The sequence below is a fragment of the Euprymna scolopes genome, chromosome 6 (assembly GCF_053919585.1).
Source record: "Euprymna scolopes isolate OS-2025 chromosome 6, ASM5391958v1, whole genome shotgun sequence".
Lineage (NCBI taxonomy): Eukaryota > Metazoa > Mollusca > Cephalopoda > Sepiida > Sepiolidae > Euprymna > Euprymna scolopes.
The window spans coordinates 109448072-109736429 of NC_136487.1; the positions used below are offsets into that span (position 1 = coordinate 109448072).

General features: G+C 33.7%; 4 protein-coding genes across 4 annotated transcripts in view; 2 read left to right on the plus strand and 2 right to left on the minus strand.

Annotated features, from left to right (window-relative positions):
- LOC145277856 (protein amalgam-like) overlaps nt 1–9145 on the plus strand; it is a 56298-nt gene extending 47153 nt beyond the window's left edge. The window contains exon 8 of the mRNA XM_080129807.1: nt 8583–9145. Within this exon, the coding sequence (XP_079985933.1) occupies nt 8583–8698 (116 nt within the window). The 3' untranslated portion in view covers nt 8699–9145. The remainder of the gene's footprint in view (nt 1–8582) is intronic.
- Nucleotides 9146–33926: 24781 nt separating this feature from the next.
- On the minus strand, nt 33927–163758 carry LOC145277857 (transmembrane protein 145-like). Its single transcript, XM_080129808.1, is given in 14 exon segments — nt 33927–34155; nt 39096–39293; nt 48606–48665; nt 52418–52538; nt 56638–56810; nt 59180–59352; nt 66102–66251; nt 72469–72540; nt 73201–73285; nt 73749–73874; nt 73876–73953; nt 85231–85299; nt 92952–93041; nt 163519–163758. Coding segments are annotated over 14 exon segments (1575 nt in total). The 5' UTR covers nt 163621–163758; the 3' UTR covers nt 33927–34077.
- Nucleotides 163759–205726: 41968 nt separating this feature from the next.
- On the plus strand, nt 205727–227637 carry LOC145277858 (heterogeneous nuclear ribonucleoprotein A1-like 3). The gene is made up of 2 exons (XM_080129809.1): nt 205727–205989; nt 226392–227637. The coding sequence occupies exons 1-2, from the start codon at nt 205783–205785 to the stop codon at nt 227235–227237; spliced, it is 1053 nt and encodes a 350-aa protein (XP_079985935.1). The 5' UTR covers nt 205727–205782; the 3' UTR covers nt 227238–227637.
- A 38890-nt stretch (nt 227638–266527) lies between these two features.
- Nucleotides 266528–273401, minus strand: LOC145277859 (uncharacterized). Its single transcript, XM_080129810.1, has 2 exons — nt 273251–273401; nt 266528–270159 (listed from the first exon to the last, which is right to left on the minus strand). The coding sequence occupies exon 2, from the start codon at nt 268525–268527 to the stop codon at nt 266692–266694; it is 1836 nt and encodes a 611-aa protein (XP_079985936.1). The 5' UTR covers nt 268528–270159; nt 273251–273401; the 3' UTR covers nt 266528–266691.
- Between the last annotated feature and the right edge of the window lie 14957 nt (nt 273402–288358).

A 288358-nucleotide genomic window follows, 5' to 3' on the forward strand; every position in this document is an offset into this window, starting at 1 on the left:
TTTAAACATGTGCTATTTATTAAGATTAAGTACTAATGATATATAATCTATCCCGGGTTACGTCGACATGTTGGAAATTGTGATTTTGTTATGCAGGTTTGTTAGTGCAAAAAGAGTTGACGTTTATCAAACGCTGTAGATGGTGTCACCGGCAGAGTCATTCAGTTTGTGTGAAAGAAAACGTGAAGAGAAATATATCTTTTGGCTCGCATGCAAGTGCAGCCCAGCTTCCGATTTTGGGTGAAACAGACGCATGAGTCTGCCTTCGGATTTTGGGAAAAGCAGATGTGTCAGGGTTAGATGCAGAAAATGCGTCAAAGAAAAAGAAAACGCAAAAAAAGAAGTGAGTTGACAATGTGATGGCTTCTTTCATTCATAGATGAATAAAGAATCCACGCCAGAAAATCGGTGTTCTGTTTTGTCATGTTCCTTTTTATAGCATTGACCTGTGATGGGAAGAATCAATCAGAGAAGACCAAGAAACAGAAAAAAGGTGACTTTATCACAATATATATACACACACTAGAAGTGACATGACCACATACATAGACATGCTTCGATACACACGTAATAAGACTCACACCGTAATAATAATGATTATAACAAAAGACAAAATATCCTCCTCTCCCCCAGAATGTAACACTAAGATGGTGAAGTCACATTGGTCTTCTGAGGGGTAGATGTGAAGAACCATCTCCACTGCGAAGACGGTTCAGGACATTTACTAACCTCTGCCTTAGAAGTATCTTCAGAATTCACTAAACAATAAAAGAGGAATTCTCCAGAGTGACACCACGAAAGGTGGGACATCTCTATTGTCTAAGAGTTCACAATCGCATACTGGTGTCATGACTTGGAGGCAGATGTGAAGTGAACTGATTACCTCATGTAAACATGAGGACAGTTGGAGAAGCTTTGCCTTGTTTGTGTTAGGTAATAGCCAGACAACGCCGGGTAGAAAGCATTTATTGTCTATTTATCTGTCTAGGAATGATAACAGATTTGAATCATGAGAAAGCAATGAGTTTAAGCAAACATACAGGTGCAGAGGCCAAAGAGTTGACAATCAAACTGAGTGACCAGTTGCACTTGGAAGTAGGCCAAGTTGGAGCCGGATCTGACGTGTCAAGTGTTCTATTTTTGAGTAAGTTAATGAGTTGGATGCTAGAAGCCAAGGAAGCAAGATGGGTTAAACAGGTCTCCCCATATAGGAACAACGATCTCCAAATGGATGCGGAGAAGCACCACAAGTCAGAGATCATCTATTTCACTCCATGCTGCAGAAAACAAGATGCCTGGGAGAGAAATACGCCAATATATAAAAACGTCTTGTCTGTCTTGCATGCATGCTTGTTATAGCAGAACCCAGCCCCTGCAAGATGTTGGTGAGTACCCCAGGCAGCAGCCAAAAGACAGAAGGCCACGCAGCCACAGGTATGTTGTTCTCAAATGTACTGTAAATTATATGTAATACACATATGCACCCACAAACATTAAATGAGTGATGGGCTGTTAGATAAAACACACACACAACATACATATATAATATATATATATACATATATAGGTAGATATATATATATATATATATATATATATATATATAGATATGAGACTGTACACAAGATCTATAATAAATGTTGGATGACACAGCTGAGATTTTGTAGATACTTTAGTCAAGTCAGAGTCAACTTAAGGTTCCTAGTATGAAATTATGAACGCCATTACACAAAAATAACAAAAAAATAGAGAAATTGTGTTGGTATCTTCCAAACTAAAACACGTGAATGATTATAGTGACCATCATTTTTGCATACTGCTAGTTTAACATGTTTTATAATAATATTCCAAATTTTAGTTAGAACTAGCAGAGCTACCTGGTATTGCCTTCTCCTGATGGGGTGGTGATTTATTTGAATCAATAACTACTTTCCTATTTTTATCACATTCAAGGTAAATCTTATCATACAAATCAAGATAAAACTTACCAAAACTTTAAAAATAGCAAACAACAAATACACAAGTTAAATCGGTTCTTGTCCAGAATTCAACCTAATTAAAAAAAATTTTTTAAAAATACAGAAAAATCTTTGTACGTACCCGTCACAGAAGAAAATGACATATTCCAAAAATCATGTAAATTGATCAAGTAGTTTTTTATTTATAGAAAATTATTTTTTTTATATTTAGCAATTAATAGTAATTCATAGGAATTAATTTGGCCACACATTGACCAATCAGATGATAGCATGCACTGATTCATCTGTTTCCTAAGGAACTGTTTTAGCCCTTTTGGAAACCTCGGTCCGCAACCAGAGAGAACCTGGCCAGTAGCAAAGCTAGACACTTCTCTTTTTCTCATGTCCCTTTAATTCAACATTTCAGCATCAACGATTTTCACGAAGGATAACTGCTGGCCACTATCTTTATGAATAATGGAGATGAGAGAAGCTCATGGTGTCTGTCTAATGGATGAAAAATGGCTTAAAAATGTTTTCATTTAAAAATATTCATTTCCTTTTTTAATTATATAATTCTGTAAAACAGAGTTTAAAAGTCTTTCTGTCACAAAATTGTTTTTAAATGTGTTGAAGCCAAAACGTAAAATTGGGCCAATTTCTATGCCACCGCTATCTTGTTTGTTTTTTTGTGCGTGTTCATGCACGTATTTTCGGCAAGAGAAAAACTTCTTTCAAATGTATCCATGTTGAAAAAAAATCTTTTTTGTTAGTAAAAAAAATTGATATTTAGTGTTGAAAACTGTTTCTTTTTTTTTCTTTTCCTTTTTTTTTTTCCTTTTTTCTTTTTATTTTTCCTCGTGTAAAATAGAATTTTTGTGTTTTCAGTCACTTTTCTTTGAGTTAGAAAGCCTTTTCTTTTTTCTTCAGTCAGTTGAATGTCCTTTTTTTTATAAGCGTCTGCTGGCTGAATTTTGGTCTTTTCTTTGTTATTGTTTTCAAATACTTAAACGGTTTACTTCATATTTGTTTTTAAATGTTCTGTTTTCAAAAGCCTCGTCTTAAGAGTTGGAGTCATTTTAGGGATTTTGCAAGAATTAAATTTAAAAAAGAATTTAAAATTAGATATTTGTTGAACATGAAATAAATTGTTGAACATGGAATAAATAACTAAAACCTCTTTAAAAAACAAAATAATGAAAGAATTTATTTAGACAGCAGAAAGTTGAAGGTTTGACTATGTCCAGTTTGAAAAAATTAGACAGTTCTTTGAGTATGTCTGTCAGCAAGCTGTTCTTTGTGTGTAGTCCCGGGTTGGCCAGCAGTCGATGCTGAAATGTCGAGTGAACAGAGATGAGAGAGAAAAAAAGATGTTTAGCTTTGCTACTGGTTGGGTTCTCTCTGCCCATTGACCAAGGTTTCCAAAGGGACTAAAAAAAGTTCCTTAGATTGATTGATCATTATGTGGCTGAATCCTCCAGGAGTGTGTGTGTTGGGGGGGGGGGTAATTGATTCACAAGAGAAAATAGATCATTATTTGTGACTGCTACATCAGGTAGCAGTAGCGTCAGTGACATTTTGTGGTTTGAGATTTTGAAAGTGTTTGGTTTATAAAATTATTGCTTATTGGTTGTAGCGGTCAGCTTTTTTGACTAATTTAACTAATCAGAGACCATTTCTTAGTCTAGTTGACCATATGACTGAGTTTATAAAAGGTTAAGCTAATAGCAATTCCCTTTCCTCTTGGCTCTCTGACTGAGAACATCTCCACATAGCTTGAACCTATCCCCAACTTCTCTCTTGGGACTCAACAGAACTCACCTGGGCCCAAAGGCCCGGGGGTCAACTAAGATCTGAATACAAATAATCCAGCATGTCTACCTCCGCACACAGACTTTGATATCGTACATACAAGAACTCTTTTATCTTCTTAAGGACTGTCTTTGATTTTCTGTTTACATTCATATGCATATAACTATTTTCTGTCTACATTCATATACATATAACTATTTTCTGTCTACATTCATATGCATATAACTATTTTCTGTCTACATTCATATACATATAACTATTTTCTGTCTACATTCATATGCATATAACTATTTTCTGTCTACATTCATATACATATAACTATTTTCTGTCTACATTCATATACATATAACTATTTTCTGTCTACATTCATATGCATATAACTATTTTCTGTCTACATTAATATACATAAAACTATTTTCTGTCTACATTCATATACATATAACTATTTTCTGTCTACATTCATATCCATATAACTATTTTCTGTCTACATTCATATCCATAAAACTATTTTCTGTCTACATTCATATCCATAAAACTATTTTCTGTCTACATTCATATCCATAAAACTATTTTCTGTCTACATTCATATCCATAAAACTATTTTCTGTCTACATTCATATCCATAAAACTATTTTCTGTCTACATTCATATACATATAACTATTTTCTGTCTACATTCATATCCATAAAACTATTTTCTGTCTACATTCATATGCATATAACTATTTTCTGTCTACATTCATATGCATATAACTATTTTCTGTCTACATTCATATCCATAAAACTATTTTCTGTCTACATTCATATCCATAAAACTATTTTCTGTCTACATTCATATCCATAAAACTATTTTCTGTCTACATTCATATCCATAAAACTATTTTCTGTCTACATTCATATCCATAAAACTATTTTCTGTCTACATTCATATCCATAAAACTATTTTCTGTCTACATTCATATCCATAAAACTATTTTCTGTCTACATTCATATCCATAAAACTATTTTCTGTCTACATTCATATCCATAAAACTATTTTCTGTCTACATTCATATCCATAAAACTATTTTCTGTCTACATTCATATCCATAAAACTATTTTCTGTCTACATTCATATCCATAAAACTATTTTCTGTCTACATTCATATCCATAAAACTATTTTCTGTCTACATTCATATACATATAACTATTTTCTGTCTACATTCATATCCATAAAACTATTTTCTGTCTACATTCATATCCATAAAACTATTTTCTGTCTACATTCATATCCATAAAACTATTTTCTGTCTACATTCATATCCATAAAACTATTTTCTGTCTACATTCATATCCATAAAACTATTTTCTGTCTACATTCATATCCATAAAACTATTTTCTGTCTACATTCATATCCATAAAACTATTTTCTGTCTACATTCATATCCATAAAACTATTTTCTGTCTACATTCATATCCATAAAACTATTTTCTGTCTACATTCATATCCATAAAACTATTTTCTGTCTACATTCATATCCATAAAACTATTTTCTGTCTACATTCATATCCATAAAACTATTTTCTGTCTACATTCATATCCATAAAACTATTTTCTGTCTACATTCATATACATATAACTATTTTCTGTCTACATTCATATCCATAAAACTATTTTCTGTCTACATTCATATACATATAACTATTTTCTGTCTACATTCATATGCATATAACTATTTTCTGTCTACATTAATATACATAAAACTATTTTCTGTCTACATTCATATGCATATAACTATTTTCTGTCTACATTCATATCCATAAAACTATTTTCTGTCTACATTCATATCCATAAAACTATTTTCTGTCTACATTCATATCCATAAAACTATTTTCTGTCTACATTCATATCCATAAAACTATTTTCTGTCTACATTCATATCCATAAAACTATTTTCTGTCTACATTCATATCCATAAAACTATTTTCTGTCTACATTCATATCCATAAAACTATTTTCTGTCTACATTCATATCCATAACTATTTTCTGTCTACATTCATATCCATAACTATTTTCTGTCTACATTCATATCCATAACTATTTTCTGTCTACATTCATATCCATAACTATTTTCTGTCTACATTCATATCCATAACTATTTTCTGTCTACATTCATATCCATAAAACTATTTTCTGTCTACATTCATATCCATAAAACTATTTTCTGTCTACATTCATATCCATAAAACTATTTTCTGTCTACATTCATATCCATAAAACTATTTTCTGTCTACATTCATATCCATAAAACTATTTTCTGTCTACATTCATATCCATAAAACTATTTTCTGTCTACATTCATATCCATAAAACTATTTTCTGTCTACATTCATATCCATAAAACTATTTTCTGTCTACATTCATATCCATAAAACTATTTTCTGTCTACATTCATATCCATAAAACTATTTTCTGTCTACATTCATATCCATAAAACTATTTTCTGTCTACATTCATATCCATAACTATTTTCTGTCTACATTCATATCCATAACTATTTTCTGTCTACATTCATATCCATAACTATTTTCTGTCTACATTCATATCCATAACTATTTTCTGTCTACATTCATATCCATAACTATTTTCTGTCTACATTCATATCCATAAAACTATTTTCTGTCTACATTCATATCCATAAAACTATTTTCTGTCTACATTCATATCCATAAAACTATTTTCTGTCTACATTCATATCCATAACTATTTTCTGTCTACATTCATATCCATAACTATTTTCTGTCTACATTCATATCCATAACTATTTTCTGTCTACATTCATATCCATAACTATTTTCTGTCTACATTCATATCCATAACTATTTTCTGTCTACATTCATATCCATAACTATTTTCTGTCTACATTCATATCCATAACTATTTTCTGTCTACATTCATATCCATAACTATTTTCTGTCTACATTCATATCCATAAAACTATTTTCTGTCTACATTCATATCCATAAAACTATTTTCTGTCTACATTCATATCCATAAAACTATTTTCTGTCTACATTCATATCCATAAAACTATTTTCTGTCTACATTCATATCCATAAAACTATTTTCTGTCTACATTCATATCCATAAAACTATTTTCTGTCTACATTCATATCCATAAAACTATTTTCTGTCTACATTCATATCCATAAAACTATTTTCTGTCTACATTCATATCCATAAAACTATTTTCTGTCTACATTCATAGACATAAAACTAATTTCACAACTAATCCTCTCTCTACACTTACTATCGAAGATATTCAATAAAGTTATTCACTTAGAATGAACTTTGTCATCCCTTTTTCTAAAAGTAATTCATAGTCATTACAAGGCTCATTTTGATCACTATTTCTCTATTGGTAGTTTAAATTGAGTTGTCTCCTTTTATTTATTAAATATGGCAAACCGAGACGCAACATCCTTGCTTTTGAGCCTTCCAGGTTTTGTCAAATTTTTCAATGTTTTCCCTTCTCTACTCGTGTATTCACCTTTTTGCCCGTTTGCATTTGCCCTTTCCTTTGACATGTACGCACACGGCAGTCTACATTAGAAATCATGATTAAGTTTCTTTCTTTTAACAACTACAAAAACCTGCTTAACCATGACAAATAGCACTCTATTTGAGAGCACATCTTTCAAACTCCTCAGCCTAACATTCACAGGCAACATGAATTGGAACAAATACATTGTGGTATTGCCAAGACTGCTGCAAAGAAGGTGGGTTTCTGCTACCATGCAAGAAAATTATTCATACCAAAGAGCATTCAACATCTTTACAAAGCCACACATATCATGAAGAATTGTTGACATCTGTCACTAGTCTTTCACTCTTCGACAAAAAGCAATCTCAAATCTAATAAGTCCCGTACTATTGGCCAAGCTCCTGTTTCATCGGCACAATGTTGTATTCCTGTGCCTGTTTTGCACTTTAATACAATGTTCTGATGAACTTACAGCATTTGTGTCCCCTTGATCTACATACTCCGACTAACCCGACAAGCTGTAAAATGCCATTCCATTAATGTTGAGGTCTTTAGATACAAAAAAGCCTTGTACTCTAATAGGACTGCTTCCCAGACTATACAAACCTGCAGAAGTTTAAATGTAATGTGAACAGACATTTTCCAGCTCAACTTCTTTTAATCCTCTGTTAGACATGATCCCAAATGGTAGTCCCTTTGCATCCAAGTAGCAATATGGCTTCTTTGGAGTGAAAATTAGTAAAAGATACAAAAAGGAAATGTCAAATTTTATAGTTTTATTTACAGAATAAATATTCTGTAAATAAAATTTTAAATTAGAAAAAAGTAACCAACAATTAACGATGAGTTTGTTGGTGAAAGGGGCCCTTAGGGTTTGTTCGTATATTATTTTCAAAGCACTGTATAGTTTTTGTACTGTCAAAGTTATTCAAAAAGAGTATAATAAATTAAGAATATTGAATAAAATATGAGACCAGGTATCTTTCGTTTGCTTTTCATTACTTTGTGTGTGTTAGTAGCTATCACAAACCTGCAGAGTGCAAAAATGGATAAATGCAGTGAATTTTCAACGTGTGATGACTCATTTATTTTGATAAAATTTAATCTTAGAAATGTACAATTCTTTCTCTTGTGTCCTTAATATATTTTCTGTTCAGGCTACTTCAAGTTACTATTTTCTTGAGTGACAGTTTGCTTCAACATGAAAAAAAGATATTTGTGTTTTTTCTAATTTAAGATGTATGATATTAAACATTGATTAACACCGCCTTTCCATTTGTTTTCAGAGGTTTCTCAACCAACCCCAGATCGAACAGGAAGAATCAACAGTTGTCCGATCAACCAGATGAACATAATTTTGACACTGTTTGCTATTACTTTGTTGAATATCATATCCTTGTAAATTTAATTGTATGCAAGAATCTTATTGTTTTCATTAAGACAAAATATAAGTGGTTTTAACAATGAATTATTTTTTTTTTGTAAATTCTTCCATTGAATGATTTTTTTTAATAACTTTTAAATATTTCTTTTCTTGAGATTACTATCAATTACCACCAAATTTTCATATTAAAGTATATTTTTTTAATGACTTGTAGATGATTTGTATTTTTACAATGAAATGATACCCCCACTCTAGTTGATATTTTCCCAAGGACTACATCACTCTCTCCTTATTTAAAAAAATTTTTTTTCATATATATAAAAAAACCCAGCTTTTTGCATGTGAAAATTTAGTACTTGAATTTATTACCAAAAAAGCTGAATAACAAAAAAAATGTGTGTGGTGGTGGTGGGGGGGGGGCTGCTTGTATATTTTCTGTCTGTCATTTGACTTTAGTGAATCCCAGTCGCATGTAATTATATATTCATATCAGCTTAACACTGTTCACATTTTCATTGTTTTACATATCAAAATTGAATCACATATGACTAAAGATAAATGTGTATAATTAAAATTTTATGAGATGTGATAGAATCAGAAAATTATTTTGGTTTCACTTTTGATTGGTACATTTATCATGTTTTTTTTTTGGCTATATTGGATGAATTTTATTTAGTTGCTCAGTTTGACATAAGAAGTTAGGTTCACAAAATGTTTATCCATTTTTAATATTTTATATCATCTATTATATAAATCTCAAATATTGGTTTGTGTGTGTTTATATATCCACTAAAATCTTTTGTCAGCTGCATTGGACTAGATTGAAATTGGTGCCATCTGAAAGAGCAACTCCCCAGGCACATAAATATGTGAAAATTAGAAAAAAGATTAATTCTGTGGTGGTCAACTTAATCATTTCTTACAAAGGGGGTCACTCTTCATGACACCTTTTTTGCAAATCACGTACGCATGGACAAAAACGTTTGCCACTTACCTCATTCCCTCTTTCAAGTTTGAGCCTGCCTAATGCAGCCATTTTTTTTTTTTTTTTTTTTTTTTTTTGTGGGGGTCCCAGTTGTCACTTACTTCTTCGGGTTTTTTTTCTGAGGGTTGCTCAATATTTTTAGTATAGCAGCTCTGTCCAAACCAAATTTCATGTCCACCTGAGCAACGCCGGGTATCCATGTTATAAAAGGCAAAATGTGTATGCGTGTGTATGTCTTGCAAAAACTTTGACAGATGTGTCAAAACGTGACAAAATTGGTATTGTTTTAAAGCTCTGTTTCTCGGATAACAAATATCGAAAAAATTGGCCATAAATTTTTATGGCCAATTTTTTCGATATTCTTTCACCATCAACTGAGCCGTTTTTTACAAGAAGGGGACACTTTTTTTTTCATTAACATTTTTGCAAGCCTTATGTCAACGACGTTGCATAAAACAGGTTATTTTACTTGTTCCTGACGTCACAATCGCGGTGTGTGCGTATCGATAAGATCATTTGCTTTTTTTCACCTCCTTTTTCTCTTGCGTGTTATGGGTTCACACTTGCCTACTACTCCTAATTTTTTTTTTTTTTTGCTCAACCAACTCCCTTACACACACCTCCACACATCGGGGCAACACTGGGCAGCCAGGCTAGTGTTATATAAAAAGCAAAATGTTTGTTTGTTTGTCTTGCAATAACTTGTCTCAGCCACATCAGACCTCATCGAAACCGGTACCATCTGAAAAAGTGATGTCTTGGTTAAATAATAGGTGAGAATTAAAAAAAAGGTCAGTTATTTGCATAAAAATAAACATTTAAACCAAAGGAGGGTCAGAAAAATCGTGCCTTTCTAAATGACTTCGAAATAGGAGGTTGCCTAGTGCCTTAGTTTTCATGTTTGAGTACATGTAACGCCAGTCTTTTTTCTTTCTTTCTTTTAACGGGGTTAGTTTGTAATTTTAAATAACAATTTTCATTATTTTGATTTTTTTTTTTAGAGTTTTTGAAAGAAAGTTTAAATTTTTAAACAGGGTTAAATTTTAACTAATCATTTTATAACAGTTATTTCACTTAAAACAAATTCTACTTTTTTAAAACTGAATTATTTTCACTTTGTTTTCATTGCAACACACCATAATGAGAAATCTGTCTAAACTGGGTTTGATTAAACTGGTTTTCACAGACTTCCTGTCCAATTACATTTTCCTGTTTTTATCCATTCTTTCCGTACCGATGCTAGTGTTATATGAAGGGCAGTTGTCTGTGTTTGTATGTCGAGCTAAAACCTCAAAAGTATTCTCCCCACCAAGTTGTTGTTTTAATCAATGTGACCTTGGAAAATTTTGAGCCAACAGATTGCTATTGCTTTAGAAGTTTACAGAATCATTAAGAGTAGTTAATAATTAGTTAAATTTGAATTTAAAAAAAAAAGTAATTTTATGAGCATCGCATTAAAATGCATGACAGAGGAAGGAGATCATAGAAAAGAATGCTAACTGTATTACTGATTTGATATTGTTTCCCCCCCCTTTTAATTTTCTTCTTTTTTTTTATATATATATCTAGTAATATGATTATCATTATCTGCTTTCTCTCCAAGATTTAACATCATTGTAGAATAGGCATCAAATTGAGGCAAAAACTGTGTTTATATATTTCTAACAATATGATAAAAACATTATCGCAATTGTTATTCAATTTCATTTTCACAAAGTTTACATGATTTTCATTAGATGATATCTGACAACATTTTTCAAATTTGTCTGGATCCCACCTGCAAAATGAAATACTATAATATGTGAGAAATAAGGATAAAAATTGTAATCTAGTGTTATAGGTGAGTTGGAGGAAGTGATAAGAAGAGGAGGAGGGGGTACATGGATTCTCATTCTATGCCAAGCTATGTTCTTTTAAGTCTCTATGACATGTATAGACATTGGTTAAACTATAGGAGAGAATAATCCTTGCAATGTTGAATTTGTAATTCCAATTTGTTGGTACAGATCTGATTCGCAATTCAGAAATTGATATGTTTGATACCTGAACATTTGTTTAGTGGTTCATTTTGTAACTTTGCTGATGGACAAACAAATAAAAGCAAGATAAAAACAACTTATTTGGCCGAGACAGAAGGTGGGGGCGGAGGGGGCCACTGAAATTTAAACATTCAGCCAAACGGGGGGGGGGGCATAAGGTAAAGTGGCTTGAATTCAATTGGTCACAAAATACTGAAACGTAGAAAAATGGTGCTTTAGATTAGTCTAGATTGGGAAAAGATTTTAGCAAAATATTTAAAATCTGAAATGTTTCAACTTTTAAATCATAAAATCTGGTGCTTAATTGATAATCAGGAAAAAAATTCAATGATGTAAAAGATTTGACCATAATTGATTGTTATAACAATATTCACGTTTTAAACCTTGTTTCAGTTCATATGAATACTAAAAATGGAATTTTAATGAATGAAACAATAATCTGATGTAAAATAGAAATTAAAAAAATGAACTAAAATGGATTTTCTCATGTCTTGATATTCATTTTAACATGAGAAAATCATAGTTTGTTACAATCTCTGCATTTGAAATGATGTAAATCACTGCTGACATCAATGCAGTCAATAGTGATTTACAAAATGGAAGATCACTCATGTTCATAAAGTATGAAACATTGTCTTTTATTATTTTACTTTTGCAATCCTTTTTCACTTTTTGTATTTGTTTTTTAGTTTTATGCTTGTAAAACTTATAGATTGTATAATTATAAAATTCATATACCTATATACGGCATTTCAAAGGAAAATATGTATTGTTTCTCTATCTATGACTTGTGTTCAGATTCGTATAGTTTACTAGCTGTTTTTACTTGGCTCAGGTGGAAGAATTAGAGAAATATAAGTAAAAATAATCATGTTTACAATTTTTTTTTTCTTTTAATAGAATTTCTTTTTATTTGATTAAAAAAAAAAAAAAAAAATAGCCTGCCATGATTTTACTGGAAAAAAATCTTGAATTTTTTAAAACCAGTATCTTAAGTTTTTATACGAGTGTTGTATGTCAAAATAAAAATATTAATCTTTTTATATATCTTTATATCACTACGTTTTGAAAAAAAAACAAAAAAAAATACAACTGTTTGATCAATTTGTTTTTATAAACATTAAAAATAATGGAATAGTAATCTATTTCTCTCTCTCTCTCTCTTTTTTTTTTGTTTAATTTATTTTTTTATTTATTTTATTGAACAAATTATTCTCCAGTCACATTTTACAAAGAAAACCTGTTTTGCTAAAAAATAATTTTGTAAATATTTTTCTCACATCATGTATCAAATTTTTTATCCAAAATAAAAGATTTTTTTTGTATTTCATTGTTATTCGATTTATTTCATTAATCTTTACTTATTATTTATTCTTAGAACTAATAGATTTCAAGAATGATGTCATCAATTGTTTTTTGGAGAATACAATATGTATGTTTAGAAGTGTAACTTCACTTTTTGTATCCTTTCCATTTCTTTGTTACTGTTTCAATCACAGGTAAAGGCAAACAAGAAGAAAATCACTTAACAATTTATCGACTTATTGTGAAGTCGATATGTGACAGATGTGCCAATGACATCAAATACTGTGTGAATAACAGTAATCCAGTTAAAATCAATGTTTTTGTCATTGATAGATAATTGTTGCAGTTCAATAAACTTCTTGGAATAAACTTCATGAAGAAATGCAGTTCACATCACAGTTAGGTGAAGTAACATTTTTCCATCCAGTAGTGTAGCAATAAAAATCAATGAACTTTTCAAACAGAATCCTAACAATTACACTAAAAATTTGAACAGCACCATCGAAGTGGTTGAATGGACACCCATCTGCGTGCTTAATACCCCCTACGAAAACGAGTCAAGATGAGTGCCACCATAAACTGCAGTTATGGCTTGAAAATGGATGGTTAATATCCTCCCCAAACCAAACTTGCTCATCTAAGAGGCTTAATCTCATTAATGCTGTAATTTAAATGACTTAAATATCAAAACTCAATGTACATGTTGATGCATACACAACTCATGTTGACGCTTGTACAAAAAAAAAAAAAAATTGGAGAAGGTGGTTGAGCAAGACGTTTAAGGTCTGTATACTTTATTTTCAGGAGACCTACAACACTCTTCCTTTCCATGTGACTGAACTGACTGTGTTTTCAATTCCCTTCATTGTTTGCTTATCTCTCACCTGATTGTAAGTGAATAGCTGTGCATTTCTAATTGCAATGAAACCTTCATTGTTTCAGCAACCAACAAAAAGTTACAGGAAGGAATCATAAAACCAAGCAATTCTATTTGGAGAACTCAAGTTCTTATCACTTTGGAACTAATCATCATCTATTGCAATAGGTGATGTAGTACACAAAGTGCCACTACAAAACTCTGACACATGCCAATTAAGGACATAGAGGAGAAATATAACACTTTCAAAGCTGACTGACATGTATATCAGTTCTGATGGATATGCTTTGAATTTACCAAGAGATGACCTATTTCCAGAAGAAAATAACTATAACTCTTCGGAAGAACTTTGTTACTTTCCCTTGTGTGGATAACATATCAACCTATATGAGGAAGAACACTATTGATTTGAATAAATTCTTGGAGATTGTTCAACTAAATCTGAAGAGAGAAGCACTTTTTCTGCTGACATAGTTGTCACCTTGCTCTGCCATTTGATCAGCCAAGCTTCAGTTAAGCCTGACCTGTTATGACTACACCATCTTGAAAATCTTCTGATTCCTTTGAGATAATTACAGCGAGTAACTAATTAGTCTCTTTTCTTATTCTTCACTTCAATTTTTAAGTAGGATTAAATTCTTAATAACTACAACTATTTTCTATCTCAGTTCTAAGTCTGAAGAATGTGTCAAGAATTAAAAAGGTTTATAAACATTCTATTGATGAAAATCTTCCCTTCATCATTGAATCTGATGCCTTAAATACTGCTGTAGTGAACCAAACAGGCCAATTAGTCATTTTCGTTTTCTCTCACACCAAATGTAACACTCTGCTGTTGCAAAAGAAACGTGAAAAATTATAAAAAGTATTGTGTTGATAATTTCTCAACCAGGAAATCTCAATTTTGTCCCTTACTTTTGGACGTTCCTATTTTGAAAATAATTGTTATAATTCTTTCTATCCTTTACAAATGATTCAAATTTTAGTATGTTATTATGGATAATAACGACTACCAGTTGTCAAAATTTCAGCTTTTCACAGTTATTTCTAACAAATACTAGGTTTTAAAATTTTGTCCCTTAGTTTTGAACGCTACTGTATTTATTACTGATCAGCAAACTATAAACTACATGTTTAATTCAAAAAGTTAATATAAAGAATAAAATCCAATGAAACTGATGTGGTACGATTATGATAAAAAAAAAACAACATTCTCGTTGACATCTCTTGTACTCAATGCAAAGTCATTATCGTTGATAAGAAAATTCTTGGTCCTCATTGTTCATCTTTGCTATTCTGGTGCTACAAAGTTCATTTTGTCAAAATCAGAAACATGCCATATTTGATTAAAGAAACACAAAAAAAAAATGCTGAGTGTCCTTGCTTGAAACCAATATTCTACTCTCGCGATTTTACCACCCTTGTTAAGCTACTCAACCTATCTATGTAAACTTACCGTTATCTTCTGACTATTGTCAACAAGTATTTCTCATTTTGTTTTCTCCTGTCCAAATGACTTTTACTTCAGTTATAAAATGTCTGATCGCATATTTTATAGTGTTTGGGACTCTCCATTCAGACCTTATTCTTATTTTAATCCCCCAAAATGAAAGAGTACCTGGCAAACTTGAGCATTTTGCTCAGAATAAGAAACCTAAAAACCATAAAAAAAAAAGTCTTTGCATTCATAGTCAGTTTAGTAGTCGCTCAAGTTGAATTAATTTTGCGAGTTGAATTAATTTTTTAAAAAAATGGATTGGAGAATTAACTATCTAAATCTCTCCTGCGGCAAAAGTCTAAAGTACACACAAACGCCTCAAGCAGGATCTTCATTCAGTGGAGGCTGAAGAAGCTAATCACAGACTAACAATTATGTCATTGTACCATTGGTTAGATTCCATCAGCTGATGGGCTAGAAAGGCTACCACAGAGCTTGACAAAAAAACAAAAAAGGTAGAACTCATGGAATTTGTACAGCACCAGTAAGTGTTTGTTTTTTTATGCAGTTTGTACAACTAATGAGAAAATTTATCTTCTGAATAAAAAGTTGATTTTTTTTTTCTTTTATTAGGTAAGAAGTCTTATCTGTGAAAGTTTCATTTGTTATACATGAAAAGTTAGAAAAACTGCATATTTGTGATGTTGCTTGCTAGACCGTTTATGACTGCTTTGCCTTTGGACTTTGTAAAAACTGCTTTGAGATTGTATTAAACTTAATATTGTATTAAACTTAATATTGTATGAAACGTAATATTGTATGAAACTTAACATTGTATGAAACGTAATATTGTATTAAACTTAATATTGTATGAAACGTAATATTGTATTAACCTTTTTGAACAGATTTGTTTACTGTTGGCACATTATTATCATTAATAATTTTTTTTTTTTTTTTACTGTTTTCACACGTTATTATACACAAAAAAGAAACAGTGTCTCTACTACAGAAAGCTCACTGCATTGCTTTAATTGATCCGACCAAACCATTCGATGTTACAAATGCCAGAGGGAAAGCCATATTGCGTCAAAATGTCTGGAAAATAGACAGGAGCAAGATGTGAGCACCAAAACTGAACACCAACCTGCTAGTGATGCATGACTTGGGTGCACACGGTCTCTTGTGAGGAGTTGGGTTTGTGGTCCATTGAATAGATGCAAGACAGAAGTGCTGACCTTTGAAAGAAAAAGCATGACTTGCAGGATACTCGTGGTGATAGAAATGATAGCTATAGACAGAGATCTACTGAGGTTTGATCTCCTGCTCATACTTGATTTCATCCACTTGTCAGACGGTGCTCATATAAATATAAGCACAGTGAGGCCAATTTCCTAAACAAAGTTTCTGGTGTCGACACTGCTGTTGCAATGAAAATAGAATGACTCGACTTTGATGTTGTATTTGACCTGACTAAGAAAAATTAGACTGCAACCTGGAAGTGGTTGGGTGAGTGGCTGCCAAAACAGCTGATCAATCACACACCTGAATACACCATTCAGAATGACTATAATGAATTGCAAACTTAGATTTGTAATGGATGGCTGATACCGAAAGAGCTTTGTTCTTCAAAGTGATTAATGGCAATTGTTCAGCATAAAAGAAAAGCGCGACCCATTATGAAGTACCACAAACTGAATGACTATATAGAAGCATACACTGCACAAACTGATGCATGCTCACAAAAATTGAGATTGGTATATGAAGGGGTTTGATGTTTCTGTGTTGGATTTGAGAAAAGCCTACCCTTTAAGTGCATGTGCATCATTTTTTATGGCTGTTCCAAACTGTGGTGGTGAAGGGGCAGTGATACTGCCTGATTAGGATGGGATTTGGACTTAACATAGCCCCAGCTATTATGCAGGTGATAGTGAAGACTGTTCTATTCAAGATTGTAACTGTTTGACAGGCGACATCGGCATACATAGATGATATATCCATCAACAACAGTGTGGCGCCTGCTGATCAAGTGAAGCAACATTTTCTTCAGTTTGAGTTCGAAAGTAAGAAGTCAGAGCGGCTAAGACAGCTATGAGTGTTTGAACTTGAAGTCTGGGGGAGCATGGCATTTTGCAATGGCAGTATGAATCCAAATTTTCCAGAGATTGTAACACATCATGCCATTTTGTCCTGAGAAACTAATTGAATATTTGCCAGTGTGTGGATGGCTTTGAGCAGCAACAGGAATTATAAAGCAAAGGGCCAACACCTTGACCTGAGTATGAAATGCTACCACAGAGGATGTTCCAAATAGTCCAGGAAACAATAGAGGGAATGGACACAACATCAATGTAAAGATGTTCCCTATCAACTGGCGTGCTCCGGGAACATGATGATGTGTTCAAAAATGCGTGTTGGCTGCGATCCATGAACAACACCCAGCACATTAACTTGCCCAAATTGGATGTAATGTTAAAGGGCATCAATCTGGTGTTACAATCGAAGTGTAAAGTCATACACTTAAAAACAGATTCGATAAGCTACGATTGGAAACAATAAAATCACTGGTAGAGGAACATGGACTGTTCATGAATATTGTTTTGATCGCGTCAAACGAGAACTTGGCAAAGCCCATGATCTGGGTACCACAAAGCTTGAGAGGATGAAATCTGTGACTGAGCCTGTACTTCTGACCTGTGTCTCAAGGAGTGATGACAAGTAATCAGATCATGGAAGCACATAAGAGTAGTGGACATTCATGCATCAACACATATTTTGCCCAAAGATTACCAAAGCTGATTTGAGGTTGACTATTAGAGCATATAAAGAATGGCCGATGATTAATCCAGCCCCAGTTCCTTGGGCAAAAGGGGAATTAGTGACAAAAGCTAATTGGCAAATGCTGGGGATGGATATAACCCACTATAATGGCAAACATCATTCAGCATCTCAAATTAATATTCTTTGAGCATGGCCCACCACAGGAACTGCTTATTGACAACAACACTGTATTCACTAATGGTGAATTTGGAGAATTTTCCACCAGCTGGGGAGTGTGTCTGCGGTTTTGGTATGCCAGCAGGCAACGCCATCATAGAACACTGCCATTGTAGTATTAAGCAGATTGCAATAGGTGCTCTGTCCAGAAAGCAATGTATTGGTACAACATTACACCCAAGGACGATATATCATTGTTGGCTGCACCTGCTAACAGGATCTACAGATATGAGGAATATCGACTCAGAGCCCATGTCACCAGTTTTCACAGGAAACCAGTACCCTCTGGGTGACTCTGTATGAGTTGCTGCCTTGTTATCAATGTACGTCCAAGTTCTAAGAAAGAAATGATCAGCCTGCAAGCCATTATTGTTGATGACATCTGACTCCATGTGAAAGAGATTATCATGAGAGGACATTTTCCTCTTTAAAAAATGAAGAAATTATCATTTCTTACATAAATAATAATATAAAATATAATATAAATATATAAATAATAATATAAATTAATATTATAATATATAATAATACAAGATATATTATATGATATAAAATATAATATAAAACTTTTACTATTAAAATACATTACATTACAAATTGAAAATTTCATTTTTAGCGTTTTTGGAGAGTTCTAAAAATAGAACAGAAAACAGGGGCTCTAGAAAGTTCCAAGTCATGGTGTTCCATTTTAGAAATTCTAGAATGTTACATTCACAATAATTATAAACAGACATTAATAGCGTTATAACTTCAGTTCTTAAATCAGTTCTGAGAAGGAATGCTATTTTGAGGCGACCTTTCAACTATTTATGACTCTGGCCAATTTCCTGGGATAAAATCCAGTTGTAAAGAATTCCTGAAACAAGCCAATTGCAAACACTCTTACAAAGAACTGAACTCTTGGTAAATATTGATTTCTGATCTCATCTTATATTCTGACCAAAGTAATATATAATTATTTCTCAAACTCATTACATTGCATGAAAGCTAGATTAACCTAAACCAGATTATCTCCCTTTACATCCTTTTTTTCTCATAAATATTTGTTTTCACTGTTCAATAAATTATTTTCTTTTTCTTTTTAACTCCTTTTATTTTTTATTTATTTTTTTTTTTTCAATATATGTTTTATGTTTATCCCTAGACATTTTCTTGCATATAACAGACATGCAACTCAGGACAAATGCCATCCTGTCTGGCAGAGCAGATGATGAGACGTCAGATAACACTGGGTATATCACACTACTTGATTGACAGAAGAAATCAAGAAACCTCAGTACACACTAGATTCGTACTAGATTCCTAGTACGACTTTGTACCTGCTGTGATCAGGGATTAGGGAGGAGTGTAAACACTATATGATGAGGCAAACATGGTGGCTGATGCAGAAATAGCACTGCATGTACGTAACTGGCCCAAAAGCGAAACTCATATTCATTTGCCTTGTAGACATAAAAGATGGTGAATTTTGTGTGAGCAATTTTTGTTTCAGAGTCAAACAGATCCCTGCATGTCGTCCATTTTAGAAGAAGAAAAGGAAAAAACAAACAAAACAAAACTCAAACACCTGATGATAATATCAATATACACATGGAAAAATTTTGTATGAAATCTGTTTTAATTTTAAAATATTTTCATATGAGTACCAGAAAAGAAATGTTTAAAAATTTATCATTTTATTTTTATATGTTGAATTTAGATCATTCGTTTCTTTTTTTCTTTTATTTTTGATTGTAAAATTCATGAAAGCATAAATACATTAATAAAATAACATTTGTGGATGTTAAACGGAAGTTTTTGGCAGTTAAAGCATAATAAAGAATTTCTTTAGCATGATATAGAAAGAAATTTAACCGAATCAATCAAAACCTTAACAAAAAAATCTTCTCAATCAACGATAGCTGTGATAGATACCACCCTACTTGAGAGCCAATCTTTCAACTCCACAATTTGCTCATCTATAGAGTATTGTCGCCATATCTGGGCTGGCACAACTACCACTAGTCTCTCACTCTTAGACAGGGTTCAAAAATGAGTAACAAATCTAATCAAGAAAAGTGCTTGTTTTATAAGTACGTTAATGGAATGTGCTTTGATGAGCTCACAGCACTTGTATCCCCTTGACTTACAAACTCACGACTAACGTGACAAGCAGCAAAATCCCACATCTTCATTTTGTGATCCCTAGATTTAAGAAAGCCTTCTACTCTAATATTTTTTTCTTAGGACTGCTGAACTTTGAAATTCCCCCAATGTTTCCTGCTTCCTTATGTACTAACGTGCAAAAGTTTAAATATAATGTGAAACAGAAGAAAAAAAAGTCACATGTAAGAAAAACAATTTCAAACCTACGAAAACCACCTAAGATCGGATCATGTTTTTTTTGTTTTTTTTTTACATGGGAGTCACCACTTATCAAGGCCCGAAGGCCACTCAAGGATAAAGGTTATTGCATGTGCAGTAATCAATGAGATAGTATTGTAGTAATTATTAGTATTGAGGGTTTTGATAGAATGTCTTACTTAAGGGGGCGGTTTGTCAGGAGTTTATTTATGTTGGACTTGAAGACGTCCAAGTTGTAGTCAGGTAGGAAACAAGCAAGCGGCAGAGAGTTCCACTGGCATGCAGTTCTAAGAAAGAAGCTTTGCTCATGGAATCTATGTTTGGATTTAGGCACATATAAAGAGTAGGGAAAATTATTGACAGTAGTTTCAGCCAGACGGGTGTTTCTCGTGAAAGATTGGCGAGGGGGGACGAGGAATTGGAGCTCAGACGAGCACCTGCCATGGAAATAACGATAAAACAAAGACAGGCTCGCAACGTCTCTTCTGTGGGAGAGAGGGCTGCAGGGAAGAGCAAAAGGCATCCCCCACTAAACCACGAAGTCTATTTTATACTTTGACAAGGCAGGATAGGCTGTTTTTAGCAGCTCCTGCCCAGATGTGGCAGCAGTACTCCATCCTTGGACGTACTTGGCTTTTATACAGATAGAGAATTACATTAGTAGTGAGATATCTTCTGGAGCGGTAGAAGGATCCCACCATTTTCCCGGCGTACCTGGCAACAGATTTGATGTACGTGTTCCATTTCAGATCAGGAGTAAAGGTCAAACCCAGAAGCTTGTCAAAACATGGAACCTCCCCAAGACGAGAGCCATCCATTTCAATTGATGCCAGATGGGGATCAGAGCGTTGATGATGTAAAGATGTACGTTCACACTTCCTTCCACGAAATCTCCAATTTCGACTTGAAATGTACTTTCTTTCTTTTATTAACTATTGAGCTACTTGAGGATAAGGGTTAATGAGATGAAATGATTATCAGTCAAAATAGGAGGAACACTATGGAAGTACTAATATTTTCGTGGTATGAATTCTATTTGAGTAATTATGTAACAGTATAGTGTTGCATTGGGAAGGAATGTAAATCGTATATAATATATATATATATATATATATTATATATATATATATATATATATATATATATATGAATAAATATAAAATATATAAAATATTGTGCTCAATCTTTACAGAACTGTAATACTGTATAACAAAAATGTTTGGACGTATACACCATCTCGTTTGGGTCACTGGGGGGGGGTACTTAATAGCATACCTTTTTTTATCATCGTGTCATTTCTTCCTAACAATACCGGGCAAAACTGGTGATTTCATAATTCCTTCATTCCTTTAATTATTGTCAGTGTTGCAATTTCACCGTTGACAAAATCTTTATGCCCCACCCTCACCCCCTCATACCGAGTGGCTTACCACATTCCATATTTGGCCAGGCTAAAGGCCGATACTCGACTGTTCCACCCAACTAACTAAATTCCACATCTATTTCTAAAACTAATTATGTTAATGTAGGCATTGGTTACCTCCCTTGCTTCAGTTACATGGTTACCTCCCTTGCTTGTGGTGATATAAATAGGAGTCGGCCATCTTGGTTTAGTCAGTTCGTTCGTACAGTTTAGACAGACTACAAGTGTCTTAACAAATGGTAGCAGAGATATCCCTCTGTGTGCGACAAAACGAAAAAAAAAAAAAAAAAAAAAAAAAAATTTTTTTTTTTGTACAGCTTGTCTGTAGCACTAGACAGATCGGATATCGGATATGGCAACTTCGAACAAACAACCTCCATTGTTGGAGGGGGAGGATGTTTACGAGAACTGGAAACAAGACGTTGAAATGTGGTCGTTGTTCACGGATCTTTCTGAGGAAAAAAAAGGGCCAGCAGTGTTTTTGACGCTACCACCGAATATTAGAGAATGTGTCCGTGAATTGCCAACAAGTGACATCGGCGGACGAGATGGCTTGAAGATCTTAATAAAGAAACTGGATGACATATATTTAAAGGATGAACACACGCGCGCTTACATGACTTTTAAGGAATTTTACACTTATAAAAGATCGTCAGGTACCAGTATAAATGACTTTCTTGTTCGTTATGAGTTTTTGTACCAAAGATTAAAAAAATTCCACATTATTCTACCGGAAGGAGTGCAAGCTTTTCTTGTTTTGAACGCGGTTAACATATCGGAAGAGAACGAAAAATTAGCGCGGACAACGTGTTCTGTTTTGACGTATCAAAACATGAAGGAATCGATAAAGAAAGTATTTGGTGACATTTATCGTGATGAAAATGTACCGGCAGTGAAATCAGAGCCCGAAATCGTCAACTATAATTATTCTAAACCGGGTAACAACAAAAGGCGTTTTCGTCGAGGACAATCTAATCCATGTGACCGAAGTGGAAACGTGTTGTTGTGTTACAAATGTCAGTCTCCGAACCATCTAATTAGAGAGTGTCCTAGAAATACGCCCAGGTTTACGGAAGCGACAGAACAAATACACATTACGTTGTTCATTCAAGAAAATATTTATTTGAACAGTACAAATGAAAAAATTTCAAATCTTGTAAAGGAAACATTTGGAATGGCAGTCTTGGATTCTGCTTGTACTCGCACACTGGCTGGCGAAGTGTGGCTTGATGTTTATTTGGATACTTTAAATGAAAGTGACCTGCAACTAGTGAAGTATACGAACTCAGACCGGAGTTTTTGTTTTGGTGATGGAGTGGCTGTCACAGCAATTAAAGTTGCTAAATTTCCGGTTACACTCGGAGGTATAAGAGTTTATATCGAAGCAGATATTGTGAAAAACGACTTGCCTCTTCTATTAAGTCACAAATCAATGAAGACAGCAGGAATAGTGCTAGATTTCCGGAAAGATATGTGCTGGATTTTTGATAAATGTATTGAACTAAAGACCACAACTTCAGGGCACTATTGTCTCCCCTTAACAAATAAGTTGTTGGATCATAGTGGTACTAAGAACATTGTATTACATGTTCAGAATTTTGGTCAGTGTTCTTTCACAGAAAAAAAAAAAAAAGCAGAAAAACTTCATCGACAGTTTGCTCATGCCTCGAAGGAAAAACTTGTTTCCTTGGTTAAAAAAAGTGGCAAATTCAATGACAAGGAATTTATAAAGGCGATTGAGGAGGTTTGTGAAAACTGTCAAATTTGCCTTAGATTTAAAAAAGCTCCACTGCGACCGGTTGTGGGATTGCCTCTTGGCAATAGATTTAATCACACAGTTTGCATGGATTTGAAAGAGTTCATCCACAATGAGGTGTGGATACTACATCTCATTGATGCCGCTACCAGGTATTCAGCGGCAACATTGATCAAAACAAAGAAGAAGGAGGAGATCATCAAAAACATCTTTATGATGTGGATTACCTATTTCGGATCTCCTGTTCGTTTTCTGAGTGATAATGGGGGTGAATTCAACAACGAACACTATAGACAGATGAATGAAAAACTCAACATAGAGACCTGTACTACTGCCGCAGAAAGTCCATTCAGCAACGGTACTGTAGAACGTCATAATTTGATAGTTGCTGAGGCAATGAAAAAAACAATTGACGATGAGAAGTGTGAACCTGAAATTGCCTTGGCATGGGCTATTTGTGCAAAAAATGCCCTCCTCAATTACTCTGGACACAGTCCAAATGAACTTGTATTCGGTTTCAATGTAAATACACCCTCAATTCTGACAGACCAGTTACCTGCTATGGAGTCCTCTACTACAAGTGACATGGTGAGAAAAAATTTAAATGCTCTCCATAGTGCAAGGAGAAACTTTTTGGAGGCTGAGTCCAGTGAGAGAATTAGGAGAGCTCTCAGGTCTAATGTCAGAACTTATGCTGATGAAGATTATGCTACCGGAGACCAAATCTATTATCGGAGGCAGGGTTTTAAAGGATGGCGTGGTCCAGCAAAAGTGTTAGGCAGAGAAGGCCAGTTTGTCTTAATCAGACATGGCGGAGCATTTTATAGGATGCATCCGTGCCAATTGATGAAAGTGAATAAAAACAACGAAAAAAGAACAAAAAAAGCTGAAATGCTGGGAAACACTACAGAAGGGAAGAATGAATACCTTTCAGTTGAGGAGGAGGAGTTGCAGAATCAAGTGGTAGAAAGTGAAGATATAGACAGAGAAGAAGTTGTTGATAGTTCTACCAGTTTAAGAGATAAGACTGAAAAACCTGGCCGAAATAAGACCATAACTTATAAAATAAATGGAAGTGGGGAGTGGAAGAAAGGAAAGGTTATGTCAGTACAGCCTAAATCAACTGGCAAATATAGTCATTGGATCAATATAGAACCTGAGGATGAAAACGAGGATCAAGTTTGTATCAACTGGAATCATATTGATCATTGGAGAGAAGTGCCCCAATATACTGAACAGGAAAATGTAGTCCTGCTCACCGCTGAACAAGAGCAGTCGAAAGCTGTAATGGATGCCAAGCATAAAGAAATAAAAAACATGAACACCTATGAAGTACTTGAATGTGTGCCATACACAGGTCAAAAAACAATATCCACAAGATGGGTGATTACTGAAAAATTCAAGGATAATCAGAAAACAATGAAAGCTCGCCTTGTAGCACGAGGCTATGAAGAAAATAGTAATCTGAAAACGGACTCCCCAACATGTAGCCGTGAAGCTATGCGAATGGTCATGCTAACCGCATCAATAAAGAATTGGATGCTGCAGACCATAGATTTTACCTCAGCCTTTTTGCAAGGTGGTATTTTAGAGAGAGATGTGTACCTGAGGCCACCATCTGATGTTTGTCCTAAATCTCAAGTGTGGAAATTAAAAAGATGCATCTATGGATTGAATGATGCTCCACGGGCATGGTACAAGAGAGTTACTCAGGCTTTGATTGAATTAAAAGGAGTAGCAAGTGCTTATGATAATGCATTGTTTTTGTGGCATGATATTAAAGGAAATTTGACTGGAATTCTTGCTATGCACGTGGATGATTTTGTTTTCTGTGGAAACACAGAGTTTGAAAGGGATGTGATTGCAACATTGAAAGAAAAATTTAAGGTGGGATCTCATGAAAGTGGAACATTCAAATATGTTGGACTGAATGTTAATCAACAGGAAAATGGGATCACTGTAGAACAAGATCTATATGTATCTTCCATATCTCCAATAGAAATAAGCAAAGGGAGGATACTGAGGAAAAATGATGAACTGAATGAAGAAGAAAAGCATGAGTTGAAGAGACTTGCAGGTCAGATGATATGGGTTTCAACTCAAACACGCCCTGATATAGCTTTTGATGTGTGTAAAATGAGCAACACTGGAAAGCATCCCAAAGTAAAAGCCTTATTTGAGGCGAATAAAGCCTTATCAAAATTGAAATCCAAGAAGGGTTCTATAACATTTCCAAAATTGGGAAAGCCCTCAGATTTACACATTTTGTGTTATACTGATGCCTCTTATGCCAGTCTGGAAGATGGATCTTCACAGGGTGGTTTTGTTGTCTTTATTGGAGGAAGTACTGACAAAATGGCCCCCATGTGTTGGGCGTCAAAGAAATTGGACAGAGTGACAAAAAGCCCATTGGCCTCAGAGACTCTTGCTCTGAATGAGGGAGCTGATGCTGGTGTTTTGACTGCGGTTATGATACAAGAGGTATTTCAGTTATCTAAATTGCCAGACGTTCTCTGCAAGACAGATAATGCATCACTTGTGGAGACATTGAATTCCAACAATCTGGTAAGCGATCGACGATTGAGAATAGATGTAGCAAGGCTGAAGGAAATGAAGAGTAGAGGAGAGATACAGATAGAATGGATCAAGGGTTGTGATCAGGTCTCTGATTGTTTGACCAAGGCAGGAGCTTCGTCTGAGCTTCTAAGGGACTTGTTAAATCAGAAATAAATTATTCACTTGAGGACAGCAGCAATGTTAATGTAGACATTGGTTACCTCCCTTGCTTCAGTTACATGGTTACCTCCCTTGCTTGTGGTGATATAAATAGGAGTCGGCCATCTTGGTTTAGTCAGTTCGTTCGTACAGTTTAGACAGACTACAAGTGTCTTAACAGCTTACCACATTCCATATTTGGCCAGGCTAAAGGCCGATACTCGACTGTTCCACCCAACTAACTAAATTCCACATCTATTTCTAAAACTATCTTTCTAATTTATTACGTCATCACCTGATGGTTTTCACATAATCCATTTATTATTATTCCCACATTTCAAATTGACCTCTTCATTCCAATTTCATCTTCCAAATGAAAATAATTGTCAGAATAAAATTCCATTCTATCAAGTTAACATTCCTCACTTGCATTACCAATACATATTTTCTAAACATGTTATTTTCCTAACATTAATAACGATCATATTAATAATCGTTCAGGTTACTGGGCATCCCCTGGCAGTGTTCTATATGACAATAGAACAAGAATCTGTAAACAATAGATTCGAAAATGACCAAGTTGTAATTTATCCATGGAAATTTCACCTGATACTTCACCAAAAGCTGCATAAATGAAATGCACACACTCTTCAATACAAATACACATAATAACACTTTGATATGCATGTATGTACATAAGACTTACTTGCACTAAGTAGTAGGTGCTTTTTTTTTTTTTGATCAGTGAGGGTAAAATCCTTCCTGACTGAACCAATTTTTTTTTTATCTGATCTAGAGCACTCCTTTCGGAATTAGGAAGCTGGATATCATCCACATAAAAAATCAATCTCATCTAATTTTGCATTTGGCAAGATATTCAGTATTATAGGGAAGATAATATCACATAATTTTCTAGTCTAACGATGTACAAATGAGACAGCTTCATCTCTGAACCTCCAATGAAATTCTATTAGAATTCTATTGAGTTACCATTGAACAATTATAATCCAAATTTTTGTGCCTTAATTTCAGATTATAATCTTTTGTGCATTCATTCTTTTATGGATTGTTATCCTCATCTTCATAGTTGTTGTTGTTTCACCATGTTTCGGCCAATTCATCCTCGGACCATCTTCAGTTAATTAATCATGACGGGATAGAAATGCTGACTCTTGTAACTGTATTTCTAGCAATTACTGCCTTCGATAATTGTTGTCTCACTACGTTTTGGATAACTAATCTTCTGGCCTGTTTGAGTATGATTAAAACTGCTATCTTCAAACAATGCTCACCTGGAGCCATAGAGACTCAACGCTTCTATCCACTGTGCCATGAATTTTTGTGCCTTATTTCAGATTATATCTTTTTCTAGTAACTAATCTACTTGATGTTATGCTAATAAAATACTGCCTCATTTTTTATGCAAATGAAATAGAAAACTACTTCATTTTACTCCTTCATTATATTGCAGAATGATGCAATGATCTGCTTGAAATGTTTGAATGTTTAACAATTGTCATATACATTGTCACTTCTACATTCGTTATGTTGGCCAACTCACTGCTGCAAGTAGCAGAAGGGTTTAGGAGATGGAGGATGTTTTTAATAAAATTCAAAAACATAATAGATATTTTATAAAAAAAAAAAGTAAAATAAAAGAATGTTAACCAAATTATCAGTTTGTTTACTAAACTGAAAAGATTTTAAAAATGGATTCTGATTATGAAATTATTCGACTTTTGTCATGATGTTTGTTGGTCATTACTGAGTTGATACAATGCAATCATTTAGACCCCCCCCCCAAAAAAAAAAATCATTTAATCATTAATACTTTAGTCAGCTCAAAAGCATACTTTGTCTTCTGGCTGGTTAAGGTGTGTGTGTTGTTATCCTGCTGACCGAGGACAATTTCGAAAGCTATAATAAAAAGCCGTCCGACAAACATAAATTATTCAATTAATTCAACAATAGGATTTTAGAAGATTAATTTATTCAACATGATCGTCCAGTAGGCTGCAAAATCAAAGAAAGGAGAGAAAGAGAAAGAGAGAAAAAGACTTCACTTATTTTTAAAGTGCATGACTTTATCATTATCACGTTACCAGACGATTTTCATTAGGTTTTGTTTGAACTGAGACTTCCACAGATTCCTAAAAATTCAGTCATGTCCACCCATTTCATAAAATTCTGGCTACAGTATATCCAGTGTCAATCATTTAGCCTTTTTATGACTCCTTGTCTGAACCATTTTCTGTTTACAAAATAACACCAGATTTATCTGAGAAAATAGAGTTTAGCTAATATTTATAATATAATATTTATATTAGCAAAGGAGCATGTCAATATTTAGGAATTTATTTAAATAGCACAATATCATAAGCAATGCTGTATTAATGAATGGTGGGGCTTCTTTTGATCTCACTATACCCGACTCCCACCCACACGAATTTCACATTCTCCTTTTGTGAAAATTATAATAGTTTACACCTGTTTAATATCTCACATTAAAAAGGATTCCTATAAATGAATAAATTTGCACTTTCCAGATTGTATGGGTCCCTGCTTTTAGGTTCGATCCTCCTCTTCAGGTTAATCATGCTTATTGCTAATCTATGAGTATTAGATGTCATATCCATCAACACTTTTGTGATCTCGTTGAAAGCAAATACTATTTTTAAAGATGCAAGCCTAAATTGAAAAACTTGCATTTTTTTATCAACTGAAACTCGTTTTATTTTTTTCAACTAGTAGGGAGACTCGACATTGCCCGGGATTGAATGATTAGCAATAAATGTTTCACTCTCCCATATTTTTATTGTCATTGAAATCGTTGAAATTGCCCATTTTTCAATCAATTGATCGATTTCCTGCTCTAGAACTCATCACTGTATACTGGGAAGAAGGTTCACATGCCTCTACGCAGTAACTTAGCTCACAATACATTGTATTCTATATTGCACAGTAGAGAACCTACTGTTGATTTTATAAAATTATTTTTATTTTTGATGGCTTGAATTAAAGTTGTAAATAATGGTTTCACTTAAAGATTAAAATGCAGAAATCAAGTATCATGGTTCAATTGTGCTCTAAACAGAAACATTAATTGCAAACGTGGCTCTGTCATACCAAAGAACCTACAGTCGATTTTATATGACTGGCCTTACTGCTTTTTTAATGATAATGCTTTGAATTTAAGTTTGAAATGAAAAAGTCAAGTACGATGGTTCAGTTGTGTTTTGAACAGAAATATTCATTCTGAACGCATCCTTGTTATATCAAAGTATCCACTGTTGATTATATGTGCTGAACCTTTCTGCTTGTGTGGTAATAAAACTTCTCAAATGCACTTATGAGATTAGGCTGTATTGGTCTAAATTGCCTGTTCCTTCTTTCATTGGATTTTTTTCGATTATCGATACTTATAGAAGATATTCTGATACGAAAACCTATCTAATAACACTACCAGATACATAAAGTACATTTGTGTGAAATTTCATCAAAATTGGCTCAGCTGATTCAGAGTCCATAGGGAATAAACTCCCTCATACACAAAGTTCCTTTTATACAGATTTTATTTATTACTTTTATATAATAGTACAGATTTTATTTATTACTTTTATATAATAGTACAGATTTTATTTATTACTTTTATATAATCGTACAGATTTTATTTATTACTTTTATATAATAGTACAGATTTTATTTATTACTTTTATATAATAGTACAGATTTTATTTATTACTTTTATATAATCGTACAGATTTTATTTATTACTTTTATATAATAGTACAGATTTTATTTATTACTTTTATATAATAGTACAGATTTTATTTATTACTTTTATATAATAGTACGGATTTTATTTATTACTTTTATATAATAGTACAGATTTTATTTATTACTTTTATATAATAGTACAGATTTTATTTATTACTTTTATATAATAGTACAGATTTTATTTATTCCTTTTATATAATAGTACAGATTTTATTTATTACTTTTATATAATAGTACAGATTTTATTTATTACTTTTATATAATAGTACAGATTTTATTTATTACTTTTATATAATCGTACAGATTTTATTTATTCCTTTTATATAATCGTACAGATTTTATTTATTACTTTTATATAATAGTACAGATTTTATTTATTACTTTTATATAATAGTACAGATTTTATTTATTACTTTTATATAATAGTACAGATTTTATTTATTACTTTTATATAATAGTACAGATTTTATTTATTACTTTTATATAATCGTACAGATTTTATTTATTACTTTTATATAATAGTACAGATTTTATTTATTACTTTTATATAATCGTACAGATTTTATTTATTACTTTTATATAATAGTACAGATTTTATTTATTACTTTTATATAATAGTACAGATTTTATTTATTACTTTTATATAATAGTACAGATTTTATTTATTACTTTTATATAATAGTACAGATTTTATTTATTACTTTTATATAATAGTACAGATTTTATTTATTACTTTTATATAATAGTACAGATTTTATTTATTACTTTTATATAATAGTACAGATTTTATTTATTACTTTTATATAATAGTACAGATTTTATTTATTACTTTTATATAATCGTACAGATTTTATTTATTACTTTTATATAATAGTACAGATTTTATTTATTACTTTTATATAATAGTACAGATTTTATTTATTACTTTTATATAATCGTACAGATTTTATTTATTACTTTTATATAATAGTACAGATTTTATTTATTACTTTTATATAATAGTACAGATTTTATTTATTACTTTTATATAATCGTACGGATTTTATTTATTACTTTTATATAATCGTACAGATTTTATTTATTACTTTTATATAATCGTACGGATTTTATTTATTACTTTTATATAATAGTACAGATTTTATTTATTACTTTTATATAATCGTACGGATTTTATTTATTACTTTTATATAATCGTACAGATTTTATTTATTACTTTTATATAATAGTACAGATTTTATTTATTACTTTTATATAATCGTACAGATTTTATTTATTACTTTTATATAATCGTACAGATTTTATTTATTACTTTTATATAATCGTACAGATTTTATTTATTACTTTTATATAATAGTACAGATTTTATTTATTACTTTTATATAATAGTACAGATTTTATTTATTACTTTTATATAATAGTACAGATTTTATTTATTACTTTTATATAATCGTACGGATTTTATTTATTACTTTTATATAATAGTACAGATTTTATTTATTACTTTTATATAATAGTACAGATTTTATTTATTACTTTTATCTTCTATATAATAGTACAGATTTTATTTATTACTTTTATATAATAGTACAGATTTTATTTATTACTTTTATATAATCGTACAGATTTTATTTATTACTTTTATATAATAGTACAGATTTTATTTATTACTTTTATATAATAGTACAGATTTTATTTATTACTTTTATCTTTTAGCACATTAACATATTAAAATACCAGTAGATACACTTGGCATTTCCCAAGAATTAATAAAAACTCCTGGATCTCATATTATCATTTTTATTCTTATTTTTACCTTCCCTTATATAAATTCTATAAATAAAATAATGCATTCTTTTTTGCTGTTTATGAATGTCAGGTGTGCAAACATATCCCTTCATTGCAAAAAAAAAAAACCTCATACAAAATTGACATCATTATTCTTTTTTTTTTTAAATCTTTTCGTTCCAAAGAAGGCATATTGACACTTCAAATATAATGGCTACTATTTGAGATTGTATCTAACAGGGGACCATGGAGAGTTGAACTGCAAAATATCTGTTAACATTACATTTAAATTTCTGCAGGTTAGCAGGAAACAGTGAGGAAATTCTAAAGTCTAATGGTATGAGGGGAAAAACCTATTAGAGTAGAAGGCTTTCTTAAATCGATTGGCCTCAACAGTGAAAGGGTGGGATTTTGCTGCTTGGCAAGTTAGTCGGGAATATGTATGCCGAGGAAGCACAAGTGCTAAGAGTTCATCAGAGCACATGCCATTAAAGTATTTGCAAAACAGGGACAGGGATGCAACATTGCAGTGATTGGACAGATGTTGGAGCTTGGCCGATAGTGTGAAACCTATCAGATTTGAGATTTTTTTTTTACCCTGTCTAGAACAGTAAATAAGGCCAGGCATATAAAATCGACTGTAGATTTTTTGGTATGACAGAGGCACGTCTGAAATGAAAGATGTGGCAACAATATTCCATACATGGGCGAATTGTGGCTTTGTAAAGATATAAGATACTCTCTGGAGTGATAATTTTCTAGCATGGCAGAGGAAGCCCACCTTCTTTGTAGCATCCTTGGTATTTGTTGCAATTCATCTTGCATGTAAATGTCAAACCAAAGTGTTTGAACGATTTTCTTTCAAGTATGGTGTTATTAGTCATGGCAATTGGTGGGGTTTTGAAGGGTTTTTGAAGTTGTTAAAGGAAAGAAGTAGCATTAAATGTTACAATCTATCATCAGTTTAAAAGTTTTGTTTAATCTTGGTATAATGCTTTGTTTCAATTTCATCTCTGAACAAACAGACAGATGACACAACAAATTCAGTATAGATATATTTTTATGGTTTATTTGTATCGTAATAATAGGCTTGCAGGATGACAATAAACTTAATACAAATGTGATCATTGCTTTACTACACGTTTTCACATTAGTTAAGGATAGTATTATTGCCACATCTGGATTGGTGTGCCAACCACTAGTTTCTCCCTCTTGGAAAGGGTACATATCTTAAAAAATATATTTTTAAAGATATTTTTATTTTCTAGATATTTGTGTTTTTCTTTATCCATCCAAACTGTAGAATATTTTTACATCTTCAAACTTTTAATCGTTTTTTGGAGGTTTTTTTTGGGATCAGAAAGGATAAAGTGTGATCTTGTAAGGTAAATATCTTTCGCTTTCACCTGGAAAAGTTGGAGTGCTTTAGCATGAAGGAGGGGCATATCGAATACATCACCCGATGCTATGGGAATCAGCATCAGATCTGAGGGATTAGGTAGTTCAGATTCAATACTGAATTGGTGAAAAACTCAGATTCTGAATAGTCACCAAACATTTTAGGATCTTTCATTTATTTTTAAAGATGCTGAATTTTAAATGAAAATTGATTTGCTTTCAACAATTTTTTTCAGGTTTGAATTCATCTTTATTCATCTTTCTGTTTAGAATGCTTGTACATGAAAAATTTCCTGATAAATTATGATAATAAAGACCAAATAAAATGAGTAAATTTCCGAGTAGAATACGTCTTGTCTCTCATGAAACCATAACACAAGTAATCAAACATGTAAATAAGTTGATAAACTGTTTCCGGTTTTTATGTCCTTTTTTTATCAGCAAAAAATTTCGCAAAGACAAAGAATACAAAATTTGCATAAACAAATGATTTTTACAAAATCACAAGAGAAGCAATTTAAAAAATGAATCTGGATATTAAGATTGAGTACAAATCATATGTTCAGTTGTCAGCTGAATTATGAGTCCGTGCCTGAAACAAGGTGTTGTAGGAAGGAGGAGGGCTGGGAACAGAAGGCAGCTAAAAAGGAAAAAGAAACACATAATGGTTAGTCTTCGATGGTTAAAGCAAGAAAAATATGAAACAATGAATTAGAAAGTTGGTAGGAATGAGAATTTTCTTTAAAATGTTTCAGTATTTGTCTTATGATACAGGTGTCAACAAAGCAAAGATGACTCTCATATCAAATGGCAAAGTATTATATATAAGCAGATTTGGTTTGGTTGTTTTAACTTTTGTGGCATATCAACCCTTTTTGGATTATTTAATGCTGAATTCAGTAGTTTTGAAAAAAGATTTTATGCTTCAAGTTCTTTATACCTTCAAATATTTCTTCAAGGAATTTTCTTTGGTTGTTTTGTTTTACAGCATATCAACCCTTTTTGGGTTATTTAATGCCAATTCCAGTTATTTTCACATAAATTTTTACAAGTATGTCTTTATGTCTTCAAATATTTATTTATGGTTTTTGTTTTGGTGGTTTTGTAGAGGAAAATTGTTTTTGTCTTTGATTTTGCAGAGCATCATTGAGTTTTGCAAAGACAAAGGAAAAAATAATAACATCAGTTTGGTGCATTTTAGGTTAGGAAGCTGATATCCTCGCACAGCCTGATCTGGTAACACCAGGTATATATAAGCAATAAATGTTTATTAACATACTTTGTCAAATAAAAAAAATGTTAAGACAACAACAATAATGTGAGATGTGGTTGAAATCAATCTGCAACTCAGCCAGAGACTTCTCCACTTATAGTCTCCTTCCTAAATTAGTGGCTTAGCTTCAGACTAGCGAACTGCCCTGGTAAAATATTTTTGCTAGAAAAAATAAAAAAGTGAAAAAATGTTGGATATGTAAAAAAAAAATATATATATATATATAAACAAACCGCACATATTATACGCAAGTTGTTTTTATATATATATATATATATTTACATATCCAACATTTTTTCACTTTTTTATTTGGCAATTTATAACTACAATAAATTGTGGTTTCACTTAATGCCTTGACTAGCAAATTCTAGCATTGCTACAAATATAAATTGCTGATTTCTTTATGTCCTCATATGAGAAGAATAACAAAAATAGCATTCTTTGAAACTCCGCAGAATAAGGACCTTGTAAATTATTTCTTGGAGTATTCAGTCGAACAATAAATTTGGATTGTAAAGTTCAACTTACAGTTTTATCTTTCTTTCTCTTATATAGACCCTCCCATCGATTTCGACATATGAGGTTCCGCCACAAAAACTAAGTTGCTTGGAAATCCACACAGATGATTTGTTTATAGTGGTGAAGGCTTTGTGTAGAACCAACCACACTTTTTGATATTACTGCTAATCTTTGTCAATGCAATGGCTGCCACAAGACAGAGGATACAGTAGATCACAAGTTTTTACATCAGTTTTTCCTTCTCCTTCTTACATATATATATATATATATATATATATATATATATATATATATATATATAATACAAGATTAATATTTTCAGAGGTAAAGTAACTAATGAAACTGAATGAGATTAATACAAGAGTACTCAATACCAAAGTAGGGCAAGACGTACTTCTATTTGTTTTTACATAAGCAGTAATATGTTGCTACACAGTTATGAGTTTGTTTCGATCAGTTAGTCCTAGAAAAATGTTTTAAAATCACCACCAATATAATTGATTATGGTTTTTCCTTTTTTTCTTTTTTTCCTTTCCTTTTCTTCTCTATGTTTTAATCTCTTTACAAATGTATGTAGGCGTGGTACTAGGATGTGTAAGAAGGCAACGTAAGTTATTCGTTTTCTGATCACGACATATTCAAGTTAATTCAAAAGCATTTTTATAACTGAATAATTTAAATTAACTATATATCTTTTCACATAGCTATTCCAAAAAGTTGTCAACTTTACATAACTCTTCTAATATATATATATATATATATATATATATATATATATATATATATATATAGAGAGAGAGAGAGAGAGAGAGAGAGAGAGAGTTGAGTCTGCCCAGTACCAAGTGAGTGACGATTTGGAAACACTAAGTGCTCTATGTGGAAGAGGAGTAAAAAAAAAAAAAAAAAATAGTGCCCTAAAGATTCTTTTAGCAAATATTTTAGTATAACCTAGTAATTTGGACACATTTGTTGTACTGTTATCAATAATGTAGCAAAAATATCTGGAAAAAGTATGCAATTCGTTTTTTACATTTTTTCATTCATGGCTAACCAAAGGCAAAAATCAGATTTACATTTCTAAGCTTGTTCAGTTTTCCCTTTGCATTTAAATATTGTATTTCATGTTCTATGTTTATGTTATGCTTTTTAATATAGCATTAAATAAGTAGTTTATGAATATGAAAAAGTGAAAGAAAAATGGAAGACATATGACATGGGATCTCCGAATTTAAGATGAGGGCGAGAGGCCATCAATAACAAAACTTGGTAACTCGGGTCTCTCTATCGCTCTAAAAACTTTCTCACACCTGAGATTATCTTCTACAAATCTACAATCAGACCATGTATGGAGTACTGTTGTCACATTTGGGCTGGTGAATCTCTGTTCTATTTGAAGGTTCTTGATAAAGTTTAGAAACATATCTGTAATTTGATTGGCCCCCATTCCTTCTTCTTCACTACAACCTCTCTCTCACAAATGTGATGTTGCTAGTCTCAATATTTTTTTTATAAATACTATTATTGCATGTGTTCTTCAGAATTGTCTGATCCATTTCCTGCTTCTTTTGTTCTAACCTGTTTAATTTGTTGGTCAATTTTCTTCATCAATTTGCTGCTTTGATGCCTCGTTGTAATACAGTTTCCTATTCCAGTAGCTTCTTTCCAAAAACTGCAAGGTTGTGAAATCTCTTCCTGCTTGCGGTTTTCCTCTGACCTACAGCCATAGTGCTTTTCAAGATTAAGATCAATAGGTATGTCCTGTCTTTGCAATGATTATCTTTTGTTCTTGTTAGCGCCTTACATCAAGTGGCTTCACTTCATCTTGAGTGATTTCCATAAAAACAATAAATTAAAAGAAGCCGATGCATTTGTTCCATCAACAGCTAACAATAACATGTTATGTTCTTTAGAGGAAGAATCTGTTTTAAGATGACACCCCTCATCCTCCAAAATGCCACCCAAATAAAATTCATAATCTTTTCTGCAATCCAACCATATTTAATAAAGATAAAACTTCACTTTATGCTTGACTTGCCTTTCAAGTTTCACTCATGAATATCTAACAGTCTTTGTGTTATCACTGTTTATGATATAGATGTGCATCTCTGTGTTGCATGCACATCTGGATACAACATTCAAAATCGGCAATAACTCTAATCCTAATTCTTCTTTTTCCCCATAGCCTGTTGAAACTACTGTCCATCCCTAACAACACCTCTTTGTCTGATCAAGCCTGCTTAAAACTTTTTACGACTAGTAGATAGCGCTCATTATTATGATTAACTGTTCATTCTCAACTTCAAACCAGTAATAATGATGAATAACTTCATGTTTTGATATTGCAACTCATAAAGTACACTTGATAGGATGACATTCAAAGACAATTTTCTAGTAGAATTGCAACTCCTCACACTTTAAATGAATTTGTGGAATGACTGGGTGGTTATTTCATGGGCAGGTGTGATCCTGAACAGGATTCAAATCCATCAGATTTTAATTTGTGGGGTTATCTCAAAGATGATGCTTATGAAAACAATCATCAGACTATATCTGAACTGAAGAGTACGAGGAAAATGTCGTAGTTACTGACAATTTTGCAACACTGACGTGGTCCACATTTAGAGAATGGAACAGTGATAACTCTTGGATATTTATGATTGAAAGTTGGTGGACAAGTCAGGCATAGAGTAAAGTTTATACCAAATATGGTTGGATTACAGAAGGGATTATGAATTTTATTAAGGATTACATGGATGGCATTTTTTGGTGCATGTGTTAGGTCATCCTGTATTATAGAAACATATAACATAAATTGAATGTGATAACAAACAAAAAATATATTCCTTCCATTGATTATACTAGTGTTCTAATCTTAAGTGTTATTTGTGCAATGTTTTGGTTGTAGGCCTGTTGGTTGTAGTTTGGAAAAGAAAAAAGAAAAGTTACTGGCTCTGTAGAAAATTTGTGAAAAAAAAAAGAAAATGAGAAATTACTAAGCAGACTAAGCCTAGAGTTTAGTAGCATTTGGGAGCCTCTAATTGTAAAAAAATAAAAACATTGTATACCCTTAAAATTTTGGCGATGGAAGAGAGATAATCCCCTGTTGATCTTTATTAGAATTGCTTCCCCTTTGTCAACCAATTTTTTTTTTCAGAAATTCGAAACAATAACCATAAAATAGAGATTACTCACAGAAATATGAAAATATCTACGGAGCCAGTAACTTTCCTCTTTTCTTTTCCAAACAACAACCAACATTCCTGAGGATGGTCGAAAGCTAATCCGACAGAAACGTTGCACAAATAACACTCAAGATGAGAACAATAGTCTGATCAATACAAGTAATATAAACAATCAGTCCTCATCTAAAAAAATTCAGAACTTTTAAAAAAATATGTAACAAAGGAAAAAGATTTTAAATTTGAATTGATTACATCCAAATTATTTAAAAAAAAAAAAAAGAAGTTTTTATTTTTGTGTAATATTCAATCTTCATAGAGATCAAAAGCATTACAAAAAATGTAGATGTGTCATTGTGTCTTACAAAATCATGTTTTTTCTTCAGCGTCCCAGATGCACATTACCGGTTCATGACTTGAGCTGTTCGAAACCACTATTGTAAAATGCTAACATTATATTAACTTTTATGTCTCTCAGCAGTGAAACCAAACTTTCAAATGTTAGAAATTCATGTCACAAAATATGATGTCCATTTTTTCTTTTTTTTGTTAACAAGACGAAATATTGTTAATCTGAATGTTTTCACTTTGTGTAGGATGCATACTCACCGGCATAACAGGACGTGTAAGATTATTGTCTGGCAAGTCTTCGTTAGGGACTTTTGCGGTAACTGTGTTGCTTGTTATAAACAAGTTGGCCATATTAGGTCCTTGACCCAACAGGTAAGATGAAGACACGGTTGAGAGCTGGATAGATTGTATCTCTGTGTCCACACCCAATGAGCTGTCAGTGTCACAAGGCACAATCTGAAGAAAAAAGAAAGTGGAAAGAAATTGATGGCATTCATATTATTACTGAAATAAAATGAAATGTGTGATATTACTACTATTACTACTACCAATAATAATAAGAAGAAGAATATTAAAAAAAAAAAGCTGAAATTTTAAGAAAAAACCTAAAATACAGAAACTAATCCACATGAGCTACAAACGCTAACCGACGATATAGAAATTACAACAGAAGTAAAACAAGATAGAGGAACATCACATAACACCAAGAAAATAGAAAGCAAAAAATTGTAAATTAACTATCCTCCACAAAAAAAGATGTAATGCTGACATTCACTGGCACCACACCAAATAGTTGAAAAGGGTCATAGAGGATGGAAAGATTGATTGATTAATTGATTGATTTTACGGCATATCAACCTATGTGGTCATTTAATGCCGGAGTCTTTTTTTTTTTTATATACATCAATAGTTATAAGTTTTATGTATGTATCTGGTGTTCAGTGTCTATGTTTATATAGTTAGATAAGGTATTTTTTTTTTGTTTTTTTAAAAATTTTGTTGAGTAACTATTTGAGAAGTTGAGTGAATATGTCCTTTACAGTTTTTTCATTATATTTAGTCGGTTTGTTTTTAAGTCTTCGCATCTTGTTAATATGTGATTCACTGTATATGGTTCCTGGCAGGGTATGCAGAGTGGAGCTTCTTCTTTTTTGAGTAGGTAGGAGTGTGTTATAGAGGTACGACCTATTCGGAGTCTTGTTATTATAACTTCCTTCTTTCTGATCATTCTTTTGTTTGATTTCTGTTTTCCTATGATTTGGTATAACTTGTTTTTAGTGCAGGAGTTCCACGACTCTTGCCATGTGTTTCTAATATATTTCTTAATGATTTGTTTTAGATCTGCATGAGGGATCTTATCATTGGTTATGGTCAAATTTAGTGCTGCTTTTGCTGCTTTGTCAGTTCTATCATTACCCTTTATATTTGTATCCTTAGGAATATCATCAATTTTATTTAGGGTTTTGGTGATTATTGGGTTCATTGGTTTCCTGTTTTCCAGTGTTTCTAGTACTGATTTGGCATCTTAACAGATAATGAATTCTTTATCTTTAGAAGATTCTATAAGATCGAGTGCCATACCAATGGCTGATACTTTGGCACTGTAGATCGATGCTTTGTCTGGTAATCTTTTGATTACGATTGTTTTATTGTGTATGACTGCACATCCAACGTTGTCTCCATCTTTTGAACCGTGTGTATAAATTGTTGAGTGTTTGGAATACTTATCTTTAATTATTTGGAATTTTTCTTGATATATGATTGGATTGGTTTTTGTTTTAGGATACTTAATTAGGTCTGATATTTTATTTGGTTGTTTTGTCAGCCAGGAAGGATATTAAAGTTTTACAGATTCGTGTATTGTTGTAATGTCTATCTGGGCTTTATTTATGGATTCTTCCATAAGTAGGCTAAATGGTTTTATAGCATTTTCATTTCTATCAATGAGGTTTTTGTATTGGGGGTGGAAGACACATTTATAGGCCGGATTAGGTGGACATGAAACCATTTTTGTATAATATTGTAGTCCTAGTTTTTCACTTCTAAATGACAATGAGGATTCATCTGTTTCTACATATAAACTTTCCACTGGGGAGGTGGAGAAGGCTCCCTAGAGCCAATCTTAGCCCTTGGTGATGTATTGTGTCTAATTCCTTTACGTAAGACTTTCTTGCGGATCCATAGATATAGCATCCATAATCCAATTTGGATCTGACAAGGGATCTGTATAATTTAATTATTGAGTCTTTGTATGCACCCCAGTCTGTGTGAGCTACTACTTTTAAGAGTTGGATGGCTTTGTTGCATTTTTGTTCGAGGTATTTAATATGAGGAATGAATGTTAGCTTTTTATCAAAGATGATGCCCAAATAGTTATACTGATCAACTATAAGTATAATTTCATTGTCCAGTTTCAATATTGGGTCATGGTGCATTTTCCGGATTTAGCAGAAATGGATGGCTTTTGTTTTTTCTTTTGAAAATTTAAACCCATTTTTTTGTTGTCCATTCATTTATTTTGTTTAGATACATTTGTAAATGGCGTTCTATTCTTGGAATATATTTTGATCTATAACAGATCAGGAAATCATCCACATAGCGGGCACATACTGTTCTTACATTTATATTTTTAACAATGTTTTATTTTAATGCTAAAAAGTGTGACAAACAGGATGCTTCCTTGTGGTACCCCTGTTTCTTGTTTTTTATTGAAGGATAGGGTATCACCTAATCGTAAATTAAATTGTCTATCATTTATAAAATTTGTGATAAAAATGGGCATTCTGCCTTTTAATCCTAGTTCTTGTAGATCTTTTCTAATGCCATGCCTCCATGCTGAGTCGTATGCTTTTTCAATATCGAAAAAGACTGCTGTAAGATGTTCTTTCTCTGATTAAGGTTTCTAACCGAATCAAGTGGTCCATGGGGCTTCTTTCATTCTTAAATCCTGACTGATAATCTGTAATCAGATTGTCTCAAGGTACCATACTAATCTGCTGTTAATCATTCTTTCCATTATTTTGGAAATACAGCTAGTGAGTGGGATTTGTGGAGTCCTTTGATGATTTAGGAATAGGGATTACTATGGCCTACCTCCATATTTCAAGGACGTTGCCACTTTCCCAAATATCATTAAATATTTGTAGTAGGTAATCTGTAGACGTATCAGGAAGTTGTTTTATAAATTGATAGTGGATTTGATCAGGACCAACAGCTGAGTCATGAGCTTTGCTTAGGGATACTTTCAATTCATTTTTAGAGAATGGCTGGTTGTATTTTTCTGTATTATTTGTCTGAAACTGGAGTTTTTCCTTTTCTGCTTTTTCCTTAATAATTTGGAATTTTTGGTTAGATTTTTTGGAGGAGGAGTTTTTTTTTTGCAACGATTTCAGCAAGACAATCTACCATTTCTTTCTTGCCAGTAATTTTTTGGTTATTATAGATCAGGTGCTTAGTAGAGTTTCTTGTTGTTACTTTTCCCTGAGATTTTTCGGATCATGTCCTAGACCTTTCTACATTTTGTATTTGTATTTATTTTTGATGCATAGTTTTCCCATGATGTTCGCTTCAATTCCTTAATGGTTTTGTGAGCTTTAGCTCTACTGTTTTTATATTTATCGAGATTTTCTTTAGTTGGTTCTTTTTGGAATTTCCTTAGCATAGCTTGACGAGTTCTGATGGTTACTTTGCATTTTTCATCAAACCAGGGTTTATTATGTTTTGGGGAGGTAGAACTTTTTGGAATGCATTCCTCAGCAATATTATACGGTGTATTGGTAAAATATGTGATTTTATTTTGGTTTGAATTATTATCCGATGTTAGTTTAGTCCGGCATAAATTTTGGAATTTTTCCCAATCTGCCTTCTGTAAGTTCCATTGGAGTATTTTGTTTTCTGGCATTGGATCATTGTTTTCAAGTGTAATGGGAAAGTGGTCACTTCCATATGAATCTTCTAGTACATTCCATTTGTAATCCAAGGCAAGTGTTGGATCACACAATGTTAAATCAATTGATGTGAATGTACCAGTTTCTGAGTGTAAATAAGTGTGTGTTTTATCATGAAAGGAATATAGGTTTTCGTTATTTATTATATTTTCTATAGCTTTTTCCCTTTTGCTTGTTTTTTCACTTCCTCACATCTCATTATAGCTGTTTCAATCTCCCATAAGGATGTATGGCTTTGGAAGTTATTGTATTAGTTTGCTCAAATCTGTTTCTGTGATGCTTTCATATGGGGGTATGTATAGTGAGCAAATGTTGGTTTTGTGGAGTGTTGCTTTTATTGCAGTAGCCTGCAGTTTACTATTAAGTTGTATTTCACTTTGGGCTGTGTCATTTCCAATAAGGATTGATGTACCTCCAGAGATTCTGAGTCCAGTATTGTGTATATGGTTATACTGATTGTAGTTTTTAATTTTTATATTGTCACCCTATTTCATAGAGGTCTCTTGGAGACAGACTACTACTGGGAGTAATTTATCGAGAAGAATAGTGAGCTTATTTAGGTTTGCCTTTAAACCATGACAATTCCACTGGATTATATTATTCGTTTCATTTCTATCCGGTGTGTCATGTTTTGTATTTTAGTTTGTTATTTGGGTGTTTTAGGTTTAGTTATCTTTTTTTAAGTTCACATCTATCTCCATCTCTTTGGATGTAGGGAGTGTGTCTCTCGTTAGTGTCTGTGTCTCAGCTGAGAGATCTTGCTGAGTTTTTTTTTTTTTTGTTTTGGTTTGGGGCTTTTTGATTTGCTCTGTCTTATGTGTCAATACTGTTTCTGTTTTTTGTTTATTTTGTTTTTTTGGAAGGGGTTTTTGTGTTTCTCTGTTCTGCTTCCATCTTTCTTGATATTGTGTGTTTAATGTCTGCTTTTGTCGTGTTTGTGACTTGGATCTTTCACGTTAGTTTATTTGTAGTTTTTGTTGATCAAATTCTATTTTGCTCTTTGGAGTTTGTTTTTGGTTTTGGTCACTTAATTGAGTTTTCAAAGATACTGGCACTTGTTAGTTTCATTTTGGTTTGTTTTTAAAGTTTCAATTAGATTTTTGAGTTCAGAAACTAATTTATTGAGTAACTCTTGGTAGTTTATTTGGTTAGTTTGGCTTGAATTTTTTGTAATGTTTGCATAGGTGTTTACTTTTTGGTAGGAGTCTACCATTTTCCTTGCTTCAGGGAAGGAGATATTCTCTTTATATTTTACTTCCACAATTTCTTTTTCCTTTTTGAAGATTTTGCATATTTTGGAGTATGATGGATTGTTTTCCAGGCAATTTAGGCATTTAGTTTCATTGGGGCATTCGTTTTCCGTGTAGTTGGGTTCTTTTAGACCATGTTTTGTGCCCTCTGCAAATTTCTCTATGGTTCCCATATTTTTGGTACTTAAAACATCTCAAGGGGGCTGGTATATATAGTTCCACTTTTTCAATTGTATATCCAATTTTGACTTCTTTGGGAATTTTAGGAGCATTAAATGTTAGCATATACGTCGTTGTAGGTATGGATTGACCGTTCCTTTTTATATTGATTCAGACATGATCAATTACTCCCTGTTTTATTAGAGCATTTTTTATTTCTTCTGTTGTAGTTAAGGTTAGTTCATGGTTTCTTATGACGCCCTTTGAAGTACTGAGCCTTTCATGAGCAAAAGTATTGCATTTATAAATGTGGAATTTTTCCATTCCTAGGAGGTTTTTTGCATCTTTGTAATTGTCTATCATAACAAGTAGGTTGCCATTTTTCATTTTTTTAACTGTTTTAGGATTGATATTTTGAATTAATACTTTTTCAATTAGGAATGGAGACAGATCGCTGGCCTTTTTTCCTTCCAAGATTTCAATAACTATGAATCTTGGGAAGTTTTCTTTATCAATATGTTCAAGATTGCATTCTTGCTCACTGTCTGAGCTGGTGACATCTGAAATGTCAGAGTGAGTTCTTTTGGTTTTTCTGGGTTTGTTAATTATAAGATCCATGTATAGTTGATTAGTCTTTCATCTTTCTTGCTCCCGACCCTCATTGGAGCCCAAATGTGGGAGATGTTAGGGGGGAAAGCCATTCGCCCTTTCATCCCAAGGATACAAAAAAGATATACTCAATTGGTTGAGTTTGTGCCATCGCTTCCTGATTCCTCCTTTAGTTTCATTTTCCCAGTTTAAGAGAAACATTGGGTAGGGAACAGTTGTGTGGTTTTATCTCAGCAATTGATTGACCCTTGCCACCACTTTCTAACACTTATTTGGTTTGCCTGTGTTTGTAGGAAGAGTAAGATATTGTATTATCTTTAGACTTCATTGTTTTTTTGGATGTTGTAATTAACATTTGCCAGTATAAGTGTTAGGGATTGGCATGACTAACCGATTAATCGGATCGGGCCTCTCCGACCTCCCATCTAGTCGAGGTAAAGGCCGAAGTGGTGTGTTGCAGGGCCAAAACTTTTTTTTTTTATTATTATTATTCAACATTCGCCAGTGTAAGTGTTAGGGCTTAGCATGACTAGCCGATTAATCGGATTGGGCCTCTCCGACCTCAAAACCAAAAAACCAAAAAGAGGAAAAGAAAGAAAGATTTGGACAAAAATGTTGCTCTTTCAACAGTCATCCCAGGAAGTGAACTTGTGAGTCACACCTTTTATTATAGTAGCTAACTCATCTTTTATATTAGTAGCTAACTCAGCCAATGGTTGACTACCCTATGATCACGTGAGATGGGACTCGATGCATTAGAAAACAGCAACTCCAGCACTGTCAGCACTTCTTATATTATTCTTAATCTTCCAGCCATCTTTATTGCCTCAAGTGAATTTTGGCCTTGATAAGTAATGACTCATTTATTTAAAAAAAATTCAGAAATTTAATTAAAGATTTTTTTAGATATTTTCAGTTTAAAAGATAACTTAAAGATCGAGTCATTTCTTTACAATAGGTTACATGAAAAAATTAGTGCTTTCCTTTGGTTTAGAAGCAAGAAAAATCTATAATATAATTATATTTAAGTTTTAATTCAAATGTAAGTTACTTGCTATTTGGAAGTTTTTGGTATTCTGGCATATTCCTCGAGACATTTCATTGTTGCAAAACTTCCCGTTTTCTAGGCGGTGGTAGCTGATTTGGCTTCCTCGGCGAAACATTTTTCAACAGATATTTTAACTGAAGAAATTTATCACATTTTTAGACAAATTATTTTATAAATTTTTTATTATTATTATTATTATTATTATTATTAGTAGTAGTAGTAGTAGTAGTAGTAGTAGTAGTAATAGTAGTAGTAGTAGTAGTCCTATTTTTATTATTATAAGTAGTTTGGCGTAAGGATGATACTTTTCTGTGAAAGTGTATGTTTATTTCTTTTACAAATGTTTCACATAAAAAAGAAACTTAATCACAAAAAATAAATATTACACATTTATTAAATAGAAGTAAGAATTGTTCACATTGTTCCACTTATTTTCATATAAAATATTAATGAAAAATAATGATAAATAATATTATAATATCATATATTATAATACATGATATCTGTTGGAAGATGTTTTGGCAGGGATGCCATCATCACAGGGGAGGTAATGCAACAATGAAATGGAATACCCAGATTTCGACGTCTTCAAAATTACTTTTGAATAATAATCACTCTAGTAAACATGTCAAATATTTTTAAATCTCTATAATCATACATTTGTACTTTTGTATGAATGTGTATCATCATTTTCCAGGCCCATTTTAAAAATGAGATTGTTCAATCACCAAAAGTGAAATACAAAAAAATAATTAATAACTATCTTGTGTCGCTGACTGCAAGATTTAGCTTTTATTCATTTCAAAATGAATTGTGCCAAAATCGAATATGATGCCAAAAATAGAATTCTGTTGTCGTCATCAACTGAAAAGTGACATCCATCTTATTTATTTAAAATATTTTTTTTACCTGACATTTTTTTTTTTTACTGTGACAAAGGTAATATTTATTTAAAACAAATACATCAACTAAAACATTACATTTGTTTTATTTATCATCAAGTATTTAGATGAAAATTATTTTTACGGTATGAAGACAAAAACAACGGTAGGTAAACAACTATTGATTTTACATGGGGTCATGCTAGTCTATTATTAATAGATATAGAAATTGCTATGTTTACTAGCATGGTATTCGAAATTAACCTTGAAGACTTTAAAATTCCCAATTAAAAAGTAATTTCTAACTTAAATAAAAATTTGAAAGCAAACCTCAAGTATTATGCTTCATTCGTGCTACTAAATAAAGAAAATTAGAAATTTTATCGTGTACCTCCCCCTTCCACCAATGTTAAAAAAACAAGAAGAGGAAAATTTTGCTTACATAAATCTTGTTTTATCAGCTATTTTAACGATTTGTCTCCATCAATAAAGTTGTTTTCACATATAAAAGTTGTGTAGGTTGGTCAATCACACTTACGTTTGAAATAGCAATTTTAAATGCACCTACACATCTATATAAGACTTTCTGTACTACTGGTGCTATATTTATCCAGAGGCAAATGCAAGAGAAGTACCTGAGTAAAAAGAAGAAAAAGCTGTATTCTGTTTTCATGAATATAGAGAAAGCTCTTGATAGAGTGCCACAAGATGTTGTCCGGTCAGCTTTGCATAAACTAGAGGCAAATGAGTATTTGGTGAAGATCAAATAATATATAAAAATATACATTTTATAACAGATTTAATGTTAAACTACATTAGGATTGTGTACTGAATTCGTTGCTTTTCATTAGTGTCTTTGAAATATATTGTCCAGGAAGTTTCGTACAAGTTGTCCAGAAAAGATGCTGATGATTACGTACATGTCTATGAAACAATGGAAGACTTAGTTGTTAAGCTGAAGATTTGAAAAAAAATACTATTGAAAATAAAGGTTTGATGGTGAATATTGCCAAGACCAAAGTGATGATCAGTCGTTGCAATATTGAAAAGAGGAAAGTTCCTATGCTCAGTTTGTGGGAAGGGGGTTGGATGCAATTCAATTTTTGTGGTTCTTGTAAGCACTGAATACACAAGAATGCGTTGGAATCGCAGGTTGAGAGATGATAACCAGTGTGTGCAACATGTGTAAAATAATACAAGTTGATGAGAAAATATATTTGGAAGGCGAAGCTATTGAGGCTGTTGAGAAATTTTGTTACTTTGGTGATATCATTGGAGAACACGGAGGAGCAGGTGGTAGTGTGATTGTAAGAGTCAGGCGTCAATGGAGTAAATTCAGGAACTTCTGCCATTACTAATAAGGAAATGCGTGGGTCAGTAAGTTGGTCTGTCATATTTAATTTTGAAATAATAATTTTAGATGGACCAACGCATGTCTATATGACTTTTTGTCTATCATGCTTAAGATTGAAATAGCAGTTTTAGATTCGCCACGTGCCATCATTATCGTTTTCGGTTTGACGTTTGGGTTACATGCTTGCATGTCTTAGATGGAATACATCTTCTTTTGAGAAACTCAACTGTCTTGCCAGACCTTTCAACATTTAAACTGCACAGCACATATGTAACTAATTTTCGTTGGAAGCCACTTCATTAATTGGGGCAAGATCTTTATAGGCCAGATGTCCTAATTGGACCATTTTTTTTTTTTTTGAGACATCATCACTAAATTATTGTGCAGCAAGGCAAAAGAGCTTTTCACTAATCCTTTTAGGTTTTTAAAAACATGGTTACTTTTGATTTCATTGTTAAACATGCAAACTGAATGGACACATTTTTTCTGTTTTAATAAAAAAAAATGTTTGAAATCTTACCTGTGTCGTTCGTATGTGAAATGGGAATATTTTATTAAACAATAATGGACTGGTAAGAATCTGTAGAGAAAATTAATAAAAATCGATTAGAATTGTCAAAATTTCTTTATACCTAATTAAAATGTACAAATTTCATCAAATCAAATCAGGACCTTTTGGAAGCCTTAGGTTAATTAGATTATGGGGCCTTCCTTAAATGGAGCCACGTTTCTGACACACCCACATCTGTCTTTAGTATTTCTACTTGTGACACTTAATTTCAGAAAACTTCTACTATTATTAACCAGCAGTTAATTATTATTAACTGTTCATCAAGGGAAGAATCTATCATACTTAACGTGATCGTGTATGGAAGTGAAACTTGCCCAGTTGAGGACATGTGTTGTAGAAAAATGATGTAAGAATAAAACAATGGGTTTGTAATGTAAGTCTTAAAGACTCAGATCTGATGATCTCAGATGAAAATTAAATCTGGACAGTATAGAGAGTTGTATGTAGAACATACTCATCTTAGAATGTATGTGGTACTTATACAGGCAGAGGATTACATCAACAGTCAGGTACTTTCTGGAATGGCAGAATAATCCAACCCTTTTCTCCAGCAACCTTAGCAAGAGATTGAATACACATGTCATCCATTTTAGTCAATACTTTAAGCTTATCAAAAGTTCCATCAAAGTGAGTTCCATCAAAGTGAGCTCCATTTCAACTAGGGCAAAATGAGAATCCAAGCGTTGGTGGTGAAAGGAGAGATATGTTAAAAGTAACAAATTGCTTTTTCTTAATTGCACCATGTGCTCTAGATCGAAAGAGATAAACAACAAAATCTTGATCGCTTTTTGAAATACTGCCATAGACAGTTGTGTCAATGACATAAATCTGAAAGATTATTAATAAAGATCAGATAAGAAGGTTGAGACTAGAAAAGATCCTTGAGGCACGTCAGCATTGATACCATAAGCTTCAGAATTCTGCCTAATTACAATTACTTTAATAGATTTTTTTTTTTTTTTACATGGAAGTCACCATTTATCAAGGCCAGGAGGCCATTCAGGGATAAGGGTTATTGCGTGTACAGTAATCAATGAGATAGTATTGTAGTAATCATTAGTATTGGAGATTTGATAGAGTGTCTTACTTAAGGGTGCGGTTTGTCAGGAATTTGTTTATGTTGGACTTGAAGACATCCAAGTTGTAGTCAGGTGGGAAATAGGCAAACGGAAGAGAGTTCCACAGTCGTGCACTTCTCAGAAAGAAGCTTTGCTCATGGAATCTACGTTTGGATTTAGGCACAGATAAAAAGTGGGGAAAATTATTGACAGTAGTTTCAGCCAGATGGGTGTTTCTCATGAAAGATTGGCAAGTGGGGACGAGAGATTGGAGCTCAGACGAGCACTTGCTATGGAAAAACAAAGATAATTGCTATGATAAAACAAAGACAGGCTCGCAATGTCTCTCCTGGAAGAGAGGCTGCAGAGAAGAGAAAAGGGCATCCCCTACTAAGCTACGAAGTCTATTTTGAACTCTGTCAAGGCAGGATAGGCTGTTTTTAGTAGCTCCTGCCCAGATGTGGCAGCAGTACTCCATCCTTGGACATACTTGGCTTTTATACAGATAGAGAATTGCATCAGTAGTGAGATATCTTCTGGAGCGGTAGAAGGATCCCACCATTTTCCCAGTGTTCTTGGCAACAGACCTGATGTACGTGTTCCATTTCAGATCAGGTGTAAAGGTCAAACCCAGAAGCTTGTCAAAACATGGAGCCTCCCCAAGACGAGAGCCATCTATTTCAATTGATGCCAGATGGGGGATCAGCATTGATGATGTAAAGATAGAAGCTTGGTTTTGGATGCATTAAAAGTGACAAGCTACCTCTTCCCCACTGTACCACGCGCTCAAGATCAGAGGAGAGAGAATTAGAGAGAACTTTGTCATTTACGGCCTTTGATGTGTTGCCATAGATGGTCGTGTCATCAGCATAGATGCCAATGAATGATTTAGGTATGTGTTTTGGGAGATCATTGATGTAGATCAGGAAAAGAGTTGGGCCCAGGATGAACCCCTGAGGGACTCCAGCATTAATACTGTGGGCCTCTGATTTCTGCCCATCAACTAATACTTTTATGAACCTATCAGAGAGAAATGATTTAATGATTGAGAAAACATTTCCAGTTATTCCGTAGCTGGAAATCTTGTGAAGTAGGCCCTGATGCCATACCTTATTGAAGGCCTTTGATATGTCAAGAGCAATTGCCCTGGAAAGGAAGCTTTTGTCAAGAGATTCGCTAATCCTATGAAATATAACCATTAGCACATCTGCTGTAGATCTTGCGAAGCGGAAACCATATTGCATGTCACTAAGAAGGTTATTTCTGCTGAGGTGGTTGACTACTTCTTTATTTAATATGGATTCCAACAACTTACTCATGACACACAGGAGACTTATTGGTCTGTACTGAGAGGGGGATGACTTTTCACCTGAATTCAGGGCATACTGATGAGGTTTTCCAGGGTGTTGGAAAGCACTTCTCCTTAAGGCAATGCTTAAACAGTTTCGTAAGTATGGGGGTAAGTTCTGTTTGGAGCTTTTGCAGCACTATAACTTGAATGCCGTCAGGGCCAGTTGCTTTACTGGAATCAAGGTTCTTGATTAGCTTGGCAACCTCACACACATATATTTGTATATATAGCGTGTTGTCTGTTATAGGAGGAAATACGAGGAGTTGATGGCCTTCGTCGCATAGGGTAGAATTAGCTGCAAAGTTCTTGGCAAATAGCCTGGCCTTGTCTGATGCTGATGAGATGACCTCAGGTCCATTGATGATGGTTGGGATAGAACGCATGCTTCTGTTCAGGATCCTATTTGCTATTTGCCAAAACTGGTGGGAACCAAGCTGCTGCTCACTTACTTTGGATTTAACGGACTAAGCATATAGCTCTCTTGCATTTTTTATTACTCTTTTACAGTGGTTGCTGGCAGTCCTGAAAGCAGCTTTAGTCTCAGTAAATCTATTACGTTGGTAGCTATGGAAAAAGTGATTTCTGTGCGCGATGGCAGCAGCAGATTCTGGGGAGAACCATGGCTGACTGTTAGATTTTTGTTGGAATTTTTTGGATGGTATGAATCGGTCTATGCCTACAATTAACCATTCGGTCAGGTCTGATACTATAGAGGACATATCCTTTTTAAACATGGAATGCAGAGATAGATCAGATATGAATGTATGGAAGCTATCCCAGTCAGCCATAGAGTATCGATATACAGTACGGTGGAGAGGTACGTCTGAAGATACTATTAGAGAGAAAAAACTTGATGACAATATTTGCCTGATATTCCATAGTTAGCAATTTTGTGAAATAACCCTTTGTGCCAGACCTTATCAAAGGACTTTGTTATTTCACCTTAGAAACAAACCCTCAACTAGATGTGAAGTGAAGTCACTGATCCCATGTAATATTACAGTTAGCATGCCAGCTGTTGATCTTGCAAGATGAAATCCATATTGCTTGTCATTAAGTAGATTATTATTCAGTTATTAATATTGCAAACCGAAATCCATATTGCTTACTAGATTACTTTTTCTGTGGTGTTTCAGATTCAAACAACTTACTCACGACACACGGGAGATTAATTGGTTGGTACTGAGATGCAGAATACTGATCTTCAGTATTTTTGCATATTGGGCAGACTAACAAAATTTTCCAAAGAGATGGGAAGCAACAACTGAATAAATTATTTTATTCTAGAATATTTGAAATAATTTGTTGGATGAGAAAAATAAAAAAAGTTGACAAAAAAGAATAAAAATTACCAGAAAAATTAAGTGTGCAATAAAATCAATTGCAATTTCAACACCATTTACAATCTTTTCTCGTAAATGCCATGGAACTGCATTTATTGCAACCACAAAGGTAATACCACTTGCCCAAAACCTGTAAAACAAAAATGTTTACAGTAAGAATGTTGAATTTAAAAAATATAGCAAATATATTAGTTTTGAAAACTTCTATAGAGACAAAATGTGTTTTTCAGTATGTTTGCTTTTACATTATAAGATACAGATGATTTGATATAAATGGTCTTCTACCTCTTCTTCAGGTTGGACTAATGAGGGAGGAGGGTCATACACATTTATTTTTCTAACGTTTTTTTTTCATTTTTATTTTAATGAGATTTAAACTATATACAAAATTACATAAATTATCAAAATTGGAGGAAATTGTAATCATTTTCAGAGGCTTACCTTGACGAGACCCATAACTTCAGTTATGCAAGCTATATTTTCATCATGATAATAAATGTCTTTTTAATTACATAGAAGTATTTTGAAACCTATTTCTTGCAATTTTCATCTCTAATTTAAATAATATTTAAGCTATGAGTATAAGATAAAAAATCATATGGACTTTAAAGATTGTAGAGAATTTTGATTATTGTAATTAAATTAATATCGATCCTAACATTTATCAGAGCAAGGTTTTCTAAAAGCCCATTACTAGTAATAAGGACTGATTATCATTCTAAATCTAAAAAAGAATAAATCTGTTGCTAACATTAATGGGAAAAATGGATGGATCATTGTACTGCTTCAGAAAGTGGAATCATTTGTTGCTAAAGCTTACCAGAAAAAAATGGTAAGATCATTCTAGTGCTTCGGAAAATAAAAGAAATCTGTTGATAAAGTTTACTGAGAAAATGGTTTGATTATTGTATTACTTCAGAAAATGGAAGAAATCTGTTACTAAGGTTTACTGGAAACATGCTTGGATCATTGTATTGCTTCAAAAAATAAAAGAAATCTGTTGTTAAGCTTTAAAAGGGAAAATGGTTGGATCATTGTATTGCTTAAGAAAATAGAAGAAATCTATTGGCAAGGTTTACTAGGAAAAATTATTAGATCATTGTATTGCTCCAGAAAATGGAAGATATCTGTTGCTAAGGTTTACTAGGAAAAAAGGTTGGATTATTGTTTCGTTTTATTAAATGGAATCAATCTGTTGTCAAGGTTTACTGGGAAAAATGGTTGGATCATACTGAGCTGCATCAATTGCTTTATTGCAGATTAGTAAAATATCAATATTTCACTAAATATATGTCACAAAAAAATAAAAATTGTATATTCAAATGACTGCTTTAACGTTAGTTATTTCCCAAAATTTTATTCAAATTCATGCGATATTCACAAAGTTATGATATTTTATTTATTATCAAGGAATTTCCACTGTCCATCGCTTTATTGCAGATCTCTTAAAATGCTGTATTAGGGCAAAAATACAATGTCTAATCATGAAAACTTTACTTTTTATTATACTTTTCTGTTAAAGAATAATAAATAAAAGCACATCCTAGGTGCTAAGCCTCAAATAAATGAATTATTTATCGCCATATCCAACATTTTTTAAAATAACTTTAAACAACCTTTTGTCCACCGAAGAAGTCAATTGTTTGATCTGAAAAAGAGTTATGGTTATGTCGACATCAACTACTTTCCTCCACAGGGCATCCTTTGAAGTAAATTGCTCTCCTACCTCATAAACACCTCTTTTTAATATTGACCAGAGATGTTTAATGGGGTTAAGACCCGGAGAACACGGTGGCCAGCTCAAGGAAGGCTGCAGTCACCCTAGCAGAATTGGATGGTGCATTGTCACGCATAAAAACATCTGAAAGCGATGTGACAATGGTAGGTCATCTAGTCATGGTGACAAATATTTATCCAAAAATGCTGTGTACGTATTGCTGGTAAGTTTTACACCCTTTGAAACTTGGATTGGTCCAACCAACTATTCCCCAATGATTCCCGCCCAAAACATGATGCCTCCACCTCTTTGTTGGTGATAAACTCTGTAAGGGGTTGGAGTTCTGTTTGAGTTCCAAACTTTAGTCCATCCATCCGGACCGTCAAGAGTAGCACGGGTCTCATCTGTAAATAGGACACGTTGGAAATCAATTTTTATGTTATTTTGTGCCCAAGCCATTTGTTTTTCCCTATGTTGTTTGCTCAATGGAGGCCTTGGAATAGTTTTGATGTTTCTTGCCATCTCATTCAACACATTACATCGAGCCTGCCTGGATCTTGGAGCAATCCCAGCTCTTGCAAAAATGGAAGCATTGGTGCTGATTGGGTTTTGGTTGACTTCCCTATGAATTTTCTGAATATCACGATGTGAAAGGTTTCTCCTGGTGCCCTTATCCTTTCTGGATTTGGTGTTGGGGTTGTTCACAAATGAAGCCAAAGTTCTTGGATCCCTTTCCAGCTCCATAGCTAAATCTTTGATAAACAATCCTTCTGTGAGTCCAGCAACAATCTTTTCCTTTTCGATAACCGTTAATCACCTTTTTTTGACATTTTAAAAGACCTGCAATAAAGCGATGGACAGTATAAATTACTTGATAATAAATAAAATATCATAACTTTGTGAATATCGCATGAATTTGAATAAAATTTTGGGAAATAATTAACCTTGAAACAGTCATTTGATGATACAATTTTCATTTTTTTGTGACATATGTTTAGTGAAATATTGATATTTTACTAATCTGCAATAAAGCAATTGATGCAGTTTATTGCATCAGAAAATGGAAGAAATCTGTTGCTAAGGTTTACTGGGGAAAATGGTTGGCTTACTGTATTGCTTCCAAAAATGGAAGAAATATGTTTCTTAGGTAACTGGGGAAAATGGTTGAATAATTATATCGCTTCAGAAAGTAGAAGAAATTTGTTGCCAAGGTTCACTGGCGAAAATGTTTGGATCATTGATTGCTTAAGAAAATGGAAAAAATCTATTGCTAAAGTTTACTGGGAAAAATGGTTTGATCATTGTATTTCTATAGAATATACTTGATTTCTAAGAATCAGATGCTACTCAAAGTACATTTTTTTCCTTTACAAGATACAAAATTAGCTTTTAAATTTAGTTGGGGATGAAGTTTTCTGTTTTTTACAGAAGATACATCACTAACCTTTTTCTAGTTTTTTCTATATAAGGTGCTTCTCTGGTTCTTCTTTTTAAGACATTTACAACAAGAACTCGTTTTTCGGTCACAAACAAAATGAACTTTCTTTTCTTTTTCCATGGTCTAACATAAAACAAAGTTTCCATGAACATTGTTTTTTTCCAAGAACTTTCTTTCTCTAGAACACACTATCATGGCACTGTCTTCCTGCAGACTACAGTTTAGTGATCTCCAAATCCATGGTCAAGAATTATTTGTCATAAACCTCATAAGAGTTCAAATTTTGTTTATTATACTTATAATTTTCAATCTTCTAGTAATATTCTTCATTATTCAATTGACAATCCATCCATCTTATTAATCCTTATGCTAGAATGGCTTTTGGCATTAGACAACTAAATTTATAGACTGATAAGTTTTATTGTTAATTAATTTATGTTAATAAATTAATTAACAATAAAACTTATCAGTCTATAAATTTAGTTGTCTAATCTTTATTTTCACACACCTTTTACTATACCAAAATTATTTTTAGTCAAGAGGAGTGATTTCTTACACCAGTGCATCTCATTATTATCTTGAGGATGCATCTTCCTGCTAAGTGATTAAATGCAATAGTTGGACTCAATACTTGCATTAACAGTGAGGTCAAAACACCTTAATTCAAGTAACATTTTGTCTATTTTATATACTACATATAAATGTTTGATCTCAAAAGCAAAGTTAACTAATTTGCATAATTTTATTTTGTTATTGTTTTTATTTGATTCTATGATTGTTTTGATTTTAATATAACAAATATTTTCTGTTTCTGAATATTGTTTTATTTCATGGACAAATATTTAGTAAGTCAATAGATTTTATATATAGCAAAATGTTAATGTTTTCTATATTCATACGAATAAATGTGAAAGTCTTTTGTGTTTACAAGAATGAAGTGTTTATTATTCAAAAGTTTTGCTTCAAGTATTTTAAGTAGAGAAGTTTGTGTAATGATAGCGATTTATTGAAGGCATCTAGTTAATGCCGAAACATAATCTGTTATATATGATAGCAAAAATAAACAAAACTCACCAAAGCGTAAATGTAAAGAAGAAGAAAATGTAGAATTGGAGCTTTTCAATATGGTGCTTCACTGTTGTAAAGATTGCAAAGCAGAACCACAACCAGCCGATGATACGCATTACAATCAGACCATAACCAGGTGGGCTTTCGTAACGGTACAAAACCAGCCCAGGATCGAAAAACTGAAGAAAATAGAATTAAAGCAAAATAATAAAACTAATTGTTTTTCCGTTGAAGTTCAAATAACATGCTGACGTGTTAAGCAAATTCCCTTTTGTATCTGAGATAGTTTAGTGCTACAGACTTCCTTAATTAACCTCGTTTATTATAACTTCTTAATGTACTCCAAAGTAAATCTACTCAGAGCCATATTGTAAATGTACTATAGAAATAGTTCAAAGGAAGATTAGGCTTATATATATATATATATATATATATATATATATATATATATATATATATATATATATATATATATATGTTTGGTATATGTCTTTATTTATGTGTATATATATCTATTTTATACTGGAGTAATCTCATAAACTAGTCAACAGATCATTATGAATTTTGGAATATATATCCTAAAAAATACAGTGTATAACATCGGTACATTGTTTTTTGTAAATGTTAACTAAGTGAGGTGCATATGTAACAAAGATTTTTTATTATAAACTTTGGAATGTATAATCTCAGCAATCTGGAAAGTAACATGGGTACATATTTTTTTTTTTTTGTAAACTTTACTATTTAGGATGTGCACCCATCCAAGCTCGTAATTACTTTCAAAAGCCTTTGAAAATAACTTAGATACAAAAAGTTTAATCGAGAAAAGAATTGCTCAACATCATATTTTGAGTTATATTATGTAAAAGAATTTAAAAGAAGCGTCAATAATATGTATGCATATTCCCTAACCTCTTTGGGTCTGTTTATTTGACATTTTGCCTGCATGCATAGTTTTGCTCATGCATATATATGTATGTGTATGTGTATATGTATGTGTATATGTATATGTATATGTATGTATTTGTTTGTGTCTCAATACTTTATGCAATGTCTATGCTAGTTAGTTTTGACACCTTCACTTGGCGTTCTCTTTTCTTATTCCTTTTTCTGACAGATTTACTGCTTTCTTTCTTTTGCATATCTTTCTTATTTCTTTGCCTTTCTTTTTCCACTGTTTCCTTTCGTTTTCACTCTTTCTCCCTCTTTATTGTGCTTTTCCCCTTTCTTCACTTTTTTCTTTCTTCCTCTCCATTTTCCCTTTTCCTTCTTTTTTTCTATTTCTTTTTCATTATATATTACAGCAATTAATTTTTGCCTGCATATTATATTTTTTTCTTATGCCCTTGATATCTTGATAATGGATTTTTCGGGGGTTTTATATTTTAATATAAACTTCATTTTCCAATACATTATGAGTTAAGTATAAAATCAAACGATCCAGTTTCCTTAAAAGATTTTTCTGTTGAATCTAATATTTTCAATCTTTTACACTGCATCCTTATACACACCAATCTTTTGGACATATTTATATATCTTAATATAACATATTTATATATCTTAATATAACATATTTATATATCTTAATATAACATATTTATATATCTTAATATAACAGATGTATTACCAACACAAGGAATTCTCGACGATCTTCTAACACAAGACTCTTACCTTCGGATTTTTACCATCAGCTCACATTATTTTGGACAATTGTTGTTTCCTTCAGAATGCTATTTCAAGGACCTTACATGGACAACTTATAAAGTTTGGACTTTTTATTGTTTGTTTCTCCACAATTTTTTTTCTCCTCATTATATGGATTTTGTCTTATTTTTTTCTATTGACATATACTTATATATTTCTTTATATATTTTTTTTCTAATTTTTTAGTATTTCTATAGCTTTTAAGTATGATTTTCTTTTTCGTTTCTAATCTAAATGTTCTTAAGCCGGATTTTGTTTTTATATCTTTATACTTGGTTTTTATATTTTTATATTTGGCTTTCTTCCTCTTCTGATGAGAAGCATTTAACTTCGAATTGTCATGCCATAAAGAGATTGCTCTTTCTTTTCCTTCTCTTCCTTCATTTGTTTCATTTAATGCCTTAACCAGTAAATTTTAATTTACAATTTTAATTTCTTTTTTTTCCCGTGTGTGTGTGTGTGTGGGGGGGCGTTGATGCCAGTTGGTCAGTGAAAATGACATGTGTAGAAGAGCCTTACTCCAATAGCTACAACTTTGTAAAAAGTTAATTTTTAAAATTAAATTTTTTTTTAAAATGTTTTTTGCTGGTCAATTTCATTCTTTCTGATTACTTTTGGAAACAATTTAAAATTCAAAATTCAGTTGATTCTAAATTTTTGTTCATTGAAAGTTCAAATGGGATTATTGAATAAAATATGAGATGTCAAAAGAGCGACAAAAAATTAAAAATAGACATTTTGTAGTTTGTTTCTATGCGTTATGTTGAAAAAATTTGTAGTACGCTTCATAAATGCAAAGTTTAACTATAAAATAAAATATGTTTTGTCTTAGAAATTTTCTTACCTCTGTTTCCCAAAGAAAGATACCCGCATAGACAAAAACATAAACAGTCATGAAGATGGCAATTTTAATAGAACCTGCATGGCTGATTTGTCCACGTGTGATTGTGTAACCTTTTCCAAGCAGAATCAACAGAAGTTGGAAGGTAAGAACACTGAACGCTTGACATACATAAGCTATAAAGAGAAAAAAACATACAAAATCTTTTCATTTTCTGTTGAAAAGAATCACAATGCATTCCTTATTTGTATGGCAAGTGAAAATTCTATGGCGTATGTTTATTTTTTTTTTTTAGTTTGATGGCAATGCAACTATTTTGAGGATTATTTAGTGCTCAAACAAAATGCCTATTGTTAACGATTCTTTGTATACGATTAATTGAATACAAGATGCAATTTTTATCTCATAGTTGGAAATGTTGCAAGTTTATAAGTTTTGTCAATAGTATTAATAAGTGATCACAATACTATTGGAATTGGACATATGTTACTGTATAGTCTCTGACTGTATCCAATAGTCCCCTAAAAATGTGAATTCATCAAACTCATGCAATAATGACAAATGGTTATTTGTTTACACACACACACACACAAATATATACACACAACTTTACATATACTAGAGTATACAGATCTAGATGATTTGTCTAGTATAACTCGCTATTATATTTCCCTTAGTCTATCTGTTTATTTGTCTATTCATTCACTACTGAGCCAATCTAGCTAAAATTTGATATGAACCTTTCTTATGATAAGGACGTCACCCCCACTCTTTCACCAGTCAGTTGAGGACGATCGTCGACCTCGGAACCCTTCCACTGCCGGTGATAATTCTTGCCCGTCTAAAGTTACTGGTATGGGGAAGTGACCGAATTATCGGTTGATCGTCTAGTTATATATCCTGGACCAATTCGTTGTGTACCCTCTTAACGACGAATGTTGTCGAAAGAGAGCCATGGATTTAGTAAAAGAAAACAAACAGAATAAATAATTCTGCACCAAATATATATTAACAAAAAAAAACAGTACAGTTCTTATAATTCTTTCAGAGTCCTGAAGGAAGCGATGTGTTATTATGCTAAGAATATGGCTTGTAACCTTGTGGAGTGTCGGTCTCTGGGTATCTCTAGAAATGTGTTTTAAGTCAAAAGCCCACTCTGCTCTGACTTTCTGTGTTCTCTCTATCTTTCCATCTGAGAGACTGTCGTCTGCGCATTTCCCAGTCAAGAGCCCACTCTGCTCTGCACATTCTCTCTTTTTGTCCATCTGACTTGTTGATATATATATAAACCATTATATCGCCCTCTGAACATCACGTGGATATTATTTCTTTTTTGTTTAGAAAATCAATTCTAAGTCCATAATCTAAAATTATCATTTATAAAAATAACACAATGGCTCGCTTCAAAGATCTGATCGAACTCAAATAAACAGTTAGTAAATACAGTTTTTGTTAACCTTTAACACACAAAGTTCTCAGGTTTCTTAAATAAACAACTTGATACCAAGTGGTTTTGCCTTTCTTCCTAACGGGGGGGGGGGGCATCAACCTACCCACACCCTTACTTTGTTACAGGTGTGTAATATCGATTTGATGCACAGTATTATTAAAAACAGTTATTGAAATTTCAAACCCAGTGAGAATATATCCACCTTTTTTTTAATTCTTATTTGCACAAAATAACGAAAGTCGTCTGCTCATAAAAAAAATGTAAACAAAAAAAAGAGGGAAAGAGAGAGGAGACCAGTGAACGAGAGGGAGGGAGGAAAAAGAGAGAGAGAGAGAGAGAGTCTATGAATGAAGCAAGTGGAGGAGAGAGACAGACTTATAGGGAGAGGGGGGAACTAATAAGCAACCTGAAGTGAGTCAGTTGACAGCTAAGAGCCCAGGCCTCCAAGAGATACGATTATGATAGCGATTGAAGGGAGCGACGATGGTGAGCAGACGTATATTTTTTGATATGAATATTGACTTTGTTGCATGTTGTATAATTTCCTCTCAGTAAAACTTGAATGACATGAGATTATTTCACTTACTTATACTTTTTCTTTTGCGTTTCCCTAATTGAATTTTATTTTTTATATAAACTAGCGGGGGTACCCAGCGTGGCCCGGGTGTTTGTAGGTGTGTGTTGTGTATGCATGTGTGTGTGGGGGGGGGGTGATCAAAACAACCCTATTTTAAAAAAAAAACGTTGGTCGGATGTTTGGAGGTGTAAAAGAAAAAATAAGTTTTAGTAGGAAAGTAGGCTTGAACCCCGAACCTTTGACGTGGAGATGGAAACGAAATGGAAAAAAATTCTGGGACCTAGCCATCTCGGCCACGAGAGAAGAGGAATGAAAAACCTCTTAATTTAACGTTTATAAAATGAAATTAACAGGTACGAGAACCTTAAGTCACATGATGTTTGACTTTGAAACATGACGCGGCTGCAAGCCAGTTTTCGCTTGTTTTATACCGAAAAGCGAAAGATACATGGGACGCTCTAAAAATCTGGAAAAAATAGCACGTGAAAGTCGGGCAAATTAAATAGACAGGCGACCCCCATTCATAATTCATAGATATTATCATTTATATGTGATATAAAAAGTTTTAAGAAGGAATGAGCCGACCGAAATGTCCAGCGAAAAAAGCCTTTTACAGACATACACAAAAAGCGAATATGCATAAATACATGATGATGATGATGATTGCAACGTCTTGTCAGACGAGTACCACACCCTTAGACACTTAAAGTCCATGAGCCCAAAAATGACTTTTTTTTTAGTCCTACCGGTGAATTCACACGCTCTAGCAGGCATGACACTGAAGATGGTCATTGAGATCAATTATTATATGCTTCGAGTATTTCAAGCCTCCATGCATCACAACCTTTCCATTGCTACAGGACCACTTTTATAGACAAATGCCTGAGGGAGTATCTATACACAGATGATGTTACAGAGTCTTAGCTTTGTACGGCAGCTAAGTCTCTCTCTCGGTTCAAAATGTTGAGATCCAGCAACAAGCAAGAGCAAGATAGCCAGCAACAAGTTAAACTGCAGATCAGCTTAATGCGGGTACTGGTCTCCCGCTTTATGGTGTTTTAAATCAGAGATTTGCTTCTCCTAGAAAGGTTGCCTTCACCACAGCTTACAGGAATCCTCTCCACCCCAACACACACGGTGCTAGTTGACCGTTGACCCCGCATACATACATACATACATACATTTTCGCTTTTATATATATATATATAGATAAAAGTAAGTTTATTAATTTTCCATCGGTCTTTGTTCTCGTTATTTCTGTGTGCTTTGCTGTCTTAATTTTATTGTCATGAAAATTGGGTATCCCCATTTTTCCCTATATTAGCACTTTACTATGAACCTGGGGAAACATTTCATTTTTTTAATATCTTGTTAGGTCATCGTCTCCGCCATTCCCAGCGGATCTAGAGGCAGCATAACAACAGTTAGGAATTAATAAGGATTAGTCTTTAATGTAAAAATAAGCAAAAATTTAACCATATTTAATCATTAATTTGGCATAAAGAAACTCATTCTAAGTCAACAGGCTATAACTTGTGCCCATTTTCAATAGGCTAAAAAGCCTCGTATATATATATATATATATATATATATATATATATATATATATATATATATATATTAAAAAGTTTGAATCATGTCCAGGTAACCTACATCTAAAATTTCAAGTGTTTAGATCCAAAATTGGCAGAGGACTTTGGTAGAGTCTGCAAAGGTCAAGTCTTTCAATTTGACCTCTTGGTAGTCCGATTTTCACCCAAAAACTGGTTAAAAAGCTTGCTGAATGTCTGAATACCCTTTATGTAAAATTTCAAATGTTTAGACCCAAAATTGGCTGAATAGTTTCCTAGAGACCGCAAAGGTCAAATCTTTTGAACTTTGACCTCTTGGCAGCCAAATTTTCGGCCAAAAACCGATTAAAAAAGCTTGATCTATGTCTGAATACACGTTATGTAAAATTTCAAATGTTTCGACCAAAAATTGGCTGAGTAATTTGGTAGAGACCGCAGAGGTTAATTTTTTTTTAACTTTAACCTCAATTTTGACTCCCTAATGTTTATTGTTTTGGGTTTAAATCAAATTAAAATGTTTGATCCATGTCCAAATAACCTACATCTAATATTTTAAGTGTTTATATCGAAAATTGGTAGAGGTGTTTGGTAGAGTTCTCAAAGGTCAAATCGTTAAACTTTGACCCCTTGACTGAAAACCGATTAAAAAGATTTTTCCCAAAACTCAATACCCCTTATGTCAAATCGCGAGTCTGTAGACTGAAAATTGAGAGTAGTAGGTACCTCCAACCTGTTGTGTAGAATGTCATTATTATACACAATAAGTAGTGACGTCATCATTTCGTGTGTTTGGGTCAATTTCTATGGAAGACCATTTATGTAGAAATTTATGAATGAATAAAATGTACAATAAAAAACTGGATAAAAACAATATAAGACTTACTTTTTATAAAACAAATAGATTTTTAATAACGAACTACACAGACGATTAAATTAATTTTAACCTGTTCTGTTGATACATTTATCTAAAGATATTGCTGATTACAGGCATCCATACTTTTTTGGAAAAAAGGTGTAAAATTTGAATATCATCCTCTGTCATTTTAAATAATCAAATCCAAACGATTTTTTGGGGGGGTGGGGAGGGGTAGAACACCTAAAAAAAATATTTCCTCTAATATATTTAACAAAACCTACTTTTATTATGTAAGTTTATTTAATCTATCTATATATCTATAAAAGTAAACGTGTCTGTCTGTCTGTGTGTCCAAAACAATAAATTTTAAGGGGTCATAATAGGGGTCAAAGTTAAAAAAATTGACCACCTTTTTTTTTTTTTTTTGCTCAACATACACCTCCAAATACCCGGAAAACGCCGGGCACCCATGCTAGAATATCTATAAAAGTGAAAGTGTCTGTGTACATTTGCCCGGGTGTTTGGAGGTGTATGCTGGGAAAAAAAAACAAAAAAAAACGGTCAATTATTTTAACTTTGACCCCTATTATGACCCCTTAAAATTTATTGTTTTGGGCTCAAATTGAGTTATTAAGTTAGATCCATTTCCAAGGAACCTATTTCTAAAATTTCAAGTGTTTAGACCCAAAATTGTCGGAGGAGTTTGGTAGAGTTCTCAAAGGTCAAATCGTTGAACTTTGATCCCTTAACAGCCAAATTTCTGACCGACAACCTATCACATAGATTTTCCCAAATCTCAGTACCCTGTATATCAAATTCCGGGTTTGTAGACTGAAAATTGACAGAGTTATTGCGAAGGAAAATGTACACAGACATACAGACAGACACATTCACTTTTATAGATATAATAGTATGGGTACCCGGCGTTGCCCGGGTATTTGGAGGTGTATGCTGAGAAAAAAAAAACTTTGATATACAGGGTACTGAGATTTGGGAAAATCTATGTGATAGGTTGTCGGTCAGAAATTTGGTTGTTAAGGGGTCAAAGTTCAACGATTTGACCTTTGAGAACTCTACCAAATTCCTCCGACAATTTTGGGTCTATACTCTTGAAATTTTAGATATAGGTTCCTTGGACATGGATTTAACTTAATAACTCAATTTGAGCCCAAAATAATAAATTTTAAGGGGTCATAATAGGGGTCAAAGTTAAAAAAATTGACCGCTTTTCTTTTTTTTTTTTTGCTCAACATACACCTCCAAACACCTGGGCAACGCTGGGCACCCATGCTAGTATATCTATAAAAGTGAACGTTTCTGTGTGTGTGTCTATGTGTGTACATTTCCCTACGCAATAACTCTGTCAATTTTCAGTCTACAGACTCGAAATTTGATATACAGGGTGCTGAGATTTGGGAAAATCTTAGTGATCAGTTTTCGGCCAGAAATGTGGCAGTTAAGGGGTCAAAGTTCAACAATTTGAACTTTGAGAACTCTACCAAACTCCTCTGACAATTTTCGTTCTAAACACTTGAAAGTTTAGATATAGGTTCCTTTGACATGGATCTAATATAATAACTTGATTTGAGCCCAAAAGAATAAATGTTAAGAGGTCATAATAGGGGTCAAAGTTAAAAAAATTGACCACTTTTTTTTTTTTTGCTCAACATACACCATCAAGCACCCGGGCAACGCCGAGCTGAAATGCTAGTAATGAATAAATATCTAAAATTTCAGGAAAATATGACTATTATTCGATTTTTGCTAGATTTTCAAAAGATGGGTCCGTCAATGGCTTAAAAAACGTCACTTTATAAGAATGTTGTTTTAAAGCGTCGATAATATAAACACGATTTTTGTCTCGCATTCTCATTATTTTTGTATGTTGTAAAAAATTTTTTTTAAAATATTGGCAGTTTACTTGAAGCTTTTTCTTTTAAATGGTAGAAAAGTTAGGATGATAATATTAACTGAAATTACAGTTACATTGTGTTACATACAGGGGGGAGGGTAAAACTGTGGTGCATGTTGGAGGTACCTAGAGAGTAGTTTGGTAGGGAAATGAACACACACACAAACAATTTCACTTTTATAGATATAAAGATATATATCCAGAAAGATATCCTTGAAAATATAATTACATTTTTTATGATATCATGGAATAGTTAAACAAATTACGAAATCCAGATTTTTGTCATGCCACATATTAGTTATCTTTTCCCCAAAATACTATAAATGAAAAATTAGAAAATCTGATTTTTGTTTTTATTTAAAATTCTACATTTTTCAAATCATTAAAATATTAATTATCATTGTAATTGGTGGTTGAAAGTTAACATTTCATTCCACAGGACAACTTCTATCAAAACATCAATGAAATAAAAATACAAATTAAATTTGAACAAAAGAAAAAAAATCTAAAATCTTAAAAGTATGAAGACATAAAAAAAAAATTTGAAATGAGTTCTTACCAACGACTTTGCATTCTCTTTCTTCCATTCCAGTCTGCACATACCTCCCATAATGAATGCAGATAAAGAAGAAGTAACCATTGTATGCAACGAGGGACACAATAAACATCTTGTATGTGGAATGATAGAGCTGGCGGCTGCGTAACATTGCTATAAAAGACAGTGATTTATTGTTGTTACTTAAGACTTTAACAAATACAAAAAAAAACTAAACAATAAAAACAAGATACAGATATCATGGTAAGATGTATGTGAAATTAAAGATTACACAACTGAAGTTATGGGTTTGAAAAAGTTAAGCTCTAATTACGTTATCTTTAATAATTGATTCAGTTTTTTTAATGCCATGTGGCTGATGTGGTGAACCTGGATTGATTGGTGGAAGTGGTCTTCAATATGCCTCATTCCCGCTATAAAAGAGTTACTTTACTTGGTGTGCAATTCGAAAATTAAAGAAATGTTTAAATCGTAGGTTGCGAGTGAAGGTTCAAGCACTGTCATAGTTTTTGTAATTTTACTTTATGAGGCAATGACATTGCCTCATTAATGACGAATATTGGCATTAGCAGAGACTACTTATAGAGTCTTTATTTTCATATCCAGGACAGTGAGTTCAGAGATGTAGTTTTAGAAATCAAGTTGATTTGCATATGTCGGATATAAGTCAATAAAAGAGGAAACATAATCTGTTTTGAGGATTCTGTTTCTGAATTTGATTTTGTGAAAAGCAGAACAAAGAGAAAAAAAAAGGAGAATGGAGAGAAAACGCCGAGCCATGAGCTACATTATTTTTGACTGTGTTCAAATTATCTTCAACGTTCTTATTGAAGTCAGGGTGAAAATGCTTACCTTATAGACTTTCAACAACCCTTTTTAACATCAATCTAACGAATATATGTGTAACTCATGGTTTAAAAATTAGTCTAAGATATAAAAAGGATCCCATAATAAGATGCTTGGTGTGTAACGGCCACAGAAATAAAACAGGGTCTATTTGATGATACAAAAAACGAAAAGGCATTACCATATCCAAACCAAAAGCTCCTACTTTTATTTATTTCTTTTTTTCTCTTTCTCTCTCCGTCACTTTTTCAAGCAAGATGCGAATAGATGCATGTGTATGACGCTGTTTCACAAAAAACATATTTCTTTTGTAGACAAACGTTTACAATAAAATAAGCAATTAATTCGTTAATAAAATATTAAATACTTAATTCGTCCTATTTCCTTGAAGTAGTAGTCAAAAATGTAACAATAGTGACTCCAACCAACATCAAACAAAATCTTCTGATTTTCTTTTCTCATTGAAGACAAACAAGGAAACAAATTTTAGTGCCACGATACTGAAGACATAATAAACTGAAATATCCAGACAAAATTATACACATGAGTGATAAATTTCAATGTGGTGTACCTGTTTTTACATAAATGCTGTGGTAAAATATTTTTTTCCTACTACAAAATATATTTCTACAAATAATAACTTCCCAAACACAAAAAGATAATAAAAAACAGAATATAAAAAAAAAATTTTTTAAAAAGAACATAAAAATTAGCTAGCTAAAAACAACCTTCTATGAACAAAACATTCTGTTTATGAAATTATATATTTCTAAAACAAAAAATGTAAACCCTTCAAATACAAATCGTTTCAAGAAATAAAACACAAAAAATCCTTTACACAGACCTAATTAATGCTTTCATAAAAAATCCTTTAAACAACAAAATTCTTATGTTTTCTTGTCAGCAAAATAAAAAAAAATGGAAGTAGCTTGCCTCCAACAAATAAACATTAAAACACCATAATTCATGGAGGTGGCAGTGAATGGCTGGTTTTTCATTCTGGAAGCGCAATTCCATCTGCGCAATATAAAAATCTCAACTACAAAATTCTGCAGAGGTGGTTGTAAAAATACCGATATCGGTGCTCTAGTCAGAAAACTATGAAGAGGTAAAACATGCGCTAATCGAGGTACATGAATAGACAAAACCAGAATTGCTCGATAAGTGAATGTCGACAACAACAATAACAGGTCAGCCATGGTCATATTTACAAGAGATGCTGTTGTTAGCAAAACAAATAGGTATCGGAGAAGAAATTGTGCTACCCAAATTTCTTCAAGCCCTGTCAGCAACAATCTTTCCAGTTATTGTCTCACAAAAAGAGCTAAATCCTACAATGCTAGGAAAACTAGCAGATGAACTTATTCCCTTGCCGAATAACATAAATGAAACAGCATTTATCACTTAGCAAGCTGCAAAAAGATAGATAAGAATAAGGACATCATGTCTGCTGGGAATAAAACCATATTTTCCGGAATAGAACACTAAGATGTGTAGAGCACATATCGACCACTAACCAGGCAAGGACATGCAAATCGTGGTGAAAATGGCCTAAGAAAAAGAATATAAAAATGCTAGCCACCTCATGGCTACATACTCCTACACCAAGCGACTCGGAAGACTAACAGCGTGAACCATGTCTATCCCTATGAGTTCACCATTACTACAAATCACAGCACGATTAGGGACAACCATATTAAAGTTTATAGTGGATACTAGTTCAAGTATTTCAATAATACCAGCATCAATGATAAACAGTATCACACTACACTCAACACCAGTGATCCTTTCTACTGCCAATGGAGAGAAGGTAAAATGCTATAGACAAGCAAGCCTAAAATTGGAATACCAAGTTTGAGAAAATCCTTCTCTTGGAATTTCATGATCGCTGATATTACTAACCCACTCCTTGGATTCGATTTCTTAAACGAATTTGGTTTAACAATTGACTGCAAGAATAAAACCATTTATCATCCCTTAACTGCTACCAGAAGGAATTTAAAATTGCCTACAGTATCTCCAGTTAAAGTGGAACTACCTCCATTTATTGAAACCAGCCTGAATAAATACCTGGAAATTATTTCCTGACACATGAACACCAGTAAAAAGTACAGCTGTGTTTATTGCAGAATAGACACAGGTAGCCATTCACCAGTTTTTTCAAATTCCAGACAGCAATCTGCTGAAAAACTAAAAGCGACTGTAGCAAAATTCAAAAAGCTCCTAAATGAAGGCATAATACCCCATTAGATAGCGAATGGTCGAGCCCACTATATCTTGTTCTTAACCAAAGTGGAGGATACTGCTGCTGTGGCGATTACTGTACATTAAAAATAGCATAACCAAATGCAATAGACTGCATACCATATGCATACCAAAGATAAATTTGTTTACCATGAAACTCGCAAATAAGCAACCGTTTTCTAAAATAGATTTGATTTCAACATACCACCAAATCAAAATACATCCAAATGATATTCCGAAAACAACCATTATTTCTCCAGTGGCGCTTTTTCATTACAAATTTATGCCTTTTGGATTAGAAAATTCAGCACCGACATTTCAAAAATACGTGGACAAAATTTTTACAGAATAAGACTATGTTTTTATATACATCGATATTTTAATTTTCAGTGACAAGAAAGATATAGACACAGCTTTTAGAATCTTACAAGAAAACAACTTAAAAATATCAACATCCAAATCTATTTTTGATGTAACGTCACTATATTTCTTTGGCGTTAGGATTAATTCAAAGGAAATCACACCTACTAATAAAGTAAAAGAAATAGAATCCTTTCCGTGTCCTAAAGATGCCAAAAGTCTATGCAGATTTCTTGGTATGGTAGGATTCTACAGAAATTAATACCAGGATTTGTAGAATTAGTTTTACCCTTATCCGAAAGAATGAGATTAACAGGTAAAGGATTGATTACTTTGAATAATGTGGAAACACAATCTTTCTCATATTATAAAAGTACTTAATGAATTAACGGACTTATCTCATCTCCAACCAGATTGTATATAATATCAACTGGTCACAGACAATAGCAAATATGCATAAGGTGCTGCCTTGCATCAGGTCGTAAATGGAAATCCAATACCAATACGATTCTTTTCAAAGAAACTAACTGCAACACAGACTAGATATTCTACTTTTGATCGTGAGCTGTTGGCAGCATATTTAGCTGTATTAAACTTTCACTACCTTATAGAAGGTCATCAAGTATTACTTATGACGAACCACAAACCAATATGCGGCGCATTCCACAGTCTAAAACCTGCCAAAGACAACAAAGACAACTAGCAATTATTATGGAATTAATTTCAGACATAGCCCAGGTGAAAGGTATCCAAAATGTGATTGCAGATTGTCTGTCTCGCCCAATCTTGCTGTACAGATAGATATGCATGATCTACCAACACTGGCAGATGCACAGAAATACAGTCGTTTCCAAAATTAAAGAAATTTACATTATCCAGAAAAGATCAATATGTGCCAGATCAACTTCAAACTTATTCAAAAGTTTGGATTAGAATTGAGTGTGTTCGAAAACCACTAGAAGCACCCTACCCAGATCCTTCATGGTGCTCGAATGAACACCCAAATATTTCTTATTAGAAACCAATCAAAACTCGCATACACAAGTTTCAATAGATCGTTTGAAACCTTACATTGAAAATAAACAAAAGCATACACAAAATATAACTACCAATCCAAATAACAAGCCTGATTGTTTATCTCCTGAAAACGAGAACTTCAGGTAGAGCAGTGACATGGAAAAAAGATCACGAATTTGTTTATAATTAAACAACAGAATGAACAAACACTTACGAGACAAAAGCATGATAATAAAATTAATAAAATCGTTCCAGAAACTCTGTTATCTTGCGGGCGAGTATTGTTAAATTGCCAGGGTTTCAATGATTTCAGAAGTCCAGGAAACTTCTATCGTTACTAACCAGACTAGCATTACAACTGTCGACCAACGGAAGAGTCTATCAGGCATGTGTGTTCAATGTGATGATTATGGAAGTGACTGAGGACATTCGTTACATGAATAGAAATTATATGAAAATGATGTGTAATATGAGTCTTAAAGACAAGCTCAAGTCTGATGACTTTAGAGGAAGATTAAGTCATTTTTTTTTTTTACACAGGAATCACCACTTATCAAGGCCTGGAGGCCACTCGAGGATAAGGGTTAATGGGTATACAATAGTCAATGTGATTATAGCGTTTTTAACATAGGTAGTGGGATTTTTGTAAGTTGGATTACATAGGGGGACGGTTCATCAAGAACTTGTTTACATTGGACTTGAAGACAATCAGATTGTGGTCAGCTGAGAAGCAGACTAATGGAAGAGAGTTCCACAGATGTGCAGTTCTAAGATAGAAGCTCTGCTCATGGAGTCTGGACAATAGAAAGAGATATGTGCAGAACAGGAGACTTTGACAGTATGGCCATATTGAAAGAAGGGATGAGAGTTCCTGGATTAGTAGCTGTAACACAGTAGATAGCAGGTTCAATTCATGGGCTAAGGCCAAGAAAATACAAGGGATGTGATTAGAATAGACTTTAATATAAGAGTGATAGATAAAGACTTGGTTAGAGATAGATTTGTTTGAAAATCAATTTCTAAAAGCCATCCAACACATGAAAGCATGTAAAATATGCATAAACTGTTAGACCAATCAGCATTCCCCAAATAGGGATGACTCAAGCAGTTTGCAATTTACTAACTTCTCCCTAAAACAGGAAGGCAAGGCCTGGGAAGGTGGACCTCCTAAGATACATACCACAGTCCAATAATAAAAAGGCCAGTAAAATGGCCCAATCTCTGATTGTTTAGAAAATATTCTTGACTGGTATTTGGGAGGAAGAATCATTAGTTAACTTTCACCACCAAAATTATGTGCTTTGAAGGTTGCCATCATTAAGGCCAAATTGGACAGGAATTGATGAAATGTAGATCTAAATGGAAGAGAATGTGATTCATGATGTTGACAACTACTGCTTGAGAAATTCTTGTGCAGAGACATTGCAAAATATGTTTCTAATGGCTTTTTGGACAGAGAGCCAATGACTATTCATCAGTGTAAAATGTACATGTGGTCTACAGGCATTTTACCAATATAGATTTTGGTAGAATTAGTTGGATTTGACCAAATTGGCAAATTTGTTGTTCTGTACAAAATTGTATATACAAAATTTAGATTAAAATTTTAAAATTGCTTGCAAGTTTAAAAATGTCGCATTTGTTAGCAATAATAAGAAACAATCAGTCTACATTTTCCTAATTCCATTTCAACTAGTCTTGGAGGATGCCATAAAGAGTTTGAGCAGAGAATGGCACCCACCACATTCTTTTCAAATATAATAAAAAACCCGAAGAAAACAGAATTCCCAGATATTAAATACAACAATCATTTTAAAAAATTAGCTGTATTAACAGTTTATAATATATTCATTTTTTTTTCTTTTCTTACTCTATAATATTCATAAAAGTAGATTATATTTACCTGAAAAAACGACAGCAACACAAGTTATGATGCCAAAGAATATGAGGAATGCTATGTCCACTTCCAATATGGCTAAAATTTATAAAATGAAATAATTGCAAATGAATTTATAAAATGGTAAATTTATTAGCGCTAATAGTTCAAAAATAAAAGGCCAAAGAAAAATGGTGTTTAAATACTGTTGCAAGCTATTTCAGTTTGCAAAATGAATAACAGATAGCTTTATTAAATAATAATAAATATTTATTTATAGTTAATAAAAACGGCTTCATTTGATTAAATTGTCTCCAAAGATTTTCTTCCAACTAACTAGAGCAGTAATATTAGGATATGATAGTAAAATTGTATATTCTATGGAATCTTTACATTCTTTAAAAATGATTCAGAGAACAAAATTTGTTAAAGATATGAAGGTTGTAATGTAAATGCAAAAAAATATTTAATTGAAAGATTTTCTCAAAATACTTGACTTCATCTAAAAAATCAGTCACTCATATCACCCTAGTCTGTCACAAAGTCATTTGATATCTTAAATGTGCTAAAATATGATGCATGATCCATTGAGACATGTATCTTATATAGTTAAATTCACACTGATAAACGATAAATTGATTATCTCTTTTCAAACCAAATGTGAGGATAGGAATATTTCCTCAACTCAAATTTATTGTAAAATTTGATCAAATATAGTTGCTTCCATATTCATAGTTATTGTTGCCAACTTATACTCACTGAATTGATCTGCAGATAATTCCCGAAAGAAGTATTGCCCTTCAGCTCCATTAGTCAAGTGAAGTTCATATGATAAATTGATGCCCTGAAAAATAGATAAAACGACCAACTAGTATACATGAATTTTAAAAACAATTACTGCAAAAATAGCAATTATTTATCATTTAAAATAGATACGTTTTCTCAACCCTTATTGAAATATTATAAAAACATTCACAGATTATGTGTCTTCTATGATCAAGGATTCCTAACAGAAACAATAGGACCTTTCTTTCAATAGTGGGATTTATTCATAATCTCCCTTTCACCAACTCTGGCAAATCACAATGTGGAGAAACTTATTCACTGTTGGAACTATACAAGATCCAAGAAAATATTCACAACAGTAAACCAGAATTTTGAAATTGTCTTTGATTTTCTAACCCATCTTTATTGGCCAACCATGAGTTCAAATCAATCACGAATCGGGCCATATGGCCCTGGTTGAGTAAATCTAAACATAATATGATAAAAGCTTTTTACAAATTAACAAATGAGAAAAAACTTACGTTACTGTTCTTTGGTTGACAATGTCCAATTGTGATGAACCACCAGCGTGGCCGGAATGAGCGAAAGTTGCGTGTACCTTGGCAGTGGAAATAAACATATCCGCTTTTGTTGTGACGTTTGCAGCCTTGACCACGGGTATTTCTCAGATAACTGAACTATCTGAAAATAATCTGGCCGCAAAACACTGACTTTCTCTTTGCACGTCTGTAAAGAAATTTAACTTATGAAAAGAATCGTTTATGATTTACAAAAGAAAGTTATCAATATTACTATATCAAAGTTACTGAAAAGGTGCAAGACTGTGTGAGTTATAGACAAAAGAGAGATAAGAAAATTGTCTTATCATCTAGCCTGATATCTTGATAGCATTTTAAGTTAATTTTATTCTGCAGCAACCGCATTTATTTTCATGTGTTTTTGTTATATCTCAGCTTTTAAAGTCGTTAAGTTATGAGTACTGAAGGGTGTATGATGAACACTGAAAGAAAATTACACTATTGAAACAACCTTCCTATTCACCTGATTTTGCACCATGTGATTATTTTATTTTGCCAAAATTACAGATGATCATTTGAAGGTGTGCGACTATCACAATAAATATAGCAATAGAACAAAAAGAAATCCCAGAAGAATCCTTCCGGCAGAGCATGAAAGCATTGTAGAAAATGATCAGAAATTGCATTAGACTCGAGAAGGACGGATATGTTGAAGGGGAAACAATCACGTGAAAACAATGAAAAGGGTAACCACCCCTTCGTTTCCTCTTAAGAGAGAAAAATGGTTTATAGTCAATTGCTTGAGGCACATTCATTAGAAAATTCCAACAGGTTCTATCATGGCTATTTTGTCACTTTCCAGAGTACCCCTTTTTGAGGGGAAGCAAGAATTTCCTTGTTAATTTGACCTCATGTTGCATCAAACTTTGGTGGGATGCGAGATAACTGTGAGTGTGATAAAGCTTATTATATTGTCAAGAACAATAATTGAAATAGTGACCTACACACAATATACGAACTATCCTAACGGTATAAATATACCGAGATGTACCATTTTAGAAAATCACTCGAAGTATGCCATATTTACATTAAGTACTAAAACTCTCGTTCTCTATGTATTCTGTCTTGTTGTAAATGCAAATAACTTTTCTCAACGATATTGTGTCTGAGTTTTTCTTGGGACTTTTCTGAGTCACAACAAATCTAACAACGAAGAACGCTTCTTCATAAAAAAAAATAAAAGGGACACTTACATTACTAGCAACAGCAAACCCGTTTTAGAACAAAAAGGGAAACAAAAAACCTACATCAGTATTTACACACTGAAATTATCTAATAATGGAGTGGCACACTCAACTATCAAGATAGTCTTTCAACTGGTAATACAAAAAAAAAAACTATGGAGATCTTTACATACATTCCAATAAAAAGAAAGCATTGGACATTTGTTTAGAAGGTATGAAGACCTTTTCAACATCGATTGCGAAGAATGGTCTGATGCAAAAAAAAAGTTTGACTACTTTTAGTAGGAACTACTTTTAGTTAGGAACTATTGAACACAACCGATTCGTGGACTACATCCTACCTAAAAATACTTCACTGTTCCTCCAAAGGTGGAAGTGTTTTAATTTGGCTAAGCGAGATGACAAAGATTATTTAATGTCCGCGTCAGTCATAAAAAAACACTATAACGACTCTCAACAACTGGAATTGTCAGAAAATGATTTTAAATGCCTCATTTTCACTCAGGTAGTAGTGTCTGAAAAGATTGTCGGAATTAAACAAAGAGCACTAGCAAAACTCGAAAGTGAACTCAATCTCACTATAACGAAACTTAGAAAGGATTGCCAAAGAGTTGTAAGCGTAAGAAGCGATTCTAAAAACATACAGGTATCGGGCATAGGATATGTCAGAAAAGTAAAGTATAAATTCAAAAATTACTCCCCAGAGAAAAGAATATGTCCAATCACATTTTCAACATAAATCAAAAGATTATTCCTCTGAAAATGAGAGAAAGAATTTTTAAAATAAGCGAACCATACAAAAATGAAATATTATCTCTGAACCATGTTACCAATATGGAGAATTATATTGGGGAAAATTTTGTCCTTTTTTGGAATAAAACTTGTCAAAATTGCAGCAAGTTTGGTCAGAAATGTTCACATTGTAGAAGCCAAGCAAAAAAATAGAATTAGACATATATCCAATAAAAAATCAAACATAAATTTATACAAGTATGTAATAGTCAAAATATTAAATAAAACAGTTAAATTACAGTTGGACATTAGGTTTGATCTTTCTATAATAAATTTACATACAAGGAAGAGACTTAACAAATCGATATTGCAGAAAACATAAAAGTCAGCTCACACTGTGACTGACAATCAAATTAATTTTATTGGCTAATTATTTCTACCAGTAAACTTGAATGGTGCAGTTAAAAAATTAAAAGTTTTATTACTAAATGATCCTGAGATATTATTTGGGATAGACTGGAGCAGCAATTTTAAACTTTGAGATCGTTCAATAAATACTTTCTGCCAGAAAATCGTGAAAGTGACATCAGATATGGAAGATTTAAAAGCTGAATTAAAACAAAACTTGAATTTATTTCAATTGGATTAAGTATATGCACTAAAATGAAGGCCAAATTTGACATAAAAGCAAAACATGACCCATTTTCATAAAAAAAAGAGAAACGTTCCATTTATGACATTAAAAGTAAGAGCACTAAAAAGGAACAATGTACACCAGCAGATGAAGCCTTACAACAATTCTTGACAGTGTATAGAATAACGCCGAATCTGAACAACACTCTCATGGCGGATTCACTTGCTGAAACCATGTTTACATGGAAGGTGAGATCGATTTTTGATAAACTCCTTCTGAAATAATCAAAATTGTGTAAGACATACCCATAAACATCACCAAAACCAGTTAAAACCTCACTAAGATGGCACTAGCAGCACATTACTTGTAGAAAAAAAGTTGATCAATGCCATTCTTGAGACATTCGATCTCGATGCATACCAATCACCATCAGAACAGTGACAATCAGGCAGAAAGAGAAAATTCACTAATTATGAACCCAAAGTGAAAAAAATATTAACAGTTTTTTACAGTGCAAAAAAGCTTGGGAGGTGGGGGTGTCATGGGGACTTACTCATACACAATATATGAACTCTCCTAATGGTATAAATATACTGAGAGTTACCACTCATGAGAGTCACTCGTGGAAGTCCAGTCAGTTCCGACCTCAACAATCAGTCCGACAGAAACCAAGCCATTTCAGTGGCCTTTCAGCAAATGTTCTGGATAGGCTTTCGGGATGAGCAAGTTTCTTACTGGGAAATGTTGACAGGGTTACTCAGACTTATTTTTGCAGGGCCGGAGTGATCATCCTTTAAAGGTACTGGCTCATTCATCCCACCTTTCGACCTTGTGTCACATCCCTCCACGATGGGAGGGAGGTAAATACTGTCAGTTATAGTACACCATATTGGCATTAAGTACTACAACTCTCATTCCTTATGTATTCTGTCTTGTTTTTTCTAAACTATGTACTTTATTATAATTTCATATTTCATTATATATTTTTTTTATTATATACTTTTAATTCATTCAACTTTCTAATAGACCTATGAACTTCTTTCTATTAACCACCTCTTTACGAGGGCTGGATGTGATACAAGTTTAGTTTATCAGTTCACCAAAAAGGGGCACTTAGAATAGGAAATAAAAATGAAAATTAATGCAGTCGAAATAGCAGAGAGTTATTTATTTGCTGAAAGAATATGATGATACAGTTTTAACAAATTGTCACCAAATCTTCAAAAGTATGAAGAATGTGTGTCGGGGTATCATCCTCTGTCTCTATTAGTCTCAAATAAATGCATTTGACCTAAACACTTTTGCTTTCTCTTTTTCACTATATTTCCATCACTTTCACTTCAGTGGTCACCACCACAATACCATATTTATTTTGGGGACTATTTAATTTAAATATTTTCAATAGTTTAAAATAGCTTCCCCAAATAGAGAAGGATATTTAGGAAGGCTATAAAAATAGCTTGGATCGGACATCTTAGAATTCTTCAGGTAATTGGCGATAAACAACGCCTGACCTGAAATAAGAAAAGAGGATGGCTTCCTGAGATCGAACATGTTATAGAGTCATTGCTAAGATATTGTTCCTATTTATTAAGTTTTATCCTAACCTGACATAAGACAAAAATTTTGAAGTTACTAAAATAACAGTAGCAGCAGCAACAAAATTGGCTGCAGGAGCAGCAACAAAAGTTAGTAGGAGCAGAAAGAACGATTTCTGCAAAAATAATTAATTCAGATTGGTTAAAAACCTAGAGTTTGATTGGCTGTTGTGACCTAACTTTAACCAATCAGAACACAGTCACTGTGGGAGCCAGGCATTTGCCAAATTTCTAAATATAAGGCAGAGATCAAGCTCACCCAGAGAGAGACTCAGAGGAGCAATAACTGAACTCTTGTCATTTAAAATCACAACTCTCATAAAGGAATTACTAATTTTACCCAGGCCACTCACATAAATAATCTCCAAACAGCAGCACCATCATCACCATCGTCAAAACAAAGTAGCAAAGCATGGCCACTATTGACGCTACTATTTCAGCAACAAGAATTACTACTATTGTTACTTTTGCCACATCAGGATTCTCTGCCATTGAACTGACAAATCTTTCATCTTCTCCCAACTTATTCCTGAAATAAATTGTATGTCAATCAGTTAAATTCCATCCTGTGTTTGTCTATTTCTTTCCCGCCACCATACACTTTATCCATTATACAACAAACAGAAGCATGTCATTCTAACCTGAAGGATATATTTAGCTGGAAGCTTGATATTTTTAGGCAATATGAAATGGAATATGTACATAGAAGATGTTGCCAAATCTGCCACAAAGAAGGTATGCTACCTCTACTGGGTTAGAAACTTCTTACACTTGCCAGACTCCTATCTCTATGAAACTATTATTGCAATATTGGGGCTGGTGCAACAACAACTAACCTTCCCTTCTTGGACAGACTGCAAAAAAGAATTTAAGGTTCTGCACTGTTTCCCAAATTCCAGCCTCTGCCACATCATCACAGTGTTGCTTAACTTGACTAGCAACAAAATCCCACCTCTTCACTTTAAAGGTCATAGATGTTAAAATATTTCCTACTTTGGTGGTTTCTTTCCTTTCAGATTACTTGTCTTTAGAATACCAACCCTATTACCTATTTCACTGACCGTACTAACATGCAGAAATTTATGTGAATATAAACATAAATCTTGCTATCAAACTCCCCACCTAGAGTTCTGCTTCATAAATATGACTCATATCAAAGTAGCCTCTTATGCTACTTAGTGGCAATAATCCTTGTTTGGGATGAACAAAAGTTTTCGTTTTATAAAAAAGGTAGTATCAAAAAGATGTTTTTTGTTTTTTCTAAATAGGTTAAGGTTAAAAAAAATCAAGAAAATGAATAAAGGAAATAGAAAATAAATTATAAGAGCAATTAAATAAATAAATGCGTTCATCAATTCATAATATCATCAAGAAAATCTGTATCTATGGCAACAAATAAGCCTCATCTCAAGAACTTAGCCGTTATAATTGAAATGTACTTAATACGGATTAGTAATTGGATTTTTTTTTCTTTTCTTTTTTTTTTTTTTGGTCAAATCAAAACAAAAATCTGGAATTGTTCACATAGAAATATCTAAGAGAGGAGCCAATCAATCAGATGGCAGATTTTTCCCAGATTCTTCTTTAACAATTTCTATTAAACATCACTGTCGATACGTCCTCCACAAAGCACCCGGAGCATTCTACTGTTTGAACTGTCAATTATTTAAAAAATTGTATTACTTTCATGAAATTGTGTTTAAGATTAAACATTATTTTTGTTTGTAATTTAATTTAAAAATAAAATTTTGTATTGTAAAATTTAAAAAAAAAAACAATTTTGTTAGTTTAAGTAATTTAGGATAACTAAAATACTTTGTTGGGAAAATTATTTAAAAAAATAGGTTTGTGTCTCTGCAGTTTAATACTACAATTTATTAAAACACTTTAGTTGAGTCGCACTGAATTTTATGGGATCAACATTACAGGGAGTCCATTTAATTTTAATCAACATGAATGTCGCATTTATTACATTAGCTAGCTGTGGTCACCACTGAAATGGATGTTGTCAAAATAATGGCTGTAACCAAAGAATATCATAGCCCCAAATCATGACATGTTATACATCATTTTAAGATTTTCTGTGAGTATTTCCTGCAAACTCATATATTTGCATTTATTTATTTACAAAAAGGTTTTGATATTGTCACTGATGTTCATAAAATATATTTATGTTCTATACGATCTAATATATAAACTCAGTTCTTCCCTCCCACACACACTTATATACCATAGTTTGATGACAAAAGAGTAAATTTTAAATTTATTCCAACAATCATATGGAAAACATTCGTCTGTATTGTTAGAAAATTTAAAATATATTTCAGATAGATTTTTTTTTAATATTTAATCCGGGCCATTCTTTCATTTTTCTTGTCATATATAAAGAAAGGTTGTAGAGTATTTCACCTCTCACTTTTGTTTACTCTTCCTGACACCTCTCACACTGAGAAGAAATTTTACAAGATGTTTACTATATAAACCGTTTTATTATTTCTTCTCTCTCCTCCTTCTGTTTATTATGGACATAATCTTATTTTTTTCATCCACTAACGAATCTATGTAATGTTCAGTATTTTAAGTTATATTAACTTAATTTGAAATGTAGATATAACCATGATGAAAGGCAGCTTCAATTTCCACATTTATTTATTAAGGGAAAATAAAGTTTAAATAATCTAAATAGATTATTTAAACTTTATTTTCCCTTATTATTCAGCAGAACCAGAAGAAGGGGCAAATAAAAATGTTGATAGTTTTAGAATACATTTAAAAAGAGAAAATAACAACAGCAAAAAAATGCAATTCTTGCCTGTATTAACGTTTAAAAACAATTTTTTAATGTTACAAAATATAAAGAAAGCGATTTTTACAAAATATAAATAAGGATTTTTGCTTCCAATCATTTTAACACTTATTTGATACTGACATTTCATTTAATGCTAAACATAATTTTTGATTTCGTTCCCAAAGATAAGTTTATATACAGTGGGGCTAAAAAAGAAGGCCGCACCTGTCATCTTTTCAAAAACCAAAATTTAAGCTAAATCGAATGTAACTGCTTAAATAACCTATACCTCATTTGATTCCTCTATAATTTTACCTGTTCATATTTAACTTTTAATTGAAGTATCCTAGTGTTCACGTCAATTTAAAAAATTAACTTCAAATCAGGAAGGCATAAAGAAACTATGCACAATGGAAAATTGTTATTTAAATGTAACTTTAGAACATTAATGCAACACAAATTCAACAGGAACACAATGAACTAGTTAATATTTAGTATTATAGCCTTTCTGCAATTTGACAGCCTGCAATCTTTTGGGCATTCCTTGAATTAGTCTGTGGCAATACTCCGGTGAAAAGATATCCCACTTCTCTTTAATTTTTGTCCAAAGTTCTTCCAGATTTGAAATTTTATCATTGCGTAGCTGTTGCTTGATATAATGCCATACGTTTTTGATAGGATTGAGGTCTGGAGACTGTGCAAGCCAATCCAAAAATGGAATATCATGCTCTTCAAGGTGCCTCTTTACATTGTCAGTTGTGTGAATGGGAGCATTATCCTGCATGATGAGATCATCATCCAAATTCTGGTGAAAGTAGGGCAGAAGATGCTCAGTTACCATATTAATGTACTTGGTCAAATTAATTCGACTTTGCAAGCGAACTATAGGCCCTGGACTATTTGCACTAATAATGCCCCACATCAAAACTGAACATCCATTACCTTGCAGCATTGAAACTGTGCGCCTAGGATTAAATTCTTTGTCCTCCCTTTGACGGACGTACTGCCTACCATCACTGCCTAGCCTATTGAACTTGCTTTTGTTGCTAAAAATCACTTTCAAACAGTATGAAGAGTCGTGATCTTCATTGCGGCACTTTATGCTCTTTACAAAAACTATTACAACACAGCCGTGCAAATTAAATTCCTTCATTCTGTACTTAACTGTAGAAAGAGAGCACTTTTTAACAGGATTACACTGTTGTTGGATTTGGAGAGCTGTTTAAAATCTGTTTCTGAGGCTGCGGATCTTGATAGTGTTATAGAATGACGAGAGAGAGAGAGAGAGAGAGAGAGAGAGAGAGAGAGAGAGGGGAGATGTGTAAATTATATTGAGACACGTTGACCGGAAGTAAGGGTCAGCTGATCAGATTGCGTGTGAGTCACATGATCAGGTTAGCTGAATTGGAGAGATTTGGTTTAGACTTAGAAGAGGACGGACGGCTTCATCGTTGTCTCCTCCCCTTCACTGGGGGGGGGGACGCTGACGTGTGTAGAACAGAACCACACAAGCCAGAGTTTTGCTTTCCATCTGGAAAGTAAAATAAAAACTATAAAACCAATTCATCATTTGGAGTGAAATAAATCTTCGTCCAAAACAGGTGCCAGGTTTCTCCTCTAAGACGAGATGTTTCCAGATGGACCAACATCGACGACGCAGAAGGTATGTCCAAAAATACATGACATGTCACACACACACACACCCAAAAGCATATGAACATATCATGTAATAATAGCATTGTCTTCCCTATAAGAAGTAACTCTAGGACAACCAGATTTGGGGACATCACAAACACTGCCAGTGTTTTGGTGCTTTTACACAGTCATTAATAACATTTTTTTATCACATTTCAATCTGCGGCTGATTTCTTGATTGGATAAACCAGAAAGGTGGAAATTAATGAGCTCCTGATGATTACTAAGAGAAAGTCAAGGTATATGGACTAAATGTTACATTGTATAACCTAGAACAACAACAATTACAATTAGATATGCTTTGTTGCCTAAAAGTTGGATATTTTAAGCTGGTTTTAAGCTCATATGTTGCTGCAGAGTTTCCTTTTGTCTTCTTGATTTGAAGCTAAGTTTTTAAATTGATGTGAACACTAGGATACTTCAATTAAAAGTCAAATATGAACAGATAAAATTATAGAGGAATAAAAGGTGAATCAAATGAGGTAAAGGTTGTTTAAACAGTTACATCAAATTTAATGTTATTTAATGCGGACTATTATCCTCATCTTTATTTTTAGTTGTTTTTTCACATTTCGGCCAACTATTCCTCTAGCTTTTGTTAGGTGGTAACCGCGACGGTATAGGCACCCCAAATCTTCTAACTGCATCATCAGCAATTACTGCCTTCCATAGTTGTTGTCGTCTCATCACGTTTTGGCCGGCTATGGGTAGGATTGAAACCACTATCTTCAAACAATTCTGGAACCGTAGAGATTCAACATCTCTATCCACTGTGCCACTGCACCTTTGGGGCCCATCGTGCAGTGGATAGAGACATTGAATCTCTATGGTTTTAGGTGAGAATTGTCTGAAGATAGCAGTTTCAATCCTACCCACAGCAAGCCAGAGGCTTACTTGCCCAAAACGTGATGAGACGATAACAACTATAGAAGAGAGTAATTGCTGAAGATGCAGTTAGGAGATTCGGGGTGCCTATTCCGTCATGGCTACCACCTGACGAAAGCCAGAGGAATAGTTGGCCTAAACGTTGTGAAACAACAACTAAAAATAAAGATGTCCGCAATAAATAACATTAATAAATAATACTTATCTCAATAATGAATTCCAATTAAATAATATAGATGCATCAAATTTAGCTTAAATTTGTAACTTTTGAAAGAATGACAAGTGTGGACTTTCTTTTTGGTACCACTGTATGTTCAGTATGGTGCATAGATGCATGCTACTAATGACAGGCCTGCAATAGGAAAATTATTTAGATAATAAAGGAAACCGCACTAGAAATTCTTTACCTCTTTGAAAAAAATAATACCTTCTTAAAAACAAAAGTTTATGTGGAGAAAACAGACCACTTGAGATTCTACATGTTATGACCACTTCAATCAGATTTTATGATTAAACCTCAAATGGTCCAAACAGGACTACCATTTCATGTTATATATATATATATATATATATATATATATATATATATATATATATATATATATATATGTCCTCTATCGTCATACGGGACGTCATACATGATCTGCTGTGGTCATGTATGACGTTATACATATATATTTTGCTATGATGTCATTGTGAACAAACAAACAGGAACATTGATTTATTATAATAATGTTAAAAAATAGGAGGGGGATTTAATATTTGGGTTAGCTAATGAGCAGGCTGACCAGATCTTGCTCTTTGAGAGATGTTTTAATTCAGTCAGTTTCAGAGTTCTGATTGCAAGAGAAAACAAGTACTATTTTAAATCTTTCAAAATAAAACATAGTTACTTTTTTAAACTGGAGTTGTGATTTTGTTTGAAAGGAAAATCCTTTTGTTACAGCAGCGACCAAGGTTACATGATTGACACAATAAGATTAGTGTTAAAATTAAACATTGAATTTGTACGAATGGACGATTATAACGTGAATACACACAAACGCAAGTTCAGAATTATCTGTTGCTTATGTTCAATATAAAAGCTAGTATAATCAATATGAATACATTTGCATTCATAATCATAAGAATATGATTGGCTGGTGTAAGCGAGAAGTATGTACAGGCATAGCAATCTGGAGGAGGCCCGGAAAGATACGCTGAAAGCCTAAGCTTAAGCATATTATCAGTTATGACAATGAAACCCCGTTCATTAAGACAATCAATTAATCAACCCCTATTGCCAACACTACTTAAAAGTTACTTAAAACAAATATATTCCTTTCCGTGATATATTTGGTTTAAGTACATATCGAAAAGATTAAAAGAAAACAAAACACATTAACGTTTCAAACTTTAACAATTTATTTTGCTAAATGCATAGAATGCGTTTTGTTTCCATTTGTTTTCAAATATTCACCAATAACTCAATAAAAAAACTCAGGAAGCTGGATCAAAGAACCAGGAAACTAATGACTATACACAATGCACAGCACCCAAAAATGATACTGACTGATCTTTGTAAAAATGGCAGAAAAGAGAAGAGGAATCGTAAGTACGGAGAGCGGTGAAGTGATAAAACAAAAAGAAAAACAGGAAGAGAAGCAACTGCACGACCTATTTAAGCAAAATTCAATTGCTTTCTTTGCAACTGCATGAACTATTTAAGCAAAATTCAATTGCTTTTTTGCAACTGCATGAACTATTTAAGCAAAATTCAATTGCTTTTTTGCAACTGCATGAACTATTTAAGCAAAATTCAATTGCGTTTTTGCAACTCGATTTGTCTTTGTTGTTAGTCATTGGGAACAATTTTTTAAGAATATTTTATGAAATCTTCTACAAATAAAGATTGCAAATCAAGACAAACCTTGTCAGTTTTGTAAACATCGTTCCATTGGTCATCAAAATAAAAATACAACTCCATGCCTTCAAAGCTCTGAAATAAAGGAAAAAAAATTAAAGAATACTTTTTAAATAAAAAAAACCCATGAAATAATAATGGCATCTATAACATTTCTAAAATTTCTTGTTCCATTTTTGAAATTTTTTCCGAATTATGTTCCAGATTTCTTTTATAAAAATATTTTTTAATCGATTTGTTCAATTTTCAGGTGAATGTTCAATTTGCCATGTAATTTGGCTGTAAAACTAGAAAAAAATGTGACACGTTAAGTCATCCATTTAACTCAGGTTAAATTGTTTAAATCTGCAAAATGTAAGTTTGCAAAGCCAGTTAAAGATATAAAAATAAAAAGACAAAGTTCGAAATTAGTTTCTTTTTGCTCATTATATATTGCACCTTCTCTCTTTCTTTCTAGAGATATGGGGGAAAAATATTACTATTCTAGTGATAATCGCTTTTGTTTATAATGACCTATTCCAATCTTTTATTCTCCCTTCTCTTTACTATATTTGGCTGTTGATAAACAGAAAGCACATAAGATATATATATATATATATATATATATATATATATATATATATATATATATATATATATATATATATAGCATGGATATCCAGCGTTGCCAGGGTTGACATGAAGTTCGGTTTGGCTACACCTGCTATACTAAGAATATTGAGCAGTTCTTCATTATTATATGTCAAATCCATCGTTATCCCTACAAAAATTTCAAAGATAAAAGAACGAATGAAAACACGAAAATGTAACCCCCACCCCCACTCCCGAAAAAAGAAGTATGTGACAAACTCTCTACCAGATATTTTGGCAGAAGGGATACGAAGAGAAACTATTCTCCAGATATTGAGCACCTTTTTATGACAATATTCCAGTTTAAGAAAATTCCTTTTATGCTACCTTAGTCTAGAAAGATTTGTCTTTACGGTCTGTTGCAACGAAAACAAACTGTAAATAATTCAGTTTAAAAAATACCAAAATAGAATTTCTGTTAACTGAAATACATGTTTTTATGTTATAAAAGTGATGAGTTATGACTTATTGTGTTATTAAAAGAAAAAAAAAATTAGCAGTTACGATGTCAAAAAAAATGTAAAGAAAAACAACTGGTAAAAAACATAAATGAAAGCTTTTTTTTGTTTTTGTTTTAAATAAAGAATCGTAGTTGAATTGGATTGTTTATTTATTTTAAAATAAAAATCCACTGGACCACAATGGCGAAATCCACTGGAACTAATTGCGAAATTACAGAAATTATTTAATTTAAACTAATTCTAAAAATAATGCTTGAAAGCTTTTAGTTTTAATATCCGCCGAAAAAGAAAACAAAAACAAAAAGAACAAAGTTCGCTCCAAGGAGAAATAACTCAAACCGATTAATAAAAAAAATCGATGTCGGTAAAAATAAATTAAATTAAATATGTTATCAATATAAATCAAAATTAAATTATAAACTTAAATAGAACACTTAAAACAATTCTCTCACTATAAACAATAACTAACACCGCTATTTAATAAAATCGATTTTCCTTAATGTAATATATGCAATCTTAATCGCATATTTTGCACGAATCATACTATATATAAGAATGAATGGAATAAAAAAGTAATGGACCTTTTGGATATATTAATCAAATTGTGAACAAACAAACAAACAGACAGGAATATGAATTTATATATATATATATATATATATATATATATATATATATATATAGAGAGAGAGAGAGAGAGAGAGAGAGAGACTGTAGAAAACAATAGCAACATGCAGTAATAGATAGAAAGTTAGTAAGAGATAAGTTACTTTGTGAAATAATTGCAAACACAACTAATTATGGAAGCTTTTTTTTTTCAAATCTATCTCAGTCCCAAAACTGAGGAATATTTTAGTATGTATTTTGTGTGCAAGAAAAACATAAGGAAAATAGACGTTGATTAACTAGTGTAAGAAATTCTGCAGAAACAAGCAGGCTCTTCATTGGACGGTTTGTCTGCCCACGGATTTGTTTGAACCAATTAAATTGCATGTTAAAACTAACTGCCGAGAATGTTCTTGGCATCCAAAATTATCCTTTCAGATCACAAGAATTCAAAAAGATGCAGGGTTGAATGGACTCGAATTCTCACTTGAAGCTCGAAGCAGCTAAATTACTTTCTTACTTTGAGACTTTTTAATGCCCAAATGCGGGGTGAAATATTATTTGCAAACACCAATGCCGTTATACTGGACGAATTATTATATTCTTGTACGCTTTGTGCTCTGTGAATCTGTTGACTTTCTTCTTTACAAATTAATGTCTGTGAAAGACAAAATTAATGACAAATGACAAATTAAAGACAAAATTAAGGTCTACTGTTTGACCTGCCTTGTCCGCCATTGGATTGAATCAAAGAGGACACCACGAGGCTACCCGACTTGCAGTATCCATCTTGCAAGATACCTCAACACTTTAACCTGCGCAGTTCTTCATCAGTGGAATTTTCTACCCAGCCTTTATCGAAGACAAACTATTATCCCTTCAGGGACGTTACCAGCCCATAGTGGCAGAAAACTGAAGATGACGCATCTTTTGCAATATGGATCTTTTTGCTTTAATAAAATTTACGTTGAAGTTTAAACGGTGTAATTCTCTTTGGTTTTCTTCCATTCTGCCAAGGATTTTCTCACACTAGCCTTTATTATAATAATAGATAAACTTTCTGGGGTTCTTTGAGGACAACTTTACAAATCTGTGAAAATGTTATTTTTTTTATTTTGTAAAAGCTTCCAATTACTATACTGATTGAACACCAAATTATTAAAACCTTTTGTTGATTTGAGGTTTAAATTTTAGAAGAGGTTTTAATTTGTTATTTAAATTTTCAGTCGAAATTTCAAAAAGGTGGGATTATTTTGTTTTCCTTGGAACTGCCAACTGATCTTGTTTTCTCAACCTATTTTAAACTGGAGTTATGATTTTGTTTGAAAGGAAAATCAACTAACTCAAGCACGCTGAAGCATTCTTTTAATGTGACCAGACCAACAAAGTCTCCTGTTTTGTACACATCTCCGTATACTGTTGATATTTAATCTTCCTCTGTGTTCTTCAGATCTAAACATGTCATTACACATCTATGGTATAATTCTCATATTATTTTTCTCCATGTAACGTGTGTCTGCAATTCTAATAAAAGTCTAAAAATTAAATAGGGAATCATTTTACTTTTAGCTACTTAAATTCCCACAGCTAAAAATTAAACAATTTTTTAATAAAAATGTGATAATCTGAAAGTTTATTGTTTAAAAAATAGTATTGCAAAGTATTCTGTGGAGACTTTAATGTTCACAATGTGGAATGGTTAGCCATCTCAAACAAGACAGATAATGAAGGGAGGTTTTGTCACGATTTTTCCATTGCTTATGACCTAACTCAGATTGTTCACAAACCCACCCGTGTACCTGACACTGATGGTCAATATGCAAGTCTCCTAGACCTTTTTCTCACAACTTGCCCTGAGCTATGTCCGTTTTCTGTTCTGTCCCTACTGGGATTTTCATTAAGATAAAAACACAATGTAATAAGTCCTCTGATATACCTCTCCATCGTACAGTATATCGATACTCTATGGTTGACTGGGATAGCTTTCATACATTTATATCAGATCTACCACTTCGATCCATGTTTAAAAAGAATATGTCCTCCATAATATCAGACCTGACGGAATGAGGTATAGATCGATTTATACCCCAAAAAAAATTTCAGCAAAAACCTAACAGCCAGCTGTGGTTCTCTCCAGAATGTGCAGCTGCCACTGCACACAGAAATCACTATTTCCATTGTTTCCAATGAAATAGATGTACTGAGATTTAAGCCACTTTCAGGACTGCCAGCAACCACTGTAAAAGAGTAATAAAGAACGTAAGAGAGTTGTATGTTCAGCCCGTTAAGTCCAAAGTAGCTGAGCAGCGGCTTGGTTCCCATCAGTTTTGGCAAATAACAAACAGGGTTCTGAATAGAAGTGTGTGCTCTATCCCAACCATCATCAATGAACCTGAAGTAATCTCGTCAGCATCGGACAAAGCCAAACTCTTTGCCAAAAACTTTGCAGCTAATTTTACCCAAGGTGATCAGGCCCACCAATCCCCCATATTTCCTCCTGTGTCTGAAAACACGCCAGGCGACATACAAATATCTGTGCATGAGGTCGCCAAGCTAATCAAGAACCTTGATTCCAGTAAAGCAACTGGCCCTGACGGCATCCCAATTATAGTGTTAAAAAAGCTTCAACCAGAACTTGCTCCCATACTTACGAAACTGTTTAAGCGCTGCCTTAAGGAGAAGTGCTTTCCGACTCCCTGGAAAACCTCATCAGCTTGCCCTGTATTTAAGAATTCAGGTGATAAGTCATCTCCCTCTCAGTACAGACCAATAAGTCTCCTGTGTGTTATGAGTAAGTTGCTGGAATCCATATTAAATAGAGAAATAGTCAACCACCTCAGCAGAAACAACCTTCTTAGTGACACACATATGGTTTCCGTTCTGCAAGATCTACAGCAGATGTGCTAAAGGTTATATCTCACAGGATAGTGAATCTCTTGACAAAGGCTTCCTTTCTAGGGCAATTGCTCTTGACTTATCAAAGGCCTTCGACAAGGTATGGCATAAGGGTCTACTTCACAAGATTTCCAGCTACGGTATAACTGGAAATGTTTTCTCAATCATAAAATCATTTCTCTCCGATAGCTCAGAAGAGTAGTGTTCGATGGACAAAAATCAGAGGGCTGCAGTATTAATGCTGGAGTCCCTCAAAGGGTTCAATCCTGGGCCCAACTCTCTTCCTGATCTGCATCAATGACCTCCCTAAACACATACTTAAATTATTCGTTGGCATCTATGCTGATGACACGTCCATCTACGGCAACACATCAAAGGCTGTAAATGACAAAGTTCTCTCTGATTCTCTCTCCACTGATCTCGAGCACGTGGTTCAGTGGGGGAAGACGTGGCTGGTTACCTTTAATGCATCTAAAACCAAACTCCTATCCTTACATCATCAACGCTCTGATCCTCATCTGGCATCAATTGGGATGGATGGCTCTCATCTGGGAGAGGCCCCGTGTTTTGACAAGCTTCTGGGTTTGACCTTTACTCCTGATCTGAAATGGAACACGTACATCAAGTTTATTGCCAAGGTCGCTGGAAAGATGGTGGGATCCTTCTACCGCTCCAGAAAATATCTCACTACTGATGCAATTCTCTATCTATATAAAAGCCAAGTACGTCCAAGGATGGAATACTGCTGCCATATCTGGGCAGGAGCTGCTAAAAACAGCCTATCTTGCCTTGACAGAGTATAAAATAGACTTCGTGGCTTAGTGGGGGATGCCCTTTTCTCTACCCTGCAACCTCTCTCCCACAGAAGAGACGTTGCGAGCATATCCTTGTTTTATCGTTATTTCCATGGCAGGTGCTCGTCTGAACTCCAATCTCTGGTCCCCCCTCGCCAATCTTTCATGAAAAACACCCGTCTAGCTGAATCCACTGTGAAAAATTTCCCCCACTCTTTATCTGTGCCTAAATCAAAACGTGGATTCCATGAACAAAGCTTCTTTCTTAGAACTGCACGCCTGTGGAACTCTGTTCCGTCTGCCTGCTTCCCACCGGACTACAACTTGGATGTCTTCAAGTCCAACGTTAACAAATTCCTAATGAACCGCCCCCCTTAAGTAAACACTTCATCAAATCTCCACACTAACGTACTGTACTTGCAATAAGTCTTATCCCTGAGTGGCTTTTGGGCCTTGATAAGTGGTGACCACCGTGTAAAAAAAAAAAGTCTCTCCGAAAATTTAGGGATTCATTGGATGACTTTGCTGCCTTGAAGAAGGTATCAGCTTCAGTAGAGGTGGAAACAATTATCTTCAGCAGCCTGGGTTAGAGAAGGAGATTGGGTGATGCGTTTGCCTTTTCTACTTGCATACCCTTGCAAATTTCGAGAACATAGTCCGTGCCTGACAGGATGGATTGAGTGATATAAAGGGTGGATTTTATGTCAAGGAGCAGCGCGTCAACTGGCGATTTTCTGGTGGGCTCCGGCACTCCAAAAATTATAACACTGCATCGGCAAGTGGGAGAATCTTCATCGTCAGGTACGTTCATGTGATGGCCAACTTTTAGGGGGCTCTACGGGTCTTTTTGCACAGAGGCAATCACGGCAAAATCTTCACATATAGGGGAGAAGGCAACATTGGTATAAGAAAGTGGTGGAGAAGGGGTGGTAGGCTTGGCTTTGTAGGGGTGCAGAAGTTTAAGTGAAATTAAATTTCCTCGCCCCAAACAAAATAACAAAAAAAGGAATAAAACAAAACACCTCCTTTTGATTTAGATTAAAGTCCTTAGTGGAATTAATTAGTGGAAAACTAATTTGTGAGGAAAGTGATTTGTTGTTATTAATTTAGAAAATGTGCGGAATTAATGCGTGTGTGCATAAGTGATTTTTGAGTGTCCGCGTGGCATGTGTATAATGGTGTTGGTGGTGTTGGCAGCGACGATGTTGTGAAAACGAGACGCATGTTCTTGTTGTGTTGTCGAAGCGAGAAGAAAGGCAAAAAACTGAACTCTCTCTCCGTAGAAGACTATTTGATGTGTTTTATACATTTTTGGCTCCAGAACACGATTGCTCCTGCTGATATTTTGGCTTTTGGAAAAGCGTTAAAAAGACAATTTTCTTTTTTTTTCATTGATTACTTGTGTCACATGATGCTGTCTTCAACTACGTCTGCCAAAAATATGTTAATTTTACTTTCGTTGTTTTGAGAAAAGTGTGTGGGCATATTTGAAATTGTGGAGTTGCTGACAAAACCTATTTTTTGTCCAAAATGCGCAGGGAAAATTGAAATGAATAAAGGTTTGTTTATTTGCGTGCGAGTGTGTGTGTGTGTGTGTGTGTGTGTGTGTGTGTGTGTGTGTGTGTGTGTGTGTGTGTGTGTGTGTGACAGCACAGCTTTGATCAGTTCTGCACTTGGTGCATTTTCTATATCAAACTTTGGAGACTTTGAACAAGGTATATCACTTTGGATCTTTACAATGGATGACCTACTGGCCTTCTATTCCTTAATTAGAGGGAGGTTTTATAGCTGGTTCTTGGATTTGGCTAGTTGACTTATTGGCTTTTGTGGCCGATAAGTTGAAAGCAGGTATGACTAAGAGTTTGAGGCCATTTTGAGGATTAAGCTTTGCAAGCTGTTTCCCAGTATTGATATTCCTTCTTGCAATTTTGTGAATTCCTTCATCAATTCTGTGCAACCACTACACGATTTTTGAAGCAAACGAGTCTTGACTGGCATGACGAGGATGATGGAGTCGAAAGAAAAGGTATGTACTCTTTTGCGTCAAAAAAAAGAATATTTACAAGTGCAGATGAGAAGTGGATTTGGAGGTGGGCACGTCAGGATATAAATTAGTGGGAGCAGCAAAACGGATAGCTTCAGCTGATTAGAAAAGATAATCCAGAATGTAAAACTGCATTAGAACGTGAAGGATAAAGATTGTGAGATGAAAGATTATGAAACTAAAGAACTCTATAAAAATAATATTAAACTAAAGTAGCACTAAAAAATAGTATTAAAACTAAAGAACCCAATGAATATCATGAAATGTTACTAAGCAATAAATCAAAAACAGACTTACGGCTGGAAATGTAAAATTGTAATCAACTGATCCAAGTAGATTTTTGTCTTCTCCAGATAAAAAGCAGAATCTCGCCAGAAAATGCCATTCCTAAAAAAAAAAAATATGGTATAATGTTATCTTTCATCAACAACAGTTCAACTATATAGGACATGTCATTATCAACAGAAGACGTTGCAAAAATTCCAATAGAAAAAGCAAAAAGGAAGAAAAACTATTTATTTAAAGAAATTTTCTCGGGTGTAGATATATTGCTGGGAGAAGTGTTAAGAGAAAAATCATTCAAAATATATTAAATAAACGATTCCGTTCAAAATTTCATGTAGATTCACGAGAAAGCGAGTTTGACAATTGTTACAACAGTTATGGAAACAAGCGTTCAAGTGTGCGACACTCAAATTCAAAATCCAACCGATAGGAAACAAAAAGTGTTGCATGTACTCTTCTGGTGCTAGGACGCATGACTGTAGCTTGTAGAACGAATACAAATGTGCTTTATAAAATGTCAGGGAGTATCAACGGCAGTGGTGTGCTCAACTTCCAACTTGACAGATTTCTAAACCCGCCGTATAGAGATTTTTATTGTTTGGTCTTTTGACCAAGATCAAATCACTTTTGTGTAGTATCTGTTCTGGCAGACACTGCAATCAAAGACCATATGTGGGAGCAACCCCACATATAAGACCATTGCTCTTGTAGCAATCAGCTATTGGTCAATGTAGGGGAAACCCTTCATACCAATTGTCACTATCCAGCTCCCCTACTCCCCGGGGAACTGGTTCCCATTTCCCCAATCTCTCCACATTAAAAAATGGCCTTGTGCCTAATTTGCTCAGTGGGGTAGCAAATAAATACAAAAACCCGTCGTATAGAGATTTTTTGCTCACTCGGAATCATTTTGTACGTATGGTTAATTCGCGTGTCAGTGAGAAAAAAAAACACAGATTTTTTTTTAATACGGTCCATTTGTGTGTAAGTGGAAAAAAGAATGACGGATTCTTTTTAATATAAGTGCATAAAATGGTATTCGGCAGTTTAACACTTTAAGTTCAACACTTCAACAAGATAAACTCAAAGAAGGTCGGAGGTTACATCAGTTGAAATGAAAATAACACTCAAGATGAGAAGAGTAATCCAAATAAGGCAAATAAGTTTGACAGTTTACAAACCTGATTGCTTGTTAGCACTCCTAATAAAATAATTGTCGAACACAAATTACGGAATAAATTACAAAACCTCTTTTAAAATAAAACAACAAAAGGATTTTATTTGGGAAGCAAAACGTTGAAGCTGTGTCTGGGTTGAAAAAAAAGGAGTAGCCAGTTCTTTGGATGTGTCGGTCAAGCAGTCGTTCTTTGTGTAGTCTCAGGTTAGCCAGCAGTTATCTTCAGTGAAAATTGCCAATGCTGGAATGTTGAGTGGACAGAGAAAGAGCTGTCCACTCAACATTCCAGCATTTGCTGTTGGTTGGTCACTAACCGTGGTTCACAAAGGAAGTAAAGAAGTTCCTCAGGGGACAGATGAATAAACGCTCCTTGCCAGCTGATTGGTCAGTATGTGGCTGAGTCACTCGGTGGGGAAGAAGGGCATTGATTCACCAAAGAAAATAGATCTTTATTTGTGACTGCTACAGAACTTTTAATATTTCTTATTATCTCTTCAGTATAACCTAAAAAAAAAAAGATTGGTACATCATAAAGCAATTCAATTAATCATAACTATATCAAAATTAATTTTATAATTATTTAATTAATAATTCAATGACCAAATGATAAGTCCTACCACCTCTGCATATAGGAAGCTATAAGTATAATCACTTTCTCCAAAGTATCAACTTAACCAATTTCAAAAGCGAACTTATTTCCCAATGTAAACATTAGAAAAAATTAAAATATAACCAATTCGAAATTACTTAGCTCACCTCATAAACCTGCAGCTATAAATTTACTTAATATAAGAGATTTCTTCTATTCCTTTTTTTTTGTGATACTAAAAGAGCTGCTGTATACTATCCCTGGGGTTATATTCACGTATATGTATGCTTGTTTTTATAAGTAATGTGTGACTTGTGTGTGTGTGTGTGTGTGTGTATATGTATATATATATGTATGTGCATCTATGTATGAGTCTATGTCTTTCTATATTTACATGTGTATGTGTCCCTATTGCTTGTGAGTTTTTTTCTTTAATCTCACTTTTTCCTATATTTTTTCTTTATTATTTTATTCTGTATTTTTTATGTTTGTGTGTATATGCATTTATACGTTTATAGATGTATATATGTGCATGCGTACATATATAATTATAATCATGCATTAATTTATTAAACTATCAGTAATCTCCCCTCCCACTTCTTTCCAAATTTAAAATTAATAATTCTGAATTATATTCCTCTCTGGGTTAAATTGGCCTTAACTGGCCTATATTTATCTGTCTAAAAATAGATGATTCTCTCTCAGCGCCATTTCCTCCCTTTCTATCATGCCTCTTTCTTTAACTATGTCTACCTCCCTTTCTTCCTTATCCTTTCGATTTTTTTAATATCCTTCCTTCCTCTGTTCTGTTCTTATCTCTCTTTTTCATTTTTCTCTTTCTCTTACCAACCCAATTCCTAATTTCATTTAGAATGTCCATTTTCTCACTCTCCATTTCCATTTCTGTTATTTAAAAAAAAAAAAGTCTCATATGAAAAAATGAATCTTCATTTCCACATGATCTGATGCTTTTCTGGATTTTACCCTGGACATTTATATTTATATCCATATTTCCTTATAGATAACCAATAGATTTTCAACATACCCATTTCTGATTTTTCCTGTCCTGAATTTTACCATCTTTCTCATTGGATTCTTATCATATCCTTTTTCTCCATTTTTCCCATTTCCTGCTTTCTTAATCTTGATGAATCCCTAAAAACTGTCTCTAACTGTTAAATGACGTTTTTGATGCAAATATGATAAATTTTCATATTGCTGGTTTCCTTTAATGCATTAACCTGCAAAAAACTTATTGTGTATTTTGCAAATTTCTTTTTCTTACAGGTTTATAAGGTTTTTGCTAGAAAATTTGCATAAATCTTCAATAACAAGATTTTTATTTTATATATATATATATATATATATATATATATATATATATATATATATATATATATGTATTACAGACAACTTGTGTCTGCATATATTTCTTTTGATCATTTCTAAGTTCTGAAGGATCAAAACAAATATACAAGTTGTCCATAATATTTAATGAAATTCTGCCTATATACATTAATACCTTTTGCTTTACAGAAACACTTAAAACTCGGTCCTCAAGGTTAAATAGACCAAATGTAGCCGTGCTTCACTCGATGTTATGATGGTATAACATCTTATGAACTTTCTGCCTTGTAATGAAGAGATAGAGATTAGAACTAAAGTTTGGGAAAATTGTACACGTGCACACACACACGCGCACACACAGCATTGATGGTTAAGGATTTAAAGTGGATCTGTTCAGACATGAATCGAATCATTAAATGGTTAGATTATGTTTTATCTAAAGAGTTAACATAGGAGCTTGAATGACATTAGCCGCAGGAAAGGCATTGAGAGATTCTGGCCCAGTTGCACAACACTGTGTGATCACTTTAGGGTAAGAATGGATTGTTGCAAAGAAAAAGAGAATGATTGTCGTGAAGAAAAAGAGAATCGATGGAAGGCAGTTATTTTGTTTGCTTAATTGTTTATTTATACAAAAGAAAAAGTATTTAATAAAGTAAAAGGTTTCATAGTTTGATAAAAAGGGAGATGTACTATACCTGCTCTGGTTTGGTTTGATTTTAGGTGGCATATGACAAACTAAGGTAGCAGCTATCTCGTATATTGGAGATTATCTCCCTTGATCAAGAACTTTCCAGTTAATAAAAAAAAAAAACATGATTACATCCTCATGTTTTTTGGCAACTAGCATTCTTATCTATGTTAGCTAATACTACAAAAAAGTGATATTTCCGAATTTTTATTTCAGTTTATTACTCTATGATTGATGACTTGGCAGCCTAAATTAACTTATTATTTTATTCATAGAAATGAATTTGTAGTGGAAAAGGCTATGTTAAAATAAAATGGCTGAATCATAGTGACAATAACATTGGCCTGGATTTTAAGATAGACTTCTGCATAGAGCTCATAAAGATCATGTCTCAGGATCGTCTGGTTTACATAAAATCCTCATTGTTGGTAGCAGTTATTTATTAATCTACAAGTTTGTAGATTTCACTGCTGAGACTGAGAGTTCAACGAGTCCATGTAAAATCAAGGAAGGTTTGGTTCAGAACACACAAAGGAATAGCATAAAAACAACTTTGTTATTTTCATTTCATTCATTTGCAGTTCCGCACCTGATAGATCTTTGCTCACAACATGCAGATCCCTGTTAGCCTAATAACTCTTACGCTATCATGTTGCCACCGTCTCTACCATGGAAAGGAAGGGTTTGACTGCTACCTCTGTTCAAGAGGATTAGAGAAAATAATTTTTACACTTATTGAATTTGGTGTTCTGAAATATTGATATCCTCAGTAAATTGACAAGAACCAATGCTTCAACATCTTATTACAACATAACTATTAATGCCACAAAACAATTGAGTTTAAACATACTACACAAAACAATCTATATATCTATAAAAGTGAAAGTGTCTGTGTCTGTCTGTCTGTGTACATTTCCCTACACAATAACTCTGTCAATTTTCAGTCTACAAGCTCGAAATTTCATATACAGGGTACTGAGATTTGGGAAAATATTTGTAATCCGTTTTTGGCCAGAAATTTGGCTGTTAAGGGGTCAAAGTTCAACGATTTGACCTTTAAGAACTCTACCAGACTCCTCTACAAATTTTTGGTATGAACAATTGAAATTTTAGATATAGGTTCCTTGGACATGGATCTAACTTAACTTGATTTGAGCCCAAAACAATAAATGTTAAGGGGTCATAATAGGGGTCAAAATTTAAAAAAATTTTATCTCTGCGGTCTCTATCAAATTACTCAGATAATTTCTGGTCTAAACATTTGAAATTTTACATAAAGGGTATTCAAAGATAGGGCAAGCTTTTTAATTGGTTTGGGTCGAAAATTTAAGCTACTAATATATAAATGTATGTATATATGTTTGCATGTCTGCCTAAAACTTTCGATAGAGGCGACAGATTTTCACAAGATCAGTGTTGTTTTGAAGCTCGACCCTTCAGACGACAAATACCGAAAAATTGGCTAAAAACATTAATTTCTTCACCCTCAACTTGGCACATTTCTACAGGGAGGGGTCGCTTTTTTCAACAATATTTTCGAAAGTCATCCCCTCTTTTCGATTGTCTAGCCTTAATTTAAACCTACATCACTTTCAGTTTGACGATGGTCGTAACAGCAAAGACATCACTTTTTTCCCCATTCTTTTCCTCCTTCACGGTATGGGTTCGAGCCTGCCTTCCTACTACCATTTTTTTTTTTTTGCTCAACACACACCTCCAAACACTCGCTCAACACCAGGCACCCATGCTAGTAGATAAAACAAAAGTAGAAAGCCTTGAAAAAGGACATTAAATGTTAGTTGAAAGAAACATAGTTATAAAATTAGCTTGTGTGATTTTAAAAGTTGCATTTAAGCTGATATTTGGAATTTTACCTGCCAACTGTCATTCATTATTGTTTTACCAGCAACATATTATTATTATATTACATAATTATAACATTATATTATAATAATAACATTATATTATATTGTATTAGCACTATAATAATGTACTTCACTACAGTTTATGTTTTTTAAAATATATGTAGTCCAATCTGGACAACAGGTAATATATATTTTTCAATTATAACTGAAAATTTGAAGTCAACAAGGGAAATAACTCCTATTTTCAGTGATAAATATAAAAAGTGTTGTCTCTCTTACAATTAAAATTTTATTTCTTTTTCTGTATAAGTTTTAAAAAATGTGAAAACAAATAAAATAAAAAAGCTAAAATGAGTTCACTGCATCCCGGGCAATACATGTACTATTTTAATAAAAGATATAAGCAATTACATATTTTTATATAAGTCTATAGATAACTATAAATCATTATGTATGTTTGCATAAAATTGTTCTGATTCGAAGATATGGTGCTCTCATATTTCTATTACAATAGCATATCTACCTTTTGATTTATCTAATGAAACTTAATACTTACTGCAATTGATTCACTGTAAACAACTTGCTGAATACAAACTGATCAGTTTTTATAGGACAAAACATGCACTTCTAAATATGAAATTACACACACACATGCATATATATATATATACTAGCATGGGTACCCAGCGTTGCCTGGGTTGACATGAAGTTCTGTTTGAAACACACCTGTATACTAATCATTTTCATCATGGGCAACGTCGATACCCCCACAACAAAAATAAAAGAACGGATGAAAGCATGTAAATGTAATTGCCCCCAAAAAGAAGTACGTGATATCCTCTCCACCAGATATTTCAGCAGAAGGGCTAGAAAGAGAAGAAACTATTCTCCGGATATTGAGCACTGGAACCCCCCCCCCCTGCAAAGAAAAGATAATTAAAAATAAATCATTACAACTTTTGTTTCAATAAAAATAGCCTTTATATTTCTTTGGTCATTGGGAGTTGTACACACAGACACACACACACACGAACGCTACTACTTTATATAGATATATATATATAAAATTATGTAAAAATAAATAAAAAGTATATATTTATATATATATGCGTGTGTGTGTGTATTTTTATATTTTATTTACAGAAAGTTTTAGATACGATAAGTCATTGGTACCGTCAGTTTCAAATGCATTAAAATTTTCCGCAGTAAGTATTTTTCTAGGTATTAAGCAATGTAATTCTTTATGTCATAAGTGGTGGCCATTGTTGTACATACATATTTTTGCTTAATACCCGAAAAAATACTTATTTGCGGAAAATTTAAATGAGATATTCGTTTTCAGCACACCTGAAAACCTACAAAAAACAAGTTTTTTAAGGTAGATTTTGTGTTGGTCTACCAGGCCACAATAAACACTACCTTTAAAAAAAAATACCCCTCCCCCACCAAAAAAAAGTAGCGATAAAGTGGGTGCTCATCTTACGTTAAATTAATATAGAAAAGTGATCCCCCACTTCTTGAAACAATAATGGGCGACTTTATGGGCAAATGTTACATAGCCCATTAGCATTCCAATGAACCTTCATTTGTTAAATTCTGATCAATAGTCGCCAAGATTTCAAGCTTATAAAATTGCCAAAAAAGTGGTATATCTATATATAGATATAACTACACTCGTAGTCAAATTGAAATATTGAAATGCTCATATCTTTGCTTCTATGAGACGAAACTACATGAAAATTTGCAGGTGTTTTGAAGATTATAATACTATTCTATGGTTAAAATTTTATCACAATTAGTAAAAAAAAACTTATATTTTCTAATCAATAAAATATGCCAAAATTTGCGTACATTTGTATATATAGTGTCCTGCCAAACCAGCTTTAGTTTTGTTGCTTTGGATGAATTTTGCTTGTTTTTTGTTTTTTTTGCTTGGTTGTCTCTTTTTGCTTGGTTGTCTCCCCTGTGGCCTTACCAGGCCACTAATATATATAAATATTCGTGGGCGGGTTCAAATCTCCTGACCGGTAGTAATCGTGTCACCCTACACTAAGGATTCCCAAAAGGATGAAACATAGATATTAAAAAAATTATTGTAATAATTATGTCAGCCTCTTTAAAAAACTCGGTTCTTATTGTTGAGCACTTTAAAGTTGAAATGAAGGTTGGTCACCTAAGCTCACATACATGGATCATAATGTTATAATCATTAGATTATTATGACTGGATGTTACGACATTTTAAAAATAAATGTTAAAATTTCAACGATATTTCTTACGGTTGAGAGTGATCATGAAGTTTGTTTCTTGCTAATGGAGTCAGAGATGGCTTCACGGCCAGGTTCGAATCTCCCGAATGGTAGTAATCGTGTCACCCTACACTGATGATTCTCGAAATTATGAAACTATGTTATTTTATTTGTTTTTGTGACACATTTTGAATGAATTCAATTATTTATACGAAAATGCATTTTTACCTAAATGCGAGTTGGGAATAATTTTCCCTTTGACCAATGTGTCGTAGTAGAAGACGAAACATGTGTCAGTGGATAATTATATTTTAAAAACAATATATAATTTATATATTGTGATAGTGAAACACAGAGGAATAAGGAAAAATACTTTAAGAGAGAGGGGGGTAAAGTAAAAGAAAAACACTATTTCATTTGAATTAAATGTGCTAAGAAAGGTCACATTTATTGACCGGCATTAAGATCTAATCACTAAAAGGCTTCAGAGGAGAAAGAGAGAGAAAAGAAAAAAATAAATATCAGTAGCAACACATCTAAATGAAAGAAGAAGAAGAAGAAGAAGAAGAAGAAGAAGAAGAAGAAGAAGAAGAAGGTTTGAGAAACAGGAGAAAGGGAGAGAACTGGGTCCATTAATCAAAAGAAGTGGCAGCAACAGAAGTAAATGTCAAATGAGAAACACAACAATAATTCAGCTAGGACTTGATCATTATTACAGTTAGATTGCTTGCAGAGAAGATAGTATTTTATTTACCCCAAAAGAATAATGGTCGAAGAAATTTTGAAGTTTGAGCTGAAATAGCACTGACACACTATTGGGAAACCTGTCCACCTGATACTAGACTTTTAATTTGACCAAGAGAAGTCTTTTTATAAACTGTATGGAGAAGCACAGGTGTATATATATATATATATATATATATATATATATATATATATATATATATATATATATACACACACACACACGTATGTCTATGTGTGTCTGTATCTGTGTGTGGGTGGGTGCAAGCAAGTGTACCATCCAAATTATCTGACGATTGCATTACTGGACAATTTTGTATCATGCAAATAATAAACTCAAAACAAAGTTTTATAAGAAAGTATATTATTATGCAACCATCCAATCTGTATTTTTAACACTGACCAACAAGCTTATTATTTACTCAATTACTTAATTACTCCCAATAAATAAATTTTAAATAATATTTTTCTAGATTATGACCTTGCAGCCTCCACCATTTCCTCCTTTTCCTCATTTAGATTATTTTCTACCGAACATTATGTGTAGTGATCTGCTGAAAAGTGATAGTAAACTATTTGGATGTTTGCAAAATGCTTGAAGAGCACTTTTAGCTAAAATTATTACAAAGAATGCTCATAATTTGCTTCATAGTGGTAGCAATTATGATCCAACAGGTCATGGATACATCTAGTTTATTATAATTATTGATATGTTACATACTACTTGGGAGTAATCTATATATCTATAAAAGTGAGAATGTGTGTGTGAGGACACTTCTCAATCTATATACTCAACGGATATTTGATCTACGAACTTGAAATTTGATATATAGGATATTCAGACATGTGAAAAACTTTATAATCTGTTTTCATCCGGGGAAACGGCTCCTAAGGGGTCAAAATTTAACATTTTGTACGTGGAGGTCATTGGATTTTTATCTGTTTGCTAACCGTCCATGAATGCGCATACATGAATGGTTCACATGACAGATTCATTATATCAAAAATAAGTAGGTTTATAAAGATCGTGTCACGCCGGCCTAATGATTTAATGTGGATGATGTTTTTTTTGCAGAGCTTAAAAACTTGCAATCCTACGGACATATGTGCATGCGTTTGTGGCCGGCCTTCCAACCCGTGTAAAGCAATTGCTGAGAGCCTCCACCAGCATTTCAGCAATGCCCATGGAACACTTGCTGGAACGCACTCGAGCTATCATCAGAGATGAAAAGAGGAACCAGTTGTGATGGTAGCGCAGGCAGTCCAGAATAATCTGAACCCCACGACCAATGGAAGATGTTTCTGTGGCGGCTGGTGGGGTCATTTCGTGAAATGTTGCACTAACAGGGGGCAGTATTAGACACCTAGCCAAAAACTGTGCAGGAAACGTGTTAGCTCTCCTTGACTCAGGCTGCTCACATACCATAGTCAGTGCTAGACTGTGTCGAACCTGGAATAAGAAGAACATCAAAGTCACCACAATAGGTGGCGAGACTCAAGCATGCTGTGGAGCTGAAACCGTGAAGATCCATATGGACTCCGTTGTGACCGCGGAAATCAATGTGTTGGTGATGCAAAGGGGATTTGCTAGGGTTCGATTTATTGTTAGGATATGATGCCATGAAGGCACTGGGAGGAATTGTCATTGAACGAGACGAGTGTGCGCTTTTTGGAAACCCCAGTGTGTGCCACGGTCCACATCGATCAGCCTGATTTCAAGGAGGACTACAACCATCGCCAGAAGGCCTGAACTGCATCATGGAAGACAACTGAGGAAAGGGTGCCAACCAAACTTAAGAATGGCATCGCAGAGTACTCAATACCTAACGAGGCTCGTAATTACAAGCGAGAGCTTGAAGCGTGGATTCAAGATGGATGGTTGATTCCATACCCTGACAACAAGCTTGGACCTCCCAAAGGTCTGATACTCTTAATGGTGATGGTCCAGCATAATGTCGAAAGTAAGACCGATGCTGGACTAGCGTGAATTCAATAAGCACATTGAGGCTTACACTGCTGATGCTGATATATGCGCCAGCAAATTGAGGGAATGGTGCCAGAAAGTCTCTAATATGTCAATTAAGATTTGTGGAAGGCCTATTTGCAAGTGCAAGTGGCCATTCCAGACAGTGTGGTTTCAGGGTCAGAGGTACTGCTTGACATGACTTGGCTTTGGTCTGAATGTGACACCGCAGATCATGAAGACTTTGTGAATGTGGTGCTGTCCCAGGAAAAGACCATTGAGGACGCAACATCAGTCTACATTGATGATGTGAATGTCATGGGGATGTACAGTCTGCATCATATGTTAGAGAAAAATTAACTCAGTTCAGCCTGGAGTGCAAGGATTCTGATCGTCTGAAAGATGGAGCATGCGTATTAGAGTTGCACATATGTGAGAAAAAAGGACCCTATGATGGAGGGATGGCAGTAAGATTCCAGGAATCCTTGATATTATTACACGGTAGACCGTTTTTTCCATGTGGGGGAAACTTGTTGGTCACCTACCAGCTTGTGGCTGGCTTTGTGCAGCTGTGGGTGTTATTAAATGTAGAGTGAATTTGGTGATCGCAGATTGGGATGATGTACCTGATGATGCCCTCCTAACTCTAATGATAACAGAAACTCTGGAGAAACTGAATAAGAAAGACCCTGCCCATGAGGAGTGGTGCATGATGGTGACAACGTAAATGTGTGGGTTGACGCCAGTTCATTGGTGTTGGGAGTCTCATTAGAGCAAAGAGGAAACATGTTTGAGGATGCATGTTGGTTGCGACCTGTAAGTGATGCTCAGCATATCAACCTAGCGAAAATGGACGCTGTTGTAAAAGATATAAATCTGGCGCTACAATGAAATTGAAAAAATTGTACTTATACACACATTCTCTCAGTGTTTATCACTGGGTGTCTGACACACTTCTGAGATGAACAAGAATCTGTACTAAGGCGGCCAGTGAAATGTTGATTTGGCAAAGATTAGACACGCTGAAAAGTCTGGTCTCTGAGTACAGGCTATCGTTGAGTGTAACACTGGTAGCATCACACTGTAATCATGCTGACAAATTAACCTGTGTGCCTCACAAATCAAGTCACCCACAACAGCAACTGCCAATGTTATACACAGAGTCAGAGTAAAGGGGATTGACACTACACAGCCAGTCGACGAGGGGACACACAGCAGATATGGAATAGGGGATCCAGTATGGGTGAGACCCCCAGGAAACTGGTGCACCATCAAGTTCAAACGAGGACGAATGTCCGGGGTGATTAACATTCCATTCAGTCCTAGTTAATGGATCCCCACGCCATGTGTGCAATTTTCACCTAGCTAGCGAGATACATCACACAACTACAGAGGAGAACAATGTATTATCAAGTAATGAGCTGCTGAAATATGCAATCAGCAAACCTCCTTTGCCAGAGAGTATTGACTATAGTTCATCTGATGAAGCAGACCCAGAACCAGACATGATGAACGTGCTCCTTCGCAGAAGCAAACGGAATAAAAGACCAACCCCGCAAGGCACTCTATGTGATCATGAGATCCGGGGGGGGGGGGGGGAGGTGATAGTCATCAAAGAAGCAAGTTTGTGCCTTGTGTGGCTGTACGTAAAAACGACAACAATTGCAAACTTACCTTCAGGTGGGATCTGAAAGAGAGGCGCCATGAAGATTGACTGAGCTTTTATGCCAAACCTGAGTAACATGTTTACTAGTCATGGGATATGGGGGGGGGGGGTAAATGGATAAAAACGGTGTGAGAAGTGGGAGAAGGAAGTAAATGAAGTCAACAGGCATTTTGCTTAAAAGGAAGCAACTGTTGTAAGAACAAATTTATTTTTTTGGAAAGGAAAAATCGGCAGCTAAAGTTATTTCAACATCATAATTAAATTTTTACTTTTAAACACTTGTCTAATAGTCAGTACATCCATTTCATTTTAAATCTTTATCACACATTCACTAAAGAACACCCGTTCAACATTAATCTACAATTTAATTAAATATCAATTTATTTCCAAAATTATAATTTGAATGCAATAAGTTTCTTATTTATTTATGTATTCCTTTATTTTAACATTTACTTTTTTACATTAAAATCTTATCACGTTTACTTCCTTTTAATTCCTCTAATGTAAATAGATTAAACAATATTTGTATTATTTATTTCACCGTTCATTAACTGTTCAAACTTTTTACTTTTTACTTAAGTTATTGTGATAAACAAATGAGAACATAATAAATTTCATATTTATTTAACCATGAAAGGCACCATTATATTTATAATTCGAAAATTGAAAGTTAGAGAAAGCTAGAATGGGTTCAGAGGTAAAGGCAGGAATTTCTTGAGTTCTTCAATTTAAGGAATATTTCAAGTTTTAGTGAAAACAAACCAGCAGTAAAATAAACTTGGGTAAAAAGTTTTGGAACCATCTTTAAGAAATTTTAAATAAACAGACGAAATATCTTTCAAACAATATTTAAGATGCAAATATTTTTTAATAAAAATTGTTAGATTTTTTTTTGTGGCATTCTTTTCTCATTCATTTTGGATAGTAAAATATCCTTGCTTGAACAATGTTTTATGAAAAATGTGATCTCACTGCCCTGTCGCCACAAGAAGGTAGTTTCATCATTACATGGGGCATCATCTACATCCACATCTGCCACAGTTTGATCATCGATCGGACAAGTAACACCTCAACATTTTCGAGAACATAATCTGTGTCAACTACCAACCTTCTAGTAAGACCACTACACTCCTTGTGGACCAATAATTTGCACTGGGGACATTTAACGGAGTTTACACCCATGCTTTTTTAAGAGAAACAAGGAAACATGCCAGTGTCTTGCAAGAGATGGAGACTAACATTTTATCTTCTTCCAGTCGACTCTCGGTCTTTTACTCTTCATGCCAATCTTTTATGTCTGCAACCTGGAATAGCAATTTGCATACAGAAGATCCCATCGGGCACACATACAGAACTCGCTCAACGATGCCTCTAAAGGCATGATGAAAAGAAGTGAGCTGAGTACTGAGCCTTGATAAACCTCCACACTCACTGAAAAAATTCTCATTGTAGAGACCACTGAAATGAACATGACTACAAGCACTTTCATATATGTCCTGGTAACATGGATAGCACATATCTCAACACCAAAACTTCTCATTGCCTTCCAAAGTATGCAGTCAAATACCATCTCAAGATCAACAGAGTAGAGAGACCTCCTTTTTTTTTTTTTTTTTTTTTTTTACATGGAGTTCACCACTTATCAAGGCCCAATGGCCACTCAGGGATAAGGGTTATTGCGTGTACAGTAATCACAGGGATAGTGTAGCAATAGTATTGGAGAATTGGTACGGTGTCATTACTTAGGGGGGGGGCGGTTCATCAGGAATTTGTTTGTGTTGGACTTGAAGACATCCAGGTTGAAGTCAGGAGGGAAACAGGCAAGCGGAACAGAGTTTCACAGGCGTGCAGTTCTAAGAAAGAAGCTTTGTTCATGAAATCTATGTTTTGATTTAGGCATAGATAAAGAGTTGTGAAAGTTTTTGACAGTGGATTCAGCTAGACGGGTGTTTTTTGAAAAAGATTGGCGAGGGGAACCAGAGAATGGAGCTCAGACGAGCACCTGCCATGGAAATAACGATAGAACAATGACAGGCTCGCTACGTCTCTTCTGTGGGAAAGAGGTTGCAGGGTAGAGAAAAGGACATCCCCTACCAAGCCACAGAGTCTATTTTTACTCTGTCAAGGCAGGATAGGCTGTTTTTAGCAGCCCCCGCCCAGATGTGGCAGCAGTACTCCATCTTTGGACGTACTTGGCTCTTATATAGATAGAGAATTGCATCATTAGTGAGATATCTTCTGGAGCGGTAGAAGGATCCAACCATTTTCCCAGCGACCTTGGCCACAGACTTGATGTATGTGTTCCATTTAAGATCGGGTGTAAAGGTCAAACCCAGGAGCTTATCAAAGCCTGGGGCCTCCTTTAGACGAGAGCCATCCATTTCAATTGATGTCAGATGGGGATCAGAGCGTTTATGATGTAGAGATAGGAGCTTGGTCTTAGATGCATTAAAGGTAACCAGCCACCTCTTTCCCCACTGTACCACGCGCTCAAGATCATGGAGAGTGAATCAGATAGAACATCATCATTTACAGTCTTTGATTTGTTGCCATAGATGGTCGTGTCATCAGCATAGATGTCAACGAAAGATTTTAGTATATGTTTTGGGAGATCATTGATGTAGATCAGGAAGAGAGTTGGGCCCAGTATGGACCCTTGATGGACTCCAGCATTAATACTGTGGGCCTCTGATTTCTGCCCATCAACCACTACTCTTATGAGCCTATCTGAGAGAAATGACTTAAGGATAGAGAAAACATTTCCAGTTATACCGTAGCTGGAAATCTTGTGTAGTAGGCCTTTATGCCAAGCCTTATCGAAGGCCTTTGATATGTCAAGCGCAATTGCCCTAGAAATGAAGCCTTTGTCGAGAGATTCACTAATCCTATGAGATATAACCGTTAGCACATCTGCTGTAGATCTAGCAAAGCGGAAACCATATTGCGTGTCGCTAAGAAGGTTATTTCTGCTGAGGTGGTTGACTACTTCTCTATTTATTGTGGATTCCAGCAACTTACTCATGACACACAGGAGACTTATTGGTCTGTACTGAGAGGGGGATGACTTATAACCATCTTCCCCCACTGAACCACGCGCTTGAGATCAGAGGAGAGAGAATCAGAGAGAACTTTGTCATTTACAGCCTTTGATGTGTTGTCGTAGATGGACGTGTCATCAGCATAGATGTCAACGAATGATTTAAGTATGTGTTTAGGGAGGTCATTGATGTAGATCAGGAAGAGAGTTGGGCCCAGGATTGACCCCTGAGGGACTCCAGCATTTATATTGCAGGCCTCCGATTTTTGTCCATCGACCACTACTCTTATGAGCCTATCGGAGAGAAATGATTTAATGATTGAGAAAACATTTCCAGTTATACCGTAGCTGGAAATCTTGTGAAGTAGACCCTTATGCAATACCTTGTCGAAGGCCTTTGATATGTCAAGAGCAATTGCCCTAGAAAGGAAGCCTTTGTCAAGAGATTCACTAATCCTGTGGGATATAACCGTCAGCACATCTGCGGTAGATCTTGCAGAGCGGAAACCATATTGTGTGTCACTAAGAAGGTTATTCCTGCTGAGGTGGTTGACTATTTCTCTATTTAATATGGATTCCAGCAACTTACTCATAACATACAGGAGACTTATAGGTCTGTATTGAGAGGGAGATGACTTATCACCTGAATTCTTAAATACAGGGCAAACTGATGAGGTCTTCCAGGGAGTCGGAAAGCACTTCTCCTTAAGGCAGCGCTTAAATAGTTTCGTAAGTATGGGAGCAAGTTCTGGTTGAAGTTTTTTTAACACTATAATTGGGATGCCATCAGGGCCAGTTGCTTTACTGGAATCTAGGTTCTTTATTAGCTTGGCGACCTCATGCACGGATATTTGTAGGTTACCTAGCTTGTTCTGTGTTATAGGAGGAAATATGGGGAGTTGATGGCCTTCGTCACATAGGGTAGAATTAGCTGCAAAGTTCTTTGCAAATAGTTTGGCCTTGTCTGACGCTGACGAGATGATCTCTGGTCCATTGATAATGGTTGGGATAGAACGCACACTTCTGTTCAGGATCCTATTTGTTATTTGCCAAAACTGGTGAGATCCAAGCCGCTGATCAGCTACCTTGGATTTAACAGACTGGGCATATAGCTCTCTTGCATTTTTTATTACTCTTTTACAGTGGTTGCTGGCAGACCTGAAAGCAGCTTTAGTCTCAGTGCATCTATTACGTTGGTAGCTATGGAAAAAGTGGTTTCTGTGCGCGATAGCAGCAGCACATTCTGGGGAGAACCATGGCTGGCTGTTAGGTTTTTGTTGGAATTTTTTAGATGGTATGAATTGGTCTATGCCTATAATTAACCATTCGGTCAGATCTGATACTATAGAGGACACTTCCTTTTTAAACATGGAGTGCAGAGGTAAATCAGATATGAATGTACGGAAGCTATCCCAGTCAGCCATAGAGTATCGGTATACAGTACGGTGGAGGGGTACGTCTGGGGGCTTCTTACATTTCGTTTTTATCTTAACTGATACAACGGAGTGGTTGGAGGATCCTAGAAGAGAATGAACGGAACATGAACATAGCTCAGGGGAAGTTGAGAGAAAAAGGTCTAAGAGGCTTGCATATTGACCGGGTGTATCAGGCACACGAGTGGGTTCGCAAACAATCTGAGTGAGGTCATAAGCAATGGCAAAATCATGACAAAACCTCCTCTCATCATCTGTCTTATTTGAATGGGTCAGCCATTCCACGTTATGGACGTTGAAGTCACCACAGATGTGGATGTTAGCCGAGGGATGTGAAGACAGTATGTGGTCTATTTTCTCAGATATGCTCTTAAAGATAGTAACTCCGCTGTTGTGGGGCTTATAGAGGGCAAATATAAATGCAGTGGTGTTAGCAAGTGCAACCCTGAAGCACATATAGGGTAAATTAGGATCTTCTCTAGAGATATCCCTACCACACGGGAAGCCATCCTTAATGTAGGCACATATTCCATGCCCATGGCGATCTTGGGTGTCAGATTTAGCTGTTAAATTAGAGTATCCGTTAATTATGAACTCATCTAGGGAAGTGGTCGGCCCTATTCCAGTTTCACTTAGAAATAATATGTCCGGTTTCGTCTCCTGTAATTGGGTTTCAACCTCTGGAAGGTTGGAACGTAGACCCCTGATGTTGGAGAAGGAGACCTGGTAGTAGGGGTCTATGTTGGAAGATGGGGTTCTAGGTTTAATCGAGTTTTTATCCTGGAGATATTTCATGTTGAGGTTTTGGGATTTGTGGAATAGGTCGGCATACTTGGTTAGAGCAGTACAGAGAGGGAAAGTAAGAGAGAAAAAGACAGGAAAATGTTTTTTGTAGCACACGAAAAGGTAAAGCCGTAACAATTACCCACTAGTATGGGATCGAGAGGCCCCACCAGAGACTACTGCATGGTCCAGATCCACTCGCCAAATGGCAATACAGCAGTCCCAGTACTTTGCGCCTGCTGATAGGACAGCCTCCTTAGTGGTTAATCCAAGGTTCGGGTCCCTGACTATCAGGCGGATAACGTCAGCCCAGACAAAACGTTTACCTCCAGCACCCTTACTAGTGACATGGCCACAAGGACTGACAGAGACAGAAAAATTTCCGACATCTCAGACTACTGGTCACCAAGTACTACCGACCTTTAAGCAGCTTTTTCTTCACCCTTTGTCAGAAAAATCACTCATTGAATGAGGACTGAATGACAAAATAGGAGAAGCAAGAGTTACTGGAGCTGCCGATAACACATCCACTGTATTATCTACTCTTTTAACACTATAATTGGTATACCGTTGGGACCAGTTGCTTTACTGGAGTCAAGGTTCTTGATTATCTTGGCGACCTCACGCACAGATATTTGTATGTTGCATAGCGTGTTGTCTGTTATAGGAGGGAATATGGGGAGTTGATGGCCTTCGTTACACAGGGTAGAATTTGCCGCAAAATTTTTGCCAAATAGTTTGGCCTTGTCGGATACTGTCGAGATGACCTCTGGTCCATTGATAATGGTTGGGATAGAACGCACGTTTCTGTTCAGGATCCTATTTGCTATTTGCCAGAACTGGTGGGAACCAAGCCGCTGCTCAGCTACTTTGGACTTAACGGATTGCGCATATAGTTCTCTTGCATTTTTTATTACTTTTTTACAGTGATTGCTGGCGGTTCTGAAAGCAGCTTTAGTTTCAGTGCATCTATTACGTTGGTAGCTATGGAAAAAGTGATTTCTGTGTGCGATGTTGTGGGGGTGATAGAAGGCAAATATAAATGCGGTGGTGTAAGCAAGTGCAACCCGGAAGCACATATAAGATAGATTAGGGTCTTCTCTGGAGATATCCCTGCCACATGGGAAGTTATCTTTAATGTAGGCACATATTCCATGCCCGTGGCGATCTTGGGTGTCAGATTTAGATGTTAGGTTAGAGTATCCTTTAATTATGAACTCGTCTAGGGAGGTGGTCAGCACTATTCCAGTTTCGCTTAGGAAGAATATGTCAGCTTTCGTCTCCTGTAATTGGGTTTCAACCTCTGGAAGGTCAGAACGTAGACCCCTGATGTTGGAGAAGGAGACGTGGTAATAGGGGTCTACGTAGGAGGATGGGGTTCTAGGTTTATTCGTGTTTTCTTTTTTGAGATATTCTATGTTGAGGATTTTGGGGTTTGTGGAACAGGTCAGCATACTTGGTTAGAGCAGAGCAGAGAGGGAAAGTAAGAAAGGAAAGATAGGAAAATTTTTTTTTTTTTTTTGTAGCACATGATAAGGTAAAGCCGTAATTACCCACTAGTATGGCATCGAGAGGCCCCACCAGAGACTACTGCATGGTCCAGAATCCATTCACCAAATGGCAATACAGCAGCCCCAGTACTTTGCACCTGCTGATAGGACAGCCGCCTTAGTGGTTATTCCAAGGTTCGGGTCCCTGACTATCAGGCGGTTAACGTTAGAGTAGAATTTGAAGATAGTCTCCCCTCCCATATTAATCCGTGGAAGTGTTTTTTTTTTGTTTTTTTTTTTTTTTGCTTTAGATTCCTCGCGATAGAACCTTCGAGATTAAGCTTATAATTACGTTTCAATAATGCAATTATGTTTTTAGATTGGGGGCATCTTATTTAAAGGCTAGTTTAGGGTAACGCCAGACGTATTTAACAAAAAAAAAGGTTAAAGCACGAGTAATAAGACATGATAGGTAATGTTAAGGAGTTTCAATTTTTAGTAAGACTGCAATAAGAGAACAAAGATAAATAAAATATATATAATACACAAAAATTGGCAAAATTAAGACAGGATACATTTCAACAATTATGGATAAAGATTTTAACTTAGCTCTGAAGGCACCGACTCTTTCTTCCGAGGTTATCTCGAAAACTGACTAGTAGCTCGCACGCTTGGGTTGTTCTGGTACTTAAGGGACGTGGTGGGTGTGGGGGTTAAATGCTTTTAACTTTTTTTTTTTATTATATTAGTGATGCAACAAGCAACAAACATAAAATATTAGGTCAGATTTACATAGATTTAATTACTTTAAAAGAAAATTCCAACAGGAATACTCTTCTCCAACAAAACCGAATAGGTCACATATTTATTAGATTAAATTACTTTTGTCAACACGAAAACGTCATTTTACCATAGCAAATAATTCACATATTTTAAGATTTTTTTCCTTTCTTGCTGCAGTTACTTTTTTTTATACTTATTTTAGTTCAGGTACGCATTGACTAAATAAAAACGTATTACTATTTCTTATCTTTCTTAATAAAATAACATTGTTACTCCCTTCCCCCAATGTGTACCTACTAATTCTGTCATTTTTCCTGGTGTGCCTATTTTACCATGTTGTTATTTTATTAAGAACGGTTTACTATTTCGTTATATTTCTTGCTAAAAGAAAAAAAAAACAATTCTTTTCCATGCATAATTGTACAAATTACACTGAAATTTAAACAAAATAATATAATAAATAACAACACAAAACTTTCCATTTACATCGATGTGAAATATTTATATGTAGGATAGAGAGTGCTGCACCTGGAAGCAGGGTGGCATGCAATGAAAATGGCATTTGAAATGCTTCTTCCGGTTTCTGCTTTCCATCCCACAGATGTGAGTGTCTAAGATATGCTTGTGCTGTTTCATTACATGGTCAGTAAGGTTAAGGTCACAATAGTTGCTGTGCTCAAAGGCCTTTCCCTTTGACCTTGTACAGGCTTGGGATGTAACTCAACTCCCAATTCTTTGGGATCTCAGTTTGTAAATATCATTTTGAATGCTTACATGAGACTACAACAAATTTAAGTAATAATTGTCAAAAGAAAATAACTCGGTCAGATGAAATCTTGATTTATTCTTCAAAATAATTATCTGATTTCTAGAATTCAAAAGTTTTCAAAATTTGAAAATCTTAAACAAAGCAGGATAGTTGTTTATTTTTCCCAAAATCTAAAATACTAATTTTCAGCGCCTTCATTATATAAAATTAGAGCTTTATTTACTGAGTATTATTATTTCAAGAAACATCCAAAAATATATTTCAAAATAAGCTGTGAACATGAAGTTATTGCAACAAGATATGCAGACAAAAATATCTACTCCAGATATACAAGCTGGTAAGTGATCCGGATCAGTTTTCTCCAAAGTTTTCAGTAGAATGTGTTTTCTGATTGCATTCCAAAATGAATTCTAATCTATTCCTATTCTAGACATTTTACTTTGGCTGCTTGATTTGAAAGACATAATCTGTATATATTATATAGTATATGTTATATTCCTCATATTTATTTGTGTAGCAATTACATAATCATGATCTGTTTTCTTTGGCACTTGCTTGCCTCTTATCATTGACTTGTGCAAGAAGCAATATAAAAGATTTGAACTGAATCTTACTTCATGCATATCTACTGATTCAACATCATTTTATATTCCTGTTTTTATAACTCGTTCTGGACCATGTTTGTTGTGTTAATGAAATTGAATAAAATTGATTTGAATTGTAGGGGAAGAAGTTTATCCTTTTAATCTGTGTTCTTCCTATATACTACAAAATGGCAATCCTGACATTTTTCGTATCTCTCTGTCTGTCTTTCTCTATCTATTTATCCCTATCTTGCTCTATCTAGCTCCCATTCTCTCTTTCTACATATTTAACTACTATTTCTTTTAAGTCCCTTTCTCTTGTATTCATGGATATATGTGCACGTATGTGAGTTGGTTCATTTATATTTTTTTCTTATTTTACTCAATAATCTCATTTCAACTTTTAATAAAACACAAATTCTCAGAATATATAATGGCAATATACAAATCAAATTCTCTTTAACTATTTCATCTGATAGATCCTCAAAAATGTTCTTGTAAATATATTCTTTTATTATTACATATTATTAATTCATTCAGTTTATATATTCACGAGTATTATTTTAGTTTGCCTAGGTAATTTATTCCAAAATATATTATAATACTAGATGTACTTGTGATCCATAGTTACTGCTGCTATTATACTTTGATTTCCATAAACTGTGACATATCTGTTATGATCTGTTTCTTACATAACTAAGTATAATAAATCTGTTTACTGCTATATTATTATTATTATTATTATTATTATCATTGTTGTTCTTGTTCTTGTTCTTCTTATTATTGTCGTTGTACAGAAGTATTATTATTATTATTATATAGAAATATTATTATTCTTTATTATACTTACTAGTAAAAAAGGAAGAATGTTATCTTAACTACTAAACAGAATCTATCCACCTCCTCAATCGATTTCCTTAAGAAAGGAAAAACCATCCATAGTGAATATTAAATAGCATTATCATTATTGTGATGATCCTTATGGTAAGTAACCGATACTTGCTAGATATCGGTTATTACCATAGTGAGGTTGTAGGATGGACGGAGATTGACGAGAGAGAGAAAACGAACAAGGAATATCGTGCTCGGTGGATATCAGACTGACTACTACCCCGGATGTCGCCAGGGGCCGTAACTCCTGTGGCACCTGCGGTGGTCTCCCTTTATTTGGTAAAGACATTACAATGCTCTTTTTTTTTTTTTTTTTAAAGTTTATTTTATTATTATTATTTTTTTTATATTCATCAAGGAGTTTGTTCATGCGTGGTGTGACTGGAGTGTTTGCGTTGCTGGGTTGGAGGGAAGCATCTGTCAACCTAAGGGAAAGAAAATGATAATTATGCATTATTATGTACAGGGGTATTTGTAGCATTTAGCAATCAAATCTTTTGGGTGACCGTCTTGTGCGGCCTGAGCGTCTGAGGTTTGAAGAGTGTTGTCCCTGGTTTTCTTTAGATTTTGGTGATGCTGTCACATGCATGTGTCCCTCATCTTCAGATGACGAGTATTCAGGTGGGTCATGTGTGAGGTTTCTTAGTGGCTTAGGGATTTTTTTGAAGAAGCTGGCATTTCTTGTAATTTGGTTGTCCTTGTGTGTGGCAGTAATCATGGATCCCTTTTTTTTTTGTTATGGTTAATGGGTTAGGTTGATAGGGGGTGTGTGCCTTTGAAGTGTGGTCGCTTTTTACAACGACGGTGTCACCCACACTCAGATTATTGGGCTTTACGTATACTTTTCTGTCAGCATATTTCTTTATTGTTTTCTTGGCTTGAGTGTCACGTACCCTAATGCTATGGTCTCCAGCTATAGGTGCAACTAGGTGTGGCAGGCGGTTTTTTATGGTCCGGCCAAATAGAATTGAGGCTGGGGAAACACTGGTGGTGCAGTGCGGTGTCGTTCGGTAATCTAACAGGAATTTGAATAGCTCCTGCTTCCAGCTTTGGCCTTTGATTAAGGCGGCTTTGATGGATTTTTTTACAGTGCGCATGAAGCGTTCTGTTTCAGCATTGGCCTGGGGCCATAGAGGTGTTATCTTCCTGTGTCTGAAACCGGTGACGGAGGCGTAGGTTTTGAAATCATGGCTGTTGAATGGTGGGCCATTGTCTGTTTTGAGGGATACTGGTACTCCGAATTCGACAAATATCTTGTCTAAACGGGGTATGACCGAGTTTGTTGAGATAGAGTCCAGGATATCGACAACAACGTAGCGTGAGTACTCGTCTGTGACAACAAGAAGATATTTCCCATTCTGGAGATGTCCAAAGTCAGCACTAACCTCTGTCCATGGGGCTGCTGGTAGTGGGGACATTTTCTGCGGCTCCCTTGCCGTTTTGTGAGTGCTGATCTGACAGGTGTGACAGTTCCTGATGTTTTCTTCTACTAAAGGCTGCATGTTTTTAAACCAGACTTTTTCCCGGAGGAGGGCCGTGGATTTCACGACGCCTTGATGGCCGGCATGGGCTATTTTGGCAGCTCTGTTTTGTAGGGTCTCAGGTAGCACTATCCGGCGTCCTTTCAGAATGATACTGTCCTCATGTGCTAGTGATAGTTCATCACGGTTGGCATGTAGGGTGAGAAACGTGGCTTTGTTTATGCCGTCATTGGCACATTGCCATTTGTTGATGAGGATGGCTTGAATGACTGCAGTGAGCGTCTTGTCTTTCGCAGTTTCCATTGCAACTTCATCAATTGTCATTGCTTTGGGGGTCGACGTTGAGAGAATATAGTTTATATACTCCTCCGCTATTTTCTGCTCCCTGTTGCTTGGTGATAGATGTACTGGATGGCGGCTGAGATAGTCGGCTGGGTTGTCATGACCTGGTCGGTATGTGACAGTCATATTGTATGGCTGTGTTCTCAAAACCCAACGTTCAATGCGCGCAGATAGTTGGGAGCGGGTGTTATTAAAGATCGATGTTAAGGGCTTATGATCTGTGTGAACCGTGAATGGGGCCCCAAAGATATATATGTGAAAGTGTTCACATGCCCACGTGATGGCGAGGGCCTCCCGCTCTGTTTGAGAGTATCTTTGTTCAACTGTGGATAGTGCTCGGCTTGCAAATTGTACTACCCGCCCGTCTTGTGATAGTACAGCAGATATGCCTACAACACTGGCATCGGTATATATCTCAGTATGTTTGTTAGGGTCGAAGTAGGCAAGTGAGCATGCTTTACTCAAAGCTTCCTTGAGGTTTTTTAAACATTCAGTGTGGTGCTCAGTCCAGGACCACTGAGTGTTTTTTTTTGTTAGCTGACGCAGTTCATGAGTCAGGGTTGCGTAGTCTGGAATGAATTGTGCACCGCAAAAGTTGGTCATCCCCAACAAACTTCTGACTTCTGATGCGTTTTGGGGGTCTGGTAATTCGAGGATTGCTTTTATTTTACGGTTACTTGGGCTGATACCTTCATTACCGAATGTGTGTCCGAGGAATTCCAATGACCTCTTGTTGTATTCACATTTGCTGCTATTCAGTGTTAGGCCTTTTTCGCGTAGTCGTTGAAATACTTTCTGGAGATTTCCATCGTGGTCTTGCTGGTCCAATCCAAAGCAAAGAATGTCATCACTGATGTTGATGGCTCCCTCAATCCCTGCGAGTGCCTGGCTAATCTCTTCCTGAAATATTTCGCTGGCGGAGTTGACACCGAAAAATAGTCTTTTGTATCTATATAGGCCCAGGTGTGTTGCGAACGTGGTAATGTATCGGGATTCTTCAGCTAGTTCCAACTGATTGTAGCCCTGATTGAGGTCTAACTTGCTAAAGACACTGGCTCCCGATAGAATGGCCTTCAGCTCATCAAGTGTGGGGGTAGGGTGACGTTCCTTTTGATAGCTTTGTTTGCCGCTCTCATATCAATGCAAACTCTGATTTTACTTTGGTCTTTCTTAGGTACCACCACAATAGGGGATACCCACGGGTTTGGCCTTCCGCTTTTTCAATCACCCCCAGTTTCTCGTCTTTCTGTATTAGCTCTTCTATGTCCTTCCTTACATGAAAGGGGACTCTGCGGTATCTCTGAGCGATGGGTGGTATATTTTCATCTATGTGCAGATGGACTTTTTTCTCTTTAAGTTTACCTAAGCCATTGAATAGGTCTGCATAGTCCTCCAAAAGCTTAAGAGTTGTCTGCGGGATTTGTGTGTCAGAGTTGCTGATGTGGTTAACTGGGAGCTTTATTGCTGATAAAAGTTTAAGCTTTTCACATGTTTCCCAGCCAATGATAGGTTTTTCTGGGCTTTTTATTACATGTATGTTAGCTTGGCAGGAGATGCCCCCAAACTCTAGGAGGGTCCTAAATTGGCCTAGAACTGGAGTAGTTTGCTTGACCCCAAATCCAGATATCACAGTTTTTGTCGGTCGGAGACATGGTGTCGGTTTTAAACACTTGAAATCTGCTTCAGACAAAATGTTGATAGTGGCTCCTGAGTCGGCTAACACATTGAACGTTTGGTGGCTATTGCCAAAAGATATATCAAAACAGGGAAGGTTTTTCATCTTACCTGTATGAAACACATATTCTGTGTCACTGCCGCTGGTTGAGTCCTGCTGGTTGTCCTCGATGCAGTTCACCGGTCGGCGGCTGGTTTGGACTTGTGGACGTGGAGGACGATTTGTTCTACGTTGTCTGTCCTCGTCGTTCATTTTTCTAAAGCAGACAGAGGCGAAGTGCCCCCATCTCCGGCAATAAGTGTATTGGCTCTGGAATGCTGGGCAAGACGTTGGTCCTCGTTCATGTGGATATTTTCCGTTGCAATTCCTGCACTGAATTTGCCGGGGACAGTCACGTGTCTGTCGCTGTCCGTACGTGACTTTGTTTACTACTGCAGTAGTAGTTTGTATTGTCGTGTCCTCTAAGCGCATTTGTTGTAGGTGCGCTGTTATTGTTTCCGTCGTCCTGGCATAATTTATCAAGTCGTGTAGTGACATGTTAGAATTTATTAAACCCTTTTGCCGGACTTTTTCTGATGAACAGCCTGTTATCAGTTGAGACTTTATCTCAGCGTTTGCGTCTGCAAAGTGACATGTAGCTGCTGCTTCTTTCAATTTCCGGTAGAAGTCCTCTACATTCGGTGTGGTTTGTTTGATGTTACGGAATACAAATCGGTTGTATTCCGTGTTATTTTGGGGGTTGAAATGAGCCTGTACAGCCGAGACGAGTTTGTCGAAGTGGGTTTCGTTTTCTCCTGGTGTGGTCTGTTCGGCTGATAATTCGTCAATGAGGTCGTTCATCGCCTTACCAACAAACGTTAGCAAAATTGCTTTTTGTCTTTTATCGCTCTCTATGTCGTGGGCGATAAAATAGTTCCTCAATCTGCTAATGTATTTCGTCCATCTTGCTGCTTTGGCTTCTGACTCGCAGTCGAATTCCGGGCAGTGAGGTAGGGCAGCCATGTTTGTTTTGCAACACGTGTGACTGTTTGTTGTTGTTTTTTTTTTTTCGTGTTTTCTTATGTCTATTTTTGTAAATTACTCTATCCTCGTCGCCAATGTGATGATCCTTATGGTAAGTAACCGATACTTGCTAGATATCGGTTATTACCATAGTGAGGTTGTAGGATGGACGGAGATTGACGAGAGAGAGAAAACGAACAAGGAATATCGTGCTCGGTGGATATCAGACTGACTACTACCCCGGATGTCGCCAGGGGCCGTAACTCCTGTGACACCTGCGGTGGTCTCCCTTTATTTGGTAAAGACATTACAATTATGATTTAATTTTAGGCTACTACAAAAACTGCTGGATTAAGATACTTTAGCTGAGAAGTGGCACAATATCTATAACATGCCAGCAATTACTAAGCACCAGAAAACATGACCATAAGCAATAGATCTCAACAGGGATTTTAAAAAAAGATAGCGAAGAGAAAGAGGAAGAAGATGAGAGAAAAATATTCACTGCATACAAGCCAAAAAATCCCAAACACAAAAATTGTGTTCAGATGTAAGCATTATTAAAGAGTTCTCAGGAAATCAAAACTCAGGAAATCAAAACTCATCAGAAAAAAAGATGGGTGGAACAGATAGATTCTTTTGAATAGATCAACTCAAACATCCAGCCAGCTAGCTTATTGATTGTGGTGCACGGATTAAAAGAAATACCTGCGGTTATAAAACAACAGAGAAATGGAAGACTACAGGGCCAGGCAACATTCACAAGTATAGAAATAAAATTTGGGAGGAGTACAATGTATCATTAGGATAGAAAGGGGATGAACTAATTAAGATATCAAAAAAGTGTCCTCATTTCCTGTTGAAAATATATATTGTTGTCTAAGATGCTTTTCACAAAAATAGACCTTGTAGTGACCAAAGCATTTTGATGAGGATCATTCTGGAACAATCATTGGAATTTAAATCATTTTTATTGACTACGAAAAGCATTAAATGGAATTGGTAAGTGGACCATTTGCAAATTTGAGACATTAAGGGGTACCAGAAAAAATTAACATCATTAGAAACGTCTATGGAAGGATAGTACACGCCGAGAAATTGAATAATGACTTACTGGGGCAGACGGGAATGAGACAAGTGTGCTTACTTTCTGTTAGTCATAGATTGGGTCATGAGAACATCTATGGGATTTTGATCACCAGTTTTAGGGAGGTCATTGGTTTTTTAGGGATATGTTCATGACGGGTTTGTAATGGGCAATGTATTTTGTTTGAGCCGAATTCAGAGAAATGTTTTCAGTGAAAAAAATTTGCAGGCTTTATAATCAAATGTGAGAAAGCAAGAGACTTTGTTATGTGGTAAACAAAACAAATTAATGAATTAAAAAGGCATATATTCACAAAAGAGATAATTTATATATGTCTAAAATTGGAATGTTACAGCAATAGGAAAACAGAGAATGTTTGTGAATATTTTTTAGAGTTCTTGTAAAAACAAGGGGTTTATTAGCTGAGACATTAGAGGAAGTCTAATTAAGAGTCGTATGTCTCAGAGGTCATGAAAATTGTATTAAAAAATTCTCTGCTCAATTAAATAAATTTTAATTCAATGAACGTTGCTTATAAGAGTCAATGTTCTTTGTTTATCATATTAGAAAATAGTTTAGTGATAATAGTTTGGAGATATTTCAATTCAAAAAGTTGTTTTAAACGAGCAGACAACATTTAGGGATTACAGGCTTTCAAGCAGACATTACGCATGTGTATCGCGCTTTGTAAGTGTGGGTGACACTGTATGATTACGTGAGTTGACGATTGTGGTGATTATGGAAACAGCACTGTCTGAATTTTTGGTTTCCCAATTGAAAGAAAATCTGGCTCTTTTAAAGGGCTTAGACAGTTTCCACAAGGACCAATTCAAATAAATTCAGAAAGTTCTCTCATTGGTCAAAATATAATTATTTGTTTGCATTAATTCAAGCCTGTGCAAATTCGGTGTCCAAAAAACGAGTTTACACATTTTGATTTTGGACATCAAAGGGTAAACCAGTGCTACACATCTACAGCCGAAGAGAAAAGCAATATCCGATGGACGCTTGTGATGACATTGATTAGCCTTCTTTTCTGTGACCAACATCAAATACAGAATATCTTATACTAGTTTTGATTTCTTCTTGAATGATGGGAAGATGAGATCATCAACTTTGCTTGTCAGACACTGGTAGAGTTTTGTCATGGCAGTGTCTTTCTTTTTTATACTACTGAGTCACTGTTTACCAAGGCCTGATGTACTCAAGGTATATGTGTTTTTTATATCAAAATACACACTTTAGACAGAAAGACAAAGAGAGGGAAAAAGGAGAGGAAGAGGAGCTTAGTTACTGGTCTTTTTAAACTTACATAAATTTAGTTGCTTAACGACCCTCTTGTTTAATCGATCTGTTAAATTTCCATTTGAAAACTTAGTTCTATGATCTCATTTCTTTCCCTTCCCACCTCTAAGTATTATCCTATGGTTGATAAAACATTTGCAAAAAAAATTGTCATTTCATTTAAATCTCCTTTCTCACCATCAACATACACAGTCTATTTAATAAAACTACTGAAGCACAACACTGACCACATCTCTTCTTTGTTATGCTGTTGCTATAAACAAATTCAAAACAAGCAGGGTCATCTTCTCTTGCGGTCACTAAATGCTCATTAATCACAACTTTGGTTTGATTTGAGGAAAAAAACTAATGAGTGTACTTTTAGATATTTATAAAAATAATGCATTTCCTTTTCTAATTTGGAGAATATTTTTAAGCCCTCTTCAGATGAAAAGTAAACTTTTCATGAGGTCATCAGTACTTTTAAGTAATCATTCATTCTATGGTTGAATGGATTTTAAGTAAAGGCCAATGATGAAAATTCCAGATATACCATTGAATATTTTTTAGTTTATAAAAAAATGTTCATTCATATAATCTTAACAGATATAACAAAAACTCGCTACAAAGATGCTGCATTGACATGGATGTTTCCTTCATCTTGGAGTTTTAGCTGGACATACATACAAACAAATGAATGTCCTTTATATAAATATATTAGAGTAGCTGGTCTATCAAAATAGCAGAGATAAACGTTATGTTTCTTAAACAAACAAATCAAGCATTGAAAACGCAAGATTTTTCTTTTCTTTTAAATGATGAACTATTTACGTGCATCAAAATGGTAGTCTATTGCTACATTACATCAAACGACCACAAACAATTCTCACTTTTTGTATAAAATGAGCTACTCCTTATGTTATATGCAGAATTACCGCTCTTAGTGTTACACGCTATATATATATATATATATATATATATATATATATATATGTTGTGGTGGCAACCACTTATTTGCATATGCGAATAACATAACACTATAAATGGCAAGCCTAGGTTGGCCTTGGTGTGTCTTACTCAAATGCCACCGGAAGTGACGCCGAAGAGCGTACATGTCCTCCCACCAAGACTCTCTGACTCGACACCGTCATTTGTACATATTGTAAATATACCTTTTCTTTAATACACTTATTATTGCGTTATCTTGTTGTTTGCATCTTCATTGTATTTCCTTACTAATTATTGTTCAACCTTGCAACCACAACAGTTGGCGACGAGATATGAAGCGTCAAATATAACAGTTTGACGAAAAACTATTTAAAAAAAAAAAAAAAAAGTACAACGCAAAGGTTGACCATTTTTTTTAAGGAATGCAAAGGGTTGACGAGCAAACGGATTTTACGCTAAAGAGAAGTTTCAACTCAAGTGAAAAAAAAAAAAACTCTAACGTGGCAAAAGCGACAATTTACGCCGTTTTCTGGGAATCCGACTTGCAAACGAATGTAAAAGTGAATTTTTGTTTTGTCGCTACACGACAAATCTTACTAAAGGACCAACTTGCAAACGAAAAGCGAACTTTGTTCTGTCGCAAAAACGACAGGTCAGATTCGTATTACGAAAAGCAAGGAAGTAACCTACGAAAAAAGTTCACCAGTGGATTCTAATTACTGTTCTCCATAAACAAAACAACAACTAAAGGACTTTTTAATCAATGTTTTGGTTGACGTCGGTACTAAAAGGAAATACCATAGCTAAAACTAAAATTCAAGGAAAGGATTTTTTTTTCTTGAAGTTGTCACTGAATAACGGATAATACAGTAAAACGTCACGGAAAAAAAAGGTAATCTCAATTTAAGAGGTATTTTAATTACTAAAATACTAAAAAAAAAAAAACAAAAAAACTCAAAGAACTAAATGTACTGCATACATTTATTCAATTGTGACTCGATTAAAAAAAAACAAAAAAAAAACCCAAACTTTTATTTTGTGGAAAGAGTTACTTATTAGTAAATGCCTAAAAACGGAAAGTCAATTCCATTGCGTGATTCCAGATAAACCTGTTTTATTTTTTTTTTGCAGCGTGACTCGCAAAAAGAATATATTATTGCAAGCAGCGATATTATTATTGAAAACAGGAGCTTACAGCAATTTGCTTTTTTGTTGTAACCCAAACCGGTGTATATTGTACATGGTACAATATTTTTTTTTAACTACACACTAAAAAAAAAAAAAAAAAAAAATGGAAGACTTATCAAAAATGTTCATGCAATTTTTACAAGCACAGGCTGAGCGGGATGAACGCAGACAAGCTACACAAAACGAGCTTTTGCAAACACAAATACAGGCACAGGCTGACCGCAAGGAAAAGAGAGAGGACAGATTATTGAAATGGCAGCAGGAACAAGAAGAAAAGCAGAAAATGGCACAATTAAAGCAGAAAAAACTGCAATTGGAACAGGAAGAAAGGCATAAGAAACTACAATTGGAATATGAAGAAAGACAAGATGAACGTTTTGCTAAAACACTGGAACTACTAAAGAGTAATCGAGAAAATGTCGATAGTGTTAATTTCTCCCATACAACTATTTTTAATAGCATGGACACATTTCATTATGTGCCTGAGGAAGAGAAGAATTTTGAAGCATACTACACAAGATACGAGGATGTTTTTCAACTGGACTGTAAAAATTGGCCAAATAGTCAGAAAGTGAGCCTCTTACTCAGAAAATTGGGTACATCAGAACACAGCAAATTCGTAGATTACATATTACCTAAAAAAACTGCGGAATTAGAGTTCATGGAAGCTGTAAAATTACTAAAAGAATTATTTAATCCAAATATATCTCTTTTTCATAAAAGATGGCTGTGCATGAATCTAAGAAAGATGGACAACCAAGATTATTTTACATACGCATCAGTTGTCAATAAAAACTGCGATAATTTTAAGCTTGCAGAACTAGAAGATTTTAAATGTCTAATCTTCGCTCAAGGGTTAGTTTCCACGAAAAATGCAGAAATACGCAGACGAGTGTTGTCTAAGCTGGAATCTGAGCAAGATTTAACCCTCCAGAAACTAGCAGAGCACTGTGAAAGGGCCATTACACTAAAAAAGGATTTAAAAAATATAGAAGAATCCGGAGTGGCATATGTAAGAAAAGTAAGAAAACCATACGCACCAACCAAGAACTTTACAAAGAAAAGCAGTGGAACGGGATATTCCAAAGATAATAACCATAAATATAGTACAGAATATAACAAGCCTCTTCCTAGATATAACTGTAAGAGATGTGCAGAAAAGCATTGGGAATCAGACCGTCCTTATAAGAAGAAAAAATGCTACATTTGTAAGAAGGTGGGACACAAAAGCGATTGCTGCAGATATAAAGATTACACCAGAAAGAGAGTACAGCAAACAAAATCAAATACAAAATTAGACAAAGATCGGCGAAAATATGTAAAAGTGGAAATATTTAAAACGTCAATAAAGTTACAACTCGACTCCGGCTCCGATGTTTCTATAATAAACCTGAATACGTGGAAAAAGTTGGGAAAACCGACCATGATGAAAACTAGTAAAGCAGCCCGGACGGTAACTGGTGGTGGTATAAAATTTGAAGGAGAAGTTGTCCTCCCGATAAAATTGAAAGGGATTTCGAAGAAATTAAAAATATCCGTACTAAAAAATAGTGAAAATCTGTTTGGAATAGATTTAATTGAGAAATTCGGACTATGGGATAAGCCAATCAATACATTCTGTAAAAAATTAGAATGTTCTTCTCCAACAACAGTAAATATAAAAGACGATTTAAAAGAATTATTTCCTGAGGCATTCACGACTAACTTAGGTCGCTGCAATAAATTCAAGGCCTCGTTTGAAGAAAACGCCAGCCCAATTTTTAGAAAAAAGCGAAATGTTCCGTTCGCTGGGTTGGAAAAGATTGATAAAGAATTAAATAGATTGGAACAGACGGGAATTCTATCAAAAATAGAACACAGCGAGTGGGCAGCCCCCACCGTATACGTAAAGAAAAAGAATGACGAAGTTAGAGTGTGCGCAGACTTTTCGACCGGGGTCAACTCCCTATTAAAAGATCACCATTACTCCCTACCAAGCCCAGAGGAAATATTCACGAAGTTGAATGGGGGTAATATCTTCTCCAAGATAGACTTGAGCGACGTGTATTTGCAAATACCGGTCGAGGAGAATTGCTCAAAAATACTATGCATCAATACGCATAAGGGATTATACAAATACAACCGATTGCCTTTTGGCATCAAAGTAGCGCCTGCCATCTTTCAGCAAGCGATGGACACCATGCTAAGTGGTATTGAGTGCACATGTGCATACCTGGACGACATTGTTGTCAGGAGCAAATCCCTAGAAGAACATAAGGAACATTTGAAACAAGTATTTACTCAAATACAAGAATTCGGCTTTAAAGTAAAAGAAAAGTGAATGAACCATTAATGGTAAACCCAAAAGGAAAAAGATATTGAAATCTGTGTGACTTCAAATCTTGGGAGGGGGTGTTGTGGTGGTAACCACTTATTTGCATATGCGAATAACATAACACTATAAATGGCAAGCCTAGGTTGGCCTTGGTGTGTCTTACTCAAATGCCACCGGAAGTGATGCCGAAGAGCGTACATGTCCTCCCACCAAGACTCTCTGACTCGACACCGTCATTTGTACATATTGTAAATATACCTTTTCTTTAATACACTTATTATTGCGTTATCTTGTTGTTTGCGTCTTCATTGTATTTCCTTACTAATTATTGTTCAACCTTGCAACCACAACAATATATATCCCTTATAATATGCTTAATGGCATAATGTAAGCATATTATGAAGTATTTACAGTTTCTCTTCCAATTTTCAGATTTTTATTCATGTAAAAACGCATTTTATCTCCTTTTGATGGATTGTTTGTTGCTATTTCTTCTGATGAGTTAAGGGTAAAATAGATTCACTGATCGATAAAATAATTAAGTGATTGATTTTGTGTTACAAAACAGATACTGTCAAAAATTGTAAATGTCAACTGAATTAAAGGGATAAATTGTAAGATGGTCAACATCATGAACTATATATATATATATATATATATATATATATATATATATATATATATATATATATAATCTGGAGCAGGAAACTAGATCCAATATCTGAAACAAAATTATTTTTGTTCTTGTGATTAAGGGAGGTGGTGTTTGATCAACACTGCTGAGAAACCATGATTTAATATACTGTTTTGTTTTTAAATCCTCGAAACAGTGTTTCATGGTAAACAACTGATGATCCCTGAAATAACATTAAGACTATTGTGAATTTGAGAAAGCAAGTTTATGCAGCGAAAAAAGATGCAGGTGATTAAATGACTTACTGACTGAATAGTTTTCCAACGAATGATAAAAATATATATATATATATATATATATATATGAATTAAATAAGTTTTTTTATATAGTTTTAAAGATTAAAAAACTTCAAAGATTATATATATACAGAGAGAGAGAGAGAGAGGGAGGGAGGGAGGGGGAGGGAGAAACTAAGTAGAAATGAACAAATAAATTGTTTTACAACATTAGTTATTTATTGGTAGTCTTCCTAGAATTTAGTCAACAGAGACTACTTGCAATAATCATCATGTTTTTATTTTTATATATGTGCACTTCAAATCACCTTCTCATCAACGCCTTTAATCAAGGTCACAAAGATAGGTTCAGTGGGAGCATCAACATCTTACACTTATATATATATATATATATATATATATATATATATATATATATATATATATAATATAAAGCTGAACGTCTGTGTGTGTATCTGGTCACGAATAGGCTCCTATATGGTTGACGATTATAGAAAACTGATCACATATAATGATAGAAGATGCATCGAGACACAGGAATGGGCATGTTTGATCTGGCATAATAATGATTCATTAAAATAGGGGGTCTGCGTACGCGCCTGGTCCACAAAGTATGGAAATAAAAAATTAAAAAAAAAACGTTTACAAGTGTTTTTGATATAGATATGCATAATAATACTTTGATGTTTTAACTTAAATAGGGATGGTATAATAAAATTGTGGGGTATGCGTTCGCATACCCCACATACTGGCCTCCATAGAATGGAAATAGGTACAAACTTTAATAAAGACTTTTCATATCTATCTGCATAAGTATACTTTGATAATTATGTTGCAGTTTGAAGAAATATGGTATAATAAAATTATGGGGTGTTTGTTCGTGCCTGACCTCCATAGCATGGAAATATGTCACAAAGTTTAACAAGGTTTTTTAATATAGATCCACAGAATATTGTGATAAGTGTTTCAGTGTGATACCCCCGAATTCGAAGCTATCTCTTTACAACCCTTCCTTTTCATAACCTATCATACTTTCATAAATCAGAGTCCATTTTCTGTAGGCTGTTTTTGAACCCAGTCAATGACGGGTACTTTTGCTAGTGTATATATATTTATGTAGAAATATATTTTCTTATAATATATACCAATCCTTATTTAAGAAGTTCAATGTAATTACAGAGCAATATAATGAATAAAAGACAAAAAATTATATTCCAAAATTCATGTTGTTGACCATCTTATAATTTATTCCTTTAATTCAGTTGACATTTACATTTATATATATATATATGAAATAAAAATTACAATTAAATTTACCAAAATGATCCAAGATGGTAAAATAAAAGTATATTATAAATATTAAAGAATTAATATTTATAAAGTTATCTCAGCCAGATGTAAAAGCTCGATAAAACCAAATAGGAGATAGAGCTTATAATACGAGCAAACAGTTAATAAAACATGTTAAAAAACACTTTAAAAAAGAGTTAAAAACATATTTAATCTGAAAAGGAAACACTAGATAAGTGGATAGTCCTTAATCCGTGGAGTTTGGAAGAAATACTTTCCTTCTCATCAGAGGGTAGGAATTAGCAAAATGCGGGATCGGATTGTGCATGCAAAAGTATTTGATGAAACAACAAGTAAGTGTTTTTTGTTTCTTGGTTACTGACTATTTAACAATGAATTCAGGTAAACATGACAAAGGTAAAATTGTCAGGTAAAAATGGAAAAGGTAAAATTGTCAGATAAAAATGACAAAGGTAAAATTGTCACAGGTAAAAATGATAAAGGTAAAATTGTCACAGGTAAAAATGACAAAGGTAAACTTATCACAGTTAAAAATGACAAAGTTAAATTTATCACAGTTAAAAATGACAAAAGTAAAACTTATCACAGTTAAAAATGACAAAGGTAAAATTGTTAAAGGGAAAAAAGACAAAGGTAAAATTGTCACAGATAAAAATGACAAAGGTAAAACTTATCACAGTTAAAAATGACAAAGGTAAAATCATCACAGTTAAAAATGACAAAAGTAAAACTTATCACAGTTAAAAATGACAAAGGTAAAATTGTCAAAGGGAAAAAAGACAAAGGTAAAATTGTCACAGGTAAAAATGACAAAGGTAAAATCATTACAGATAAAAATGGCAAAGGTAAAATTATCACAGGTACAAAAGACAAAGGTAAAATTGTCACAGGTAAAAATGACAAAGGTAAAATTGTAACAGTTAAAAATAACAAAGGTAAAATTGTCACAGGTAAAAATAACAAAGGTAAAAATGTAACAAGTATAAATGACAATGGTAAAATTATCATAGGTAAAAATGACCAAGGTAAACTTATCACAGGAAAAGTTGACGAAGGTAAAATTATCACAGGTTACAATAACTAAGGTAAAATTGTCACAAGTATAAATGACAAAGGTAAAATTGTCACAGGTATAAATAACAAAGGTAAAATTGTCACAGGTAAAAATGAAAATAGTAAAAGTGTAACAGGTAAAAATGAAAAACGTAAAATTGTCACAGGTAAAAATGATAAAGGTAAAATTGTAAGAGATAAAAAACGCAAAGGTACAATTGTCACAATATTAAAATTGTCACAGGTAAAAATAATAATGGTAAAACTGTCACAGATAAAAATGACAATGGCAAAATTGTCACAGATAAAAATGACAACAAAAAAATTGTCACAGGTAAAAATGACAATGGCAAAATTGTCACAGTTAAAAATTACATAGGTAAAATTGTCACAGATAAAAATGACAACAAAAACATTGTTACAGGTAAAAATAACAAAGGTAAAATTGTCACAGGTAAAAATGACAACTGTAAAATTATCACAAGTAAAAATGACGGAGGTAACATTGTCACAGGTAAAAATGACAAAGGTAATATTGTCACATATAAAAAACACAAAGGTAAAATTGTCATAAATAAAAATGACAATATTAAAATTGTCACAGATAAAAATAACAATGGTAAAATTGTACCAGGTAAAAATGACAATGGTAAAATGGTCACACGTAAAAATGACAAAGGTCAAATTGTCACGGGTAAAAATCACAAAGGTAAAATTTTCACAGATGAAAAAACACAAAGGTAAAATTGTCACAAATGAAAATGATAATATTAAAATTTTCACAGGTGAAAATGACAATGGTAAATTTGTTACAGGTAAAAATGACAAAGTTAAAAGTTTCACAGATAAAAATTACAATGGTAAAATTGACACAGAAAAAATGACAAGGTAAAATTGACACAGAAAAAATGATAAAGTAAAATTGTCACAGTAAAAATGACAGAAGTAAAATTTTCACAGGTTAAAATAACAAAGGTAAAATTGTCACAGGTAAAAATAACAAAGGTAAAACTGTCACAGGTAAAAATAACAAAGGTAAAATTGTCACAGGTTAAAATAACAAAGGTAAAACTGTCACAGGTAAGAATGACATAGGTAAAATTGTCACAAGTAAAAATAAGGAAGGTAAAATTATCACAGATAAAAATAACAATGGTAAAATTGTCACAGGTAACAATGACAAAGGTAAATTTATTACAGGAAAGGTTGACAAAGGTAAAATTGTCACAGGAATAAATGACAAAGGTAAAATTGTCACAAGTAAAAATTACAACTGTAAAATTATCACACGTAAAAATGACAAAGGTAAAATTGTCACAGGTAAAAATGACAGTGGTAAAATTGTCACAGATAAAAATGACAGTGGTAAAATTGTCACAGGTAAAAATGGCAAACGTAAAATTGTCACACGTAAAAATGATATACGTAAAATTGTCACAGATAAAAATGATAAAGGTAAAATTGTCACAGATAAAACACGCAAAGGTACAATTGTCACAAATAAAAATGACAATATTAAAATTGTCACAGGTAAAAATGACAATGGTAAAATTGTCACAGATAAAAATGACAAAGGTAAAATTGGCACAGGTAAAAATGACAAAGGTCAAATTGTCACGGGTAAAAATGACCAGGTAAAATTGTCACAGATGAAAAACATAAAGGTTAAATTGTCACAAATAAAAATGACAATATTAAAATTTTCACAGGTGAAAATGACAATGGTAAATTTGTTACAGGAAAAAATGACAAAGATAAAATTGTCACAGGTAAAAATGACAAACTTAAAACTGTCACAGGTAAAAATGACAAAGGTCAAATTGTCACAGGAAAGAATGACAGAGGTGAAATTGTAGCAGGTAAGTATGACATAGGTAAAATTGTCACATGTAAAAATTACAATATAAAGATTGTCACAGGTATGAATAACAAAGGTAAAATGGTCACATGTTAAAATGACAACTGTAAAATTGTCACAGGTAAAAAAAACCCAAAGGAAATATTGTCACAGGTAAAAATGACAACTGTAAAATTATCACAAGTAAAAATGACGGAGGTAACATTGTCACAGGTAAAAATGACAAAGGTAATATTGTCACATATAAAAAACACAAAGGTAAAATTGTCATAAATAAAAATGACAATATTAAAATTGTCACAGATAAAAATAACAATGGTAAAATTGTACCAGGTAAAAATGACAATGGTAAAATGGTCACACGTAAAAATGACAAAGGTCAAATTGTCACGGGTAAAAATCACAAAGGTAAAATTTTCACAGATGAAAAAACACAAAGGTAAAATTGTCACAAATGAAAATGATAATATTAAAATTTTCACAGGTGAAAATGACAATGGTAAATTTGTTACAGGTAAAAATGACAAAGTTAAAAGTTTCACAGATAAAAATTACAATGGTAAAATTGACACAGAAAAAATGACAAGGTAAAATTGACACAGAAAAAAATGATAAAGTAAAATTCTCACAGGTAAAAATGACAGAAGTAAAATTGTCACAGGTTAAAATAACAAAGGTAAAATTGTCACAGGTAAAAATAACAAAGGTAAAAAAAACCCAAAGGAAATATTGTCACAGGTAAAAATTACAACTGTAAAATTATCAAAGGTAAAAATGACATAGGTAAAATTGTAAAAGGTAAAAAAAACAATGGTACAATTGTCACAGGTAAGAATGACAAAGGTTAAATTGTCACAGATAAAAACACAAAGGTAAAATTGTTACAGGTAAAAATTACAATATTAAAATTGTCACAGGTAAAAATAACAATGGTAAAATTGTCACAGGTAAAAATGAAAAAGGTAAAATTGTCACAGGTAAAAATAACAAATGTAAAATTGTCACAGGTAAAAATAACAAAGGTAAAATTGTCAGAGGTAAAACAGACACAGGTAAAATTGTCACAGATGAAAAAACACAAAGAGAAAATTGTAAAAAATAAAAATGCCAATATTAAAATTTTCACAGGTAAAAATGACTAAGGTAAAATTGTCACAGGTAAAAATGACATTGGTAAATTTGTTACAGGACAAAATGACAATGGTAACTTTGTTAAAGGTAAAAATGACAAAGTTAAAATTGTTACAGATAGAAATGACATTGGTAAAATTGGCACAGGCAAAAATGACAAATGTAAAATTGTCACAGATAAAAAACACAAATGTAAAATTGTCACAAATAAAAATGACAATATTGAAATTGTCACAGGTAAAAATAACAAAGGTAAAATTGTCACAGGAAAAATTTATGTAGGAAAAATTGTCACAGGTAAAAATGACAAAGGTAAAATTGTCACAGGTAAAATTGACGTAGGTAAAATTGTCAAAGGTAAAAGTGACAAAGGTAAAATTGTCACAGATGAAAAAACACAAAGAGAAAATTGTAAAAAATAAAAATGCCAATATTAAAATTTTCACAGGTAAAAATGACTAAGATAAAATTGTCACAGGTAAAAATGACAATGGTAAATTTGTTACAGGACAAAATGACAATGGTAACTTTGTTAAAGGTAAAAATGACAAAGTTAAAATTGTTACAGATAGAAATGACATTGGTAAAATTGGCACAGGCAAAAATGACAAATGTAAAATTGTCACAGATAAAAAACACAAATGTAAAATTGTCACAAATAAAAATGACAATATTGAAATTGTCACAGGTAAAAATAACAAAGGTAAAATTGTCACAGGTAAAATTTATGTAGGAAAAATTGTCACAGGTAAAAATGACAAAGGTAAAATTGTCACAGGTAAAATTGACGTAGGTAAAATTGTCAAAGGTAAAAGTGACAAAGGTAAAATTGTCACATGTAAAATTAACAAAGGTAAACTTATCACAGTTAAAAATAACAAAGGTAAAATTGTCAAAAATACAAATGACAAAGGTAAAATTGTCACAGGTAAAAATGACAATGGTAAAATTGTCACAGGTAAAAATAACAATGGTAAAATTGTCGCAGGTAAAAATGACAATGGTAAAATTGTCGCAGGTAAAAATGACAATGGTAAAATTGTCACAGGTAAAAATGACAAAGGTAAAATTGTCCCAGATAAAAAATACACAGGTAAAATTGTCACAAATAAAAATGACAATATTGAAATTGTCACAGATAAAAATGACAAAGATAAAGTTGTCCCAGGTAAAAATGACAAAGGTAAAATTGCCACAGGTAAAAATCTAGGTGAAAAGAATTTTATAGTTTTAACTTCACTTCTTGTTAGTTGAAAATCTCTCAACTGATCACATCTCTGTTAATGGCCTTTATTTATGTACAAGTCCATTCTTGTTTTGTAAACAGTAGAATCAGTTTACAATATATATATAAAGTGACCTTATTAGTGTATGTACAAGTGTCTACCAAACGCCTCTCTGGATATTATATCTATATATAAGTGACATGAATATTATACGATATATATATATATATATATATATATATATATATATATATATATATATATATATATATATCACGTTTTTGGGTTTTTTACTATTCATTCTCTGATCTGATGAAAAAATTACTACGCATAAAAAACTTAAAAGGTAAACAATCCCACTTTTTCTCCTAAGTATCATACTTCATAAATTTCGAATGAATGTCACTTAAACAGTATAAAAAACATACTTAATGATACCGTTTCATTGTAGCAACACTATTCTTTTATTGAAAAATTGATTAAGCTGCGTATATATATATATATATATATATATATATATATATATATATATAAGTATATGTATGTACGGATATATATATATATGTATACATATACTTATATATATATGTAAATATATCTGCATGTATATATATATGTACAGATATATATGTATATATATATATATATATATATATGTACATATATGTGTATATAAATGTACATATATATGTATATATATGTACATATGTATATATATGTATATATGTACATATATGTACATATATATATGTATATATGTACATATATATATGTATATATATGGATATATATATGGATATATATATGTGTATATATATATGTATATATATGTATGCATATGTATATACATATCTATATATATGTGTGTGTATATGTATATATATGTATATACATATCTATATATATGTGTGTGTGTATATATATATATATATGCATATACATATCTATATATATGTGTGTGTGTATATATATATATGTATATATATATATATGTATATACATATCTATATATATATATGTTTGTGTGTATATATATGTATATATATATGTATGTGTGTATATATATATGTGTATATATATGTGTATATATATATGTGTGTGTGTATATATATGTATATACATATATATATACACATATATATACACACGTATATATGTATATATATGCATATATATGTATATATATATGTATATGTATATATATATATATATATGTATATGTATATATATATATATATATATGTATATATACATAAGAACAAAAAGTTTATAAAACATGTTAAAAAACACTTTAAAAAAGAATTAAAAACATATTTAATCTGAAAAGGAAACACTTGCTAAGTGGATAGTCCTTAATACGCGTAGTTTCAAAGAAATACTTTCCTTCTCATCAGAGGGTAGGAATTAGCAAAATGCGGGATCGGATTTTACATACAAAAGTATTTGATGAGACAACAAGTAAATCAAAGATTTTACTTGATAACAGAAAGTGAAGCAGAGGGAATATGGTTAAGAAAAAGGTGATTACATGTGAATGGATAGTCTGGTGAAAGGTAAATAATCCAATGACGGTAAAATCCAAAAATGTAACTACAAGAAAGTTAATTGAGTTTCCATGCACGAGTAAAATCCAAGGAAATCACGTAATTGGAAGATGGTCCAAAATAATCCACAAGGCCAAAATCTATGGAATAATTCACAAATATTTACAAAGAAAAGAAAAGGGGAAAATTCCAATAATATTAATAAAAGAAAAATAATATATGCTTTTCACACAACTGCCGAGGCATTATATACATGTATATATATATGTACATATATATATATATATATATATATATATATATATATATATATATAGATATAGATATATATATAGAGATATGTGTATACATACATACATATATATATATATATATATATATGTATATATATATGTATATATACAGTCCTGGTTAAAATCATAAGACCACTTAAGAAAGTAAGCGTTTACGCATATTATCGAATTTTTAATCAAACAAATAGTTGAAACCATTGCCAAAAGGGAAAATATGATGAAAAAAAATGAAATCTGCTTCATTCGAAACCTTAACCCTGATCTTATAATTATTTTTTAAAAAACAAACATTTTCCCCTGGTCAAAATGATAAGACAACTTTAATAAAATCGGCTACTTTTGAAAAAATGAATACGAAAAGCTTTTTATGTTACTAAAAGCAATTTGTTAGTGGATAAAAAATAATTATAAATGGCAAAAGGGAAACCATTATCAAAGTTTGAGAGAGGAAGGCTCTTTGAGCTTAATAGGGGTGGACTCTTCTATAGATCCATTGCAAAAGAAGTGAATCATAGCAAAACGGCCATCACAAATTTTTTAAGAAATCCAGATCAATATGGGCACAAAAAGAGTCCAGGTCGACCAAAAAAAAACAACCCCATCACTGGATCACCGCATCAGAAGAAGTTTTAAAAAACTCCAGCATGAGCTCAAGTCGATTGAAAAGCCAAACAGCAGCAGAATGTAGTCCTAAAACCATCAGAAGGCATCTGAAAATGAAGGGTTTCAATCATTTAAAGCGACTGCAGAAACCATGTCTTCTTGAACAGCACAAAACTAACCGACTTAAATATGCCACCAAATACCAGACTTGGGATGAAGAGAAGTGGGAAAATTTAATTTTTTCCGATGAGAAAAAGTTTAATCTAGATGGTCCAGATGGATTTCACTACTGTTGGCATGATAAAAATTTGCACAAAGAGACTTTTTCAACTCGGCATAGTGGAGGAGGGTCTTTAATGATCTGGGGTGCTTTCTCATCAGCTGGGACCCTAAAGTTGCAAGTAGTGAAAGGCTGACAAACATTATTGAAGTACATTTCAATGCTTGAAAATACTTCTATCAGGACTGAAAGTCCACGTCTGTCTGGAAGAAATTGGATTTCCAGCAAGACAATGCTGCGATACACACTTCTCAACAAGCACGAGAATACTTTTCTTCAAATAATATAGAATTGTTAGATCATCCAGCATGTTCTCCGGACCTCAATCCCATTGAAAATCTTTGGGGATGGATGGCAAAAGAAGTGTTCAAGGATGGAATCCAGTATGATTCGATAAAGGAACTTTCTGATTCAGTTTTCAGTACATGAGATAAAATTCCTTCGCAACTGATTAAAAACTTAGTCGCAAGCATGCCGAAGAGAATTTTTGAAGTAATTCGTAATAATGGAGGCTATACTAAATACTGAGACCCTTTTTTAGTAATTTATAATAGCCTTTTGTTAGATAATATTATTATTATCATTTTAACTAGGTGAAAATGTTGTTTTTTTTTTTAATAATTATTAGATCAGGGTTAAGGCTTCAAATGAAGCAGATTTCATTTTTTTTCATCATATTTTTCCCTTTTGGCAATGGTTTCAACCATTTGTTTGATTAAAAATTCAATAATATGCGTAAATGCTTACTTTCTTAAGTGGTCTTATGATTTTGACCAGGACTGTATATAGAAAATATAATAAAAAGTAATACATAGATATCTATGGTGAGAGAGTCCTACTACTTTCAAAAAATTTACCAATACTGCCATCACTGCCATTAATATTATTACATGTTTTATTAACTATTTACTCTTATATGTATATATATGCATATATATATATATATATATATATATATATATATATATATATGTATATATATATGCATACATATACATATAATAGGGACGAAACGTTAATTATTTTATAAATTTATTCGTTTTTCTTTTCTTTTTTCAAAACAACATATATATATGTATATATATATATATATGTTTATGAGCAAACAGTTAATAAAACATGTTAAAAAACACTTTGAAAAAGAGTTAAAACATATTTAATTTGAAAAGGAAACACTAAATAAATGGATAGTCCTTAATCCGCGGAGTTTCGAAGAAATACTTTCCTTCTCATCAGAGGGTAGGAATTAGCAAAATGCAGGATCGGATTTTGCATGCAGAAGTATTTGATGAAACAACAAGTAAGTCAAAGATCTTACTTAAAAACAAAATAAGTTAAGCAGAGGGAATATGGTAAAGAAAAAGGTATTACACATGAATGGATAGTCTGGTGGAAGATAAAAAATCCAGTGACGGTAAAATCCAAATGTAAAATTTCAAGAAAGTTAAAAGAATTTCCATTTGTACAAGTAAAATCCAAAGACATCTCGTAATTGGAAGAAGATGGTCCATAATAATCCAAAGGCAGAAATCCATGGAATAATTCACAAACATGTGTACAAGGAAAAAAAAATAATATTAATAAAAGAAAAATAAGATGTGCTTTTCACTCTACTTCCGAGACATAACTATAAATAAAAAAGATCTAGGAAGAAAAAAGAGAGAGAGAAAAAAAAATGATAAAGTTAAATATAAAATAAAGGGAAACAAAAGTCAAAACGACCCAGACAGGAAATGTTAAAGGCGCGAAAATATATATAGAGCAAAATAATATAGGTCAACTATAATATAGGTACAGGTTATCACTTAAAAAAAATGTCAGCAAGAGTTATTAAACGATACTAATAGGAAAATAAAATAAATATAAAAAAATAAATAAATAAAAAATAAAAAAGGAAAATAAAAATAAATAAATAAATATATAATAAATAAATAGAAAATAAAGAATAAATAAATAAATAAAAAATAAAATATTATAAAAAATAAAATATAAAATATAATATATAATATAAAATAAAATAAAATAAGAAAAGAATAAAGATAAAAAATAAAAATTATTTAAGGGGAGAAGATGGCCGGTATCTGCAATTTCAGGAAAAAAAAAAAGTAAATTCATATAGTAAAATTTAAGTAAATATACATACAAGATATGAAAGTGTGGGTAGATTGATATATTAGATAGATAGGAAAGTTTAAAGAATAAAACAGAAAATGCAGATAAAAAACCGGCCATACAAAGAAGAGATAAAGAATTAAAATAAAGGATTATTAAATTATAAAGTATTAAGAACTATGTCGAAAAACGAAAAAGTTAAAGAAAAAATAAAATTTTTTTTATATCTATATAAAAGGTAAAAGTAATAACTATGTAATTTCAAAATTGCCATAATTAAATTTGGACTTATGTTTACAGAAAGAGATCAGTTCATTTTTAGAATTTATTATATTGTTACTTTGAGGGGAAGTAATTATAGTTATAGCTTCAGTTGTACAGAGGCGACATGACTTAGAGCCTGGAGTATAAGACTTAACTTTTTTTTATAATAGTCCATTTGATTGAGAAGGGAGTATTGTTTTTTAATTAAAGTGGTTAGAGAAGTTCCTTGGTTATTATTAGAATTATGGTTGTTAAAAGAATAAATGTGGTTTGATATTCTTTTCTTAATTAATGTTGAAGTAGCGCCGATATATGTATGTACTTTATTAAAAGCTCGAGGTCTGGTATTAATATTAATTTACTGATTTGTATTAGTTAAATAGTTTGAATTTTGTTCATAGTGTTCAACAAATGGTGGGACAATGTCTGTATGAGGACTATTTTGGAGGGGATAATGAGTGTTGTTAGTGTTAGGATGGCTGTTAGGAGAAATATTGTTATTCTCATTAATATTATGATTATTATTATTATTATTATTATTATTATTATTATCATCATCATTATTACTAGTTGTATGATTGTAAATGGAAGGGCTGCTCGAATGGTGTATTGGATTAGTAACTATATCAGATGGAGGATGGGAAGAAGAATAACTTGAAGACGAAATATTAGTTTTTGTTATGGGAGGATTGCGTGGGAGCTCAGTAATAATGCAAGAATATATAACATCTTTATGGATACAATCATTATTGAGTGGGCAAAGATGTTTGTTATTACAATTGCAGTTAGTTTTGGGTTTAATTTGGAAAGGGATTTTTGGGGCTGATTTAATTTTTTTGTTATTAGATGTTAAGATTCTTTATATATGTACATATATATGTATATATATATGTACATATATATGTACATATATATGTATATATATATGTACATATATATGTACATATATATGTATATATATATGTACATATATATGTACATACATATGTATATATATATGTATATTTATATATATATATATATGTATATATATGTATATGTATATTTATATATATATATGTATATGTATATTTATATATATATATATGTATATGTATATTTATATATACATATATGTATATTTTATTTTTTTTTTCTTTACACAGTGATCACCACTTATCAAGGCCCGGAAGCCACTCAGGGATAAGGGTTATTGCAAGTACATTACGTTAGTGTGGAGATTTGATGAAGTGTTTACTTAAGGGGGCGGTTCATTAGGAATTTGTTAACATTGGACTTGAAGACATCCAAGTTGTAGTCCAGAGGGAAGCAGGCAGACGGAACAGAGTTCCACAGGCGTGCAATTCTAAGAAAGAAGCTTTGTTCATGGAATCCGCATTTTGATTTAGGCACAGATATAGAGTAGGGGAAATTTTTCACAGTGGATTCGGCTAGACGGGTGTTTTTCGTGAAAGATTGGCGAGGGGGGACCAGAGATTGGAGTTCAGACGAGCATCTGCCATGGAAATAACGATAAAACAAGGACAGGCTCGCAACGTCTCTTCTGTGGGAGAGAGGTTGCAGGGTAGAGCATCCCCCACTAAGCCACAAAGTCTATTTTGTACTCTGTCAAGGCAGGATAGGCTGTTTTTAGCAGCTCCTGCCCAGATATGGCAACAGTATTCCATCCTTGGACGTACTTGGCTTTTATATAGATAGAGAATTTCATCAGTAGTGAGATATCTTCTGGAGCGGTAGAAGGATCCCACCATCTTTCCCGCGACCTTGGCAACAGATTTGATGTACGTGTTCCATTTCAGATCAGGAGTAAAGGTCAAACCCAGAAGCTTGTCAAAACACGGGGCCTCACCCAGACGAGAGCCATCCATCACAATTGATGCCAGCTGGGGATCAGAGCGTTTATGATGTAAGGATAGGAGTTTGGTTTTGGATGCATTAAAGGTAACCAGCCACATCTTCCCCCACTGAACCACGCGCTCGAGATCAGAGGAGAGAGAATCAGAGAGAACTTTGTCATTTACAGCCTTTGATGTGTTGCCGTAGATGGTCGTGTCATCAGCATAGATTTCAACGAATGATTTAAGAATGTGTTTAGGGAGGTCATTGATGTAGATCAGGAAGAGAGTTGGGCCCAGGATTGACCCCTGAGGGAGTCAAGCATTTATATTGCAGGCCTCCAATTTTTGTCCATATATATATATATATATATATACGAGCAAACAGTTAATAAAACATGTTAAAAAACACTTTAAAAAAGAGTTAAAAACATATTTAATCTGAAAAGGAAACACTAGATAAGTAGATAGTCCTTAATCCGCAGAGTTTCGAAGAAATACTTTCCTTCTCATCAGATCAGGAGTAAAAGTCAAAACCAGAATGCGGGATCGGATTTTGCATGCAAAAGTATTTGATGAAACAACAAGTAAGTCAAAGATCTTACTTGAAAACAAAAAAAGTGAAGCAGAGGGAATATGGTGAAGAAAAAGGCGATTACACATGAATGGATAGTCTGGTTGAAGATAAATAATCCAGTGACGGTAAAATCCAAATGTATGACTTCAAGAAAGTTAATTGAATTTCCATTTGCACAAGTAAAATCCAAGGAAATCCCGTAATTGGAAGAAGATGGTCCATAATAATCCAAAGGCAGAAATCCATGGAATAATTCGCAAAAATGTGTACAAGGAAAAAAAGGAAAAGATTCCAATAATAATAAAAGAAAAATAAGATATGCTTTTCACTCTACTTCCGAGACATAAATATAAATAAGAAAGATCAGGAAAGAAAAAGAGGAGAGAGAAAAAAAAATGATGATAGGGTTAAATATAAAATATAAAATAAAGGGAAACAAATGTCAAAATGACCCAGACAGGAAATATTAAAGGCGCAAAAAAAATATATAGGGCAAAATAATATAGGTCAACTGAAATGTATAGGTCATCACTTAAAAAAAGAAAAATGTCAGCAAGAGTTGTTAGACGACATTAAATGGAAAATAAATAAATAGAAAATAAAGAATAAATAAAGAATAAATAAATAAATAAAAAATAAACAATAAAATATAAAATAAACAAATAAAATAAAAATTATTTAACGGGAGAGGATGGCCGGTATCTGCATTCAAGAAAAAGCAAGAAAAGAAGTAAGTAAATGCATATAGTAAAATTTAAGTAAATATACATACAAGATATGAAAGTGTGGGTAGATTGATATATTAGATAGATAGGAAAGTTTAAAGAATAAAGCAGAAAATGCAGATAAATAACCGACCATGCAAAGAAGAGATAAAGAATTAAAATAAAGGATTATTAAATTATAAAGTATTAAGAAGTATGTAGAAAAACGATAAAGTTAAAGAAAAAAATTTTTTATATCTATATAAAAGGTAAAAGTAATAACTATGTAATTTCAAAATTGCCATAATTAAATTTCTAATCTTTTTTAGCGGAGGTCTGGATGGTTCTATCCTCTTTTTGTGTTGTATTCCAAAATAAGTCCAGCGAGACGATGCATATAATCCGATTGGAAAGTTTACAAAACAGCTGAAAGAATATTTAGGAGAGTTTTTTTGTTTCTCAGGGTCCAAGGAAAACCACCAACTATTATGAATAAGAAATCATTAGTAACAACTGGCGCGAGGACACCATAAGTTTCAATAATGTCATTTACTTAATTCCTACAAGGACATAATGTGATGCAAAATCAAGCCTAATATGTGGTGTTGTCACTTCTGAATGCCACAAGGGTATTTATGGCCGGTAGTAATTATCTATAAAAATTGCCTAATCAAACCCATCGATATTAATCAGCTTCAAGCCAATTTATATCTCCTTTGAAAAGAGATAATACTTGGGAGGATAATAGATTTTGATCCAGTTTGAAGGCCAGATGAAAATATAAATAGAGTAATGGAACAGAGAGTATTAGAATATTCAAATGTATTTATTGTCACTTAGTTTCCAGAGAAAGTCACCGATTATTATTGAAATGAGAGAAATTACTGAGAGTGAGTAATAATGGTATCAATTAACATATATGTAAAAAGATAAATGAAACGTTAGGAAAGACTAGTTGCCACTCACGTTCTAGTAAATACTATAACGTTAATATCTATTGCTGTGAAAGTAATAAAAACAAATTCCAAGAACATAAAAAACCGATCAATTTTATTTTCAATAGCAAACCATGTAAAGACGGAAGATATTGCATCTATATATTGCATCTATATATTGTATGAATGTTTGTCCAAGGTGACATCATCACGACCTTCTCTGGCATGCTCTACGAGGAGCAAAAAGATGGACAAAGAATCTTACCTTTCTTCCATTGAGACAAAAGTAACGATGCTGCATCTATAGGTGGCTATAGAGACTGTGACTAGGTAATGGGGTGCAAAACGCCTCTAAAGATATATTTACATTCCCGTTGATGATTTTGTATACCAGAAGTAGGTATCTTCCTATCGTTTTCTGCTCAAGTGAGAATTGATTTAGTCTTTGAAGCCATTCTTTGTAAGCACAGAAAATCTCATTATCTTTCTGGTTTGAACGCATTCCAGATTTATCATATCTGTTTGAAGATAGGGATAGCATACAAAAAGAATGTGTACTTTAGTTTTAACGCTAGTAGAAAGCTTCCAGATAAAAATCATCAGGAAGCTTTCTACTAGCATAAAAACATTATACCAGAGCGCTAGTGCCAACAAGACTCCCTAATATCTTAGCACACCCTACTTCAGACACTTGCATATGAATTGAAGTGAGTTTAAGTGAATGAACAAGGAATATGAAAAGCAGGTTTAAAAGAAATAAAGTAGAACCACAAGTGTTTTGAGATACAATAAAAGAGAACCATAGGCCAGCAAGTCTCCATTAACACTTGACATCTTCCAGGGGAATAATGAAACAGTTTGAATGGATTATTAAAGAATAATACAGTATTGAAACAAGTAGATGACATTAAGTTGTACATTGAGATAAAAAAACAGTGTACATTCTATAAAACATTTCCGACTATTATTAACCTTTTTGCATATAACAACCCTGCTGAGACATTGCATCTTTTAAAACCATTATTCTTCCTGAAAATTGTTAAAACTACACATAATATCCCACATACATATATGCACACATACATTACTGCTTATTTCCTTGACAATTGTACATTTTCCTCTGTACTATAGATGCATTTTTTATGGGTTGTAGTGTACTTGAGCATATTAATTTTTTAATCCACTTTGGTTGAATCTATTAAGGACGTCCAATGAGGGAAAGTAAAGTTTTCATCTTGCCTCATCTTGCTTTGGTAAATATATTAATTCTATTCTAATCAACATAAAAATTATGTTTGATACATTTCATGTTAGTTCTTGCAAATACTAAATCTTCCGAACATACATACACGAGCCCCTGGTTTTTTTTCTATGCAAATTGGAATGAAACATTCTTTTTGATGTATATCAATGGACCAAACAAAGTGAATCAACAAGGAATATGAAAAGCAGGTTTAAAAGAAATAAAGTAGAACCACAAATGTTTTGCGATACAATAAGAGAGAACCATAGGCCAGCAAGTCTCCATTTTGATGTATACCAATCGACGAAACAATGGAGAACACCACCAAAAGAACATTCAAACCCTGGATGATATAAAAGTATACAGTTTCCAGAGGATGTTAAGCACATTTACATCATCAAATATTATGATTTACAGAATTTAAACATATCTTTTTTGATCCTAGAAATCATAATATTTGGCTGTTAAATCATTTTTCAATATATTTCTAGCGAAATTCATTTGCAACACTAGATTCATATTTATATAGTACATATGCAATGTCAGCAGAAGACACTAGATTTGAAATACTAATTGAATATTTAATGAAAACTAAATGAGTTTTTTGAATAATGTCAAATACGGAGTCAAACTAAACTAGTTCCTTTCAACTGCTAGCATGATTAATTGAGTGATGAAAATACATTTGATCTACAATATTAATTGAATATTTATATGGAAGCCAAATTGATTCATTGTAATGGATAAAGTTATTAGCCATATGCTTGATTAAATAGGGAAAAGACTACCAATAACAACAATTATTGATTTGAATAATAACAATGAAAACAATTAGCTGCGGCGCACAACTTGTACAAGGATTTGATACGTGAATACCTGCCTTTCATATAAAGAGATTTTATGATTAAATTTTTGCATGGATTTCATATCAATAAACACAATGGATATTCTTAACATAATTCTTTTTGCTAATGATTGTTATCAAGGCCAAACTCGGAGATAAGAGTTAATGAGATGATTGTCAATTGAGTGATGAAGAATATTATGAAAATGATGAATGGAATAAACAAAATCTGATTACTTATGAGGACAATTTATGAAAAATATTTGTTGACATTAGATTTGAAGATGACTATTTTGTACTCTGAAGACTCTAGACAATTTCTGGTCTAAACATTTGAAATTTTATATAAAGAGTATTCAAAAATAGGACAAACTTTTTCATTGGTTTGGGTCGAAATTTGAGCTACAAATATATAAATCTGCGTATGTATGTTTGCATGTCTGCCTAAAACTTTCGACAGAAGTGACAGATTTTCACAAGATCAGTATCATTTTGAAGCTCGATGCTTTAGATGACAAATACCGAAAAATTGGCTAAAAACATTTCTTCACCTTTAACTGGGCACTTTTCAACAGGGAGGGGTCGCTTTTTTTGCCAATATTTTCGAAAGTAATCCTCTTTTCGATTGTCTAGCCTTAATTTAAACCTACATACCACCGTATGTTGTAACAGCGAAGACGTCACGTTTTCTTCATGTTCATTTCCTCCCTCACGGTATGGGTTCAAGCCTGCCTTCCTACTATCACTATTTCTTTTTTTTTTTTTTTTGCTCAACACACACTTCCAACCACCTGGGCAACACCGCGGCACCCATACATATTACTGTTGAGATGATTAATTGGGAGTGCAAATCAGAAAAATTTGAACTTTTTAGGGTATCGGAATCAGTATTGGAAAAAGAAAAGTTTTAGCCTAATTTCCAATTCCGAAAACGATTCTTAAAAAAAAAGTTAAACTTTTCCACTAATCATAAATGATAATCATTCATTGTTTTTAAATTACCAGTAAAATTAAGACTTTTTTCTAGTCCTTCTGCATTGGCAAATATGACAAGGTTAGGGTTAGGATTAGAATGTGTGAAAATATAAAACAAAAAAACTTAGAAAATTTTCAGTTATTCAAAAGTTTTCACGTCTCTATGTGAGACGCACTTTAGCATCAGTTCTTCCTTGATTTTGAGTTTCTTGTCTGCTTCTTGATTGCAAAAAGATGTCTAAATACAGGTTGGCCAAAAATAACAGGGTGTTTTGAAATTGCTAAGTATATTATATTATTAGAAATACATCGAATAGGTACTGTTTATTTTTTATTTTTTGTTTTTTTGTAAAGTCATTTTATCATTTATTAATGAATTATTTTGTTTGTTCCAGATAAACATTCAAAATGTGGATAATTAAACATAAGGTTTTTGCATACAATAGCTACGTGAAAAGTAACGAACCAGTCATAGCTCTTCACGGAGAATTTCGTCAACATTTTAATCTAACTCAGGCAGACACAATTCTAAACTGTGTTCATTTTCTTCACACAGAAGGCTCACTGCAAAAAAAAAAAAAATGCCTTCTAGGGCACCAAGAACAGTAAAAAAAAACACATAATGTGAAAAACACAAACGTTCATAGGAGTCCAAAGTGATCTGCTAACAGTATAGTGTACTATAGGGAAAACTGAACTGATTGGACTTTACATTTTTTAATAGGGGTAGGCTATAGAAACAAAATTTTTCAAATAAATGCCAAAAGTGGCTTATTACCTTCATTTATATGTAAATAGATGGGAACAAGTGATTTTTTTCAAAACGGGTCAAAATTGAAGGGTCGCTGGCCCCAAACGTGATTTGACCGCGTCAACGCATGAAAATGGCCCAAATTTCGCCCCCGAACACACTTAATCACTTATTGAAAGCCACAGGGTGCATTTTTTTACTATAAATGCATTTGTATCATTAAATCTAACATTCCCATTGGCTATCCCACAAGTATAGGGCTTTTTAGGGTATCTCAGAGTCCAAAATGGGTCAAAATTACCCCAAAATTAGCCAAAAATGGTCGGAAATCACGGATTTTCCAAAATGCACCTCCCAAGCCACACAGGGTGCAATTTTTGACCATAAATGGCTCTATATCATTAAATCTAACATTCTCACTGGCTATTCCACCTATATAGGGCTTTTCAAGGTATCTTAAGGGTCCAAAATGAGTCAAATTTACCCAAAAATTAGCCAAAAATGAACAAAAATCACGGATAATCCCCAAAATGCAGGTATTATATCTCATCGGGCTCCTATAAACACTCCTGTATGGCTTTTTACAGTTGGAAGACTGAAATAACCACCCTGTTATCTTATCCATTTGTATTTAGGGTATTTAGAGATCTTTGGGGGATGTAAAAAGGGTCAAAACAATCCAAAAATGACAAAATTACGCTTTACGGTACATAACATATGAATCATTAATTCATTCATCAATGATACTTTTTAGAAACATCGTAACTTTACTACATCAACTTCTCAGAAAGTAATTAATTGTAAATTGAACATTGAATGTCAATAAAATGCTGTCCAAGAAGAGTCTGAATTCATATTGTTCTCATAGTTACCCCAAAATTGATGAAAATGGCCCTCGATACGCTATTTCTTGATTTGTAACCAATATATTGAATAACTTGATAAAAGGTATGAGTAATTAGCAAAGGAATTATTTTGTTATTTCAAGACACAGCTTCACTTCACATTACTTTTAAATCATTCAACAGTAAAATATCAATATAATGCATTAAAGAGCTCGTCAATCACATCATTATTCTCTAGCACAAATACTGGTTTTCGTCTTGTCAAGTTCCATGCACCAATGACATTGCACAACAAAAATTGAATTTTCAATGTCTTCTGCTCTTCAATTCGGGAAGGATACTCCCATGTTTTCTTTCTATTGTCGTTGGGAAGTGGAATTTGCTAGAGCTATTTTGATTGACTCCTGGAAATTCCATGCACCAGTTCGCAAATTGTAAGTGACATGTGTTTGGGTGGCGATCTCGGTACATGGGACAGTGCTACGGATTGTACCCGATCTGTTTAATGAGTAGTTCAAATTGTTTGAGGTATCATGCTCTGGCAATTGGTCACTTATATCCTCCACTTCAAATTGATCATCATCCAAATCCAAACGATTGTGCAGTTCTTGCTCTGCCAGAAACCGTTCATGTTCCATATCAACGTGGAAAGTGTCAATGAGCCATTTGCGAGAGAGAGACTTTTGATCGACAAAGAATCTTCGTTCATGTACATCAAATTCATCAGGATTCACATCTTTTGAAAGTATATTGAGAAGGACATTGTGCTCTTGTTTCCATTTAATCATATTCACACGTCTGGAACCCTTTGCTTTGTAGACATCTTTGTCGTAAATTTTTAGCGATCAATCAAGTTTATGTTTTATCCCAGGTATTGTAACATAACGAACATCACTTCCAAAGGCTTTCTGCCACAATTGTAGTAATCGCAAGGAAAACTGGTGAATATGATTTTTCTGTGTCGTGGTACCATATTTGGCAGCATGATGTTGCACAGCTTGAACACATTCAGCCTCAGTTGGAAGAGAATCAAGCAGAAGATGTCCAATCGTCGTAATTATAATCTTTGTCAATCTGCCCTGCTATACCAGCCATGTTCATTGCATTTTACTAACTGAAAAAGAAAGCAAAGTTCAATCAAATTCACAATTAATGCAATGCAATGTTATCGTGTCTATTTAAAGATGCCATTGCATTGTTACAGAAAGAAAACATTTCCTTATTTGGTAATTTTCCATCTATAACTCAAATTAAGCCCCTTTTTGACAACCTATGTTGATTCTTAGGGACTTTTTGACTCTCTTTGGCTAAATTGGCCATATTTAGCCCCTTTAAAAGGTCCTTATACCCCTCATTAACAGTGCAAAAGTTAGGAGAGTGCCTGCTTCAAGCATTTCCCAACAGTTTTTGCCATGTAGAGGTGTCTTTGGGCCCATGGGAAGTGCATTTTGGAAAATCCGTGATTTCCGACCATTTTTGGCTAATTTTGGGGTAATTTTGACCCATTTTGGACTCTGAGATACCCTAAAAAGCCCTATACTTGTGGGATAGCCAATGGGAATGTTAGATTTAATGATACAAATGCATTTATAGTAAAAAAATGCACCCTGTGGCTTTCAATAAGTGATTAAGTGTGTTCGGGGGCGAAATTTGGGCCATTTTCACGCGTTGACGCGGTCAAATCACGTTTGGGGCCAGCGACCCTCCAATTTTGACCCGTTTTGAACAAAATCACTTGTTCCCATCTATTTACATATAAATGAAGGTAATAAGCCACTTTTGGCATTTATTTGAAAAATTTTGTTTCTATAGCCTACCCCTATTTTTAATATAATGCTGGAAATTTTGGTATGGTTCATTCCAAATGACCAAGAATTTCTTTCTGCCTGAGTTAAGATGAAATGGAATTCCAATGTGATTTCAACAGGATAGAGCGATAGCACATACCGCCAGGAATTCAATGAATGTTCTCCGACAAATATTTTGACAAACGGCTTCTTTCCAGATTTGCTGAAAATCCATGGTCTCCCCGATCCCCTGTCTTGTCCAAATGTAATTTTTTCATGTGAGAATATGTTAAGAAACGTATTTATCAGAAAAAGCCATGTAACATTGAAGAATTAAAGGAAGAGATTTGTCTTGCAATTGCAGAAATAGACATAGACCTGCTGCAGAGAGTGGATATAAACTTTCATAAATGCATTCATACCTGCATCACTGAAAATGGATATCACATGAAAGATATACTATTCCACACTTGATTTTATAAAATGACAAAACTTTTTGAATAAATTGTTCGATATATATTATATTCCATGATTTTTATATATATATATAATATATATATATATATATATTATATATATATATAAAGAACTTTGTGTGTGTCTATGTGTTCCTGTGTGAGCTTGTTCCCTATGGACTCAAAAACGGCTAGGCTGATTTTTATGAAATTTCACACAAAGGTATTATATGTGCCTGACAGTGTTCTTAGATATGTTTTCTATTAGAATGTCTTCGATAAGTATTGATAATCAATAATCAAAATAATTCGAAAAAAGAAAGAAGGAGCGATTTTGACCAAACTTAACATATTACACATCATCATCATCATGCGACCTCAGCCGAGATAGAACTCACTACACCCATCCAGTATTCCCTGTCATAGCACCCAAAAGACTTTCCTTGGAGATGAATGTATCTCATTGTATCCTATCTGGATAAGTTAACTTACGTGATCGATTGTAAGATGATGGGTGCCTTCACGATACAAATGATGAAGCAAGTTCATTTGTGACATATGCACAATTCCCAGCAAACTGAGGTTAAAACTCTCTGTAAGTTTCCATATATCATTTCTAGAGTTGGGTGGTTTCGCTATGAGAGACTGAGTACTCTTCTCAAAAGTAACCTATATCTATTCCATTTTCATTTGATTTGTAATTATGGGAGGGGAATTTATCTTCAAATATCTTAAATTTCAAATTAAAGCGACGGACTTATACTAAGTAAATATTAATAAGTCCTTACACCCCGCCCCCTTTTTTTAATGGAGAGTAGACAACGCATTGTGGATGCGTTATCGGCAGTTCTCATTACTCTCGCTTCCTCTTATTTGTCCCTCAGTCCTCATTTCCAATGAGTGATGTTTCTGACAAAGGGTGAAGAAAAAGCTGCTCTTCAGGACGACAGTACTTCGTGAACAGTAGCCTGAGATGTCAGAAATTTTCTGTTCCTATGTCTATCCTTGTGGCTATGTCACTAGTAAGGGTGCTGAAGGTAAACTTTTCATCTGGGCTGATGTTATCCGCCTGATAGTCAGGGACCCGAACCTTGGATTAACCATTAAGGAGGCCGTCCTATCAGCAGGTGCAAAATACTGGGGCTGCTGTATTGCCATTTGGTGAATGGACTCTGGACCACGCAGTAGTTTCGAGTGGGGCCTCTCGATGCCATACTAGTGGTTAATTGTTACGGCTTTACCTTATCATAGCTACAAAAAAAAAAGATCTTCCTCTCTTTTTCTCTCTTAACTTCCCTCTCTGTCCTGCTCTAACCAAGTCTGTCGACCTGTTCCACAAATCCCAATCCTCAACATGAAATACCTCCAGAAAAATAACACATGTAAACCTAGAACCCCATCCTCCAACGTAGACCCCTACTACCATGTCTCCTTCTCCAACATCAGGGGTCTCCGTTCCAACCTTCCAGAGGTTGAAAGCCAATTACAGGAGACGAAACCAGACATATTCTTCCTAAGCGAAACTGGCATTGACGAATTCATAATTAAAGGATACTCTAACTTAACATCTAAATCTGACCCCCAAGATCGCCATGGACATGGAATATGTGCCTACATTAAAGATGACTTTCCGTGTGGTAGGGATATCTCCAGAGAAGACCCTAATTTACCTTATATGTGCTTCCGGGTTGCACTTGCTTACACCACTGCATTTATATTTGCTCTCTATCGCCCCCACAACAGCGGAGTTACTATCCTTAAGAGCATATCTGAAAAAATTGACCACATCCTGTCTGCTCACCCTTCAGCTAACATCCACATTTGTGGTGACTTCAATGTCCACAATGCGGAATGGTTGACCCACTCTAACAAGACATGATGAGGGGAGGTTCTGTCATGATTTTACTATTGCCTCACCCAGATTGTCCATAAACCCGCCCGAGTGCCTGATACTTCCGGTCAGTATGCTAGCCTTCTAGACCTTTTTCTCACAACTTCCCCTGAGCTATGTTCAAGTTCCGTTGTGTCTCCTCTGGGATCTTTTGACCACACAGTTGTATCAGTTAGGATAAAAACGAAATGCAATAAGTCTGGAAATGTACCTCTCCACCATACTGTATATCGATCGATAATCTATCGCTGACTGGGATAGCTTCCGTACACTTATATCCGATCTACCACTGCATTCCATGTTTAAAAAGGATGTGTCCTCCATAGTATCAGACCTGACCGAATGGCTAATTGTAGGCATAGACCGATTCATACCATCCAAAAAATTCCAACAAAAACCTAACAGCCAGCCATGGTTCTCCCCAGAATGTGCTGTTGCCATCGCACACAGAAATCACTTTTTCCATAGCTACCAACGTAATAGATGCACTGAGACTAAAACTGTCTTCAGGACTGCCAGCAACCACTGCAAAAGAGTAATAAACAATGCAAGAGAGCTATATACTCAGTCCGTTAAATCCAAAGTAGCTGAGCAGCGGCTTGGTTTCCGCCAGTTTTGGCAAATAGCAAACAGGATCCTGAACAGAGGCGTGCGTTCTATCTCAACCATCATAAATTAACCTGAGATCATCTCGTCAGCATCAGACAAGGCCAAACTATTTCCAAGAACTTTGCAGCTAATTCTACCCTATGCGACGAAGGCCATCAACTCCCCGTATTTCCTCCTATAATGAACAACACGCTCTGCAACATACAAATATCTGTGCGTGATGTTGCCAAGCTAATCAAGAACCTTGATTCCAGTAAAGCAACTGGCCCTGACGGCATTCCAATCATTGTGCTGAAAAAGCTTCAACTAGAACTTACCCCATACTTACAAAACTCTTTAAGTGTTGCCTTAAAGAGAAGTGCTTCCCAACATCCTGGAAAACCTCATCAGTATGCCCTGTACTTAAGAATTCAGGTGATAAGTCATCTCCCTTTCAGTACAGACCAATAAGTCTAATGTGTCATGAGTAAGTTGCTGGAATCCATATTAAATAGAGAAGTAGTCAACCACCTCAGCAGAAATAACCTTAGTGACATGCAATATGGTTTCCGTTCTGCCAGATCTACAGCAGATGTGCTAACTGTTATATCTCATACGATTAGCGAATCTCTTGACAAAGGCTTCCTCTCTAGGGCAATTGCCCTTGACATAGCCAAGGCCTTCGATAAGGTATGGCATAAGGGCCTACTTCACAAGATTTCCAGCTACGGTATAACTGGAAATATTTTCTCGATCATAAAACCATTTCTCTCTGATGGGCTCATAAGAGTAGTGGTTGATGAGCAGAAGTCAGAGGCCCTCAATATTAATGATGGAGTCCCTCACGGGTCCATCCTAGGCTCAACTCTCTTCCTGATATACATCAATGATCTCCCAAAACACATACTTAAATCATTCGTTGACATCTATGCTGATGACACAACCATCTATGGCAACACATCAAAGGCCGTAAATGACAAAGTTCTCTCAGATTCTCTCTCCTCTGATCTTGAGCGCATGGTACAGTGGGGGAGGAGGTGGCTGGTTACTTTTAATGCATCTAAAACCAAACTCCTATCTTTACATCATCAACGCTCTGATCCCCATCTGGCATCAATTGAAATGGATGGCTCTTGTCTAGGGGAAGCTCCATGTTTTGATAAGCTTCTAGGCTTGACCTTTACCCATGACCTGAAATGAAATACATACATCAAGTCAGTTGCCAAGGTCGCTGGAAAAATGGTAGTATCCTTCTACCGTTCCAGAAGATATCTCACCCCTGATGCAATTCTCTATCTGCATAAAAGCCAAGTACGTCCAAGGATGGAGTACTGTTGCCACATCTGGCCAGGAGCTGCTAAAAACAGCCTATCCTGCCTTGATAGAGTACAAAATAGGCTTTGAGGCCTAGTGGGGGATGCCCTTTTCTCTTCCTTGCAACCTCTCTCCCACAGGAGAGACGTTGTGAGCCTGTATTTGTTTTATCGTCACTACCATGGCAGGTGCTCGTCTGAACTCCAATCTCTGGTCCCCCTCACCAATCTTTCATGATAAACACCTGTCTAGCTGAAACCACTGTCAATAATTTTCCCCACTCTTTATCTGTGCCAAAATCAAAACGTAGATTCCATGAACAAAGCTTCTTTCTTAGAAGTGCACGCCTGTAGAACTCTGTTCCGGTTGCCTGTTTTCCACCTGACTTCAACCTGGATGTCTTCAAGTCCAATGTAAACAAATTCCTGATGAACCGCCTCCTTAAGTAAGACACTTTATACAATTTCCAACACTAACGTACTGTACACACAATAACCCTTATCCCCGAGTGGTTATCGGGCCTTGATAAGTGGTGACTACCTCGTAAAAAATTTTTAAAAAAGATGTGTGTAACATCCATCCAAGCGACATCTTACACAGCCTAACATCACAAGTGCATTTGAGAAGTTTTATTAGCACACAAGCCGAAAGGCTCAACATATAAAATCAACAGTAGGTTCTTTGATATGACAGGAATGCATTCGAAATGAATGTTTCTGTTTAAAGCACAATTGCACCATGATACTTACCTTTTTCATTTTAAATTTAAATTCAAGCCATTATCACAAGCAGTAAAGCCATCAAGAGTAGGTTCTTTTATATGACGGGCGCATTTAAAATGAATGTTTCTGTTGAAAGCACAATTGAACCATGATACTTGATTTTTGCATTTTAAACTTTAATTCAAGCTTTTATATATAAAAGCCGTTTTTTGCATCCATATGGAATGCACACACTCACACATATGCACACACACACACACACACATACACACACACACACAGTACCTTTTATATAATAGTAGATAGACAACTCACATGAACTCACTATAATAAAATAATCTTTAATCTCATGACCAGATTAGTCAGCTTGGACACTATTTCAATCATTAAAACGCAGGTTTCAAATTGCTGTTAGATGATCTTTATTCTTCTGCTAAAATGAAGGCTATAAATATATTTAAACATTTCGCTATAAATCATCTGGGCCATTTTTATTTCCATGTTAGAAATATAAAAGAAATTTGCTGATTTCCATGACTTTAAAAAACACTTTTTCTTTATAATGAAATCAATCTATTGTTTTGTTTTTGTTTTTTCTTCAGTTTTATGTCATATCAACCCTTTCAACTATTAAATGGGAAACCACAACATATCTAGTAAATAATATATTGTTGATAATCTATTCTATATAATTATTAGATATGGAGAAAGTATATTTGGATGATGAGGCTATTGAGATTCTTTAGAGTTTTGTTACCTTGGTGATAAGATTGAACAAGAGTCAGTAGTGGATGAGATAAGATCAAGGAACTGCCATTACTAACTAGCAGGGCATTACCACTGTTAACCAAGAGAAGAGTTTAGAAGTATGATGATACATGGAAATGGAACCTGGTTGAGGATAGGCGTTGCATGGAGAGAACTGATTTGAGAATAATCTCATGAAGAATAAATTTGGACAGAATAGGAAGATGTATAGTAGTATGGTCACGTGGGAAGAATAGGTGAGAATTCTTGGGTGAGTAGATGTAGATCAATTAAGGTAATGGGCTCAGGTGGCAGGAAATAAAAGGGAATGGTGGATTTCAGAGAAATAAATAAATAAAGATGGGTTAGTTTCTAAACGTCATGTAGAGCATGTCAACCTGTAAAACTGAAGTAAAACCATATATGAATTGTTATTTTCAACAGTAAATTTGAGATCTGCATTGTACACAACAAATTCTAAATTAGTATTGTAAATGATTAATTGTAGACAACAATCATACACAAAAAACTATTACTATTTCAACGGTTAATTTACTCCTATTGTAAACAACTGATTTAATGTACAGTGGTGCTAAAAAGAAAGTCCGCACTTGTCATTTTTCAAAAACCACAAATTTAAGCTAAATTGAATGTAACTGTTTAAACAACCTATGCCTCATGTGATACGCATTTTATTCCTCTATAATTTTACTTGTTTATATTTGACTTTTAATTGAAGTTTCCTAGTGTTCACATCCATTAAAAAATTAACTTCAAATTGAGAAGGCAAAAAGAAACTCTGCAGTAACAAATGAGTTTAAAACCAGCTTAAAATATCCACTTTTTAGGCAACAAAGCATCTCTAATTGTAATTGTTGTTGTTCCAGGTTATACAATGTAACATTTAGTCCAAATGCCTTGACTTTCTCTTAGTGATCGTCAGGAGTTCATTAATTTTCACTTTTCTAGTTTATTCGATTGAGAAATCAGCTGCAGATTGAAATGTGATGAGAAAACGGTACAAATGTCTGTGCAAAAGCATCAAAACATCGGCAGTGTTTGTGATACCCCTAAATCTGGTCGTCCTAGAGTTACTTATTACAGGGAAGACAATGCTTCAAGATCCGCAGCCTCAGAAACAGATTTGAAACAGCTCCCCAAATCTAACACCAGCGTAATCTTGTTAAAAATGCTCTTTTTCTACAGTTAAGAACAGATTAAAGGAATTTAATTTGTGAGGCTGTGTTGCAAGATGTACGCCAATGATTTCTGTAAAGAACAGAAAGTCTGGACTTTGTCAGATGCAATAAAGATCAGGACTCTTCATATTAGTTGAAAGTGATTTTTAGAGATGAAAGCAAGTTTAATAGGCTAGGCAATGACAAAGATGTGCACTTTTAATGCTGCAAGGTGATGGAGGTTCAGTTTTGGTGTGGGGCGTTATTAGCGCTAATAGTCCAGGGCTTATAGTTCGCTTGCAAGGGCGAATTAAATCGACCAAGTACATCATTATGTTGACTGAGCATTTTCTACCCTACTTTGGCCGGAATTTGGATGATAATCCCATCTTTATGCAAGATAATGCTCCCATTCACACAGCGGATAATGTAAAAAGGTTCCTTGAAGAGCATGATATTCCGTATTTGAATTGACCTGTACAATCTCCAGACCTCAATCCTATCAAAAATGTATGGCATTACATCAAGCAACAGCTACACAATAATAAAATTTCAAATCTGGAAGAACTTTGGACAAAAATTAAAGAGAAATGGGATGCCTTTTAACTGGAGTATTACCACAGACAAATTCAAGAAATGTGCAAAAGATTACAGGCAGTCAAATTGCAGAAGGGCTATGCTACTAAATATTAACTAGTTCATTGTGTTCCTGTTGTATTTGTGTTGCATTAATGTTCTAAAGTTACATTTAAATAACAATTTTCCATAGTGTGGAGTTTCCTATTGCATTCTCGACTTGAAGTTAATTTTTTTTAATTGACGTGAACACTAGGATACTTCAATTAAAGTCAAATATGAACAAGTAAAATTATAGAGGAATAAAAGGCTAATCAGATGATATATAGGTTGTTTAAACAGTTACATTCAATTTAGCTTAAATTTGTGGTTTTTGAAAAAATGACAAGTGCAAACTTTCTTTTTGGCGCCATTGTAGATTAGTCATTCTAAATTTAGATTAAAGTAATTACTTTCATTTCATTTGAAGGCAGCTAATATATGATATTCATTCTGAATTAGTATTGTAATTATTCATGTAAGATTATTGTAAACACTTTACACAGCTAATATATATTATCAGTTTGCATTAATATTGTAATAATTCACTTGTAATTATTCATTACAATATAGTATTGCAATGTTTCATTTACGACTAATATATACAATCTATTATAGACAACTATTGTAAATTACACATTCTAAATTAGTATTGTGAATAATTCATTTCAGGCAGTAAGTGTACATTATATATTCTAAATTAAAATTGTAATTATCATTATTAGTATTTCAATTATCACATTAAACAGATGTTCTACCCCCTCATCATATTAGTAATGCCATTTATTCATTTAAATGTGGTTGTGGTGCTGACTACGTAGGTCGAACGTCTTTAAAATTGGTAAGTCGCATACAACAACATGTACCAAGCAACATCAGGAATGGAACATTCCTACCCACCTGCTGTAAACAACACATATGGATCCGCTATAACGGAACACTTTATTAAATACCGGAATTGTGAAACAAATTCAGCATAGACTCTTTCTCTGTATTGAGTCGAGTTCACTCTGTATATCATCTAAAAGTCTTGGAGACTGTTCACGTTCGCCTTAGGAAGCCTTCTCTTTGTAAGCAAAAGGACTGCTTGCTGGGTTTGAACGTGATCAGCCTCTAAAATTCATCCCCATATGATTGCTCTTGCTCCATCTCTTTTTTTTAGATTTTATCATTAAGGAAAACAAATTACTAAAAAATAAATCCCTTGATTCTAATTTTGATGAGTGAGGGCGAAACATGTCAATTGACTCGTTTTGATTTTTTTTTTTTCCCCTACTTTTATTTTTTTAATTGCTATCCATTTTTCCTTTTCTCCTCGTTTTTTTTTTTTTTTTATACAAAATGAATTCCGAAGGAATACGTATTCCCTTCATGATTGCCTTAGTAAAATTTTGTACTTCCAAGAAAATCATGAAATATATATATATATATATATATATATATATATATATATATCCACTTTTATATAAAAGTGACTTTGCATGTGTGTGTGTGTGTGTGGTGACTTCATTCCTCATAGATTCCAAAACAGCTGAGTCTATCTTTTGCAAATTTCATACAATGCTAATTTATATGTCTGCCAGATATGTTTTATACAGAAATTCATCTGATAAGTATCAAAAATCGAAAAGATCCAATCTGAAAAATAGTCTTTTCGCTCATATAGATAAAAAAGAAGAATTTTTATAAGGGAATATTTTACGTTTACATTACATTGGCCAATGGAAATAATAAAATCTCACAAATCAGTTCTTCTTCAAAAAAACAGATATATTGTCCTCTCAGTGGTAGAGTATCCAATTACAGATCAAATGATTCCCTGTTCAAGCCCGGGCATATCTCACCATTTTATTTTAATTTTTTATTATTAATGAGTTCAATTTACGATAAAAGAAGAGGTACCATTTAAAATCGCTGCAAATCAGTTCTTTGTTTGCATATTTTAAAACTAAACATTAATCAAAAGTGACTTTTTCAAAGCATTCATCGTCAAGCCTAAATATAAAATATTGTAAATAAACATAGACGGAATTTGATGAATGACATTATCATTATTATTTTTTTTATTCTTTTGTAAATTAGTCCACCGGGCAAATTATTCCTCATAATATATAATAACCAATACAGGGTTGATTCTATAATAATACATATGCAATCTGCATAAATTAAAATAGCATGTTTAAGTGTATTGTATGACCGGGTAACACCAGGCATCCAGCTAGTATATATATATATATATATATATATATATATATAAAGTGACCTTATTAGTGTATGTACAAAAAGTGTCTACCAAACGCATCTGAATATTTGGTCTATAGAATTGAAATTTGATATAAAGGGTTTTGGAGCCTGTAGCACACTTTTGATTTAGATTTTAGCTGGCAAAAATTGCTGCTAAGGGGTCAAAATTGAAAACAAAACAGTTGTACTTTGGCAGGATAGGTCGAATAAAACATTACTCTTGTTGTCACTTTTGTACATGCGCAAAATTAAACATTTGAAGCTCAAGGTCGCTTAATTTTTAACTTTACGTGTCTATCTGTTGGTAGCTCAGACACTAACCATGCTGGAAAGCTAAACATTCTGTTTTCAAGTCTAGCAGATGGTAGCCAAGTCATAGTTTGTTTATAACTTCTGAAATCATTACTATATATTGGATAATAATCAATAGAGAATTTGTTCTATAATAAGAAATAAGAAATCTGCATTAATTAAAATATAATATTTATATATATTTTATGACCAGGCAATGCCAGGCAGCCTACTAGTACATATATAAATGTGACCATGTCTCTGTGTGTGTGGAACATCTCTACCAAACTCCTTTTTGAAATTTTAGTCTACAGACTTGAAACGATATATAGGGAATTTGGAATCATAGATCATGTTCGATTTGGTTTTTAGCCAGTAAAAAAATATAGTTGACCTTGGCAGGAATATAAGTCAATAAAACCTATTTCTGCACATGCCCGCATATACACTTATAGAATAAAGTCACTTAATTTTTAACCATACTTATATATCTGTAGATAGCTCAAATGGTATAGACCAAAGCTGGAATACGAAATGTTTTAGTTTCAATTTTAGTTGATGGCACCCAAGTCATTTTTTTTTTTAAACTTTTGAAATCATTATATATTATAAAGTATATTGGGTAGAATATAATATTCAATACAGGATTGGCATAATAGCCTTTTAAAATTATTGTTTACAATATTTTAATCTGATCATTACAATACTACTTTAAAATGAATAGTGTACAGTATCTATCTAACTTTTATTATTTACAATAGCAAAAAATTCATCATTGCAATACTAATTTAGAATGAGCTAGGCTGCCTGGCATTGCCCAGTCGTAAAATACGGTTAAATATGATATTTTAATTCATGTAGATTTCGTAATGAAAATCAAAGCAGCCAAGAGACAAAGAATCCAAAAACTTAAGTTTTGATATTTTTGATGGAAGTTGCTCCAGGCAAGGCATGAAGCCACTTGATTTAAGGAACTAATCATAATAATAAAAAAGGAACGGAAGATAGAATCACTTCAGAATAACCAGGCCAGAAAGAGACTATCACCAACGTTCCATCTGCTGAATTCAAAACAGGGTAGCCAAAAAGTATTTCAGTAGGGAAGGAAGGAGTTACAAAGCTAGCAGATAAAGTCTAGTCTTATGTTTTAAATGATATGATGTTTTAAACACAATAAACCAGTTATTGCCAAAGTTTCATTCAATTTTTCCAGAAATGAGGCCTATCAAAATTTGGGATCCGTGTGTGAGGGAGTCATCCTGCAAATGCAATTTATTTCTACCTCTGGCACTCAGGAGCAAACATATGTACCATTTGAATAAACGTGTTCATTTTTAGTTTAGGTTTTCTCAGCCTGAAAGTCATGGAAACATTATATGGAGTTTTCTAGCTGTTAAATAATTAAGAGTAATCAATCATCCATATACAAGTGGACATCTATCATGTTAATCGTTATTTTTACCATGGTTGTTGATCATGGTTATACACATTCGGGTCTGATAACACACATATCATTATATATGATATTGAAAATCACATTTTGGTACCTATGCACTTAAGTTACCGGGCTAGTGGGTGTAGCGTAACTATTCTGTACTTTCACCTAACAATTTAATAAACAAAAAGGGTTATCCTGACGCCCCGCACTTCTTTATTTACATTGGAAGTGACGTCACACAAATCTTATAATACGGATAGCTACAATTGTAAAAAATAATTTGTTTTATTTTTCTTTCATTTTGAGCTCCTTTTTTCTCCCGTTTGTTTTTGCTTTCTACAATTAATAAACCAGTTTACAAGTAAAAAAATAATTTGTTTTAGCGAATTTAATTTTTTTCCCTCTCCCATTTGTTATATTGGTATTTGAGCGGAGAATCTAACATTTCTTTTCATTTTGAGAATTTGTTTTAGTTTTTAATTACTAACACAGCGGAGAATTTAACTTTTTTTTTTTTTTTCTCCCATTTCTTATTTTGAGCGGAGAATTTATCTTAATTTCATTTTGAGCTCTTTTTCCGATCCGGCGTTACCTTTTATAGGTACTCCTAACCCGAGCTATTTTTTAACGCTATTATTTAGAAACCTATTATTTAACATGGGGAAGGGAGGGTGTATTGTAACTATTCTGTACTTTCACCTAACAATTCAATTAAAAGAAAAGGTAAATATGAAGAATTACTCCACCCTCAAATTCCTTTAAAATTACCACTCATAAAGGTTTTCGGGGTCGCTGAAAATGAAAATAACGTTTAAAATTACGGCAAACGAGTAGTTTCCAAGATTGAATTTACTTGTAAACTGGTTTATTAATTGTAGAAAACAAAAACAAACGAGAGAAAAAAGGAGCTCAAAATGAAAGAAAAATAAAACAAAATATTTTTACAATTGTAGCCATCCGTATTATAAGATTAGTGTGACGTCACTTCCAATGTAAATAAAGAAGTGCGGAGCGTCAGGATAACCACAAAAAGATATCGTAAAACTTGAAGGACCGTTTGAATACATTGATTTAAATTTAAAGTGTTGCGTAATTATTATTAAAAAAAAAAAGGTTTCAGGTACGTTTGCGCTTTATTTCTTCAATTTGGAATAATTTCACAATTATGAATGAAGTCGCGTGTACTTTTAAAAAAAAAGTAATATTTTAATCAGATTATTATTTGGTTTGTCTTATTATTTGAATTGAATTGATATATTGCAAAGAAGCCAGCAAACGAACAAAAGTGTAAAAATAAATAAATAAAATAAATAAATGTTACCATGACTAATAAAAGTTATTTTTCTACCTACATTGCTCATCATTTTTTAGTACTTATTTTTTTTAGAAATAATTACACATTTTAAATTTAAATTAATGTATTCAAACGATACTTTGGAAAAGAAATATGTAAAATAAAGTGGTGCAATACTGCAATGGTGCATTATTGGTGCATACTGCATGTTACCGTGCTATTTTTTTTTTTAACCCGTATTTTCAAATTAAATTTAAGTTTTACGATATCTTTTTGTTTATCAAATTGTTAGGTGAAAGTACAGAATAGTTATAATACATCCGCCAGCCAAGTAACGTAAGTGCAAGTACCGAATTCTGAATTACTAATTCTTTGCTTACCAATCCTTTCCATTGCTTTTCCTTCAGCTTTTCCCGCTTCAGCTTAAATACTACATTTTTTTTTTTTTAACTACACGCGAATTCATTCATAATTGTGGAATTATTCAAAATTGAAGAAATAAAGCACAAGCGCAACTGATTTTTTTTTTTAATAATCACACAACATTTTAAATTTAAATCAATGTATTCAAACGATCCTTAAAATTTTAGCAGACGAAACATTGGGAGTCAAAAGAGTAAGGAGTTCCCATTTCTGGAGCTGACTCGGAATTCTCAATCAATATTCCAAATTGACTCTATAAGAACTGAAATCTTCTGGATGCCCATTCCTTTCAAGTGCCATTTCAATTTTTTAATAGGATTTTTGGCGGTTTAGTTATATCCATTTACACCCTTGATAATCGCTCAAAAATCGAAAATTAAACAAAATGCTGATAGAAACGTGTCACCAATCCCGTGAAATTGTTGTTTCATTTTCATATTTTGAGTGATTATCGAGAGTCCAAATGGCTATAACAAAACCGCCATTTTCCCTTTCTAACTCAAATTCAACAGACTCGACACTATTTTTGTTTCAAACGCTTTAAAATAAGATAAAACAAAATTCCAAGTAAATAAATAGTAAGTTATCTCGCCTTTGGTAATATTTATCTGTTATATATTAGTCCTTATTTGTTTTGGTGGTTATTGTTATTGAAAAAAAAATACCCAGATGTTCTTAACTGTTTTGGATTTTTCTTATTTTTTAATTCCATTAAAAATAAATAAAGAAAATAATCCAACGTGCAATGAAAGTTACGTAGGTGAAAGAAACACACCGAAAACTTGTCTCATAGTTTGTAATACACAAATATAAAACGTAAATTAATATAACTTGAGAATTCATTTAGTAAATATTCGCTTTAATCCGAAATTGAATTCATGAAAACAAGTTACTCACCTCTTTTGTTATCAAATTTCCGATAATATATTTGGATTGCGAAGACGCTAAGAAGACACAAAAAATGACAAGCAACGTTCTTAAAGCTGTCCGCCAGTTCATTATTTTTAGCAGACGTTTTTTTTCTTTCTTTCTTTTTAAGTGAGGAAAATTGTTATGTAGTTTGAGTTTTTTGGTGTTATGAGAGTGGTCGAAGGAGAATAAAAAGAAGCATGCTAAGTTTATTCAGATTGTAAAAGTAAACAACCTGTTAACGGGTTAGCGGGTGTGTGGACGGACAGTTGAGTTGACGACCACGATGACCAATAACAGACAAAAACAATTGATCTCGTGTAACTAACAACGATGTTCGTGAAGCTTACAAGAGTTCGTGAAGCTGTAAGAAGAAATAGTCGACAAAATGTTAAACATGTCCAAGCATGAAAAAGGATAAAATTGATTTATTTGTTGCTTTTTTTTGTTTCTTTATCTTCCCCTCAACCCACCTGAAAACTCTACTATTTCCATTATAAAGGAAGAAAGATATTCGTTTCTTTTGAAAAAAGTCACCAAAGTGGCGGGGGGGGGGATGATAAACAACTTCGGTGATGACTTTTTGTGTTGAAACAGTTTCTTTTCTTCATGGAGACTTTTTTTTTTTCCTTTTTTTTTCTTTCTTTTTTTGCCCTGCAGCACTGCAGCAGTCATAAATGGGGATTATTTTCTGATGCGGAGAACAATCCCTATGAGGTGGTTTGATCACACACTTACCAATCAGGTTGCAGGGCGCATCTGTGGGAGATTAGACATCGAGATGCGATTTGAACGAATGCTAAAACCCAAATGGATCTAACTGCTTACCCTTTTTCTTTCCACTTTTTATCACTTCCTAAAGTTACCACGTTTTAACATGAAGATTAAAACTCACAGAATTTTCAACCGCTGGAAATATTTCCAAACTCCAGAAAGTAATGTGAGAAATTCTACAATTATAAACAAGCCCTTCATTGGCTGATTTGGCCACCTACTGTGTTGGGAGCAATCAAATTAATCCATGTTTTAATCGTCAGCGATGAGCTTGGCGGGCTTTTGAATGCCTTTTCTCTTTACAGGCAGTTCCAGTAAAACAACCGAACCAGAAGGATGGAACTCAACTCTCTGAATATGAGGCATTTGGACGCCTCTAACTTTTTGCCTCCTTGAGACTTTATGCCTAAATGTTTAAGCTAAGTCATAATTACATATGTCTCCTAGAGACTTTTTTTTAGGTTAGAATTATCGACCTGTCATTAATGAACTTTTATTATGAACTTATGTACTGTTGACTCTAGTTGAAAATTGAATCTTTTCATCAGAAGGCATCATACCAACCCCTCCAACAGCTATAATCAATTATCAATTTGATCTTCAAACAGTGCTGTACCCAAATACCAGTTCTTGATGAAGATAAAAGAACTATTACCTTTCGAGGTTGTTACCAACTTTATTCAGAGGCAATTTAGACATTTCCTTTTTTTGCAACGAAGAATGAATAAAATTTGTGTCGAATTTTAGAGGTATGCTTTGTTGTAATTAAGTTTTTGCCACTGTCTTGGGACAAAAACAGGTGAGGTAAAATATCTCACATTTTTTTTTTTCTTTGTGTAGTATGACATAATGACAGTGACACACCAGTTCCCATCAGATCACCGAAGTTAAGCAATGTTGAGTTTGATTAGTACCAGATGGGTGACCATTTGGGAATTCTAGGCGCTGTATGTGCTTTCCACTTATCTCGGCATTGTTTCCAGTCGTCCGGAACCTCCACTTACCACTGGTATTTAACAATGTCGACTCAGGAGAGGTGTGGTTGGAGATTGCACGACTCTTGCCACAAAAGTTTCACGTGCAGGCACCCTTACCATGGGGTATCCATAGTCTGACAAGACTGAAGAAAGCCTTTTTTTATGTATGTATGTATGTTTGCCTAAAACTTTCGACAGAGGCGATAAACATTGACAAATTTGATATCATTATAAAAATCAGACTCTCAGAAAAATGATATTGAAAAATTGGCCAAAACGGTTAATTCTAAATGGGTGAGCTGGCCAGTTTTCTGCATGAGGGGGGGGGGCTAAAATTTCACAACATTTTACCATTAATTCTATGTGATTCTATAGATTTCTAATGTTATTTTATACATATTTGAAAAAATGTTGACTAATGTGACCGAAAATGACGTCAGCTCTCTATTATGGCGACTTTTAATATTTACATTAAGCGCCTGGTTAAGGGTGTCGTGATATTATAACCCAGATTGAAATACTAATTTCCGAGTCAAAAAATTAGTACCAACGTGATTTTCACATTTCAAAATATAAAATATCGAGGTATCACGAAAATCGATGAAGAAAAAATAAAATTATGATTGAGTGAAAATATTTATTGACGAATGAAACATTATGTAAAAGAATACCAAAACATGAGATTCATTTATGAGAAGCGGAATACGGTCTCCATTTTTCATTGAATTCCAGTTCCATGTCAAATGGAAGTGAAGGTATATCCGAGACTTCTTTACTGAAGGGTTCTTTAAGGGGAGGTAATGGTTCATATTATCACATCCCTCTTCTTTCAGTAATTGAAATGGAAAGAGAAAAAAAGGAATTTATTTACAATGATGAGATAAAAAGAAAATAAAAAGTCAGTTAGTAACTGTCTCATCTCTGAATCTTTTGGGGGGTCTGACGACACGTCCAGATCTGGTGGTTTGAACTGTCGTATGGTTGCTATAGGTGCCCGTGTCTGGCACTCCATGGGGTGTACGTTTGAAAGGTGCCTGTTGACATTGTGTACTGTCCGTTTCTATACTCGATGAACCGTCCCTGGTAGGTTCCTGAGGAATTTCTGTGGAGTGCATCTCTGGATGTGCTATGCTTCTGGAGGGGATTACTCTAAGATGCTGTCGATTTCGAAAAAGAGTTTTTCCGGAGGGGGTCTGTACTATGTACGATCTTGGTTCTCTGTCCAATTGTGTGACAACTGCAGGAGACCACTCACCTGCTTCTTTATTTAACACACGTACATGTTGTCCGATGGGCAGTCTGGGCAGCTCTTTTGTATGTTGATCATGGTACATCTTCTGTTTTTCTTGCTTCTGATACAGTCGTTCCATTATTTTCTCCTTGTTAGTGTTTTGGTTGGTGTATTTGACTGGGATGTTCCCTGCTAACTTCCTTTGGTATATAAGCTCACCTGGTGAGGGAAGGGTATGCTCTAAAGGAGTCGAACACAAGCATAATAGTACCATATCCAAGTCACGACCGCTTGAGGCAGCTTTTTTGAATGCAGATTTCACTCCCTGGATACAGCGTTCAGCAAAGCCATTTGACTGCGGAAACTTAGGTGAGGATGTGTGGTGTTCAAAACCCCATTCTTTTGCGAATTGCTTGAAATGTATCGAGCTGAAGTGTGGGCCATTGTCACTTATCACTCTCTCTGGAATTCCTTGTTCTCCAAATATTTGCTTTATCAGTTTAATAACTTCCTGACTGGAGAATTCCTTCAACACTCGCACAAATGGGAACTTGGAATAATAGTCCGCAATGAGCATAAAGTCGAGACCTTCAATGTGAAATAAGTCGGTAGCCACTATCTGCCATGGCCTCACCGGAATCTCATGGGGCATCAGGGGTTCAGCACTCTGCATTTTTTGGTGCTGCTAGCAAATGTTGTACTATGTTGTCGATGTCTTTGTTAATGTTGTGCCAAAAAACGCAACTTTTGGCTCAGAGTTTACATTTCTCCATCCCTTGGTGCCCATAATGTATTTTCTGTAATACCTCTTGTTGCATCGATTTAGGTATTATTATTCTGTTTGCTTTTAATAATATGCCATTTTCAATGGACAGGGCCAATAAGGTTTCATATTCTTGCCCATTTCTCTGAGAGTGTCGGGCCAACCTCTCAGAATAATGTCCCTCAATTCACATAGTGTGGCATCTTCACTTGTTGCTTGGTTTAGCTGAGCTAGCTTTTGGGTTAAAAATTGAACAAAATCCACCCTCAGATCCAAGTCAATAGCTTCTTTAGCTTTTTTATTTGGTAACCTTGAGAATCCATCTACTAGCGCCATATCTTTTCCAGGGCGATATACAATTGTCATATCATACCCCTGCAAACGTAGTAGCATGCGTTGGAGGCGAGGTGGAGCTGCAACCAAATTTTTTAAGTTGATCATTTCCAAGGGTTTATGATCATTTTCCACCTGGAACGCACTTCCATAGATATAAGTCCGAAATCGTTCGCAGCCGAAAACAACTGCAAGGAGCTCCCGCTCTATGTTGGCATAGCGTTGTTCAGTTTCTGTTAAGGACTTGGATGCAAAAGCTATGGGTTTACCTCCTTGCAGGAGTGCGGCACCGAGTCCTTTACTTGATGCATCGACTTGGATAACAGTTTGCTTGGAAGGATCGAAGTATGATAGCAACATGTCTTTGCAAATTAGATCCTTGATTTGCTGGAGGGATCTCTGGTGACTTTCTGTCCATTGGTATTCCACTTCTTTCTTTAGGAGATCTCTCAAAGGTGCTGTGAGATCGGACAGATGTGGAATGAAAGGTGCCATATATGTGATGATTCCCAACACCCTCTGCAGGTCGGTAGTGTTTGCTGGACTAGGTAACATTTTTATTTCTGTTACCTTGCTGGGATCAGGGTGCATACCATTCTGATCATAGATTGCGCCAAAAAAACAAATTTGTTTCTTATTGATGGCACACTTTTCATGGTTGAAGCACAGTCCTTCCTTTTGAGCAATTCTCATTAGATTGTGGGGGTTCCTATTATGCTCCTCTTCGGTTTTTCCAAAGACAATGACATCATCAACTAGCCCTAAGGTGCCAGAGCACTTCTCCAGAATCATGTCCATCCTCTGGGCAAACACATCCTGAGACATCACCAGACCAAAAGGCATCTGCTGGAAACAGAATCTTCCAAAAGGGGAGTTGAAGGCTGCGTCTAGTTTGATGAACCAATATCCATTCTTGGCATCCAACTTGGAGAAATATTTGGCACCAGAGAGTTTATGTGCAAGTTCTTCCATTGTTGGGGTCTTGTAATGGCATCTCATGATGGCCTTGTTTAAATCTTTTAGATCTAAACACAGACGGAGCTTTCCATTGCCTTTCCGCACATAAACCAAACTGCTGACCCATGGTGTAGGCTCGGTTACTTTCCGTATGATGCCTTGTTTTGTCATATTTTCCAATTCGGTCTGGATTTCCTCCCTCATATGTATAGGACATTTTCTTTGTGCATGTATGACAGGAGTGTTGTCTGGTTTCAGGACAATGTGATATTCACCCTCAAAATTGCCGATATTGTCAAAACGGTTTGGGTACATATTTACCAGATCCTGTGTTGAACATACTGAGACTGGTGTTTCCTGGATTGCACAGTGTAACGTTACTAGTCTCAGGTCTCTGATTGAAGGTAGTCCTATGATGGTAGGCCCTTCTGTTGTCACCTCAAAGAATTTGATGGTCTTCCATATTCCTTTGTGTGAACAAGCTATTTTAACGGATCCATGTTGGGTAATATGAGAACCATTATAGGCTGTTAGAACAATTGGTTCATCCTTTGTTGCACCGGGGAGTAGCTGTCCTGCTGCACATTAGGTGTGGGAAGATCTTCCAGAAGGTACGTAATGGAAGTATGTTGCTTTCGGCTCCTGTGTCAACCTTAGCTTTCAGAAAATGGGTGCCTGGGAGGTTGTCAACCTTAGCTTTCAGAAAATGGGTGCCTGGGAGGTTGGGAAGCTTGATTACAAGGTCTGTGAAAACCTCTGTCCGACTGTCGCCTTGTTCTTGAATAGAGTCGAAAGACATTTGTTCAAACTTATTATAAATCCCTTCATTGTCCCTCTGAGAGGTATTTATTGAGTGCGTACGGTTGCCGTGTTTCCAGTGTTTGTACTGGTCCCTTTGTGCTTCTCCATGTCCTGGTTTATTACCTCCATCTTTCCATGTTGTGCGTGTCAAAAAACGTCCTGCTGCGTTTTTATTTTTGCTTGCGCAGACCTTAGCCCAATGATTTTGTTGTCCACACGCGGAACATGTGGTACCCTATGTTGGACATTTTTGCCTTGGATGGGAGCCTCCGCATCTGTTACACTGTTTGTACTTGATTGCATCTATTTCATGCTTATTCTGCTCTAGTTCAGCCAACTGTCTCATGTGGGTTATGGAAACTTCATGTGTCCTACCACAGTTTATAGCTTCCGGCAGTGTCAATTGTTCGCCTTTCGCTAGAAGCTGCTTTTGGAGTTCTGGGTGCTTTGTTCCTGATATAACCTGCTCGATGAGGCGTTACTCCATTTCCTGGATATGCCGGAACTTGCATTTCAATGCCTGCGATTTACACCGGGCCAGAAAGTCATCAAAATTCTCTGATTCCTTTTGATTATAATAAATGAGCGATTCGGAAGTTTAATTGCGGCTGCAGTCTTTCCTCAAATTTTTCTCAAATTATTTCTGGATTATTCCTGTTGGCCTCTTTTTCGAATGACCAAGTGTTGTATCTTTTAAGGCCTTCTTCTCCAGACAGTAGCAGGATGTGGTCGACCTGCTTTTCCAACGAAATATTTTTAACTGAGAAGTAAAGATTACAACGTTGCTTAAATAATCGAAATGCTTCGGTTAGGTCTGTGGACGACCAATTCATCGACGGTTCGTTTGTAGCCATTGTATTTATTTATTTCGTTTAGTTCCAGACGATATAAATTCAGTCTTCTGTTTATTTATTTATTTTTTTTTTATTTTTTTTTTTTTAATAAACTGACAGAACAAATGTACATGTATATCTGTTTTCCGTGGAAAACTTAAACGTCTGAGAACTTATACATATACTTCCTAATATATGTATATTTTTTTTTTAATGACAGTAATGTATATATATATATATATATATATATATATATATATATATATATATATATTTATTTTCGTTGCATTTGAAACACAAAACACAAAAAACAATGCTTACTCACAGTTTGAAGCTTGGCGCCAAGTATTAATTTTTCCCATGCGATCTGAACGTGGCCAATTTTATTTATTTATTTATTTTTTTTATATTTCTTTTACTGTTGTGCGTATATAATAGGGACGACCTGTTTGTAAGGTTTCCCAAATGGGAAACACCACCGCTTGCCACCATGAAACATTATGTAAAAGAATACCAAAACATGAGATTCATTTATGAGAAACGGAATACGGTCTCCATTTTTTATTGAACTTCAGTTCCGTGTCAAACGGAAGTGAAGGTATATCCGAGACTTCTTTACTGAAGGGTTCTTTAAGGGGAGTTAATGGTTCATACTATCACAACGAAGATCGAAATATCAGTTGCTATATTTTTTATAACTCAATAACTTGAGTTTTATTTCTTCCGCCCGTCACACCAATAATTTCCTGGGTAAGGTTAACACTTTTGTCCAAACTTCCAACTTCTGTACACGTAACACACCTTCTCTCAACTCCCAACGTACTTCTGCTAATTCAACTTATTGCTTTGAAATCCAACTTCAAAATGAACGACCCTCTCACAAATCAACCCTCTTTTATCTACAACCAGGAGCATCTCATTTGCATATCGGGTGGTCACATTGCAGACATATAAAGAGATAAGGCAGCCATTTTTGTTTCTTTCTTCTTCATTCATTTCATTCCACGACCGACCCATTGAATTATGCACACGTGCTAATTAGGTAAGTCGCACATTTCCCTACACTCCCCCCCTGATCTCATGATCACACACAGGGCAGGGGGGCAGTCGTCTTTGTCGGGAACTTCTTCGAAGAATCGGGGGAAGCACTTCCTCATTGCCATCTTCCTCATTACCACCGTTATTGCCACCAGTCTGTTCCATTATCCCCTCTTGTGGTTCCCTATGCGGTGTTTCACAATCAGGGCAAGAGGGCAGTATCCGTCTTTGTCGGGTACTCCTTCGAATAATCGGAGGCATCACTTCCTCGGTTCCATCTTCCTCAGTATGTTTCATCATTCCCTCTCATGGTGCTATAGGCAGTGTTTCACAATCACGGCGGGTGGGCAGTATTCGTCTTTCTCGGGTACTTTGATGAGGAACTGGTGGTATTACTTCCTCATGTCCATCGTTTTCATCACTATTGCTACTAATATGTTCCATCATTCCCTCATCTGGTTCTGTAGGTAGTGTTTCTATGCTCACCTGTAGGGGCAGTAGGCGATCAGGATCATCCCTGAACTGTATGTGATCTTCCTCATTATCCTCAGAATCAGAAGAAGTATAACAGGGGTGGATATCTTTTACATGACGTGGTACACCATTAATCAACATGGTCTGAGGACTTATGATTTTGTCTATTTTTCCTCTGCAAAATTTTACAGTGCACCCAGCATTTGGGGGTTTTACCCAAACACGGTCTCCTACTTGATATGGTGTATTGACAACGCTAACTACTGATGGTGTGACATCAATTCCTTTTATACGCTGTTCATAGCGGTAAATCCCATTAGCTGGTGCAGTTTCTGGTGTTGCATCATCCTTTGGTGTCACATTATACCAGTACATAGCTTCTGGAATAGAACACTGTGTCCTGGCCACAATTCTTTTAATGGTGCAGTCGCACGTTTCCCTACATTTTTAAATTAAAACAATTCATTTCAATATAAAACTCTAAAGTGTTGAGTCATAATCCTAAACATTGTTTATATTGTTTATTCGAGTACGTTTGTTTCTCTAAAGACTTAAAGATTTTAATATTATTCTAAATGTGAGTTAATGGATTGGTGAGTGTTCAATGAGATAATCCTCCTAGGCATAATCTCCCACTTCTTTTCAAGTAGGGGGGATGATAGTCTGACGTGTTTACTTCCGGTGATGACGTCATTCCTTTTAAAATCACAACCATGACAATTTATTTATGTCTTAATTTTGTTACAATATGTTATCCTAACTCTGTTTATGGGGGTTGGGGGAAATGAGATCGCTTAATTGGAAAGACATTGAAATCATTGTTGAAGCAAGGGTTGCATAATCACAACCTTGACAATTTATTTGCGTATTAATTTTGTTACAATATGATATCCTAACTCTTTATGGGGGTGGAGGAAGTAAGATTGGAAAGATATTCCAGAGGAAAAATAAGCTGGGGTGGGGTTACTTCAGGGGATGACGTCATTCCTCTTCAAATTATGGTTTTAAGTTGGGGACTACTTGATATTATAATTACATAGATTCGTGAATGTTTACATGAGTATTTACTCCCAGACATTATCTCCTGTTTATTCGAGTAAGGGAGGGGTGATAATGTTAGTTATACATAAATAATAAGCAATACCAAATGCTTAATGTAGATCACCAAAGTTAAGCAACCATTGCTCAAAACAACAAGGTACTACAACAGGGCTGACTGGGAAGCCATTAGAGAACACATCCGAAATGCCCCTCTCTTCCTGCTAAACAGTTTGCCAATGAGAAAACTGAATGGTGCAAAATGGGCATTGAAGCACATGTTCCCACACGGAAGTTTTATAGCAAGTCCCACTCCCCCCCCCCCCGATTCACTGCAGTTTGTGCAGATGCCATTGCACCAAGACAGCATGTATTCTGCCGGTTTGTACGTCATAAGTCAAATACAAATAGGCACAAATTCGTAGATGCTAGAAATAAGACTGAAATAGCAACAGCCAAAAGAAAACATGCTGAAATAGTCAGGGAATGCATTGAATCGCAAAAGATAGGAACTCCTGAGTTCTGGAAAATCTATAATAGTGTTGTGAATAAAGGGCAATCAGTAATTCCCCCACTGAGCAACAACCAGAAGGTTGCATGCACGGCAATGGAGAAGGTGGAACTGCTTGCCCGGCAATTCGCCTCCAACTCCACCTTAGAGCCAACAAACAACTTCCTCCCAAATTCCCTATGTGGACTGAAGCCACATTAGATGATGTAAAAATCACCCTTTCTCATGTCCGCAATATCATAAAAAACTTAGACACCTCAAAGGTGTGTGGGCCTGATCTCATCCCTGCATTACTAATTAAAAAAATATTCAGCCGAGCTAGCCTCCATATTTTCCAAACTCTACAATAAATGCCTTGCTGAATCTTGCTTCCCTAATAGCTGGAAGATGGCCTCTGTGGTACTAGTGTACAAGAATTCTGGTGAAAGAACAGACCCTCTCTATTATCACTCCATTAGTCTCCTCCTACTCTTCGCTAAAATCTTTGAGACCTTAATTAATCAAGCACTAGTTCACCACGTGGCAAAAGTAAATCTTCTCTCTGACAAACAGTACGGATTCAGGCAATGTCGTTCTGCTGCAGATATTTTAACAGTCATCTCTGAACGTATTTACCATGTACTGGATAAGGCGGACAAAGCCAGGGCTGTAGCCCTTGATATATCCAAGGCCTTTGATAAAGTCTGGCACAAAGGGCTGCTAATAAAAATTGAATCATACAGTATAACTGGACATATACTAAATATAATTAGATCCATCTTTGACAAAACATACAGGTTGTCATTGACGGACATACATCCAAGCAGCATAACATTAATGTGGGAGTGCTTCAGGGGTCGATCCTTGGACCATTATTATTCCTGATATTTATAAACGACCTCCATCATGACATTGTGTCCGAGATGGGTATATTTGCTGATGATACAACGCTCTATAATATGCATGAGGGAAGAACAGATGTACATAAATCTAAGACAATGGCAGAATCGTTAGAAAATGACCTCCAGACTATAGTGGAATAAATGGTAATATTTAATGCTAGTAAAACTAAGCTGCTCTCCTTTAACAATCACAAGACGCCTCTCCAACCTCCTATATCCATGACAAATAGCACCCTACCTGAGAATTCTACCTTCAAACTCCTCGACCTAACATTTGCGGGCAATATGAACTGGAACAAATACATAAAGGATATTGAAAAAGCTTCTGCAAAGAAGGTGGGTTCTCTCTATCACGCTAGAAAACTACTCAAGCCTGAGAGGATCCTGTACCTTTAAAGGCCACCATTCACCCATGCATGGAATATTGTTGCCACATCTGGGCTGGTGCATCTACCACTAGTCTCTCCCTCTTAGATAAAGTCCAAAAAAGAGTTGTCAATCTAATGTCCGACTTTATGAACTAAGCTCCAGCTAGTTGCATCATTGTGCCTGTTTTACAAATATTTCAATGGAATATGTTCCTATGAACTTGTTTCACTTGTACCTCCTCAACGTACATATCCCCAACAAATCGTCTTAGCAATAAGATCTCACCCCTTCACTATTGTTGTCCCTAAATCCCAGAAAGCTTTTATTCTAATAGTTTCTTCCCTTGAACAGCTAGACTTTGGAATTCCCTTCCTGCTGCCTGCTTCCCTGGCTGTACTGATGTGCAGAAGTTTAAATGTAACATAAACAAATATCTTGTTAATCTTTCCTAGACATGGCCCCAAATAGTAGCCTCTTACATCCAAGTGGCGATATGCTTTGTAAGGGGTGAACATGAGTAAAAAAAACAAAAACAAAAAAAACAAGTTCTTGGTTATTATCAGATGGGTGACTGCTTGGGAATACCAAATGCTTTATGTAGATCACCAAAGTTAAGCAACATTGAGCTTGGTCATTATCTAGCTAGGAAGGTAGGCTTGAACCCGTACCACGAAGAAGGAAAAGAACATGAAAAAAAGCGTGACGTCTTTGCCATTGCATTCATTGCCAAACTGTAACTGGCGAAGGTTTAAATTAAGGCTAGTCAATCAAAAAGAGAGGATGACTTTCGAAAATATCGGTGAAAAAAAGCGACCTCTCCTTGTAGAAAAGTGCCCAGTTGAGGGTGAAGGAATGAATGTTTTTAGCCAATTTTTCTATATTTGTCATCCGAAGGGTCGGGGTTCAAAACAATACAGATTTCGTGAAAATCTGTCGCCTCTGTCGAAAGTTTTAAGCAGACATACATACATACATACATACATACATACATTTAAGCAGACAGGTGAGATTTATATAATAAACTAGCCTGGGTGACTGGCGTTGCCCATGTGTTTGAGTGTATTGAGTAAAAAAAAAGTGTTAGTAGGCAGGCAAGCTCGAACCCATACTGCCAAGGAAGAAAAACGTAAAAAAAACAAAAAAAGAAAGTGATGTCTTTGCCGTTGTGTCCATCACCAAACCAGAAAGTGACAAAGGTTTAAATTTAGGCTAGTCAATCGAAAAGAGGGATAACTTTAAAAAATATCGGCAAAAAAAGCGACCCCTCTTTCTAGAAAAGTGCCGAGTTGATGGTGAAGTAATTAATGGGTGGCTACTTGGGAATATCAAATGCTTTATTTAGATCACCAAAGTTAAGCAACATTGAGCCTGGTCAGTATTAGGTGGGTGAACATTTGTGAATAGAAAGCGCTTTATGTATATCTGCAAAGTTAAACAATGCTGTGCTTAGTCAGTATAAGATGCACGACCATTTGTGAGTAAAAAGTGTTTCATGTAGATCACCAAAGTTAAGCAACAGTTTGCCTGATCAGTATGAGATGGCTGACCATTAGTGAATACCAAGTGTTTCATATACATCACCAAAGTTAAGCAATCAAGGTTTTGATCATTATCAGATGGGTGACTACATCGGAATACAAAATGCTTTATGTAGATCACCAAAGTTAAGCAACAATGAGCTTCGTCATTATCAGATGGGTGACATATATTAGCAGTATATCTGGCGTCGTCCAGGATTGGATGAGATAGATGGAAATATATACTAGTGTAACCAAGTTATGGGGTTGATATGCCGTTATAGAGAAAGAGCCAAAAGAACGAAAAAATAGGACGATCAAATGACTCTTTGGTTAGAACAGACAAAGGAAAAAGTATGTCAAGAGATACTTATTGTTGTAACGGTCAGAGTTTGGAGTGAGCTGGCTGTTTATTTTGAAACACAGAATTCGAGATGAAATGACAGGCGGTTGTTTATTTTAGAAAACAAGGTTTGAAAGCTGATGACAGGCAAGTTTTCTTGTTGTAAACAAATACAAACTCGTGATGTTTAAAGAGCATTGATGGATATGTATATATTCCTCGAACACAGAGAAAAGAACAGAAGGAGAAGAGAGGAGGGGGAGAAGAGAAGGAGAAGAGAGAATTCGATTTTGGCGAATTCAGATGGTGTTAAAGTCGGGCAGAGAGGGCTTTTGACTTAAAACACGTATCTCCAATGGCCGAAAAACTTATCTGAACTCGAGTCACAAGCTACTGTTTTAAAATAGCTACAGCCAACTTCCTTCAAACTCTGAAATATTATTAGACCATTATTATTGTGAATAAACCCAGATTAATTGTTTATTCGTGTGTGGAATCGTTTTTATTTCCTTTTTCACCACACTAAAATCCACGGCTCTCTTATCGGCGATGTTCGCCGGTAAGCGGGTGCACAACGTCAGGTCCGGAGTATAAATTTAGACGACCAACTGATAATTCTGTCACTACCAATACCAGCAACATTAAAACGGCTAAGAATTATCACCAGCAGTGGTCACTGGAAGGACGAAAATAGTGAGCTGCAAACCGCCAGAGTCGGGTCGTTTTCAGGCTGCCATAATTGGAGTGGAAGAGTTCTGAGATCGACGATCGTCTCAACCGACCGGCTGAAGCGGGTGACACTAGCAGAATACCCGGCATCGTCCGAGATTGGATGAGATAGGTGGAAATATATACTAGCAGAATAACCAGTATTGCCTGGGATTGGATGAGTGTATGAATCACCTGGGATTGTAAGTGTATGAATCACCTCTCCCCGGCAAAAAAATAGAATAATGTCAAATTATTATTGAATTAGTACAGTTCTGATTTGATTAAATGGCAGTAATAAATTATGTAATAACAAATTGTAATGTATTGGTGAAAGTGAAAAACGAATAATAAAAGTTTCGGTTCTTTCATGTAACAGTTAAATAAACAGTATTGTAAAGTTGTTATAGATAAAAATAAGGGATGAAGTAGGGAATAAGTATCCCGACCAGTGAGCCAATGTGTGTGTGAAGGTCAAGGTCAAACTGGTGTCAACCGAAATGTGTCCCTTTTTTCTTTCTTTGCAGTGAAGCCAGTCAGGGTCCTTATTCCCTACTTCATCTGAAATAAGTCCTGTAATCAAAACGAGATGGGAAAAAACTTTGAAACGATTAAAAAGTGAATGTAGTTAAAGTTATTGCTAGTGAGTATAAAATTATTTGCGTTTCTGAAATTATTTGGAAAACTGAGAAACGTCACAGCTTTGAAAATGTACATATTATGCACCCCCTTAATAATAAATAGAACATTTTAAAATTCTGATAGAAATAGTTAATATACTATTAAACTAGCCTGGGTGTCTGGTGTTGCCCGGGTGTTTGGAGGTGTGTGTTGAGCCAAAATAAAGAAAAAAAATGGTAATAGGCAGGCAGGCTCGAACCCAAAAAGGAAGAAAAAGAACATGAAAAAAATGTGACGCCTTTGCCATTGCATCCATCACCAAATTGGAAGTGGGAAGGTTTAAATTAAGGCTAGTCAATCAAAAAGAGAGGATGACTTTCGAAAATATCGGCGAAAAAAGCGACCACTTTTTGTAGAAAAGTGCCCAGTTGAGGGTGAAAGAATTAATGTTTTTAGCCAATTTTTCTATATTTGTCATCCGAAGGGTCGAGCTTCAAAACGATACAGATCTTGTGAAAATCCGTCGCTTTTGTCGAAAGTTTTAGGCAGACATACATACATACATACATACATACATACATAAAAACAAAGGCTTCCTTCAGTCTTGATAGACTATGAATACCCACATGGATGCCTACATGTAAAATTTTTGTGGCAAGAGTTACACAATCTCCAACCACACTTCTTTTGAGTCAACATTGTTGAATACCAGTGGCAAGTGAAGGTTCAGGACTACTGGAAACAATGCTGAGATAAGCAGAAATCACATACAGCACCTAGAATTCCCAAATGGTCACCCATCTGGCACTAGCGAGAGTCAACGTTGCTTAACTTCGATGATCTGACGGGATGTTTCTGTTTCCCCCACCCCATCATTCGCTTTTTTTATACTGAAAAGCATAACGAAGACGCGATGATCGAAAATAGTGTGTAAAAGTCGGGTAAATTAAAGATAGCCACAACCCCCATTCTTACGTCGTAGATATTATGATTTAGACAACTTATAAACAGTTTTAAGAATGAGTTAGCTGACCGAGAAGCCCGGCGAAAAAGCCTTTGGCGAACATACACAAAAATGCACACACACACACACACACACACACACACACACGCACACGCACACACACACTAACACACATTTTGGCTTTTATATATATAGATTCGCGGGTGTAAAAGAAAAAGAAAAAGAAATTTGGTAAGGAGGTAGGCTCGAACTCGAAGTCCTGAGGCGAATAGCCCGACAACTTACCACGATGCTATGCAGGCAGAGAAGTGAGGAAGCGTGAAATTAAACGTTTAAAAAGCAGATGCTTAAACGAACGTCAATGTATGGCTTTCTAGGTCAAACATCACGCCATAGTATTAGTAGTAGTAGAGAAAATGAAATCACAGCACAAATTTTGTAGCATGATAAAAGATTTAGACGACCTCATTCTGTCAATCAGTATATAAAAGTTGTAATATTTAGTGACCCCTCCGGGCGCTCACCACCCCCCACCCCCGAAAAAAAACTTTGGCGGACATACAAAACAAAGGCACACACACACAAACACACACACATTTTCGCTTTTTTATTATAGATTTACGACTAATCACATGTTAACAACTCAGTTCAGCCTCAAGAACAACAACACAGTTTCATCACATAGTCAGAATTGTTTTACTCACCCCTTTAGAAACCACTTGCAGTGGTGTAGCTAGACTAAATGTCACACAGGTGGTCTGCAAAAGCAAGAAATAAAATCAAATGTGGGACCAAAAGGGAACTATTAGAAAGCTCCCTGACAGAGTTCATGTGTAGACAGAAATTCAACGATCCTTTTGCCTGCATAATGAACCAGGTAGCTCAATATTACTCTCAGCTTCCTTCCACTTTCTCCATACACTCTTCTCTACTTTCACGGTTATCGTCTGCTCTTGCAGCAAAAGAAAATTTGCCAACCATCCAATACTCTACATTAAAAAAATCATTAAAACTAAAAATAAAAAACATAAACATGACTATTAACTATCGGTAAAAAAAAAAACTGACGAGAAAAAATTCATAACAATGCCCCCCCCCCACCGCCCAGAAAAGAAACAACAATGGCGGCAAAACAACAATAAATAAATAAATAAAAAATTTAATTATAAGGTTTCATAAAAAGACATATGCAAAAAGTTTTTCTTCATATCTAGTTTAAATTCTTTTATCTCGTTTTGGCTTTCTTGTTAAAATAAAAGTTTAATATTATTAGTGATGTTTTAATTATTTTCTCCTTAAGATATATTAGCAACTATTTTGCGTTATTTGGGTTTTGGTCTTCATCGAGTTTCTGCATTGCCATATCTCTATTCTTCTCGATATCTGCACGGAAATGCCTGTAAAAGTGCAGAAAAATCATGGTAACAAAATTGCATAAGTACCGCAAAATCTTTTATACTATTTTTACAGTTTTGTTTCATCATATATAATTTTAAATAGACATGTGTAAAAGAAAAAGAAATTTTCGTTTCTTCCATTTTTCATTATGGTTTGTAATTGTATTTATATAAAACAAAAACAAAAACAAAAAATAAATAAAATAGAGTGTTACAAAGCGAGAACAAATCCCAACAAATATTTTTATTAAATATTAAATAAAATAACATTAAATAAAACGCTACACCCCATCGTACTTTGATCTTTAAAAGCAAATGTTCACTTTCAGAACATTTAAATGCCAAACACGGCAATTCACAAACGAATGTACCTTCGATATTATAATCCTAAAATGAATGTTTTCTTGCTTTCCTTGTGACAAACTGGTTAATGGCATTGTCAATATCTATTTGTCTTGTAAGTTCGTTTTCAATGGACAGAACAGCCAGATTCGACAGTTTCAACTGGTTTATGGAAGTAATTTTTTTATGTTTCATTTTGGAGAAACTTCTTTCACATGATACCACGGAAACACATATTGTTAGAAAGAATTTTAGAGCCAGTGTAAGATATGACAATGACTCAACAAAGTCCCACTTGATGATAAACTGTAGCAATTGCAGTACAATCCAGTGCTTAACTTCCTCCAAGTTTATTTCCGCTGCTTGAAGGTGTCACCTTATCCGTGGAATTTCTAGACAAAAGTCTTCTTCAGATAGCTCATCATACACAGCTTGGTAACAGACAACTGTATTTCTTCTTCGCCAGCACAAATATGATCTGGCTGAATGGCAAAATAGTCAACAAAATGTCATTCACTGTCTATACTCTGGTATCCAACTCGATAAACTGGAAACGGTTAAGTCACTGACATTGCAAGACATTGCCTTTCTTAGTCTCCTGCTGCAATGATAATCTAGCATTTCTTGCCTCCTCTCCTGGCATTCTGTTCTTCTGATTCTCCTCTCTGTAGTTCTTCACAATTTGCAAGTGCTTGCTGGGTGGCATTATTAACAATATTTGTACTATGCTCTTCCAAAAAGACCTTGAGGGCTTTTAGTTTGATAGTAATCATGTTCAGAGTAATACCTGTTGTTTGCATGTACTTCTGTGTAGAAATTTTATTTTACACCTTCTATCTTTCCTTCTCTCTCCCACCCCTTCTTTATCCCTCCCCTTCTTGGTGTATCTTGTGCTGCTACTGCTTGTTGTATCACGTGTTAAATGCGTGCCTTTCGATTAATCAAAGGAGATGTGTGCGCCATTTTGTTCCAAGTTTGAACACGAGAAAGAAGTCGGCTTGCTATCCTGCATCAGGAGAAAAGACATTAAAAATCGAAAGTTTGAACAAGAGAAACCAGTGGTTTGGTTTCTTTTTCTACAATTGAGATTCGTCAAGGAAGACGACACAGAATTAGTTAAAGAAGACTGTTTAAAAAAAATCAGAGTTGTAAACGAAATTTCAATGACCTCTTCACCGAGGAAGAAAGAACTATTTTAAGGCCTAGAATTGGTCTTGTAAAAAAGAACACTAACTCCAGTGAGCGTTAGAATTCACAACTCAAAAGGAACCAAGGAATCTTTTATAGAAATGCATTATACCACAGAAGATTTGGATTATTTTCTTGGATTACAGAACCAAGAGGCTTGAAATTTTCTTGAATGAGAACATTTAAGTTAATGGTGTAAGGGAGGTAATTTACATACACTCTCTTTTAAAAAGATTAAGTCTTGACGTATTTTATTTAAGTTCTTTGACATGCAGTAAGTCCTGACTACACCTATATTCTTACCCCTGCTATCCCTTACAATATTGTTAATAGAGTTCTTTAAGAACTGCCAGAGGGACTAATTTGGCAGACACTGTTATTGGTGAACATAAAACTGACTATACCTTTCTTTCTCTATTTACTTTCCCATGCATTAAAAAAAAAAAATTCTTGTTTATCGTAGTATTCTTTCGTTTTTTCTTTTTTCCTTCTTGTTGTGCAATGTGATAACCTTCATTCGATGTCATGATAAAATTCCCGTTATCTGAGCTATGTTTACTTTTTGTAAAAAGTCACTCCAGAATAACAAAAAGCGATAAAAGATAAGTCGCATATAGCTGCAACAGATTGTGTGCAGCACCTCTTGTCTCGTTGCTTTCTTCGATATCACACAGAGCTTCAATAACTTTTACAAACTGGTTAAACCTCTGTTTCATCGGCTTCACTGCATCAGCATGTGCACTCCAGCGAGTTGTGCCAATTTCTTCACTGTAAGATCTGTGTACTTTACTAACACACCCCAGCGATGGGTTGACAGAGCCAAAAAAGTGTACAGCTCCTCAAACTTCCAAAAAATGTTACACAAGAGGGATTGTTAGAAAACAAATGTTTCCCACAAAGGTTCAAAAAAATGATTAGAACAAGGTACAAAAACGGCCCTTGGATTAATGTCCTGGATCTTTTTTTGCACACCACTGTAGATTTGTACGAGCCTTTTTCAAGTCTCACACAAAACACATTCATATTTCAAGCTGTCATATACATATGCGCACACAAACATACGCCCCACGTCCACACATGTACACTTATTCACGTTCGCATACATACACTCACATTCACATATATATACACACACACTTACGTACACACATGTACTCACACACGCGAACACGATCACGCACATGGACGACGTCACTTCCGCTTTCTAAGGAAATACACATGCGCAAAATACACTCTGGAAACGAGTATAAAAACAAGGCGATAAGCTGTTTCTAATCCTCTTTAGAACCAACTCTCAACGTATGGGGCACGAGCTAAAGACTGTATGTATACATTTTCACTCTTTCTCTTTCCACCTACTACTGGCCACTAAGAACACCTTCGCGTCGCTGACTACTAACTGATGACAACTCTGATATCCTCTCCTTTGTCTACATGCTGGACTACCATTCCCAATTTTCCTACAACATTTATTTCTCTTCCCACGCGCAGACATGTTATAACTAAAATGTTCATTTCTTTCAGCAGCAAATAAACGACATTTATCCTATCCATTAATTGAGTCTTTGTTTCCTTCAATTCCCATTCGTTTCATTATTATTTTGTAACGGGATTGGGGTATTTATATATCCTAGTCCCCTCCAAATTTGGTTACCCCGTTATTTAAATGAAATGGATGAGGTTGAATGAAGCACTCATACACACACAGACTCTTTCTCTACAAAGATAAACTTTCCCTCTTCACCACTTAACGAGAGACGCACGCCAAGCTATAAACTTTCTTTCTCACCAGCTATCAGCGAAAGACTCACGCAAAACTAACCACGTGTGGTACCCTTTTCTTTCGCTTGTTTCTTTCACCAAAGAAATTCCTGTTCGTTTAATTCAATTTAACACGTCGTTCGTTTCTTCCTCGAGACAATTCATTTTCCCTCGGAACGCGAGAGGAGCACGCATTTCCTCCTATGTCACAAGTCCACAACAAACTGGTGCCCGACTTACTGGGAACGAACAAGCATGGCGACCCTACCGTTTTGAGATTAATTGTTTTGAGCGAGACGCGCGTTTTATTTGATAAAGAAAAAAACGAACTTCTCAACAACGAAAACCAAGCGAACCAAACCATTACCCACAGGAATAACTACTACCAACTACAATGACGAACCCTTGTCAGACTCTGCAAAAAAAAAAAAAAAAAAAAAAAAAACGAACACGGAGCTGTCGACTTTCATATCGAATTTAAAAACAAATTCGAGCTTGACAAACATTTTCACGGTTTCCTGACATTACCCTGCAACAAACGCGAGGAGCAAAATCACATAGGCCTATGCAATTCCCTCCCGCACAGCAGACGCAGCAACAAAGAAACAAGACATCCCTATCAACACATAGGAAGAAGTTGAATCAACAATATGAGTTGAGATGCACGACGCACGTGGATAAACTCAAAACTTGGAAGTTTCGTTGACAGCCGGCAACCACGAACGACTACACAACAAACGCCCGTACAGACAATGTACACACATTACCGCAGACGCACTTGCGAAGACAACAGTAACCAGACCCCGTTCAACAAGAACAAACGCGCGACTAGCACCCGTCCAAACGATGCACACATTACCGCAGAACCATGCGAAGCTACCGTCAATTGGACACACACACACGACACCGTCAACACGAAACAAAAAATTTTCCTTCCAAACGGAACAATTCACTTCTCTGTCCAAGCAAGGCTTTGCACATGTCAACACACAACAGAAACCAAACCAACAAATGTCAGCCAAAAAAAAAGAGTAAACGCATTTTCCACGCCTAAGTAAATACTTTTTTTTACTTTTTTTGACATTCCGTTCCTTTGTGACGTTTTTTTCAAACAACCACACCCACAAAAAAAAAAAAAAAAAAAAGCAGGGCAAAAAAATCAACTGCCGAAAACATTACTCACAAAAAAATATATATATATTTATACATAAATATATATACATTGCATGTATATATTTTTTTTCCTAGGAAGGGGAGTATTTGTACGAGCCTTTTTCAAGTCTCACACAAAACACATTCATATTTCAAGCTGTCATATACATACGCGCACACAAACATACGCCCCACGTCCACACATGTACACTTATTCACGTTCGCGTACATACACTCACATTCACATATATATACACACACACTTACGTACACACATGTACTCACACACGCGAACACGATCACGCACATGGACGACGTCACTTCCGCTTTCTAAGGAAATACACATGCGCAAAATACACTCTGGAAACGAGTATAAAAACAAGGCGATAAGCTGTTTCTAATCCTCTTTAGAACCAACTCTCAACGAGAGAGGTTGGGCTAACAGCCACCGCCGCTTTGGCGCGCGCGCACGCGCACCTCACGCCCACTTCCTACTATGTATGGGGCATGAGCTAAATACTGTATGTATACATTCTCACTCTTTCTCTTTCCACCTACTACTGGCCACTAAGAACATCTTCGCGTCGCTGACTACTAACTGATGACAACTCTGATATCCTCTCCTTTGTCTACACGCTGGACTACCATTCTCAATTTTCCTACAACATTTATTTCTCTTCCCATGCGCGGACATGTTATAACTAAAATGTTCATTTCTTTCAACAGCAAATAAACGACATTTATCCTATCCATTTATTGAGTCTTTGTTTCCTTCAATTCCCATTCGTTTCATTATTATTTTTTAACGGGATTGGGGTATTTATATATCCTAGTCCCCTACAGATTCTGGCCATGTTTGCAGTATTATCATACCCTTGACTGCAATAGAACTCAATATCTAGTCCTTCGTTTTCTAATTTCTCAAGGATATCTTAAGTCAATGCAGTAATTGCTTTACCTTTCAAATGTAAATATCCCAGGAATGACTCAACATCACAATTGCTGATATGTACATATCTGATCACTGTTGACATTTGATCTGCATGTGAAATGTATAGTGTGCTATCAAAAAGTATGCCAAAGTACTTTGCATTTTTGATGCCAGCAACGAGTTTTCCAATAACATATTTTGCCAAAAGAGAAATAAAGTCGTTCTGTGACATATTACCTGACTATCCACACTTTGCTGGAGGCTGAAAATATGTTCCTTTAACACTACATTGTAATGAGGTAACAATTCAACAAGCTCCAAGAAGTCACGTTTGTTTAATGAGGACATATTCTCGCGATGTCCTCTAAATGCCAGGTTCTGTCATGCAAGAAAAAGTATCACATCTAAAACTCTGTGCAGAATGTCTCTGAACTTCCTTTTCTCTTTCTCCATCAAGAAAATGTGCGCTGCATTGACAGTTTTTTTTTTTTGCAGCTGGAGTCCTGAAGCCAGCGTTTTCCACTTCTCCCAGCACGATAAATGATCCTTCGATTGTTCATGCTCAATAATTTCTGGATTTAGCTTCCACCAGGCTTCAAAACCAGTGACGAAAGTAAACATTCCAAGAGCCTTGTCATCTTTGGCAAAATCCGACAGCAAAAGCAGTACAACTTCTCATCACACAGCGAGTAAGCCATTCATGATCATAGCAGACTGTCGCAATTTGATAATGAGGAATAAAACCAGGTTGTAAAAAGTTGCCACAATTCACCTTTAATCTTTGTGCCTGGCCTTTTAATTGCCTTAAAAGACCCCTGCTTATTCTGGAATGGCTCACTTCCCCTTATGATATCAATTCTGACACTATCAGGCACAGGAATTTGCTACGATGACACATCATTAAATGTTGACAAATTAATGGCAGTGCTGGTGGTCGAGACTTCAAACTCTTCTTGCTGTACCATAATGTTCTTCTATATCAGTTTGTTCTGTGTCACTGTTATCGGTTTCTCACTATCAATTGAAAAATAGCCTTCTAGCTGTTTTTCATGTGACGTTCTTTCAGCTTCAATAAAATCAGAACTTTTTACAGTTTCTGGTTTTTGTATTCACTTCAGCAAAGACCATTTAAAAAGTTTGAATTCACTAATTCCATTAATGCCCACTTTATTTTTTCACACTTTTTTACCACCCCCTTTTATTGCTTGCCAATGCTGCCTAGGAGATCCCAGACATATATATATATATATATATATATATATATATATATATATATATATATATATATATATATATATATATCACTTGTTTTCTGCTCCACCTCTTTTCTTTTATTAGAAACTAGCCTGAGTGCCCAGCGTTGCCCAGGTGTTTGGAGGTTTGTGTTGAGAAAAAAAAAGTGGTAGTAGGCAGGCAGGCAGGCAGGCAGGAGGCAGGCTCGAACCCTTACTGCCAAAGAGGAAAAGAATGTGCAAAAAAAATGTGACAGCTTTGCCGTTGCATCATTCGCCATATGCTGCTATTATATATTTCAACCTATCTCATCCAATCCCAGGTGACGCCGGGTATCCTGCTAGTATATATTTTAAATCAATCTCATTCAATTCTGGGCAACGACGGGTATTCTGCTAGTATATATTTTCACCTAACTCATTCAATCTCGGGCAACGTTAGGTATTCTGCTGGTATATGTTTCCAACAATTTTATTCAATCCCGAACGACACGGGGTAATCTGCATATATTTATTTGCACCTATCTCATCCAATCCTGGGCAATGGGTATTCTGCTAGTGTATATGTTTCCACCTCTCTCATTCTATCCCGGGTAGCGAGGTAGTCTGCTCGTATATATTTCCACCTATCTCATCCAATCCTGGGCTACACCATGTATTATGCTAGTATATATTTCCACTAATCTCATCCAATCTTGGGCAATGCCAGGTATTCTGCTAGTATATATTTCCACCTATATCATTAAGTCCTGGGCAACGCCGGGTATTCTACTAGTATATATTTCCACCTATCTAATTCAATCCCAGACGACACCAGGTATTCTGTTTGTATATATTTCATCTGATCTCATTCAATTCCGTGCCACACTCAGTATTCTGCTTGTATATATTTCCACCTATCTCATTCAATCTCAGGTGATACCAAGTATTTTACTAGTATATTTTTCAACCTATTTCATTCAATCCAGAGCGTTGCCGTGTATTCTGCTAGTATATATTTCCACCTATCTCATTCTATCCCACTGAACGCCATGTATTCTGCTAGTATATATTTCCACCTACCTCATTCTATCCCACTCGACGCCATGTATTCTGCTTGTATAAATCTCTAACTATCTCATTTTATCCAGGGTCATGCTGGATATTCTGCTAGTATATATTCCCACCTATGTCATTTAATCCTGAAAACGCCGGGTATTCTGCTAGTGTATATTTCCACTTATCTCATTATATCTCGGGTGACCTAATTAGTCTGATAGAATATATTCCCACATCTCATTCAATTCCATGCCACACCAAGTATTCTGAAAGTATGTATTTCCACCTATCTTATCCAATCCTGGGTGATGCTGGGTATTCTGCTAGTATATATTTCCACCTATTTCATCCAATCCTGGGCGACGTTGGGTATTCTGCTAATATATTTTTCATCCTATCTCATTCAATTATGGGCGACGCCAGATATTCTGCTAGTATATATTTCCACCGATCTCATTCACTCGCATGCAACACCCGGTATCCTGCTAGTATATATTTCCACCTATCTCATTCAATCCTAGGCAACACCGGATATTCTGCTAGATATATTTTTCCACCTATCTCTTTCAATCCTGAGCAATGGCAGGTATATATTTTGTTTTATCTCATTCAATCCTGAGCGGCGCTGTATATTTTGCTATTATATATTTCAACTTATCTTATTCAATCCAGGCAACGTTGTGTATTCTGAAGTATATATTTCCACCTATCTCATTAAATTCCAGGGACGCCGGGTATTCCGCTAGTATATAATTCCACCTTTCTTATTCAATCTTGGGCGATGCCAAGAATTCTGCTAGTATATGTTTCCATTTATTTCATCCAATTCTAGATCACACCAGGTGTGCTGCAAGATTATATTTCAACCTATCTAATCCAATTCAGGGTGACAGAATATTATGCTAGTATTTATTTCATTCTCTCCCGTGCGACACCAGGTATTCTGTATTTCCATTAATCTCATTCAATCCCACACAATGCAAGGTATTCTGCTAGTATATATTTGAACCTAACTCATTCAATCTCAACAAAGCCGGGTATTCTGCTGGCATATATTTCCCACAGTTTCATTCAATCCCAGGCGATGCAGAGTATTCTGCTAATATATATTTGCACCTATCTCATCCAATCCTAGGACGCCGGGTAGTCTGCTAGTATATATTTCCACCTATCTCATCCAATCCTGCGCAATGCCAAGTATTCTGCTAGTATGTATTTCCACCTATTTCATCCAATCCTGGGGGACGCCGTGTATTATGGTAGTATATATTTCCACTAATCTCATCCAATCCTAGGTGATGTTGGGTATTCTGCTAGTATATATTTCCACCTACATAATCAAATCCTGAGCGACATCTGGTATCCTTATAGTATATATTTCCACCTGTCTCATTCAATCCCATGCAACACCCATTATTCTGCTAGTATATATTTCCATCTATCTCATTCAATCCAAGGCAACACCAAGTATACTGCTAGTATATTTTTCAACTTATCTCATTCAATCTCTGGCAATGCCAGGTATTCTGATAGTATATATTTCCATCCAAATCATTTAATCCCAGACGATGCCATGTATTCTGCTAATATATATTTCCACCCGTCTTTTTCAATCACAGACAACGTTGTGTGTTCTGTTAGTATATATCTCATTCAATCACGAGTGAACCAGATATTCTGCTAGTATATATTTCCACCTATCTCATTCAATCCTGGGATTCTGCTATCATATGCATATCATATAATTCCACTTTTCTTATTTAATTCTAGATGACGCCAGGTATTCTGCTAGTATATATTTCCACTTATTTCATTCTATTCCAGGTGATGCCATATATTCTGCTAGTAAATATTTCTACCTATCTCATTCTATCCCGGGCTATGCTGGGTATTTTGCTAGTGTATATTTGCACCTATCTCATCCAACCCTGGGTAACGCCGGGTATTCTGCTAGTATATATTTCAACCTATCTCATTCTATCCTGGACGCCGCCGGGTATTCTACTAGTATATATTTCCACCTATCTCATCTAATCCTGGGCGACGCCAAGTATTCTACTAGTGTATATTTCCAACTTTCTCATCCAATCCCGGACGACGCTGGGTATGTTGCTAGTATATTTTTCCACCTATCTGATCCAATCTTGGGCGACGCCAGGTATTATGCTTGTATATATTTCTATCAATCTTATTCTATTCCGTTCATTGACCACGGACCAATTACAGAACAGATACTACCTAGGCGAAGGCCGTAAGTTTGCGGTTACATTTAATTAGCTTTGCTTTATTTATAAAAATAAGACAAAGAAACACTCAAAAGGAGGGAATTTTTTAAAGCTCGATCCAAACAAGATAGAGATGATGTCCGTTTGCGGAAGTGTAAAGCGTTCAAATTTTATGTAGTCAATCAAAAGGTGACTTGCAGAATGTAGGGGAAAATCAGCTCCCCCCCAAAAAAGGGGCACTCTGGCAGTATCCAAATAAATCGTAATTGTCTTAGTATGAAGCGTTTCCTCTACATTGACCAAGGACCGATTACAGAACAGATACTAATTGGCCAGAAGGCCAGATGTCAGTTTTCATTCGATTAGTTTCGCTTTATTTATACGAAAAAGACAAAAAACACTCGAAACGAGGGAATTTTTTAAAACTCGATCAAAAATAAAAATATAGAGACAATGTCTGTTTGCAAATCTAAGATATTACGATCTAGAAAGTATAAGAAAACTTCTTCCGGAATCTAACCGACACGAGAACCTCCAGCCAAAAAGCCTTTCATAGACATATACAAACGCATGCGCCCATTTTGCCTTTATATATTGGACTAGCCTGGGTGCCTGGCACTGCCCAGGTGTTTGGAGGTGTGCGTTGAGCAAAAAAAGTGATGCAGGCTGGCTCAAACCCATACCGCCAAGGAGGAAAAGAACATGAAAAAAAAACGTGACGTCTTTGCTGTTGCATCCATAGTCAAACCAGAAGTGATGAAGGTTAAAATTGAGTCTAGTCAATTGAAAAGAAGGGATGACTTTCGAAAATATCGGCGGAAAAAACAACCCCTCCTTGTAGAAAAGTGACCAGTTGAGGCTGAATAAATTAATGTTTTTAGCCAATTTTTTGATATTTGTCGTCCAAAGCATCGAGCTTCAAAACAATACTGATCTTGTGAAAATCCATCGCCTCTGTCCAAAGTTTTAGGCAGACATACAAACATACATACATACATACATTTAAACAGACAGATGGGATTTATATTATAGACTAGCCTGGAAGCCCGGCGTTGCTCGGGTGTTTGGAGGTGTGTGTTGAGCAAAAAAAAAAAGTGGTAGGGAGGCTCGAACCCATACTGCCAAGGAGGAAAAGAATGTGAAAAAAAAAAAGACGTCTTTGCCGTTGTGTCCATCTCAAAACCGGAAGTGGTGAAGGTTTAAAGTAAGGCTAGTCAATTGAAAAGAGAGGAATGACTTTTGAAAATATTGTCGAAAAAAAGCGACTCCTCCTTGTAGAAAAGTGCTTAGTTTAGGATGAAGAAATTATTGTTTTTAGCCAATTTTTCGATATTTGTCGCCCGAAGGGTCGAGCTCTAAAACGATACCGATCTCCTGAAAATCTGTCACCTCTGTCGAAAGTTTTAGGCAGACATACATACATACATACATACATACATACATACATACATACATACATACATTTAAACAGACAGGTGAGATTTATATAATAGATTACACGTTTAAATGAGTTTATGATGAATTGTAATGTATTGTTGAAACGAAAAACAAAACCTCACAAATGGCCCAATAATGAATGTTTTTCAACCCCATACCCCCAAACAACTTTCAGTACATATACAGAGAAGGTAGCGTGCTTAAATAATAGTATAAGAATTTTAAAAATTATTCTGTACTTTTATCTAACAACTAAATAAACAAAAGATACAGTATCACAGAAATTGGTGTAATTTCGTTTCTCCCTTTCGAAATAAAAATGGGGGGAAAAAATTCAATCGATAAAAAGCTAAATGTATATAATTTTCTTTCAATAAATTCCGTATTTATACAATTTACCGAAGCTAAAAACGTAGAAGATCTTGATTTGTAAATGAAAGAATCGTAAAATATTCACAATATATAGTTTCCGATTGCTTTGAAGATTGTTGTTTTTTTGTTTTTTTTTTTGTTTTTTTTCAGAATATGAATAAACTGAATTAAAAAAAAAATAGAAGACATAACTAAAACAAAAAATAGAAGTAAATATGTACTTGAAGGGAAGTGGATTTTTAAGTGACAGTATCAGAGAAACCCATTCTAAACTTTCACCTAACAACAGATTAAACAGATATCACTGAAATTGCTGTAATTTAATATCTCTACCCCCAGAAATAATTAAAACAAAACAAAAAAAAGGGGGGGGTCCAAATGATGAAATAGTGAATGCTATGCAAATTTCTGTGTAATGAATATCTTATTTAAGTTACCGAAACTCAAAAAGCCGGGAAAGTTTATTTGTAATGAAAAAAATAATTGTGAAACATGCGAAAGAAACTTGTTCAGTTTGTGTGGAAAAGAATAAAGGAAAAAAGAAAAAAAAGAAAATGTAGGAACACATGGAAAAAATAAAAAGAATAAATACATAAATTTATACATGTAAAGAAGCATGTGTTCATGTAGCATTGTCAGGGAAAGAATAGCCCATGCCTGTTTTTGGAAGTATGTGAATGAAATCTGCATTTTTGTGTAGATTATGCATCTGAGCCAGGATAATGTTGTAAGATATCATTAAATGAGTGTGAAAACGAAGGAAAGGACAGCAATTTTATATGACGATATGATAAAACACAGTTTGTGTTCATGCTATTAGTATAAGAAGGCGGCCAGATTGCGAAAAGGATAGGTGTCTGTTTTTGGACGATCTGCTAATCTTGAAAGTGAACGTACACGATCATAATCTATGTAGTGGAGAAGCAAGTTATTCCAATGAGCGATTCCAGAATAAGGGAGCATTCAGATCTGCAACTGTAGTCATAATATATTGTGTATGGAAAAGGCATATGTAGAAAGCTAAATACTAAATCGGCTGCATACGAAAAAGTAACCATATAAATATAATGAAGCACTCAGTGAGTTTGGATAAAGGAGGAGTAATTTGCATTGAAGAAAAAACCTTAGCTACTCTACTGTTGCGTATAGCTAAACCCCCACCACTGCCCCCACCTGATTTTTCTATGAACTCTCCGAAAAAGGAGGAAGACTGCCTGTATGAAAAAACATGGCACTCAATAAAGCTGCTATTACATCCTAACTCCGTGTCGTCTTCACTCTGATATTAACCTGTGGACGTAACAGGGTAGCCGCGGTGTTTATGGAATTAATGACATCCAAGGAGACCGACAAATCATCAAAGAACGTGTAAGCAGTATTACTTTTGGTTTTAACTTCTGCTATCTTTTCTTTTATTTGTCAGTCGCTCCAGTAATGGCGCCTTATGGTCCCGGCAGTCTGTTATTTTTACGATCATTATTATTGATATCGAGTTGCTGTCGCAAGTGATTTTTGCCAAAACTTTTTTCCCTGCCTCTTTGCATTAATTAACGTTCAAATCAAAACACTTCTGCTTGACGGCGATGTCCGCCGAAGAGAATATGACTGCTGCAAATGATACCATGTCATTGACTAACGATATGTCCGGCTTACACATAAGGCCCCCAGAGCGACTCGTATTTAGTGGGAATAAGGCAGACTCGTGAAAAATATTCCATAAACGATGGTCCAACTACTCGTTATTGACACGTCTGGACCATAAACCACGAGAAATTCAGGTTGCCCTTCTGGAGAACTGTTTGGGCGATGATGCCATGAAAATATACCAGGGCATGCAGTTCGACACCCCGGAGACTGAGCGCACTGTAGATGACATACTACAAGCTCTGGAGGAGTATTCCGTTGGAATTCTCAATGAAACATATGAGAGATTTGCGTTCCGTCAGAGGAAACAGGGTGAGGGAGAGGCTTTCGACAAGTTCTACAATGATTTAAGGGTACTGTCGAAGACTTGCAATTTCTGTACCCAATGCAGTGACTCACTTCTGCGGGACCAAACTGTAGAAGGTGTACGTGAGCAATTAACCAAGCAGGAGCTACTGAAGATACAGCACCTGACTCTACAGAAGAGTGTTGACATATGCAGAGCGGCTGAAATGGCCTCAACCCACAGCCAAGGAATGGGACTGGATACAGCCCAGGTAATGAGAGTATATGAAACCAGTCAAATAAAGGAACCCATCTCCAAAAGAGAATGCCAATTCTGCGGCTACGCACACGTGCCAAAGTGCAACAGATGCCCAGCCCATGGCAAATTATGCCATGCATGTAATGAGAAAGGACATTTTGAATCCAAATGTCCCAACAAAGACAGAAGGATGCGAAAACAGAGACAGAGCACACGGATGTATGGAAGCAAGAAACGTATTGCACCTCCACCACGGGTAAACCAACTTGATACATCCTCAACACCCCAGAAAACAAAACAGGCAAAAGATGCCAAGTGCCTTATGCTTTTGAACAAGAAAGAAATTATTTTCCAGATTGACACAGGGACATCCATTAATACTCTCCCTGAAAGGTTTGCAAAAAGGATGCAACCATACAAAGGGGTTTTGTCGATGTGGAATGGGTCTTTGATGAAGCCACTTGGTGTATGCCGAAGAAAGATAAAAAAAAAACCCAAAACGCAGCAAGCCTACTCAGTGAAACTTGTAGTGTTTAGGGATGGAGATGATTGCCAGCCACTGCTTGGCCTGTGGGCAAGCATACAAATGGGCCTTGTGGAGATAAAGCAGAAGAACTTCCACCATATCGCAGCAGTCAACATAGAGGAAAGCTACAAGGAAGTATTCGATGATCAACTGGGCAAGCTGCCGGGCATTGCCACTCTCCAGCTCAAGCCAGATGCAATACCAACTATAATGCCCAATCGGAGAGTCCCTATAGCTATACGCTCTGAACTGAAGAAGGAGTTAAGTCGACTGACCACATTAGGAGTGATCAGACCAGTAGATAAACCCACTCCATGGGTTAGCCAACTTGTCATAACAAGAAAAAAAAACGGGACAATGAGAATATGCTTGGATTCTCATGAGCTCAACAAAGCACTCATGCGAGAGCACTACACGATACCAATTCCCGAGGACGTCCTTCATGACATGAGAGATGCAAAAGTATTCACAAAAGTGGACCTCTCATCAGGATATTGGCACGTTGAGCTCGATGATGCATCCAGTGACTTGACCACCTTTCAGACATGTTTTTGCTGGTATTGCTGGCGTCGATTACCATTTGGCCTGAACTCTTCAGCCGAGATATTCCAAAGAAAGCTGAATGAACAATTCCAGGGCATGCATGGAGTTGTTATCATTGTAGATGACTTGGTAATCAAGAAGAACATGACAGACGGCTCCACAAATTATTCCAGAAATGCCAAACAATAGGAGTTAAACTCAACCCAGAAAAACTGGAGACCGGACTAGACGTGATCACTTTCATGGGGCATCGCATCACTAAAGACGGCATTGGAGTCGACCCAGAAAAAGTAAGGGCTATCACTGACATGCCAGCACCAGGAAACATTGGGACTCTCCGCAGATTCCTAGGTATGGCGAACTACATAGGGAAGTTTATTCCCAATCTGACAACGGTGACAAAACCCCTCCAGAACCTGACTAAAAAAGATGTTCCGTGGTCATGGTCAGATTCCCAACAAGCAGCTTTCGACACTATCAAAGAAGCAATTGTGAACTCACCCGTCCTTACATACTACGACCCCCACAAGGAGCTGATTCTCGAGAATGATGCATGTGAGTACGAGTTAGGAGTAGCGTTAATGCAGGTGGACAAACCAATTGCATTTGCAAGTAGATCACTATCAGATGCCAAACAAAGATATGCACAAATTGAGAAGGAGATGCTGGCAGTTTTATACAGCCTAGAGAAATTTCATCATTACACACATGGAAGAGAAGTAGTAGTTTTGACTGACCACAAGCCGCTTGTCTCAATCAGCAAAAAGCCCTTATCGAAGGCACCAAAACTGCTGCAGAACTTCCTGCTACGGGCACAGCAATACAACTACACACTACGATATAAAACAGGGAAAGATATCCCATTAGCAGATATGCTGTCGCGAGTACCAACAAGCAAGCAAGAGTTGGAAGAAATAAAATCAGTGAATAATCTGACAATGCAGCCGATACAAGACCACAGGCTCGCAGAGATTTGCCAAAAGACAGTTGAGGACTCCAACATGAGAGCACTGGCAGAAGTAATCGCTAAGGGGTGGCCGCATAATTAGGAAAGCTTACCCAACTCTATCAAACTGTTTTTTGATTACAGAGATGAACTCACGGTACAAGATGGGCTAGTACTGCGAGGACAAAGAATAGTCATACCACATGCTGTGCGGAGTGAGATGAAACAAAAAGCACATGCTAGCCACCTCGGCATAAATACATGTCTGCGACGAGCAAGGGACCTCATATTTTGGCCAGGAATGTCTAAAAAGATTAGACAATACATCGAAGCCTGTGGCACCTGTGCAACCTATGCAGACCGCCAGCCAGCAGAAGCACAGATCATAGCACCATGGCAACAAGTAGCAGCAGACCTTCTATCATGGGGAGGGAACAACTATCTGATCACAGTAGACAGACATAGCAATTTCTTTGAAATTGATAAACTGGATACGCCCACATCAGAAGCCATGATTGAATGCATGAAAGCGCATTTTGCACGCCATGGAATTCCAGAGGTGCTGACATTTGACAATGGTCCTCAATTTTCGTCTTATGCATTCCGAAGGTTTGCAAGAAAATGGCTATTCATACACGAGACAATATCGCCAGGCAACAGCCAAGCAAATGGTGCTGCCAAAGCAGCAGTAAAAATCACCAAACGTCTCTTCTGAAAATGCAAAGCGTCAGGAGAAGATCCATTCCTGGGACTGTTGAACATACGCAACGCACCAACTGTAGGACTAAGTACCAGCCCAGCACAAAAACTCTTTGGTAGAAGGACAAGATCAACAGTACCAGCTGTCGAGTTAAAGCTCAAGCCACTTTACCCACATTCAACTGATGAAGCATGGAGGAAACAGGAAAGGAGGATTAGGCACCATAAGACTGGGAAAGAGCTAAAAGGCCTCAACATGGGTGATTATGTTCGAGTCCAGCCACCCAGTCCCTACATAAGAGAGTGGAGGGAAGCAACGGTCCGAAAACGAATGACTGGTAGGTCCTATGAAGTGGAAGCAAGAGACGGACAACGATACCGCTGAAACAGGCGATTCCTGCGCAAAACGCCTGAGTCAAAACATTCCTTCCCAGGACACCATCAAACAACACACGCAGCTGATGATCACCCTCAGTCTCAAATACAGCCTGACAATCCCATAACACAAAGAGAAAGGATTGCACAGGAAAATGAGCCGACTGAAGAAAACGTTTGTGTAAGGAATGACAGCCAACAAGTGACCACGTGCTCAGGACGCATTATTTGAAAACCTGCACGCTACAACGAATGAACAATTCACCCTCCCCCATGTGGCCATTTAAAACCCTGTCCCTATCCCTTCCCCCTTAGAGGAAAACAAAATAAACAAACACCCTCCCCAACGGGGGGGGGGGAGATGTTGCGTATAGCTAAACCCCCACCACTGCCCCCACCTGCCTTTTCTATGAACTCTCTGAAAAAGGAGGAAGACTGCCTGTATGAAAAAACATGGCGCTCAATAAAGCTGCTATTACATCCTAACTCCATGTCATCTTCACTCTGATATTAACCTGTGGACGTAACATCTACTAGTAGACTTACGTATTTGAGAGAGTGCGGCGAGCATTAAAAAATTAATAATTGTAAAGCAGAGACAAAATGTATGTATCATGGGCCAGGAAGACGCTTTATTAGTAACTTGAAGTGATGAACGTAAAAGTTGTGCATAGAAAGTGTTTACATATTATTCTATACTGTTGGAAGTGTCTGGAGAAAAATGATCCTATTTTATTAGATTAGACTGGTGTTGCTCAGTATTAAACATTAAATTCCTTATAAAAATAAAATGTAAAAAAAAAATGGACAGAAACTGAGACATGTGCATGCAAGTATTATGCTTTTTCTAAACAGTTCACTTCTTGTTAGTAAAAAAAAAAATACTCGGGCTGAAATCGAAACCAAAATATAAAGATAGTGAGTCAAGTAGGAGAACCATTAGACCAGCTTGACACGTTCTTTAAAAAGTGTTTTCAAACCTTCTTATTCCTAACATAAAGGAGCTGTCATGTGAACAATTCATGCATGCGCAGTTGCTAAGCAATTGACAAAGAGATAAAAATCTGATGGCCTCCAAGTACCAATTTTTCAATTTTGACACCTTAGCAGCCATTTATAGATATATAGACTAGAAGATGTACCCCACGTTGCCTGGTATTAAATGTAACGTTAAATTCCTTTAAATAATGAAGGAAATAAAACAGAAACTAAGACATGTGCATGCAAGTATTATGTTTTTTCTAAACAGTTCACTTTTTGTAAGTAAAAAAAATATATATTGGAGGTGAGATCAAAACCAAAACCTAAAGACAGTGAGTAAAATATGATAATCATTAGGCCAGTTTGACATGATCTTTAAAAAGTGTTTTCAAACCTGTTTATTCTTAACATAAGGAATCTGTCATGTGAACTATTCACACATGCGCATTCATGAAACAGTTAACAAACAGATAAAAATCTGATGATTCCCACTTTTCAATTTTGTCCCCTTAGCAGCCTTTTTCAGATGTAAACAGATTAAAACTGATTAAAAAAGTTTCCACGTCTCTGAATACCCTATATACCAAATTTCAAGCCTGTAGATAAAAAATTTATCAAGTATTGGTTGAGAAGTGTCCTCACACACACACACATTCTCACTTTTATAGATATATAGATAGATAGATTAGATTAGGGAAGAAGAGATAAACATTTATTATCTTCAAGTTTCGTCACCCGTTTTGCACTGAGAATTTTTTTTCTTGAATTGTTTTTTTTAATAAGCAATTTTCAAGTTTGGTCACCTGACATTTACAATTTTGGAATTAACAGAAGAATTAACAGGAAAAATCTTTGATATACTTATGTGTGTGCATAGTTTCTAAGACAATAAATTGAAATACAATATATTGAAACCACGCGATGAGAATATGCACACCCCTATGATATAAAGGATTTTTCATTTATCAATCTAAGGCCAATAATTAATGGTCAATGTGTGCTAGAGCAGGGTTTCCTAAAGTGGGATCTACAGAGCCCTGGGGCTCTGTGAGTGAAGGGCTCCGGGATCCCCTTCTTAAAGAGGACCAAATGCTTTATTTGGAAAAATTAAATGGCTGTAGACATTTAACTATTGATCTTTTTTACTGGAAAGAGATATGATACTACAGGTGTAAAGAGTTTCATGGCTCATATCTCCAACAGAAACAAATTTGTGATTGCTTTTGTGGTTGCTCTCTTTAGCTTAAGCCTTAAGTCAAGAATCCAAAAATCATTAGTTAGTGTTAAAATTTGAAATTAATGTTTTTCATATTTATTTTAGATGTTATCTTGTTAGTGCTTTGTGAAAAAACCTTGCCCTACTCAGGGGCTGCATGGTGTTCTGAAGTTTGGGAAATTCTGTGCTAGAGTACCAAGTAAAGACTTACCTTTAAACTGAAAATGCACGCGCATGAAAACAAATATGGCAACCAGTGAAAACAATATGGAATACACTAGATAATACAGGTTTTCATATCATGAAAACTATTTGTTGGCAGTAATTTTAAAAATTACATTCCTTCAAAACAGACCCAAATCACCTTAAAAATCAACTTTTTAAAGATAAGTCTTTAGTTGGTTCCCTAGCGCATATTGAATATTAATTATTACCTTCATGTTGAATATTAATTATTACCTTCATGTTGAATATTAATTATTACCTTCATGTTGAACATTAATTATTACCTTCATGTTGAACATTAATTATTACCTTCATGTTGAACATTAATTATTACCTTCATGTTGAATATTAATTATTACCTTCATGTTGAATATTAATTATTACCTTCATGTTGAATATTAATCATTACCTTCATGTTGAACATTAATTATTACCTTCATGTTGAATATTAATTATTACCTTCATGTAAACGCTTTTATATAAAAGAGGTGTGCATGTTCTCATCGAGTTGTTCTAATATGAAGATTGTACATGAAAATTGTGCATACACATAAATATATGAAAGAGTTTTCCTGTTAGTTTAAAAATTGTAAATGTTGGGTAACGAATTAATTGCTCATTAAAAAAACAATTTGCGGAAAAAAAAATTCGGCCTGGCAAAACCTTTGTAATGTCAGAAATTTGACAATTACATCATGCCCGTCATTGTATTGTTTTTGGACCAATCAAAGTGGCCGATTTTATTCTCTGCGAAGCATTGCACTTTCACAGGCTTTTTGTATTTTGTGTGTTTGCTTTTAGTTTTAGCTAAGATCTTGAACTGAACAGATGCAGAGAAACCATTTCAGTCACAACAAGCAGCCAAACTCAATAAGGAGGGTTCTAAAACTCACTCCCCGCAGGAAGTATGAAGTGTCTAACTTTTATCTCTTTGAGACAGTTTATCTTATGCCTAAATAATTAGGCCATGAGTCTGCTAGAGACGCGAATCAATTTATTTCATGCCTAAATGTAGGCACATCTTCATTAAGTCTTTTAAGAGACTTTCATTGGCAAGAATTGCCGCATTAATATTATCATGTACTTCTGCACTATGCTGACAGTACGAATATTGGATCCTTTACATCAGAAGGCATCTTACTGACCCCTTCTATGGCTGCAAACTTATATCTTCAAAGACAGAATGAACCTGCTTCCATTTTCTTTTGAAGATAAAGACTATTACCTTAGAAGGTTGTTACTAGCTTTGTCTGCAAACGGCATTCCTTTTTTGCAACTGAGGATCACTAAAATTTGCATGTAATTTTAAAGGTAGGCCTCTGTTGTTATTGTCTTGTTTTTGCCACTGTTCAGGGAGCCAAAAAACGGTAAAATAAAATATCTTACAGTAAATGTCAGGTGACGACACTTGAAGATAACCATAACAGCAAATTTGAAGCCAAATTCCCAAATAGTCCAAACAGACAAAACGGTTTTAAAAAGGCTAAATTTGCAAAATTTGGCCTAAAACCGTAGAGTGCTTTTAAAGTTGGTGATCGGTTTACTAGAACGTTTTATTAGAAACTGAGCAACATCTACAAATATTTAAATATTGATTTTTCTTTTCTTTTTTTTTTCTTTTTGTTGATAAGTTGGTAGATTGGTGTCCATTCAATAATAATCTGCTAAAAAAAAATAAAAATATGAGGGGGTATTGCTCGTACACATGAACCAAAAAAAAAAAAGAAAGTTATTTGAATTACTGATATAGAAAATTACTTGATTCATCTGAGGTACATGAGTGAGGCGCTCATTGCACTGACTACAATGTTGTTGTATGCAGCACGTTGCAGAGAGCGTTCCGTTTTGCTCAGGGGGGGGGAAGGAACTTTACACTTTTCATATTACTTTGTTATTATATATTTCCTTGGGGGGAGGCAGAGATTATAGTTATGGGTAATTATTAACAGGAAAATTAGTGCAAGTCCAGATTAGCACTTGTAGCGATAAACAAAAATAAAGGAAAAACCTTTATCGTATACCTACCTGTCACAGAATGAAGATGGTTGTCAAACCAAGTTTTCATTTCAATGTCATTACTGTTTTTTCTCATATCAAACAAAAAACACTGAAATTTTATTTGTTGATCCGCGCTATTTTTTAAATAGTATTTTCAAGTTTAATGTAAGAAATTCTGCAGAAATAAGCAGGCTCCTCATTGGTCGGTTTGTCTGCCCACGGTTTTGTTGGAACCTATCAGATTGCTTGTTATTATTAACTGCCGAGGTTATTCTTGGCGCCAAATTTATCTTTTCAGATCACCAGTTTTCGACATAGACACAAGTTGAAATGGACGTACGAAACTCACTTGAGGCTTGTAACCTCAAAATCATTTTGTCTCATGGAGACGTTTTAGGTCCTGGATATGACCTTAAACTATATCCGATGGTGAGGCCCCAGCTTGCGGGCTTGGTGAGTGTGGAGCCACCCCTTAATTGCCATTGCTCCCAGGTCCACTCTGACCCGGAGTGGTAGTACCTATTAGGGTCCCAACTATGGGTTGAATAGAAACCGATTTAAAAAAAAACACATTCTATTAAAAAAAATTCTTCAAAATAACTGGATTCGGCATTAAATAAAAGGATTGATATGCAGTAAAACAAAACAACCAACCAAGCAACCTAATATGGGGTGAAATGTTATTATCATTTGCAAACTCCAATGCCCTTATGTTGGGCGAAATATTATATTATCGCACGCTGTTGTGCTCTGTGAATCTATTGACTTTCATCATTATAATATAATGTCTCGCAGAGACGAAATTAAGGTCTACAGTTTAACCTGTCATTTGTCTGCCATTCAGACGGTTATCTACAGTGAACTCTATGAGGCTACTAGACTAGCAGTATCCATCTTGGAAGGCATCATTCAACTCTTCAACCTGCTTTTTTTTCCTTTTTTTTTTTTTACTCATGTTCACCCCTTACAAAGCATTTCGCCACTTGGATGTAAGGGCTTACTATTTGGGGCTATATCTAGGAAAGATTAACAAGATATTTGTTTATGTTACATTTAAACTTCTGCATATATCAGTACAGTCAGAGAAGCAGGCAGCAGGACTGGGAATTCCAAAGTCTAGCTGTTCAAGGGAAGAAACTATTAGAATAGAAAGCTTTCTGGGATTTAGAGACAACAATAGTATAGGGGTAAGATCTTATTGCTAAGTGGGTTTATCAAGGATATGAACGTTGAGGGGTACAAGTGAAACAAGTTCATCGGAACACATTTCATTAAAATATTTGTGAAACAGGCACAATGATGCACCATTGCAGCGATGTGACAGGGGCTGAAGCTTAGTTGATAAAGTGGGGCCGATTAGATTGACAACTCTTTTTTGGACTAGTAGTAGATGCACCAGCCTAGATGTAGCAACAATACTCCATGCATGGGTGAATGGTGGTCTTGTAAAGGTACAGGATACTTTTAGGTGTGAGTAGTCTTCTAGCTCGATAGAGGGAACCCACCTTCTTTGCAGCAGCCTTTGCAATGTCCTCTATGTATTTGTTTCAGTTCATATTGCCCACAAATGTTAGGCCGAGGAGTTTGAAGGTAAAATTCTCAGGCAGAGTGCTATTTGTCATGGATGGATATAGGGCGTTGGGGAGGCGTCTCATAATTGTTAATGGAGAGCAGCTTAGTTTTAGTAGTATGGCGGTTACCATAATGTAATTCTTGTTGGGTAGGTCACCATTTCGATGGGTCCCCCTTTTGGGGAGTCGTCGAAATTAATAAGACGGGAGTAGAAACCAACCTGGGAATAATAATAAAGAAACAAAGGAACTTCCAAACGAAACGGTTTTATATTCATTTCAGCGTACAAGTGGTATCGGATTATAGAAAGTTCGTGATTTTCATTTTTGTCCCCTGACTCTGGAACCACTTGCGTCTCCATCTTTTTGCTTCCAACACTTTTTGTATCTCTCTTTTTGTCTTTCCCACCAGAACTGTTCTCCGTCCTGATTGGTTACAACATCTGGTCACATTTTTGAGAAAAGGAGGAAGAAAGGAAGGGAGAAAGGGAAGAGTAGAGAGAAAGAGACATGTAATGGAGAAATAGTAGTCTTGGCTTCACTACACTAGCATTAAATGTTACCATCCAGTTGCGGCCCCATTCCACTATAGTCGGGAGGTCATTTTCTAACAATTTTGCCATTGCCTTAGATTTATGTACATTTGTTCTTCCCTCATGCATATTATAGAGAATTGTATCATCAGCAAATATATCCATCTCGGACACAATATTATCAGGGAGGTCATTTATAAATATCAGGGATATTAATGGTCCAAGTATCGACCTCTGAGGCACTCCCGCATTAATGTTATGCTGCTTAGATGTACGTCCGTCAATGACAATCTGTATGCTTCTATTGTCTAAGAAGGATCTAATTATATTTAGTATACATCCAGTTATACTGTAGGATTTAATTTTTATTAGCAGCCCTTTGTGCCAGACTTTGTCAAAGACCTTGGATATATCAATGGCTACAGCCCTGGCTTCACCTGCCTTATCCAGTACATGGTAAATGCGTTCAGAGATGACTGTTAAAAATATCTGCAGTAGAATGACATTGCCTGAATCCATACTGTTGCAGTGTTCTTTGTCGACAGAGTTTTGTATCCAGCATGTTGCGAAGATAAACTATTACCCTTTTAGGGTGTTACCGGCCCAGTCCGGCAGATAGCTAAAGATGATACATCTTTTGCAACTTGGATCTTTTTGCTTTAAGAAAATTTACGTTGAAGTTTAAAAGGTGAGCCTGTTGTAATTTCTGATTGGTTTTCTTTCATTCTGCCAAGGGCAAAACCAATGTGAGGGAATTTCTCACATTAATTAAAGTTTTACGCTATCTGTTTTTATTAAATTGTTAGATGAAAGTACAGAATAGATGCACAACACCCTCCCGTCCTCATGTTAAGAATGGCTTTCTAAATAATAACATTATTATTTGTTATTATTTGCACGGATCAATAAGTGCAAACTATTCTCATTAGTTCTGTGATTTCACATGTACATGTGAAATCTATATTATCTGCTGTAGGGGGGGGGTATCTACTTAAAGTATCCCTAATATGTATGTGAGTGTGACCGGGTAAGCCGGGTAAGTGGGGGTATTGGCACAAGTTCCAAACATTTAACAATTACAAACATCTAAAATATTGGGGGATGCACTTAAACCATTAAAAAATCCAAAAATAAAGAAATTAAAAAATCACGGTAACATAAATGTACAAGCACCATTTTCTTTATTATTTTGAAAAAAAAAAATAAAATAAAAAACAACATAACAAAATAATTCGAAAATCGCAAAGTTCAAGCCAAATTTTTATTTTTGAATATAAAATAATTATTAAAACAACAACAACAAAAAAAAAAAAACCCCAGTCGTGTTCTGGTCGAGTAGGTCAAGAAAATAACATTTCAGTTTTTCAATATGAGAAAAACAGCGGCCAAAAACAAGATATTCGACGAAGAAATAAAGAAACATAACAAAATAATCCGAAAAGCGCAGAGTGCAAGCCAAATTAAAACATGAAAAAAAAAAAAAAAAAAAAAAGCGCCACACAGGCCAAAATTCTTTCCTTTTTTTTTTTTTTTTTTTTTTTTTTTTTTCCAGAGCAAAAACGGAACGCTTCTTGCCACGCGTTGCGCAATGGGGGCCTCATTCGTGTACGTCCGCCCTAAATTCAAAAATATTTCGAAGAATTAAAAAAAAAAAAAAAAAAAAAAAAAACTATGTTGTTGAAGTGCTTTGGGGTACTCAGCGTTATGCTGGAACAAGCTATGGTATGAAAGTCGTCCCCCTTTCACCTGTCTCCCCTGCCGATTAAATATCAACGGGTGAGTCTTGGGTTAGATAATGGGAGATTTTGCATCCATTCAGAGTACCCCCTTTTCAGTTAAAATGAATTCCCCACTATAAACAGACACCATGGCTAAGTGTACAAATATAAAGAGTAGCAATATACGAACAAATATAGATATTAAAATAGACTCTCAAAGAAGAGTTAGTAAAGTTGAGTAAAATTGGGTTTCCAAACCAGGCATAAAAGATGAAGAGTAGTGCGCAGTAAACTAGATATATTTAAGCAAAGAGAAAGGGGGAAACACGTATCCAAAGAAAAATAACACGATTTTTTTTTTTTTTAATTGAGAGTAAAAAACAGGAGGAAAAGATACATGTATTGAAGTGAAGAAAGGGAGGTAACGGTTGGAATAGAGAGGGGGGCGTCAGCAAACGTTGTAATAACGGAGGGGGAGGGAGAGATAAGTGCGAGTTTTGTTGGGATTTTTGCGGCGTCGCCATCATGTCACGGGGAGGAAGGTTTCGGGAAAATGATTCGGAGAAATTCTGTAAGCTATTCATCGGCGGTTTGCACTATGTCACGGACGAAGAGAGCCTCAAGAAATACTTTAGCCAGTGGGGTGAAGTGATTGATTGTATTGTCATGAGGGATCCGAACTCGAAAAAATCGAGGGGGTTCGGCTTTATCACTTACAAGACGGTCGACCAGGTAAAGTGTTATTAATAGTAGTCGTTTCCTACTTTTAAATTATTGCTCTCTCGTAATACCTGCTATTTATTTTTATGTAATATCAATGTAGCATATTGAAAAATACGCAAATCATGATGTGAAATCTTGAAAATATGTAATCTAGTTTTAACTTCGTAATTTACAGGTAATTTTGTTCGCTCTGTACAGGTTTATTTATTGAGATTGGGTTCAAAACAACCTTTTTTTTTTAAAACTAAAATCATAATTTGTTATTGTTTTTATTTATAAATTAATGTAAAAATAATTCTAAGAAAACTATCGATTATTGAAAAATCTGGAACTTCAATTAATATTTAAATTATTAACTGATACGTACTTATTCAAGCAATATTTACCTTATTCTGTTTCATGCAATATTTACCTTGTTCTCATGCTGATATTTAAAAATGTATACTTAAAAAAAATTTTTTTAGAAAAATATTAATTTTTAAATAAAAACAATGCGTACCAAAAATAAATACATAAATTATGATCTTTATCTAAAAAAGTTTTAAATTTATGCACAACGTCCAATATCCGGACTTTAATCACTTGTAAACTAAGAATTACCCAATAATAATTGTAATAATAATAATTAGTTGTAATAATAACTCGCATTGTTGTCTAATCGAAAAAAATTCTGGAGAAATTTCCATGCGTTTGTTTTAAGAAAAAAAAAATCTGAGCTCAATTTATTATTTTAGCGATCGTAAAATTGGAATCTCCTTTCTTGATATTTTATTTCCCCTCCAGATTTTTCTGTTTTCGAAGGGAATCGAAACGAAGAAATTGCCGTTCCTCCTCCTCTCCCTCTCTAAGACTTCAATAAAAACCAAAGGTCTTCCTGATATATCCATCCAAATCCACCATTTTCATACCGTTTTTAACTATTTGTTAAAGAATTTCCGATTTTAGTCTTTTTATCAGAATAAATTCAAAGATTCTTCAAAATTTATCAAGATTTAGTTTTTGTTTTTGTGATCTCAATATAAAAATATTTTGTATGAAGAAAAATGTTAACGTATTTCTTTAAAGGTCAACATTTCTTCTGACATTTCTCATTTCAGCTTTAAAGATCATTCGTTAGTCAAATAATCGCCATGCATAAAAATATTTTGGAAATAAATATTTTATTTGGTAAGCGTGCGAAGAAGAGCTATATTTTACTTTTTGCCTTTTCGATAATCGGCAGTTTAAACACTCCAAAATTACTTTCGATAAACCAGTAAACCCAAGTCAAACAATTTGGTGCATATATCCGGCATTTAGCGAAAAACATTTTTTTTTTTTTTTTTAAGTTATGGTTGCACTTTTTGTACTCTTGTAGAATTTGACCCGGATTCTCGGAATTTCCCGTCAATCATGGATCGGGCGCGACCGTCAATCATCGGATTAAGCCGGGCGGTTCAAATGTTGAAACTATAAATCGACATTTTTATTTTTTCGGGGTGATGGTAGGGGGTATTTTTTATTTATTTATTTATTTTTTTTGGTACTTGTACAGTTTAATCAAGACATTAAAACATGAACATATTGAAAGAAAAAAAAAATTATATTGTACGTATTCGTTTTGAACTGAAGATTTCCGAAAAAAAAATTCACTTAATTTGATTTTTATGACAGCGTGTTGAAGGTAGATATCTTTGAATTTTAAAAATTTAGAAACGTCGCGGGGAGATAACTCAATTTAAAGCGCCGACACTCCCTCCCCATCTTTAATACTAGCTTTTCTTCCTAAAAATGAAACCGTTTGCTCGGTATTATAACAAATTGTTTTTTCGAAAGAAAGAAAAAAAAAAGCTTATTGATGAAATTAAGTGAAATTTTTTTTTCGGAGAACTTCATTCCATAACGGATACGTACAATTTAAACTTTTTTTTCGATATTTTCATTTTTGATTAAACTGTACAAGTACCATTTATTTTTACTTCAATGGCTGAGCATTTGATCAGCCAATGAAAACACACTATTGAAATGGAAGCAGCCGACTTTCGAATTGGTAGAAATTGAACACTAGGTACCTGGCGATGTGTAAAACGTCAGTAGTACAGTGTACTACTAGTACACATTTTACTAGTGACGTCATCATTTCGTGTGTTTGTGTTAATTTCTATGGATAAGCGTTCGCGTTATAATTATTAATGGAATAACCTTTTTTTGCTATGGATAAAAAATAATATAAAACTTACCTTTTGTAAAACAAATACATTTTTATTAACGAACTACATAAAATTAATTTTAACGTCTTCTGTTGACACATGTATTTAAAAATAATGTTCTTTACAAGCCTCCGTACATTTTTGAAAAAAAAAAAAGCGCCAAACATAAGGACCATCCTCTATCAATTTAAATAATAAAATCAAAACGAATTTTTTAAAGGTTGATTTTGGATTTACAATTTTTATTATCTCAATAGTCTTATATGAATATATTTTTTATTATTGGAAACCTGTTATTAAAAAATCCATATCACATAATATTTGAATTTAATATCATTTAAAGCTTTTTAAAAATAATTCTTTTTTAGAATTGTTTTTTTTTTTTGTTGTTGTTGTAATTCGAATAATTATATTACTGAGAAAAAAAATTATCCTAAAAAAATATATATTTCTGCTAATATATTTATCAAAACCTACTTTTAATATGTAAGTTTATTTAATAATGATTGAATATCGAAAATTTCAGGAAAATATGATTATTATTTGATTTTTACTAGATTTTTAAAACATGGATGTGTGAACGGCTTAAAAAAACGTCACTACATAGGAACATTGTTTTAAAGTGTCGATAATATAAACACGATTTTTTCCTCGCATTTTTATTATTTTTGTATGCTGTAAAAAAATTTTTAAAAATATTAGCAGTTTATTTGAAGCATTTTCTATTGAATGGTAAAAAAGTTAGGATGATAATATTAAATTACGATTATATCGTGTTACATATGGGGTGGGGGGTAAAACTGTGGCACGCGTTGGAGGTACCTATTGAACAAAACAAAAAAAAAAAGACTAAACAAATTTAGTTTCAAACTCGCAACAAAGATAATGGCAGGCATGGGAATGAATTCATGCTCTTTCGAAAAAGAAATGAAAACACCGGAGCAGACTTTCATATAGTCAGAAGAAACTGCTATCAAAACAAATGAGGTGCAAGACTTGTATACACAAATGCGTACTAATAGGAGTATCAGAAGCCGCCATTGAAAACTTGAATAAACATCTGATTATATGGACTGTCTCTTTTTCGAAGCTTATAATCAATATGAAAATGTAATTTCAAACCGTAATTTTTTTTTCAATAAAATGAGGAAAGACCAAATTTTAAAATAATGAAAGGTTTTAATCGAAAAAATACAATTTTTTTTTTTCATCGGTTTTCTTAAAAAAAGGTTATTATTATTAAAATTTAAATAATCAATTTACTCACCAAAGTTTTATATATCACAAATTAAAAATAAAAGATCAATAAATAATATATTGTAAATTAAAACAAAAAAAAAAATAAGTGTTTTTTGGAAATTTACCTGTAAAGTCCAAAGTGTAAAACCTTTGTTTTTTTCTTTTTTTTTAACCACGTTCATTTTTTTTTTTTTTTTTTTTTTTTTCAATGAAAGCTCATATTATGCTTATATCGTCAAGTAAATACCGGATGCTGACGACAATTTTTTCTATTACATTCAATGTTTTCTTTTTTTAGATATTTAAAAAAAATAAAAAATTCACTCGATAAAGTAGAAACAAAATATAATAATCAAAAACTCATGTATTTCATTAAGAGAATTAAAAAAAAACAAAAACAGTCGGCTGGATTTGTTGTTTAACGGCAAAAAATTATAAGTGAATGTGTACTTTTTTAACTATGGAGTACCAAAAATACTAATCTTGGTTAACAGCACCCAATAAAAAAAAAAGAGACATTAATTATGTCCCTTTGACGAATCCGTATTTGATAAGTTGCAAATTAGCAACAGCACTGCTTTAAGCTAATGGCGCAAAACAAGTTACAAAAATGCAATTTTCTGGGACCCTTGCTTTAAAAAATCCTTTCATTTAAAAAATACATGGAATATAAAATATAAATATGGACAATTCTTATAAATGGAGAATTGAAGCAGCCATTGCTTAGTTTTTCTTTTTTTACAGGTAAGTGATTTTTTGGCATTTATATATATTTAATAGATTTTGGTATCAGTTAAAATTTGTTGAATTTCATGAAATTTTTTTTTTTAAGAAAACCGATATATAATCAGATGTTTATTCAAGTTTTCAATGGCGGCTTCTGATACTCCTAGCGCAGTGCAGACAGTGGGTTTCCTCATGCGCAGGATCGTTTTTTTTTTTTTTTTGTCCGATCCAATTTGGAGATTGCTTTAATCATAAAAATCATTTATTTGTGGACATACGAAATGGCTACCCTGAAGAATATGCCAAGGGAATGCGGTATTGTTTCAGAAAACACATATACAGATTGGAAGAACTTTCTCAGAGAAATTTGCCAGCAGTATTTCATTAGGAACCTCTGGCAGATCAGAGGCCCAGGGCACACAGTCGAAATAGACGAGTCTTTCTTCAACCGAAGGAAACACAACGTTGGGAGAATCTTCAAACCGCTCTGGGTCTTCAGCAGTTATGACACCACTGACAAGGGGGGTTTCTTGGTGACGATACCAAACCGAAACGCCGAAACCTTCCTTCCAATAATAAACAAATATAGGTCAAAGTGCTCCGTTACGCCAACCGTAGACTACTTACAATTTTTCAATAAAATGACAAATTTTATAGGTTTTCGGGTATGCTGAAAATGAATATTGCAGGGAAAATTAGAACAAAGTTTTCATGATATGAATACTGTATTTTGCAATGTAAATCACTGGCGGCCATGTTTGAATAGGCGACAAACCATCAGCTTCTTTTTTTCAGCGCATTATTGTAGAACACATCAATATTTTTATTTTTTTTACAGTTTCGTCTTTTTTCAAGATTTTCCAGCGGATACTTTTGAACCCTAACTCGGGCTACCACTCCCATATGTGTGCGCACTTGTTTTTTTTTAATTCAGACATTGTGTCGATGTAGTTGTATTCACACCAGACACAGGACATTTTCTTTCATTAATTAGGTCAATGTGCACTGGTTGTCCAACCTGTTTATTCCGAAAGCCGTTCTTAACATGGGGAGGTTGGGGTGTTTATTCCGAAAGACATTTTATTTTCAACTTCCCCATGTTAAGAATGGCTTCCAGAATAAATAGATTGGACAACCAATGCACATTGACTGAATTTTCTTGAATTTGAATTCTTGAAAGTAATTTTTTTGGCGGAAATAGCTAGAAATGACATTGAATAAGCGTTTGCATTTCGTATTAACTTCACAATTTGTCTGTGCATGCTCACTCAACCATTTTATTGAAACGGCAAAGATGGTGGCCAATTCAAACTACTAGAAATTACATTGCAAAATACAGGTATTTATATCTCAAATTATTTGTTTAGCATTACAAGTTGATTTTTTTTCTTTTTAGATAATTGTTATTTTATCAACTTGCATGAAAAGAGCTATGTCAAAGATACTTAAAACCGCTTGAATTATGCAAATACCATCAGGAGTTTAAAAGTTACGAGAATTTTAAATGCCAAAATTTACGCTTTTCTGTGAACCTTTTTCTGTAGAAAAGGTGGGCCAGATTACGGACCTCAACATTTCAAGAAATTCGGTAATTTCGCCACCATTTATTTATTTTTTAAGCTATTCTCATGAAATTTGGCAGTCTTATGTAAAATTGTGTGCTTTTTCTGATTATGCAGTCAAATCTAATGTATCTCTTTACCATAAACCATGAATTATAAATTCAGATGTACAAATTTCAATTTTTTTAAAACTGGTGCATGGTATCATACAGTGGGTGTCTATTCATGAACAAAACTAAGTATTATAGTAGTATTTAAATATAGCTTTATTGTGAATAGGCATTTTCTTGCCTCCTCACCAAAGGAGAGCTTAATCTTGGATGTAGCCATTGAATGCCTAAAGAGCATTCATGGCCGGTATTTACTACTCCCTTCAAAGAAAAAAAAAAAAATTGAGTAGATATGAATTAATCTCAGAAGTATATCAAAGAAAAACGTAAGAAATGACATTGCTTAATATCCGGAAAGCTACTTATTTGGGGAAAATTTAAATGCGATATTCGTTTTCAGTATACTCGAAAACCTATAAAGGTAGTCATTTTAAAGAAAAATGTTAAGGTGGAAACAAGGTAAAAATTTACAAAATGCATCGCAATGAAATTCTTTATCGAACCGCCTAATTATTCGTATTATTATTATTTAGATATCCTCAGTTAAAAAAAACGGGTTTGTTTTACAGATTCGAAAAAATAGTCTTGACAATGAATTAAAAATAAATTCAAGTTTCACGATATCTTTTTTTATTTAATTGTTAAGTAAAAGTACAGAATAGTTAACAAAAGCACCTTTCCTTCCCCATGTTAAGAATGGGTTTCTAAATAACGTTATTATTTCAGCATGGAAGCATAAGTGCACAAGTACCTTTTATTTGTTATGCTTTTTTGTTTTTTTGACCACTACAAAATACACAATTCTACCTTAAGTACAAATAAGTAGTTAAACGCATGTACTTAGTACATTTTGTTGTTTTTTTAACGCTTTTAGTGCACGTGTACTGAAAGCGTTAAAAACAACAAAATAGTATTATTTGGAAATCAAATTTGAAAAACTTTAAAATAATTTTTTTAAATTGACAAATTCAGAATAAAAAATGACTAGTCTAGTAAGACGAAAGCAGAAACGGTTTTCTATTTTTAAGAGAATGCTTTAGTCAGCTCAGTGCATGACGCGCTTAGCGACCGTTTTTCCGTAAGTGAATTTGATTTCTATAAAAGATAACATTTGAAATAAAATTCTGCGCAATTAATAATTATCAAATATTTACATATTATACATGAAAATAATTCTGAAACTATTATTTATATGAAAATGGATGATATATGCAGATTTATCTCATCAATTTTGAAATATTCTTCGTCAATTTGGCTCGGTCGTAACTTTGCTTCCTATCGTCGTAAAAATAAAAATCAAACACCAGTAGAGATGGACTTCTTTGTTTATATAGCCTGTAAAATTTCAGCCATATCCAATCAAATTTAACCCCACGCATGTATCTCCAAACGTAACGTATAAAATGTAAACATTGGAAAAACAGTTTCCCTTTTTGCTGTCGTCAATTTTTACCGTTTTTTGATTTTTAACTTGGAGCATAAAAACATTGAACGCATAAAAGAAAAATAAATTAACATCATTGGAATGCTTATTTTATTCTCTTTTCATCGATATAATTCTTTTAAAAACTGACCAACAAATAAAAAAGATATGACTTGTTGAAGCACATTAGGTATGTAATATTGCCAATGTCCACGAAAATACAGCATACGCTTGTAATGCTAATTGTTAGTGCTAATTTTCCCTGCAATAATTATTTTCAGCATATTTGAAACCTTCAAGTCATAATTTTATTGAAAAATTGTACCACAGTCGTATCCAACTGTTGGAAGGCCTATAACAAAGTTGGAGAAGAAGGATTCCATCATTTGACTGTTATAGTTTGCATTTTGTAGACCCTGCGACAAATGCAACAACGAACAACATCGAAAAGATGTGGAAGGAAGCAAAACAGTGAAACCAGCAAGAATGCGGGACCAACCGGGAACTTCTAGGTACATATCTAATTGAATGTATGTGGAGGCAAAAATTTTAAAACCATCCTTTTGTCTTCATCATAGATCACATTTCCGGAAGCTATCCAGTTGGGAGCTTCCTTCTATTTCTTTACTCCCATCTTCTCCCTTTTAGCCATCGATGGCCGTTCAACAGTCGACCGAAGTAAAGATTCCTAAGGAAATATCCTCATCTCGAAAGTTCTTCATTCTGCAATGAACGGCCATGAAAAAAAAAAGGTTTTCTTGAAAAAAAGTTTTTTCTTTTACTTTCACTTAATAATTTACGATTTTCTAAAACAAGAAAAAAAACTTCTGTGAACCAAAAAAAAGGAAATTTACTGAAAAAAATCTTTAAAAAAATAAACAAAAAAGTCTGTACTTACATCTAACAATTTACGGTTAAAAATAAAACATTTATCTTTTCTTAAAAAAAATGCAAAGAAGAACTTGTTGATAAATAATTTTGCAAAAACAAAAATCTTGAAGAAAATAAACAAAAACATTTATATTCAGTCACTTTGCAGTAGGTTCTTGTTATTTTGTTCTGTTCTTTAAATTCGTCTGCATCTGTTACTGCACCCGGCTTAATTCAATGATTGACGGTTGTGTCCAATCCATGAGAATCCGGGTCAAATTCTGCAAGAATACCCATTTTTCTTTTTTTTTTTTAAATACATTTGTTTTTAGTTTGTTGAAAAACAAACAATTTGTAGTGAATGCAGAAAATTTAAATTCTTGGCACATACATTGATGACTTCCTTGCTAGGGAAGTGTTTCGGCCGATGTAACATTCAACCTTCTTCAGGTGTTGGAATTTGCAACAAAATCGTTTAGTTAATCCATGGATGATGGTGTGGAGTAAGTGATAGCCAAGCTCCCATCACGTCCAAATCGATCAAACCTTCAACCTCCAAAAGAGTGGCGTTTTTTTTTTTTTTTTTTTTTTCAACATAGTATTTTATCCATTGCATGGCAAACTCCAAAAGTAAGAAGTCTGTCAAATGATAAGCCAACACGAACTTAGAAACAAAAAGAGCAGTGATCAAATAAGATTTTCTCTAGAGTTTACCACCTGGTTGCACGGAAGCAACCCGAGCATGTCACTCAACATCTCTCTCACCCCAACCCTGGTGTCTTTGGCTGCCGGAGACAAGTTCCTGGCTTTGGTAGAGCCATATTCCAATATGTCTCTATGACGATAGCGACTTTGGATATTGTCAAGAACTGCATCAACAATTAATATAAATTGGGTTTCTCTTTGACTTGTCTCCCAAATTTTCGTCTGCCAAATTTTAATCGCATGATTACGATGTAGCGAAAATAAAATCCACTTGTTCTTTATTTAATTTCAGTCTTATTTTTTTGCTCCATAAACATAACATACACATATGTAATAACAATGTACGACTCTCGTTGTCTTTCAATAAAATCCCTCCAATTATCTTCCGTTCATTCTTTCAGTTTCACTTGTTACTTCTCTTTTTGCGAAGGCGGTGAATTGATAGCAGCAGTAGTCACTGAAGCGACATGGTTGCTATGAAAACCAGTCATAAAAACGTCGCTCACCTCCTTACATTTTGTTATGATTTTGAACACTAGTAAATTCATAACTTTTGTTTTACTGAACGACAATTGAAATTTTTATTTCACAATGTAGCTGAGAAGGTGATCTATAACTGTAATAATTGTTTGAAATTTGGTCGAAAAATGAATGAGCAGTGAAGCTTTAAAGCAATTCTAAATGACTGAAACTGTCACTTGACTATATATTCAAACACAGTAGTATTTGAATGATATATGGTCCTGGATATGACCTTAAACTATATCCGATGGTGAGGCCCCAGCTCGTGGGCTTTTGGGGAATGTGGAACCATCCTTTAATTGCCATTGCTCCCAGGTCCACTGTGACCCAGAGTGGTAGTACCTGTTAGGGTCCCAACTATGGGTTAAATAGAAACCGACTTGAAAAAATATATTCTATTTAAAAATTTTTCTTCAAAATAACTGGATTCGGCATTAAATAACCTGAAAACGGTTGATATGCCATAAAACAACCAACCAACCAACTTGAATGATATATAGGCACTTCTGCATTATGCGGGCAAGCACCATTGTTGGGGGGTGATAACTCCCAATTTCTTCTTGGTCAAATAAATAACTAACAAAATTTTTTTCTGAACACAAAAATATTCGAAAACCAAAACATTCATAATGTATCAAAATATAATTGTAAAGACATTTATTGAAAAGTCTGCCTAAGAAAATATAATTTTAATAAAGCAATTTTCTAATTAAAGCAGCATTGGATTTTTATAAAGTAATGTTTTTTTTTTTTTGTTTTTTTGTTTTTTTTTTCGAACAAATAAATAATTTTAAATGAAACATTTTTCGAATTATAGCAACTTTGAAGGGTCACCAACAAATTAATTTAATTTTGTAGACATTTATACTGACAACACTACCAGTTATAGTAACGCATCAAAGGCCATAAATGACCTAGTTATCTCTGATTCTCTCTCCTCTGATCTTGAGCACATGGTACAATGGGGAAAGAGGTGGCTGGTTACTTTTAATGCATGGTGAGGCCTCATGTTTTGACAAGCTTCTGGGTTTGACCTTTACTCCTGATCTGAAATGGAACACGTACATCAAGTCTGTTGCCAAGGTCGCTGGAAAGATGGTGGAATCCTTCTACCGCTCCAGAAGATATCTCACTACTGATGCAATTCTCTATCTATATAAAAGCCAAGTACATCCAAGGATGGAATACTGTTGCCATATCTGGGCAGGAGCTGCTAAAATAGCCTATCCTGCCTTGACAGAGTACAAAATAGACTTCGTGGCTTAGTGGGGGACGCCCTTTTCTCTACTCTGCAACCTCTCTCCCACAGAAGAGACGTTGCGAGCCTATCCTTGTTTTATCGTTATTTCCATGGCAGGTGCTCGTCTGAACTCCAATCTCTGGTCCCCCCTCGCCAATCTTTCACGAAAAACACCCGTCTAGCTGAATCCACTGTGAAAAATTTCCCCCACTCTTTATCTGTGCCTAAATCAAAACATGGATTCCATGAACAAAGCTTCTTTCTTAGAACTACATGCCTGTGGAACTCTGTTCCGTCTGCCTGCTTCCCACCGGACTACAACTTGGATGTGTTCAAGTCCAACGTTAACAAATTCCTAATGAACCGGCCCCTTAAGTAAACACTTCATCAAATCTCCACACTAACGTAATGTACTTGCAATAACCCTTATCCCTGAGTGGCTTCCGGGCCTTGATAAGTGGTGATCACTGTGTAAAAAAAAAAAAAAAAAATCTAAAATGAAGCTTCTATCTTTACATCATCAATGCTCTGATCCTCATCTGGTATCAATTGAAATGAATGGCTCTTGTCTTGAGGAGGCTCCATGTTTCTGGGCTTGACATTTACTGTTGATCTGAAATGAAACATGTACATCAAATCTGTTGCCAAGGTCGCTGGAAAAATGGTGGGATCCTTCTACCACTCCATTAGATATCTCACTGCTGATGCAATTCTCTATCTATATAAAAGCCAAGTACATCCAAGGATGGAGTATTGTTGCCACATTGGAGCAGCTGTTAGAAAACCTTATTCTGCCTTGGCAGAGTTCAAAATAGACTTTGTAGCTTAGTGGGGGATGCCCTTTTCTCTTCCCTGCAACCTCTTTTGCACAGAAGAGACGTTGCAGCCTGTCTCTGCTTTATTGTTATTTTAATTGCAAGTGCTCATCTGAGCTCCAATCTATGGTCCCCGCTTGCTAAACTTTCATGAAAAACACTCATCTAGCTAAAACCACTGTCAATAATTTCCCTCATTCTTTATCTGTGCCTAAATTTAGATTCCATGAACAATGAGAATGACATTGGGATTATACTCAAGTTAATTTGGTATGCATGACCTTTGAAATGAAAATTAAAGTTGAAGGGATAATGGTATCTACTACCCAGATTGAGGATATCTAAGTGTAATGAGGGTTTATTGTGGTCCTGGACAAGTTTTAATATGTAGGTAGTATATGAAATTCAGATGTTTCCATCGTTTTGAAATATTACAAATTTACAACAGTAGCTTCACTTTAATTACTGTAATTTGTGAACTAATAATCCAATACAACTCAATTTGATTTGAAGTACTTTATAAAATAATTCATGGTTTTTTATTATTGGTGGCCTATCTATAGATCTGGCCCCAGATCCGAGTAATGTGTTCTATCTAATACATTATGCATAGTAATTATCTAATACATTCATGTTAGACTTTGTTTAACTTGTAAAGATGTTGACTTTCTCTGTAGTAAGATGTCCAAAATATTTTGAAACATTTTTGGCATCTTTTCAAATGAAATGTTTTCTTTATAAACTAGTACCGTCATTAATAGAAGCTTAACAAATTGTTTAATTATTCTCCTCCTCTTTGTCTCAAGCTTTATCAAATGTGTTAAGCAGAGCTGCAGAGACAATAGCTCAAGTCTAACTCTTGAAACTTTTTAGTTTTTTTGTTTCATTGTCTTTAAGTCCATCCAATTTTCTCTTGACAAGATGGAGAAAATATAATCCTTCACTCTATAATAAAAACAATGTGCATAGATATCATCAGATAAAAGTTGGCAAGTTCAAAACTGCCAATAAAAATGAGAATGGAAGTCAAACAACATTTACACTTTCTATGAAACATTTTATTATTATTTTCTATATTGATTTGTTTTTTTCTCTCACTATATATATTTTTATTATCTTCCGTAAATGTCTTTAGTATTTTTAACATTCAGCACCAATCAAAAAATCTCACTCTTATGTATCATATATATGTGGTAAGTTTCGCAGAAACATTTCTTTTTTTTGTGGGGAAAACATGAAAATACATATACATAACATTATACAAGTGTACACTTTCCGTCAGAAATTATGGAAAAAATTATATTTTGCCAGTATTCATATTAATATTTAAAAAAAAAAAAAAAGAAACTTCTATTGTAAACTTTTCCAGTTTCAGACGTTTTCTGAATGTTTATTTTTTTTTTTTTTAACTTCACCAATTGAGACATTATTTTATATGAACACTAATGAAGCAACTTTTTCTTTCCCTCTTTGTTTTGTCAGATCTTCGAAATTTGTTATCAATAGCAATAATGTTCAAATTTTATTCTGAATAGCCTATTTTTGTTTGTTTTATTCCTTTACAATAAAGAAAATCTATTTTGCTTGAGTTTAAAATAAAATACTTACTCTGCCCAGAAAATTGTTAAGTTGAAGTGCTCTTCACAACATCGGCTGCTTACATCATCAATAAAAAGAAAAATTCTATATTTATCCTATCTATGCCAACTTTCAGATACTTATATTCATTTCAAATAAATGTTAACTCATTAATTTCTTATGACCTAAATATCATTTATAGGTAGTCTAGAAAGTAAACCTCTATTCACAATGTTGCCTTAATGAAATGTCGCAAGTGACCTTCAGAATTTGTGACTATTTGTTTATTCTTGTGCATATGCCATCATCCATATAGAATATATAATTTTTATTTACATTTGTCAGAAATGTTTACATAATTTCAGAAAATTCAATGTTGGTGAGAAAAAAGGATATTAGATTTTGTCCAGTGTGTACATTTATTTTTAAGAGAAAAATCCAGGTTGTCCTTCACGGTCGTACATCTAAACAATATGATATAAATGCGGGAGTGCCTCAGGGGTCTATCCTTGGACCTCTGCTATTCTTAATATTCATAAATAACCTCCCTGACAAAATTGTCTGTGAGATGGGCATGTATGCTGACGACACCACGCTCTATAACAGACACGACAGGAAAACAAATGAACACATATCTAAAGAAATGGCAGAAACACTAGAGGATGACCTCCGATCCGTAGTGAAATGGGGAGAAAAATGAATGGTCACCTTCAATGCTGCCAAGATTAAACTTGTTTCCTTCAATAATTACAAGAAACCTTCCCTACCGCCAATAGCAATGGCCAATGACTCTTTATCTGAAAGTACATCTTTTAAACTCCTTGGCCTAACGTTCACAGGAAACATGAGTTGGAACAATTACATTGAGAACATTGCCAGGGCCGCTGCAAAGAAGGTGGGTTCTCTCTACCGTGCTAGAAAGCTATTAACGCCTGAAAGTATCCTATACCTCTATAAGGCCACCATTCGCCCATGTATGGAGTATTGTTGTCATATTTGGGCTGGTGCATCTGCCACTAGTCTCTCGCTCCTAGACAAGGTTCAAAAGAGAGTCGCCAATCTGATAGGTCCTGAACTGTCATCTAAACTTCAGCCTCTGTCCCATCGACGAAATATTGCATCCCTCTGCCTGTTCTACAAGTACTTTAACGGAGAATGCTCTGACGAACTGCAAGCACTTGTGCCCCCACGACGTAAATACTCCCGACAAACCTGACAAGCAGCTAAATCCAACCCCTTCACAGTAGAGATCCCTAGATGCAAGAGAGCCTTCTACTCCAGTAGTTTCTTCCCCAGAACAGCTAGACTTTGGAATTCCCTTCCGGGTCCCTGCTTCCCCGACTGCACTGACATGCAGAAGTTCAAGTGCAACATGAACCAACATCTTGCTGCCCAACTTCCTACACAATACCCCTGATGCTTATGTCCCCGATAGTAGCCCCCTACAACAAAGTGGCAATGTGCCTTGTTTGGTGTGAAAATGTAATAAAAAAAAAAATAATAATAATAATAAATAAACAAATAAAAATAGCAATACAACAGTTTAGAATGGTTACCATAGTAACTGTTTTGTGCATAGATTTGTTAATCTGTTAAGTGATTACCAGTGTCATCTGAAAATATGTTCCATTCTACAGCTATTATTAGTGATATATCTCTCCAAACAGAACAAACACAAAGAGAATACATATTATTCATGAAAATGATTTTTGTCATGTTTATTTCTGCATTTCCAACTGAGATCAAAGTGAAATATCTGTTTCAATCATCAATAAAAGAATTGATTTTCTTCCAAACCTTTTCATGGGAGTTGGATTTTCTCCCAAAATCTAAAACTTAAACAATTAGAGATGTGTTTAACATTGACCAATGCTGTCTGAAAAAATGTTTCACATTGTAGCTCTTACTGCTAATATATTTTGCCATAACAAACTCTCCTATTTATCGTGTAATTTTGTTTAGAAACTGCATATTGTTCAAACATGGGTTTTCTCATGTTTATTACTGGTCTTTCGGGCTGGGATGAAATGTTTAGTATATTTTCCATTCTCAGTCAGTCATATATTGTGATTTCTTATAAAATAAATCACTGATTTTTTTTTTTACAGAATTCATAAAATAAACAACAAATAATTTATTTGCAAAATTTTTGTAATTTTTTTGTATATTAGGTTGATAAGGTTTTTGCAGAATTTTAAATCTTGATTTCAAATGATGTATTTTCAAACAAATTTTCATACTTTATATATCATTCTAAAGAGTGTTTTTCGCTCTATTTAATCGTTTAAATTAAACTAGCAATACCAAACACCATAACGTTCAGCGCTGGACAAGGCGCACACTGCTACTTAATTTGGCACTCATAGTTTTTAAATCAGTAATAAGTACATTTCTCCTACCTCCATCAAAATAAAACTTATATAACTGAATTCACAATAAAATTTACTTAAAAATGGTATTTTAATATTTTTGTTGTGATTTATATATTTGAAGAAATTGCTTTTTAAATCCGACTATAATGATTGAAACCTGTCAGCATAGCATGTCCGCTGGCGGTAGATCACTTTTTGCAAATAAGCGGTCCGGGTGTGTTCACATAAATACTCATAGCAGAAGTTGTACCTGTCAACGACGTTTCTAGTTGTTTTAGCTAATTAGGGAAAAGAATTGTCTTTGCTATGTACGTCTTTCCAGTCAAAAGTTAGAATATCTCAAAGTTGACGCTTTGTAATACAAAGATAAGTAAAGATAAAAACTGTTCAAACGCTATTTAATAGTGAAAATATTAATTTCTTTTGTCCTAAAATTTGAAATGTCAAGTATTATTCTGATGGACATTATCATCAGAATAATACTTCCTATAATAAAGCCTTACTTACAATTTTTCTTAGCTGTTTTTTATGATGTTTCTACTTAAAGTTGTGTAAATGAAGCTGAAATATGCTAATTAGTCCATAAGTTACCAAGTGAGATGGTCGTAAATAACGCTAACTTGAACCTTCATGGTATTATATATTCAAAATTTCATATTTTTAAAAGACCTGAAGATAGTTTTTTAAAGTAGCATTACAAGTGTATGCTGTAATTTCGTGGACATCGGCAATATTACATACCTAATGTGCTTCGACAAGTCATATCTTTTTTATTTGTTGGTCAATTTTTAAAAGAATTACATCGATGAAAAGAGAATAGAATGAGCATTCCAATGATGTTAATTTATTTTTCTTTTATGCGTTCAATGTTTTTATGCTCCAAGTTAAAAACGGTAAAAAATGACAATGTTTATATTTCATACATTACGTTTGGATAAATATGCGCTGAGTTAAATTTGATTGGATATGGCCGAAATCTTACAGACTATATAAACAAAGAAGTCTGTCTCTACTGGTGTTTGATTTTTATTTTTACGACCACATGAAGCAAAGTTACAACCGAGCAAAGTTGATGGAGAATATTTCAAAATTTATAAGATAAATCGGTATATATCATCCATTTTCATGTATAATATGTAAATATTTGATAATTATTAATTGTGCAGAAAATTCTTTAAAATGTTATCTTTTATAGAAATTCAAATCACTTAAAGGGAAACAATGACAGCGATGGTTAGCTGTGCACTAACCATCGCTGTTAGCGTATTAACGAGTTTGTATTCTCTTAAAAATAGAAAACTGTTTTTTCTGCTTTCAAAACAAAAACAGAAAAAAAGTTTCATTATTTTATTCTGGGTTTGTTAATTTGAAAAAATTATTTTCAAGTTTTTCAAATTTGATTTCCAAACAATACTATTTTGTTGTTTTGAACACTTGTAGTAAAAACGCATGCACTAAAAGCATTAAAAAACAACAAAATGTACAAAATACATGTGTTTGTTTTTTAGTGGTTAAAAAAAAATATATATAAAAGGTACCTGTGCACTTATGCTACCATGCTGAAATAATAACATTATTTAAAAACCCATTCTTAACATGGGGAAGGAAGGGTGTTTTGTTAACTATTCTTTACTTTCACCTAACAATTAAATAAAATGTATTGTGAAACTTGAATTTATTTTTAACTCATTGTCAAGACCATTTTTTCGAATCGAATCTGTAAAACAAACCCGTTTTTTTCTTTTTTTAACTGAAGATATCTAAATAATAATAATAATTAGATAGTTCGATAAAGAATTTCATTGTGATGCATTTTGTAAATTTTACCTTGTTTCCACCTTAACATTTTTCTTTAAAATGACTATCTTCAAGGTTTTCAGGTATGCTGAAAATGATTATCGCGTTTAAATTTTCTGCAAATAAGTAGCTTTCCGGATATTAAGCAATGTCATTTCTTATGTTATTGCTGGTGGCCATCTTGGTATGTACGTTTGCACATAGTTTCTCAGAGTTAGGTTTGCGCGCTCATGCGTACCAAGATGGCCACAAGTGATAACATAAGAAATGATATTGTTTAATATCCGGAAAACTACTTATTTGCAGAAAATTTGAATGCGATATTCGTTTTCAGCATACCAAAAAACCTAAAAAAAAAAAAAAAAAGTAATCATTTTAAATGTTAAGGTGGAAACAAGGTAAAAAAAATTACCATTTTATTTCTTTGTTTACGTAGTTGAATTTTCAGTAAAACAACAGAATAGAAATGACAAAAATTACCATCAGCTGGTGAATATATAGTTGTTGCTTATCAGGATTCTTGGTGTCCTGATACTGTGAAAGCTACATCAAGGATTCATGTAGAGTATGATTTATGGTTGCATCTCAGAAAATAGGGGTATATTTTGGGCCAGATAGAGCATATACAAAATTGAAAATTGGACTGGTCCCAAAATGCATAAGTTCGGGTCAACTATGGAAATTTCCATTTTTTACAGAAATCCAAAATCTATATGAAAAATTTTCAATTTATTTCTGATATTAATTCATATCTACTCAATTTTTTTTTTCTTTGAGGGGAGTAGTAAATACCGGCCATGAATGCTCTTCAGGCATTGAATGGCTACACCCAGATTAAGCTCTCCTTTGGTGAGGAGGCAGGAAAATGCCTATTCTCAATAAAGCTATATTTAAATACTACTATAATACTTAGTTTTGTTCATAAATAGACACCCACCGTATGATACCATGCACCAGTTTAAAAAAAAAAAAATTGAAATTTGTACATCTGAATTTATAATTCATGGCTTATGGTAAAGAGATATATCAAATTTGACTGCATAATCAGAAAGAGCACACAATTTTACATAAGACTGCCAAGTTTCATGAGAATAGCTTAAAAAATAAATAAATGGTGGCGAAATTACCGAATTTCTTGAAATGTTGAGGTCCATAATTTAGCTCACTTTTTCTAAAGAAAAATGTCCACGGAAAAACCTAAATTTTGGCAATTAAAATTCTCATAACTTTTAAACTCCTGATGGTATTCGCATAATTCAAACGGTTTTAAGCATCTTTTACATAGATCTTTTCATGGAAGTTGATAAAATAACAATTATCTAAAAAAGAAAAAATCAACTAGTAATGCTATTTAAAGATGGGTTAGTCTGTAAATTGTGCAAATTTCCTACCATTTTAAGTCACAAGTTCATATGCATTTGAATAGGACTGACTTACGGCAAAATGTCCAGTGAACCACAAATTTTTTGATACTTTGAATGATCATAATTCCAGTTCTAATGGGCTGATTTTAAAATACTAAAGATATTATTTCTTTATCTGTTATGCTCTTTTTGGTAATGATTGTTTGAGTTTATTCAATCTTAAGAAAAAAATGGTGTGGTATTGCTAGTTTAAATTACAATCATTTTAAAACTTTTCAGAATTTTGAATACGAGATAGAAAAAAAGCAAATTTGCACAATTTTCTTATTTCAATTCAAGCTAGACCAAAAAGCTGCTGAAACGGCTTGCAATATCAACAAAGCATTTGGCCCAAGAACCACTACTGAACGCACAGTACAATGGTGGTTTAAGAAATTTCATGGTGGCAACAAAAGTCTTGAAGATGATGAGCCATCATCCATCGGATGTTAACAATGACCAATTAAGGGCCTTAGTCGAAGCCAATCTATGCACAACTGTTTGAGAACTTGCTTCTGAATTAAACATAACATATACAATGATTTCCAACCACTTGCGAGAGATTGGAAAGTCAAAAAAACTTGATAAATCGGTGCCTTACGTATTGAATGACGGCCAAAAGAAATGACCTTATGTAATGTCATCTTCCCTTTTACACAACAAGAATAATCAGTTTCTCAACCAGGTTGTGATTTGCGATGGAAAGTGGATTCTTTATGACAACTGGTGATGCACAGATCAGTGTTTAGATGCCGACGATACTCCACAACACTTCCGGAAGCCAGTTAAATCAAAGGGTCATGCTGAATGTTTGGTGATCGGAGACTGGTCTCATCTATTATAGTTTTTTGAATGCAGGTGAAACTATTACGGTGAAGAAGTACTGTCAACAAATGGATGAAATGCATCAGAAACTTCGACAAAAACACCCAGAATTAGTCAACAGAAAAGGCCCAATTTCCCTCCATGACAATGCCCGATCGCACATTGCTAAACAGACCTTGAAAAAGTTAACTGAATTGGGCTAAGAAACTCTGCCTCATCCACCATACTCTCCAAACCTCTCACCTACTGACTACCACTTTTCCAAGCATCTTCACAACTATCTGCGTGAGAAATGCTTCAAAAACCTAAGCGGTATCATCGCCACCAGGCATAAATACACTTGTTTTGCATTGGCAAAAGTGTTGATTCTGATGGTGCTTATTTCGATCAATAAATTTTTGTTTGGGCTTAGATATGTTCATATACATTTAAAAGTTAAAAACTGCAATTTTCTTGTCAGCCTGATAGAATTTTAAAATTTGTGACAAAATACTGTTTTTTTTTTTTTTTTTAATGAGAAACAAGTTAATAAGCTTTTATCCACCTCCTTAAATATGCTTTAATATAGTTAAAACTCTTTAAACTGCAGAGATAGTATTTTTATCCATAGTGTTAGAATTTATCTATTGTAAAAAGAAATTTGTGAATATTAATGATTGTGCCCATTTTACTTATCTTGTATTTCTTAGACTTTCTTTTCTCTATGACCCTCTTAAATGATAACTACTAATTATTGCTCAGTTGTTAAAAATTTGTACACTCCAACCTCTCCATTTGATTTATGAAATTCTGGTTAGAAACCTTAAAGTCCACCTAAAAATAGCTCCAAAACGATTTGATAAAATGTTGTCGGCAATAGATTAAAGATTTGTAGAAAATAGCCAATCATTTGTATAAGCAGTTTTTTGGGGTTTTGTGTCACAGTCAAGTTTGAAATTCAATTTTCATCAAAATAGAATCTTACAAATACTTGTTCTTGTTGCTTCAATTTGTTTGGAATGTTTTTTTTATAAAATTCATTATTTTTATTTTTAGGTGGACGAAGCCCAAGCTCATCGGCCACACCGAATTGATAACAAAGAGGTAGAGACGAAACGTGCCATGCCTCGAAATGAAGTGGAGTCCCAACCTACAGTGAAGAAGCTGTTTGTTGGTGGCATCAAAGAAGAGGTGACAGAAGATGATCTGCGTGAGCTCTTCTCGCCATACGGTGAGGTTAAATCAGTGGACATGGTCGTCGACAAAAACACCCAAAAGAAGAAGGGTTTCTGCTTTGTCACGTTTGAAGATTATGACACTGTGGACAAACTTGTGCTTACCAAATTCTTTGAGTCAAAAGGCAAGAAGATTGAGGTAAAGAAGGCTCTCTCCCGGGAAGAGATGAACAAAGTGCGCAGTGGAGGTGGTGGAGGAGGTGGAGGCCCAGGTATGGGTTCACCAGGCATTGGGATTGGAGGTGGTGGTAGTCCAATGGGCTATGGTGGTGATGGTGGCATGATGCGTGGTGGTCGCGGTGGCCGTGGGGGCATGCCTATGAATCGCGGCAGAGACTGGGGACCACCTAGCGGTTATTGTGGCAATGGTTATGATAACTATGGTGGTGGAGGTGGTGGGTATGGTCCTGGGGGTGGTGGATATGGTCCTCCGGGTGGTTGGAATCAGGGGGGAGGGGCTGGTGCTGGTGATTATGGTGGCAATGGCTACAGTGGCGGTGCTGGTGGCGGATGGGGTGGAGGAGGTGGCAGCAATTTTGGTTCCAACTATGGCAACGACTATGGTGGTGGCCCGATAAAGCGGGGCGGTTATTCACAACGAGGAGCTGCTCCCTATGGCAACTACAGTGGTGGAGGTGGCGGCGGAAGTGGTGGCTATAGGCGTTGAGTGAGTATCTCTCTCCATCAGGCTTATCTCTCATCACTCTCTTCTACAAGATGCAAGAAGTTTTAAAGCTCCCATGGCAACTACTACTACTACTACTATTATTATTACCTCATTACTACTACTACATTTCTACTGATAGTACTACTATGATACTGTTTTTTACCACAAGTACTATAATGATTACAATACGACAAATCATCAATGTTGAAAGGAAAACTGAAATCTAACTACAAAACATCACTATAAGATAGTCAACCAGATACTATTTCTATGCCACTTACAAGAAGCATTAGTGCTTCTAATACTTATTACAAATGAATAAATATCTACTTCATATGTATTTCACTTTTCTCCAATAATAGAGAGAACAAAAAAAAGTGGATCATTTTAAAAGAACAAACATTTTTAATTGTATTTAATTTTCTGTTTTATTAAAAATAATATAATTATTTAAAAAATATTTATTTTCCATTTTAAGGGACTTAAGGCAGCTGGGAAATTGTTGTTTAAGTCCATTGTGCTTACGAGAACTGTTCATCTTACAGGAACATCTAATGACTGTACACGTGACTGACTCCAATTCCAGCTTAAAAATGATTAAGAAAAAATAGAGAAAGGATTTTTGAAAAAGAATAAAGAAAAAATTAAGATAAGGAAGAAAAAACAAGAAAACATTTTAACAGAGAGAGATTAAAAACGAGTCTTAACTATAAATTGGATAGTTGTTTTAGTGGTACATAATTAAAAAAAATACTTTTTTATATACAAATACATCATAAGAGTTTCCATTAAAAATAAGACAAAACTATATTGCTGAATAGGTATTTTCACCAGATAACTTTTCAACAAAATAAAATCAGAATAATTTGAAATGGGGGAAAAAAACAGATGTTAAAATCACACCAATTTAAAAAATTTTATTTTTTGTTGAAAACTTTGCCAGGTAAGAAAAAATTTCTATTTAGGAACATATTTTTTTATTTTTAAATTAAAATAGAAGTTTTTGCTTAACTCTTATAATGTATATGCATATAAAGGCAATTATCAATTGGATGTTAAAAAGCTGAAAACTGGAAATATCAAGTAAATATTGTCTTTTATAATTTTGTTTTTTCTTCCTTAATTCTGTCCATTTCTGTATTCAATGTATCTGATTTGTATAATCTTAGTTTATTTTTTATTTAAATCTTTTTTAGTCGTAAAATAACCATCATTAAGACATTGAACTTTATTCTGTTTATATAACTTTACTTCAATAACATTTAATTTGTCTTTTATGATTCAACAAAGTATTTTTGGTTCTTTCCTATAACAGGGCTGCATACAAACATTTGTGCTTTCTTTTGGTTCACAAACACAACATAACCATAATACTTGATTTGACTTGTTTCAAACCAATAATTACTTTCTATTCAGCAGTTTAAAGGCTTTAGAATTTTGAAAGGCCATGACAGTATATACACATGTAATTCATTAATGAAAAAATATCACATCTCTCTACATTTTAAGTGTTCAAGATTTCAAACTAATAAGTATAAAGTAAATGTTGGCTTAAATTAAAGTCTAAAGATAAACGTCAAGTATTATAGTTTAGTTGTGCTCTTAAACTAAAGGAAAATTTGAAATTTTGCATGTTTCCCTGTCGTATTAAAGAACCCTATTTTTTCTCAACTTTTACAGCTTGCATCTTCTTCCCATTACCATTATTGTAACTCCCCACCCGTCCCCAAAATATTTAGTTGTATTTTAGTTTCTATTTGCCATATATGTACGTACATTGTCTTTTATAGTCATTCTTTAAGTGTGAATAAAACAATTTAACAAGCAAACCTAACAGTGTAGCTTACTCTCTATGCATATCTAAAGAAAAATACACTCACAATTTGTTTACTTATAGTAGAAAAAGAAAATTTTAATAAATAAAAGTTAAACAAATATGATTGATTAGATTAAAAAAAAAAAGAAATAAAAAAAAAAAGACTTTCGTTGCTGTGGTTTTAAGATTTGCTTTCTGTATTCTTTAACCCACACCAAGTTTACACTTTTTGTCACTCCTTTATGAAAAGCATTTTTTTTATTTACAGATAATTTTTAATTTTGTTTATTTTTTTTATCCACAAGTAAAATGTGGATTTCAAAGTTGCTTTTTGTCTATTTTTAGTTTTCTTCTCTCTTCTTTTTCTTTTTCCTTTTTGTAATGCAAATTTTTACATTTTTTTCTGTGTGCTTGTCTACTGTTCATCTTCAAACTTTCATTTTAGCTTCAAGGATTTAACAAAAGCCAAGGCAAGTGCCTCATTCTTTTTAGACTTGCTTTTTTTATTATTATTTCTTTTCTTTTTCAACCATCTCTTATTTAATGTCCGTCACATTATCTCTTTTTTTTTCTGCCCTTTTGATTGATAGTCACTGCCTATGAAATTTTCTCTCCTATTGGTTAAGACTGTTGGAAATGAGGTATGAACCTCCAATCTTCTCCCAACTCTGGCTAAAATAGCAACTTGTGCATTTAAAAAAAATTATTTTGCCAATGAATAACTCCAAAGGGTCCATTATTTCTGTAAAATAAATGAAGCGAATCTTTATCCTTGTCTGTTTTAAATAAAATGTTCCATTCGTTTTCATTAATTACTAAATTTATTTTCATTATAAATCAAATTAGTATGCATTAATACACACTTTATTTTATATTTTCTCACTTATTATGCCTTTTTTGGACATCTCTAAATTAATGTTATTTTAACTTTTCATGGCAAAAAAGCATAAATGCTTACAATCTCCCCAAATAGAAATGTACAGATAAAATTCTCTTAAATATTTCACCAGATAGCCCTCGCTCCAATAATGTCTTTGTAAATTTATTGTTTTACCATTTCTGAATTTATCCATTTATTCATTGTTTAAAATGTTTTACTTTAGTTCTATTAACTTCATTAGGTTGTTCCAAAAATATGTTACTCTATTAAAAAAATCAAATTGCTTGCTAGATTTAGAAATCTTATTTTGGCAATAAATTTCCTGTGGGAAGATATATATAACAGAAAATACCTCCCTATTTATAAATTGCATTAAATATTATAATGGTTCCCATTAAATCCATATTTGCTTTAACAACTTGAAGTAACCAATGAACAAGATCCATTTCATCTGCCTGAAGAAGCATCAATCAATTTATTCCAACATTTTTTGTAAATGAACCGAGTAAAAATAGAATGAGAGATAAAATTAATTGAAACCAAAAACTTCATAACATAGATGTAATACAAATGCTTATGTAACAAACTATGCTAATTAGTTGTTGAATTGTTAAATACTTATTTGGATAAGTTCTGCTATAAAAATGATTGAGATGAATACTTTTAAAAAACTTTTTCCTGGCCCGTCATCTATTCAGTATGCTAATTACAAAAATGTGTATGTTATATTGCCGAGGTTGGTTAAATAAACTAAGTTTCTTTAAAGTCTTGGTTAATACGATTACTGCTCTAGTCGTTTTTCGTCAACAGCTAATGGTGTAGGTAAGTTGATCATTTTATATTTGTTTTTCAAAATCTACCAGGAAGCATTAGATATTTTTGTGTTTATTTAGAATTCCACTTATTAAAAAAAAACAAAAATACAGAAAAATCTTAATGAGGATGTACTCGTCATGGAACAAAGATGTCATGTTCCAAAAATCATATAAATTGATCAAGTAGTTTTTTAACTAAGAAAATCAAATTTTTTGACTAAGCAAGTGATTTTTTTGGTTGGCCATGTTTTTGATTCAGCATAAATAAGGAGACAATTCAATTCGAAGTATAGAGATCAAACCCAGCCTTATAATGTGTACATTTAATATTAGAATTCTTAAAATATGTAAATTTTTATTTTTTTAGTTAAAAAATTTATCAATTTATGTGATTTTTGAAATATAGCATCAAAGATTTGTTGTTTTATTTTCTTAAATAAGTGTAATTCTAAATAAACATCAATATTTTCAGTTTTTATTTCATTTGAGCTCTGAAACCAACGTTCCTGAAAACACTTGTCTAAGCAATTCTAAGCACTCATAACCACCCCAGAAAAACCAAAAATTCTGGCCATTACGCTTCTAGTGTAGAGAGGAATTACTAAAATCGCAAGTGTTTTCACATACTCTGGTTTTTGGTAGGGTTAATGGTAGAATGTTTTACTTTTTTATGAACTCAAAAGACAAAATTATAGTAGAAATAGTTCAGTTAAATGTCAGCAGAAGAATGTTAGAATCGTTTATTTTTTTTCTATTTCTCTCAAAAACTAAAGTATGTGGTCACTTGGATAAATTTATCTTTATCTTTTTTAAATTCATTTTTTTTTTTTTTTTTTTTTTTTTTTCAGTAAAAATAAACTGCATTTGCATAAAACTAATCTTAAATCATGTTTTCTTTTCTATTTTTTATTATTTTGATTTTCTTTTTTCCTGAAAACTTGTACAAGTGAAAGCTTGCCTTGATTCGACTATACTGATTAAACAATAAAATAATAAAACTTTTTATGCTTATTTTAGATTGTTAGATTTTGAAATCTTTTTTTGTTAATACTGTTAAAAGTTCTTCAGTTCTTTTATAGAAACTTAAACCTAATAATTAAAATAAATGGTTTTTAATTAATGTCTTTTAAATAAACCTTAAATTGGCAAAAGTTAAATGGTTGGATTTTTCTAAAGAATGCCAAGTTCGGCTTAATTTAAAAGTTGAATATTTAGGAAAGCTGACATTTTTATGCTAGTTACAAAATTTGCATTGAATTAAACTTTCCTTACCTTAGTCAGACTGGTTTAATTTTTAGTTTATAAAATATCTGTTTCCTAGAATAATGGATTCAACTGAAATGTTCTACATGATAGAATTTAGCCAAGAATAAATACATTTAAGACATTTCAATCCTACGTGAAAATTCATTGGAATATTTTGAACAGTTTGTTATTTAAAATCTTAGCACAATACCCCAGCATACTTTATTTTTTAGGAAAAAAACTTTCATTTCCAAACCAGCTTTTGTGTGTTCATTCTTGAATTATGGTACATTCATCGCTGCATTGTTTTTTATTTTTTTATTTTATTTTTTTTTTATGAAATTTACATAAATGGTTTTGAAATGTGTTCATTTGTGATTTTAGAAATATTTATTGCGGTTTCATTAGGCACATTTTTTTAAATCCAATAAACATCTAAGAATTTTTTTTAATTAATACTAATTTTCAGTTATAGAAAGAAAAGATTTAACATGAAAATTTTGATAAATAAAAAATATAATAACATTAAATAAAAAAAAGAATTCTATTTAAAATTTTTAATCCAATATTATCAGTCTATTGAAACTATTTTCTTATGCAAAACCTACAAGATAAATTGTTTATAAAGAATAGCTTTTCCCCATGTTGTTATTTTTTTTTAACTTGGATAATTAATTTTTAAAAATGTACTTTTGTTTATTTATTTAAATTTTTCAAAAATGTAGTTACTCTATTTTTCAAAATTCTAAAAAAATTTAATGATTCAACTTTTGACAATTTTTTACAGTTTAAATAAATTTTATAATGTCAAAAAAATCTGCACTTTAAATTTTGTTTGTTATACTTAAATATTCTAGTAATATTCACAAGTTCAATTTATTCATCATAAAGTAGCTAAAAAAATAAATAAAACACAAGTTCAGTTGAAATTATATATATATTAGCTGCCTGTTTTCCAGCCTTGTCGGTAAAAGAAGAATAACCCAAAAAACTCTATGCCTAACCTTAAAATATCCATTCGTATGCAAATGTGTTTTATTTAACGAGAAAAAAAAAACTTCCTTAAACATTATTTGTAACTGTGTTCTTTACAAACGGTGGTGAAAGAATGAGGTCATTATTTTAGTTTTTCAGATTTTTGTTTTGTTGAATGAAACATTACACAAACATACAACCTGTTCGATCGTTGAAAGAATGAAATCTGTTGTGAGAGCATGAATTACCATTCATCATATCTGCTGAACTAAGAAAATATGAGTTGTTTGTGTTATTTAAAGAACCGAGTATGAAAATCTAGCATCTGAAAAAAAAATAGAAATAAGACAACCCTGCAAATCTTACTTGCCTGTTTGGTTAGATATGGTGTGCAACAAATGTATTTGTTTAAACTGAATGCAGTTATATAAAACATGTAATTATTAAGCATTCGGAATTAAAGAATAAGAATAACAGAATCCTGGAGTGCGTTAAAATATTTTCCATTATGTAAATAATTGCTCCAGTGTAGAGTGGTGACGTGGCATTAAATAATTTAATGGGTGAATATTGTTGCTACCCTCTGTTTCGAAGATATTTTTAATAGAGGCAGAAATCTTGAAATAAATGTAATATTTAAAAATACGAAAATGTTTTGTGAAACACATTATAGGAATTAGTGTTAAGTTAAAGTGTCCTTTTTTTTTTTCTTTTTTTTTTTCCCCCCCTCCATAATGTCTGATTTTTTCGGGGTAAAGGGAATCCAGATCATTGTATACATAAGATAATTTATATAATTATTATATATACAGTTTGAGCATTGCAGATATTTGTTTCTATTAAATCAATTTACTTGAAGAAAAAAAGTTCCAAACAATATTGTCCATAAGAAATAAACTCAGCAGTTCAAGTAAAATTCTGTAAAATTTCAAATTATGAAAATCAAATTCAGTTATTGTTGAAGAATGAAAAATTTTCGATTTTTTATTTATTTATATGAAAATGGATATTATGATACTACTGTAGCTTGATACAACAATCAAAATGATCATTTTGTTTACATGTAAGGGAAAAATTTAGGAATTTGCTGTTTTTAGGGGAACTTTACTTTAAAAGTAAATTTATTTTTTCTTTAATAATTTGATTATCAAATTTTGCTGCAATGAACTCTAATAACATTATTCAGTATTAGACGACTAATTCCTCTTTCTTTCTCTTATCCTTCATCATTAACATTTTATAATAATTTTAATTCACCAATTAACAATTTATGAAGTAGGTGAAATACTAACATCAAGTGTACTAAACACTCTCTTTGATGTTGATTCTACTATTCAATTCATTGTCAATAGTACATATCAGTTCTCTACTTTTCTCTTCAAAACTCTCATTCCAACTACAGAATTTCTAAAAAAATAAATAAATAAACCCTTCATGCTGTCAGATCACTTTTGGACTGTTAATATTGGCAATTTAGGAAAAATTATGACTGCTTTTGAATTCATGCAAGAAGTTTTTCAACTTTGTTATTAAAGGTTTTATGCATTTTATTCTGAAAAAAATTTGTAGAAAACACTGCAAAAATAGTAATATGAATTCACTTTGAAAAAGTGGGTTAAAAAATCAGCCAGAATTTCTTGAACAATCAAATATGTTTTTTTTTTTCCATTTTGATAGATCTTTTTTTTTTTAATGTAATTCCCAACTTCATCTCTATCTGAAAAGAATCTCTACTTATTATATTACTATTTTGTATAATGCTTGCATTATGTCTTTTCTTTCAAGAATTCACTATTTATTTTATCACATTTGATAGATACTACTTCAATATTTTGATAGATACTACTTCAATATTTTGTCTCTATTTGTTTCAATTATGTCACTTGACTTTCACCCATACCCTCTCACCTAATTTATCTTGAGTACATCTTTTGCCCCCCCCCCCCAAAAAAAAATTGAATAAAAAAAAAATATATAAGATAGTGTTATCAGTAAGTTGCAAAAAGATGTAGGTGGTTCCTCATACAATCCCAAGCAATGCTGGTAATATAGGATAAGTACTAGTTGAACAGACAAAGCATTATTTTGGTTAGTATTTCCAGAAACAACATTTTATTTAGCAGTACATCCAATATAAAATTCTGTTGAATATTAAAGATCCAAATCAGTTCATTTTTATAGAACTTTTTTAATTTCATTTTGTTTTAACAAATAAGAGTAAGATATTCTTTCCCTTTTTCTTTCAGGGATGAGCCATGTGTGTTCATCTTTATTTTTAATTCTTAAAGCAAGAGTAAGTTATCACAATTACTATGCCATAAACAGACAGTTGATTAATTTGTAGTAGTAATAGGCGTGTAGCTTTATCTCATGTACATAGTATTTACTCATCTCCTCATAAGAACAGGTACAGTAGAACAGTTAAATGTGGAGTCCATCATGCATGATGCAACAAAATTATTTAGATTCTGGAGAAAAGTGCTATTATGTGTAATTTTTCATCTTTTCTTAAACATTTGGAATGTAAGTTATTGTCCAGGAAGGAAAGGGCAGTATTGTCTTTAATACAGGGCAAGAATTCAACTATTTTTCACCCTGAATTATTTCAATAATCAGTCTTGACATTTTTATTCTATTTTTTTGTATTTGTATCAGTTAAGTTCTCAAACACAAGTTGCTATTTTTCTTCTGGTATTTTTAATCTATAGATAGTTAGGAATTATGCAATAATTTTTGTTAAATATAAACTTATGAATTAATATAAAGATGTGTAAATTATGTTTATTTATGAAAATCACATTTCATTACAAATGGTGCCAATAATTTTAACCCTTTAACAGAAAGCTATTATGTTGGATTTTCAGCTGAAAAATTAAACTGCTTCTGAATAGCTAGTTGTCATTAGTTATTGTTGTACCATATTATTTCAAATGTAATAAATGTACTTCACTAAAATTTATTTTTTAAAAATTACCTTCTTGAACTCAGACTGCAAATATGAAAAATTTAAAATAATCATATAAAAGTCAGCAAGGTAGATAACTCATTTTAGAATTAGAAGAATATTTTAGTTGTTTCTCATTTCTGTTTTTTATCATACATGAGCATTAAAAACTAAAAGAACTTCATTGTCAATGCTGAATAGATACAGCTAGTGTTATATAATGCAATTTATTTTATAACACTGCATACTTGAATTTGAGGGATATTGATATTCTCATTATTCAATAATGTTTTGTGCTTGAAAAAAAATTTTTTTTTTTTTTTTTCTTAGCTAAAATTGTATGTACAATAAATGTGAAACATGATTAAGTAAATTAAAAAATAAAACTGGGCATCACCATCTGAAATTATGGGACACATAACTTGATTTTCAACTGAAGTTAACTCGTTTACTAAAAGAAGACTGGAATTGCAACTTTAAAATATCAAATCAAGCACTCTTATCTATCGAGGTGTGTGCATGAAAGAGGAAGAAAAACATTGTTTCTATATTTTAAAGACTCCTCCCACCCTAGAGGAAAGGGACTGACACTGGGAGCAGATTTCAAAAGCTATTAGCTGCGCATTTTAGTTTGTTCCATTTTACTCTAGTTTGCTGCTCTCTTCAGAGTTATGCAATAGTATGTTTACTTTTGCATTTGGAATAACTTTATTTTGATTGAAGTAAAATTGAGATTTATTTTATTTCCTTATGACTTTTTTTTTTTTTAATTGTAAAATTCGCTGAATTTAATTTATCACTATTAAAATGGAACAAATAAAAAATGAGTCGCTTGTAGGTTTTGAAATCTGATCTCAGTTCTGGATATACAATGCTATGATGTATTTTCAAGGACCCATGATATTGTAAAGAAATGATGGGGTGAAAGAGTATATGTGACACCTAACAAAAAAAAATTTTAATCCAAGGATGAATATCGCTTACACTTAATTTTTTTTTTATTTAAAACTCTCATTTTCATTAATGAATTTTAATGTAGGTTCATTTTGTTTTTCTAACAGTAATTGATAATTGAGGTCTTAACTTATTTCTATAAAATCTTATGCCGGTGCCTTTGTTCATACATATGTATCGACTTCCACACCCATTTTTAATAGATGAAATTGTCTGATCTCTAAAGTGTTGCTGTATGCAAAAAATTTATATTTTGCCTATTTAAAATTGGATTGTTTTAAGATTTAATGAGATATCATAAATAGGATTCTGTCAGTTTTGTTGGTTTGAAAATGACATTTCTTTTACTTATTGAAAGGATATTAAGATGACAATTGCTTTTACAGTTACATACCTTATAATAAAGATATAAGTTGTTACAATAAACAAATTTTTTTTTTTTTCATAAAAACAATTAGTTGACAAGTATTTTTGTTGTAAGGAAAAAGAGAAGACGACGGGTAAGTAACCATGGAGTTTCCACATGATCTTATTAGTTCTGCTTTGATCTGATCATTGCGGCAATTCTGTCATTGATGAAGACTTGTGTGACGTGAGCCCAAACTTTTAACGTGCGTCATTTACAACAAGACAAGGATTACCGTCTCCATGATATTGACAGTGTATATGCATGCCAAGTAAGAGTCTTCTCTTTCCAACAAAGTGGTGAACAGCCTTTGTTTTATGCAATCGCAATATGGAATGTACAAAAATAATGAATAGAAATTTAAAAAAAAAAAAAAAAAAACAATGCATTATTTACATTGTTTTTTGTTTTGTCCTCATCAACATTGATATATTTGGATTATATTTTAATTACATGTTGCTTTGTTCATCTTTATATTCAATGTTGTTTTTTATGTATTTCATGTTCTGCATGAATCTAAAATTAACCCCCAAATGTTGAGCAGATATAAGTATATAAGCAAAATCATCGTAAACAACTTGTCTGATAATCAGTGAATTAATCTTAAAGAATTCTTGCAGACAGATTGGTCGAACATTAGTTGGAAAAGGAGGATAGCAACTGTGCAAAATCAAAATTATATTTAAAATAAAAAGGAAAAGTTCTAGAATTTAAGTTTATAAAGTGCATTCCAATAACTTGATAATTTGTAACTTTTCTATTTGCAAACTGACTTTATTAAAATTTCTGTCATCTTAGCTTGTAACATTTAATTTTTAGCAAACAAAAACGAATTATAGGAATAACTCATACTGGCAAAAATATTGAACATGATTTTTTCCCCCAAAAAAAAGCTGGAACAAATGACCTCATTTAGTCTTGCGAGAATGTTGCTCTATAAAAATTGTAACATTCTAAGTTATGCCAAATATATTTTCCAATATTAAAGTGGCTTTTAAAATCGAAATTGATCATTAATTTATTTACTTTTTCTTTTGGACTTTAGTTCAGTTTATTGTTTCTAGTTTTTTTTTTTTTATGAGTGTTCTTAGAAAGCCTAAACGTCTCACACGATTGCTTTATGTCATGTTATGAGTGTTCATGAATTTCAAAATCAACATCAAAATAACCAATTCGTTCAATTTAAATATGGATAAATATTGGCAATTGCACAAATGACCAATGAGCGTTATATTCAAATATAGATTAAATAAAAGTATAAATGAACAATACATCTGAAGAATTAAAAGTGTGCATTTGATTGAAACATAGTTGAAAACTAAATATCAACAGTGATGACAATAGTTCTTTCCATTTTTGCTAAGAGCAAAGTGAATTACCTATTCTTGTACATTTCATTATTTTTTCTGTCCTCATTCAGTTAAAAAGAAATCCTTCTAGACTAAGGTAGTTTTCATTTTTATTTTGTTTGATCTAGAATGCGGGGGGGGGGGATATTAAAAAACAACTTTGTGCTTAACTCTGCCCTTGTATGGACAACAATTCCAAGTAAAACAACACAAATAATTTATTCCCCAAAGTATTTGATGGCATAACTGCTTGTTACATTTAATATTTAAATAGATTAAAAGGTGACTTGGTGTAATCTTTAGTTTTTGTTGATCACTTAATTCCGCAGTAAAATGTGAATATTTATGTTCAACATACGTTTTTACCTTTCACACACATTAAAAAAAAGTGAAATTGTTCAATTAACGAATGTCGCTAAGGTAAAACATGCTGACTTCAACCATTTTGAAATGAACTGTTCCAAAATCAAATTTTGTCATCTCATCAACTAAAACCATTTAAAATAAATTTCAAAAGCTATATTTGCTTTATTGATTTGAAAAATATTTAGCTGATTTTTTTAAAAAAAGAATTAAATTGCAATTTTAAATAAAGAAGTGCTATATTCATTTTATCTAAAGATTATTTAACTGAGAAAAACAATTATTTTTATGGAAGAATTGTTCAATAATATTGACTTTGACAAACATTTATTTCAATAGGAATATCATTAACCATAAATTATACAGCTTGCTCTAGAAATCACCATTAGAAATAATCCAGCTATTATGCATATAATTCTGATACTATTGCTTGTTAGCATATTGAATGTTTTAGATGGTTGGAGAAAAAGCAAATGAGATGAGAATTGTTGGGAAAAGAGAGAGAATAGTATTAGAAATGAAAAGAGTGGTAGTAGTAGTAGCAAAATAACAGAAGAGGATAGCATAAAGGAAAGTAACAGAAACTGCATGTTTGGTGATGAAGAGCAACTGAGATAAAATGTCCATCTTTTTTCCATCATGATCAGTCAACTAAATGCATATGCTAATGTACAACATACCCACATTGACCCGACAAGTTGTAGGTTGGCTAGTTTATATACTACAAAAACTTTGAATCTTGCTTGTCACCGTGTATACTGGATCATATCACAAAAGCAATGATAAGAAAGAGATGAATGATGTAAATAATTAAGCAATATATATCTTGTAGAAAATGAACCTCTTGTGCTTACAAGCAACCTCATAACTATTGCTTTTATCCTATTTTGTCCTTTACTCCTCACATTCCATGAAAAATTTTTCTGACAGAAATACATGTTTTGTGTTCAGTCTTGAGGTATGTGGTGAATTTTTTTTAATCCTCTCATAGTATTCATCATCATTTCACTCCATCTCTTTCATTAACCCTTATCTTCAAATATTTTTTAACGTTAACAGTAAAAATATGTACTTGAAAATGGATGCTGTGATAAAAATGAGCTTTTCGAAAGCTACCATCCGTCCTTTATGATGCCATCCATTTTCAAGTAAATACCTTCTGTAAAAACATGATTTTCGACCAATAAATGGTCTAGTATATATGATATCTCTATCTATCTATATATAAATATATATATAGATATAGATATATGATCAGCAGGTAATCATCCCTCACTTGAAGACATTCTTCCACCAGTTATTCCTGTAGGATTTACATGAAATCTATCAACATGTGTGCTCTATATTGAAAGTTAAAACCTTCATATTGAATAAAAATAAAACCTAAGAATATGAAATTTAAGAATTAGCTGATTAGTAAAATCTTTAAGTAATGAGCATCAAAATTGATTTTTAAAAAAGTTGCTAAGTTAATCTGAAGAGTTAAGGGTTATTGGTTTTCATTAAATTTTCAACATGGTCATTTAAAAGTTTTCAATTCTTTATGTTTTAGTACAAAATCAAATCCAAATCTTAAGTTTAATTCCGTTTATATGTATGTTTTTATTTTGTGTTGTTTTTTGTTGTTTTCATCAATAAAAATCAATTTTTAAAAAAAAAGAAAATCTTGTCTTTTTCTTTTTATTTTCAATATTTCACTTTGTTATACCTAAAAGTTTTGTTATGGCTTGTATTTTTTTTTTAGATTGCTATTTCAACATTAAATTGGAATTTTATGAGGGAAAAAGTTTGTGAGTAGATTCTGTCAAAGAATATATTTTTGGAGAAAACCCATTATCAGTAAAGAAAGTCTATTTAGAAAAAAAAAAAATTTTTTATGATGCACAATGGTTTTTCTTCTAATTTAAGATTTATCAAATAGTAGAATTGTAGAACAATACAGAATATGAACAGTTTTATTTGATTCTCTATTAAAGTTATTGGGTTGATATATATATATAATTTTTTTTTTCCGTGACTATTCAATAGAATTTATCAATTTTCATTGTCTCCATGTAGAATATTTTCTAAAAATAAAAAATATAATAAAGTATAAGAAAGTGATGCTGGGGATATAAACAATAACATTTTTTAAAATGATCAGTTTTTAAACTTTTTTCATAGTTTTTCTTATATCGCACATAAGTTTGACTGACACCTTCAAATTATTCCCTGCAATAGCTAAACATCAAGTTCATTTAGTTTCTGAAATATGTTAGTGTAATATATGCATAGCATTGCTATTTTAATGGTACATTTAAAAAAAAAAAGAAATGATTTATGTGGCTGTACTCTAGAGTTGTATGAATGTGATTTATTTTCATCTTTCAACCAAGTATTCAAGAAAGTGCGGTAAGTTCACATTGGAAAGGATAATTGTTTTAATTTAAAAAAATTGAGATAAATTGAATAAAAAATAATTTTCTTTACTCTTGATCCATTTTTTTGACACTTGTTATTGAAAAGTCAATTTTTCTTAAACATTTTTTGGAGTTATCATCACTAAATTGTATTTGTATTGCTGAAACTGTCAATATTTATACTTAATGTTTTCTTTACATTTTCTCAAGAACTCGTGGCATAGTGAATAAAGTACTTTTTAAAATTGTGTTGGAAGTGACACTCTTATGGAGGTTGAAGATTCAATCCTTAGTGCAGATGACACTCTAAATACAATTATGAATCACTTAGGACTTCTACCTAGTCATGGCTGATGAAACAAAAGCATGCTGCCACCGTGGATAAATAAGATTCCATTTGACACAGAAGTGCAGAAGGTTGGAGATTGTAGAAAAATAATAGTGAAGTATTATTTGAATCATTCTTGCATTTATTTTTTCTTTTAGGAAAGAAGGTCATCTCTTATTTTAATAGATAAAAAAAAATGTTTGCATATTCGAGATAGAATTAGTTTCTTGACTTTTGCATACATGAAGAACGCCTATAATCTATGGAAATGTTATGAAATCTTGCCATCTTTGTAGTTTACATGGTATTATTGATTGAAATAAGATATCAAAAATGATTATATTAAATAAATTTAAGGAGACATGTAAGTAAAAAATATTCTAAATATTTTGTTTCAGTAAATATGAATGTGTGTGTATACACACAAATATTTCAAATCGCATTATATAATGATATATTAATCGAATTCTCTTAAATATTTCATCAGATAAACCTAAAATATGTCTTTGTAAATAGTTAATTTAAAAAAAAACTTAATTTGGATAATTTCTTCAACAAATTCTATTTCTCTCTGAAAAAAAATGTATTTTCCTTTTCCTAAGAGTTGTATCCCTTGTATTAGATGCATTCTTTCTTAAAACTAAGCGTAATATAAAATATTTAGTAAATTATTTACACATAATGGAATAAATTTAGATAACTATTATCATTAATATAATAGCACCTATTTCTTAGGTTTTAATTATGTGGGAGAAGAATTATAAATGAAAATTAAATCCAGCGAAACTTTAAAAAAGAAGTTCATCCTACTCTTGCTTTACAGATATTTCAATAAATATATGGTACATATATTTATCATCCACACACAGAAAAGCGGGTAAATATCCAACAGTATAATAAATAATAATGGTTGGACAAAAATCTTATGTGATATAAAATTTATCCAATTTATATGATGTGTCCATATATCTTCAGACATGTAAAATCCAAAGGGAAGGGTGATGTTACTTCTGCAAGAATATTAAAGAGTAAGAAAGTGAGAAAACATGCAAAATGGAGGGAGAGAGAAAAAAGACCAGCATATATCTTGTAAGTAAAGCCACTTTCTCAGACAAATTTTTAACACCCAATTTTATAGCATTAAGCAAAATGTCTTGGAATTACCCTGGTGACAGGACACTAGTCTGTTACTAGTTTTGCTCTTCCCATTTATGCATCTGCATGAAGTGTTTCCTTACAGCACCTACTATTCCCAATTAGTCATCCATGTAAGTACTAACCAGGCTGAACATCACTTTGATAATAAGGCATTGTCACTGCTTGTTAGACTGAACTCGTGTCCTGAATAAAATTATAAATTACTAGTAGTTCTGCCGGGCTTTGCTCAGGGCCCTATGTACTGTTCATAACTTTATGTACATATGTATATATTAAAAAGTGCGAATATGTACAAGTAATGCCTTGCTATATAATAGGCTTCCTTAACTACCATAGAGAAAAGTTGGTAGAAACTGCAGATGTCAAATTTTTTTTAACTTTGACCCCTTCACATTTATTATTTTGGGCTCAATTTAAATTAAAATGTATGACCCATGACCAAGTACCCGACATCTAAAATTTCAAGTATTTACACCCAAAATTGGCAGAGGAGTTTGATAGAGTCTGCAAATGTCCTCTTGGCAGCCAAATTTTCACCCAGAAACTGATTATAAAGCTTGCTGCATGTCTGAATACCCTTCATGTAAAATTTAAAATGTTTAGACACAAAATTGCCTTAATAGTTTGCTAGAAACTGCAAAGGTAAAATCTTTTGAACTTTGACCCCTTGGCAGCCAACTTTTTGACCAAAAACCGATTAAAAAGCTTGCCCTATGTCTGAATACACTTCATGTAAATGTTCAAATTTTAGACCAAAAATTGTCTGAGTAATTTCATAGAAACTTTCACCCCAATTATGACCCTTAGCATTTATTGTTTTCCGCTCAAATCAAATTATAAAGTTAAATCCATGTCCATGTAACCTATATCTAAAATTTCAAGTGTTTACACCCCAAATTGTTAGAGTTCTCAAAGGTCAAATCATTGAACTTTGATCTCTTAACAGCAAAATTTCTGGCTGAAACCCAATTAAAAAGATTTTCCCAAATCTCAGTACCCCGTATGTCAAATTTTGAGTCTAGATCGAAAATTGACAGTTATCTGGTAGGGAAATGTACACATGCAGACATTTTCACTTTTATAGATAAAGATGGATGAGGGAGTAATGCAGTATAATTGTTACAGCTGTGAACTACGATCTCTGCATACCAGGTTTCTGTATGTATGAATTACTTAAAACTTATACCCAGTCAAAGCTGATGGAACAAGAGCATGCTGCCGACATGAATAAAGATCATATATGAATACCGTTAAGAAGTGTATGGATCCATATATCCTTCCCCCATTTATGGATAAAATGACAGGGTAGACTTGATTTCTTGGTCTGCAACTAATTTAGAAAGAAAAACTCTAAAATAACTCATCTGCTTATCTCAAGTCTTGTTTTTAATCATCCTGGACTTTTACCTGATATTGTACCCAATGTCAGTTCAAAGGATATCCAACATAATAAAACGTTTCATTGAATTTGAAATCAATTAATTTATGCAATTGAATCATCATTTGCACTTTTGATGAGTTGTGGTGCACCTGAACTTTGTACACAATGATTTCATTATAAGAAACAAGACTATTATAGATGAGAATCAAATAAACAAAAAAAAAAATCATTTTTTTTTTTTTTTGCAGAAACGTTATTGAAGATAATTCATTTATTAGAATTATGAGCAAAACATTCAGAAACTATGCTATAAATTAAATTGCAGATAACAAGAAAAGAGTAAAATGTTTGGAAGACTTCATCCACATACTAAAATTATTAGTCATATTAGTAGGTATATGAATTCAATATGGTAAATGCTGGTTGAACAATAACACCAGCAGGATCGGAGAAGAGGGATTTCAATGCAACAGTTTATAAAAATGTTTCTTTCATGTTATCTCTTGTATTAATCTTTGTTCGTGTGAAAATCAATGTCAAAATGATTAGTTTATTAAATCAAAAAAATTATCTGTGTACACAAATAACAATAATCATCTTTAAATCCTAAAGTAAAATATAAAGAACATTCAAAGAAGGTTGAAGGGTACATTGTAGAAAAGGTGAAGAATCAATGTAAATAATGCTAGCCATCCAATCTGAAGTCTGTAGCTGCACAAGAGCTTGAAAATCTGTTTGCTTTTGTCCTGCTGATTGTGCCACAGTCAAAGGTGAAATGGAATATATGCAAGTCATCCATAGGGGAAGTTGCAGCATAGTACACTATCTGTTGGCATTAGCACACTGGAACTTATGAGAGTGGCAAGAACTGTGTAGCATTAAGTTTCCATGTTTTCAGTCAGTGGGCTGGCAAGCGGACATGGATTTTTCGCAACTTCCTCAAACCATAAAACCTATATATTTGAATAGCTCAAAGTCTGAGGTTGCAAAAAATGGGCTCATTTGTTTTCCAACTCCAATTATTTCTCAAGATATGCCCGTTGGAAGTTTGTGAAGTTCGAATTTTTGTGAAATTGCAACTACAGTGATTTTACCAAGAAGTAAATTTGGGTGCACCTGAAGAAATGGTCAAAATTTCTTCCAGAAACCCCTAAATATATCCTATAAGCCCCTTAGATAATGCCAGATTCCCTAAATTTACTTCATTCTAAAAATGGAACATATAGACAAATTTTTGACCTGTTTTATTTTTATTTTTTCACAAAATTTACCATAAAAATGAGCATTTTTTTCCATAAAAAAGCTCAAAATTTGCTCCCAGCCAGTATATTTTAATGAAAGATTGCAAAAAAGCCCTGAGATGAAATTTCTCATGCTTCACAAATAAGAATCTAGACATAGAAAGCTATCATGATCCAATTGGGTGAAAAAAAATCACCCTTGGGAATCATTTTAATTCTAACATACTAAAAAAAATTGAACTTGCCCATTTTTTCGTAATTTTGGACAACCTACAATGACCGTTTAAACCATAAATCCAGATAATCGTTGTCATTCTTACTCAAATTTCATCATCCAGGCCACTTTTCTTATGTTTTTTGGGGTGCAGAATCCAAATCAGGCATCAGAAAACCATGAAACTTCACTGTTTTCTGGAAACCCTGATTGCTTTGCCCTTTTTAAAGCTATTTTCAGTTAAATATTGGCTGTAAACCAGAAAAAAATTATTAATTTTTTTCAAAATTTATCCATTATAATTGAATATTTCCATTTTTCTCATTTTCAATTTTTAACATCTCGCATTTTATTTTATTTTTGATACACAATCATAATGAATGACATGACATTGAGATTTTCAAGAACTGCAAGAGATCTTGATTCAACAAAGAGCCAGACTTCGATGAAGTTGTGAAACAAGTCTCATCCAAGCTAAAGGTCCCACCTAGTGATAAACTTCTATCTGACATTAAAGTTGTGTTAAAAGACTTTCAGCAGCAACAAAACAAGAATCGTTCAGTGCTCAGTTCATCCAGATTATTTGATGAGAAGGTAGTGCTCCAACGTTACACCAATGTACCGAAGGCAAAGCGTCCTCTGGAGGAAGTCAGTGACTGTCAACAACGCCGACAACTGAGCGACTATGGATTCGACCATAGCTGCTGCTCAAGCACAGAACACTTCCCCCACAAAAATGTTTGCCTTCAGTCTGAAGAACAAATACCTTAAAAAAAAAGAGGTTGATAAAGTGGCATACTATTCTATGCACTGAGGCCATCCTAGACGAACACATATCATTAGAGATTGCATCTGCCATCTACGAGAGTGGCAAAATGACCAAATGGATTTACACAGACATTCGTTTATTTCTGAAAGATGCTGGAGCTGATGTTCTTCCATCATATGACAAACTGTTGACATTTAAGGAGCGGAGGCCAACAGTACAAAAACTTGCAGCTCCATACAGTGGAGTGAAGTACCATTACCTCCTGTGGTTGCAACTTACGTCTGCCCAATTGTTTGCATCACTTCAGTTTCCTGCATTCCACAACTTCAACAAGATCCAATCGAAAACTGCTCACCCAAAGAATCGATCGTAGTGAATTAAGAGCCAAGATTGATCAACTGCTACTGCACATGGCTGTCATTTTAACCATCATTAACTCAGGAAGTGAAAATTGACGAGTTCAAAGAATTTTGTCACGCTAGATACCTCCATGTTGGTTCAATTCCATGGATTGATATCACTCCAAGTGCTCATGTTGTTTTAGGGCTCAGTGCTGAGTTAATTGCAGAAAATAGCAGCATTGGTCTGCTCAACTATACAGAATCTGGCATTGAGGCAAATAAGTTCCTATGTCAGTATCGGATAAACAAGTCTCGAAAGACAAACCAATTTGACAATTTATCAGATTGTATTAACAGACTCTGGGACAAGAGTGATCCCATTGTTATGAAGACAAGAGAATGTTTAAACTTCAAACATTGCAAGTCATTAGGTCACAGCATTAGAAGTCGTGAGCAACTTAAAACTGCAATTCATGGTTGCAACAGTGAATATGAGTCTTTGTTGTACTTTTTGACTGCTGATGATGCATGATCAGTTATCGGATACATTGAATTAATAAACTAGTTGGGCTCATTAGCCGACGACTGTACTGAGTTTTTTGATTTCGTGGCTGCTTCCGACTCCCAGTGCATCATGCAAGCAGACGGTGTTCCTAAAAAGCTTCTTAGTATCATCCAGTGCTATTACAGGTTGACGTGAGTTTGGTTATAATCATATAAGACTTCACTGTGAAAATCGGTGTTCAATTGGAATGTGCATCATCAACTCTATTCAACTACACTATTGACTACATCCTGAATCACACTCTTCAGTACTATAAGCAGGTGGCAGTTTGGTGAGAGATGAGTGCGTTACCAATGACATTGCATTGTTGGGAACAATATGCTGGGCAGATTGCAATTCACATGGGTATGTGCATCAACATATCGAAGACTAAGCTTCTCTCCACTTTGGTCTCTCCAAAAGTTTGGATAGCACTATTTTGGAGAACATTAGTCATCCGTGTACGTTGGATCATACAGTGTTCCACCCAGGCAAGTTGTGACAGGGGTCGATCATCAAATTATGTAGAGCCACATTTGTATGCCTCTAATGATTCTTATGGGGGTGTTAGACAATCGCAATAACAATTAAGAGGCGTGTCTACTAATGTCATCTAGTCGAACCACTATGACTGTAAGACATGGCAAATCAGGGTGGTTAACTGTGTCCTAACTGTTATTCTCTGCCCACATCTCAATCTGAAGCCTCTGCCATGTCTTGTTGCTGTCATGCAGCTCATTGCCCAGAGGAAAAATTAATTAACAATTTAATTCTCTTTAATTCTCTGTCTAGGTCATGTAAGCATATCAGTGAACATCTGAGAATTTAGACAACAACCATCAAGAATGACTTGGCCGAGTCCTTAGGTCCCTAAGTGGTCAGCATTCGATGACAGAATCATTATCAGTTAGCCATCTTGTGTTTCCTTGCTCAAGATCACCATGCCTGGGCCATGATGACTTTGAATGGAGGCCAGGGAAGAAGCAAGCTCAATTCGATCAGAATAAACATTATTACAACAACAAAGAAATATTTAAAATTAATTTCATTGTTTTTAATTAAATCTAACTTATAGCAACAAACTGAGTCAAAGTCACTAGTACATATACAGTGTGTATGTGCAACATTTCATATATAGCAATTGATTATTCAGTTCTAAAATTATTAGAAAAAGTCTTTTGTGTATTTTGTGAAAACAACCCTAACCAAACAATCTCAAACCTAAACTACCTTAATCCATGTTGTCTATACTTAAATAACTAATTATCTTCTCTTGTCACATAGTCATCAAAAGAAAAACATCTTTCTTCCTTATCATTCTTAAATTTGAAAATCTTGAATAAAATCAATAAAAAGACAACAACAAGACTATGATTGAAGTGATTGGAAAAGCAGTCATCCGCATTATTTTTTATTGATTATATTATTTTCATTATGAATCCAGTAAAGTTGAGCTTTACATGGTTCTGTTGAAGCCAAAGTGTAAGTAGTGACCTGATTGAGTTTAAAAGCTTTTTCAATTTCATAGAAAGTAACATGGAAAATTGTGACCTGCAAGTTAAATATAGATTAATATGACATTAAGACGATAAAGAAAATTATAATTTAGCAAAAAAAAAAAACAAATAATTACAGAATTAGGTTTATTTACCAGGGATTGAAAAATTAACCAATACAAGATCTCTAAAAGTCGTGAAACAGAATGCAAAATGCCAACCCCAATGGATAAAATAAGCAGTTTAGTTTGAAAATTCCCAAACGACTTCCAAATTGTATTAAATAGCACATATTAGGTTAACTAAAATTTATCAATTACATACTACTCATATGCAAAGAATTTATTAAATATTTGAAGATATAAAGAACTTGAATAAAAATGTTTTAATTCAGCATTAAATAAATTGTAAAGGGTTGATATGCTGTAAAACAAAACATCGTTAGTCAGCCTACAATAACAATTTGCACTCACCTTTTTAATACCTAAACATGACTACATCAACTCGATATTAAACACACTCTATCCCCATCTTGTTAGATAAAATTAAATGAAAACATGATTAAGAAAACCCTAAGAAAAATGGTAAAATAGAAAGCACCAGGCCAGAATGAAAAACATGCATAGTGATTTTAAAAATGCACACCCCTCCATGAAAAAAACACCAAAAAAAGGGACCGGCCCCAAACAATTACAGACCAATAATAAAATGTGGAAAATTCTAATCACACAACCAAGAGAACAGGTCTACCACTCCCTTAACAATTGTGGGCGACTTTCTAAGGTACAGAAAGGATGCTGAAAAGAGAAAAAGGTCACATGACTTGTTATACCTGGATGAAGGGATCCTTAAGGAAGTTAAAAGCAGAAAAAACAAAAAAACATAGCCATTAGCTACAAAAAAGCTTATAACAGAATCTCTCAAACATGAATAAGTGAATGCTTAAGAATGTACAAGATATCCGACAAGATTATTAATATTATTAAGAAAGCAGTAACATAGAGGTGAAATTGACCGTTGGAAGACAATAGATATATCAATAGATATACAGAGAGGCATCTTTCAAGGAAACTATAATAGCCACGATTCCACTCAACTACATACTTAGGAAATGCAATGCTGGATATAAGTTTACAGATAGAAGTTAAACCACCTCATGCATATGGACGAACTGAAGCTTTTTGCAAAAAGTAAAAGATTTGGTTGGTTGGTTGGTGTTTTATTGCATATCAACCACTGTGGGTTATTTAATGTCAAATCATTTATTGAATTAGAACAGTTTGTTTCTTTTTTAAGTAAGTTAGGTTCATCAAATTATTTGTTGGATCTTGTCAGATTTTTTTATCACTTATTGAATCAAATCAGGTTAAGTTAGGATTATATTTTCTAATACAGGTTTGCTTTTTTCAAGAAAGCTAGAATTGTGCTAGGGTAAACAAAAGGAAACTAGAAAAGTCGATAAGCACGAACAGAATCTTCAACCAGAACATACAAATGGAATTAGAATAAGAAAGAGCGCATTGGTAGAGATGAAAAAGAGAAAACTAAAGAGAGTTGAGGACATGGAACTGCGCAATTAAAAAGAGATGAGCGCTTTTGGCAAACATGATATGAATATAAATATTTGGGCATCCTGGAAGCAGACATTATCAAATCAAAAGAGAAGATCAGAAAAGAATACGATAGAAGAACAAGAAAATGTCTTTGTCTTTCCGTTGCTCTCAGTCCACGTGTATAACATGTCTATTTCACTCTTTCTCAGCTCACGTTTTTTTTTATAATTTTTTTTTCTTCTTCCTTGCTGTGATGTCACCTCACACATGACTTAGTCATTTGCATTTGTTAACTGTTGTACAGACGCAGCTGCTTCCATGCGCACTGTTACATACCTTCATATGCTAAAAAAATTCTTGTAAAGAATTTCATAAAACCTGCTCTGAGGTAAATAAAATACAAGAAAATAAAAAAAAACCTCAAAAGTGCACACAAAAGATCATGACTAAATAAATCCAAATAAAATGTCTTAGTGTATAGTTTGTTCAACTTATGCATTCCCGCCACCATCAGAAATTCCTCCATTTATTTATTCTTTCTTTTCTTTTGTAAAAAAGGAATTCTGATGTATTTTTCTAAATATTTAAAAACAACGTTTTAATATGTTGAAAGGGAAAAAAAACTCAATTAAATGTTTAAATAGTGCAAATGAAGTTTTTTTTCAGAAATTGCAAAAGATTAGTTTGAAGACCTCATCACACCTATACTGACCAACTTGTAAAAGCCTCTGAATGTCATTTGGGGAACCTGCTGACAGCAATGATTGGAGGGAACAATCAGGATGATCGATTGATTGATTTATGGCTATAACAAATGATTTTCATAGAAAAATACTTGTTTACTTTATGCAGAAAACAAACCAAAGACTAAAGAAATTAATCCTTATGCAAAATATTTCAATATTTAAGACAGAAAGGATGGGGTGGGGCATGACAAGGCAGATGCATTCATAAGTTTTTAAACATTCGTAAGTTTTTAAACACAAATACACCTACTATCTATATACAATAATAAAAAATAAAGAAGTATATTGAATGGCTACACAAATTCAATCAAGTTTTAATTCACTTTCTACATACTAGCAAAAGTACTCGTCGTTGACTGGGTTCAAAAACAGCCTACAGAAAATGGACTCTGATTTATGAAAGTATGATAGGTTATGAAAAGGAAAGGTTGTAAAGAGATAGCTTCGAATTCAGAGGTATCAAAACCAAAGCAAAATATGATGAAAGTAAAAATAAAATAGATAAACCCCATAATTTATTATACCATACCTGTTCACACTGAAACACTTATCACAATATTCTGTGGATCTATATTAAAAACCTTGTTAAACTTTGTGACATATTTCCATTCTATGGAGGTCAGGTGCGAAGGAACACGCCATAATTTTATTATACCATATTTCTTCAAACTGAAACATAATTATCAAAGTATACTTACGCAGATAGATATGAAAAGTTTTTATTAAAGCTTATTTCCATTCTATGGAGGCCAGGCGTGAACGCAGCCCCCACAATTTTATTATACCATCCCTATTTAAGTTAAAACATACTTATCAAAGTATTATTATGTACATCTATATCAAAAACACTTGTAAACTTTTTTTTTTAATTTTTAAATTTTTTATTTCCATACTTTGTGGACCAGGCGCGTATGCAGACCCCACAATTTTAATGAATCATAATTATGCCAGATCAAACATACACATTCCTGTGTCTCGATACATCTTCTATTATTATATGTGATCAGTTTTCTATAATAGTCAATCATATAGGAGCTTATTCGTGACCAGACACTACACAGACGTTCAGCTTTATATTATATATATATATATATATATATATATGTGTGTGTGTGCGTGTGTGTGTGTACATAAATGTTGAAAAAAACAAAACAATAAAGTACTCAATCGTAAGCTAAACTACAAATTATTTATTTAAAAACTATAGATTACATATTCCAGAGACATACCATGGTTTTACTGACGTAGATAGAAGTTAATAGTTTAGAAAAGGCTGTTAGTGTTACATTATATCTCAAATCCTTAGTGACTCACAAAATGAAGACAATTTGAAAAATGTAATTCAATGATCACTGATTCCATTGTCCAGTGAATTTACCCGTGTTTCTTTTGCGTAACACACTGAGTTAATAGGGACAGACTATATGGCTGTACGAGCCCTAATCATAATTTAGTATTATTTAAAAATAATTTATCATTTACAGATGCTATATGTTTTAATGGTGTATTTGTATTTAAGGGTGATAGTGTGTCGTGTAATTTATTGGTTGCAAATGCATTAAATTCTGGCTTGTAGCTGACTGTTATTCATTTACCAGGAGAAGGTGTATTCCTGTTATAAAAGATTTTTTTTGCATTGTATTTATTGTGGGAAGATGCTTATATTTGAGTGTAAACTGATATTATAATTATAGCTTATTAGCTAGGGAGTGTTTAAAAGAGGATGGGGGTCTTTATCAAGTGAAAAAAATGTAGATAGGCTCATTATAGACTTACTATCTCCATAATATATGTGGTAGTAACTGTATGGGATTATATATATACTAGCAGTTCAACCCGGCTTTGCTCGGGCCCTATGTACTGTTCATAATTTTATGTGCATATATATATATATATATATATATATATATATATATATTAAAAACTTTGACTCATGTCCAGGTAACCTATATCTAAAATATCAAGTGTTTAGACCCAAAATTGGCAGAGGAGTTTTGTAGAGTTTGCAAAGGTCAACTCTGTAAACTTTGATCTCTTGCCAGTAAAATTTTTGCCCCAAAACTGATTAAAAAACTTGCTGCATGTCTGAATACCCTTTATGTAAAATTTCAAATGTTTAGACCCAAAATTGACTGAGTAGTTTGCAAGAGACAACAACGGTCAAATCTTTTGAACTTTGACCCCTTGGCAGCCAAATTTTCGGCCAAAAACCGATTAAAATGCTTGCCCTATGTCTGAATACACTTTATGTAAAATTTCAAATGTTTAGACCAAAAATTGTCTGAGTAATTTGGTAGAGACCGCAGAGGTCAAATATTTTTAACTTTGACCCCTTAACATTTATTGTTTTGGACTCAAATCAAATTAAAAAGTTTGATCTATGTCCAAGTAACCTACATTTAAGATTTCAAGCGTTTAAACCCAAAATTGTCGGAGAAGTTTGGTAGAGTTCTCAAAGGTCAAATCATTGAACTTTGACCCCTTGACAGCCAATTTTATGGCCGAAAACTGATTAAAAAGATTTTCCCAAATCTCAATACCCCTTATGTCAAAGCTCGAGTCTGTAGACTGAAAGTTGACAGAGTAATTTGGTAGGGAAATGTACACACACACACACACACACAAACAGATAATTTCACTTATCTATATATATAAAATAGTAGCGTTCGTGTGTGTGTGTACAACTCCCAATGACCAAAGAAATATAAAGCCATATGTGTGTACACCTCTCCTGGTCAAGAAATATTAACACCCATGATAGAATACTTCTGTCAAAGGAGACATTATATTTCATACATAATTTCTATATATAGCATTGTTCAAACCACATCTACATTGATTGAGTTACGGTCATTAGCATATCACATTAAATTAAATCTATTGAAATAATTAGCTCAATGATATTACTTATTCAATATAATAGCTTTGTTTTAACTGTACTAATTAAAAAAATTTTTAATTATTTAGTTTATTTAAATTTCAATTTATATTTGATTTAACTTATTTTATCTAAAATCTGAAATCGTTTAATTTTCAAACCAGAAAACCAAAGGGGAAATAAGTGTGATAGTTTAATTGAAAAATTGTTTAAACAGAGCACATTATTAAATATTTTCTGTAATAGATTTGTTTTCATTTGAAAATATTCTTCTAAGCTGAATTATTATTTTTATTTTTAATTCGGAGGAAATTTTTTTCGTTTATTCTTAATTTTTAAGTAACCTTTTTTATATGTTAGAAAAAAAGGTAAATATTAAGAATCACTCCACCCTCGAAAATTCCTTTAAAATTACCACTTGTATAGGTTTTCGGGGGTGCTGTAAACGGAAATAACGTTTAAAATTACGGTAAACGAGTAGTTTCCAAGATATGAAAAAAAAAATGTTATTTTCAAAAAGTGGGGAATCACTTTTCTATAATAATTTAACGTGAAATGAGCATCCACTTTGTGGTCACTATTTTTGGAGGGCGGTGGACATTCTTTCCACACTCAAAAAATCTTTTTAAATTACCACTAATGTTAAAAATTCCAGGAAACAAGTAGTTTATAGGATATAAAGAAATGCTCCCACTCATTTGCCATAATTTTAAATGTTGTTTTCATGTTTAGCACCCCCGAAAACCTATAAAAGTGGTAATTTTAAAGGAATTTTTGAGGGTGGAGTGATTCTTCATATTTACTGAGAAAAATAATTAAAACTAATGTCCTCATTTACTTGCATCCTCACAAGGGCAGAGTTAGTCAGACACAGAGGCAATTTTCCATGTGAGCAAAATCCATCATCCTTTTTTTTGTTGTTGTCTATAAAATTTAATCAGTGTTGCCCAGGATTTATTATAATAATTATACCATAACAAGTGTGTTTAATTGCCTGCGAAACAGATTTTCTTTATAATTTATTTAATATCTTAAATTAAAAATGGTCAATTTTTACGATGTGACTTAGCATCGTTTAACCCCTAAGAAAAATAAAGACCTGCTTTTTGGGGGCCTATTACGTTTAAGCAGTCTTTATGAATAATATGAAAGAAGAAATTTAAAAAAAAAAAAAAATTAAACTTTTAGCGTAGGGGTAACTTTTCTATATAAATTTAACATAAAATGAGCACCCACATTTTGGCCTAAAGCGTTCAACCAGTCATGTCATCTCTAGCATTTTTTAAAGTGTGGCGATCGAGGAGGATGGGAGGTGGGGGAGCGAAACATGACAAATACAATTTTTGTTGTTTTTTTTTTGTGGTGGTGGTGGGGGGGGAATTACATTTGAAACATAAAATAACGATAAATTTGATTAATTTTTATGAGACCATTCCACTTAACAATTTTATAAACAGAAGGAACCCCAAACTACGACAAATTCATTGGGGGGGGGGGGGTTACATTAGAAATATAAAATGACAAAAATTTTCATTTAATTTTTTTTTAATTAATTTTTGGTAGATCTTTTTCTTTCTTTGTGATCGCTGCTATTTTTATTGAAACAAAAGTTGCAATGATTTATTTTTAATTTTTTTTTTTGGGGGGGGGTCTTTCCAGTGCTCAATATCTGGAGAATAGTTTTTCTCTTTGTAGCTCTTCTGCCGAAATATCTGGTGGAGAGGATATCACATACTTCTTCTTTTTTTGTCAACCCAGGCAACGCTGGGTACCCATGCTAGTGGCTTTATATTTTTTTGGTCATTGGGAGTTGTACACACAGACACACACGCACACGAACGCTACTACTTTATATATATATATATTCGGGAATGAATGTGCATTGCTGTTCCCAGCCCTAGACACCATATCTAGGTGTATCAGAATTTTGGGGGAATTTTTGACACCCCTAACACAAAACTGTGAATAAAATATAAAAAATTCGTAATTTCTCTGTTTAAAGTGGGTTGTTTGTTTTCTTTATGGAATATACTTCCAAAATAAACTATTAAAGTTGTTTAAAAAATAATAGAAATATTATTTTTTATTTTTTAAAAAACAGTGTTTACAAAGTGCCGGCGCGCATTCATACAGCCATTTTTTTAACATATGAAATGAATTGAATTTTACAAGTTAAATTTTTTTCAATTTTTAAACTTTAAAAATCTATCAAAATTTTTCTATTGGTTCAATTTTTAGGATATTTTCAGGGTCAATGTGAAATTTTATGCTCTTTCCAATAAACCGAATATTTGAGACAAACGTTTTTTTTAAATTCACCCCCCCCATTTTGAAATGTCTATTAAAATTTAAATAATTAATTTACTCACCAAAGTTTTATAGATCACAAATTGAAGATAAAAGATCAATAAATAAAATATTCTAAATTAAAACAGAAAGAAGAAATGTTATTTGGAAATTTACTTGTAAAGTCCAAAGTGTAAAACCTTTTTTTTTAAAAAAAAAAACACACCATTTTTTTTTTTTTGAAGTGAAAGCTCATAAAGCATAAGCTTAGATTGTCAAGTAAATATCGGACGCTGACGACAATTTTTTCTATTTCATTCAATGTTTTCTTTTTTTAGATATTAAAAAAAAATCACTCAATAAAGAAGAAATAAAATATATTAATCAAAAACTCATGTATTTCATTAAGAGAATAAAAAAAAATCGGTAGAGTATTTTTTTTTTTAACGGCAAAAACTGATAAGTGAATGTGTTCATTTTTTCAACTAAGGTGGCCCAAAAATACTAATTTTGGTTTACAGCACGCAATAGAAAGAGACATTAATTGTGGTGCTTTGAAGCTACTAGAAGATAAACTCGAAGAAAAGCAGACATTTTTCTCCCTTTATTTCAACTGAAAAACATTTGAGTTCGCGTTTTTTTGGAATCCTTGTTTAAAAAAGCATTTTATTTAAAAAGGACATGGAATATAAGTATAAATATGGATAAATTCTTAACAATGAAGAATGGAAGTACCCATTGAATAGTATTTTTTATAGGTAAGTGATTTTTTGGAATTTATATATATTTTTATAATCGAAGTAAGTAAAATTTTGTTGATTTTCTTTAAATCGTTTTTAAAGAAAACCGATTTAAAAAAATGAATATTGCATAATTTGCTATTAAACCTCTAATTTTTTAAAAATTTGGTCTTTGCTCCTTTAATTGAAAAAAAAAATAGGGTTTGAATTACATTTTTCAAGTAGTTATAAGCTTCGAAAGATAGTAAGTTGAATTATTCAATTTCTTATCACGCATTTTTAATGGTGGCTTCTGACACTGCTACCCCATATCACCAATTAAATACTTTATTTTTTTCATTTTTAAAATAAAGTTAAACTTTGTTGTTGATGTTTATAAATATCTGGTGCAAATATACAAAATCTCAGTTCCAAATTTCAGAAGAATGGGTTCAGTGGTTCAGAGTTTATTTCAAATACTATATTTAAAAGATAGAAATACTATATTTAAAAGATAGAAATACTATATTTAAAAGATAGAGATGTAAAAATAAACAGAAAAAGCGAATGCACCAAATAATATTAAATAAAATCACTTGATATGGTGAGGCTTGATTGGTTTTTCCATTTTTCCCCCATTTATTTTGGATTTTATCTGAACTTTTCTCCATACATGTATATGAAGAAAATTAATTTATTTTCAACCAACAAAATGTTGAAAAAACTGTGAAGAAAGCGAATAAGCTCACAATACACTGAAAAGGAAACTGTGACGTTGCAACTCATTTTTATTGAAAGAGGATACAAGAAGGTAATTCATAAATGCAACCAATTTTACCTTTTTCTATTGTCTTTTGATTCTTCTCCTTCCTTACCTTCGCATATCTATTATATATTTTTTTTTTAATTTGCAATCAAATTCAACTCTAACATCTTTTGACAAATGAAGAAGAAATATAAGTTATGCGTAGGAGTTTGATTATCCATTTATTTCGCAACGTTATATATGTATGCGTGTGAGAAAGAAAGGGGGAGAGAATTAAATTGGCCAAAACACAGAAATTTCTTAAAGTTTTCTTGCTATTCTGTTTCTCCAAAACACTGTGAAATAAATTAATAATATTGATTAAAAAAAAAAATGGTGTGATCAATTTTGGGGGGATCTTTCCTCTTTTTCAGTGAAATCGTTTTGATAGTTTTGTTCTTCTTGTGTGCCAATTTAACTCACATTTGTCTATATATGAAGCATATAATACCATACTCTAATATATGAATATATTTGAGCGTGGTTTCCAATATGTTGTTTGACTTTTATGTATGAATGTATAAAGGTGATTCTGGAAAATGATAAATATCTTTGTATTTTAACATTAAAAATGAATATATACATAGGAAAACGATTATATATATATATATATATATATATATATATATATATATATATATATATATATATATATATACACACACACTGTTCAGAAAATATCTTAATAACAGCAACACAAAAAAAACTATAATAAACAAACGTTACTTTTAGATGTTTATTTGTAATTATGTAAAACGTTTTCTAAACTGTTGAAAACATACAAAAGGGCCTCACTAAATGCCAAGACTAAAACAATGCCACAATAAAAACTGTTTATGAAGCTACTATAGCATTGGCTGTTCAAACCGAGGGAAATTATTTTGGATGTTTATTTTTAGAAAAATAAATACAGGATAATAACGCAATAATGAATAAAAAAGCATCAAATAAAAATACAAAATACAACTACATAAGGTTGATAAAAATACAAAAAATTGTTAAAATATTTGTTAAAAAATGTCAGTTTTGTGAACAAGTAAAAAAAAAAACAAAAAAAAAAACAGCAATGCTCATTAAACTAACAATACGTCGTGCATTTGAAATCAGCAGTTTGCACTCTAATGCATTCTTCCTTTTCTTTCGATGAACATTCATTAGATGACCATATTTTTCAGTGCATAAGACAACTGGAGTATAAATAGAAACCCCAATGTTTTTGAAACTAAAAATAAAAAAAATGGAAATAAATTATATCTGTGTATAACACAAACTCACAGAACAGCCATCCATCCATTCATATATATATATATATTGCAAAGGTCTATCATTAAAACCTCAATGTCATACATATATTTGGCTAAAATATTTAATAAGAAAATAAATAAACCGGATGTTTCAACCAAAACATTTTTCATGGCTATACATTTTATATTTAGTAGCACACGTGTTGAGCGTATTTTATTTTCTTTGTACGTGGAAATCATGTTTATGTAGAAAAAATACATTTGATGCTTATTTACAATTGTCTGCGCTATATTAATAATTCTACAATGCAATATGGTAAGCATATTAGATAGTCAACATCAAAATGGACAAAAAATGGAATATAGAAATATGAATGAAATATGGTGGTTTATACTGCAATAACTCTTTCAGTTGACAAAAAATTAATAATTATAGCTGGACAAGACCAGAGCCAACTCACAAATGGATTTAATAAAATAGATGGTCTACAAAAAATAAAATGACAACTGATCGCTGGGGGAATATTGATAGAGTTGCCGAGGCATTTTTTGCCAGTTTTGCTCTTTCCTTACGGCACTGGTTTTTCATATGCTAATCATCTAATATGTAAATACATAATTCTTTTTGGCAGATGGCCCTTACACTACCTGCCAAAAGAAATATGTAGATATCTTCACAGAAAGATCTAAGAAAAGGTGCAGCTTGACAGATTGTTGAACATTTGAGAACATGAACCTTCAGCCATAACATACAAGTAGGCACATAAAAGGCCATCAAACTAGACATAGTCGTATGAAATAAACACGAAGCCACTGCTCTCATTATCAAGGTAATTGTCCTGAACTGGCTATGGCCTCAATAGAGCCAAGCATTAAAAAATAACAAAATATCTGGACCTAAAAAATTACTTGAAAACAACATGGTCTCTGAAAGAAATACACATTATGCAGGTTGTGATAGAGGCAATTGATCTAGTAACAAAATTAAATCTAAAAAAATACCTACATCCAATTCTTAGAAGACCAACCCTTAAAAGAACCTTCAGACACAAATTTAATTCATAAAGAAATCAAATGTTAGCCCCCTAGAAGGAGGGTGTTTTTTTTTTTTATTAATCTGTTAGAATTGAACTCAAAAAAGAAAAACATTGAACTGTTGTATCGTCGAAATCAAAGAGTAAATGAAAATGTAACATGATGTAAAAAACTTACATATTCTCACGAGGATGTCATTCTTCGCACCGAAGGTGGTCAGAAATATATAACCTGTTCGGAATAATCACAGAAGCTGAGAAGAAGTTGATGCTTCGGTCTCATTTTTGATCATGTTGTAATCTTAAAAGGAACCAATTATGTAATTGAAATGTCACCTGATATCAAAGTCAGTTATCGCCAGGAGAAATAACTTTACAAAGTTTGTTTCTTTTAATTTCTGTTGCAAAATTATTTCTTCAATTCTGTGTCAAATGTAATAACTCAACATATAAAAGTTGTTAATAAATCATTTTTTTCGCTTTCGTTATGACTTTATTTCTTGATATCAGTAAACTGATAATAATTCATAAAAACTATTCTCGCGAGGAAAACATGACCGATAAATCAATACGGATACAAAAAACTATTCTCATTTTGATGTAACTTCTTCAAGTGCAACTTTTCAAACTCAAGAACTGATATAAAATTTTTAACTGAACCGTTTAATTAATCAACAGTCGGGTTGATTATTGCTTGAGTAGAGGCGTTCATTTTTTAATGTTATTCTTAGTACTAGCAGGGAGACCAGACATTGCCTGGGATTGAATAAGGATCAATGAATGCTCCACACTTTCAATATTTTTATTGTCATCGAAATCAGTGAAATCGCCCACTTTTTTTTTTTTTTTTACACGGTGGTCACCACTTATCAAGGCCCAGAAGCCACTCAGGGATAAGGGTTATTGCAAGTACAGTACGTTAGTGTGGAGATTTATTGAAGTGTTTACTTGAGGTGGCGGTTCATTAGGAATTTGTTTACGTTAAACTTGAAGACATCCAGGTTGTAGTCAGGTGGGAAGCAGGCAGACGTGCAGTTCTAAGAAAGAAGCTTTGTTCATGGAATCTACATTTTGATTTAGGCACAGATAGAGTGGGGAAAATTTTTGACAGTGGATTCAGCTAAACAGGTGTTTTTCAATCAAATCGATTAATTGCATCCCTGCAGTGACTTAGTCCACAATACATTGCAGTGTTCATTGCACTGTAGAGAACCTATTGTTGATTATATATACTGGACCCTTCTATTTGTGCAGTGATAAAACGTCTCAAATACATTTGTGATGTTAAGCTGTATAAGGGTCTTTGGTCAAAATTGGACTGTTCCTTCTTTAATCAGATTTTTTTTTATTATCAATACTTATCAGAGGCATTCTGATGCAAAACCTATCTAAGAACACTCACAGATACAGAGTATATTTGTGTGAAATTTCAAAAAAGCAGTCCAGCCATTTTGGATTCCATAGGAAATAAACTGACACACATAGTGCTCTTTACATATATATGTAGAGAGTAGAGATAAAGAGTGTCTGTAGTAAGGATTGAATCTACAACCTCTAAAAAAACTGTCACTTAAAAGTGATTATTACCATTAATAGTTATGCCATGTGGAAAATATGAATTTTGAAAGCCTTAAATCTAATCTTGTCTGGTATTGTTAATTTGCATCTGATATATAAAAGGTAAAATGGGTGCGAGCGTTAGTGTATGTCTGCGAAAGGCTTCTCGCATCGGAGTTAGATTCCGTGAGAAGTTTTTGTATATTTCCCAGATCGTAATATCTCAGATTTGCAGACAGACATCATTTCTATCGTTTTTTTGATCGAGTTAAACAAAATTCACACTGTAGCATCGTCTATGGTGTTTGTTTGGCTTTTTCGTATAAAGTGAAACTGTTTGAAAACGCAGCGTGAAGCTTGGCGTTCGGGCTAGGGTTTCTGACGCTGCACTTCACTTAATTGGTGCTTGGTCGATGTAGGGGAAACCCTCATACTGAGACAATTACTATTTTATTTTGTTGGATACTTCCAGAGTGCCCCATTTTGGGGGGGGAGATGGTTTTCCCCCCACATTATAAACGATCTGGCATCTAATTTGCTTTTGTGAGAAAGCAAATAAATACGACAGAAAGCGGGAAGCTTAACTGGCCCCGGCCAGGTTTAAAAGCAACGTTCATTTCTGCACATGCATGGCAACTCCTATCATTCTTAAGTTAATTACCAACTCATTGAATTCACTATCCTCTTTGGCCTAATGGTTAGCGAGGAAGACTAAGTTTTCGAGTTCAATCCCACCTCTCTCTCTATCTTTTTTTTATTTTAACCACACGGAAGCCATTCTTAACATTGCTTTGTCCTTGTGCCAATATCCTCCACCCGGGCAACACCAGGTACTCCCCACTAGTTTTAAATATTATATAAAAGGAACTTTATGTGAGTATGTGTAAGTGAGAGAGAAAGAAAGTCCGTTACTGATTCAGAAACAATTCTGCTGATTTTTATGGAATTTCATACAAAGGTACTTGATGTGTCTGATAAATATTGAAAATCAAAAAAATCTGATTAAAGAAGGAAGTTTGATTTTGACCAAAGTTTCATAGAAGTTTTATCACTGCACAAGCAGAAAGACCCAGCCTATAAAATCAACTGTAGATTCTTTTATAAGACAGGAGCACATTCAAAATGAATGTTCTATTTTAGAACACAATGATAATTGACTTTTGTACGTGTAACTTTAATCCAATTGATTATGTAAAAATAATTTAATAAAATCCACAGTTGGTTCTTTGATATGACAGAGGCGCATTTAAAATGAATGTTTCTGTTTAGAGCACAATTGAACCATGATACTTGACGTTTGCATTTTAATCTTTAAGTGAAACCATTATTTACAGACAATTTTATAAAAATCAACAATAGATTCTATACAGTGCAATGTAGATAGCAATGTATTGTGGACTAAGTCATTGTGGGGAGGCACGTGAAGCTTCCTCCTGGTACACTGTGGGGAGGGGGATCTCTAACTAAAGAAGGCATTCAATCGATTTGATTTAAAAAATGGGTGATTTCACCAATTTCGATAACAACAAAAAATATGGAACATTTGTTGATCCTCATTCAATGCTGAACGTCGAGCCTAGTATATATATATATGGAACAAATTGATTGATATTTCTATCACATATCTTTTTTTATTTACACATTAGCTACATATGTACATACATATTTCAGTTATGACTTTACTCAAAATTCATATTAACTAAACTGAGCAGTAGTAAGTTAACTTAGTTAATATAGCCTGAAGTTGGATTTTGAATAAAATCACAAGTATTTTTTTTTTATGTATGTAGCCAATTATGTTTGTATAAATAAAATTATACTGTGTTATTGAACACTATCTCATAAATACTGGAGTTTCACTGGATTGGCATCCAAGACCTAAATATTATACATATCTGTGTGTGTATTTCTTCTGACAACTACTAATAGTCTATATTTATTACTGATTTCCATATTGTATTCAATTCTATATGGTCTACTTTGAAGGTCAATGTCATCCAATATATGCATTGCTCCTTTGCAATATCTTTCAAAAGGAAATCTACTCCTGTGAGACAAAGAGTACTTTGCCTCACAGGAGTAGATTTCCTTTTTCCTCTATATATGATCAAACATCCCATAATTTTATATCTCAACTTATGACGGCTTTCCAATCTTACTGTAACCTTACTTTGAGTAGGCAGTAAGTTTTACCTTTATATATTTTTTTCACATTTACATGAAATAGACAAAGTTTTTTATTATAATATTTTCTTTAGGGAGGTGAGTTGTTTCTAAATACTCTCTTGTCGTCATATAGATTCACTGAGGTTTTTATTTCTTTCAGATAAACCTTCTATATCTAACAGACGAACTAATATTTGAAGATTTATTCTGTAGAGGTTTTATAAGAAAAAAAGAGATACACCTGAAGAAGATGAGAGGTTACCTTGGTTACCATGTTGTGAAAATGATAACCAAGATGAAAATAGTAGTTACAATCACCTAAATTATCCTCATCTCAAAAATTAGAAAACATAAATATCTTGAAAAGAAAACTTTAAGCATTTTTTAAATCAAAATCTCATGTTTTTAAACTAAATTTTTTTGGAAAATAAAATTGCCCTTTTTTTTAAAGTTTTAATTTTTATTACAAATTTCTGATACATGAGTAAATATAGTAAAAGGAGGATTACACAAAGTAAGAATTTGTAGACAAACCAATACTACCTTCACGTAAATTATATTAACACTTTTCAGGAAGGCTTCCAAAGTCTGCTTTCAAAGTTTCAGTTTATTAAACAGTAACTATATCATGATTATATCAAGTCAGTTTTAATTCATGTATAACCATATTTATAAAAAAACAAATAAACTAAAAATTTCCAAATGTTAAGTATATTGTCCCAGCACACATAAAAAAATTATACATACATAATTTTTGCTGAAAATAATTTTTTAAAACTGTTTTCTGTTATCAAATATTGTGGCGTAACCCTTTGAACATAAATGACCAGTTCAAAGTTCTCTATAGCTGAAATATGTGTGAGAGTCTTTATGCATTTCCCCATAAAGATAATCATGACACAAGGTCATTTTTAATGTCAGCAACTTTAATTGTCAAGGTCATTGACAAAATTTGTCTCTGAAATTAGAGTGGATGATTTGGTGGGTCTAGCATGTATATATTTTCAAAAAATTATTGCTGAGCATAGAATGATCAACGACAGATTTTTTTAGCTGGATTCATCGTTAATGGACGTTTTTCTTAGTGCAAACTATTTCGCTGTATTCTTGTTGAATTATCATTCAGAAGTTCCAAGAATTAATTAAAAAAAAAGTAAATACAATTTAAACTTCCTCATTATTTAAACCCACAAGATAGATTATACATATAAAATAAATATAAAAATTTTAAAGATAATTTTGTTCATCAAAAATAAATTCTAAGCAGAGGTTGAGAATTAGCAGAAAATTTTTAAAATCTGATTTTAAACAATGTTAAAAAAAAATTTTTTTGATCACAACTCCTGCAAAAATGTCTGACTTCCGACTAAAACTCTGATTCTAAAGTTCATTTTTTAACATTTATTTTGCCTTCATTAAAAACTTATACAAATATCAACCAACAGACTCGATACACAAAACAAATACAGTGTTATAAAAATTATTTGAATAATATTTTTCTCAGTCTTTAATATACCGTTTGCTTTTCTAAGTATTATATAAGAATCAGTGGAGGACATTAATATAGCTTATTAACATAATATTAACATTCATAAATATTACATTTTTATCCATTTCATTATGATAATTCTGTGTTGTCAGTCAAACAAGTATTTTATAAAGATAAAAAATACAAAAAAATACCAATAATAAAAAATGTTGAAATAATTTATTAGTTTAAGGAAATTCCAGATTTGTTATAAACATTTGCCAGAAAGATATAAAATTTTCAAGCCAATAGTAACTAGAGTTATTTATCTATAATTTTGTGTATTAGTCATACCGCCATGTTGAATTCCAGTGTTTTTATTATGGTAATACTTTGTAAACAGATATTATGTATTGTTTTTACTCAAGCAAATGATACAAATCATGATTTTAGTACAAAATTTAGTTTTGTTGTAATAATGTCCAATGTCAATCACAAATCCAGAATTTCTTTCCTTAAACTAGGAATTACTAGATGTTTGTTGTAACCGAGGACATTGTGATATATCCAAACAATGACATTATTAATTGGAACCATTACATTGTAGTAATTACATAATGCAATAGAACATGTAATGGATCTCTCTCTCTCTCTCTATATATATATATATATATATATATATATATACATATATGTATATATATATATATATATATGAGAGAGAGAGAGAGAGAGAGAGAGAGAGAGAGATATGGCACACTAAAATATTCCGGAAAATTCCAATGTTTTTAATATTTCTTGATAACAGTTAAAACTAATGAGGTCAAGAAATTGACAGCCGATTTGATTGCAAAAAATCAGAAGGCTCATTTTAAAATGGTCATAGTTCGCTCATTTATTTGCAAATCAGATATATTTCTGTGCGTGTCTATGATGTATATATGTATATATTTGGAAATTAATCTGACAGAACATGAAAAAAGGTAAAAAAAAAGAAAAGAGAAATTCAAATTTTTTTCTTGTCTTACTCTTTGACATATGAAGGTGAAATGTTAATACTACTTTGAGTTTCACTGTTTTCTTTTTGTTTACTATATATATATATATATATATATATATATATATATATATATATATACACACACACAAGGTGTGGCATAAGTAACATACTTTTTTATTTTAATCAAACTAATATTAATGTTAAAAAATAATCAAATTCAAAATCAAATTAATTTAATTAAAATATAAAAGGACATTACTCATATCGCACCCTGTATGTATATATAAATTTCTGCTGCAATAGAAGCAAGCATGTAAATACAAATCATGAAAAAAAAGCACCATTTTTGTTTATAAATAAAAAGATGAAAGATTGATGGTCTAAGAACATTCTGATAAAACCGAAATGACTGTTGCCGCTTCATTGCTATTGACAACTTCCGAGACTGTCAATGGCGTTTTATTATCTGCATGCGTGCGCATATGACTGGTGAGCGATGACGATTGTGAAAACGCTTTGCTGCACAACTTGCATGTGTACGGTTTCTCCCCTGAATGGATGCGGACGTGTTTGGAAAGGTTGGAAGAATTTGAGAATTGTTTTTTGCAGACTTTGCATGCGAATGGCTTCTCACCAGAGTGAATCCTCATATGTTTTGAGAGATTTGACGACGCCGAAAAAGCCGACTGGCAAATCTGGCAGACAAACGGCTTTGCGCCAGAGTGTGTGCGTGTGTGCTTTGACAAATTTGACGCATGCGAGAATGTCTTGTGGCAAGTGTCACATTCAAATGGTTTTTCTCCGGAATGGATGCGAAGGTGGAACGACAATGATGACGGACGCAAGAATGCTTTGCCGCAAATTTTGCACAAGTACGGCTTCTCCCCAGAGTGAATCTTGATGTGTGACGAAAGAGACGAGGAGCGTGAAAATGACTTGTTGCACACGTTGCAGCGAAAGAACTTTTCGTCCGTCAACGTAGAAGTTGGAGCGAAAGCCTTTACTTCATTGCAAGGTGGTTCTACACTAGCTGCAGCTGTTGTTTCCATTTCCTCCTCTTCGTCATCATCTTCTTCCTCCTCTTCGTCTTCTTCACCCTCCTCCTCCTCGTCATCGTCCTCTGTCAACTCCTTCTGTAGAATATTCTGTTCATCTTTCAAAGTGACGATTCTTGCTGCCAGTTGGTTATTCGCGTCTGGATGAGCAATGAAAGTCGTCAACGATGAATACGTTTTCTTGCTTTCCTTATCCTCTTCAATTACTGCGGTCACTTGATGCACAACGTTAGAATGTTTCAAAAGATGATCAGATGAGGAAAACGTTTTTTGACAAATGGCACACTGGTAAAACAATTTTGTGCGTTTTGTACGGGCCAAACTGGTTGGATTCGCCGAAATTGATGCATCAGAATGGAGAAATTCCACTTCCTCTGCTTCATCTTCTGATTCAGTTGATGAGCAAGATGCTTCAGCCTCAACACCTGTTGTCGATAGAACCGCATTTTCTTCAACAGATGCCACCATTTCTTCTGCAGGTGCATTTGCTTCCTGGGAATGAGTCTGCATGTGAAGATAAACATCGGACACTGACGAGAAGGTTAACTTGCAGATGTCACAAGATGGTTGCGCAACAGGTGCATGCGTCTTATCATGTAGATGCAGATCAGTGGCAGATGGGAACGACTGATCACAGACTTTACAGGCAAATGTCTTCTCAACAGCGTGAGTCTTAAGGTGAGTTGTTAGAGACGGAAATCTTGTGAACTTTTTATTGCAGGTGCTGCACGGAAACAGACGTTTCCCAGAATGGATTCGCATGTGATAGAGAAGGCTGCCAGAATGCGCAAAGACGCGATGACACACGTTACATTCTTTCTCACCAGAATGCACACGGACATGTTTAGCAAGGCCGGCAGAATGTGTAAATGGTTCATTGCAAATATCACAGACAAACGATTTACCTTCGGAGTGGATACGAAGGTGTCGGTTAAGACTTGACTGCACAGAGAACACTTCACTGCAGATGCTGCACTGATACGGCCGGCAACGTCTCTCGATAGACACGGTTGGAGCAGGCATTGAATGTTCATTCATATGAAGGGTGAGGAGATCAGTCGTGGGAAACTCTTTCTTGCAAACACTGCAAGCGACAGAAACCTCTGTCGTGTCTGGCATCTCACAATTCTGCATAGTGCAATCTTCCCATGAAGTCGACATTGTTTAATTCATATAATTTTTGCTTGTTGTGGTTGAAGTAGTTCACTAAAATCACAAATTGATTGTTCAATCTCTAAAACCAAGGAGAAAATGCATGTATCGATCAAAAAAGTAGTAGAAAAGTGTGAGGAAACTTTTTTTTTTATACAAGAATTTTTTTTTTTTCAATTATAAAACTGGAATATCATGGAAATGCTTTCTTCATTAAAATTAAATTTTCACTTCATGAAAATAAACTTAAAATGTCTTGTTCAATTTTTTATATTTAAAAGAATTTTTTTTAAATTTTTTTTTGTAGATTTTATTATTTTCTTTTTTGGTTTTTCATTATTGGATTCAATCGTTCATTTCAAAGGAAATGATTTGTTATATTTTTCAATTAAAAAAATTCCAATAAAAACATTTGTTGACTTTCTAGAGTATTCTGCTGATGTTTCTATTTATTTCTAGAAATTTAGATTTAATGATTTTCTTTAAAACTTTTGCAATTAAATAAACTAAAAAAATATTGGTTCAATTTTTAGGATTATGTAATGTCGAGGCACAATAACTACTGCAAGTAATTCATTGTATACCATTAACTAAACACAAGTTGCTGAAGTTTATGTGGATCTGATGGTATACTATTTGTTAAAATATCTTGTTTAGATGATTTTTTCTTTTTATGAAATCTCCAGGTTTAACATCATTTCAGAATTATTAAACTTTTTTTGAATATCTGCATTGGATCCATTAAAATGAACTTTAATTAAAAAAGATTTGATAAAATTGAGGTTCTGCACCTCAACAGGACCTTCACACATGTGCTCGAATGAAGAACGTTATGATGACTTGATGAGTATCGTATGTGCGTAAAATTTCATGATTCTATGAAGGCAATTTAGTCCGTCTTTGTATATTTGTTTTATTTCTTAAATTTTCTTGCTTTAAAAGATCTCAACAGACAGTTTATATCAGTATTTATCTTGAATAAAACATTAAAGCTTATATGGCATTCAAAGAGTTAATATCTCATTGTAACTTATGTTGGAGTTTCAAGCTCTCGATTTTTGGTTGAAATTAGTGCACTGCATTAAGCATAAAACATTACACTTAAACTTTTCTATGGCAGTCACTCATGAGTTTATAATTGGTTCCTGTATTTCCTAGACTAAATAATTCTATGGAGCATGTAGAAAGTAAGGAGTTGTTAAAGTTTATTTTCTAGTCTTCATCAAAAGTAATTCAATCAGATAAATAGCCAATTTTATTTGGAAATCGAACCTGTTCTCCAGTAAATCGAATTAGCAAATGTCTTAGATAATCACTGTTGTTCCCAAATGTATTTAGATGTAAATATAAACTATTAGAAGTGCCAAGTTAGAAATGCATTGAACAGTTGTTATTTGCAAACATTGTATGAGAAAAAAAAATAGAAAGGTTCAAGTCATACAAGAGATAGGTCAGATATTCAAGTTGATTGTTATTTGAGTGTCAAATGTAACAAATATAATTTCCTTTGTTGGTGCAGTTAATAAATTCATATTGTTGTTAAAAGGTGTCCGAATGAAAACTTGCAAGGCAGATGATTGCAGCATGTAGCAACTGGTGATATCTTAGGACAAGATCCTTATGACCGAGCTACAAGAGAACCTGCAAAAAAGAAAAAAAGTCCATTATTGACAATTATAAAAATCAAAATTTACATCCTCAAATATTTGAGTCTTTGATAAAAGCATACAAGAAAATTACTATTTTGCTTTAAGAGGACAAATGAATTCCATTCATGAATTTTGATTTCAAACTTTAATTAGATGTCACAAGTCAGCCTAATTTAGAGTAAAAAAATATGAAGTTCTTAATTTCAATTTGCAAACATGTCTTATCTTTTGGGTTTTGCAATAAATTTTAGATATAAACAAAATTTAACCTTTTCTATTTATAAATGTACACTTGTTTCTTTGTTGCCATTAATAGCTATTTTTTCTAGGCCACTTCAAACCTACTTACTATTTTTTTTAATCAAAATTTACTATTCATTTTAAATTAAAACTTACTATTTTTTTTTAAATTAAAATTTACTATTTTTGACGATAGAAGATTTATTTATTCTTTCATTTTTTTATGTTGGGTATTTTCAATGACAATAAACACAAGACAGTTTAGTGTAAATAGCCAAGACCCGTGACATGAATATTTGGTTTTCTTTATGGCATATCAATGATCTACAAGTTATTTAATGCTAAATAAAGTTGTTAACTATAATTCTATAATTAAAATAATTATTTATATTTCTAGAATATAATATATTGCTCTCAAGATACACTGCATTAATCTTAGAATTAAATTTCACAGAGAGGGGGAACCATCATTACTTTAAAAAAATATTATTTCCACAATAGAACGCTCTTAGAAATTTTATAGTTAAAATGGGAATATTGATCTTAGAAATCATTACTCTCTGAAGACATTAGTCTTTAAAAAAATTATCTTTTGGCAGTAATGATCATTTTTGTTCTTAACATGACTGACTCGGCTATCACCTTCTCATATTTGTTTTGTAAGAAAATAAAGAAAAGAAATAAGGTTTGGAGTTTTTGAAGATTCAGATTGAATAATACGGTTGGGGATGAACTTATTGATACTAAGACAGGACGTGACCAGCCGTTTGATCGGATCTCCTGTCTAACCGAAGAAAGAATAGCTCGATCATAAGGATCTTGTCCTAAGATATCACCGGTTGCCACTCACCTCATTTTCATGGAGGATGGTTACCCTCTGCATGGGATTGCAATTGTCAAATTTGTGGCCTCGCTGACAAATGGAAATAAATTTGATATCATTTTTGTTATGTGTTGCTTATACTCTATATGTGGCCACGTTAAAATTATTTAAATATAATGAAAATAAAATATTGATTTAAGATGACTATCATAATGCAATAGAGGAATTACTTTCTTTTCTGAATGTTCAATAACTCGTTAAAATGAATGACATTCTTAAGTAATATTTTACCATAAAACTAGTGAATAAAAAATTTAGTTTGAATTTAATATCAAAAGTCCAATATTATGGTTCATTTAATTTTTAAACTAAATGAAGACATTAATTCTAAAGTAAAATAAATATGTTGCTTGCACCATTTTTTGGTACTTGCAATGAATAGAAACCAAAAAAATTTCAGTGCTTATGTAGTCAGTACAAAGTATCGACAGAGAATCCACAAAGTTATTCTTGGAAATGGTCAAAGCCATTTACAATATGAAAGCCATGAAAAAAATATATAACTGACACCAAATATGTTAACAGTTTAAAGCATTTTAGCCCACACCCCTCTAAAAATCAAGTTGAAAATAAATCTTTCCCAATGTAGCTTTTCAATCGTAAATCGTTTCGAATCTTCTGTTTATACTCGCAAAGACTGAATATTCTCTATTCATCTCAAATACTCAACTAGGGATTTTTATCCTCAGCCCCAACATCAACAGATTAGAGCATTCCTGTAATGACCTGGTCTCTGTTGATCGCAGTGCTAGTTCTGTGTAATTCTAGGAGGTCCCCTCCCAGGATTTGCCTCCTCTCTTTGAGGAAGGGTTAGTTTATTGCTAATCGCCTGAGGCGCCCTTACCGGGGAATGCCTATAGGGCTGCCCAGGCACTTTTTACCGGCCAGAGTGCCCCTTCTCGAGGGCACAAACTTTTCAATCTCACTTTCTGACTCAGATGTCTAAGTTCTTGCAGTGGGAGAAAGCTAAATATCTTCACGTACTCAACTTTTAAATTGTATTTTATGTAAACGTAGTTTTCCTTGTTTTCAAATCAAAAGTGAAATTCATTTGCTTCTAATAATGAGAGTTTTTTCTAAAATAAAATACACGAATTTTTATTATTATTATTATTATTTACAATTAAATCGCTATTTTGAAAGAACGTCAAAAAGGCGGACTTGAAAATCCTCACCAACATCGATTACACCCAATTACTTTTTATATAGACAATACAGAAATGACGTGAACATTTAAAAAGGGGTTGAAACGGGACTAAACAATAATAAACTACAATTAACTCGAATATTTTAATTAAAATCTCTTCCTATTAAAATGTTGATAATGAAATAATAATTTTAAAAAAATCCATAAAACAAAACAGAACAGCTAAAATATTAAGGTGGTTATTAAAAAAATATGCCACGAATCACAAGTAAATAAAATTTTCAGAAATTATAAACAAATTTAAGATTTGAGAAATTTGAAATCTATCCATGTTTTTTCAAGTGTCTTCATCCAAGTTTAACGACAGAAATATTACAACGCAAATTGTTATCATGATAAAAAATAAAAGTTGTTTGATGAAATTCTAAATATTCTAATTTTAAATTTAGTTGAAGAAATGCATGTGGTTTCTTTTTAAAGAAGAAAAAAGATAAACTAAAAATAAATAAAATGATGAAAACTACAAATATTTAAAAAGGACCAATATTCATTAACAAAGAAAAGATTAATAAACATTCGATTTGAAAGTAAGAAAAAATCTTAAGTTGCAAAATGATCAGGTTATCATTTTTATATTAATAAATAAATTAAACAAATGGAAACCCATGCAACACCTTTTTTTAAAGGGTTTTTTGGGGTTTTTTTTTTCGGCTCTGTTAAGGGGTTCTTTTCTTTTCTTTCTTACACAGGTTGATTTCAGCATGTACCCACTTTTCGCAAATATACAATATGGGTAAAACATGAATTGCTCACCGATATCGAATACCAACGTCGAGGAGAAAGGACAACAAAGAAAACAAACAATTAAAATGAAAGTTTAACCGTGGATGTGGGTCGAAAACTAAAACCGACTTGACAAGTAGTAGCAAGAACAAACGGTGTCGATTAATATTATGTCCCTTATATTAAAGAGTTCCAACATGACGCATGTACTTAAAATAAATCAGGAGAATCTGAATAAATAATTAAGTTTATTTGATGTTGTGGCTGCCCAAAATAAAATACACATTGTTGTTTTTTTTTATTGTGATATTACTAAAAACAATAACAAACAAACCAAAAAACAATAAGCATTTTTGATTTTTATTTTTGTCAATTTGAGGTCAAGAGATATTTTGGAGGGGGGGACTACTACTCTCTCAGGTGTTTTCTTTGACATATTTATTTTCTTTTTCCATATTTTTTCCATTTACAGATCGACCTACTTGTTTTCGGTCTTAAACATAAATATAAACAGAACATAAACACAATAGTTTTGTAATCTGACTGAAAAAAGGGCAGTAATGGCAATCTAGATTTCAAGCACAATTCTTGTTCTTTAAACGTTGGAATAACACTTAATCAATTTACAGCAATTTACATTTATTCATTATTTTTAAAAACTTTCTTTAACTCCAAACGAGGTCCATTGACGCTGAGACGTAAGGAGCTACTGAGATTTATAGGGGTCACCCTAAGTGAAAAGTTGTGTAGAAAGATACCTGTTCACATATTTACATTTTTTTTATGTTAGCATGGTCAGGAAAACATGAAGCAGAAAGGGGATTGCAAAGGCTAACAATTCGAAGAAAGAAGCTATTAGAGTCAAAAGCCCTACAGTATTTGGGTACCTCCACAGTAAAGAGTTGAGATTTAGCTGATTATCATTGACTATTCACAATGAGGGGCACCAGAGCAGCAAATTCATCAGAGTACATTCCATTAGAGTACTTTTAAAACAGAGACTGGTGATGCGACAGCGGCTGAAGTTTGGCGAATAGTGTGGAACCTATTAAATTAGAGACTCTTTTTGACGATTCTGTATAAGAGAGAGAGAGAGAGAGAGAGAGAGAGAGAGAGAGAGAGAGAGAGAGAGAGAGAGAGAGGGACTAGTAGTTGGTGTACTAGTCCAAATGTGACAACAATACTTCGTGGATGGGCGAGTGGTTGCCTTGTAAAGATATATGATATTTGCAGGTGTGAGGAGTTTTCTAGTATGATAGAGAGATCCCACTTTCCTTGCAACAGTCTTGGCAGTATCTTCTATATATTTGTTCCAATGCATATTACCTATTAATGATAGGCTGAGGAGTTTGAATATTTTACTCTCAGGTAGGGTGCTATTAGTTACAGCAAATGGTGGCTAAAAAGGTTTCTAATAATTATTAAAGGAAACATGCTTTGTCTTAGTAGCATTCAATATAATCATTTATTTGTCCCCATTCAACTACAAATTGAAGGTCATTTTCTAAGGATTCTGCCATTGCTTTGGATATGTGTGCGTGTCTGTTTTACCAACATATCAAGAATAGAGCATGGTGTTATCAGCAAATATAATCATCTTTGACATTATTTTATCAGGGAGGTCATTTATGAAAATCAAGAACATGCCTTAATTAATATGTGTTTGAATGTACAGCCATCAAGGACAACCGAGATCTTTTTTGGTGCAGCTACACTATAATAGCAAAATTTTTAATATTAAATTTCAAGGCAAACTAATGGTCTCTATTTAATTGTCATGTTACAGTAATAAATATATCCAAAAAATTACGAAAAATGATAAGGTAGAAAAAAAATGAATAAAGAAACATTTTTTGAGAAAAGTGATCGAAAATAAAATGTTTGACTAAAAAAAAAACACTGGGGAGTTCAAAGGGGAGGTAAATAGCATGTAACAATTGCCATTTTTTTTTTTTTTTTTTTAATAAATTGTGTTAACAATCATAAATATAAGCTAATTTCCTTGTTCTTCCTTTTTTCTTCATATTAACCCTTTTTATGTTAAAAAGCCTAGTCATGGTGACCAAAATAAATATATGTAACATTGCCATTACAACAAAATAAATATATGTAACATTGCCATTACAACAAAATAAATATATGTAACATTGCCATTACAACAAAATAAATATATGTAACATTGCCATTACAACAAAATAAATATATGTAACATTGCCATTACAACAAAATAAATATATGTAACATTGCCATTACAACAAAATAAATATATGTAACATTGCCATTACAACAAAATAAATATATGTAACATTGCCATTACAACAAAATAAATATATGTAACATTGCCATTACAACAAAATAAATATATGTAACATTGCCATTACAACAAAATAAATATATGTAACATTGCCATTACAACAAAATAAATATATGTAACATTGCCATTACAACAAAATAAATATATGTAACATTGCCATTACAACAAAATAAATATATGTAACATTGCCATTACAACAAAATAAATATATGTAACATTGCCATTACAACAAAATAAATATATGTAACATTGCCATTACAACAAAATAAATATATGTAACATTGCCATTACAACAAAATAAATATATGTAACATTGCCATTACAACAAAATAAATATATGTAACATTGCCATTACAACAAAATAAATATATGTAACATTGCCATTACAACAAAGGAAATAAATAAAAAAGTTTTTATTACTGATACTTTCAGCGACACTAAAAAAAAGTCTCTTGCTGTCATCTGTCCATTTTTAGCCTGGCATGCGTTTCTCTTTCTTCCGACTGCATGTTGGGCCCAGCTGGCCCATTCTCATCTCAGCTTTTCATGTCTGTCTCCTTCAGTGCCGACTTTTTTTCTCCCTGAGTACTCGTTGCATTTTTTCTCCTTTTTTCCCCTCTTTTTCTTTTTGCACATGTTTTCTAATTTACATATACCTTTTCTTCGGCTGTTGCTGCTGCTGCAATCTTTTCGCAGCCAGCCATCCTTTGCTGCTGCTGATACTTTCCCACACACTCATATGCTTATTATAATCTTATATGTTTATTATAATCTTACAATGATTTCTTGATGCTACAATTTCTGCTTATTTTTTGTTGACTTATGGCGGTTGAATTAACAGAATATTTGCTGCCTCTAAGCACATTTCCAAATGAACCATTGGAGAGAGTGGGGCTTGCTATAGAATTTCTGTGTACAGATATGCCTGCTTTGATCCATTCGGTTACCTCCTTTGTGCAATGGTCAACAAAGGCAGAAAACTTTTTACTCTAAGGAGCATCTATAATGTGATGTCTGATGCATTCCTAATTTGCCTGTTGAAACTATCTTGTCACTGAGTAACAGATGTTTTGCTGGGGGTCAAGACTTTAGGATTATCAGCATTCCTGAAGTGGACTATGGGCATCCATCACACAAGCCTCAAGCAGTATTGCCAAGAATAGATTGAGAAGTGAGGCTTGCTGATACTTATGATCTGGGAAAACAGCCTGTAAAATAGGAATGTGCAATAGAGAAAGTATGTGTGCTGTTACCAGCTGTGTCTGTATAGCTCAAGAATCGAAACCAAACAAAGTGGTGAACATAAACCCCCCCAAATCATTTTTCCACAATGTCGATTCACCACATGCATGCATATTGATACCATTCAAGCCACCGATACCACTGATCTCTAACAGATCACAGCTGAACCAAAGGAATGACAAGGAATTATCACTTATGACATTCTGCCTTCATTCAAGTGGTCAACCATCTCAGCAAAAATAGCCTACTCAATGACATGGAATATGTTTTCCGTTCCACTAGATCTACAGCTGATGTGTTGATTGTAATATCATACAAGATTAGTGAATCTCTTGACAGATACTTCATTTCTAGAGTTCTTGACATATCAAAGGCTTTTGATAGGGTATGGCATAAAGGTCTACTTTACAAGATTTCCAGTTAGGGAAGAGCTAGAAATGCTCTCTGAATTATTAAATCCTTTCTCTTTGATAGATTTTTAAAATTAGTAGTCAAAATATACAGTCGTTTTTGAGCTGACGCCAGATCAACAGTATACTCCAGCTTTTTCTTGTTGCAATCAAATCTTTTTCAATTGTCTACTTCCATTACATTTTTGGTCCTCCTCTTTTATTTTTTCCATCAGGGAACCATTGGAGCACTTGGTTGGTAATTCTCTCTGGGGCCAATCTTAGGGGATGTCCAAGCCAGCCTAAGCATCATTTGCAGATTACTGACGATACTACCTGTTTCTGACTACTTGGTTGGTACTTCCATTTGCTTTTTAGAATCTTTCAAAGCAATTAAATATCACTCTCATATTTTTTTAATTGAAATAAGTATTATATTTAATCACTAAATGTTTGCTAACGGTTCATCTAAAATATTTGTGAACTGTTTGAATATATTCCTTCTCAGTGATAGTTAGCAGTAAAAAGCACAAAAAACCCTGATACATCTAGCAATTAAAATAAATACAAAAAAAAAAAAAAACAATTATACTATCAAATAACTAAAAGAATACCGTCCCAGGACGAGTAAAACTAATTACTCAAGCAGAACAGGTTTGCACCACTTTTATGTCCCCTTACAAAAATTAAAATCAAGATATAATGCTACTGAACCTTAAGCCTAGAATCCTTATTCCAATTTTGATCAAAATCCATTACATGATTTTGATTCTAGAAAATATTTAAAATTTATGGTTTAAGCTTAAGAGATCTTAAGGAGAAACTGAAATTCATGGGAATCGTGCTTGTTTAGTGTCAAATAATTATGGTTCGAATTTAAGACAAATCTGAAATATTTGAATTATTAAATGGGAGGTTGTGGCCAGATTAAACCCATAAAAACACTTTTATAATGTTCCAAAAAAACTGAAATTGGAAGAATATTTATTAACTGATTTCTAATACCTATTGCTAAAATTTCATAAAAATCAGAGGTATCTGAACTTTCAGGAAAGGAACCTGCTCCCTTTTTACCTGCTTTACATAAAATAAATTAAACTAATTATAACCCACATTATGATCCTTTATGCCTCACAGCAGTATTTCAAACTTCATAATATTCAGTTAATTATTTTAGAAGTGAATTATACACATACAAATATATAAACATACACATGCCTGACTTTATAAAGATATGTGTGTGTTTGTTTCTCTCTCTCTCTCTCTCTCTATCTCTCTATCTCTCTCTCTCTCTATCTCTCTATCTCTCTATCTCTCTCTCTATCTTTCATTCTCTCTGTACATATGTTAATTAAGCTAGACACAGGTGTCTGCGTTTCATACTCGTGAGGAATCGTCAGGCTACATGCATGGAATTCATATTACTCATACATATATAAACTGTTTTTTAAGCCTCAATATTACATCGAATATTTACAATATTAATAAAATATCAATGTATATCAGACCTAATTCTGTTAAAAATTTCATCCAGTTATTCTGAAAAATGTCCTCTTAATTTCTTAATTCATTTCATTCCATTTTAAAATGTTCTAAATCTCATTTGGCATCTTCTAAAAATTATATTTAATCTATCAATAAAAACACCTTCAGTTGGTGAATAGATATAATTTTTGAAAGTCATCTTGATGATATATAAAATGTCAGCCATAAGTAATTCACGATTGTATTTTGAATGTCGTCCGCATTGAGGATTGAAGCTTCAACTTCCAGAAGAGAGTAACAACCACTTAGAACTTCTACCGAGTTATAGCTGATGAAATGAAAATATGCTATTCCTGTGGATTAAATAAAGGGTTCCATTCAAAATTCTGTGTAGTTTCCCGAGTTCAACAAGATACACCTGAAAAAAGTCAGTTACATCGACCTAAACGTTGTGAAAATAACAAAGATGAGAACAATAGTCCAAAGAATCCAAATAATATGAATAATCAATCTTCATCTCAAAACTTGAAAAATCTAATAATGAAATGTAATAATGAAATGTAATAATGAAATGTAATAATGAAAGTATCACGAGTTTAATTATTATGAACTACTGGCAACATTTACATTCTTTGACCAACTTATGATCTCTTACCAAATGTGATAAACCTCAAACGATAGTAATACGCAGAGATCTGTGCTTTCGAGACACTTTGTGTCATGTGCTCTCTACATGTCAACAATCATTTCAAATGTGGTGACATAACATTTGAGGAATGGCAATGGATTTAATAAGGGCACATTGTGAAATAATAAGCCCGCAGCCTGTGATAGAGAACAGAGGATCCAATTTCACAAGTAACGCAAATACTCTATGAGAAAAAGTAAAAAAACAAACAAACTCATAAGCTGCTAAAAGGGGTCAGTAACTAAAGGGTGTCAATGGATCACATGCCTCTTTTAAAATTTCCACTTCATGACATCAAAACAGACGATCGTCGTGACATTATAGCATGGTTACACTTGAAGAAGACTGTCCTTGTAGCATACTTTTATTTTAGAAATAAATAGAGAAGAAGTGTATGAAAGAAAGGGGTTATTGCATGCAGACTGCATGGAAAAGGGATGGACATACTTATGACTCCCATCAGATTAGAACATCATCAATACCGAAAACAAAGGTCGATTCTATGTCAGACTCTATTTAGCTGAAAAAATCCAACATAGGCGACTAGATATTGGTCCACTTTGTTTGGATTTGAGACTGGTAACATCAATGTTATTTTAATATTCTATAACACATACACACGCACACATAAATATATTTGTGTGTGTATGTATGGATGTAATAATTAGGTTGACAAGAAGGTTCTTGTGAAATTTTTAATTTCCATTTTAAATGATGTATTTTCAAATAAGTTTTCATTATAATACCTTTACTTTATATATCATTTTAAAGAAAGTTTTTCACTCTATCTAATCGTTTTACAATCGTTTTAAAAACAATTATGTCTTCTTTTTAAAACATTGAATACAAGATAGAAAAAAGCAAGTTCTCACAATTTTCTTATTTTAATTCAAGCTAGGCTGAAAAGCTGGTGAAACAGTTCGCGATATCAACAAAGCATTTGGCCCAGGAATGACTACTGAATGCACAGCATGATGGTGGTTTAAGAAATTTCGTCTTGAAGGTGATGAGCCATCATCCATCGGATGTTGACAACGATCAATTAAGAGCCTTAGTCAAAACCAGTCTATGCACAATTGTTCGAGAACGTGCTTCTGAAATAAACGTAATGTATACAACCATTTCCAACCTCTTGAGAGAGATTAGAAACTCAAAAAACTTGATAAATGGGTGCCTCATGAATTGAACGACAACCAAAAGAGACACCATTATGAAGTGTTATCTTCCCTTCTTTTATGCAACAAGAACAACCGTTTCTCAGCTGGGTTGTAACTTGCGATTAAAAGTGAGTTCTTTATGGCAACCAGCGATGCTCAGCTCAGTGATTAGATACTGAGGAAGCTCCACGACACTTCTCGAAGCCAAAGTCGAACCAAAGGAAGGTCATCTTTTTTTCTTTTTTTTTTTTTTTACATAGGCATCACCACTTATCAAGGCCAAGAGGCCACTCGAGGATAAGGGTTAAAGAGTGTACAGTAGAAATTGGGCAATATAGTAATCATTAATAATGGAAATTCGATAAATTTGTTAACTTATATGGAACGGTTCATCAAAAACTTGTTTACGTTAGACTTGAAGACAACCATATTGTAGTCAGCTGGAAAGCAGGAAAACAGAAGATAATTCCACAGGCATGCAGTTCTAAGAAAGAAGCTTTGCTCATGGAATCTACATTTAGGTTTAGGCACAGATAAAGAGTGGGTGAAATTAGTGATAGTGTTTTCTGCTAGACGGGTGTTTCTTGTGAAAGTTTGGTGAGGGGGGACCATAGATTGGAGCTCAGCCGAGCACTTGCCATGAAAATAACGATAAAGCAGAGACAAACTCACAACATCTCTTCTATGAGAAAGAGGTTGCAGAGAAGAGAAAAGGACATCCTCTACGAGGCTACGAAGTCTATTTTGAACTCTATCAAGGCAGGATAAGTCCTTTCTAGCAGCTCCTGCCCAGATGTGGCAATAGTACTCCATCCCTGGACGTACCTGGCTCTTATATAGATAGAGAATTGCATCAGCAGTGAGATATCTACTGGTTCGATAGAAGGATCCCACCATTTTTCCAGCGGCCTTGGCAACGGATTTAATGTATGTGTTCAATTTAAGATCAGGAGTAAAGGTCAAGCCCAGAAGCTTGTCAAAACGTGAGGCCTCCCCAAGATGAGAGCCATTCATTTCGATGCCAGATGGGATCAGAGCATTGATGATGTAAAGATAAAAGCTTGGTTTTAGATGCATTAAAAGTAACAAGCCACCTCTTTCTCCATTGTACCACTTGCTCAAGATCAGAGGAGAAAGAATCAGAGAGAACTTGGTCATTTCCGGTCTTAGATGTGCTACCATAGATAGTAGTGTCATCAGCATAAATGTCTACAAATGATGTAAGGAGGTGATTTGCAAGATCATTAATGTAGACCAGGAAAAGAGTTGGGCCCAGGATGGATCCCTGAGGGACTCCAGCATTAATACTGAGAGCTTCTGATTTCTGCTCATCAACCACTGCTCTTATGAACCTATCAGAAAGAAATGATTTAATAATTGAGAAGACATTTCCAGCTACGGTGTAGCTGGAGATCTTGTGAATAAATCTTGTACATAAAGGTTTACCTTTATGCTATACTCTATCAAAGGCCTTTGATTATGTCAAGAACAATTGCCCTAGAAAGGTAGCCTCCGTCCTGACATTCACTAATCCTATTAGATATAACTGTAAGCACATCTGCTGTTGATGTAGCAGAATGGAAACCATATTGCGTGTCACGAAGAAGGTTATTTTTGCTGAGATGGTTGATTATTTCTCTATTTAACACAGATTCCAGCAACTTACTCATGATGCACAGTATTATTATTAGCCTGTACTGAGGGGGATATGAGCGATCACCTGAATTCTTAAATACAGGGAATATTAATGAGATTTTCCAGGGTGACGAGAAGCAATTCTCCTTAAGACAACGTTTAAACAGTTTTGTAAGGATGGGCGCTAGTTCTGGTTGAAGTCTTTTGAGTACTATAATTGGAATACCGTCAGAGCCAGTTGCTTTACTGGAATCAAGGTTTTTGATTAGCTTGGCAACATCATGTACAGATATTTGTATATCACATAGCATGTTTTCTGATACAGGAGGAAATATTGGAGGTTGGCAGCCTTGGTCGCAAAGGGTAGAATTAGCTGCAAAGTTCTTGGCAAAGAGTTTGGCTTTGTCTGATGCTGATGAGATGACCTCAGGTCAATTTATGAGAGTTGGGATAGAACATATGCTTCTGTTCAAGATTCTGTTAGCTATTTGCCAAAACTGGTGGAAACCAAGCCGCTGCTCAGCTACTTTGGACTTGACGGACTGAGCATACAACTCTCTTGTGTTCTTTATTACTTTTTTACAGTGGTTGTTGGCAGTCTTGAAAGCGGCTTTAGTCTCAGTACATCTATATGTTGGAAGCAATGAAAAAAGTGATTTCTGTGCGCAATGGCAGCAACACATTCTGGAGAGAACCACGGCTGGCTGTTAGGTGTTTGCTGGAATTTTTTCGAGGGTATGAAATGGTCAATACCTACAATTAATTATTCCATCAGGTCTGATACTATAGAGGACACATACTTTTTAAACATGGAATGCAGAGGTAGACCTGATATAAATGTGCGGAAGTCAGTCATAGAGTATCGATATACTGTACGATGGAGAGGTACATCTGAGGACTTTTTAGATTTCATTTTTATCTTAACTGATACAACTTAGTGGTCAGAAGATCCAAGTGGAGACAGAATGGAAGCTGAACACAGTTCGGAGCAAGTTGTGAAAAAAAGGTCTAGAAGACTTGCATACTGGCCGTCAGTATCGGGCACACGGATGAGTTCGTGAACAATCTGAGTGAGGTCATAAGCAATGGAGAAATCATGACAGAACCTCCCCTCATCATCGGTCTTGTTTGAGTGAGTTAACCATTCCACATTGTGAACAGTGAAGTCTCCAGAGACATGAATATTAGCTGAAGGATAAGCAGATAGGACGTGGTCAATTTTCTTAGATATGCTTTTAAAGATAGTAACTCCGCTATTGTGGGGGCGATAGAGATCAAATATAAATGCAGTAGTTTGAGCAAGTGCAATCCGGAAGCACATATAAGGTAAGTTAGGATCTTCTCTGGAGATGTCCCTGCCACATGGAAAGCCATCTTTTATATAGGCACATATTCCATGCCCATGGCGATCTTGGAGGTCAGATTTGTAAGTTAAATTAGAGTATCCTTTAATTACGAACTCATCTAGGGAAATGGTCTGTCCAATGCCAGTTTCGCTTAGAAATAATGTCTGGTTTAGTCTCCTGTAATTGGGTTTCAACCTATGAAAGGTTAGAACGTAGACCTCTGATGTTCGAGGAGACATGGTAGTGGGGGTCTACGTTAGATGGAGATCCGGGTTTAATCGTGTATTTTTTATTGAAACTTTTCATGATGGAGTTTTGGGATTTGTGGACTAGGTCAACAGACTTGCTTGAAGCAAGGCAGAGAGGGAAAGTAAGAAAGAAATAGAAATGAAGAAATATTTTTTTTTGTAGCACATGAAAAGGTAAAGCTGTAACAATTACCCACTAATATGGCATCGAGAGGCCCCACCAGAAGCTACTGCATGGTCCAGAATCCATTCACCAAATGGCAATACAGCAGTCCCAGTACTTTGCACCTGCTGATAGGACAGCCTTCTTAGTGGTTAATCCAAGGTTTGGATCCCTGACTATCAGGCGGATAACGTCAGCCCAGATAAAACGTTTACTTCCAGCACCCTTACTAGTGACATGGCCACAAGGATAGAAATAGAACAGAAAATTTCCGCCATCTCTGTCGACTGTTCACGCAAAATACTGGAAATCTAGAATACAGCTTTTTCTTCTCCCTTTGTCAGAAAAATCACTCATTAAAATATGAGGACTGAGTGATAAATAAAGAGAAGCGAGAGTAACAGGAGCTGGTGATAACGCATCCACAATGCATTGTTTACTCTCCATTAAAAAAAAATATCAAGTATTGTACAAAGTCCATTTAGCATGTTTCATGCTGTTTGGTGGTCTGCAATTGGTCTCATCCATTACAGTTTTTTGAATGCATGGTGGATAAACGATTATGGTGGATAAGTACTCTCAACAAATGAATGAAAGGCCCAATTCTCTTCCATGACAATGTCTAACCGCATGTTGCTAAACCAACCCTATAGTAGTTGAACGAATTATGCTAGTAAACTCTGCCTTATCTGCCATACTCTCCAAACTTCTCACCTACTGACTACCACTTTTTTCAAGCATTTTGACAACTTTCTGCATGAGAAATACTTCAAAAACCTAAGTGATATAAAAAACGACCTCATTGTCACCAGAAGGCAAGAATTTTTTTGTTACTGGCATAAATACTCTCGTTTTGTGTTTGCAAAGGTGTGTTGATTCTGATGGTGCTTATTTAGATCAATAAATTTTTGTTTGAGCCGAGATATGGTCATCTGGATGTAAAAGTTAAAAACCATAAGAACTTTCTTATCAACCTGATATATATGTGTGTGTGTGCATATGTATGTATGTATATACTGTATATACTATTTCATATATATATATCTATATCTATATATATATATATATATATATATATATATATATGTATATATTTAAGTTTGTTTTTGAAATATTGTTAATTTCAATGTATACCATTTTCATTTAACGGGTCTAGATTGTTATTGTAAAAACCAGTCAACGTTAATTTTGAGTTACGCTCGATGTATCTATTTAATAGGTGCATAGCATATATAGTGCAAAATGTTTTTGAAAATTCAAAGACTCATGTTTTCTTTTTTTATAACCTTCATTTATTTCCTGGATTTTTTCTATTGCAGCTGTTTCATTAATGGGAAGGCAATTTTACGATTTATGTGTCCATAAAAATATCCTGTCCCTACCAACTTCTTCAGATGTTTTTCCATTAGGTTTTTATAACAAACGGTATATTTTTAACATGCTGAACATCGTATTCGGGTAAAAAGACTTCCAAAGCCATGCTTCCTCACTTCTGCCATCTTTTGGTGTTCCATATATATATATATATATATATATATATATATATATATATATATATATATGCACTCACACATATTCTATACAAATAAAACAGCAGATGTGTAGTGATTGATGTTTACACATCGATGTACAAAATCCAAATGCATAAACGCGTTTGTACCCATAATGTCTACACATATACTATCCTGAATAAAAGCAAATAATTATATTTTGGACCAATCGAAAAACTTTCTTAATTTATTTGAAATCTTCTTTCTGGGAGTCACTTTAAAAAGCTACATTTTTCTTAAATGAACCAGTGGAACCCAGTTGACCCAAGTCTACGGATCGGTGTCACTGTGGGCACTTCCCTCAGCAACATCTCTCCACTCACACATGCAAAAACATTAACAAACAGACGGACACACATCAACATTATCGTCTGTCAATTTGTATAAACTTTATTTATTGAAATATTTCTAATTTTTCTCCCTGACTATCTTACTAATATGAAATCAAATGAAGATTGACTCTTATAAACAACTTTCAACAAATTATTATTTATAAAAATGAACAGAGAAGTTTTGAATACATTCAATGCAGATTTCTTCTAATATCTCAGTTAATGAATCCTCTTTGCTTTTACAAGAACTTTGAAATATTCAAGAACATTGTTTTCCTTATTGCTGTAAACCTTATAATTTAAACATATATAAAATATCTATTTTGTGAATATATGCTTTCTGAATTCATTATTTTGTTTTATTTACGTATGACAATGTCTCACTTTTTTCTCATATTTGATTATAAAACCTACATACCTTTTCCACTGAAAATATTTTGCTAAATCTGACTCATCTCAAAAATACTTCTTCCATTGCAAAAGCCCTAAAGTAAAACTCCAAAACTGATATGAGCACAGCCATAAAATCTGATGACTGAAATCTCATAGATGCATGTGTGTGTCTGTCTGTCTGTGTGTACATATTTAACCGATAAACTCTTAAACTACTGGTCACATAACATTGTAATTAACAGGAAATAGTAATCATACACCATGGATGGTTTATAGCGAGTAAAATCTTTGTTTGGATGGCTGGATGAATAACATGTGCAGACATATATCGGAAAGTTGAAATGCCAAATGTTTATTTCAACTTGCCGACATATTTTTGCTTCTGCCCATACTCAAATTCAATTCATTTCTTTAAGTCGCTTAATATTATATCTTTTTTTTTTTTTTTTTTTTTTTTTTTACCTATTTTTCGATATTTATAACCTAGCAAGTACCCCGCCCTCGCTAGTATAAAAAAATATGTATTATAGTATTTACTCCAATTGTCCTCAATTTATGAGGACAGGTTAACAGTACAACATATAGACGTTTATATTTCAGTATCAAGAGAAAATATCATTAAATAATTTCATGGATATGTAAATCCATGAAATTAGGCCAATGATTTCCTTCGAGAATGTAGCACAAACGTTTCTGTGTAGATTACTTGCCATATATGAGAGAGAGAGAGAGAGAGAGAGAGAGAGAGAGAGAGAGAGAGAGAGAGAGTTCAGAAGCTCTCTCTATATAATAGATGAAAATTAAAAACTAAGGCTCATTATAGTAGAAGAAACTAACAGATGTTACATGTTATCCAGTGTGGCAGTACTTCACATACATATCTACCAAAGATTTTTTCAAAGTGTTATATTTCTCTGGACTTATTTCTGAATACAAGATCTACTAAAAATCGAAGAATTAACGATATAGATAAAAAGGACCGAGGGAATTCTCAAGTAAAATGTTTTCATATCGTAAATGATGTGGACGATTGATAGGTTAATCATTTATTGATTCAAGCACACTTTGCTTTTATTTGACCTTACATGACCTTTTAACCTTCAGTAAATACTTATGAAAAGTAATCAACAGGTGCATATTAATCTATTCGTTTTTGTATTCTTTTGTTCAATGAATTTGTAAAGGTGACTTATTGTTCATATTATTTTGATAACACAGAGGGAAGTGGGTGTTCTTTTAAACAGTTAATTGCTGTTTAATGAAAGAGCTGCATAGTAAAAGACACCTGAAAAGAATTTATTCTGGTAAAACAAACGTTCAGTCAATACATTTCACTTTTGAAGTCTCTAATTACAATATATGCACGTGAGTATTTGGCAGTGTAGCATTGTGTATGTGTGTGCGTTGGTTTACCTTGTTCTTATTAGTGCATGTAAATAAGTAGCATTTTGTTTCTGTTCGTTTGACTGTCACTAGTGTGTAAGAATGTGTGCGCGAGATAAAAAAGCTGGCATGTGAGTCATTGTCCTTTCTAACTTGCTCCCTCAGACCCCACAGGCATGAGAGAGACAAGAGATTTTGATAGCAAATCGTTGGAAGGAGAATTGATTAATGAGTCCATGTCTTCGGCAAAAGGGAATTGATCAGATCGAAGCTCTCCGACAAGAAAATCGCCATTTCCTTCATAAACTTAATCCCTTCACATATACCAGCAATGAAGCATTTTAACTTCGCTGTGAGAAACTTACACAAGGTATATTCAAATTTTAATAAAACAGCAATAACAAAGAGAGGAAGACGCTTTTCCTTACTAATTTTTTATCCCTAAACTAAACAGCATAGTATTACGAATTTTGGCTTTAAGGGACTTTTAGTTAAAATTGAAATTGATTAAAAGGAAGTCTCATTTTAATATTTAATAAACAACTTTGTCATCTTCGTTAGTAGCATGTACAAGATAAAAACGGGTCAGTAGGTTGAAGTGTTCTTGTATAAAGATAGATTTAATATATTGCTGGCTTGTTGAGGAGAGAATAGCTCAGTCCACACGTGCCTGCAGCCAGCAGTCATCGGGATGAAGGAGGTTAAAGAGCAACAGAAACAAATGTGAGTTACAAGAGAGCCATGTTAGCTTGTTGTACTCACGTTCAGCCTGAGGCCAAAGCCCCAGGTGAGTCTGCTGCTCAGTAGAGCCAC

Excerpts from the sequence above, each read along its gene's own strand:
- LOC145277858 (XM_080129809.1), top strand. The coding sequence starts at position 205,783 with ATGTCACGGGGAGGAAGGTTTCGGGAAAATGATTCGGAGAAATTCTGT. Across the intron at positions 205,990-226,391 it reads CTTACAAGACGGTCGACCAG|GTGGACGAAGCCCAAGCTCA; the intron begins GTAAAGTGTTAT and ends TTTTATTTTTAG.
- LOC145277859 (XM_080129810.1), bottom strand. The coding sequence starts at position 268,527 with ATGTCGACTTCATGGGAAGATTGCACTATGCAGAATTGTGAGATGCCA.